This window comes from Platichthys flesus, chromosome 15 (genome assembly GCF_949316205.1).
Source record: "Platichthys flesus chromosome 15, fPlaFle2.1, whole genome shotgun sequence".
In the NCBI taxonomy this organism is placed as follows: Eukaryota; Metazoa; Chordata; class Actinopteri; order Pleuronectiformes; family Pleuronectidae; genus Platichthys; species Platichthys flesus.
Window position 1 is genome coordinate 19,380,081 of NC_084959.1, and position 235,467 is coordinate 19,615,547.

The following is a 235,467-nucleotide window of genomic DNA, read 5'->3' on the forward strand; positions in this document are numbered from 1 at the left end:
CTCCCTTCATCCAGGTCACAGGGTGTCTCTGAGACACTGTCATACATTATGGTTTACAGTCTGTGTGTGTGTGTGTGTGTGTGTGTGTATGTATATGTGTGTGTGTGTGTGTGTGTGTGTGTGTGCAGGGATCTCCAAAGGCTTTCACTCACACAGGTCATGACTAATTAAACACCCTTACTGTGTTTTTACAGAGCGGCTCAGGACCTTCCTCCAGCTCCCTTCAGCAGTGGAACGGATTATAATCCTCAGATATGAGCGGTGTAATTTAACCATTCACACACCACCCTGCTCACCTGCTGTGTGACTTATGCTTGTCAATCAATTTCAATGGTGGAACTGAATACATTTACTCAACTACCGACCTGGACAATCAAAATCTGGGACTGTTTTTATTTTCAATTTGTGATTAAACTAAAAGATATTTCACTGGCCCCACTTCTTCCTGGAGAATTGTGCAAATCCTTGGCAGAGTACAGACAGTTATTTAGTTAGTTGTGTGGGGTTTCTGAAGAATCAATGATATTTTTTGTGAAATTTCAAAGGCAAAAGAAAAATCATCATGGCTGAAATCATTTAGGCCACACATCAATTCATTTGTTATTACCAACTAGATAATTGTCCTACCTTGGTCCAACAATTCTTCTTTTTAAGTGAATTTTTTCATATGCATAAAAAAACTGTTACCCACTGTTACCCACTCACGTGCAAATCTAAATGCCATTTGCTGCATACATAAATAACAAAATGTAAATCCTTGAAGTGGACGCTGTCACTTTGTGGTTGTACAGGAGGACGTGTTGTTTCTCCTTTCCTCACCCCATCGGTCACAGAGTAGTTTACTACAGGTAATAAATCAAAATTAGCAATCACCTCCTTTTCTACCACTTTACCATCCATTCCTAAACCCCAGATAAATTAACAATCACATGATCAGTTGGCACCTGAGTAGCTATTCTATACAAGTAGTGGATATGTATTGCTCTTGAAATTACTCTGTGTAAAAATGAAAGAAAATAAAAGAATCTCTCTGCATGTAGGGTACCACAGTCCTCACAAAGAACTCCTGCCCCTCTACCCCTTGTAATGGGTTTGCCTTCATGTCATTAAACAGAACTGTGTCAGTAGACCTCGTGGTACAGACGTTCCCTCTGGAGCCGAGGAGGAGCACAAACACTGTAACCCAACAGTAGTTATGGTGGGGAGCTCTCTCAGCCCAGTCCTGAGTTTTGAATAATTTGCGATGATGGCTGACTCGCTGATTTAGACTGACAGTGTGACAGAGTGTCAACCCCCCCCCCCCACCCCCCACTCGTTCAAGACAATTGTCTGAAAGTGCACGATTACACAAATCCCAGAAATGTTCAGCACCAGAGTGTGTTTTGCCGAGACGTCCCTGAAAGAGGGGGCTCATGCAGCTTTATGTTGTGTGTACTGTGTGTGTGTGTGTGTGTGTGTGTGTGAATGTGAGAGATTGTGAGCAGTTATTTATAGTTCCATTTACTGTTGGCTATAAAGCACACAGCAGCATTGAGAGGGGAGCAGCTTAATGAGGAGTAAAATGAACAGCGACAAGGAATCAGCTTCTCTACACTGAAGCCTCTAACCAGCTGTTTGATTGCGGTCCTCTCTCTCCCTGCTGACCTGTTTCTTCATCCCTCGTTCGCCCTTATATCCTGGCATATAAGACAATGAAATATGAGAACGTTCAATAACAAAGCATCTAAGAAGGTTCCCAATAATTCCTTCAGGTAATCTATGGTTTCTTTTTGTTGCTGATAAAAAGTGCAAGGTAAGAGGTTCAGTTGTAGGTTTTCAGCAGAAGTGACACGCGTGGTGAGCTGTGTCTCAATTCAGTCACTGAAATGACAGACTAACACACACACACACGCATGCACGCACGCACGCACACTCACACTTCTTGCCCAGACTGTGTTGAAAGATTCAGGGCATTGTCTAGTCTGCCAGACATTTCGTTTTGAGATATCAGTTTGCTATCTGATATAAAAGGTCTGAGCCAAAGTTCACAATCTTATCATTAGCAAACCTGATCCAAAACCAAGAAATAACACGTGCATTCATAAGAGAATATATAAGGACAAACACAAACACACACACACTCCCACTGAACCAGTGGTTTACAGAATTAAAAATTTCTTCAAAAAACACAAACATTTCTTTGAAAAACTGCCAAATCATCAGCCACTAGTTCCTCAAGATGGAGTCCATTCTCTGTGTACCTGGACTGTCCACACTTGTATATGTCACATACTGAATCACGAGTCTAAACTGCTGTGATGTCACAAAATCCAGGTGAGGAATATTCACTAGAAAATATTTAATAACCTCAACTTTACATGTTGCCTTTTTTTGTTAATCAAAAAAGTTTGAAGTTGAAGTAAGGTGTAATACATAAGACTGTACCTGTGTTATTTGTTATAGTTATTTAACAAATAAGTTGTTATTTTCCCTTATGCATTGAAACTTTACATTATAATCAAATGTATGGTTCCTCTGTCTGTGCAACACACTGAACTCCTTCATCACTTCACACTGCTTCAACCCACTGTTTGAAAATGACTGACCATAAAACACAAAGTAAAATACAGCATGGCAATCTGCAAGCAATGCTCATTTTATTTACACTAAAACCGGTCATTGTACAGTAACAGCTTGTAATGTGATTGTTGTATAAGCACTTAATGGTGTAGTTTTTCTAACAGTTCTGATAATGTCCTTTGAAATAAATTGCATGACACTGGAAAGTAATGTAGCACCTTTGTGATAATGCCATTTGGGTTAGACAGCTGTGACCTCTAAGCCAAAAACATGCGTGTTTCAAATATGTATGCTGTTTTATTGTATATTGTATTATCATCTCTTTTCCTAATCCATCTTAAATACTAGATATATACAGCAAGGAGCGGCAGTCGGTGTATACGGGTGTAGCCGCCTCCTCCATCCTCAGAGGCAGAGCTACTCAGTCTGGTTCCCGTCTAGGGCAAAGCGAACGACTCCGCCGCTCCTCCGAGGCTCGGGCAGTTCCAGTGGTGGTGGTACATCTCCTCCAGCAGCACCCTGGGAATGATGATGACTGGGTCGGAGAGGCTCGTCCTCAGCACCCCTAGGAGGCAGCACATGGTTACGATACCAGAGAGGGAGAAGAAGGAGACAGAAAGAGACAGAGTATGAGACCTTTTTCTCGGGCGAACAACAGCAAGGCATTGGGACAAGCTGAGCTGAGCACCCTGTGACCACTCATTATACGGGAGAATATGTATCAGAGCTTTGTTTTAGGGACGGACACTCCAGCTACATTAACTACAGCTCCTTTATGCTGTTATCCACAGATATGACGTTAAAAGGCCTCCTGATAATCTTGTGATTTAATTCAATGGTGTATCTTTGAAAACTTGACTATTGGAATACGGATTTAGAATACTTACGTTATTGTGTGTTTTCTGAAGGTTTATTTCGATCAGGGTTTCTAAATTAAAGGGCTTCCATGGTATATAATTCCAGGTAATAATTTGTTTTCACAATAACATGCTTATGAAATGTTTAGTATTTGTCCTGTTATAAAACATTGAAAACCACAAATCCTGTCAAATGGAGGTCCGTGGTCTAATTTGTGTCGGTCCCTTGAAGTTCAAAAGATTGAGAACCACTGATTTAGATCAATACAGACCAATGGTTTTAATCCTCACTTTGACAGACTCAATTCATCTCCGTGACATGAACTACAGCATGTCGATAGTTCAATGAGGGTCTCGGGGTGTTCTGTGAAACAAAGATACTAGATGGTACAAATTAGAGAGAAGATCGTTAACATGCACTTACAATTTCCTTTGAATCGTCTCTTTCCAAAGCAGAGCATCTTCCCTCATTCCATTTATACTCACCCCAGTCGAGCTCACCACACATCCATGCCAATACTCTACAGATATTCTCGATCTAAACATAAACATCTGATTGCAGGTCCAACAGAAAACAGTGGCAGCATGCGTTTGAATGAAAGAAAAATGATCATTATAGTCTAAACATACAGTAGTATGCACATTTTAACCATCAACAAGCGGAGATGCAAAATGCAACACTTCATTGAGTTCATGGCGTGTGAGGCAGTGACCTCCCATCTCCTCCGTGGGTGGGAAATACACTCGTATAATGATTCATAATTCCAAACAAGTCGTGCAGTTAGTTTTAGCCGTGAAGTGGGAGAGGGTGCAGCACTGCAGTCGACAGAGGGTCATGATGGTGGAGATGATCGAACTTAAACCTGCGGCCTCCTTAAGAAAAGGCACCTTAAGGAACCTTGCATGTGGGAGGTGAGAGCAGGCGGTCAGACAGCCCCGGTCACCCCCTACTCTAGTGTCCATATGGAAGAGAAACACAGAGGGGCCATGGCCTGAAGGGTGGGCCAGAAATAATGCGGTGGTGCACCAGAAAAAGAAAACAAATTGTGCCACTGTATAAAAACGTTAAAACATAATCTCCATGAGCATGTGTGGATATGAGAGTATGAGTGGCATTTGTGGCTCGTGGCCTATTTTTTCCTTAGCTGCGCTCGTGATCGGTTACCTGGGATTGGGAAGTGCACAGCCCCACAGGTGTTGCTTTAGAGTCTGCACCCAGCTAATGTCTCGGATTGGCTGGCAGAGTTGTATGTAGTGGTACTGTTTTAGCACAACCCTTCAAATGAATCAGAATGTCACTCATTAGCAAAACAAGAAAGTGGACACAGCATCAGTCAAGTGTGACGTTCTTAAATCAAATTCTAACCATGACACCAGACTAATAATGACACAAATTTGTGGTGTGGTTCTTTTTTTTTCACAATAAAGTGCATCAATTATAAATTTAACTAAAATCCTATGAGGCACATGACATCTTATTCTGGAATAAGTGTCTTGGCATCCTTTGGCTTGCATGTTGCTTTGTAAGTTAGATGAGTTCTTGGAATATATTGAGACAAGGTGCAAAAATAATATATTCTTCAGTTCTCACATGGGGGCAACATGCATGGCCTGGAGCGGATGTCAGAGCTTATGCCAGAATGTGGCGCAGGTTTGGATAAGCATAGAAAGAAGTGGTGAGAGCAGAATTCTCTTCCATGTGGATTCATTGAATAAAGGTCGTCTCTCAGGACAAACACTGGGACAAGAGGAATGCTGACAGATACCTGCAACCACTACTCTTTAACCAGTAACAAAAGGAAGCAAGAAGACACTGCTTTTTCTGCTTTTTTTTTCATTTATTTGTAATGTTTCATTAAATATGAGCAAGCAGGTAGAAACACAAGCACGTCACAGTCATTTTCTTTTTTTTCTTTCTTTTTTTGCCCAAGACATAACTTTCTTTACCATACTTTCTATCCTTATTTGCCTAATAGTCACACAGATAGCACCAGGTGTGTGCTGTGCTAAGCACTGTTTACAGTAACTGCCCCTGCAGAGCCCCCTGCCCACCTCCCTCATTCCCTCCCTGGTGTAATAACGTGACAAAGCGTCACCTGACCAAAGGCTGCAAAATGCTAATGAGTCGGGGCCCTCACTCCAGATGGGGCGCAAGCTCGGCTTGGATAGACATGGCGGTGGCGGCGATGGTTGCTGCAGACACCACAGAAAACAGAGGCGGTTACACCCGTCCAGTCAGGATGGAGGGAGGGATGCTGTGTAGCAGAACTCATGAGAACAGTCAGGTGAGTGTGGGGTTGGAGCACATCGATGACAGTACTCTTTTAATCCCCAAAGAGGTGTTTCTATGTATTTATGCTAAGATTTAGAGAAAGCAGTTGGATGCTTTTGACTGAGTATAATATATACACAAAATGTATGCCTTATATACACGCAAGGTTAAATTGTTTTTAACAGATTAACAGTTACAGTACAGCCAATTTCTTGTTCCCTTTTTTTCAACACATCTCATTGAGGAAATCCGGAAAAAAAAAAACAGGCCCAACTTCTTGTTTTGTTAAAATTTGCTAGATACCAATTACACACACGGCACCACCATGTGGGACCTGCCGCACAAAAGTAGAGTTAATCCAGTCTTAAATCATCATTTGTAACAGACTAAACCCAACCTACAGTTATTCAAATTGCAATTTAGGCAAAACAAGAGGAAAAACATGGATTCAGAAACAGAGAGCGTTGAGCAGTAGAGTCAAAGTTACACTCACATCACACCACTGGTGTTTGATTATTGGTCTAGATGTGAATAATATATTAGGGACCTGATTATTTGTTGAGAAGACGTTTATTTGAAAAGTGAATCTGTGCTTCATCCATTCAGCTCTCTTTGTAACAGTGATGTGAGAGCAGCAATATGAGCCGTCTGCAGGCTAATCACATGGGTAAGGTTCACCTCCAGGCAGTGTATGTCTAAAAACAGGAGGTGTGTGTGGGTGTGTGTGTGTTTGAGTGCAGGCTACTGCAACTGCATATCATGTTGTGAAGCTTCACAGACGGCTCAGTTAATGTGTTGGAGGCGATTTGACAGAATTACGACCTATGAGACTGACAGCTCCGCACACTGAGCTCGATGGACAAACTAAACCACTCAACGGAACATTGAGCAGCTCATCCCTCTCTGAATCTGAAAACCCTTGTTACTGTAATGTAAAGGTGTCACTACGAGTGCATGACAGTGTTATCTAGTTCAGCGGGAATATTCATCTGCTATGCAAATGACTGGTGTTTAATGCATAATCAGTCTAGTGTGACCCACATGGTTTGTTGGCAACAAATTGGATGTTACAAAATAGCCTGAGTGAAGTTAAACACCAGTGTATGAATGGGCTGCACATGAATGGAGGAAACAGACAACAACAGAGTTCAAAGATAAATGAGACAAAATCACATTGAACAAAGTGTTGCTCAACACACGTTTAAAGCCCTGCGAGCTCGACGTGAACAGAGGACAGTAGCGCTGATGACAGAGCAGGTAGAAAACAAGCCGACACTCATGACTAACCAAGCAGCACATTTATCAAAGGATTTTCAGATTGCTGTGAATTTAGCGAATTATGAGATCATACCCAAAGTGCCAAATAGATAATCTTTACTTCGCAAAAACAAAAAAACAAAAGGGAAGAAAATCCTTGATAAACACAACAAAGCAATTTGCTCAGCCGATCAAAGCCAACCTTTCAGATTTGCTTGTTGGCGGGCCCATACAATAAAAGCCATCCATTGGCTAGCCAGGCAGCCGGTAGCCATGGCAACCTTGAATGGAGGCAAGCAGAGTGGGGGTGGTGGGTGGCATCAAATGGCGGGGAAGAGGATGCTCCTACTCCGTGCTATAGAGAAAAGCATGAGGCAGGAGCAGCAATGACATGTCATGTGGACATCTTATTCTAGTATCATTGTACAAACAGAGCTAAGAGGTAGGACAGAGAAGACTAAAGGAAGGAGAGACTGAATGAGAGACTGAGAAAAGAAGAGTCGAAGAAGAGAGTGGACGGGAAAGCAGAGAGGAAGGAGGACAGAGATGAGAACACAGATGAAGAACCTTAATTCATTTTGCAGCCTCTGTGTCTGATTTCCCCCAAAATATAAGAAATGAAATAGAAGTAGTGCTTAATGATTTTTACTCTTTTGCCTCAGCCAGTTTGTTGTTCATCTCTTTACTTTTCTCCTTGTCCCCCACCGCCGGCCGGTTCTCCGACTGGTTCTCCAAGGTCGTCTTCTTGGAGCCCTTAAGCCCGGCGCTCTGCTTATCTTTGGCTTTCTTCACTGGCTTGCCCTGGCCAGCTGCTGTGGCTCCAGACTTTTTGGGTTTAGAGCGAGAACTATATCTGTCAACCTAAGGATGTTGGATAGTCGAAATCAGATTTCTGGGATTGGCTATTAAGTTCTAAAACTTAATAATGTTGTTCGATGTTATGGCATGACAGTAATTTGAAGATTTTATCAGCTCCCCTTTCTTTCCCCACCACAATTCATTTCAAACCATATTACAAGGCTGGAAAGGTGCATTCTCACCTGATTGATGGGATCTATGTAAGGCTCGCTGTACAAACTGCGTATCCTCCTTCGATCCACGGCCTTGTTATCAGCCGGCTGCAGCGGGGCTTGCCCCTTGAAGGTGGCGCTGTAGCTGGTCTCTAGGCAGGTCTTCTCATCCGGTGGCAGGTACTGGGACTTGGCCCGGATCATCTTGGCAGGCTTCACATCTCTGTAGGCCTTAAATTCAGTTCTGTGGAAGAAGGAAGTCAGTGGTCATGACAAAATCTAGTATGGTACCAGTGCTTTAATCGCCATTAACAGTGAAGGTTAATGAAGGGCTGTGACAATGCATCAGTGAGGGTGACACATTATCTTACACTCTGAGTACTTGTGTTAACAGAACATGTTAATATTCTTTAAAAAGGATACTTTAAGTCTTAAAGATCGTCTGTTAATGTAGCTGTTGAAATATGAGGAAAATGCTAATTTACCTTCTTGCAAAGAGCTAAATGAGAAAGTCCATTTCTGATACTGATTCGATGTTCTGGTTCTGAATATATAATAAACAGGTGAACAGCTCGTTGTGGAACAGCAGTGGTATCAGCCCATTCCGAACAGACCTGTTTAGAACTGCACTTGTTTTCCAGAATGTCAAGCTCCTCACTCCAATAACACATTTTCCGACAACAGTATTTCCCACTCACCTAACCCTGGCTCATTATATGTATAAATATGCTGGTGCATTTATCCATCTGGAAAGCAGAGATCGCTTTAGGTCAGTGAACAACCTTCTGTGTTGGATCACCAACTGAAGACAGTCTCAGGTTTTAGTCGCTGTCTACAGAAAATATGTTAAGGGACGTATCAGTACTGTAGCGCAGAGTCTATCACAAGTACTATAAGTGAGAGGAGATGTGCACCATAACCTGACTGTGGGATATTCTCTAGTCCTCACGCAGCAGTTCTGATGAAGGTCAGCAGCGTGGCCTTCACACAATGCAGACTGACCTGCCGCATGTGTTCTGTTTCTGCCTCCTCACATCTCAAGAGCTGTGGCTAGGAGCAAAGAAACAACAGCCTCCGAGCAAGAGCATAATGTCTTCTACATTGATATGACACTGCATCTCTCTCTCCTTTCTACTATATATACAAATTGTGTCTGCAGTGTTCTGTTTTCCCTCTGCATTTCTAGTCTCTAGTCATTTGCACCAAACCACCATATGTTACAGATACAGAAACTGTACATTAATCACCAATTAGTGCATTGGGATCAGTGGTGCAACTACAGCAAATGAATCCTATAGACCATACAATGTGAACAAAATACGTGAAAGTTTTGTGGACATTCATGCCTTTTTTTTAAATGTTACTGAGTGTATAAATGGTTGCTGTTTATATAAAGACGATCCGGTGATGCTGTGGAAAACTGAAATGAACCACAAGACACTGCAGTAGGTTAAAAACTGTTTCATGCTGCTCTCTCGGCCACGTCTCTCCTGAAATAGAGATTTTAATCTCATTAAGAATCTTAATCTGGTCTAGGTGAGAAAAGGTGAAAAATATGATAAGTAATTTGTCAAAAAAGAAGCTGATATAACATATCCGTCTGTCTGGTCACAACATACAGCTTCAACCTTTATGTGCATCGTATTTCTCTCTGTCTACTCTTGGTTTCTACAGCAAGTAACAAAGTAGATGCATTTAAAGTTGTGAGAGATCTGTGCTGTGCACCAGTTTTCAGAAAATAAAAGATGGAAAAAATGATAGCACATAATAAATAGTGATTTTATGAATGATCTTTTAAAATACAGTATAAAATAGTTAAAACTGTAATTATTATCTTCAAGATAAGATACATACATTCTGGAATTTGACCCCACATTATGTCTGCTGCATTTGTAGCTGATTAGAAACGGAAACAGACATCTCTGTGGTCTAAGTAACTCATGCCCCATCACTTGTCTCCTGTGGCTCCAGTCAAGTCACAAATACAAACTCTCTCACCCTCAACACAGCACAGCTCAGTGCAAATACACTGAGCCACAGAAAGTATCCAAGGTTCAGTGAAAAGACCCTGTTCCCTGTGTGAGTAAAGAAAAGCACGACATTAGGCAACACCACTACATGTGGGTAGAGGAGGAGACGAGGCCCAGCTGCTTTACAAGAAACTCATTCGAGTTTATAAGGCCAAGTCTAATGGAAAGACATTAAATCACTAACTGCAGCTATGGAAAACAGCCCCGGAGAGCATGGGATTCTGTTTAGTCTAATGTATGTGGCAGGGACAGGGGCATTGATTTTACAGAGGCTGTAAGACTGTAGCTGAATTTACCGAGTTTCCATCACAACACAAAAGCTGCGTTCTGACCTCACCAGGTCTTGTGGTGAGTTGTCATGAGTTAGCATGTGGGAGGGAAACGACCAACAACAACAGATTGTGATGAGAAAGGCACAGTCCTGGATTTACAGGATAAGCTCTGAGCCGTGTGTGTCTTTTCACTGGCTGTTGTTGAATCTTAGTTGATATAGGTAATATTTCTGTCCCTACAGAAAGGTTGGAACTGACAGGGCTGAATTGATGACTGTGTTATTTTAAAGCTGCACGAGTATTTCATTCAACCTTTTATGAAACTGTGTGGCAGCAGAAGACAAGTTACAAATTATTCAAAGAATTTCAATTAAAAGTGGACAAGCTTTAACATCAGCACTCCATGTCCCCATTGATAGAATTATTTCATTAATTTATACTTAACTTATCTAGCAGGCCCTTAAAAAAGTTAATCTTATCTATCCACCCATCCATCCATTATCTAAACCACTTATCCCTTGATGGCAATGATCAATCCCTACTGACTTTGGGCGAGAGGTGGCGATAGGTCACCAGTCCATCACTCAGCCGACATATCGAGGCAAACAAAACCAAACAATTATCCTTGGATTGTGGGAGGAAGCCTGATTAGCAGGAGAAAAAACCCAAACAGACATGGAGGAACTCCACATTGGTACGACCTGGTAAGATTTCATTCAAATTTGATCTTTTTCATTTTTAAGACTGAATCATTAAACGTTGTTAAACTCTCTCTTTTTGATAGAAAGTCTTTTGACAGTGATATGGCTGCTGCATACAACCCCTCCAGTGGTGCAGAAGAGAGTTGGAAATAAGAGGAGATATTACACAACACCACCAAAGTCCACTGTCAATGCTCAACTGGGCCGAGAAGCCACAGTGCAAAGGCAGGTTACACAACAATGTCCAAGGCCAAGGGAATAAAGCACTCACATGGCACCACAGGGTGCGTGTCTTAGAAATAGACAGAGAAAGAGACAGTGTGGGTGAGGGCAGTGTTCACAGTGTGAAACACCGGTCTGTACTCTAAGATAGCTCCTATTCACCAACATATGACTGTGTAACAATAATGCCTGTGTCTCGTAGGCCAGTGTGTACTTGGTACTTGTGTAAAAACAAATGTTTACAAAGGTTTCTCGCGTCATGGCTGTTATATCACACAACTCTATCTAGCCATTGTACATCATGGGCTGGAAAACTGGCCATGATGAAGACTGAGGTTCACATGATCTGTCAGCTCTGTAAATATTACGGAGATATATGGGGGGGAGGAGCAAACTCACCCTAGAGCATGTTGACCAACTCTTGTTTTTGCACAAGAATCTAAACATACCCAAGCTCTACCTTTGCATAGCCTACATGCAAACAACAGTGAGGCAAAGCCTACTTTTTGTTTATTTCAAAGTTTATATTTTAAGTAAACTTTTATTCATTCTATTTAATTGACCTTTTATTTATTGTTTAAAGTAGCCTAAGTAGGATACATTTCTTAATCTGTCAGTTTGTGTGCAGTTGACAGGGGCTATACAATAATAGGACACATTTTTATTTATTTTCTCTATTGGCTGCCCAGCATTCGTTAAGTTAATGTTAATATTTGAAATAAAACTTGTAAAGCTCTAAGGGAATTTGACTGTGTTGTATTTGAAGGTATGTTTCAGCTGTTTTCCATGGTCCAGTATTAAAAAAAGACATCTCAAGAAATCGTAATATCGAATCACAATACCCACAGAATCACAATACATATACAAGTATCGTGAATCAATACGATCAATACAATATGATACGATCACGATTCGTGATCGTATCATATTGGGAGGTCCCTGCAGATTCCCGTCCCTAGTGGAGACATTAAAATGATTCTACAAACAAAACATAAAATTCTACAACTACTACTTCCATGTTAGTCCTATTTTCTCAACTTGTTTATTCATACTGTGCACTCTTCCCTCTCTTTACATCAATTAAAAAAATAAAAGTATTGTTTAAATGTTGTTCTTTTGTCCTTTATTTTCCTGCCATGCTGAGTGTTTTTATTCTGTTTTTATTCTTTGAAGCACTATAGGTGCTATAGGATAGTTTATCATTATTATTATATTACTGATAGCAAATATCAAGGTCAATCCCCCTAGTGAAGCCAAGATACCACAAATCATATGGTGAGTAAAAAATGCTGTGCTGGAAAAGTGCAATGTGTTTTTTATTTGAACGAATAAGACATCAGCTTACACTGGTCTGCAGATAAAGTCTCAGTCCCAAAAGCACAGTAAAAAGCAAAATTGCTAAACTGTAGCAAATTAATGTGCTGTCTAATCGTTGATTTTCAGACAATGAGATGTCAGGTCACCTGCAATAAATCGTATATTTACCTCAAACAAAGGGGCATATCTTCATCAGCATATGTTTGTCAATCGTTTCAGTTTTGTTACATTTGTATCACACAAATGAAAAGAAAATGAATTTCAAACAAGCTCCTGTTTTATTCTCTGTCACTATTTTTTTGTTTCTGAATTCTGTCCTGCTTTGTTATTTCCAGAGATGTTGTTCTGCTCTGTGACTCACTAAGAGACACTATGTTATATTTATACAAACATACTGCCTGATACTTCTTGCTGTGGGACTAAAGCTGCTTTGGACGGCTGACCCCTGCGACCCGCTGTGATGGAGGGGATGTGCAGAGAAAGGCCTCGTCACTACAACTAAACACTGGCACTGACAGGGGTGGCAACCCGCCAGGGTACAGCACTGCTGAGCTTCATGCAACCCTGCTCTAACATGGCACAATCTGGACCCCTCACCAAGGGATATTCATGGGAGGAGAGAATAAAAAGAGAGCCTGCATGTTTGTGCACAGTGGATACAAACCACGCAGAGCTGAATGGCTAAAAGCAGGGTGACAGTTTACTGGCAGGCTACAGGAAACCACCTGGGAGTAGAGTCTATAAGTCAATTTACTACAGCGACAGAAATGTCCACTATATATAGATGGATAGATAGATAGATGGATAGAAAGATAGAGGTATAGCGTTGTCTAGTAAATAGAAGGTCGGTGGTTCGATGAGAGGCTCCCCCCATTCCACGTGCCGAAGTGTCCTTGGGCAAGACACTGATGAAAATGACCTTACGGCATTGCAGACAGTGTGTGATTGATGTGCGATAGAGAAAGTGCTGGACATATGCACTGTATGGATCTGTGTGTGAACGGGTGAAAGGTGAAACTGTGAAGCGCCTTTAGTGGTCAATAAGACTAGAATAACTGTAGAGAAATACAGATCATTTAACATAGATATTAAGATAGATAGATAAATAGATATGGTTTAGTGATAGTTGATTAATGTTTAACGTCCTCTTATATTTACTTTTTATGTAAATTTGTATATCCGAAAATATTTACACGTTTGAGTTGTACAGACACATGACGTATATACTTTTTCACATTTTATTGGCCATCCCTTGGTTTAGACCATGGGGTTTAGACCCATAAACTGCTAAATCAGTCCCAATCCAATAACTCCTTTGTATTCCACGCCTCGAAATGCTGTAAACCATGAATACATCTGAGGCAAATGAGCACAGTGATTCTGACTCTACGTCTACAGCAGTGCAGGACTGAGATAAACGGCTGGCCGGCTTCTCTCAGAGTATTATTTCATGAAGGGCATCTGCCCGCGCACAGGGCAACAGCTCCACTTCCTAACAGTGTTTCTTGGTGCGTAAGTGGGCGTGGAGCCTGGCTTCTGGTCAGCACTCCCTCCTGGGATCAGCTGGACTCATCTCTATCGCACAGCCTCTCCGCAGCCATTAAGACCCAATATAAACTGCCCAGTGGAGCATTACAGGGGGATTAGCACTGGGTCAAATTTCACCAAGTATTCTTGGTATTATGTCAGAAACTGTTTGTTTGAGATGGTATACATTTAAAGGTATACAGTTAAATATAATCAGACATACTAAAGGTATCATTTTAAACCTTCTAACGTGAAAGCCCTTCCACTGAGCACTGTATCAAAACTTTGCTGCCAGTTGGTCCCAAAGTGCAAGTTGTCAGTGTATTTACAACTGCGGGTTTCATCATTCTATATAATTCATTCATACCCGGACTCTAATCTGAAGACACTTGAAAGAACTGTAATCAGATATGATCAAATCAGATTAGATTGCTTACGTAAGATGGTTAGCTGGAGCTGGCAGAGCTCTGCATTGATGCAACAACTGGATGCTGGATATCAGCTGAGATTTTAGGATTACATTTTGGCACCATATGTGAAAACACTGCAGAAATAAATCCCGCTGGTTTGACTATCAGCAGAGAAAGAGCTGAAAGCTATCTTGGGATTTTTGATGTCCCAACCAGACGTTTTTACGGTTTGTGCTGTCTCTTTGTCTCGGAGCTGGAGCAGAATCTGTGTTCCTGCATTCACTGCTCCTCAGAGAAACATGAGGCTTTGCAGTCTATCATAGGGGATCATTTTTAATCCACGGCCGGTTCACGGTGCACTGTCTGCTGCTGAAAATGCTGCATACATGTGTGTGAATGTGACATGAAAGATAAAGATCATTTTGACTTTCCTTAGCATTGTTTTTTGAAGAGGGAAGGATTTTATATGAGAAACATGAGAGAGGAAAATAAAAGGGCAAAAGCTACAGAGATTGAACTGCTGTGAAGAATGTGGAGCTATGATATGTGACACAAATCCAAATTAGAATCTCCAGCCTTCTCTGCACCTCTCTATCTGAACTCTGTGAACCTGCTCTACCTGCCTCACTGTCAGCAGTGAAACCCAATGCTCTTTTGCTATTCTCATGCATTTGCTTGTGCAATGTGCTCTTTAAATGTCATCTATTATGGCCCACATATGCCATGTAGTGCTGACAAGGTAAATAATGGCCTTTGTATTTTTCAGCAGTATGGCTGACTAAAGAAAAAGTCTAACAAAGACTCCAGCAGCTTCTTACTCATGCCGAACTTGACATTTTAAAAACAATGCAGCGGCGAGATGAAAGCGGGACGGAGCTTGTGACTGGCAGGCTGTGGGCTGAGAACGATGCACCAAGTTGGGCAAGAAAAGAAATATTTGTCAGTGGTAAAAATAATTAGCTGCCTTAAACATCTCTCTGGTGCACTGCAGAAAAAGAGGCTTTGTGCTCAGCAAGCTTAAAGGTTTATGAAAACAGTGAATATCACAGAGCAGAGCTGAGGGGAACAGGGTTGTTTCGAACACAACATAGACACCTCATGTTGTTTTATGGTTGAAGATAGTTCCTGCACTTCCTACACTTTGAGAAAGAAAAAGGTTTCACTGCAACTAAGATACATGATTTTTCTCAAAGGCTCAGCCTAAATTCTCTTTTTGATATAAACACATAACTTTATAATACATTTTTTCTAGAAGGTTTAGCTTCACTTTAGTTTTTTAAACATTGTGACCAGGATATGTTTGAGTAGGACTAAAGGCAAGTTTGTAGTTTCCACTTCAGCCAGTCCGCTGGTGTCCTTGGGGGTCCTCTATGGTCTTAGTAACTAAAATGTCATCATCCAACCATGTCCACTACGGTATGTCCGCAGGTAGCCTAATATGTGGGACCACAGCTAAATGTGCACATCGACTGTGAATGCTCTAGGAAAAAACATTTCACCTACTGGAATAAAAAGGAAAATGGCTTCAGGTACACATGAACCCCATACCGAAATGGGCCCTCGTTTTAGTATAAATGGATCTGTGGTCATTTATGTGTGACCGAAACAAGTGCAGAACGAGTTTACAGTCCAGTAGCTCTGTTAGTCTGTGTTCAGGTACCGTGGTGCTTTGACCTAAATGTTAACATCCATCTGCTAACATGAACACAATCACAATGCTAACATTCTGATATGCAGAGGGTATACTTTCATGCTATAAACTATATTCACAACTTTAGCTCAGAATGTTAGCATGCTAACATATGCTATATTTTACACATGCAGCTGAGTCACCAATAAATCAAAAATCACAATCAGTTCTGAGAAAGATGCGAGAGGGATGTGATTGATCAGTATGATTATAATCAGTGTGGTAAGAGCATAAGAATAATGTGCAGCCAATGTCAGGACAAATCCCTATCGACTGTAAATAACGAGGGACAACAAATTTCCACTCCCCCATCTTGTACAAAATGAAGCCACCATCTTGTATTTTCAATGTTAATTGGTTCATGTCCAATCTGTTAACGTGGAGGAAGCAGGGTTTAGAGACTATACTGCAGGCAGCCACCAGGATACAATCAAGAGGATTGGGCTTCACTTTTGGGGGGGCTGTTATGTTGTCCATCTCTCAATTCAGTCAAAACAATTCGCCAACTAGTTGTAAAGATATTTGACAAAATTCAAAAAAGACAACCTCCTGGTGGCGCTAGAATTCATGTCAGGTTATCACCAGAGTCATGGGGATTTGCCCTAGCCTGGATGCCAGACGAACTTAGCCCCGCCCACAACATTTGAGGTCGGGAAGTTCGGTCTGGAGTCGCTCCGTTGGGGAGAAATTATGCCCGACCGGGCCAATCAGATTGTCAGGGCGGGCTTTATACGATGATGGACAGATGATCAACGGTAACGTAATCAACCACGTCATCAAAGTGCCCTTGAGTTGAATTCGTTTTTCAACAAACATGCCTGCCGCTGGAGAGCTGAGATGTGTAGATGCTGCCATTGAGTCTGTTTAAGAAGACATCGACAGTACATTCATTTTGAAAGAGGAACAGAGAACGTTGAGCCGACGCCAAAGCACCGCGCTAATCCCTATCGCGCCGGCGCTTGGCTGTTCACACCGGACACTGAAGCGACGCTGAACCGCCGGGCAGCGCTAATAATATCACCTGTTGATCCAGTAGATTAAAAGCATATACTTACTTGTTGCTCCAACATTAAGCAACAGCGTCCCAACATTTGTTGCAGGGGTAAATTACGTATTCTTCACTCAAGCCTATGTGCAGAATATGTAGCCCCCTCTCTCTCTCTTTTTATCTATATCACTGCTTGTGTGGCTGTAGTGGATGGGCAGAGGGGGACATTTAATAATGTCATTGGTCAAATTAAAACTCCAGGACAACAGAAGGGGACTTCAAAGTATGGGATGCATATTTGATCATTTATATCATATAAAATATGTCATCAATATGGTTTAAGATCGTTTTTCAGTGTGTTTCCTGGTGCGATACGCTCGCATCAAGCGCAAAAAATAGACTCGACGCCGAAACGATCGCTGCACGGCGCGAGGCAGCCTTGGCGCAGCGCAGCGTTTCAGCCTCCGGTGTGACCCGCACAAAGGTTTAACATGGGATTGGATGGGAGCCAGCGCGCTGAAGAGTCGCTTCGGCATCGCTTCAGCGTCCGGTGTGAACCCCGGCGTTAGTAAATAACTCACAATGCGTTGCTTAACATACGTCACATACTACGTTGCTCTGATTGGTTGTAGGTCTATCCAATTGAGCGAAGAGGAATTTTATTTCCTGGTCAGTTGAAACACGCCCCATAATCACAGCCCAATGGAGCGGTCTCAGACTCACATTCTGACTAGAATTGTGAGTCTGACAACGTCAGGCTAGATTTGCCCCCAGAGATTGTCAGCATGTTAACACAACTATTGTGGTAACATGTGCGCAATTGAGTAATTACTCATCTCCACCGACAACATCTTCACCGTGGCCCCATTAAGTCAGCAGGAGGTTTGAAGAATAGGACAAAGAAGATATTTTTGAGCTGCTTCACAACTCTTAAGTTGAGACTTGTGAAGTGAAGTCATCAAAGTTTTTACAGATACTGTCCTGAAAAATATATTTAGAGGATCTCAAAATTAACACTACGTTGTGTTCTAAAGCCATGTGAGTCCAACATTAAAATGACTTATGGAATCCAATCCAATACAGTGAGAATGTGAAGTGTGCATACAAAATGAGACTAACGGCATTAAGATAATACATGATTATAAATCGAAATTGAAAGCATGAATTACTAAACTGTGCTATAAAAATCTGCCAAAAAACGTTTTATTACCCTTCTTAGACTCTGTGTGGTCCGGCCAATGGATGATGAGCAGAGACATCTACAGTCAACCATCATGCCTAAAAATAAACTTGTCATTATTTCTAATTTCTAATCTACACTAAACATAACGGTATTTCTGGATTGTTCTTTTCATTTGTCTCATACTGATAGTTATAGTCTCACTCTGCTGCAGCTAGACACAATAAGGACCCAAAACTGGTCCCATCTTCTAACATCACAGACTCAAATAAACCCTGCTGACAAGGGGAAGGTAGTTCTCTGTGTTTGCAGGATGGTTCATTTACTATATGGTGTTAAGCAGTTTCTTTCAAGAAAGAAATATCCTTGCTGGTTAAGTGTTACCAGCAGTATTAGCATAAACCAAGATGAAGTTTCCCCATCAGAATGTTTTTTTGGTTATAAAGTGTTATTACATCCACCAAGGAGGCTATGTTTTCAACCATGTCTAGTTTGTCAGCATGATTATGCAAAAATGATTGAACAGATTTCCATTAAAACTGCTGGGAGGCTAGATGGGACGTGGGCCGAGAATGAAGCCATTCAATTTTGGAGTGGATCGTGACAAAGGGATGGATCCAGGAAATTTTAAACACTTTCTCTAACATTTTGAATACTCTGTCACATTTAAGGAACTGATATTCATGAGTGTGTGAGATTTGGATCAGCCTGATTGAATTTAATGCTTCTGTTTTTTGGCCTTGGCGAAGGAATGTGCTCTCCTGAGTGCCATTCTGGTTATTTCAATGATTTTCTCACAGCACATCTCACCCATCACTTTATGCAAGTCACTGTTGAACTGGGAAATAAATTACTGTTATAAATGATTGTCATCTACAAAGCTTTTGTTTCACACATATGAACAATTTTCAAATGAAACAGTCCAGTGAGATATAACATCTAAAATATATAGTAAATTGCATTATTAATATTGTGATATTTCAACAACATCACCCAGACCTACTGTAGCTGAGCTATTAGACAGTTTTTTTTTCTAACCGCATTGATGGTCCTGTGTAATGATGCATGAATATTCAATAACGTTAAAGTGGAAGCCAAAGCACATGTGTGTGAATGGGTGTGTAGCTGTGAGCCCAGTCTCTGGAGTATTAAGCCACAGTTGACCTGCTTAGAGTCTCCTCTGGCAAAGGAAGACAGAGGGTGGATGGGGCTGCTGCTTGTTACGGTGCAGCCATGTCATAGCTGTGTGAGGAGGGAGAGCCCCGGGCTGCACCGTGAGGACCCCTTCACAACACAGGCTCAGCAGCGTGGCACAAAGCAGCTGGAGGACCAGCTCACTGATCTCACATGCACACACACTGTAGCACCAATTCGCCCCTGCCTGCCAAACCTTGTCTCAACCCAAACCTGTGTTCTGTGACCACACTGAGCATTAAGTGTAAGAATTAACCACATGTAACACTGAATCTAATAAAAGGCTTGAAAATGGAAATATTCAACACAAATGGTGATAAAAAAAACAACTGAAAGCCGAGTTCAGTAGTAACAAGAAAAAAAAGGCCTCGGGGTGAAATGGATCTTATTAATCAAATCGTCTCACCATCCGCCTTCACAGTGCACAAATGCAACCTGCAACGATGACACACAGATTTTCAGGGCAAGCGTACATTGACAAATGACATGCGTGACTTGATGCTTATCCATCCACCCGTTCATGTCATCCTCGGGAACATTGCATAATAGGACAGAGATTAGCCTTGTGGGCCCTGAAACATCAGCAGTGTTTGTCAACAATTCAACTTTGTCCTTGACAACAATGTAATATTTTCCCATCATCTGTGTACCTCTGAGCTTCTTAGTCTCATAACAACAAGACTTCAACTTGTCTCCAGTTAATGTGGTTATTTAGCCATATACATTTTTCACACATCCCTGAAGAACAACAACTAACACTGCATTTATCTTTGAACTTTCCCCATGTTAAGAAAATATGCTCCAGATTAAGCCCTTACTTTTATCAAAGGTTTGTCCAGAGTCCTACAATTAATAAGACTATGCCAAAAAACATACCCAGGATAGCAAGGGGTTCAGAAATGGGGTATGGTATTTTTCTGATGTTTTTAGGGGCCTCATTTTCAGGAAGCAGAATACAGTCAAGTAAAAGGTCAACAGACTGATCATGTCTTCTGCAGATAAGCACTAATAATGACTGTTATATATACATTCCCGCTGTTAATTAAGTGAACTAATACAAGTATGATCTGTATATTACTTTGACCTCTATGACCCCTTCAGGGCCACCTGGGGCCTCTGCACTCCCAGGTTAGTCCTCCATCTCCCAGTGAAAGGCATAGTCTGAATAGGGTAAGACCAGGTTATGAACAGGCCATGAAAAGTGTATGAACAGATTAGAAACAAGTTATGAACAGGGTATGAATTGGTTATGGACAGGTTATTAACTGGGTATAAACAGAGTATGAACAGAGTAGAAACAGGGTACAAATAGACAAACCAGATATAAACCACTAACAAACATGGTATAAGAATGGTATAAACCGGGTATGAACTGGGTATGAACTCACTTGTATGAGCTGTCGCCTCTGATCTCCTGTTTGATCTGCCTGTTCACAGCATCCACCGCTGCCCTCCCTTTGCCCTCTCCGTCCACCTTCAGGGCGACCATCGGTTTGCCGGCCCGTTTTTTCCTCTCGGGAGCCGGCAGCAGGTCTTTCTCCTGCACCTTGTCGGCTATAGCGCCCTTCTCCACGCCGCAGTCCGCATCGGCCCGCGCCGCGAGTTCCTTCGCGTGCCGCGGGTCCTCCCCGGCGGCTGCTTTGGGTATCCAGGGGTGGTCGTACCTCTTCGCGATGGGCCAGGGCTTGAAGTCCTTCTGGTACTGGGTCTCGCTATTGAATGGTGTCTCGGGCCCGTGGTACTCATTCTTCGGTTTGCAGCTCGGTTCCGGTCGCACCTTCCAGTGCTTGTAGTCCTCGCGCATCACCGAGCCGCACACGCGCTCCTCGGAGACGCACCTCCGCGGCGCGCGTCCGCTCGCGGCGCGGGCTTCTGCGCGAGACGGCTGCGTTTCTATGGTGACCCGGGCCTGCGGCGGCTGCAGCTGGACGTGCTTCATCTCCGACGGGTCCGTGTACTTGGTGAAGACCAGCGGCACCGAGATGTCCGCCTTGTCCAGCTGGTTCCAGAAGCGGGCCATGCAGCACGCCCTGCTGATACAGGGCCACGCCATGCTGCGGCTCAAACGGCGACACAACAACCCGCGAGAAGCTCCTGCTGCTCCGGAGCCGGGCGGAAAATATTCTCCTGAGTCTCCGAGAGAAACAAGATGTCCGTGCGCCAGGCGGCGGGGTTGACTCCGCTGTTGGTGTTAGAGCAGTGTCTCAGGTAAATCCATTGTGCTTGTATAATACACAACCAGAGATTTGAACCAGTTTGATGTACTAAACAACAGCCGCCCTGGTGTTAGCTCTGCACCCCCGTGTGTCCCTCTGCGTCCCGGACCTGTCTCCGCATCACTCCACGATACAGCACTGCGAGACAACCCGGCCCCGCCCGCTCAGCATCCCGGAGAACCACCGCGGGAGGAGACCGATGGCAAGTCAGAGGCAAAGTCACAAGTAACTTCCGGTTCACCTGGCAAAGTAAAAGCCTCAGCGTCGCTAGGGTGACGTGATACAATTTGAGATATGGAACACAGAGGGTTTGGATTTGTATGTGTATTGTATGATGACGAGTTAATTGAATAAATAGTAAAAATGTGAACCACAAACAATAAACTAGGCCTGGAACGTTATTGATGAAATCTGAGTTCTGTTGATTTCCGTTAGAAGGCTGATAAACACGGGGAACTTGACGTAAATGGTTCGTCTTCACGCAAAAGGTACAGGAGGAGGGACGTTTGGTCCATCCATCCCATGCTTCTTCTCCCAATATTTAGCTAGATATCTCTTAACATTAGAGAAAACCTAAAAGCTTTGGACTAAAGACGTCAAAAAGAAGGAGGATACATAATATAAAAATTGTTAATAAAGATGTTAGATTGATATTCACAATCAGAATCAGATTTATTTTATTGGCCAAGTATATTTTCACTAACAGGAAATAGACTTGTTGTGGTTGGTGCATAGGACATAAAACAGCAATGTACACAAGTAGACAAAGCATTTACTGAAAATTGGTAAAAGAGCAAATATTAACAAATTATGAAAAGAAAATTAACACTATGGATTGGTTTAAAAGGGAAATATCAAGTAAGATAATTTGTAAATCACTAATGGCTTTATATTTAATATATTAAATTATTTTGTAGGAGTATAACAAGAATGATTTTATATTTCATGTCAAATACAGCCCATCAAAGCCATTCAATGATTGCTTTTGATTCATGCAAATTGTCTTTGTGAGTTAGTCTGTGTGGTTTTGGCAAACCACAAACAGTACATGAATAATGCCAACCGACTTACCCCGAAACAGTTTCACATTGGACTACAATTTCTAGAAGACATATCAAAGACAAGCACATTATCTTTTCTCACAGGTTTTTACAATGGAGGTGGGGATCTTGTTTTTAGAAGCAACAATAATTCTTAAGCTTCAAAACATGATGTTTTCCAGTTGTGTAACTGCATTTTGACTATATTGTCTGCTAGCGGCTGCATGTTAAACATTAACTGAGAGAGAGTTCAGGATCAAAGTATTAAGGAGGTCATCAGGGTGGTGAACCCATGAATAGATTAATAATTTATAAAGATGTGATCAAACAAAGAATGCTATGGGAAGCACACCCATTGTCCCTGTTAAATATCAGCCTGACTGAAGGGAATTCGTGCAACATAAAGAGAGGGAACATGTATTCAGCTTGACATTCCTCTGACTGTCTGGCTTATTGTTGTGTTGACATGTGATGCAATGAATGCATGACCCCGCCGCTATCTGCTGTTATATTCCCTCCTCCATTAGCACCTTGGATAACCCTTTCACTCTCCCAAGTAAGTGGAACACACCACCTTTATTTCGCTCTTGGCTGTGTAAAGGTAATATAAAGCTACAATTGTACTCTCCCTTTCCCAATGTCAAACAATATCCAAGTCATTTCCAAAGTATTTCATATAACACTGCTAAGGGTATTATTGGGTAAGAAGTGTGTCAGGACCTTTATCACTTGTATCGTTTCGTGATTGCTCAACCAGACCAGCACATTACACAGTCAGGCTAACCACTGAGCTCCCTCCCATGAAGAGAAGGAAGTTAAATAGCAATAAAAGAAACAGTAAAGAGTCTTGTACGTCCCTCTCTTCCACTCACTTATGGTTATTTCTTTCCATGTGGTTCAGCTTTACTCTGTTTTGCAGCAACTCTACTCTTGCCCGGTCAAAAGCCTCATATGGACTGACAGATCAATCCCCAGTATTGGGTTTCTGAGATAAGAGTGTCAATCAGAGATGATGGTGGAGAGGTGAGAGTTTGTACTTTGGACCCACTTCAGTTGCTCTTCTTCTTCGCCACAGGCTGCAGCGTCTCTCGGGGTAGTTTTCCTTCTCTCGTAGAAAACATGAAAGTTGATTTTGCTCCACTGGACGTGCCCCTCCAGAGGAGACTGCAGACGGCCACGGTGCTGCAGTGGGTCTACTCTTTTCTTGGCCTGGGTGAGTTTGCATATCAGTATATAGAGTATGGATAAATAGAACTGCTGAAGGAACAGAGGTCTATTACAGTTAGTCGTCACTTTGTTCCATAGGTGTTCAAAAATGTTGGCCTGGTTGCTCTTGGGTAACATTTAAGTAAATATGAGAGGTAGAATATGATCTCAGTAAAGTGTAGTCCTCACCAGTCTGCTATGTTTGGAACCACCGACTGTGTTTGTCCAGCTCTGAAAGATAGGTGCTGTGTAACTCCTCCTGCCATGATTCAAATGTAAAAAAAAAAATTAATCGATTTTAAACTGGATGTTGCTGAAATTGTATTTTATTTACATATACAGTGTCTATATATGTAATATATGTATAAATGCAGACTATTGTATATTCTTGATGTCATTTGTTGTCTTTTAATACAAGACAAAGGGATCCCCGTAGCAAACTGGAAACCTGATTCAATCTTTTTGTAGGTCTTGAGACCAAGAATAGGAAAGTGGATATAAATGCAGTTCATTTTACCATATACCAAAAAAGGTTCACTGAGATTAACTATTTACTTTTACGTACTTTCAGATAATAATACCCCGAGGCCTTTGTTTAACAGTTGACATTGAAAGAGCCAGGAGGTTTGATCTAAAACTAAAGTCCTCTAGGCAGAAATTCAATAATAGACTCTACAGTTAAACATTGGCCCACCAAACACTCCAATCTCCTATCTAAAGCCCACTTGATTATACTAAGACGCATGGGAGAATCATTTAAAGTATAGATGTAGTACTGTTTTTGAAAAGAAGATCTTTATCTCAACACTGATGACCTCTGTGAACCTGGAGATCCATCAAGCTACGTAATAGTGACATATCAAACCGTACTGACATCACACACAACCACATTCTCCCAGAGAGCCTCTGTTGTCTTGAACCACCAAAACCACATTTGCAGATTTGCATGTTTTTGACGCAGAGCCGATACCTACCATTCATAACATGACCAAACTCATGCTATTCTACTGTCACCATTCATTCAGGGTCAATGACATGTAAGGGCAGTTCAGAGTTGATGCTTATATGATGCACTTGTGTAAAGTTGCTGCTGATACAGTCTTTTTCCTTCCTCAGCACCCACCTGCATCTTCCTGTTCTTCTACCTGCTCTTCACTCGCTACTGGCTGATCAGTGTGCTGTACGCCACCTGGTGGTACTTTGATTATGACACCCCAACACGAGGAGGCCGCAGGGCGCCTTTTATTTGTGGCCTCAAAGTTTGGGGATACATGCGGGATTACTTCCCTGTCAAGGTGAGCAACAGCTTCCTGATGGCTTGCGTATGAAGCCAAAAGGTAGATGAATATGTATACTAGAGATGAAACACTTTCCATAACAATTATAATGACCAATGTTACCATGGTTTTCAGTATCGCCGCTGTATCGTTAACAGATGCTAAAAATGTTCAAATCATAAGGTAAATTATGTATTAATCAGAACTATAAATTATATAGCACTATATGACTACATATAAAATGTGCAATTTACATGGAAGGGGCAAATCTTTAGCTTGGTTAAGAAGTCATACCATCATATCATGATAATGCTGAAGACAGCAAATAAAGCAATTTGATCTGTAGCTCTGACACTGCCTTCTGTTCTTTCGCCATGTTTTTACAACGCACAGCAAATGCACATTGCTTGATGTGCCTGCATCGTGGAAACTTTCTAAATTTGGTTGATGCTGGACATTATCAACCAAACCCCCCCCTCTCCCCCAGTAATTATATTAAATAAGGAGATATCATCCCTAACTGTAGGTACATTACTACCTTTAAGCAGCCCTGACGTCCATGTTGGATGTGCTGGGATTCACCTCGGCTGCACAGGTCTGTCAGTTTATCTAATCTTTGATCTCCACCTACATACAGCATGAGCAGTGGCTCTTATCTCTGTCCTTGGCAGCAATTGGAGCACTGAGGGAAGACGCCCCTCTCTTCCCTAGTCATGCACTGCATATGTACACACAGCATGTCTGAGACACAGAACTGTCTTTGTGTATTTACATAGTGCTATTGAAAGAATCTGCACTGTCAATGCTTTATGCTAAGCTAAGCTAAGTGCAGTCTCCTGGCTCTTCCCATTCAATGGACAGAGAGTGGTATCAGTCCTCTTGTCTAATGATTGGCAAGAACATGAATAAATGGGGTACGCATATTTGATTTGCCTCCGTGCTCACACAGATTGGAAGTAATCTTTCAGTTTTCAGAGGGTCCAATTTTAAAACAGAAAGCAGTTAATTCATATTCTAACTTAAAATGAAAGGCCACGGTCTGTAAATCATGTAAACCAGGTGAACGGGAAGGCTGGTTACTTCTCATTACACTGACACACATTAGTCAATATAATAAGGTCATATATAACTGATCATTAATGCTGTATGTTATACATATGTTTTCTTTGAAATGTACTTTGCTTTGTTGTGCTGGTCTTGTAATGTGTTGACGAGAGGAGATAAGACAGCAGTAATACTTCAGATTCACATATATGAAGAGTTCTGCTGAAACAGGACAGGTCTAAATGTGCAATTCACACTTCCTCCTGGAAGCCCGTTGATCCCCTCTGGTGGTGGTTCATGGGTAGTACATGTCCCTAACTTTGTGTCTTTATTCATGTCAAACCTAACAAGAGTCTTTTAAGAGGGACAAATAACTGCAGAGCACCTCATGAGAGGAATTCACAGAACAGCATTATCCAGAATACAAAGTTCATTAAGAGGAGGCTCATGATTTCCACTGTGCTGATAAGGCTGCAACAATACTGTAAAAAAAAAGAAACAACCCTAACCCCAACAACTGCATAATGAGTCTAACAACAACACAAGTTTCAACGTGTTTTAAAAAGGGTTATCTCAAGCACAAAATGTATTTAAATAGGCTAAGTTATCATTGGCCTGCATTTCATATATATATATATATATATATATATATATATATATATATATACATATATATTTAGGATAGATTATAATAATCTATATGTAGACAAGAGACAAGTTAAGAACATGCGTCATTTGAACATTTGTGCGTGTCCATGTGATATATGCCTATGTACATGTTTGCACGTCACACGGTCATATCATTGATCTATTAATTATCTCTGCCAAAGTGTCTGTGCATGTGCATGTGTGTGTTTTGCGTCTATGCATCTTTTTTTCTCCAACTGTCAACCTGCAGGAATTACAGATGATAAAAAAGCCTGTATAGCAAAGACCGCCACATTTACATGTTGCACTTATATGCATGTTGATGAAGATACATGGTCACGTTTAGATAAAAAATAAGTAATTAATTAATAAAGGAAAACTAGGTCAGAATCCTAAAAGAAACAAGCTCCATCACAAATCCTGTTTCTATGTTGAGTACTAAGTTGGTCATGTCTATGTCACAGCCATAGATGAAAACATTGTCTTTCATTTTGCCTTTTTTGTTGAGGAAATTCGATTCCTGTCCTCTTTATAATTGAAATGCTTCTATTACTTTCAATGTCATCATACCTTATTTATGTTGCTTTATAGACACAATTTCTTGATTCATGCCCCCACATCTGCTGGGAACATTTAATATTAAATAATTGTAATTATAAAAGCCGTGTGAGATAAGGCATATACAACAGTGAGCATCATAAAAGCAGAGTCATATATTAATAAAAGCCAGGAGACGACCAGTACAGAAGTAATTAAACCAGTGCCAATGTGAAAATAAGTGTCAGATTGATAATGAGCGTATTGTGTGTGTGTGTGTGTGTGTGTGTGTGTGTGTGTGTGTGTTTGTGCATGTGTGTGACATTCTGTCTGTATTTTGATGTTAGTAAGACTCTTAGGGTCTAGTTATTTTGTCTGTGTCTTATCACAGACTTCATGTCAATGTTACCAGGCAGAAGAATGCTGCATCTATTTACTTTCTGTGTAAAAAAAGAAGGCGAAATACAAGTCCACTCATTTCCTAAACTGAAACTATTTTCCTTCTGCACCCATCTTATGCATCTAGTTCAAAGTGAATCCTCTCCAGCATCATCTGACTGTATGCCTCATTAAGGTTCGAACAAAGAGTCAATGTAAGGGTGAAGAGAGGCAGTGTATTTGAGAGGGCCTAATTAGTCTCATCTGTGTCTTTCTCCACCATTTCTAATTCCAACATCATCAGCTCACAGTCACCAGCTGATGTGTGCTCACATGCTTTTTAGGAGAGGCACAAAATGCAATGTAGGCTGGTTGATTATGCTAATAAATACTGAACCGACACTTTTAAAATTCAAGTAAGTCCAACTCTTGCAGTTTACATCAAATAGGCTCCAAGAGATTATATAGAAGACTAAAGCAAACAATAATATATAATTCTGATTATAAATAAATCACTATTAATGTAAAAAATGCAACACAACATACAAGTATAATATAATAAATAAATAAAGAAGAAACTGCTAAGAATAAAATCTACCTAGATCTAAATGTGGATCCACACAAAAATGTGTCCACCAACTAAAATAACAATAACAATACAGGTTATGTTGTGGTGACCCTTCAGGCTAGCTCTGTGATTGGCCATTCATAGACAGCTCTACTGCTTGCTTTCATCTTCAAAAGTCATAGTTGGTCTAATTTTGTATTTCCTGCAGTTGATCAACAACAAAAAATTGTCCCAAAGACATTGTTTACAGGATCAGTGTTGGGTAAATGTCACTTTTATTAGATAGCATAAAATAAATGAGAATGAATTGGCTGCCGGGTCATCCCTCAGAAGAGAACACAGCTCTCAAATGAAGGGTGTGAATGTGGCCCTAAAAGCACACTGACCTCGAAAACAATCTCACACACAGATACAAACAGCATTTGTTTTTTCACAAGAGGGCAAATCTCTCCCTAACTGCACCACCCAACAAGCGTCTCTTTGCTCCTAACAGTGACCGATAGTGACTCTCACTATCTCTCCCCCTGATGCTGTGGTCCAGTGGAGACATGAAAACACCACTCCACTGCTCAGATATCTCAGCTTTACAGTTAGTGATCAAGAATCATTAGCTCTGACAGTACAGATAAATATTACTCAATGTACAAGAATTGATAAAACACTGAACAGCTTCTCTGACAGAGATCTTTTACCCATCAGCCATCGGGTGTACACATCAAACCATGTAGCTCCAGTTTGGGGACAAACAAGTGCAGTGCGCTACTGTTCCAAGTTTCTTTTTAAAAATAAAACCAGGAGAGTTCATTTCGACATACATCTGAAAAACTGATCATTAGTCCAATCACCATATCTCTCTGCATACAGGGTTCCACAGTAGTGTGTATTTATCTACAGTGTGTGATTTGAGTGAAGTTGCAGTGACCAATACTGAGAAATGTCTACTACTAAGAACTAAAATAAAAACATGAAATACTCAGCAGGTGTATTATAGCCAGACTGTGATGTATATGAATGGCAGCGTGGACAACAAGGTACATAGCCTGACAATAACTCAAACATGGCAGGGGATGAGGATTAAGGCTTTGATCAGTGATGGAAAATAAACTCAGCTTTTATAAAGAATTTAAATTTGTATTCCAAGAGGGAAATATTAGAATGACTCGATAGAGCACCTCCTGAAAAATGGAAATTGTTTACCAATATGAAAAACATTACTTCGATTGGTAACACATTTATACATATGTTTTTATTTTTATTAAAGTTATCTATTGTGTGATTACAACTTGTAATTTTTAGGTTGAACAAACTTCATTATAGTGTGAGTTACCTATTGAAGCAATTTCTATTTCTGTTCTTAGATTTTGAATCCAAAAGGTTGAACCTTGAAATTGAACCTGAATAAATAGTTACTTTCCAGCCCTGAGGGAACAGTGAAGGTATGAAGGGACAGTTTGCAGAGGGCACGGGGGGGGGGGGGGATCAGAGGGGTCAACTGGGATATCAATGCACGTGTTTGGGTTGCAGCCCGTTTGGGGCACATTGCAACATGTTCAGGTCTTTTAAGAGGAATCAGACAATCTGAAATAAAGTATTATCCTATTTTACTATGTAACTGGACGTATTGACTGACAGCCACATTATTAACTCTCATTTACACGATGTTCTTCCTCCAGCTGGTGAAGACAGCTGACTTGGATCCCAGGCACAACTACGTCTTCGGCTTCCATCCCCATGGCGTGCTGGTGGCAGGAGCCTTCACTAACTTCTGCACCTACGCCACAGGATTCAGGCAGCTGTTCCCTGGCATCACCAGCTACATGCTCATGTTGCCCCTTTGGTTCAGAGCCCCGTTCTTCAGAGACTACATCATGTGTGCAGGTTTGGACTTTTCAATCACACTGGATCAAATTCAAACGTCGCTGTCATTCAGCAACACGCAGCGCAGTGTGGTTTATGTAGTGTAATTTACAACAAACAGGGTTTAAATGTAATTCCACAGACGTCTGCCTCTTCTTTCAGTCTGTGTGTGGAACGCGCATCGAGCAAACTGTTCATCTTATCAGCTTCACATTCGGCTGGTTCATTTTTGATGGCATATAGTGCTATTTATCTTCAAAGTAGTAGCAAGACTTTTGTTTTGTTGCTTATAGCAAAATTACAGAGCTTTTATTTTGAAAAGTTTCAAACATGGGTCTGAAATTTGTGTTGATTGCATAAACAGACCCCTGATATAGCCAAAATACGATGTATGAAAAATGAGCAGCAGTTTGTGAAATCATACCAACTTATATATAGGATACAACCATGACAATAACAAATAAAATTCTGTTTAATTTTTATGAAAAACAGTGATTATAAAATGTTTAATTCAGATAAACCTGGTAGGATGAACATACAGTTTTCTAACTTCTCTCTGCAGCATAGACTGCTTATAGGAAGCTCTGCAGACAACATCGAGCACACAAACTATATATAACTATAACAATATAGAGAGAGAAATACTTGAGGAGGACTTACTGAATTAGCTCCAGAACATTTACACAGGCCAAAAAAACAGCCTGTTTCAAACTGATTCTATGTAAAATGATTTAAGCTTTTGTTTGACTTGCTTTGATAAATCTGTATTATTTAATCAGCCTTTCTTTTCTGCTCCCACACTTCAGGTTTGATTCCATCTGACAAAGAGAGCGCCAGCTATCCGCTCTCCAGAAAGGGAACCGGTAACGCCGTTGTGATAGCAGTGGGTGGAGCCCCAGAGGCCCTCGATGCTCACCCTGGGACCTACAATGTGATGCTGGCCAAGAGAAAAGGCTTCATCAAGATGGCCATGGAGCATGGGTAAGCACAGACGGCCCGGGGGAAAAGAGGAAAGAGTGTTATCAAATACAGCTAATTCTAATAAGTCTTATGGATTATTCAAGGGATTTTGTCAATCTATCCATTTTATGTTACTTGAGACTTGAGGCAAAATGAAACAGAGGCTCATTTATGTTCCTCTCATGGAATTTCCTGGTAAAGCAGGGCGTCTGTTATGAGACCATTTTAGAAGCAGATGAACAACCTGATCTGAAATGGTGCTTGATAAATCAATTGGAAACATTGTCATAAAAATGTTTTCAGAGCCCATCTGGTGCCGGTCTTTTCCTTTGGGGAGAATGAAGTGTTCGATCAGGTGGACAACACGAGAGGAACGTGGCTGCGGTGGACACAGGAACAATTACAAAGCATCATGGGGATCTCCCTGCCTCTCTTTCATGCACGTGGCATTTTCCAGTACTCCTTTGGTCTCATGCCCTACAGAAAACCCATCAATACAATAGGTGAGTAAACCCTTTAGGTCACCTGAGGGCTACAGTACATGCAACAGGTTACAGTGTGCTGTTCTGAATCTGTGGCTCAGCCCTCGGTGACATTAAGTCATTTTGTAGACTGTTGCCAAAACAAACTTTTTAAACAATTAAAATCTGTCATAACTGATCTCATTTAAAAAGATTACATTTTCTGAACAAGGATTCTAGTGTCGTTTTGTGGTTCAATATTTCTGAGTAAATGCTGCTAGTTCAACGATTATTACGCTGGAAGTTATCTACGTCACGACATGGCGATTCTATCCTGAATACCGGGACCAGGACAAATCGATTCAACATAGCTGGCCTTCACAAACAACACATGAAGCTCAAACAAGGAGCAACTTGTAAGTAAACTAAAAAAACTTCCTTTGCATGTTGTAATGTTTTGAGTATCAAATGCTGACAGAGCTTTTTTGTAGTCTCAAATTTTTCATTAGCATACTTCAAAGGCCTTAGCATCACTGTGCGCATGTGTTACATTAATGTCAAAGCAGGGCTATAATGTTAAAGTTAGTTAATTCTTTTCAATCAACTCTTTGCTGCTGTTAATGTTAACGCCTCGATCTGGTAAATGTAAACGAACCTGAATGAACTATCTGTATGTTTGATTCTTGATTAAGTTAAAGCTAATATTCATGAGGTTAGCCAGATACTGGATGTTGCAATAGCTGAGGAAATCTGGAAACCTGTAGGAAGCCTATGAATTTTTTTTCCTTGCAGGTTGAAATGGATACAAAAATTATAAAAATGTTGAATGTAGAGCCCACAATCAACCCTAAATGTTGGATGACCTAGGATTTGTGTTATATATGTGATATAAACTAACTGTCTGTTTCCTTACATTTAACCTGACTGTTGCTCCCTCTGTGCATATTCCAGGATTCATCACTGACGCTACTGTTGCATTTGTCACAGCGGTCGCCGGCAGCACTACAAGTTCAGTTCACTTCCTCCCTGCAGGCACTGCTGCTGTGGTGGAGGACGGTCTTGTGACGAGCGACGTCAACAGGACGGCTGATGCACTTGCATTGTTGTCTGGCTTAATGTATGCGTGGCATTAGGATGAGCCCGTGGGAAATTTATCCCATCCATAAATTACTGATATAGTGTGTTACTGAACACACGATTGCTAAAAGCATTTGAATTAAAAACATTTGTATTTGATAGATTATGTTTTTGTAACATTTTATTTATCAACTTAATTTGTATGTTTTCAAGTAATTAGCAGTCTGACGGACAAGCACTTTAAGATGCTCTTGTTAACTTGTTCCTGTTTGATATGTTGACGTGTCCATACCTGCACAGAGGTATATGAACAAAACCACCAATAAACACAAAAAATCAGGAGGGGTCAGATGTTTAATTTTTACATTTGTGGATGTGTCTAGTCCTACTGTGCCTGTGCAGGTTTTCCTTCTATCCAAACAGTTCACCAGGGGATCTCACACATTAACACACTTTCTCTCTCTCTGGACTAACAGAACCTATGCAGACTGTCACTATTCCAAATATGTGCTAGACTGTGTAAGGTTCTAATATCAGGCCCCAGGTCTGTTTTCTTCCATGTGGAAATGTTCAAAGTAACTACAACGATGTACACCGTGATTGCTACAGCACATGCTTATATATCTTCTTTTGTTGCTTTTGTCCTTTTTTAATATCTTGTTTATTTCAGTCGGACAACTTCATTTCAAACGTTTATTGAAGCAGTAGAACAGGTTTAGTGTTTGGCATTTTGACTTAGTCACTTCCCACCATATGATTACAGAGGAATGATGGGAGTCATGAGCAAATACTTGCAAACTCCCCCCCCCCCCCCTCCCCCTTCTCTCTGATTAAGTAGGCCACCTGGTAAGGTGGGTGTGTGTATTATAGATGGTTGTGGAGAAAATTCACTAAGGGACACCCCTGTTAAAAAGGAGAGATCAGTACACTGACCCAGTCTCATAAAATATCCTAGTTATTGGGAAGTTTGGAGCTTTAATTCTTGTGTGAGGGTTTTTTTATGAAAATGTAAAATAGTAAAACGCATGCAAAATACACATCACAATTTCACTTTGAAATATAATATATACATAAAAAAGAGAAAAAGGTGGGGGTTTCCACAGTTGTTTTTTGTGTTTTGCACTTTATTGAGTTTTACACTGTATGCCACCATTTTGGTTTCCAGATAAAATAGACCTCCAATAGCATTAAACAAGTAATATTGCCCATTAATAAAGTGCTCTGACTGTGTTGTCCTGCACCTTTTCTCCTCTCTGCAGTCGGGCGGCCGATAAAAGTGGAAAGAAACATAAAGCCAACACTTGAGGAGCTGGATGCCCTTCACCAGCTCTACATGGATGAACTCAGCGACCTGTTCGAGGAGCACAAAGGCAACTATGGAGTGGACAAGGACACTCACCTGAACTTTGTCTAAACTAACCTGAGGATGGAGAGGACATGAATGCATATTTATTTCTAAAGCTCCCGCGCTACGTGTTCAGATAATTGTCCTGTCGATTAAAAATGAATGGAATGAATGGGAAAGCTTTGGTATCTGCTGAATTTTACAGGTTGTTGTGGGGAAAAGGACAAAGAGGCAACTAATGATACAAGTCAGGTTTTCCTCACTTCTCCCAGTTGTTCCATCTCTCTTGAGTTTTGGATTTTGTGCAAAGTCTAACACTTTCTCAAATAGAGTCATAGGTTGAGTTTGGGTTGCAACATATTGTGGAGACCCTCAATAAAACTGTGGTCATTTCAGTATTTGGTATCTTTATAAACTCTGAAAGGTGAATAAAAATTATGTATTTACTAAATCGTCTTCTCTTCAGTTTGTATGTTATGACCTTGAGACATTAAAGTAATATTCAGAAATGTTGGGACACTAGTAAAGCAAATAAGAATGTTTTTAAAATTGACAACTTTTGTTAACTGCAAGATCTGAGTTATTTTAAAATATTTAAAACAACAATTAAAACATACGTTTATAATTTATCATTAATCATAAATTCTTATTATGTTAAATCTGTTAATTATGTGAAATGTGTCTGCTTGGTATGAATGAGTTCATCTGGTTTTAGACTGTGAACTTTGGCAGAGACATTTTATACCAGATTGCAAACTGATATTTCAAAATAAAATGACTGGCAGACTGGACAATGCCCTGAACCTTTCAACACAGTTTGGGCAAGAGGTGTGTGTGTGTGTGTGTGTGAGTGTGTGTGTGTGTGTGTGTGTGTGTGTGTGTGTGTGTGTGTGTTTGAGCTGATTAAAAGAAGACCTTACAGCACAACTATGATGCAAAGGAGGCAGATAATTGTGAAAATATTGTATCTGCCAAGATCCAGATTTATATCAGGTTTGACATCTGACCTTTGACCACTGCGATTAGATCAGTTAAGCTTTGAGTCCAAAGGGCAACTGGTCAATAGAAGACTTGAGATGTCCTGTTCAAGAGGCCAAAAACATGTTTCTGGATGTCTCACTGATCTTGACCTCTGAATACCTAAATCAAATCAGTTCTTCCTTTAGTTTAAGTGAATGTTTGGACCAAATTTGAAGACGAGAGGTGCTCTTGACACATTGTGTTCTACGGACGGATTGGCAGCCTGAAAACATAATGCCTCCTGCCACTGGCTGCCTCCAGCACAGTTGAATAGACATAATATTCAAAGGTATGAGATCAGTTGCCATCTCGGACCAGCTGAAACCAGTCAAATCAGGGAGAGTGATGTTTGGTGTGTTCCCAGTCACAACAGACCTCTCAACTTCATAGCTTCATCGTACATGTAGGGTTAACTGCAATATTAATGTGATAAAACCGATTGAAATCAACGGACCAGCCTTTAAGTCTCATGACACCCATTGATATTAAGAGCATTAATGTGATGGGATGTATATTCATAAATCACACTGGGACCAGTTGTTTTGACACAGCTGCTCACTGTTTGGTTCCAGGTTTCTCTACGCTGGGTGGGTGAGCGAGGTCAAGGTCAATACATTATTGACGTATTTTTGTGGTCAAAGTACAGAAAGTCCTGTGATTGGCTATCTAGTCTACAGATGCAGTACACTGCATACGTTTTTCACCTAAGAACATGGGATGAGAAACCAAGATGTCTAAGATGCATTGCGAGTGCTGCACATACTGACACATACAGAAAAAACTGTAAGAATGGTGTGAAAGCAGAACTCATCACATCATGACAGATTTGCACGCTAAAGAAAATGCATGAAGAAATAGACATTTGTACCATCAGTAATTGGAAGAATAAAAAATATCAGCAGTGGAGTGTACTGAAAACTGGATGATGATATTAAAAACAATTATACCACTCATTGTTACACAAGCCTAATGTCAAGGTCCATCCAAAAACAGTCCTGAGCCTGTCACCACTAAATACTCTAGGTGGTTTCAGTTCAACCTTTTGGGGATAAACTGCAGCAGGTACAAAGTCCTAAATAAGTTTTTAGTAGAAACTGAGTGAATTAATTAATTGGATTAACTGGGACTGTGGTTAAAAGGTTCTAGGAATCATGTCTTCAAAAGAATCATTATATCAAAGTGTTGGTTTACTGAATCTATATAATTGTTCACTTGTGCTTTTGTTCTTAAAGTTCCGTTACTGTGTGGTGTAGAAGAAGAAAACAGACGATAAGCTAAAAAAATGAGAATAGAGAAACATTTTAATTGTGGTTACCAACATTTTTCCAAATAAAAGGTTGCAGCCGTGCCCCCCCGTCGTGTTTCATCAGTCTGACTTATTAGCACTTTTGCTGAAAGAGACTGTCGTGGAAGTTTCAAGGACAAAGTTATCCAATTATCTTTCTGAATTTTAATTCACATCTGCAAACCACGAATAAGATGAGCTCTGGAGAATGGGATCTTTATACACGACAAACTCCTCCCTCAGAGGAGTTTAAGGTTAACCAATCAGCTTCCTTGATGTCCGATCAGAGTAATCAGACATTCTGTCTCAATCCCTGTCTCTGTTTACCAACACCCCAAATCCCAAGGCCCTTGCAGCATCCTGCTTCAGGTACTTGAGGGATCCCTGCAGTGAATCTTTTGTTCAGCGACTTATTTCAGAGGAAGTCATCTAATATCTAAATTCCTCTAGCAATTCCCCATAAACTTCAGGATTACCCACAGAAACACAATTGGTCATTCATTCCTTCACATATATGTCTGTTCTCTCAGTAAAGATACCCAAATACAGAAATTCAGAAAGACATTGCTCTGTTAGACTTCTGAGAATGTTTCAATAAAATAACCCATTGTTTAACGATAAGATTATACTGTATTTTAGCAACAGCTTTGCGAAGCAGAACTCTGTTTGGTCTTTTGCATCAGATTTATCCAATAACCCCAGGTTGGCACCCACTGAACTAAACTACTCAACTGTACATAACATAGTTTAAATAAGCTCCACCATGAACAAGTGAAAAAGTGAAAATATTACTTATGTATCGATTCAACTGTATTATTGAAATAATAATATTCATCTCATTCTCCAAGGGAAAGTGAATGAGAATGTTTAAAAAAGTAATTCTATTCCATTCATGTGCAATTTATTAAACTTTTTGAAATGAAAACTGAATTAATTTTTGGAACATTTAAAACAACATACAAAACACACATAGACAATTTATTTGAATTTCTCAGTTTGATATTTATCAGTTCATGTGAGATGTTGCTTGGCACTAATTTTGATTAAAGCTTTTTTGTATCATAATAAATTGAACACACTCACATATAAAACAACTTATTTATTAGCTCTAAACTAATTATATAAAGGGTCAGACTGGTGTTGGATCAGGTCCCTCATGATAAGACTGAACTTTGGCAAAGACTATTTCTATCCCATTGCAATATTTGATATTTCAAAATGAAATGGCTGGCTTTCAACACAGTCTGGCCAAGAAGTGTGTGTGTGTGTGTGTGTGTGTGTGTGTGTGTGTGTTAGTGTGCATGTGTGTAAAGTGCGCTCTTAGAAAAAGGCTGACTAAGGGAACGGTTTTCAAGAACTAGACGCAAAAGACACAATTGTGAAAATACTGTAAGAATAAAAAAAACTGGCACTAAAACTAAGCAGACCATCCCCATCTCAAACGAGCTGAAAAAGGGTGTTGAAAGGGAACCCACTGATATTAAGCATTGTTTTGATGGATGTATATTCGTGTTGTTTTGACCCCTCTGCTCAAAGGTTATAACTGTTTGGTCTCAGGTAAGAATGAGGTCAGGGTAACAACATTATTGACTTATTTTTCAAGAAAGTGGTCAAAGTACAGCCGAAGGGTTCAGGGGATCCTTCCTGTCACATCTTATCTGGGCTTTTTCCTAAAAGAAAACAAATTGTAAATGGAGTTGTGGTGCTCTGAGTTAGTCCCAATATGCAGTATATATTGTAGAAAACAAGCCCGAGCATTATCGATGAATTAAAACAAATAAAAAGCTGTGCAGGAAAACAAAAAAGCATGATTTATTTTGTATCCTTTGAGCAGAAAAATGACAAAGGAAAATAATAACAGGTCTTATCTTTACAGTAGATAATTGACTATCCGCCCTAAAGATAAAGCGGGTTGTACATGAGAGCTGCTGAACCACGATGCGTAAACAGGTAATTTAGGTGTTACGTATACAATGTTATCTCTGCCAATGTAACATACTATAACATGCTCTGTGCAGCTGTACATGTCTGCCTCTGCCCGTTCCTGGTGTGGTGAGTGTGTGTGTGCAGTGCCAGCTGGCAGACTCAGTCGCTGTCGAAGGCAGCAGACAGCAGGGCAGACACTACCTGCAGGAGATTTACACAATGCAACCCACAGAGACCGATACTATTTCATATGCAACATAAGTAGCATACAGCCTTCAGTAATCTGCTGGCAAGGAGCAGCAAGTGTCAGGCCCACAGAAAGCTAGATAGGAGGTCCACTGCAACCACACATGCCAACAACCACTGACCCACAACGAATCCCTGTAACTGGTAGGTATGCAGTCCTATAGGCCTTAAAACAGACCTCAGACCAGTCCACTGACTGAGCATGGTGTTGTTCAAATGTAGCTTCCTAGAGTCCATCATTGGCGTGTGTGTTAGTGGGTGTGTGTGTGTGTGTGTGTGTGTGTGTGTGTGTGTGTGTGTGTGTGTGTGTGTGTGTATGTGTGTGCTGGGGGACTGTGGGCTGTATTGTGTAAGACTACAAATGCTGCCAATGCTAACAATAAATTGAACACTAAATAAATTACAGTTCCAATCATAGTTCTACCAATGACAAAGCACTTACAAAGTAAAGTTAAAGTGTTTAATAGAATAACATCAAAAGTAACTTGAATGAATGTAAAAAATAATGCATCATAAACGTAATATTTACACGATTATGATAATGAAAAAATAACATTGCCCAAGATAATGAAAAGTGAAAACGCATGAAAGTACAACTGCACATTATGGTGGTTGGATTGCACATGATACCAAAAACATTGCATTAAATAATATATTGGCCATTATGATGAGAAGTAATATTGCACAGGCTAGTGCTTGTATTGGGCATTGACACCAAAAATGACACTAAAAAATGAAAAATAACATTGCACATGATGGTGGTTATATTGCACATGATACTAAAACATTAATGCAATGCAAAAGTGAGTAATATTGGACACGGTGTTGAAAAGAGATATTTTACTGTATTATTGTCACAGTCAAAAATACCTACGACAAACTATGGGTCAGGAATCTTGACAATGATTGAAATTGAAAAAGCAAAGCTCGGACACAAGATGCCAGTTTTGCAGGTGGAGCAGACTTGAAGCCACTTTTTTTTTCCAATGGGCTAAATTCTTCCTCCCTGACACCTACATTCATCCTCTCTCCTCTTTTACACTCAGTCACTACTTCAGCTGCCAAACTAGAAAATTGTGTGGCTTGAGTTTTATTTAAATTTTAATTAAGCTCATTGGGTAAAAAAAACGGAAGTGATGCCTAATCAAAAGAGTGAAGCAAAGGGCTAACCTCTTTAATTCATATTTTTGAGAGGAAAAATACATTTTAACCATTTTAAAATTCTCCTACATCCAATCTCTTGTCCCTGAACCTGCAGTCGGTGGGTGTGGGTCAGTTGATTGGTGCTCTTCACCTTTGAGCCGAGGGAGCCCCTGCATATAAACAGCGGGATCAGCAGCAGACTGTCAGTGTGGCTGCTGCATGTCAAGAGAAGTCCTCACCTCCACACTTTGTCCCTCCTCACTGCTCCTCACTGCCCCGCTCTCCTCCTGGCTCCTCCCCGCGCTCCTTATAAACCAGCTGGGTTCCTCGGTCAGTTGCAGAGGACGGCAGTCATGACTGTGGAGCGGTGAGCAGAACCTCCACCACCATCCACCGACCTCCCGCCAGCGAGCTAACGTCTGAGTGCGTTGTCTCCTCTCCGGCTCCCTCCTCCTTCTCCGAGGAGCCGACATGAAGACCATCCTGGCTGCGTACTCAGGCATCCTTAAAGGTGAGACACGCTTTTACAATGGTTAACAAAACAAGCCATTCTGTTGTACCCAACTTTTACAAAATGATTTGGAACCTACCTGTAACATTATTCTTATTCTTATTCTTATTCTTATTCTTCTTCTTCTTATTATTATTATTATTATTATTATTATTATCATTATACCTTGATTTTATATATGTAATTTTGTAGAGGGCTGCGGAAGTAAAATAGAAAAAGTTCTAAAAAAGTGAATTGCCAGTTTGCCGCTCATGATGTCTGGTGTTCTGTGAAGGGCACTTTTTACCCTACAACCTCAAATTAAAATGTATTTTTATAGAATTTTATACGCATATGTATTGATAACTTTATACCAGTAATATTTTTAGAGGATCACTGCAGACATGTCATAGAAAAATAAGTTGTACAAGTTGACAGCAGTTTGCTTCTGTCGTGCTGTGGGGTATTAAGTGAAAGACACTTTTATTTTCCATTTTTGTACAGAACCCTCAAATCTAAATGTTTTATCATTGTAAATGTTTAAAACAATATGTGTGCACAATAATATTATACCTATAATGTTTTATTGGAGTGCTGTTTAAATACAACAGAAATATAATGTATAAAGTTGCAGGCTTTGAGAGGTTTAAAGATAATGACTTCCCCCCAAAAATCTAAAACCCACTGTAAAAAGAGAAGAAAAGAGCTTTATATTTGATTGTCTATAATATTAAATAGGCTACCAGATTTTTCTCCTGTGTGTTTCACTGGAAAGGCCTTTGTTTTCGGAAGCAGTCTAGATCCCCCAAGGACCCCTCTGTTTCTTTGACACTCTGCTGCTGCCTACACTTTTGATTTGAGAATATGAGATTGTAAATACGAGAAGGGTGATTTCAGTGACGGCTTGGTGACCTGTCAACATCTGTCAGAGTGGAACTTGCATTCTAATACAACTCATGTCAGAGTTGATAGACTCTCTCTTGAAACAGGGAATTTATTATAAAACATTGAATTTATGCTTAGATTTGGCTGTGCAGCTGTAGATGAGCATGGCGTTGCAGTTGCAGACTTTGAGTTGGACTTATGGTATGATGGCTGCTCCATCTGCAGGACCTGCTTTTTTTACTGCACCTATCGGTTTGGTGACCAAATGTCTCAGAGCAGGACTCGTACACATATTGTCCATTGGCAGATTGAGGAATCAAACAGGTTACTCTCTATATGTACCCTTGCCTGCTGTGGGACATACGTGAGCAGAGTTAAGGAGTCACAGCTTGATAGTTAACAGGTATTACCAGCATCAGCTCGGTGCTGGGTTATTTTCAGTGAGCACAGATAGGATTAGACGAGTGTTTTCCTGGAGGGTGGGTGGGGTGGGGGTGGGGGGGGGGGGGGAATCTTCTTCTTCTTCATGGCTCTCTCATTGGTGCGAGCTTGACCGTAGCTTCAGTCGCTCTTAATGTGTCCGTTACTTCATGCTCCCGCTCTGCACGTGCACTGTCTCCTCATATGTAGCTGCGTCGTTTTATGGGCCGGTGACTGAAAAGAGCTGTTGTTGAGTAGCTGAAGGTTGTGTGTGTGTTTTTGTGTGTGTGTGTGTGTGTGTGTGTTTGTGGCTGACGTGTACGCTGGTCACCCTGTTTGACACAGTTTTTCTTGGAAATCATCGCTGGGACTATTTTCTTTCATGTTCACCTTCCGGTTGTTTTAACCATGTAGTGTTTCAACTGCATTTTAACGTCACCTCAGTCATTCTCATCGATTTTAGCTCCTGCAACTGTCTCTACAGGAATCTTATGGCAAGCTTTGATGAAACTGACCTTTCTCTCACACCTGTGTTTCTCCAGGGACCGGCTCCAGTATCCTCTCTGCCCTGCAGGACCTGCCAGTGGCGTTCTGGCCCTGCAGATCCAAGATGGAGAAACATCTGCAGGTCCTCTCTGTGCTGCAGTGGGTCATCAGCTTCCTCGCCTTGGGTAAATGCTGTTTGTGTGTGGGCGTTTGTGTTTGCATTTCACTTAAGCTGTAAGAAGCCTAGAAACCTAGTGGAGTGAGCTTGTAGACTCATTAGGCTCATAGGGAGAAGGCCAAAACACTAAGGGGCACAAACATGTGACCTCTGGGTCTTGATAAAGCTTCTGGCCTTGAACAGAATATTTTTAGCCATTTTAAAACTTTAAACTAAATGTTTTTTTTTGTTCTTTTCTTCTCCACCCAGGTGCTGCCTGCACTGTGCTGCTGATCTACACATTCTGCACTGATTGCTGGCTTATCGCTGCCATTTACACGGCCTGGCTCATCTTTGACTGGAACACCCCAAAGCGAGGCAATTTATTTAAATATCAAACATTTTTAATTGTATCCTCTTTTGAGGATAAAAACTGATCTGTGAAAATGTACAGACATGATGCATGAAAAGCTGTTGGTCAGAATTTTTCTCAGAGTCAGTTGGATGATGCACTTTTTGTGGGCTCCATACAAAGGAAGTAGGGTGTTTATATATGTAACTGCAGAGCTGAAAACAATTGAAAAAGGATCAACAATTGATTGATGGTTCATTGTGTTTTAAGCCTCTCAATTTCTTATTATCTTGTTGTCAAACCGTTAAACACATATTATAGTTTTGATTATATGGAGGGAATCTCTTTGAGGCCAGTGTAGACAACAGGAAATATCAATGCCACCAGAATCTGTTCTGATGTGCAAATTGAAATAGGAAAATCATTCTTTAGATTTATCTGTTTATATCGTCATTTAGTTTGAGAGAATTTCCTCAGCACTTAGCGACCTCCTGATATTGCTTTCCTCAGTTAGATAAATTCCAACAGAGTTTCAGTTTATAATGATATAATATTGATCCATAATATTACGTATATGTTATACAATATAAATGCTGAAACCAGTACAATCACAGTGGCTAAAACTGTTTTGGACAAGCATGGGGAAGTATGAAGATTGTATTAAGACCGGAATTTGTAAAATAATATTTTCTATCCTCCTCAGGTGGAAGGAGGTCGTCCTGGGTGAGGAGCTGGACAGTGTGGACGTATTTCCGAGACTACTTCCCAATCAGGGTCAGTTTCTTGGCTAATTCTCCAGCCCCAGTCTTCATGGGCAGAACACAGGCGCCAGGAATGCCGTCATTAACAAACCATATAATGTGCTGGACTCATGAGCAAGCTCGTCAATTTCCAGCCGTGCACAGCTTTATCATTACATAACGTTATCAGGGCTTGATCGGGTGTCAGCTGTCTGCTCCATGCTGCTCCTTGTCCCTTGTTGATTAAGACGAGGGCCTGACGCTGGTTGTGACTTTTAAACTTTGCCCCTCCTGATAGGCTGAGGAGCAGGGCCGGGCTTATTGTGCCCCTGAGCGTCTGTGCATGAGAGGATGCATGTTTTTCACAAAGGAGTAAACCACATACACACAGCATGCAGGAGCTGTCTGTACCATAGCTGTGCATGATCAATCTGTCAGTACAAAGTTCATGGTGGGGATGTGCGCAAAGGGACGATCTGTGTCCTCAGACATATTCTGCATGATTCAGTCATCATAGGATTTTATTGACTCATCACTTTTGTACCTACTAGGGCTGCATTGACTTATCATTAATCAATTACTGGATCACCAGCAACTAATCATTTGGATAAACGGAATGTTTGTGATGATGGTTCAACACAATTAGGCCATTACACATCGCTCCACCCAGTGTCATCCTGTAGTTTTGGCATACTCTTACTTACAACAAACAATCTTAGGGACAGGGATGAAAACATAACCTAGTTGGTCACACTTTCATTTGTCGCCTTCCTCAGACTGTTTCACACTTATCATCTTTCTCTTGATAATCTGAATCACTCACTATGTTTAAGTAATGGAATTCAATTCAGTGCTCAGGCTCTGATGAGTTTGTGTACCATAGAGAGAATAGGAACTACAGAAGACTGCAGGCTACAGGCAAAGTCCTACTTTCTGCAGCTGAACTTTGTCCATCACATTGATCTGCACTGTGTTTACCATGTAGCTGTTTGTCTCACTGGGTTGATGAGATCATTCTTTTGTCACTCGGGAGATTGATACCTGCTGACTTTCATGAATCTCTCTGAAAAAAGGTTTTGTGTCAGTGGGGAAATGTCTTTATCTGCTAACATGTTCTGATGTGTGTAGATAAAACTAAATCTGCTTGAGTGAGTTAAAACTTCATTCAGTGACGACTCGTAGTGCAAAATAGGTTTACAGCTGTTAAAGTGAAGTGAGGAAAAATGATCTGATCTCAAGAGGCATGGTCAGTATTAGTAACACTGCCTTTGGCAGGTATCACAGCTTGTAAACACTTTTAGTTGCAGCTGAGACTCTTGCAGTTCTTTTGCCCATTGGTCTTTAGAAAAGACTAATCCTTAAGCCGTCTCGTCCCCCCTTCTCTTTTGAGGTCTATCTACAGGTCGATAATGTTTAGGTCAGGGGACTGTGAGGCAAAACCCTTGGCTTTTACCTCTTGAGGTAGATTTGTTTGCTTCTGTTGTAGGCGCCATCCTCTTTCCATCTTTAGCGTTTTCTCCCAGAATCTTTCCCTCTGTGGCTGCATCACATGATGGAGTCACCCCTTTGCTTAACAGCTGGAAACTTGTTGTTTTCATGAAATCCTGAACACTTGTTCTTCATACATACATTTTGTAGTCGTTTTGTGGTTTGGATTCAGTGAAAAAAATTAAGACTCCTCCATGAAAGTCTTTTGTGGGTTTAGATTTGGCCCGAGCATTTCTCTCTGAAAGTTTTCTCGGTGTGCTAGATTTCAGTTTGACCTCACCTTAACTGCTTTTTGTGAATTTCAAACTGAAGAAACAGTCACCAGAGAACACTCTTCTTGTCCCTTCCTTTTTTGTGGGCATCACTTATTTATTCGCTGCTGCTTAGAGGAGCTTGTTTTCAGGAGTTGTCGTAGCTTTACAATTTGATCATTTGGTCTTTCCTGGTGATTGTGAACAAACATCACAAGACACTTAAGTTCTGAGAAACAAGTGTAGACAAAATGATCTGAGACCCAAACATTTTTTGCGTAATAAATTTGTTTCAGTCTAAAACTGTGTAAAACAATAATCTTGCTTGAAATATTCAAATAGACAAATGTCATCTTTCACTTTATGCTTTTGGAGAACACTTCATCCCCTCCACTCACATAAACTTCTCACAGCAACAGAAAGTTTTCAACCAACCTTTGCATCAGTGGAATTCTCTCTCTATCTTGAACTTTTGACTGGTATTCATTAGTTGGAAACCAACTGGTCAAAGTCTGAAGCAGCCTTAAAATCAAAGTGAGGACCGCAGGAAATCCGCAGTGTGACTGTTACGTGAACATGTGTGCAGGTTTGCTTCAGCTCCAGAAACAAAGACTCTTGTCGTTCCTGCAGCAACCAGTGAATCTCTGTGGGTGTAGCCTCTGACTCATTACTGTCTCCTAAGTAGACAAGGTGTTAAATCCACTGGTCCCCTTAATCCCACTGTAATCCTTGACCACAGCCATGGCAGCCATAAAGGTGTCCTGTGGTGCTAATGGAGATCTTGAATGTGAGCTCATTTGCTAATGTGGTTATGCAACTGTTGTTTGAGCAGTTCCCAAGGCAGCTTTGTTTACACACTGATGGATCTAAATCTACAGCGGGGATCAGAGCACGGTTAAAACGTTTCTTATGAGATTCTGCAGGTTCACAGATTTATATGTTTTTTGTTTTTGTCATTTTTATTAATTGAAAATGTAATATTTGGGGGGTTTTGATTGACCGTCAATCAGAAGTATAGAGGGTACCATCAAAAACGCAGGGATATAATTGAAGAAGGCAGAAAACAATATAAACTTATAGTACCGTATATATTAGTATACACTGCAAACTGCACTGCTTCTGCCCTCTTGCCTTTGAACCATATTGCTTCCTGAGATGTCTCCTATCTGCTCTGTGAGCACTGTGTGCCTCATATTGAGATCAGCTTCTCACTTGGTCGTCTTTGTGCCCTTGTCTTTCAGCTCATTAAAACCCACAACCTGCTGCCCAGCCGGAACTACATATTTGGCTACCACCCTCACGGCATCCTGTGTTTCGGCGCTTTCTGCAACTTTGGGACTGAGGCCACCGGCTTCTCCAAGAAATTCCCGGGCATCAAGCCCTCCCTTGCGACGCTGGCGGGAAATTTCCGCATGCCTGTGCTACGAGACTACCTGATGTCTGGAGGTGAGACGCTTTGAGAAGCCGGGGGGGTCTCTTTTGGACTCTTGAAACGTCTGGTAGCGGTGATAACTGTATCTGAAACAGAGCTGACCTTTGTGCTATTGCACAGTTGATATGGCTTCTGTTTACCTGGATGTGCTGGGTTTTACTGATTGATAGGTCTCTGTTCTGTTCTAAGAAGCTGTTTGCCAGGTACTGTACATCCTCTCCTAGGTTACTGTAGGCCATTGCCCATGTTGCTTCAAAAGGCTTCACTGGCAGATGAGTTATTGTTAAGTTAGTTCTTTGTCATCTTATTGTGGTAATGAGTCGTGCATCAGTCTTATTAACAAAACCTCTGCTGTGTTAAAAAAACAAACAACAGAGATTGTTTTTTGGGCTGCAGTATGTTCTTATGAAGGTTGGTTAAATTCTTCTCAGATGATAACATAAAGGTAGACATACAAAAACTAGCACTTGCACAGTATTTACAAATGTGCATCTGCTGTGTGATCAGGATGAATCTTTGGTTGTGAAGCCATGTGGTTCCTTGACTGAAAAAAATTCACCTTTTTCTCCTCCGAATTCAGGGAAGATTTGAGATTTTCCTGAAAGTTTTTAACACATAAATCTCAGGGATTATCTGATTTTGGATTTTTATGATATAAAATTTGGAAAATATTTTCTCAGAATATTGCATCATTCCATCAGCAATAGCCTTTAGGGTTATTAACCTACAATGTCCCAAATATGCTGTTGTGTAAAAGAGAACAGATCTACTATTATAATAAATTTGCCGTTTGAGCCTATTTACTGCAATTTCAATGATCTCCTCGTTTGTCCCTCTCAGGCATCTGTCCAGTGAACAGGAACTCCATCGACTACCTGCTGACGCATAACGGGACAGGAAACGCTGTGATCATTGTTGTGGGAGGGGCAGCGGAGTCTCTGCACTGTACACAGGGCTTGAACATTGTCCACCTGAAGAACCGTAGAGGCTTCGTGAGGCTGGCCCTGCAGAAAGGGTGAGCTGGCTGCACAACATGCAAACACAAGGGCACGTGCGGATACACCGTTTAGACATGGTCATGACCACGTCTGCTCACACGTAAATGTCACTCTCAGGGCTGTAGTGAGTCATTGGAATAATTTAAACCCCAGATTTCTTACACCCAGAAAGGTTGACATTACCTCACAGAGAACACTTACACATTTCTATGAATGTGCAGTGTTGCCCCTAATGAAGCTTTGAGCACCTCGTGGCATGCAGTGCCCTTTCGGAAGGGTCTGACTTTCTGTGCCAGGCTGGGCACAGCAGTACATTAATCACATTATAGGGATAGTTCACCCAATAACTCACTCATTATCTACTCACCACTATGCCAATGGAGGGGTAGGTGAAGTGTTTGAGTTCACAAAACACTTTGGGAGTAAACAGTGTTGCCGCCAAATTCAATACAACTGAAGTAACTGGCGACCACTTCTTCAAATGTAAAAAAACAACAGGAAAAAAACTAAACATGCCTCCATGCTGCTCCTGTGGTTTCATCCAAGTGTCTGAAAGCCCAGAGATTCAAATCTGACTCGAAAAGGCTTTTTACACCATGTTTTTATCCTGAATGCCCTTCGATATCCTGCTCTGCAGCCATGTTTGTGCGTTAATCACAGCAGACATTTAGGCACAGTAGTGAGTATATAATGAGTGAACTATCCCTTTAAAGGTAACTTGGGCAACCCAAACATGCCAGATTCCCTCTCAGATATTGCTGAGAATTATCACTGGCTGCACCTTGTCCAAGAAGCTTAGAGTTTGCTAGAAAAGAAATGTTATGCAGAACTTCACTCATAACAACCAGGTTAGCATTCCAGCTGAAATAAGCCCAGACTATGAATTGAGGTCACTTTATGTTCACCTTATGGAGCTTTTACAGTTTTGGTGTAATGCTATGTGATTTTGAAACCAGTCATAAGAAGGTTTATGTTTTGAAATCCTTTTTTTTTTCAGATGGCAAATAGGACGAAACTCCTGACTTGCATCCCACAAGGGGAAAGGAAAAAAAATGTTATGCTTCATAAAATTATTTCATAATAATTATCTTATCCAGTGTTTACGATACTGACCGTTTTAGCTCTTAGGACTTTGAATCCCCACAATCCAGAGACAGTAAAAATTACTCTCTAAAACACTATGTAACCTTTTTGATGAGGGTTGTCTGGTGCTACCTTTGAAAGTTAAGAAGTACTAGTCAAGTAATGGTCCTGCGGTTAATGATACATTATGAAAAACAAAACTTTTCAAGGTTCAAACTTTCGCAGGCTGATAAAAATCCAGAGAGATTCTGATAACACAATACCTTTTTGCATTATTGTTACCCAGAGCAGAAACAACAGTAACATTGAAGATAAACCCACACAAATTCCATGGGAACTTCCTCTAACTGCCTTTGTGACCAGTATCCTCAACTGAGTCATGATGAATAGCCCCCTTTACAAAACAAACATATTCACAAAAGCACACACATAACAAGTCTGTTATCATTCAGTCTTCAGTCTTCAACACTAAATACTACTTATTAATATACTTGTAAAATAATTTACTGACTTATTTCTTTGCATTGTTGCTTTTTTGAGGGGAGATCTTTCTTGAAATGATACTCTGCATAAAAATGTTTGGCCATAGTCAGCAATGCTTTCATATATGAACATTTGTTGACACCAACTTGCCCAGGAGGTAGAGAGGGTCGTCCACTAACCAGAAGGTCGTTGGTACGACCTGCCTCCTTCATTCTGAGGTCAATCCATCAAACTCAATCATTCTTTGTTTATATGGCCCCTATCATGTAGGCAAGTGCTGTTCCAAGTGCTTCACATATGATTGACAATATGATAATAAGACAAAAGAAGAATAGAAACAATTAAAACATTAAAAACAATATGAGACTGAGGCACGCAGGGACCGTTTGATAAAAATATTAAGTATTTAAGAAACTAAAAGAAAAGACAATAAGAAAAAAGCGAATAAAATAGAGTAATAAAAGCTGTGGATAAGGGGATATAGTAGATGATGATAAAAGTATAATAATTATTCAAATAAATGAATCTAACTAAAATGTCTAAAAGATCATTCTTAGTCTGGGCAGGATAGTGAGACCCCAAATTGCCCCTAACACCTGTGCCGACCATGTATGAATAGAAAAAAGAACCGCACATAGAAGCGCTGTGTGAATGTGTGGGTGATTGTGTCAGTGCACTATATAAATGCAATACATTTACCATTCCCCTCAGGTCAGATCTGGTTCCAGTCTACTCCTTCGGAGAGAACGACGCCTACAAGCAGGTGATCTTTGAGGAGGGAACCTACTGGAAATATCTCCAGAAGAGACTACAGAAGATCATAGGGTTCGCCCCGTGTCTTTTCCATGGATGTGGCCTCTTCTTTGGAAACTCCTGGGGCATCGTGCCTTTTTGCAACCCGATCACCACGATCGGTAAGTTTATCTGCCACTGTTTGGTTTGAGTGTTTGGTCAGATTTAAACACAGATGAACTGAACAGCCACTGTCAATATTTGCTTCTTTCAGCCACAAGGGTGCATTAATGGTTAACACTTGTTCAAACATTTTCAGCCTTTATTATGTTGGAATGTTTCATTCACTTCTGCTTGTTTTTTTTGTTGTTTTTTTTATAGTTGGGGAGCCGATCACAGTGCCAAAAATTGAGGATCCAACTGAAGAGATGGTGAATCTCTATCATGCAATGTACATCAAGTCTCTCCAGTGCCTTTTTGACAAGTACAAGACCCGTTATGGCCTGAAAGAGAGTGATGTCCTGTACATCCAATGAAAGGATGGAGTGAGAGGAGGAGCTGGGGGTTTCCTGTTGAAGCTCTGAACTTTTGCTGCTTGAACAGACCCCTCTGCTCTCTTGCCCTGAACCTCCCTGTGGTGCTCGGGCTGGATCGTCTCTGGACTGCTAACTCTACAGACGAGCATGTTTGTCACAGAAACCTTTGCTCTCTGCATTCTCTCTCACACGCACACACATAAGCACAATTTTGTCTCAGGAAATGGCAGGTTTGAAGAATAGACATCTGTCCCTGCTGCTGTTTCAACTACCTTGGTTGGGCAAGGTTACACTAAGTGTGCCTTCTTTTCCCTATTTCCATTTTAGTCTGTGATGGCTTTGTGCTTTGGGCGTTTTCCTCCGTGCAGGGGGGGGGGGGGGATTCCACTAAAAAGAGCTGTAGAATTTAAAAGGTGCTGATGTGTTGTTTCACTCATGTGTTCATATTGTTTCCCCTACACTCTTGATGTCCCTGTCATATGCCAAATGCACAAGCTATGCAATAAGAGGGTACCACTTTATTCTTGAGACAATGAGCCCAAAGGTTAATTGATCCAAAGACCTAAGTTGACCCCCCACATACACACATGTGAATTTGTACTGTGTGAAGGAATTCTACACAGAAGCTTCATATTGTTAATGCACAATGCACAAGTGCCCATGATTGTAAAGTGCCATAAAGTATTAATTGTATTCTATAGAGAACGGCAAAGCCTCTTTAAATGAATATTTCTGTTGCACTTTTTGTATTTGTGATTACCTTGTGAGGCTTTTGGTCTCGAGAAAAGAGGCCTTTGATTTGAGAATCATTTCCAAAGTGTTTTTTGTGGTTGTTGGCCTGATTTCCCTCTTCTTGTCCCACTGGGGTGCAGGTGTGGATAGGTGTTTGCTGTCTATGCAGTCTCTATGTGCTCAGGAGTTGTTGGTGAATGTGGCTTCGGTTTTGAGCTGCTGTTGAAGAAGGTAAAGACGCTTTGTGGGTGAACGTGATTCCGGTGTTGAGCACATCGCTTTGTAATCATTCAATGGGTGATGACTGAAGAGGAAGGGATAACACTGGATAATGTCTGATTGCTGAGAGTAAGTTAGATTTGAAGGTGTCACTTGTGCTTGAATCAAATAAGAGTATGAGAACAGAGGATCTATCCTAGGAATGTTTGGCAGTAAATCCTAGGGTTGTCTTTTTAAAGCGCAATTTCCCCTGTTCTCACCATTGTGCCTTCTTATAAAGAGCAGTGTAATCCATATGCTGTAATTGTGCGAGCAATAAACACAATGAGACCTGTCGATGTGATGGATGGCCTCATCTGCCTATCGATATTTAAATTAAACTTTTGTACAAAGAACATGTGTCATGTCTTGTCTCTTGACACTCTAATGTTGTATTTTTTTTCATGTATTCCCTTCTGAGGACATCACTGAACTTTGATAGTCCACGTACTAAAATGCACTATAGTGCTGTATTTACTTATATTTACAGTAAACAATTAGCATCAGTCTGTACATTGATTTAAATGAAATTCAACATAATCTCAAATACCGTACAATGTAATATGTCACAGCAACATGGATGACAGTGAATGATTAAGGCAAATAAAATGCGGCAAACCTATTCTATAGAAAAGAGACTTAGAAAAAACAAGATCAATTGATTAACCAAACATTTATTTATAAAAGGCAACACCAATTGAAATACTTGCTGTTTTTTGTTGATAGAAACAAAGCTCTCCGTTATAGTTGGAGATTTCAGCAATGCACGACAGAACATGAGTTATCAGTATGTTCATTAAACGTGATAAAACCAATAATCCTTGTAAAACACTTGGAGAAATTATGCATCTTGACACTGCAAGTATTAGGACAAAATTTGTTACAATACATACAATTGTTATAGATACATAATCTACATACATAATCTATAACAATTGATAATAAAATGCTTTATGAAAGATTCCTTTTTTTTATTTTAAACGGTAAAATATGAGTGTCTCTATCAGACAAGTCTCTTTAAAACTATCAATTTAACAACACAATGGCAGGATTCATTGTCGTCTTAACACTGTCATTAGAACATGGTTTCTGAGGTATATGGTGTGTGAAGCACAGATGCTGGGAGCTCTGCAACTGGATTGCATGGAAGACCAAGAAGTGACAATCATGAAGTGAACACATCCAATAACTGATCCAAATTTCTAATGGAGAGAAATAAAGCAGAGGATATAGGGTCTGCTCAGTTACTGACTGTTTTATACACAGTCACTTTAAAAGGCTTAAGAGATCAAATCCTACAATGGTAGACCTCCCCTCGAACAAGTGAGTATGTTCCCTTTTGTGTAAATAAAAAGTAAGCATACACACATGTTTGAAGTGAAATAATTCTTATTTAGTTGACAGGAGAACAAGAATATGATTACATGTACAACATCAAAGAGAAAATTAAACTCAAATCTTTGAGGTTGATTGTGACAGATTTCTTCTGGATGACTCCCTGTCCTCTTGGAGACGAGTCCCCCAAACGGCTTTTGTTCCTCTTTCTGGGTTGATTCAATAGAAGCACAGGAATCTGAGAATAGAGGTGGGATAGAAATAAAGTCTTTGATATATGATGTCTGTACAATTGTTTATGAAGTAAGGGCTGAAAATATGTGAAAAATGTGAAATAAAAGAGAAAAACGTCAGATAGGCAGCAGAAGTCTTCCCATGTACAGGCAGCTTCCCAGTTAAAGATGTGAACACTGTAAACAGCAGACCCCATCACAAAGGTTGGGTGGATGCCCCCATATATGATCCTCAAGGCAGATCATCCAGTATCCAACTGTCACGGGCACCTTTCCACCTGAAACATGAATCAAGAGTAATCTCCAAAAGCATTTTGACTATTGCAAACATCTCTAATGGGAAGAAAATGGTGATGGCCGCACCAGCAATCGCATACGCTGAAACTCGGTAACATGGTGGTAACCTCTCTTAATTCCTAATTTGCTTTGTTTGTTTCTCTTTGCACCTCACCCACTTAAATTATTAAATAACTGGACACATTTTGGTTTCATACTAAATTCTTTTATTTATTAAATCTTTTTTTCTGTGATAATTAATCAAGTTTTCTTTGACTTACCAGTTTGTGGGGGTTGCTGCTGATGATATCTGCCATTCAGCCAAAGGAGGCCCAGCTGCAGCAGACAACCTTAAAAGGCTTAAAAGCACTAATTGGACTGCACCATGTCTTGTGTAATCATGGGGAGGGACATAATTTCCTTATTTCGAATTATAGTTGTTAATATTTGATTATTGTTTGATATTTATATTAAATTATTTCCCTTTAATTAATATTATATGGTCTTATACTGGGGTGTTATGTTGTGGCTGTAGTTTGTTTACAATGTTAGTATGTCTAAGTCTATCCCCCTTTTTTGTTTTGAGTGGCTTGACCAGCCACCATATATGTTCCTCTGGGACAGTTTTTTTGTGACGCTGTTAAGCGCTCTCCATCCCTTACCTGAGGTAAGTTTGATTCATTTACCTTTTTAGTGGCCCAAGGGATGTGAAGTTTATCTTTTGGAGTTTTTGTTAATGGGAAAAAAATCAAAAGACCATTAGTTCAAAGAAACTATGGCTCTCTAGACTTCCTGCTCGGTCTCTGACAAAAATACACGCTTTATTATTAATAATACAGCCACCACTGTGGAAGACTGCTGTAAAGTACAGCCATTCTCTGGGGTGAGAATATTAGCTTTAAATAAGAATTAAGATGGCAACAATTCATTGCAGTATAAATTAAACGAGAATAGAAACAAACTATACAAATGAGTCCATCTGAATTCTTTGTAAAGTGGTCCCTTCAGCAGCTGGACAACATACTAATATTTAACACTTTTAGTTCAAGTTTATAACTAAATAAGATGTAACATTATCAAAGTTGTAGTGGAGTTGCAAATTTACAGAAGACAAATTCACAATAATGCTCCTAGCTAATAACCAACTGACCATATAAAAACCTTAAGATGAACTTTTAAATACTATTTAGTATTGGCTGAACCTACAGAATAATAATTCTAAAAGTAGTTTTACTGCTGTACACACGTCACTGCATAGCTAATTCAGAGGACCATATACAAATGCTGCAAGCTAGCTAAGTTACAGTTCTAAATCAGTCTGAGTTTGTTTAAAAGACTGCAAAAGTAAGCAAAATATGCAAGGCAGATAAAATTAATTTCTTGTTACAGCAGCAAAAATACATCAAATAAATAGCATGCAGTACAAAACAAGTATATAGAAAACATATGTAATTAAACCGGTATACAGTATAAAGAAATATATTATGTCTGAATATGTACAGTGAATGGATGCACATAGATTTAGACAACTTTTTCATTGAAATAAAGTTATATTTTACCTCACAATTGTACAGTTGGTGGACAAACAGACGTGTGTTTTAAACAATGTATGAAACAGTCGTTTCTGTTACCCTCTCATGGTTGCTGGATAATCTGCAGCCGGTGTGTTGGCTTCATTCCCTCAGTGCCTCCTTCATTATAATTCATAATAGTAGAGTAAGCACAGCATTCAACAGTGTCAGAGAAGGAGGTACATCTACTCCTTTACTGCACTTGTTGAGGACTTTTGTTATATTGGTATTAATAATATTGTTTTAATAAATCTCTTCCTATTCTTTGACCGAATTTATTTGTGGAACATATCCATGGAGAGAAAATTAAAATGATACTGGAACTTTAATTGAATTCCCACTTGTAACATAAAGCCTAATCAAATCAGAGTGTTTTATTGTCACTTGCATCAAATAACTTAGCAGTGAAATTCTTATGACCTGGCAGGCAACATCTACTCAGTAAACGGGCAATACAAGATAAAAAAAAAAAAAACCTAATATATGTGATGGAAATCCGGAGATACAAGAAACAACAAAGTTATCTACATTATATTTCCAGTATAATATCTTGTATTATTTATATTATGGTCACTTACTTCTTAATTATTTTCTGTATCATGGTCACTACTGTTGCATATTTTTGTTTTCATTACAATAACACTTAACATCATTCCACTTTATCCCCAGCACCTGCTTTTGCACAGTGTCTGTTTTGCAGGTTGTTTGTTTCTGTACACTTATGTGTAGTTTTAGTAGTGTACATATTGTGATCTTTTTCTTTTTTTTTTTTTATTGTGCTTCGGCACTGTTACTCTAATTCTGTTTTTCTATCATTGCTGTAACAAGTGAATTTCCCCATTGTGTGGATAAAGAAATCTAATGTATTTAATAAGGGGCTTTCTGCAGAAAGGATCAACACAGGGAGACCACAAGGGTCTCAGAGTGAGGATGCAGGACAGTCAAAAACACAGATCTTATATAGGAGGAATGAGGGCTGTCCCTCTGAACCAATCCAGACAGTTTCCATGGTGGGGGAAGGAGAGGAATCTAAACATTAGCAGCTGATTTACATGTGTTTCCTTAGGTGATAAGAAGACATACACTATTTCCATGATGGGTAATTAAGTCACAAAAGGTCTCACCTTATTCACGTCATAAACAGCTCAAGTCTTAAACATTTGGTGTATGTAAATACAAGTCATAAATGTCTCTTACAAGACTGCAGAAACTTACTATCCAAATACAAAATAGTTTGTCAACTATGTTTAGTTAATTTTACTACTATACATAGTACAACAATTTAAATGAAGAGGGCTAGCAGCAGTCTACAGAGTAAAGGAGCGAGGAATCTTTAATTAAATAATATGCATATAGCCTATGTGAAGTAATGGTAGTTGTATGAGTGGGGGAGCATGAGTGGGTCATTGTTGCTGGTTCAGAAGCCTTAAGGCCTGGGTGAAAAAGCTGTGATTGAATCTGGTAGTTTGTGCTCGGATGCTCCGGTATGCTCTGCCAGACGGCAGCAGTGTGATAATTCCATCTGTGTATTCGTCAATGTCCATATCCGCTGCAACACAGAACATCTGCCAATCTGGTAATGGATTAAGCACTCCAGTGGTGAACTGCCCAAAAAAACGGTTTGTCCTGGTTTAGGATTTGTCTGTAGGTAGGGATGAGCATAATGGACGTTATCCGACCAACAATAGAGACAGCCTCAGGCTGAGCATCCTCCAGGCCATGAATAACTTGTAATGTTGGTCAAATGCTTATATATGTTTCTCAAAGTTATCAGGGTAAAAATGTTAAGATGTGTTGGTGCTTTCAGACACCACAATAACACACAAATGTGTCTTCTAATCAATTATTTTGCCTAAGAAATACATACTAAGTGGTTTCCCCCCCAGATCCATGTGATTCATGGGCCTCAACCTCCAGAACAAACATTTAATACTGAAAATACATTTTAAGTGAGACAGTTATTATGATTTAGTGTTCAAATACTGTTTGATGATTTAAAAAAAAAAATGGTTATTAATAGAAAAACCAAAGTCCTACTTGTAATATAATAAATTGGGGTCGTGATCTGTGGATGTTTGTAATTGTATAAACACTAATGATTGATTTTAAATACTGAATTTCTTTGTTGTTGCTCCTGAGATAAACAAAATAGCTATCAAGGCTCCAAGTTGCTGGACAGAACGAGTTTCCTCTGAGTCTGTAACTACTCCCGCCAGTTCATCAAGGACTATGCAGAGATAGCCAAACCTCTCACTGAAAGGAAAAGCCCTTCGAGAGGGGAAATACCCCAAGAACATTCTTTCCTTCAGATTAAAGCAAAACTCTGTTCACCATCCTGTCTCGCCCACCCAGACAAAGACAAACTTCATCTTGAAGCAAGCTTCTCATCCCACTGTCTCAGTGCAGCCCTGGCACAGAAGTACAACACTGACAAACGTGTTGTTGCCTAGGTGAGCCAAGCGCCCCCATGAGTAGTTTGGAAATAAAATTCGCAAACTGTGAGAAAGCACTCCTGGCCACGGTCTGGGCTGTAGAACACTTCCGCTGCTAAATCGAGGATAGAAAGTCATCATAGTGTGCCATCAACCTGCAGCCAAAGGCTGTGGACGAGTCACCAACAGCAACATAACCTCATTAAAACCCTGGCCTTCCATTGGCTGAGACCCAACAGAACCCCACAGCACCTCTCAGGTATTTAGAGAGAAGCGCCCCTGACATCTAATCTTTTTCCCGTGCTCTGAAGATAGGACCAGACCTCTCCAGGTTACTCCAGACGATCCAGCCACTCAAAGCTTGCAATCATTTCAGATGTTTGTATTTTTACTTACATTTAGCAGACGCTTTGACTTATAATTAGTACACTCAACATTCATGAGGGGCCATTTTAGGGGTTCAGTATCTTGCCAAGGACACTTCGGTATGCAGATGGGAGAGAGTGGGGTTCGAACCGGCAAACTTCTTGTTGGAGAACCATCACACTAACCACTAGGCCACACCACCCATCCTTGTATCTGAAGTTTTGCTTTTTAGCCAGCACGTCGTGACGAATCCGCATTTCCGGCTGCATTGTCATATTTTGCTGAGATTTTTAAATATAAGAAGACAGGTACACAGCCGGACCGACTTTAGTTCGCCCGCTTGGGGGCCGAGGTGTAAAAAGTACTGAAATATTGTACTCAAGTAAGAGTACCTTTACTTTGATGAAATTTTACTTAAGTAAAAGTTACTTCCAACAATTTGATGGGGGCCGCTCCTACAAAGTTCAAAAAAGGACAAGGGGACATAAATCCAATCCAAAAATAGTTATTTTTAATTAAAGGAGAATCTTTACAAATATAAGTGCAATGACATTAAACATGTCAAACATTTAACATGTCAACACACCATTTAAGGACTTTTGGGAGGACATGTCAAGACATGAACCACATGACAGCTAAAATAAAAAGTTAAAATGCTGCTGTCCCACTGTATATTTTAACTTTGGTCCACCTTTAGAGCACTAGTCTACAAACTTCTTGTTGCGTTTGAGCATTATATAGTTGTTGCCTCTTTTGTGTTTGAAGGCAAACTGCTTGCTGAGATGTGGCCATCTCAACTGGCAGAAAAGTCTGATGCTTCCGCTTGTTGGTCGTCCGCAGGTTGTTGGTAGTCCGCATATCAGTGAGAATTGCCTTGCGCCTTGAACTATTTTTTAAAATTTTTTTTTTGCTCTGTAATTCATGTTATTTCCAATGTAGCGAAGTACAATACTTCAGTCAAAGCAAATTTACCCATTTCAAAAACTTCTCAAAAAATTACAAAGTGCACAAAACTACTTTATTACAGTCACGTGAGTAAATGTAATTCGTTACTTCAACCGCAATGTCCTGTTTGAGATCTCCTCTGATTATTTATTTGCACGTTTCCTTTTCTTTCTCCTATTTCTCCAATATTAGCATCGCTACACTGGCTTCCAGTTAAATCGAGAATAGAATTTAAAATTCTCCTCCTCACCTTCAAGGCCCTTAATAATATAGCGCCTTTATACCTTAAAGAGCTGTTAATACCTTATAAACCCACTAGAGCACTCCGCTCCCAGAATTCAAGCCTACTTGTCGTCCCTAAATTCTCTAAAAGTAGAGTAGGAGCCAGAGCTTTTAGCCATCAAGCCCCTCGGCTGTGGAATAATCTACCACTTTCAGTTCGGGAGGCAGTCACCATCTGTTCGTTTAAAAGTAGGCTCAAAACCTTCCATTTTGATAAAGCTTATAGTTAGAGCTAATTAGTGCGCCAGAACGTTACTTGTTCTATTTTATGACACATGACACACGGAGCTTCTCTTTCCAGCTTCTCCATCCTCTTCTCCATCCCTATCCCCCTTCCCCGGAATCCCTTTGCTTTATCACCCGCAGATCCAGAGCCTCTGAAGCCACACCATGGATTGCGGTTTGTGGATCGCGCACCGGGGGTCGCAGTGTTGGATCCAGTGTGGCGGATTCTGAGTCATGTGGGCTGATCGTGGTGCTGGTGGCGGACCCTGTGTCACATTGGCATTGGGCACGGGCGGTGGACCAGGACCGCGGTGGTGGCTTGTGATGGGTCCTGGTGGGCGGCGGTGGACGGTGACTGAGGACTGGAGTGGCGTCTGGCCTGGATGGTGGATCGTGGTCTAGATGGTTGCTGAGCATGGACTGTGCTTGCAGCGGGACTGCTTGGCATGTCATGTTGGGGTTGTCCTTCGGGATGTCTACGCTCATCAATGCTGCTGGAGACTTTGATTATTGATGATGTTGTCCTGCACGTGGCATCTATTGCACTTCTGTCCGTCCTGGGAGAGGGATCCCTCACATGTGGCTCTCTCTGAGGTTTCTACATATTTTTACCCTGTTAAAAGGGTTTTTTGTATTGCTGCCATTTACACGGCCTGGCTCATCTTTGACTGGAACACCCCAAAGCGAGGCAATTTGTTTAAAGATCAGACATTTTTAATTGTATCTTTTGAGGATAAAAACTGATCTGTGAAAATTTACAGGCACGATGCATGAGAAGCTGTCAGTCAGATTTTCCCCAGAGAGTCAGTTGGATGATGCACTTTTTGTGGGCTTCATACAAAGGAAGTAGGGTGTTTATATATGTAACTGCAGAGCTGAAAACAATTGAAAATGTATCAACAATTGATTGATGGTTCAAGTATTTTGAAGTATTTTTCAACAGAAATGATACAACTTTTGTTCTAAGCCTCAATTGTTTATTATCTTGTACCGTTAAATACTTATTATAGTTTTGATTATATGGAGGGAATCTCTTTGAGGCCAGTGTAGACAACAGGAACAACCACAGCCACCAGAAACTGTTCCAATGTGCAAATTGAAATAGGGAAATAATTCTTTAGATTTATCTGTTTATATCTTTATTTAATTTTAGAGAATTTCCTCTGCACTTAGCAACCTCTTAATATTGCTTTCCCCAGCTAGATAAACTCCAACTGAGTTTCAGTTTATGATATAATATTGATGCATAATATACTGTATATGTTATATAGTATAAATGCTGAAACCAGCACAATCATAGTGGCTAAAAACTGTTTGGACATGCATGGGGAAGCATGAAGATTGTATTAAGACCAGAATTTGTAATAGAATATTTTCTGTCCTCCTCAGGTGGAAGGAGGTCATCCTGGGTGAGGAGCTGGACAGTGTGGACGTATTTCCGAGACTACTTTCCAATCAGGGTCAGTTTATTTGCTAATTCTCCAGCCCCAGTCTTCATGGGCAGAATAGCAGCAACATGGTTGAGATCGGCAGCTTCAGGCTGATCAACATGAGCATGACCTGCACCAGCTTCATCTGCACAACACTTCATGTTGTCCTCCCTTAGCTAAAGATTGCCTGCAACTGTTTAGAGTTGGCAGTCATTGCTAAGTGTCATGGATAATAGAATTAATAACACTTATTCGAAACAATGCTTAGCTTTTACTTTCTAATTTGATACACTTTAGACAAGAACCCAGTGTTTTATTTTTCTTCTTTGCCATTAGAGACAGAACAAGGTCATCACAGCTGTGTCCTTCAGGCTCGTCCGTTCCTAATAAAATGATAGGAAACATAAAAGTATGGCATTATTGTTGAGAGTGTTACTTATAACAAATTTTGTATCCTTATTTTCTGTGGATATTCAACTATGTATTTGAATATGCTTTGGATTAAACTGTGTACTACCAAGACAATGAATGAACAGTATGGAGTTCTTCCACATTAAAAGTATTGCATATATTATTTAATACATTATGTATTATGTGCAATGCTTTGCTTTGCTTGTTTGTAAGTTATGAAAACAGGTCTGTACCTGGAGTCAGTGTTGAAGTGATGACTCTGTTCAGTTTGGTTGGATTCCAGTTGTGTCTCATGTTGGACATCCTAGGGAAACATTCAACACAAATACAGAGATATGCAAAGTCAAACATGTGCCAGGTTAACTTCTTAACAGACTTTTACATAGTCAAAATAAAAGTTTATTACTTCAGTTCATCAAATCATCATTTCAGTTTAGGAAATAATTTGTGGATATCAGCCTCAGGTTCTCTGTGACTATCAATGGGAATTGACTCCCTCTTGGAGCCAGCCACTAGTGGCCATCCTGTGACCTGCAGCCTTTTACACTTACAGGACTGTCTCAGAAAATTAGAATATTGTGATAAAGTTCTTTATTTTCTGTAATGCAATTTGAAAAAACAAATATCATGCATTCTGGATTCATTACAAATCAACTGAAATATTGCAAGCCTTTTATTCTTTTAATATTGCTGATTATGGCTTACAGCTTAAGAAAACTCAAATATCCCATCTCTAAATATTAGAATATCATGAAAAATTATACTAGTAGGGTATTCAACTAATCACTTGAATTGTCTAATTAACTCGAAACACCTGCAAGGGTTTCCTGAGCCTTGAAAAACACTCAGCTTGGTTCAGTAAACTAAATCACAAGTATGGGGAAGACTGCTGATCTGACTGCTGTCCAGAGGACCATCATTGACACCCTCCATCAGGAGGGTAATACACAAAAAGAAAATTCTCAAAGAGCAAGCTGTTCACAGAGTGCAGTTTCAAAGCACATCCACAAAAAGTCTGTTGGAAGGGGGAAATGTGGCAGGAAACGCTGCACAACCAAGAGAGATGACAGCAGCCTTAACAGCATTGTGAAGAAGGGTCGCTTCCAGAATTTGGGGGAGCTTCAAAGACAGTGGACTGAAGCTGGAGTCCAGGTATCAAAAGCCACTGTTCACAGACGTGTCCGGGAAATGGGCTACAATAGCCGTATTCCCATGGTCAAGCCACTTCTGAACTCAAGACAACGGAAGAAGCGTCTGACTTGGGCTATGGAAAAGAAGCACTGGACAGTTGCAGAGTGCTCCAAAGTCCTCTTTTCAGACGAAAGCAAGTGTATTTCATTTGTAAGTCAAGGCGCCAGAGTGTGAAGTTCCCACAGTCAGTGATGGTTTGGGGAGCCATGTCAGCTGCTGGTGTTGGTTCACTGTGTTTCATCAAGTCCAGAGTAAATGCAGCTGTGTACCAAGAGATTTTAGAGCAGTACATGCTTCCGTCTGCTGAAAAGCTCTATGGAGATGAGGATTTCATTTTCCAGCATGATCTGGCACCTGCCCACAGTGCCAAAACCACCAGTAACTGGTGTACTGACCATGGCATTACTGTCCTCGATTGGCCTGCCAATTCCCCTGACCTGAACCCCAAAGAGAATTTGTGGGGTATTAGGAAGAAGAAGCTGAAAGACACCAGACCCAACAATGCAAATGAGCTAAAGGCCCGCTGTTGAAGCATCCTGGGCATCCATAAACCCTGAGCAATGCGACAGGCTGATTGCCTCCATGCCACACCGCATTGATGCAGTAATCCATGCAAAAGGATTCCCAACCAAGTACTGAGTGCATTAATGGACATTTTCAAATGTTTGATTTTGTTTTGCTGTTACAAATCTTTTTTTTTACTTGGTCTGAGGAAATATTCTAATTTTTTGAGATAGGATTTTTGAGTTTTCTTAAGCTGTAAGCCATAATCAGCAATATTAAAAGAATAAAAGGCTTGCAATATTTCAGTTGATTTGTAATGAATCCAGAATGCATTACATTTTTGTTTTTTTAATTGCATTACAGAACTTTATCACAATATTCTAATTTTCTGAGACAGTCCTGTATGTATTGGCCTCATCGCTCAGCCCAGAGTGTTGCCCTTTGACACAAACGCACATCTCAATAAATGGGCCAGACCTTTCTGAATTCCCATACCAAGAGGCTCTGGAAATTTTCTTCCAGAAGCCCAGAAAAATACTCTAGCGTGAAAAACGCTGCACTTTGTGGATAATTCCGTTCATGTTTAGTTCAATGTACAGTTCAAAAATTGTTCAGATGTTATATTGACTGCTGCTTAAAAGAAACACATGATCATCATGATTCCTTTAAGTTTTTGTGTAGGTCTCCGCCGCCGCGACAATTAGTTTAACAAAATATGTATTTGGCTGCAATATTGATCATAAATCAATACTGATCTCCTAAATGAAGACAGTTCTTGCTTTTCTTCTTTTTCTTTATTGGCAGAGGCAGAAAACAATATGCACTTATATTACCGTATATATTAGTATAGTACTCTGCAAACTGCACTGCTTCTGCCCTCTTGCCTTTGAACCATATTGCTTCCTGAGATGTCTCCTATCTGCTCTGTGAGCACTGGGTGCCTCATATTGAGATCAGCTTCTCACTTGTCGTCTTTGTGCCCTTGTCTTTCAGCTCATTAAAACCCACAACCTGCTGCCCAGTGTTAGGAATTTAAATTCCAGCTGGTATTTGGGTCTGACTGAAACTATTTGCAACTAAGGGGGGGGGGGGCAGTTGGGCCATATATAAGGCCTTTATTCAAATGATTTATAAATAACCCTTGCTGCATATTGTTAATAATGAATCTTATAATTGTTCTGAATTCTAACTTTTGGTATTAAACCATTATTCCCTTAGACTCATCCAAATATATTTCAAGCAGCTGTCTGATAAAGTTCTGGAGGTCGGACAGAGTGACTTTGTTGACATTGTTTTGTCTCGTTGTTTTGGTTTAGAGGATCCTAATGTTTACATCAACAGGACATTGTTTGAATATAGCAGGAACATCATATTCCTTTCTCCAATGGCCCACATGGCCTCAGCTGTGTCAAGGCCTTTCATGAAGAGAACATTTTGCTTAGCAACTATCAGAGTAGTAGAAGCGTCATAGAGAGCGGCTCCTTGTCACTTCCTGGATTTCTGTGCCAAGAGGCGTGGACATGCCTGTGCACCAACAAGGGAGAACCAAATTGATTTGCGGTGACTCCCCTTCAATCTTTCATAACCAATCATATTATATCTACTGTTATAACTATATCAAACCCCTTTTGTTCGGGGCCATTAGTAACTACCTATTGCTAACTTAATTAGCCTAGGCTGTGATAATTGTCCATAGCTATGTTGTTCAACTTTCATTGCATCTCAATAAATACTTAAATTGGACCAGTCCGGCTCTTCTCACATTTAGGATAAACCAACATGCCTGACACCAGCCAGAACTACATATTTGGCTACCACCCTCACGGCATCCTGTGTTTTGGCGCTTTCTGCAACTTTGGGACTGAGGCCACCGGCTTCTCCAAGAAATTCCCGGGCATCAAGCCCTCCCTGGCGACGCTGGCGGAAAAGTTCCGCATGCCTGTGCTACGAGACTACCTGATGTCTGGAGGTGAGACGCTTTGAGAAGCCGGGGGGGTCTCTTTTGGACTCTTGAAACGTCTGGTAGCGGTGATAACTGTATCTGAAACAGAGCTGACCTTTGTCCTATTGCACAGTTGATATGGCTTCTGTTTACTTGGATATGCTGGGTTTTACTGATTGATAGGTCTCTGTTCTGTTTTAAGAAGCTGTTTGCCAGTCATTGTACATCCTCTCCTAGGTTACTGTAGACCATCGCCCATGTTGCTTCAAAAAGCTTCACTGGCAGATGAGTTATTGTTAAGTTAGTTCTCTGTCATCTTTTTGTGGTAATGAGTCGTGCTTCAGTCTTGTCAACAAAACCTCTGCGATTTAAAACAAAACAACAGGTTGTTTTTTGGGCTGCAGTGAGTTCTTATGAAGGTTGGTTAAATTCTGCTCAGATGATAGACACTAAATAAAATCCAAAGCACTTTTATAATATTGACTGCAGTGTTCATGAACATGTTCATTTTTATGAGAACGATGAACTGAACGCAGCTTTATGACAAATAATGAATTTGAATGGTGAACACGAAATACCAGGAGCGGGCGACTGTGAGTGTGCGAGCTCCCACACAACGCATCAAACATTTATTTTATAAATAATAGCATTATTGGTTTCATAGCAAGGCATAACACTATGATTTGTTGTGCATTTTGTTTGCAGTGTCTGAATAAATAAGCAGGCGAAATTAGCAATATTTTCTTTTGTTTAAAATCATTTATTTTAAGAATTTATACATATGAAGTACAATTTAAGGCAAGGGGTAGAGATGGATAAAGTTTTCTTTAAAAAACAAGTTAGGTCTTCATTCTCACTTTCCACCTTTTAAACTATGAAATGAACTGAACTATGAACTAGTTCAGAATTTTAATGGTGAACATTGAACATGAAATATTCTGGTTTACTTCTATGAAGTGAACTTTGAACTAGTTCATGAGAGGTGTGAACTTGCACAACACTGATTGACTGCCTTATAGGTAGACATACAAAAGTAGCACTTGCAGTTTTACAAATGTGCATCTGCTGTGTGATCAGGATGATAAAACCTGAGTTGTGAAGCCATGTGGTTCCTTGTCTGAAAAAAAAATCCCTTTTTCTCTCTCAAATTCAGGGAAGATTTGAGATTTTCCTGACATAAAATTTATGGCATTAAATATGGAAAATATTTTCGATCAGCCATAGCCTTTAGGGTTATTAACCTACCACGTCCCAGATATGCTGTATAAAAGAGAACAGATCTACTAATATAATACATTTGCCTTTTGAGCCTATTTACTGCAATTTCGATGATCTCATTTGTCCCTCTTAGGCATCTGTCCAGTGAACAGGAACTCCATCTACTACGTGCTGACGCATTACGGGACAGGAAACGCTGTGATCATTGTTGTGGGAGGGGCAGCGGAGTCTCTGCACTGTACACAGGGCTTGAACATTGTCCACCTGAAGAACCGTAGAGGCTTTGTGAGGCAGGCCCTGCAGAAAGGGTGAGCTGGCTGCACAACATGCAAACACAAGGGCACCTGTGCCAGGCTGGGCACAGAACTACATTTATCACGTTAAAGGGATAGTTCACCAAATAACTCATTCATTATCTACTCACCACTATGCCAATGGAGGGGAAGGTAAAGAGTTTGATCCAATACAATTGAAGTAACCTGCAACCACTTCTTCAAACGTAAAAAAAAACAACAGGAAAAAACAAAACATGCCTCAATGCTGCTCCAAGTGTCCGTAAGCCCAGATATTCAAATTTGACTCGTAATGGCGTTTTGCACCATTGTTTTTATCCTAAATGCCATTTAATATCCTGCTCTGGATCCATGTTCATGCGTTAATCACAGTGGACATTTAGGCATAGTGGTGAATATATAATGAGTGAACTATCCCTTTAAAGGTTACGTGGCCAACCAAAACACACCAGATTCCCTCTCATATATTGCTGAGGATTATCACTGGCTGCACCTTGTCTAAGAAGCTTAGAGTTTGCTAGAAAAGAAATGTTATGCAGAACTTCACTCATAGAAACCAGGTTAGCATTCCAGCAGAAATAAGCCCAGACTATGAATTGAGGTCACATTATGTTCACCTTATGGAGCTTTTAAAGTTTTGGTGTAGTGCTGTGATTTAGAAACCAGACGTCGAATAGGACAAAACTCCTGACTTGCATCCTGATACATCCCACAATGTGTTTAGGATACTGACAGTTTTAGTTCTAAGGACTTAGGAGAGGCGGTGGACTAGTGGCAGAAACTTGGACCATGGGCAGAAAAGGTCTCTGGTTCGACTCCACTGAGAAACAACAAGACGAACCTGGATTGATATGTCCAAAAATCCAAGAGGAGTCTCCCTACCCTGTCTAGTGCCCCTGAGCAAGGCAGCTTACTCCCCCAACATCTGCTCCCTGGGCGCTGTACATGGCTGCTCACTGCTCTGTGTGTCCTCCACCAGATGAGTTAAATGCAGTGGTTAAATTTCCCTACAATTGCGTGAGTATGTGTGGGATAAATAAATGTATCTTAATCTTGAATCCCCACAATCCAGAGACAGTAAAAAGTGTAAGTTATATTTGAAGGTGTCACTTGTAATTCTCAAGAGTATGAGAACAGAGGATCTATCCTGGGAAAGTTGGGAACTAATTATAAGGGTTATTTTAAAATCGATGTTCAAGAGCAATTTCCCCTGTTCTCACCATTGTGCCTTCTTCTAAAGAGCAGTGTAATCCGTATGCTGTAATTTTGCGAGCAATAAATACAATGTGACCGCTCTGTGATGAATGGCCTCATCTGCCTGCCGATATTTAAATTAAAGTTTTTTTTTTAAAAAAGAAGTGTGTGTCTTGTCTCTAGACACTCTAACGCTGCATCTTTTTTTCATGTCTTCACTTCTGAGAACATCACTGAACTTTGATAGTGCGAGGTCACTATTCGACAAAACAATTACTTTTGTTTATAAATTGTACCTTTTAGTAGTTGTAAGGATGATAAATAATCGACAGTACCATAAACTGTATATGTCCAGTACTTTGTTATTACAATATTTACTTTTAATCAATCAATGATTTTATGACTACATCATCCCATCGAATAGAAATATCCTAGTTGATAGTGTAAAATAATATATGGTGTCTATTGAAACTTTTCAAAATCACATTTTGGATCGAAGACTGTAAGCAGCATGAGTTGGTAAGTGAATTTTTATCTCAACACTAAAACTGTCTATAGTGGAAAATTTACTCAGATTATTTTCTTAGATAAAAGTAATAATTGCTGAATGTAAAATAAACAATACAATTAAATCTTGCATGCAAATTTTTATTGAAACATAAATTAAATTTGCCACTGAAATGTTGTTCAATGGAAATTAACAAATGTGCAGAATGGTGTTCAAAGTCAAAGGTCCAACAGTCCCATTTTTTAACACATTCAAATTCACTAGATATGGATTTTTATTTGGATCTGCTCCAAAAGTCGACACATCCCTCAACACGTTTGAATACAAATCCTGGATCGGCTCCCTGATCCAGATACACACCAAAATGTAATTGGTTCTTCTTTACCCATACCACTTTGTTCATAACTGTAGTAGAAAAATTAACTAAACATGGTTGACAAACTATTTTGTATTTAGATGGTAAGCATTTGAAGCCTTGTCAAGATACTTTTATGACCTGTATTTACATACACCAAATGTTTAAGACTTGAGCTGTTTCATGGTCGGCACTGTTAGTGTTGCAATATGGTGAGACCATTTGTTACTTAATTACCCATCAAAGAAAGTAGTGGTATGTCTTCTTATCACCTTAGGAAATATATGTGAATCAGCTGCTAATGTTTCCTCTCCTTCCCCCACCATGGAACCTGTCTGGATTGGTTCAGAGGGACAGCCCTCAGTCCTCCTATATAAGATCTGTGTTTTTGACTGTTCTCCATCTTCACTCTGAGATCCTTGTGGTCTCCCTGTGTTGATCCTTTCTGCAGAAAGCCCCTTATTAAATACACGTAGATAAATGTGTTGTTTCCAGCCTCTTGTATCTCCAGTTTTCCATCACATAACCCATCCCAAACAGATAGGGGTGAACATATAACCTCCTTGGTGGAGGTAATGAATGCAGCATTAAAAATGTAAAACGTAAAAAGATTTCTGTCTGAGATTAAGGGGAGTGGAAGCATCAGGTAAGAACAAAAATGTTAATATTCAAGTATGAGCACCCACAAACTAAGTGTAGTGGTTGAGTTAAGTTACTTTCCTCCACCAGTCAATATTGATTTTAATCCAAACATAAATATTTAGTATTTTAAGAATAAGAAGAAGGATGTCTTTTATTAGTCCTGCAATTTTACACCAGCAAAAATACATAAAATAAGTAGCGTGCAGTATTTGAAAGAAATATAAAAACGTGTATAGAAATATAGAAAACATAAAAATTGAATTAAACCGGTATACAGTGTAAAGAAATATATTGTATTTCAGAATATGTACAGTGAATGGATGCACATAGATTCAATCAGACAACTTATCCATTGAAAAAAAGTAATATTTGACATCATTGTATTGTAGTCCAGTTGGTGGACAGACAGACACTGTTTTAAACAATGTATGAAACAGTCGATTCTTTTGACGACGTTCAATGATGCTGTGGAACTGTAGCGCTCCTGGTCGTGGCGGATGCTGCCCTCTCATGGTTGCTAGATATTCTGCAGTCGGTGTGTTGGCTTCATTCCGTCAGTGCCTCCTTCATTATAATTCATAATAGTAGAGTAAGCACAGCATTCAACAGTGTCAGAGAATTAAGTACATCTACTCCAATCCTGCACTTGTTGAGGTACTTTTACTTTAGTATTTTCACATTATAAGACACAACATAATACTTCCTGTCAGGAAACATTTTACTTTTACGTCACAACATTTATTTGATATGATATGTTCCATACAGAATAATTGAGTTTTAGGTTCTATTGGAGTTGGGTACAGGATCAAGTTGATCTAGAGACCAGGTACTTTAAATATAAGAGCTGGCACTTTACTGAAGGTTTAGTAATACAAGTAATACAAATAAAAGACATTGTGTATATACAATTAGAAAAAGTTTGTTAAACCCTTTTTGGATAATCCACCTGAATTGCCTGGTTTATCTTGGTTAGATAGTTCACTAATTTATTACCCGTCTGTACTGTTAACTATTAACTATTTAGTTAACTGTTTTCCCCTTATCAACAACACAATCCAGAAATCAAGGTGAATTAAACTACTGTAACAAAACTAAAAGTAAACTCAGGAGTGTCCATTATGACTCTCATAACTTCCTTATTAGATATTATGAAAAATAACTCAAGAGGTGGCAAACATATTTCACCTCACTGTATTTGATGGTGTCCCCCAGGGGCGTTGTTAGGCCTGTTTTAGGGGGTTAGGGCTGAAGCCCCGCTAAAATGTTCTTCAGCCCCCCCAAATAATTATTGGGATTTTTTTATTTTTTTTTATTTTAAATTAAACTATTGTTTTACACATGGACAAGTTATGTGTGTTTCTGGTTTGTATGTTTTCTCCCCCTTCAAATTACAATCCAATAACCTCTCATCATACTTAACAACAGCAATAGGACCTTGGGGAGTTTGCATCGCTGCTGCGCTGGCTTTCTCACTCTGCCAAGTAACGTCTCTCATCAAGACAGCCGGATTACAGCCAAGGAGTTTAGCTCATAGTTATTGATGCACAGAGTGAAATTGTAAGTACAGGTAGTTACAGAATGTGGCTATCTGTAGTTGTTAACGATTGTTACCTGCTTAAATTTAGGTTTACTTGAGGCAAATGAAAGCGAATATTGTAATGAGCTATGTTAACACTAAGCTAGCTGGCTAGCTATTTTGTTAGAAAATGTCTCCATTGAGCAAGAGTGTGAACGAGCAAATTTGACATGTAAGAAATAACTATCGACAGCTCTCTATTCTTTGCATTAATATCTACCTCTAGTATTTTAAAACAATAATATCAGTGCCTACAGAATGTTGTTGTTTATAATCAGTTAATGCTAGTGAAAACTAAATGTCATAGTGTCCCTCATAATGCTATTGTACCGGTATATCATCCAATTCATTGACCAGATGGATATAAGAAGATTCTTAAGCAGAGGTGACAGCTCCGCCCAGTCAGATGAGAGAGAGAAGCAGGAGACTGACATACTAGTATATCCGTCTTTCCTTTACAAGCAGGAAAATTATTTCTCTCTATTTGAGAAAAGTTCATATTTGTGTTGTCAAATTTCCCAATGACTCTCTTCTGTTATCTTATACTGAATGAATGCAAGCGAAGATACAGAGAAAAATCACCCCTCTTTCTGATTGAACCAATCTAACTGTCTGAAACAACGGATATCCGCAGCCCCAAATGAGCTGCCCGCGCAAACATTCAGCATCCTTAGGGGCTAAGCCCCCACTTTCTTTCATTCCTAGAAACGCCCCTGGTGACCCCCCACTGTCTGCATGTCAGGTTTCCCATAATTTTACTGTAGAGATTCAGAAATTATCACTCAGGCGAAACCCACTGAGATTCAGTGTGAGTGAAACCAGCTCTTTTACTCGCTGCGGGTTGATGATGTGAGTTGTTTGTTCCTCTGAGGTCAGACTCTATCTCCAGTTAATCGTGAATTCAAATGTTTCCCGTCACTTTCTCAGCATTTACTCTAGTGGAGACCGAGCGTGATAAACGACGTTAGCGTGGACCTGTCACCTGAATAACTTCCTCATATTTCGCAGCTTTGACAAAATTCACCGCACACCCGCCCCGTCCTGGGTGACAAACAGACGGGAACGCCAATAGAAACGCCGCCTCCCATCACAAGGGACCGCCTTTACGTGACGGACGCTGGCTGGAGCCAATCACCGAGCTCGCTGGCGCGCCTCCCGACCGGAGACGGATTTCCGAGCAAAGAGGAGCGAGTAGCCTGTACTTTGTTTACGTCCCGTTTAGCTGACAGCTGTTGTAGCGCCTTCCCCACAGCGGCAGCCTTGTGTCGGTGTCCCCGCTCCCTGTCCTGAGCTCCGCGGACACCCACGCGAGTGTCCTGCATGTAGAGGACGGGACGTTTTGTTGAATGAGGGGGAGCCGTTAGATGCCGCCAGGAGGATGAACTCCATCACCGGTCGGGTTCTCGCCATCCCCGCCGCCTCTGTCACCAACTCTGGAGCTTCATCCTCCCGAGCCCTGCACGTAGACCTCACGTCCCAGCAGGTAAACAAATCCACCTGAGCTCACGTTGACACCAAGTGATAGAAAATGAACTCGGACAGACTCAGCGTGTGAAGTTTGCAACGTGAGTTGAATAACTGCAGACCGGAGAGCCACGGCAGGCCTGTCTGGCTAGCTAGTTAGCTCTCAGCTGGCTAAGTTACAGTTAGCTAGCTGGACATGGAAGGAGCTAACCGCACTGACAACACAGACACAGTGAAATCAGTCAGACTGGTGCTGGGCATTTCTGAGCCCCGGCTTTTCTGCGTGTTGACCTATTTGAAGGTTTTTAATCTTTTAATTCTTCACCTATCGCATAAAGCTAGCATGCGATTGCTAACGGTAACCTAACTTGGTTGTGTGACAGCCAGGTGACAGCCCAGTAGAGAGAAGACGGTAGAGTCAGTGCTTGTCTGTCGTTTAGTGATTTTGAAAAAAGTAAAACACTCTTGATCAGGTAGTGTGTCAGATTGAATTCGTGCTCTGTGAAGATGGTGTATTCTGTTGAAATGTGAACATTTAATACCCCATTCATTCATTCATTGGGTCACTACATGTTACACTAACACTGGAGGAGACAGTGTGTGCAGCAGGGAACCAGGACAACCCTGTTGCTCCATGTTCACTGCAGGGCTGTGGAAGTAACTTGCCTCCAGTGAACCAGATTCAAACTCCAGTCATCGAGCTGTCCTTTTTTCTCTGCTGTGGGACGATGTGAATCCATTTGAGCTGGACGATATGACAACAAATTAGATCGAGATCAAATCACTCAATATCATTCATTGTCGTAATAAATGTCACATCATTGATCTTTAGGTGTATAGTCTGAATCTTGCTCCTTTATTGTGCTTTAAATCTGAGCAGAAAACATTTGCCAAACAGCTAAAATAATCTTAAAATTTGAGATACATCAGTTATGTGCTATACCTCTTCACTGTACTTACACATTGTATGAGCATCAAATTGATATGTATTGGACTTTCGTTATATTGGTATTTATAAAAATTATATTGAGTTAATAATTTATGTTGTTTTAATCAATCTCTTACTCGACCGACTTTATTAGTGGAACGTATCTATGGAGAGAAAATGATAATGATATTGGGACTATAATTTAATTCCTACTTGTAACATAAAGCCTAACTCTTTGACCCTTGTCTTCAGTATAGGAATGTTCTCGCATTAGAGGCACATTTAGATAATGTTGTTAGTGTGTGTGTGTGTGTGTGTTGGTTCAAACTGTGTCAGCAGTCCAGTAAACACATTCCATTCCTTTTCAGATTAAAAGTAAAAAATGTGATGTATGAATATCTGACATGCCGTGTTCATTGCGCTCACATGCTTCTTGCTATAATCCCTTTAACATTCCAACTGCTCTTGCTCCTTAAATAATCAGTTTAACCAAATCTATCTTACTCCCAGTGATGTCTGGCCATGCACATAACTCCAGACGTATATGTGTCGAGGTCTCGAGATAAGATGCACGGTTCAGAGACTTCCGGAGTTTCCCCAATACAACAGAGATTCACTGTCTTTATTGTTTATTATCCTGCACATCGTTCAATAGAATAACTGTAGCTCCGTGATAATAAATTGCCCCAGCAGCATTGTGCTACTGTGTCCCACTGCTGGCTAAACATACCACATACACTGAGAGCTAGACCCAGGAGAGATGACAAATGTAAGGAGTTTTTATTTAGGACATGTGAAGATTTGACTCGGTTCCTAACCCTGGAATCAGAACTTGGATAGTTTCAACTATTTTAAACAAAAGATTTGGAAATGTGTATGTTCCTGAATAACAGATATTCATCAAAAGGCTTGTGATCCGCTATTCACACGTTTCTGATCATTAATGGCACATGGTCCATTAACTTTGAGATTCTCTTTGATCTGTGTCTAAATGTGTAGTTTATAATCAGGCCTCGGATTCTTGTGGAGACCCACCACAGTGGTTTCATACCCCCACATGTACACTGACATTTCAAAGGGGTGGGGTAAGGGGGCGTCAAATATCCCCTTTGTAACAATCAGTGTTTTTGTTTCTGGGGCCCTTAATCTCACAGTGAATCCCATGACTTCGATTTACTCTCGCCTCCTGGTGCAGGGAGAAGTTATGCTCTAGCGATGTGTTCTGTAGGTCACGTGTGTCCAAACACTCACTGCTCTTAGAGGCATCATTTATTTTATGTCAACGCTACCTATTAAATATTTGACTTTTGCTGACGTAGGCACCACATTCTGCACGCAGGGCTTTTGTTGCAGGTCTGGGACTTGCTATTCAAATAATGCAGATGTGATTGTCTGGTGGAATGACTGAAATTTGCATTACTGGGATATTTTAATATTAACGTTTCTACTGATTTTGGTTCTATGTGGAAACAAGTCAGTGGTTATAAATGTCTCTTTGTGATTTGTCCACTGTTTGATAAATCATTTTAGAGCTGAAGATGTTGATACATTTCTCATGTGACTATAATGACTGACCATGCCTGCCAAGTTATCAGACCCCCCCCCCCCCCCCCCCCCACACACCCACACTCTACCAGGAGAATGTCATGCATCTTTTACTTGAACAGCTGATGCCACACAGCATCGTGTCTCAGTGCCGAAGCTGGTTTTGCCTCTGTGCATGAGAAATAACTGCTGGTTTTGGTTGATTATGCACTGGCCAGACAGTGTGATAATTCATTCATCTGTGAAGGTCTCTCTTTTCACCTCTGTCCTGGGAACCAGTCAAGGATCTGTCTTCGGAGCAGTGTAGAAATGGTTTGCTATCAACCATCACATGATCAGAACAAAAAAACAAACATCTCTGATGCCTGTTTATATATTATGTTATATTATATGTAATGACGAATGCAATTTTAAGTGCTGTCCTCAAGTTCTGTCTCTTTCTTCATTTCACCCTGCTAAACAGAGACGACTGCGTCATCTTCGGAGCATTGCTGCCAGAAACATTGTCCACAAGAATGGTTCCCCACTTCTGGACACGTACTTCACCCTCCATCTTTGTATAGGAGAATGCATATCTCGAGGTCAGTGTGAACAACAAACACACACACACACACACCCTCTTACTTCTCTATGTCACCGTTAAAAGTGGGAAATATATCTTGGCCTACAAAAGTAAACTTTATTAAACATACAATATACTGTTTATTATTTTCCACACCTCATGGACATAGCTACAACACAGTCTGCTAGTTGAGGTGGTAATGACCAGTATGACAATCCAAATTGCTAATATAACCCTTTAATTTAAAAGATGTACTGTTCCCCCAAAGTAAATCTGTCCCCCTCAGCTCGTAATGATTTCAGATAGCAGTTGGGTCAATCTGGGCCATGAAAATACAGCCAGTGAGTGACCGGTGGGATTTTAATCCACTCAGATACTTTTTTCATACATGACTTACTGTGACTCCACTCTAGATGACACTGTCACTAAAGTCATCTCAAGGTCTTTATGGCAAGTCCCCTGAAAAACCAAGGTTTTCAAGATTCTTCAAAATTAGCTTTTATTGTCCAACAGAGTGAGAAATTTGTCTTTGGCTCATGAAACCTCAAAATAACATTTCAAAATACACAGAGGTGTGACTAGATAAGGAACAAGGTTCTGAAAGCTTGTTAACCATATAACCAACAAATAAAATCCACATAGGTGTTAATATAGATTTACCAATATTGAAAAAGCACAGAGTCCCAAAAAATTTTCTATCAAGGAAACTTCATCCAGTGCCCTTTTGTTAAAAAAAACTCTATTGACAAATGGGCACCTTTGTCAACTGTTTACAACTATTTAATCTTCTAAGGGGGACTCTGGACCTCCTATCAGAGGGCATGGGCTGGTACTCAGTGTGTAGAACATGGGATGGGTCACTTACGATCACTCCGATTGGCTTGCTGTAGCGTAGCTTGTTTGTAAATAGGCAGCAAAGACATGTACTGTTTTAATGTTCAATGCAGCTTGCATCAGTCAGACCAGTTGCACTTAAGCTGTGCAGAGAAGTTGCTCAACCAAGCTGCGATGCCATATCTGATAAGGACCTCTATAAATGAAGCCCTCAAGCCTTTGCCTAATAAAAGACGTATATGCTTAAATGATCAACTCGTAAATCAACATAGGAAGGAAGATATTTCAGTCCCCAAAAGATCATGGCGAGATTACTTTTGCGTTCCCTTGAAATATGTGTCATCTCGCATCTCTACTGCGTTCTTCTGAAGAGACCTCTTTAATCTAAGGATTATTTTGGTTTGATTTGCAAATTAAAATCAAACTCAACAGTAACAAGACTGAGCTCATAGTTGTGGCCACCAAGGCTCTGTTTCGGAAAGTTGGAGATCTCCTCCTCTTCACAGCTGCTCCATCTGCCCATTTCCAGAGGTCCGCAAACCAGGGTGTCATTCTCGATTCCACCCTCTCATCCCAATCCCACATCGAATCCGCCACCAAATCTGCTTTCTTTCATCTAAAAAACAATCTCCAGACTCAAACCCTCACTCCCCGACTGAGGCAGATACCCTCATTCATGCATTTATCAACTCCCGCCTGGATTACTGCAATGTAGTCCTGTCCGGGTTACATGTCCTGAATAGTAGGGACCGGAATCGGCAGGGACCTCCTAATACGATACAATCATGATACTTAGGTGGCGATACAATATGTATTGCGATTCTGTAAGTATTGCGATTCGATATTACAATTTCTTGCGTTTTTTTTAAATACTGGACCATGGATTTTTAAATACCATGGTCCAGTATTTAAAAATCATACCTTCAAATACAACACAGTCAAATTCACTTAGAGCTTTACAAGTTTTATTTCAAATATTAACATTTACTTAATGATTGCCGGGCAGCCAATAGAGAAAATAAATAAAAATATGCCCTATTATTGTATAGCCCCTGTCAACTGCACACAAACTGACAGATTAAGAAATAAATAAACAAAAAGTAGGCTATGCAAAGCTAGTGCTTGGATATGTTTAGATTCTTGTGCAAAAACAAGAGCTGGTCAACATGTTCTGGAGTTAAACATTTAAAAAAAAATCGATTCGGGAGGCAATGTGGCTATTTAGAATCGTCATTCACAAGAATCGCGATCCGTAACTGAATCATTTTTTCCCCCCTCCCTAGTGAATAGACTCCAGCACGTGCATAACTCTGCCACCAGTCTTCTCATCTGCACTTACCCCGATCATCTTTCACTTTCACTGACTCCCATCAAGGCCTGCATCGAATATATACTCCTCCTTCTCACCTACAAACCCCTCTGTGCCCTCGCCCCACCATATCTAGCTGACCTCCTCCCCCCTTACACTCTGTCCCGAAAGCTGCAGACCTCAGACACAGGTTTGCTCTACATCCCCAACACCTGACTGCAAACCTTTGGAGACAGAGCCTTCTATCTCACAGACCCCACCCTCTCGAACTCTCTCCCTGCCGAAATCTGCAATGCTGCATTTCTGGAGATCTTCAAAAAACTCATCCAACACCACCTGTTGAGCGCTGCACCCTGCCATTGGTGCTGTTTATTTCTATCCCTTTTTGTATGGATTCTTTTTTTTTTCTTTTTCTTTTGTTCCCTAGTTACACATGTTAGCCTCCGTGGGTCTCTTGAAAAGTGCCTGTTCAAGACCTGTTGATAATTAGGCCCGAGCTGAACCTGGCTACAAATGATTCAGAAGTAATAGAAGAAGAGCAGTATTGCAAGGTAAAAGAATGGAGAGAACACAAAACATATTTCAAGGTAACGCAAAAGATATCCTCAACAAATCCTCGCTGGGACTTTCCTTGGGCTCAATACGATTTAATCCAGTTGTTGTGTATAACTACATGTTCCCTCTTTTAATCGGTTCTTTTCAATGTCTTTTTAGGATTCTACAAGAGTGAAGTCATTCGAGACTCACTGGTGAGTACCATTTCAACGTTCAAACTCTCCATGTTTGCTTTTGGTTTGAACAGTGCCGTACTGTTGTAAGACAAGCTTCCTGTATTTCACTGATGCCAAGGCTGACATTTATACCTGCTGCCTGTCTGCCGGCCGATCATTCAGCTACCTTTGGACTTGTAGTTTCTCATGTGTCCTAGATGACATCGATCTTTATTGCTGGTTTTTGGCTGCTCTTACTGCTGTTTGTGTGGCTGCAGTAGTAACGGCAGGACATTACTTTTAGGCGTGCTGCCTAGTCATGAGATGACCTAAGCAGCTTTCCAGGCACAGTGCTGAGTGCAAACAAACAAACTGTATAATGCCCTGCAGGAGCCTGGACCTTTGTCATCTCTCAGCCCACTTCCTCCCGTTGATTTCCACATCCTTACTCTAGCATTTTGTCTCCTGTCATCGTTCATTCAGGGGAAACCGTCTTCCTGTTTTCAATACAGCTGCTACAAGCTTCGCTTCCGTTACTGACTCTTACTAGCTCTGTAACCTCCTGTGGTTTGGACTTCTGCTTTTGACATTCCTCCCCAAACTGCCCCTGAAAGTGACCCAAAGAGCCAGAGATCTTTTCTCCGATTGGGGGGGGGGGGGGGGGGGGGGGGGCATCATTCAATGCTACGTAATTGAATGATGTAAATGGCTACATTGCTTTGGAGGAACAGTCCTCAGTGCTTCCTGTCTGGAAGTTCAAGAGCAGGACTCAAACTGTGGAAGGGATCAGACTCATTACGAACAGGATGATTCAATTACTGAAGAATGTATGGAGGGCACATTGTGTCATCAAATTAGTCAGGGGCCTCACACAGTTCATATTTTGAGCCAAAGTTTTTACTACAGACAAAAAAACTTGTGCTTGTATTGCCTTGACTTGTCTGACATAAAAAATAGCTGTGTTTTAAGTGTATTGTTTTTGTAAGAGTTAGGAATTGTTGATTCAGACTCAACAATTTAATGTTAGGTATTAATGTACTCTGCTACTCACCATGTGTATGTGTGTGTGATTTTCAGAATCCCACTTGGCGCAGCCTGGACTTTGGCATGCTGCCGGACCTCCTGGACACCGCAGTGTCTTGCTTCGTGGTGAGGATCTGGGGCGGACAAGAGGAACAGTACCAGCTCCTCATAGAATGGAGGGTCAATCTGGATGGCCTCAGATACACTGGGCAGCAGGTCAGCAACCACACGACGTGCACGTTTGTCACAAGGGTTTATGTGTGGTAGCAAGTGTAAGGCTAGCCTAGGGCGAAACGTGTGAAAACAGTTGTTAAGTGTATGCATTCTCTGCTTTCCAGGCTCATTTTTCACTTTCGGTTTGCAAAACATGAAACAGAAAATGGTTTATTTATTCTAAATGTTTAATAAAAATGTAATAAAGCACAGTAAGTTTATCAGAGGTTATCAGAGTAAGTTCATAATCAAATTGAAACTCTTTCCTGAAGATATTAAGAATAGAAATGAGAAAAAGAGACAAATGCAATCAGGATTTAATATAAAAAATAATCGAAAAAACGCTTATTTATTATTGAATATTTGGTTTATTGTACTCTGATGTAGTCTAGAGCAGGGGTGGGCAAAATTTTGGACTTGCGGGCCACATTGATTCAATTGACAGAGGGGCCTGGCCAGGACCAGATGGATGGAGTGTTTTTGTGAACTAATATAAATGACATTGAAAAAACAGGATTTGGCCTTTAACAAGTAGCAAAGCAAAGGCAATTTAACAAAAACTCGCCTTCAGAGAAAGGCTTGCTAGCCTTTGCTATTTCGAATGTCACCAAAAAACTTGCCTCAGTAGTTGACTCTTGAATCGCAGTCTGTCGGTGAAAAAAATTCGTAAATTAGCCGCCAACCTTTGAGCCGTAGCCAACTGTTCTTGCCTTGACTGCTTGCTAGCATAGTTAGCATGCTTCGTAGCGCAGTGACGGCTGATGTTGTACTCCTTGAAAACTGGGGCAGTTTCTCGGCATATCAGGCATACAGCCTCGATTGGACTTCAGTGAAAAAGTATTTTGTTTTCCACTCCATGTTAAACACTCGGCACTCATTGTCCACTTTTCGTTTCCTTGATCCGCTCTTTTTACAGAAGGGCTCACAGGGCAAAGCGAAAAAGTGAAGGGAGATCATGTGCCCTTTCAAGCCCTATACACCACACTGCCGCTCAAATTAAATTTAGCTGACGCTTTTATCCAGAGCGACTTACAATTAGTGCATTCAACCCCCTAGGGTACAAACCCAGAACAACAAGAAGCAAGAAAGTACAATGTCTTCAAAAATGAAGCAAAACTACAAAGTGCTATAAGTAAAGTGATTTTTTTCCCTCCACATTTTTTTAATTATTTGGATAAGTATAAAGTATATTGATGAAGTGATTGCTATTTAGTTGCATTGCTATTCACCATAGACCTCATGTTGAATGAGAGTTGATGTAACTGCTCAGTAAGAAACTTTTGCTAATATGATGTGTCTTTATTCTGAGGTTGACTTGGCTCTTAGCTGTAACGTTTTTCCACACTGAAACTATGCTGTGAGAACTGAGCCAAATCACATCAACAGATACAGTAAAAGAAGTTAGTGTTACTGCCGTTTTTTTCACAGTGAGAGTTTTTTCAGAGCCCGTAAATGCAGAGCAGCGTCTCTTATTCACATCCAGATGCTCGTTGTCCTTTGTTCTCTTCGACTCCGTCCGCAAAATAAGCCGCTGCTGTCTCGCTTTGTCCACAGATTCGATCCAGGAATCCAAATGAGATCATATTCGGATTGAATGATGGCTACTACTCAGCTGACTTTGATCACAAGGTACAGACTTTTGTCCATTTTCCAGGGCTCCCACATCATAATGGAATACCCAGTCCTAATCTCATTAGCTTTTTGACTTCTGCACTGAAACACTGACATGTTGCTGTTGCAGGATCAGTCGGAGCGGAAGAAAAACAGTTTGCTTCAGGTTGACCTGAGTTCAGTCCGGAACTCCTACAGCGTTTTCTCTCTGCTCAGGTAAGATTCATACCATGTCGCACTATTACATCTTTTTGTAATTTCAGCAGGCCTCAGTTTTCATATATTTCCTTGGGTCTTTTCTGCCATGTGTGGTGGAGGTCAACTACCTACAAAGAACATTTACGGTATATTTGATTTCAAGCCGCACCTCATGTTTTTAGACCTTTTATTTAGTTCGTTGCATAAACATGTGTATCGAGATATCTTCACTTGTGGCATTTTAGGTTTGAGCATTTGTTGTCCAGCAGGTGGCGCCACAGCAAAGCCAGTATTTGGACAGTGGACAATGTTGGCCTCTGACTTTATTTAAAGCTGCACAGCCTGTAGTCTATAATGTATTTGTTGGACAGAATGGGACAGACAAGATAAATGTATAAAATATTTTAAGGAGTTCCTTTATCGACTCGTCAACATCATTCTTTGGACTAAGATTTTCATTAGAATTACTCTTAATGATTTAAAGGTAATGGATGCAATATAAATTTACACCACAAGGAGGAGACAGAGATTTCTTGTTAGCGGGGGAATCCTGCTGTAATAATTAAGAACTTGAGAGGACAGGGCAGTGCTGGCATCTGTTGACAAACATACACTTGATGTTCATGTCTATATTTGAATGTGGTACGATGCAAGCACTAATTTCTGGATCACCAGGGCTTCCCCCGAGGGAAACCAGCTGTTATCCAAAGCCTGTTCACATAACAACATAATTACACCAGTTTTGTCTAAATAAAGGTATATCTGGAAGGTTCGAGTTAGACAGTTCCAAAATAAGATAAGGATCCTTTAATTTGGAGGAAGCCTTCAACTAACGTTTTCCTTTTTATAAGGAATAAGTAGGGGGATATAAATGTATGACAGGCCTGTGCAGTGTAAAGAGTAATGCCAAAGCCGGCTGAACTTTAACAGTACTCCCTCATCTAGAAGTGGTCATGTTTATATGAGAAGACTTCTACCTCCCTTAGCAGCTTGAAGAAAAAAAAAAAAGAAGAAGTTGGAATCCTAGCTTTTATGACCCCTTCTCTTACTTCTCTTTACGTCTCTTATTGCAACCTCCCTCCACGTCCTCTTCTTCTGTCCACACCCAGTGGGACTCTGTGGAGTTTAACACACTTAGCGCTGATCCCCGTCTTCCCTCACACAGCTCTTCCTGCTGCTCCTCAACCCTGTCACTTTTCCTTGGTTTAGTGAACTCATATGCTCATGGTTTATGATTATGTACTGAAGAATGATTCATCAGATATTGTACACTTGGTCAGGGATATTCCAAGGCTATCAGTGCAGAACGCAACGTGGTTAATCCATTACTAGCATTGCTACCCTGTCGACTTAACGACTTAAAAGTGTAGGAGAGGAGCTATTATGTGAAAAATTTCCTGTGCCTTCCTTTTCACAGGGGCACTCGAACCCCAGTGTGTGTGAGTGGTCATGTGAAATGTATATTTAGATGTGTTAGTTTGAACATGAATTAAAACTGATGCAGAGACAAAATTCTCATGTGGACAGAGATCATTTGTTTGAAAATGCTATTTTCAAACAAAAATGATGTAGAATGGATGAACCCTGAAGCATTCAGCTGGACCTCTGCTGGTAGAACCGTGTTTTATGTGAAAATATCTTCTTCTACTATCGACTTTATATATTTTTTACATCATTTTTGATAATATGCCACTAGGCCTAATCTTATTAAGCCTTGTCCAAAGATTTGAGTACATCTTTTTTTTTTCTCCAAGAACAACAATCCATGTCCACAAGGGACACCCACAGTGTCAAGTATTCTCACCCCTCTTTCTCCATCTTTGGTTTGGCCCGGTGTGTAGCGCCTTTTCCTTTGGAATAGGAGGAGAACTGCTTCGCTTAAACTGCCCTGATATTGATTAATGGCAGCAATTTGTCAGCAGATTCACAGTCTGTCTTTCTGCCAGGCTCCAGCTGACAACAGCCCTCACTAACATGGTGATGTGGGCTAGCAAACACAGCCCGTCCCAGATGGAGAGATGGAGAGGCAGCGGTCAGATCATCAATCAGCGAACTCCTGTCTCTTCCAGAGTTGCTGAGATAGAGGTTGAGCCACATCTTTCAAAGAACTTGACCCCTGTCTGAGTAAAAGAAAAGCTAAGAATACAGTGGTGAAGATGACTCAGCAGTTCAACCTAGTATTTTTTCCCTTTTGTCGAGACTAACATAGATTCAGAAGTGCCACAGCCTCCCGATACACTTCACTGTCTTATCAGGGGAAGTGTGGATGTGAGCAGAACAAGAGGAAGGAAGACGTGATAAGACTGGTGGAAAAATGACTTCCTATCATCCTGTGACAGAGCTGCATGTTAGTCTCAGTGGATATTAACAAAAAGAAGAGGCAGAGTGGGCTCCTCTTCCACTTCAGTGTTCCATCAATCAATCAATCAAATTTTATTTGTATAGCCCATATTCACAAATTACAATTCATCTCATAGGGCTTTAACAGGGTGTGACATCCTCTGTCCTTAACCCTCAGCAAGAGTAAGGAAAAACTACAAAAAACCCTTTTAACAGGGTAAAAATATGTAGAAACCTCAGAGAGAGCCACATGTGAGGGATCCCTCTCCCAGGACGGACAGAAGTGCAATAGATGCCACGTGCAGGAGAACATCATCAATAATCAAAGTCTCTAGCAGCATTGATGAAGCACAGTCCATGCTCAGCAACCATCTAGACCACGATCCACCATCCAGACCAGACGCCACTTCAGTCCTCAGTCACCGTCCACCGCCGCCCACCAGGAGGACCCATCACAAGCCACCACTGCGGTCCTGGTCCACCGCCCGTGCCCAATGCCAACGCGACACAGGGTCCGCCACCAGCACCACGATCAGCCCACATGACTCAGAATCCGCCACACTGGATCCAACACCGCGACCCCCGGTGCGCGATCCACAAACCGTAATCCATGGTGCGGCCACAGAGGCCCTGGATCTGCGGGTGATAAAGCAAAGGGATTCCGGGGAAGGGGGATAGGGATGGAGAAGAGGAAGGAGAAGCTGGAAAGAGAAGCTCCGTGTGTCATGTGTCATAAAATAGAACAAGTAACGTTCTGGCGCACTAATTAGCTCTAACTATAAGCTTTATCAAAAAGAAAGGTTTTGAGCCTACTTTTAAACGAACAGATGGTGACTGCCTCCCGAACTGAAAGTGGTAGATTATTCCACAGCCGAGGGGCTTGATGGCTAAAAGCTCTGGCTCCTACTCTACTTTTAGAGAATTTAGGGACGACAAGTAGGCTTGAATTCTGGGAGCGGAGTGCTCTAGTGGGTTTATAAGGTATTAACAGCTCTTTAAGGTATAAAGGCGCTATATTATTAAGGGCCTTGAAGGTGAGGAGGAGAATTTTAAATTCTATTCTAGATTTAACTGGAAGCCAGTGTAGCGATGCTAATATTGGAGAAATGTGCTCTCTTCTCTTTGTTCTCGTCAGGACACGTGCTGCAGCATTTTGGACAAGCTGTAGAGTCTTTAACGACTTCCTGCTGGAGCCTGATAATAATGAATTACAATAGTCCAGTCTCGATGTAACAAAGGCGTGGACTAGTTTTTCTGCATCTTTTTGTGAAAGGACATGTCTAATTTTTGTAATATTACGCAAGTGGAAAAAAGCGGTCCTAGAAATTTGTTTTAAGTGACTATTAAAGGATAAATCAGGATCGAAGATCACTCCCAAGTTCCTGACTGTTTCATTGGAAGCAAGGGCAATGTCGTCTAGCGCAGCTATATCATTAGATAATGCATCTCTAAGGTGTTTGGGGCCAAGTATTATAACCTCTGTTTTGTCTGAGTTTAATAAGAGAAAATTGCGGGTCATCCAGGTTTTTATGTCCTTGAGACATGTTCGAAGTTTAGTTAATTGATTACTTTGTTCAGGTTTTATTGACAAATATAACTGGGTGTCATCCGCATAGCAGTGGAAATTTACCGAGTGTGTCCTGATAATGTTTCCTAGTGGAAGCATATATAATGAGAATAAAATTGGGCCGAGCACAGAGCCCTGTGGAACACCATGATTAACTTTGGTGCGCACAGATGACTCATCATTAATTTGCACAAATTGGGAGCGATCAGAAAAATACGATTTAAACCAGTTAAGGGCGGTTCCATTAATGTTAATTAACTGTTTTAGTCTTTGTAATAAAATTTGATGGTCAATTGTGTCGAATGCTGCACTGAGATCTAACAGAACGAGGACAGACACAAGTCCCTGATCTGAGGCTATTAAAAGGTCATTAGTGACTTTTGCCAAGGCTGTCTCTGTACTGTGATTGGCTCTAAACCCCGATTGAAAGTCTTCATATATATTATTTTCCTGGAGAAACTCACACAGCTGATTGGCTACCACTTTTTCTAAGATTTTAGAAATGAAGGAGAGGTTAGATATTGGTCTGTAATTGGCTAAAACCTCTGGGTCTAGGGTGGGTTTTTTGAGTAGGGGTTTGATGACAGCTATTTTAAAAGACTGTGGTACATAACCTGATGATAATGACAGATTGATAATGTTAAGTAACGAACTATCAATTAGGGGCAGAATGTCTTTAAGTAAGTTGGTAGGAATGGGATCTAAGATACAGGTTGTTGGTTTAGAACCTGAGATTAATTTGGTAAACTGATCACGGGTGATCAGAGAGAAGCTGTCTAAGTAATGGGTAGGATTCTCAGCCGTTTCTGAGATCTCTGTTGTTGGGAGGGTATTAGTGCCAATTGAGGGCAGGAGATGGTTGATTTTATTTCTAATAGTTTGAATTTTATCATTAAAAAAGGTCATAAAGATATTGCTATTTAGGGATGGAGGAATACTGGGTTCGGTGGAGGTGTGACTCTCTGTCAGCCTGGCTACAGTGCAGAAGAGAAACCTGGGGTTATTTTTATTCTCTTCTATTAGTTTTGAATAGTAGGCGGCTCTTACTTTGTGGAGAGCCTTTTTATATTCTTTAACACTATTCTTCCAGTCTATGAGGTTTTCAACATTGTTGCTGGAGCGCCACTTCCTTTCTAGTTTTCTTGATAATTGTTTTAACTCATTTGTCTGGGAATTATACCACGGAGCTAATTTACTATGTTTGACATTTTTCTTTTTTAGAGGCGCTATTGAGTCTAATGTTAATCGTAATGAGTCTGCAGAGCTATCGACGAGGTGGTCGATCTCAATGGAGCTCAGGGTTTTAAAGAATTTGTTGTTTATATCTACTGCTAATACGGGTTTAAATGTAATTGGGATTATTTCCTTAAATTTAGCTACAGCACTATCAGGTAGACATCTAGAAAATGAATTTTTTATTAGTGGCATATATTCAGTTATTGAAAAATCAAAGGTTATTAAATTATGGTCTGATAGAACTGGATTGCGCGGAAGTACTGTTAAATTTTCAATTGCGACACCGTACGATAATACAAGGTCAAGTGTGTGGTTACCACAATGAGTAGGTTTGTGCACACACTGACTGAAACCAATAGAGTCTAGTATTGAAATAAATGCTACGCTAAGGCAATCTTTATTATTATCAACATGAATATTAAAGTCACCAACAATAATAATTTTATCGGTCTTTAGGACTAAGTTTGATAAAAACTCAGGGAATTCCTTTAAAAATTCAGTATAAGCCCTGGGAGCACGGTAAACTACGGCAAATATGATTGGCTGTTGGTGGTTCCTTGATTGGCGTGGAAGACTAAGAACCAGACATTCAAATGACTTGTAGCTGAGTTTAGGTTTAGGATTAATTGATAGACTGGAGTTAAAAATAGCAGCAACTCCACCTCCTCGCCCAATTTCTCTAGGAACCTGTGAATTGATATGACTGGGGGGAGTAGATTCATTTAGACTGACATAATCATCAGGATGCAGCCACGTCTCAGTGAGGGACAATAAATCTATGTTGTAATCAGAGACTATTTCATTAACTAAAAGAGCCTTTTTTTCCAGTGATCTAATGTTTAAAAGACCACATTTAAAAGTCTGGGTTTCCTGTATTGTTTCAGAGGTTGTTTTAATTTGTATTAAATTTTTGTGTGGAGTTCTCGTTCTATTATTGTTTAATTTCAATAATTTAATCGGACGGTGAACAGACACAATCTCTATGGGGTTTTGTGACTGATCCAGAGGGAGCGCAGAGAAGTGTTTAGCACTGCAGCTCTGCTTCCTGGTCCCAACTATGGGTTGTCATGTTATAGACTTAGTAATATTCCTAGATAAGAGAGCTGCTCCATCCCAAGTGGGATGAACGCCGTCTCTCCTAACAAGACCAGGTTTTCTCAAAAAAGTTAGCCAATTATCTATAAAGCCCACGCCGTTTACAGGACACCACCTCGACAGCCAGCGGTTAAAAGACAACATGCGGCTAAACATGTCATCACCTGTTGTGTTAGAGGCCACCCTTTACAGCCCATTGTTTTTTTGAATACTACAATGAAGTGGTGGGTAAGTGTCAGCACTTGAGTGGCCCCTCAGGTCTTATTTACAACTTTCTCATACCAAAGACTCATGTAATTACTTTGAGCCTTAAGTGTTTGTAATGACAACAAAGCTATTGTGGATGCTGGATGTTGAACTCTCAGGTCTATTCTACCAGTGGCTTACGTGACACATGTTAAACATCATTCTTGGGGCACAACTTTCACAGTTGAGCGCTGTGACATGCAGATTAAACCTGGCTCAAGCTCCTGGTGCCTAAAGGGGAAACTTTCTTTTCCCCCTCTATGATCAGAGCCATATGTTGCCTATGTTTCCTGATTTGCTCGTCTACGCTGTTATGGGAAGCATGCGTGTATGTACAGTATGTGTCAACAGAAGCAGTGCCCTCTGAAGCTCTGGGTGGGGGGGGTAACACTCCCCTCAGGCAGCCCCTGAGTTCTACTCGCCTCCTGGTTACACGCTGCTCCCTCCTACAGGTAGTTGTTGTAATCCTGTGTTAAACTAGTGCTTAGACTAGAGTCTATGTTTGACACCCAAACACCAGTTACCAGACTAAATCTCCATGGAAATACAGATGGAAATGCTCTTGCTTTCATGGTAACGCCCACAATGATATATAACTGTAAACGTGGTCTTCCACTGTTTTTTCAATATAAGCGTTGGGCTTACAGCATCCTGTCTTTTTTTGCCATTGTCCAGTCTGTTCTACATAAAAAGGTATTTTATTTTTAACACATGATGTTAATCTGGGATTCTCTCAAGGTTGAGACCTTTGGCATGTTTTGTCTTTTTCCAGCCCGTTCAGACCTGGTATTAACATCCGTCCTGAGAGATCTGATCATAAGTGGACAGCTTTAAGTTTGTTTGTTAACACCTGCCATTTAAAATGTGTCCTGCATGTGTCTTCTGTTACCACTTGTGTCGGATCTCGTTTTCCTGCCTTCTGTGAACAAGTGCGACAGAGAGAAAGGGAGAGAGGAGTTAGGTAGGACTGAATGTCATTATTTATTGGCCAGTGTTGATATTGTCGCGATTGTCACAAACAAATCAATGTATGGAGCCTGAGAGGCATAGCAATAAGTTCCCTTCTGATCAGAGGATGTCAGCTGAGTAGCAGGTCCTTCATGTTTGGTGGAGGAAACACTTTTGTTCACACAGAGACAAGAAAAGGCCACATGCGATTGGATCTCAGGACCCATTTGGGGGTGTTCAGTCTTGTTCTTAGAGCGGCCCACTTGTGATAGGATCAGTCAAGATGAATGTTAATACCAGGTTGTCACATTCAGCCCCCACCAAAAGTATAACACTTCAACTTAAAACTACGATGTCAAGCCACAGCCTCTCTTTGTGTTTTGTGGGTTTTCTATCAAAAAACACTACGCTAATCAGATTCTGTCCACAAGATACTGTTTAAATTTATTCATAGCCAAGGCTTGCTTATTAACTGTATAACAAAATGAGGACAAGGAGCTTACACCGGAGGTCTCAAACTTCCATAATTATCTACTAACTGTGGGAACCCATCATGATCCTTTGGAGAATAAGAATATCTTTCTCCAAGATCTTTTTTGTTTTTATGCTTATCTGTTGTAGTTTTCGTGTAGACATGGCTTATAGCATATTTCAGCCTTTAAGCAGGGCCCCACAAAGACCATGTGCCTGTAGGAATGAATATGCAGACTAAGCAAAGACACTTCTCAATCTACCGTTAAGAAAGTTTATTACATTTTGTCAATTTTTTTTGCCCTCATTATATTGCAGTGTGTCAGGGTTTTTGAAAACTACCCCCAGAACAAATAATCAATTAAAGATTTTTTTTTAGACAAGCATTTATGGAAACTTTTTGGGGAAATTCGTTGAATTGAATTTTTCGACCCATGAAGCAGCCGAACACTCATTTCACTATTTCTACAATTGAAATGACAATTTTTTTCCAACTTATGTGTTGCCCTTGTTGCTTTACATTCACCTTCTGTCCAGTTCATCCCAAACCAGCTCCCTGAGGTTGGAGTCTGGACATTGTCTCCTTTATTTCAATAACTTTAGGATTTTTTTGTACTGTAGGATGATCCAACCAGTCCGACTTTCTTTTACTCACAATTCTGTTTTTAATATAAACACATTTACATTATTGTATCAGTGTAGTAACATAGTTCGTTCTAACTCTGCCTTTCTACAGACAGAGGTTTAAGTAATCAACATCCGCAGGAAATGTTTGAATTAGTCATCAAGGCTGTTATTGCTTCTTTTTATTTTCTGCAGAAAAGTTAACTCATTGTTTGATCCCTGAAAAAGTTATTTGTTTATCTACTGTAGGTTATTTTTCAGCTTCTCTACCCTCTCCTTACATTTGCACCATTTTTCACTGATCTCGAGTTGCGTTTTCAATAAAAACTGGAAAAATGGAGTTGTCTCAACTGGTAGCAGAGATGCAGACGATGGTAAAGTTAGGTGAATAGCAAGTGGTGAAATGTGTTGACATTCTTTGGCAATGAGCTAAAGGGAGAATTTACGAGTGTTGTTTGTTGTGATTTTGTTCCCGCTGCGGTGCGGTCTGCTTTGTCCTCTGCGGAGGTGTGATAGAGGAACATTATTCTCAACTTGTTGTCATAAAATGTCTCGCCGCTTGTTTTGAATTGGTTAACTGGCTGACCTGTTCACCCTGCACTGGTTGAAAAATGGTTGCTGGAAACGAATTCAGCACAGTCATTAGTGGCAGGGCTTGTTTCCTCTGACCTAGGTTTGTTTGAAAAGTGCGTTGGGCACATGTGATTAACGGCTAGAAGGAACACGGCCACATAATGTTTAATACATTAAGAATATCGCTTTGGAAAGGCCATCGCATGTCGACTGAATTTGAACCAGTTGATCATATTCTGATTTGATCAGGGATTTCCAACCTATTGTTTCCTGTATTACATTTCCTCATCTGTAATTTGAGTTTAAGTATTTTTCCAGATACGGGGAAATTAATTTCAGATGTTGTGAAGTAATATACTGGATGTTTACTTCTTACTTTGTTTCAGAAGAAACAGTTTATTCTCAGGTGTCATCCTCAGTTTCTCTTGCTTATCTTTGTTAGCCAGATGACACATGCTGAATCCTGCTCTGTGCTGATTGCAAAGTGCAGACTCTGGAGAACAAAACAACATCTTAGCTATGGCAAATATTTATTTTAAGGAAATCCGAAAAGGTAAATGAAAATAAAACAGGAAACATGCGTTGGAGTGGCTCCATAGTTTACAGCTTAACGTCCTGGACTTTTATTCCCTTTCGGTTATAAACTTGATTGTGAATCTAAAAAAACTTTAATATTTTCTGATTAAACAGTGCCTGATAGTCCCTATTCAAAGTTTTCTTCAAGATACCCTCTGTTTATCAAAATATCTGGAAGTTAGAAAAGCACAATTCCATCTGACACCCCTGCAGGGTCAAGTGCCTCAGTCAAAGGAGGAAAATGTTATTGTTTTTCGGATGTTTATCGCCATCAGGGGTTGAGTGCACAGCCTCAGTCATAACTTCCTGCAAATCCCTTGTGGCTGAGTTGTTAAGTACCTCTCAATCCTTGAAAAAGGAAAGTTGTCATGGCTCGTGAGAAGGTGTTCTCTGGACAGTTGCCCAGCGGTTCAACTGTGGGTGTACGGTGGGGGCCTCCCTCCTCACCCCCTGCAGGACCATAGGTTGTGATGGAGCTTGATGGGCAGGCGTTAGGCCAAGACTCTGGGAATGATAAGGGGGCAGACATGCGTGAAAAGTAGAGAGGAGATAACTATTCTCACCTGGGGGAAAAGGGCCGTATCAGATTCTCCCACTGCAATCACCTAAACAGAGGAAGCTGTCAAAACAGATTTGCCCTGATGTTCTGAAGAACGATCTCCAAATGCTATCGCTGTCACCTAAGACAGATTAAAAATGTGGGCTGAAAACATGAAATGATTTTCCTGTGGGACTCCTCCGCAAAGATCTATTCTATTTAAAATACATTTTTCGGTTGGTTGCAAGAAAGAGGCAGTAATATCCATATATAATTGTGACTTTCATAACTAAAAAAGCCCCCTCGGATTTGTAAAACATAAGAGGCTCTTACACTAAACCCACTCAAGAGGCAATTTCTTCAAAGACTCAAAGCAGGCACATATGTAAGGAAAACCCTATTCGTATCACCCCCATGACCCTTACCACAATCTCTTCTTTCTGTCTGCAATAATCCCCATCTCCAGTTTCTGCTTGTGTCTTGAACTTGTAGTAGTGCAGTCGTTGTGTTACGGACTTGTGAGTCAACACTGTTCTCCATTTGTCGAAAGAAACAGAGCATTAAGACTCCTCTAAATGCTTAATGAAGCTTTCTTATATTGAGCTTTGCATGTTTGGCTTGCAGATACCACTCTCACTTTAAATCTGTCATCCAAGCATCCCATTCTGTTTCTTTTAGAAATTTTAAAGTTCATCACTATACAAAGACACCACAAATCTCTACAGGGGTTTTTAAATGGCCTTAGGGCAACAGCACTCAACACTGTTGTCACATCTAAAGGTTATGGAATGATACGGCTGATGTGGTGACATGTGAGGCAAGCGAAGGGGAGAAAGAAATACATGACCGGAGGAGCTAATCACATATTTACTGGCAGTTAAACCATTCTGTGTTCATTGAGAGAGAAACTATGACTGTGCAATCCAGCTCCCATGACATATGGTGGACATTGAGACATTAAGCAAGCAGAGGAAGATTGAACCCCGCTCTGACAGCTTGACTGTTAATTGCTAGTTCCCCCTGTTTGTCTGTCCTCTGTAACTCATTCCCAGCCTGTGGAATTGTTGTTTGTTGGTGAGCCGTTGGCGTCCCTCGGGTTGGCTGAGGCAGGGGCTCTCTCTGTGTGATGGAAGACTTGTAAGCTGATGGAAAATGTTTTTCGGAGGCCCAGATGTCTTAAGCAGAAGCATTGATCGAAGCTTGGCCAAGGAGGATAGAGAGGTTCAGTGTGAGTTGTAATGCCACCCAGCTCTGAAAGATTCCCTCCTGGTAAAATCGTATGTAAACCTTACTACATCATACATGTCCGGAAAGGGTTTCTCCTCCTGGAACTCTATCAAATCCATACATGTATGTAGAATTTATTTTATACTTAATTCTAAACATTAAACCATGTTTAATTGAATTCACATTGTATATATGTCCTACTTTGGAAAGAGCTGTGTAACTAATTTACCCTGAAACACTGTGTGTTTGTTATGGCTGCTACCTCCACCACCCGAGGCTCTGTCTCTCTGCTAATTTTGAGGGGCTGTTTCACGATCTCTATTGCCATGGCAACTACCAATGGGGGTTTGGCAGCTGTGTCTTCACAGCCATACCAGAGCTAAGCCATGAACTGATGCTTACAGTAAGTGACCAGAGAGTGACCAGCCCGAGTTACAAGAAAAAAAAATGTCCAAGCTGTGGACATCAGAGAAAGAGAAATCATACTTAACAGCCCCTGTGATTGATGGTTAAAATAATATGCCTGCTTGGCCTTTATTTACCGTGTTCCCATTTCCAATCCTGACAGCGACACAGCGTTTGGAAACTAGGGCTCCGCCTCTGTGACCTCAGTTAATTAGTTGAAGCTTTTTTTTGGGTTGTCTTCGCTCTCGGAAAGCTTTTGATCTCATCTTGTGATTAGGTTGTCAAAAAATAATAGAAGTTAAGCTTTGTTGTGATAGTTGTGTTTTGTGTTATTTACGATGTGGTTTGTGGCAGTTCATAATTAGATGTGTCTTGTCTTATTAACTGTAGGCTTTTACAAACAGTAAAAATATTTTTCAATCTTGTGTCCTCTAACACTTTTTGGAGATTCGTCATTCAGGGCAGGAACAAAGAAGGCCGACCCCAGTAAATCAGATACAAGGAGGGATAACAATCACACTGCACAAGGACTCCTCCACATGTGGACAGTTATAACCTGTTTGATGTCCCCCAAACTGTCACTTTAAACATCCACGCTAAATGGAAATGAATGGCTGGTGCATCTATGATGCTGACACTCAATTTCTATTCAGCCAGTTACTTTCGTGTTCTCTTGAAACGCTGTTACAACATGGGGTTTGTTGTTGTGGGCCAGTGTGTGGCGACAAACAATGATAATGATGGATAATGACTTTGTGCTCTCCTCTACCTGCAGGCTTCACACAGCCCAGAGAGCCATCAAGCAGACCCAAGTGACGGTGCAGAAGATTGGGAAGGAGATCGAGGAGAAGCTGAGGACGACAGAGGCCTGCACAGAGCGGGTGAGCGCACACACCCATCAGTTGCAGATTTCAACTCATCAGCAACTTATCTTTAAGTCATCATCAATGTTTAGTCAGCTTATCTCCTTATCCTCGGGAGAAGGCTCTGCTGATTCATACGCTTAAGTGATAGAGAAACGATATAAAGATGATATGGATTTCATGTATTTAAAAATATACAAAGATGAAGTGCAATTTGAGATCTGATGTTTTCAAGGAACATTCATTAACACCAGTGAGCAGTTATTGCTGTGATCAGCAATAACAGGCCTATAAGGCTTCTACACAAATAATAAGCATTAGCATCCTGTATTGTACTTAATGCTTAACAGGATTTAAGAAACGTTTAGCACTCAAATCCCCAGATGTAATTGTAATGTAAAGCAATGTGAGATACAATTATACCCTATGGGCAGCCATTGTATCTTTTTGTTTTGATGGCTCAACTGAAAAGTAGAGAAAGACCATCATCCCGCTGCCTCAATGATAACACTTAAACCAAAATCCCCGGTTTGTGTTTCCACCTCTTGTCGTATCCCATACTGTGATCCAAAGCAAAAGCAAGAAAGCATATTTAACATATTTGGAATTGGCAGCGACACAGCTGTGAAAACGGAGCGCTGATCCCGGGTTTGACGTTGTGTTTATTGTAAACATTCACTTCAAAAGCGGCCCCTCACTCCTCTGCTGTAAAAGCCCGGGGCTGTGACACTTTGGTGTTTTCATCCTCCAGGTAGGCTTGTCTTCTTACAAAAAGGCATTTTTCCTGCTCACATAGGATTACATACCTTTACATGCTGAAATTCCTTTTTGGCACCTGGGATGTTTCTGTGTTCACATAGTCCATGAGGGGGTTTGTCATGTGTGGATGTCGTGATACCCGGAATTCTGTATTTACTACTACTATTTGAATGACTTTCGAATAGTCAGTAGTTTAAATCATAGCGTGCATATAAATATGCCCAAAACTTCTCCATTTCCTTCCACTATCCAGAAATAAAGTCAAAATTATACCAGATACAAACGTGTCTGTGCAGAAGCGATGGAGGGATGTGTGTAATTTGTCATTTTATTTGGTATATGTCCCCTCCAAAAACGTTTTTACGACAAAAAGTCATTCTTATATTATCATTAGACGCAAGGGTAATGATGGTCATCTAGTAAGGTTGAGCACCCAACTCACGTTATGAGCCTAAACAAGATAATGTTTGGCTTTGTGAATGTTCTGTGTGGAGTATTTCCAAAGTGGATGATAGCTTAAACAATTCACAAACTTCAACATTAAGATTTAGGACATGGACATCATGATGATGAGGATGATATGATGCCTGCGAAATAAGTTTGAGGCGCCCCCTTTCTTCTTTTCAAGTTTGAAGGCAGACTTAAATGCCTCTATGGTTGTTATTCTGCGATTGTCAGTCCTGGAGGAGTCATATCTTAAGTACCTACAACATCTACAGGACCTGTGCTACCTACAGCATGGAAGGAAAATGAGTTCGTCAAGAATTCCAGATTTTAAGCATCAACTTATCGAAGTATCAGATCTCAGGACATGCCAAATTGTGTAGTTTGTGTTATTACACAGATACCAAATTTAAAGATTTATAGTTCCTCTTTATACAGCTGTTGCAGCTGTTGGTCTCCATTTTGCTCTCCTATAGCTTTTAATATGGTCTCAGTCTTTTCAGTTCCTTTCCCAAGACCCCCCCCCCACCTATTGACCCAGCTTCACTATAGCCTTCTTTAGTCTCCCCACAAAAACATTGAGGCTCCATTCTTTAGCCACAAAGGATCTCTTTCAAAAACTTGTCTCTGATATTTCCCCCTCAGTGAAATATTCATTAAAACCCCTTTTCAGAGCTCACATCAGCCAATAAATCACATAATCCTCGTCCTCTACCTTTCTGTAAAAACCTGTGAACTATGAGTGAGTGGAGCATTGTATGGCTCTTCTAAGGGTTTCCCTCACTGCCTTTGGAGAGCTCTGTACGATCCTTCTGTGTCTGTCATAGTGAGTGTGGATCAAAGTAGGACAGAGTGGAGGCCACCAACCCTAGTGCATGGCCCTTTCACCCTCTCACCCACCCTCTGCCATTAATCTACTGGGATATAACATGCTCCCCCTACGCCTGCTGCTTATTTACTCAGCTGACCCACTGCTGTTTGATGTTCAGTAGGAGTCAGACGGGCCCGGTTGGTGGTTTACAGTCTCACTCTCGCACACAGACTCGCATGGCTGTGACCCACTTGTAAACTATGCAGCCCAGTGAAAGTGGTGGCGGCTCATGGTTCGTGCCAAAGCCAGTGGTGGTTAACATGCAAGCATCAGGGTGTGACACATTGGAGAGATGGAGGCTCTATCAGTGTTCTTGCCGCGACCGATACTACTCTCTGTTTTTGCAACAAAACCCTCAGAAGTCTTCATGAAGAAGCATATCTGTGTCTTTCTTCAGATCCAGGCCACGATCATTATCAAATTGTGTGCGTGTGAGAGATGCAACAGTCCGTGCTCTGAGGCTACAGGATAAATAACAAGACCTTGTCTCTGTTTACCTGTGTACAAGTTTCCTCCCTCTCCCAGTCTCTCCTTTTTCTCTTCCAACTGTTCCAGCTCATTCATTCAGTCTTCATCCGCACTGTCCTTAAATGTCAGCTCTTAAAATCTGCCTTTGGGTGTTTTCATTGTATTTGTTCTGTTAACTTCCAATCTCTCCTTTGTCTACTGTGCACCACATTCACATCCATCAGTCCATGGATCCCTTGTGCTGTTCCTCATTAGATGATTAGCAGACTCCCCCTCAACCAAATAGAGACATGATCCTGATGAGGGGACATCCAAAAGTGAGGACAAGTTGTTGACTAATGAACTGCACTATGTTGCTGCTGCTGGTCAGGGAGCATGTGGTGAGAGAGACGCCTGTTGAAAGTTGTGTTACATGGAGATAAAAACAGATACTCATCTGGAGTTGATGGACTTTTTTTTTCCGTTTCTCACCAGGGTCTGTGTTTTGAGTTTGTGTGTTTCCACACGTCTGCATCTGCCATGATGTTCTAGTTTTATTTAGAGAATGGCGACTTGGTCTTTTGCAGCTACACCCTGTTCTACAGATTTGTGTACAAATGTTCCTCAACAGCTGCCACATAATCAAACCCCTTCACACTGCCTGCATATGTCTTGTTCTATATTTGATCTCTCTGCTGCTACTTCACACTCGTCACTGTCTGTAGCAGCTCAAAACATCTTTTGTTGACAACTGCCTGATAAGATGTCTGCTCAGGTTGAAGTTGAGAAACTATGGTATGATTACTGAGATCAAAGAACTCCATGGCTGGGTCCCAATTTGGGGACTGCATCATTCATAGGCTTCAGTTGAAAACCCATGGCTTAACACTGGTCAATCTAAGCCATCCCATTTCGAAGGCCAAAATCTCATCTTAGCATGAAGAAAACAGGTGGAAACACTTACCACAGCTCTGTTAAATAGTCCCCTTACTTCAGCTTCCCCTTTAACACACAATTTTAAGAATTGTTGGCTAGAAAGTAGCACAGCATATCTGCCAAAATACAAAATTGTTCCTTTCAGTATTATTCATTATTACTGTGACGCTGTAAACCGTTTACTTTCAATGATGTGATAAGTCGAGATGTCTGCAGTGAAATTGGCTTTAAATGGTGAAGGAGGGAACTGTCATGAACAGCCTGTACATGCCTACTGTCCTGAGAGACAAGGTTGAATCAGGTAACATTAGTTGAATCACCCGTGTGGGAAGACCTGGGGTTTTAATGTATCCATGAGGTCATGGCATCAGCAAAACAAGAAGAAAAACGAAAGCTATGAAAAGCATGTTAAGTTACCCATTTTATTTAAAGTAATGAGAAAAGAACATATTGCCACTTGAGGCAGAAACTGTATGTGACAGCTTCTGCTGTAACCAGTAACATATAATAAATGTCCATACAAGTGAACTGTAACTGTTAAAGCTGAATGTAATTTAGCTCTAATGAATGATTACAGTGATTCAGTCTTGGGTCTAGGAATTTCTTAAATTGGGGACCACATATGGGTCAATTATATGTAAAACATCCTTGTACAATTCCTGATTCAAAAAGGTGGACATTGTCATTTCTTTTTTTACTGTACAATCCATTGTGTACTTCAAAATAGCTTAAAACATAAAAATTCACATTTATTCTTCGTATTGTTGGTAATTGATGACTCACAGGACAGGGACACTTCAGGGGCCAGTCAGATTTCAGCTGGGGCCACTGCCCCCCGGGCCCTGCCCCTGGATCCACCCCTGCAGTGATTTCCTTCTTCTGACCTAAAAGTATCTTAAAAAGCTAATTCATGTAATACAAAAAACATTATTTAGTAAAAGTTGTAAATATATTGTTAAATGGCAAATATGAAGCAATATAAATGTGTGTGATGATGGTTTATACGTATCCTTTCACCCTACCATACCCTCCTTTAAGTCCAGGTTTGCATCATTTCATCTCCTCACATGTTATTAGAACAGCTGCTCACATGCTGACAGCCAGACCTCCACACCAAGTTAAACCTTTTCACCAGCAACACTGATCTCAGAGCTCAGCCAGTTGTTTTTTTTATAGTTAAATGATTCTCCACCTTTGTTGTTAATAGTTGTTGATAGTGGATTCTAGATTAGTGATGGTGAATATTAGCTCAGGAGATAAGTATTAAATCAGTGGGACGTGGGATCAACCTGAAACAACATGGCTTGTTCTCGAGGGAGCCAGTAGGACTTTTGGGGTCTTTATTAAAGGTAATAAACACCAAAATCACTGTGACCATATGCATCCTCGCTCTGTGTTTTCATTCCATATCTGTCTCGTCTTCTGTTTGCAGAAGAAAGAGAGGGAGTGCATGCAGCTGAGAATAGCTGTGCTGCGCAGCGAGCTGCTTCGGCAGAGGAAGGCACTGGGCAGGGAGATCGACCTGCGACAGAAGGAGAGGGCACAGCTTCAGAAGAAAGGTAAAGCTGATGGAATCTCATACAACATGTTCATGTGGACTCGTGTGCCCTTCGACACAACACTACTTGCCCTTTATTGTCGTAAGCCTTTTCCTAGTTTAATTGAAGGTAGGTCACAGACAGTTTTTCTTATGTTCATCTTCTGCAGCACATCTTCTACTTTCTCTAGTTGTAGTTTTCAAGATTAATTCAATTAATGACAGTTGATAAGTATATTCGAGAAAACACAGTCCAGTGAATGGTGATAAGTTCAAAAGTATAACGATCTATTTTTCAACCCCACAAATAGAATTTTTCTGCCTTAAGTAGTGAGCAGTCATTGCTCTTTCAACATGACATAATGCCCAATGTCATTAGAAAAACAATGTGAATGCTGTATACACATAAAAGCACTTATGTTATTGGCCTATGTCGTCAGTGCAGTAAATCAGTGTTTAACTAGCTAACATGATTTCACTGCTGGTAATAAAAAATGAAAGGCACTGAACATTCTGCAACTCATTTTGTTGTCTCATGTGTTATTGCATAGCTCATATCAAGTTTATGTAAGAACTGAAGGCTTAATACAATCTCACCAAAATCCCCAATCTTTTCATGATTAACCACAAAAGGCTACTCATTCAGAAGAGAATTGGGAACTTTCTTTTGACGTAGTTGGCAATCCAGGATTACCAGGATCTTTTTTCTTTTTATTTAGAATAACACACTAAATTCCCTTGGTTATTACTTATTATAGTTAAATAAGTTATATTGAGTTGATTTACCTCATTCCTATATTATTCCCTCAGTTGCTCAGTAGCTCTTTCTACAGTTAAATCAACAACCACCCTCCACCCAAAATAAATGTCTTCAGAAAACGTTTCCTTGACTTGTTGTTTTTCCATGTTATTTTGTGACCAGTTGTACAAAAGGCAAGTTATAGATACGTTTATTACAAAAGTAAAAGGTGCTCTTCATGTGTTAGATTCAGTTTACAGGACATAAACACTACCCTGTTAACTTCTATATGTGATTTTTGTTCAGGAAACTCCAATTTTAAACGGCTCGGTGAAGACTTCAGTGCTGCCTGACAGCAGCAGGTAGAACTATGTGTGCCTTGTATTACCTGCTCATTATGGAGTACACCAGAGTACAGTAGAGAGTGTTGTCACATACAGGAAACCTCAGTCACACTCCTGGTCAGAGGATTGCAGTCACTCAACACACACGCATGCACACGCGCACACACACACACACTAACACACACACACACCATATGCACACACATACAAAAGAGCAGTGTGTGTGCAGTGGTGTCATTTCGAAAACCCTGAGACGTCTGAGAGCTGAGGAGAGTTTTATTACCGCCTGTTGCTGTTCATAGGGAAATAAAGGGCTCATGAAAAGGTAGTGTGGTTGACCAGTTGGCTGAAAAATATATGCGTAAATATAAATTCTTAAGATACATGAAGGTCGATGTGGGAATGCTTTTTAACTTTAGTCACCGCTATTGTTAATTCAGGTTGATTCAGCTCTATTGGAGTTCATGTCGGAAAATGGCTCTACTCTACAGTTTGCCTGTTCTTGTACAGCTTTCCAAACTGCATTTTTTGTACTGACTAATATTTTGGTCCTCCTGCTATCATCACTAATGTTTGTCTTAAAGCAGGCCAGATGCTCCTTTTAAGAACCTTTTGTCTGTAAGATCAGCTTGCTGTCTGGTCAAAGGGAGGGTACCTCTCTGAGCCTCCAACCTGACGTGGGGATTGTCAATGATTAGCATGAAGTCTGCACATGAATGCGGACGTTCACCCTCACCCAGCGACGCAGCACTAAGAGGGTCGAAGGGAGACATTTTCCTTTGTGGTGCATTTCTAAAAACTGGCTGTTAATCCTCTGCTGCTTTACCTGTCACCACTCTGTCTACAGCCAAAACAAAAGACGCCGCTGCCCTCCTTCTCTGCAGCTCTTTCATGGCTTTTTCCCAGACTGGACAGGTGCTTATTAAGTAAGAGAAGAGAAAAAACAATCCTTCAGCTGGTTTAAAGAGGGAAATGGTATTCTGGGATGGATTGAAAAGTCGTAGCTGAGTAGGCCTATGCTGAAATGTTGTTGGGGTTCTTCCCAGACTCATAACTCAGAAGCCAAGAACCATATGCTGCGGAGCTTTGCTGTACTTCAGCTTGTTGTTTAACTTTTCCAATCAGCCTGCACATATTCATTTGTTTCCCAATCGGGTGAGAAAAGACACCCCGCATTAATTACACTCAGGATACTCCTGAAGACAGGTGTTTATAGTATTCTATACAGCAGCTGATTTTGTGTCTGATTATATTTACGTTGGCACCGACAACATGTTTGTTTCATCTGATCTCATCTTTCATTTTGGAGACACATGTGATTTTATCAATTGTGGCTTAAATTTCTTTCCAAACCTTTCCCTTCCCACATAAACAGGAAGATTTAATAGAGATTGCATAACAGGCAAACTAGTGGATAAGGACCAATGACTTATATCCCCATTTACTGTCAATGTTGATTCAATTAGTGTTTAATTTGCAGAATTTTCACACATTCCAGTGCTTATGAGGCACAGGTGTCTTTGGAAGTTTTATTGTCAGTTTGTTTCAGAACAATGCTATGCAGTTCATCCCCAGAGGGCATCTCGCATGGACTTAATCTACTATCCTGGTCACGCCGTTTAGCTAGTCTTCTGTACCTGGCCATGTGGTCTTCCCATCCTTCACACAGTATTAGAGCCCATTAGCAAATAATCTCATAAGCCTGTTATTACCACAAAAGCAACCTCCTCCAAATAAAAGGCCCTGGAAACCCAAACATTCAGTGGAGGATCTGCAGGTGTGTGCATGGACATGTAAATCACCAGATAAAGATCAGACGAACCTTGGCTGTCCACTTTTGGTAAGGTGTGTAGCATGTCGCAGTGGATGCGTGCTGATGCCTATACATTGTTTGTCATATACATTTCTGCCGTCTCTACCATCCTGGGCAGTGTTATCATAGTAACCCTGAAAAACATCGGCGTTTGGTATCATCCCGATGACAGGTTTACAACGGGCTTTTCGGCCCCAGCTGATTTACAGTAAGGACAGTGAAATCAAAGCTTGAGTGTAGAAAACGTTTTTTTTTCTCCTCTTCAATCACACGCATACTCACCGAATTCCACAAATTGTCTCTCACACAAAGCATAACAGAGGACATGTGAGCATGACCACCTTTTTAAAAAAAATACAGCTGTGAATTTGAAATAAAGTCCGTCCTTCCTGCCTCTAGAATAAATGGGTTTGGTTTGGGTGGAGGTCACACTCTTGTCACAATTTCCTCCATTCCAATTTTCCTTCTTCCAGCTTGAGCAGCGGACATAAATCAGGCCCTTTAGCAGCATTTATTGTGCTTAACGGTAGTTATTCTCACGCTCTGTAACACAGCCAAGGCTGCCGAGCAATGAATGTCAGTGGTTGGGTTTCTCAAGTGTAAGGAACACAGTAGTGCGAAGGAAAGGTGTGTGTAGAGGTATTTGTCACCTCAGAGAAAAGGTCTCATATTGAAACTATCATCATTAAGGCTCCTTTAGCTGCAGCTTCACTCGTCTACATCCATATCCTGGCTGGCATCTTGATTCAGATGCTCAGTTACTACAGTCTACCACTCTAATGCACATGAGGTTGTCGGTCTACTTATTTCCTGTCCTTTGTGTTGACTCCCCTGACATTTTACTGTGTCTTATCTCCCCAAATCAAAACTTTTTATTTAAGAAAGATAGATTACGACGATATGGCCAAAAATAATATCAAGATAAAAAATGTATTATCAGTCAATATTGATGATTTTGACAATTTAAAGATTGATTTTTGCTCAACAGTGAAAGATGTGGTTTTAAACTCCTTTAAGAACAGAGAATGACAATCATTTGAAAAATGTGGCAAATCTGAGGTGGATGTTATATGGTGTTATACTACCTCACTGTGTTTGCACAATGCATAAGTAAGACATCCATATACATTGAGCCTTTGTTATATTGGAATTGATGAAAATCATATATAGATATATTTTTCGTAGCTGTTTATTTAAACTCAATGAAATTCTATTCAGCAGTAATCCCTATTTAGTAACTTTTTATTATATTGTATGAAGAGTCTTGTTGGTAAATCTAGGCAAAGACACATTTCTACATATGTTCTGTACAGTTGTTCTCATTCAATATGGCCTAAGCATTTGCATAGTTACTGAATAGATCCTAAGGTTGTTTTATTGGTTGTGATTTTAATTTGACTTGATGGAATGCACTCTGCATCATACCCACCTTCGTTTCATGTTACCCAATTGCTTTGGATGTTACCTGGGTTAAATGTCACTGGATAACCTGACTTATCGCTCTTGAACTTTTGCACTGTACAAGCTGTAATGTCCTGTCAGCAGAGTGGTTGACGCAGCTGCATTTCTCCCTGAATCCCACACAGCCCACAGTCAGCTGTCGGGGGGGACCTGGAAGTAGAAAACTTGAATGATCTAAGATGAGATTTAATACCTTTGTAGCATTATAATGTCTCCCCCCATTTTGGATCCTGAGTCCATGTCTCGTTTTTAATATTGAAGATGGTGTGTCGACACGGAAATCATCAGAATCCCTCGCTGCCTTGTTACATGCTGTTGTGATGTCCTGTTCCATCTTTTCATTATGCAAACTGGAAAAGGTTAGAGGGATTTCTGGAGAGAGAAAAAAAGCATGGATAAAACAGATAGGACATAGCTGGGCATTACATGAAAGCAAGCCTGCTGTAGAGGCCTGCGCAGTCGGTGTTAAAATGGGCTTTCATGTCATCGCTCACAGCAGAGGGCCTGTCTGATCTCTCTCTGACACTATCTGTCTTCTAAGTTAATCTGATGGAGATACATCTCAGTACCTCTATTTTCTCCTTCTCTCCATCTGCAGAACTCACCATCTCCTTTCATCCTTGCTATGCTAGTTAGAGCGGCTGGGATGTCACGGCAGAAATATGTGATAAAAAGCAGGTGGTGTGATCCATCTGATCACACATGTGATTTGACAGTCTAATTGCTGAGGACACACTTTCCTGCCAGCTCCCTTCGGACCACTCCACTGAGGGTGGTGCTTACTGTTGCTTGGAACTTAAATTGTCAAATATCCCCCGGAAACGGCTGTAATGTGGAATTGAAACAAAAAAAATACAGTTGAACACAAGGATAGCTTTTAAAATTAGAGCTGGAAATTCCTTTTTAAAGAAAGTGGTACTTTTGAGGAAATTTGTTAAGTTTGGAGCTCTAGTTCATCTGTCTGCTACACCTTGCAATTTACACAACTTTCAATACCCATTTTCAGGTTTCATGATATTATAGAGCAGAGTTAATGTTTAAAAGTGTGGATTTAAATGCAACTAAGATACCAATACATATTTCAATCCTGTTAGTGGAGACAAGATGATTTTTTGGTTAAAATTTCAAAAAGGAATCACTGGAGAATCATAGACTGTCATGTCTGTTACGGTGCTTATTTTAGTTTTTCTTTCAAATATTTATTGGGGTTTAAAATAATGTAAAAAGAAGGAAACCAGGAACTAATAGAATCATATTAGGTGATGTAATTATACTTCCTGTTTTGACCAACTTCCTCCTACTCTTCCAGGGGATCTGGATGTCCTTCAGGTTAAGCTCAGTGCATTTAAAAATGCACTTAAAAGCATCTTCATCATGATGTCACCGTGAAACTGTGGAGCAGCAGTGACACGGATCCCCAGGTCCTCCCACAGAGTCCCTCAGAGTGAGGCGAGCCCCCTTTGGGAGAAACCTCATTATTGATGTTTACATTCATAGTCTGAACATAAAGCAGGTGTGATATCTGGCGTGGACAGCTCTGCTTTGTGGCCCCTGCTCTCTCTTCCTCAGCTGTTGCACTAATGTTGAGCCTCACAACCCTCTGTGCTCATATTTTGGATGGCAATGCAATTTTTAAATAATCATCACAAGTTACAGACTATCTTTCCATCTTCTAACTTCTAGCCAATCGCGAGCAATAAAAAGGCCATCACATTTTCCTGTTTTTTTTCTGCAGTGTTGGGGAAAATTGCAGGAGAAAATACTTTAGTTTGATCATTCTCTGTACTTGATTACGTATAATGTGGATCATATGCAATACCAGCTGCATTGAAAACTATTTCAAAGATGAAAACTAAATTCTTATGATGTCTTTTGTGCAGTAAATAGTGAAAACTCTTTAATGTCAGATTTTGGTTTTATTTGCCCGCCATCCCACGCTGTGTGATGCTGCATGAACAGAGATAAAAAAAATGCTCTGTTACAACCCTAAATTATATTTTGCTTCTTTATGGTTTCATGCTACACTGAGTTATTGTGTGCTTGCCAATACTGCGGCTACACAACTACCACAGATGTATCATTGCTGTCCCTTATCTTCCTGATTTTCTTTATTTGCCCGGCTCTGTATTTAGAGTCTGACAAATCCTGTAATTTGCATACATGTGTTGTTTATTTTTATGTGGTGTCAAAAGGAAATGGTTTTGGCCTTATCAAAGTTGTTTTATGCAGCTCAGGTTTTAACTGTGGATGGCTGCCAACGAAACCGAAGCCCACCTGGCTGTTTAGATGTAGTGGAAGAGAGCACACACCTGATAATTTCCTCTTTTTTTCTTTCTGTCTCTGTCAGAGGAAGCGTTCGGCGCCCAACACGAGGTTCTGAAGGAGGAGAAAGAATCCCTAACTAAGCTGCAGAAAGAATGCACTGCCAAGAGGTATGTGTAAACCTGTAATTAGCTATTGCTTTATTTCTGCATCGAAAACACATTTTTGAAATACATTTATACCATTGCCGGGGGCCCACTGAATGATGTGACCCAGTGTGTTGCTCAATGGTATTGAATTGTGATGAGATTACATCCTGCACTCTGCCTCCCACCTTGCTCTTTCAAAACAAGGGGATGTTTTTGTGGCTGGCGCTGCCTATTTGTGTTCTCAGAGTTTGCACTTTGTGCTAAAACCCCTATCAGCCTGTGTTTTATTTGGCCCGTGGGGAGATGTGTGCGGATGGTGCCGACTCTGGATACAGCTTTGTTTGTCAGGGGAGAACCTGGCAGCCCCAGAGAATACACCAGAGCCCCAGTGAGGCTGACAGGGCCCACAGACCCCGCACACAGGAAATGAATACAGAAAGTTCTACATCTGTCCGACTAAGAGATATCAGTTTTTTGGTTTCTCATCGAATTTTTTAATTTTCTATAATTCATTTTTTTTTTTTATTATTTAATTTTTCTTTTTACTATTAGCAAGGGAAACGATGTGTAGTCACACAAACCCCTTTTCAAAGCCTGTCACCATTCCTGTTTACCACTGACGGGAACAGGATTCAGTCAGATTGTTAATCAATTATTGTTTAATTTACTTTAGTAGATATTATTTGATGTGATTACTCGTTTTGAAAATCTAAAAGTACTTCACTTTGCCTTTCTCCATTTACACTTGTATCTGTGAATCTGTAATCTGTATACAGCGTTGTATCTAAATATGATTTTGACCTCATTACGTTTACACCTGTTGTTAGTGTGTGTCTCACATTGAGATCTGATGAAGATCTGATTGCTCTGTCCAGCTCATGTCATGTCCTCCTCATTTGTGCAGGTCCACAAAAATATTAAACAACAAGAAGAAGAAGAAGATTGTGTTCTTGTGTTTGCTTGTTGTCTGTGGGTGATGTCTTCACTCCTTTCTCAGGTGTCTTTAATAACTTAATGCCTTGCGAAAGGACTGATTCCTCCGTTGACTGACTAACGGCTTCAAGCTGCCTATCTTGTTTGCACCAACGTACTTGTTTTATGTGGACTGACGACACAATTGCATTTACTCTTGTGTTCATTGTGGTCACAATACATCCCTGACCACCTCCGGAGCTTGTTTGGTTGATTCCCAATCCTGCTTTATGCATCTTGGGTGCATTTACAAATGTAATCTCATGTGGTCAAGCTCTATCACACTGCACTATGATCACACAAATCCCATGTTAATGCCAAGTTAAATGGGGTATTTTTCTGGGAAGTGAGTAACCAAAATTGCCCTCAAATTGTTGTACACATTTGTAAATATAATTTTTGTATTTGTAGATCGTGTTATACAGATGTACAGCATGAGTCTGATTTCACTTCATATGTTTCTTGTTTCTTTTCCCACTTATCATCACAACTTTCTCAAAATCCCACTAGTGTGCATCCCTGATGCAAATAACACATTTTATTGATTTTTGAAGCTGTAAAAATGTAAATACAATTCTTACAGGAAACCGAAAAACGTACCCTTCATTATAAATAGCCTATGCAAAAGTCTTTGTACCTTACTTAGTTAGTTCTTTAAGGGGCCAAATCCCTAAATACTAACATAGCTGTGTCTCACTTCAGAGGCCACCTTCTTCATGGGCTGCACAGTCCGAAAGGTTCACTGCTGTCTAGCAACAGAGCTCCAGTTTGACACAACAAAAAGTTTAGTTTAACTGTGTGCCATGAGGTAGTTGGTTCAGTTGAAGTGTGATGCTGAAGCATGAGATGTCTTATCGCTTGCCGTTACGTCCTTGAAAAATGGTTTATCACTTAAGTGCAATAAACCCTGGGATAGTTTGAGCCCGAGAAATATCCACTGGTTGGAACCTTTGTTTCTCGTAGGATAGAAGGACGCATTTGTCAGCAGTGTTTGGAGGATCCTTCGAAATGGGCGTGCCACTGTCACGCAATCCGTCTTCAACAGCAGCCCTTGAAGGATGCAGCCCCTTAATTGAGACATAGCTCATAGATGATATTTGAAAGCAGCTCCACCTCAACCAACTATGATATTAAAATGCTGCTTCATGCATCATTAATAGATGTGAATTTTCCCACAGAATGAGTTCGACAGTTGGCTGTTAACAAATCGGGTAATGCACTTATTTACTTCTCAGCAGAGAGCAGGATTAGAATGTCTACACCACAATCATATCTTAAATATGAGGATTTGGGCAGTCGGTTAGCTTAGCTGTGTCAAATAAGAACAAAATAGATTGTTTGGATTGTACTTGAATGTGAAAACATTTCCCCAAAACTGAATTTGCTTACTTCTGGCAAGTAATATGCACATTACCACAAAGTTTTTTATTTATGACTGGCATACAAAGGGCCGTGGTGGGAAACTTTAGTTAGCGTGTTTTAGGAAAAGGGTTTGTAAAGGCCTCGCATCATTGTTTAGCCAATTGGAAGTGGCAATTCCTGCTGGACAGATGTGTTATTTCAGGTCAGACTATCATTACACACCAATCAGTCTCCTCTCTTAGATACACAAAGCAGCCGCACTCACGGAAAGGGTAATGATAAGAGACTGCTAACCACAGGCAAAGCCCAATAGGATATTCATGTGAAAGGCAAGGAGCGTGACTGGGAGGATACATCACATTCACTAACCATTTTTCCCTCAAAATCTCTTTTCATCTGCATTTAATGATAAACTCTTACCCACAAGCGGTGTGTAAGTGTTGGACAGGAGACCCGAGGGAGAGATTCACTCACACACACACACACACACACACACACACACACACACACACACACACACACACACACACACACACACACACACACACACACACACACACACACACACACACACATACACATAGACACACACACGCGCCATCCAAACAAAGTTACTCAGACATATGCAGTCACACAAGCTTATTTGTGTACTTTTTATTTATTGTTAAAATATTCAAAAGCTTATTTTAGCAACACCTACCTGTAAATACATTTTAATAACATGGTGTTATTAAAGAAATAAGTTCAGATTCAGAAAGTTTTGAAGCGTGATGAATTTAATAGTTCAATTGATCTGTGCTAGGTGTCCTTTTTAATCTGACTGCCATATATTTACTTTAGCCTAAAGTTGTCTCAGGGTTCTTACTGAAAGTATTTGTCATCATCACTACTTTGTAATTTATACATTTATTTTCTTCATCTTTCACACTTGACTGAATCATATGGTTGTGTGTCTCACACAAAGAGAATATTTCACTATACTGAAAACACCATATACTCGTTCTCACTCTGTGTAACATAACTCAGGCCAAACCACAGCTGACACTGACAGCTACTGGGGCAAACACAGAGACTTTCCCACTTTCCATGGGTCATAATTGCTGAACATCTTCCAGCCTGTTTTGATAATGTGACAAGCTGGGGTTGATGGACCCAGCAAAGCTAATTGGGGCTGTCCTGTTATGGATATAGAATGGCCAGTAATTTGGCAGTTGTGTTATTTTACTTGGGTTTTTTTAACACTCAAACTTAATATAACTCAGTGCTGACTCAGTTAGCACTCTTCCAAGCGTGGCCCAGACAGAAAGCAGACTGGCCTCAGATTGACATTGACCTGCTATCAAATCACTACGCAGCATACACACTGTCTCCCTGTTCTTCGTATTTTCCATTAGCACTGGGTCCCAGTGGAGGAATAAGCACCCTGGATGATTTCGACAGCTTATTTCAATTTTTTCGCCGTTTTTTTTTAATCTAATTTCGGAACTTTCTCTAGTCTGTCCTTTGTCCGCCACTCTTTAACTGCAGCTTTTATCTCATTGTGTCGTCCTTGTGTCTGGTTTTGTCTCTCCAGGGAGCAGTTCCTAAAGTCCAACGCCCAGCTCACCTTCCGCTGTCGTCAGCTCCTCTCTGAGCTTTCCTACATCTACCCCATTGATCTGGTGAGTTGGGCCAGATTGTATGCTGCTCCACAGTCATCGCGCTTCTCTTAAACCTGCTGCTCTCATATACAACTAAAGTTTTTAAACGCTGACACCACTAAACAATGACTTAATGATTTAAACCAAGTGCAGGTGCCGGCACAGCTGGTGTTTTTTTTCCCATGCAGCTTTTCATCTTGTCTGGGTCTGTTTCTGCTGTCTGATCATCTTTAATATGAAACCTCTTATTTATATTCCCAGGCTAATCAGTCAGATTATGTCATCTGCGGAGTGAAGCTGCCAAACTCTGAAGACTTTCAAGGTAATTCAGTACGTGCCTGCTTGTTTGTCTCAGGGTTACAGGAGGATAAGGTGTGATAAGGCGTGCAGAACAATTGTTATGTCTCAGCTTTAATGCTTATTGAGATGTTTGTCAAAGCAGAACATCTAAAATTGGAAGGCAGCTGATATCATAGATACAGTATCTATGATATCATTTTTGGCCTCTCAACATGGCAATTAGGGCATTATGTGCATGAATAACAAGTGTGTTGTTTTAATGCTTAAAAGACATAATGACATAATTGAATCATCAGTCATGAGCCACTATTTATACCTGCCAGGAAAGATTGACAACCTTCTTCAATATGACTAGTTCAACCAAAAATCACAATTCCACCCACATGACAACATGTTTACCCTCATTCAGAAATAGCTGAACACCAATTAAATTACGTTCCTAGGGCAAAGACAGTATTAGAATGATAATTATGAGTCACACACATCTTGCTGGGTGTATTTTTGCTTCTTTAATTATGATGTTAAATGTCAGGGGGTGTCTGAAGGCTGGGTAGCTTGTGTGTGAACATCCTTTCTGATCTCTTGCTTACTGCTGATGGAGCATGAGCAATGTCTTGTATGTGGTTCCCAACCCCCCAATGAGATCCACAAAACCCTCATGTTTTCATATTAAAAACACAGCAGGACATAAAGTGTAGTCAGCCGGCAGGTACAGCCGCACAGCTCTTGTTATCATTTTTGCTGGTGCAGATAAGAGAAGGGGTCACGCTGGATGTGTTGTGATAAATAGAATACGCTGTCACACCGAGGGGAAACTTGATGACTTCATGACTTGTCAGTTTAACAGGGGGGCCTGACTGAATGGGTGGTGAATGGTTCGCCTTGGTCTGCAGCACTTGTCTGTCATGGAGAACACACGGGTCACTGTCCATTCAACAGTCTCTCACTCAGCTTCCTCACAGCTGGTGAGACCAAGTGGGCCTCTGAAGCTATAACTCAAAAAGGGCTGTCCCGCTCTCCTCCGCTCCCTGCTGTCCCACTCCACCTGTTACAATTCCTTTAGGAGCACAGACGTGCAGCAGTGACAGGAGTGACAGTCAGCCCTTTTGTGTTGGCTGCACTTGTTCCCATGTTTCTTCTGCCTGCGAGCCCTGCACAGGTGGACACTACACATTGACTAAGCTACTGAGCATGTGCTGTGGGATCAGATCAAATTGGCTAACGGAGAGTATAATGTACTTACTGCAAACTAGCTTTAATAATACTCTTCAACCTGGTCAAGTGACTTGTCGCGGGTGAAATGCAATTCCAATTTATATTCACTCTCCAACTGCTGTGACCACTATGACCAGACCACCCTGTGTGTGACGGCTGTGTCGCCGATCTGCTGCTCCACGTGCTCGCTCACACAGAGATCATGTCCGCTGTGTAGCTGCTACGTTAGGATTCTGGTATCACCACTGTATCTAATCGAATACAGAAACATAATGGAAGACTTGAGTCAACAGGAACCCTATAGTGCTTTTACGTTGAAGCAGGTACATGAAGGGTAGACAGATAGACATTGACACTGCGGTGAAAGATAATTATTACTGGCTATTTCGCTCACCAAGACTCACGCAGGCGGTGTGGCTGCTGATAACATGGGCACCAAAATGTCAAGCAAGATGTTCCCCAATGAACTTTAGCAACACATGCATCTCGTGCGGCCCGGATATTATGTATCTTGCAAATGCCTGCACTACATGTAGAGTCTTATATTATCCCCCTGCTGACCCCTGCTCTCATTTGAGTGAGGTCTGTCCCAGAGAGAGATTGTTCAAGTCCAGAGCTGCCTCAATGGGTGTTTAAATCGGGTTAAAAAGGCCTACAGGGGAGGATGTTCCACATTAAGAGACCAGGGTCGAAGTTAGTTGGAGTCCTTATCCCAGTGGGGGTCAAAGTGGAACAGGATGGCACTGAAGTTCATCTGCGCCTTACATTTAGCTAAGCCATACCTTGTCAGCTCAGCCTTACCAGGTACCAACAGTCTCCAGTTACACCCTTGGGTGTCTTTTCTAGTAGCATGTCCTTTACTTGACCTAATATTCTGGTTAGAGTGACGCATCATCCGAAAGCACCTGAGGCCAGGAAGCTGTTTACTAAAGGTACTTTAGCTGCCATTGAGTGAAAAGATGCAGGAAGACGAGTGATGCAAAGCAGGCTTTTTGTGTTAAATTGAAAAACACAAAGTAAGAACCAAGGAGTTGACCACTCAATATTGTCATAGTCTATTATTTCAAAGCATTGAGATAAAAACCACTGTGTTAGGTCTTTGCCTGAAGCAGTGTCCTGCTGCTGTTGGAGAATGTGAAACCACTTAGTGTGTAGTCTTGAAACTTTTTTTTCCTTTGCTTAACGTGGGATGGTTTGCTGTTTTGTTTCCCTGTCAGAACGTTCACAGAAGCATCCAGTCGCCCTCCCTTAGAGTTACTTGGGCTCAGAGGGGATTGTTCCACGTGATGCTTTACTTTCCCAAGTGCACATCTCATAGGAATGATCCCACTGCAGCCAATGTTTTATATGTTTGTATGTTTTATGCTATGTACGCTACGCCACATTCTGTATCGCTTTCAAAACACTTTCCCACATGAATGAAAGTCCGCTCTTCCTCCTGTGAATGCTTGGCTACCAAGAAATCGTCAAAGTTTATGCATTTGTGTTTGGATCCACAAGAAGTGGACTTGGTTTATGGAAACACAATTTATGAAAGTACATTCCAAACCTAAACATGCTCAGTAGTTTTTGTTACAATAAAAAAGTGACTCTTGTTGATGAAAATGCTGCCACTTTGAATTGAATTTACGTTGATTGATTTTCATTCGTGTAGCTTATCCTAAAGTTTCTCTTCTGCTCTACATAATGTGTGACTCACTGGCGCCGTCGTTTTTACCTTGTGTCCGGCAGCAAAGGAGGACGGGAGCGTAGCAGTCGCCCTGGGGTACACAGCGCACCTGGTCCTGATGATCTCGTGCTTCCTGCAGATCCCTCTTAGATATCCGGTGATCCACAAGGGTTCACGCTCCTCCATCAAGGACACCATCACCGACAGACTCACGGAGAAGGAGAGAGAGTAAGTCAGGCTGAATATATGACATGGGAAAAACTAAAAAGTCTACTCTGATGAAGATATTCTTTGGTGACTCACAAGTCTATCTTCTTTGCTGCATGATTCTTATTGACAACTGAAGTGAAGAGTTTTGGTTTCTGCCAATTAATGATAGAGGAAACTCTCATGTGGATGATCTTATGGTTTACTATAGCTCTTAGTCAGCCATGTATGGACTACATGCGTTTCCCTTTCCCCAAAATATTTGGATCGCTTCTACTGATTTATTGACCTGAAGAAACAGAAGAAAAGCAAACAAATTGTACACGTTTTTTACTATTAACTTTTACTGGACATTATTATTATATTATTGTGTGCATGTATATGTGCATGCATGCATGTGTCTTCTAGTTATACACTGATTTCTGTTCCCAAAGACTTGCAACACTGTATTCCACGATGTAACGGCTAGTTTGGCTTCGAGATGTTCACCTTCTACAGCGTTACACAATCTTAGTTTCTATGTGACATAACTTAATTTATCCCACACTGTGACCACAGGGTTTTCATCAAGCCACATTATGATCATTTCAATTTTTTGATCAAATAAATCAGCTTTTACATTGGCACTGAAATTGTGCAACATTCTGAAATGCTTGCTTTGGAAATTACTTTAACTATATTAAATTTAGAAAAATATCAACATCTCATCATCTTGTAATTTTTGAAAAAAAAAAAAAAAACTTTCTCTTGATTCCAACGTTTCCCTTATTGCCAAAAAAAGAAATTCGATGAAAATGCATTTTCTTTGTGTGGGCTCTCAACTGTTTGTACATTTGTTTTTAGAGACAGTAACTGGGTGTGTGACGTGATCTAGTGCCTGTACGTCCATCCATGGATGCCTTTTTTAGATGTACTTGTGTTGGTCAGGATGGAAGTCGTTTCAGGTAAACTAGATCACTGTGACTGTAGTAATAGTAGTTTGCTTTCTATGCAGTGGAGAGTACGAGAGAGATTATATTGGAATATTTGTCTTCATCACATCCTCAGCTGCAGCCCAATACATGTTCCTGCCTTCAACCGGTGGATATCTTTAAAAGCCTGAAATACATTTACATATTTAATTCATATAACTCTTTTGTTGTTCTCGTGAGGTAGCACAAATTTTGTATTATATTACTTGAACAATCAATGGAATAAAAGATAAAATACTTGTTTGCTAATGTAATTGATAGGTGCAGTGCTACTTTCTTGTTTCTTTTAAGGAACTCTACGAACCTGCAGAGTCTCTGAACTTGAAATTATTCTTTCTGCACACAACTACATTCCAAATGGAGACCTTTATTTTTTACCACCATTGCTTTGATTTGATAGCCTGGATGCAAGACGAACTTAGCCCCGCCCACAACATTTGAGGTCGGGAAGTTCGGTCTGGAGTCGCTCCGTTGAGGAGAAATTATGCCCGACCGGGCCAATCAGATTGTCAGGGCGGGCTTTATACGATGATGGACAGATGATCAACGGTAACGTAATCAACCACGTCATCAAAGTGCCCTTGGGTTGAATTCGTTTTCAACAAACATGCCTGCCATCAATATAGTTTAAGATCGTTTTTCAGTGTGTTTCCTGGTGCGATACACTCGCAGCAAGCGCAAAAAATAGACTCGACGCCGAAACGATCGCTGCACGGCGCGAGGCAGCCTTGGCGCAGCGCGGTGCTTCAGCCTCCGGTGTGACCCGCACAAAGGTTTAACATGGGAGTGGATGGGAGCCAGCTGTTATTTAAGGCTTGACGCTGCGCTGAAGCGTCGCATCGGCATCGCTTCAGCGTCCGGTGTGAACCCGGCGTTAGTAAATAACTCACAATGCGTTGCTTAACATACGTCACATACTACGTTGCTCTGATTGGTTGTAGGTCTATCCAATTGAGCGAAGAGGAATTTTATTTCCTGGTCAGTTGAAACACGCCCCATAATCACAGCCCAATGGAGCGGTCTCAGACTCACATTCTGACTAGAATTGTGAGTCTGACAACGTCAGGCTATTGATTTGAAGCATCCTCTTGTGTTTTCAATGTTGAATAATTTGTTTCCTTCGTCTCACTTTGCGTTTTTAACAGCAATGTGTAAAGGCTATGCTTTTTCTTATTTACTATTATTTAAATACTTTATTTAGATTATATTTTCTTATTGTCATCCTGTTTTAATGTTCCATGAGTGAAGTGCTGTCTGGTTGCTGGCACTCTTTTGCATTTTTGGAGCTTCACACCAATGCATCAATACAAAACACACTCTCCCCAACACACACGGCAGTAGTGTGTCTTGACTTGAGCTTGACTTCTGGATTCAGAGGCAGAGCCAGATATTAGGTGTTTAGACTGAGCTTAGCAACCACCTAACTTGGAAAGGACGTGCTGTCTCCTTCTTCAAGCTGTTTTGTTTTGCCCATGGTAACAACTTAAAGTTCCCCCTTGTTCAATTTGCTCAGGTATTAAGTGAGTGAATCATGAAGCTGCTGAGGCGGTAAATCGGAGTGCCCATTATGTGTCTCTATCACACCTGAAGGCTCTAACCAATTGGCTTCCTATCTTCACAGCATGATATCATCTTTCTTGAATCAAGCACTCTTAATGACTGAAAAATACCATGTTGACGTAGAGAGCAGCAAATGATAAACTGAGGATCAAACCTCACTGGAGACTTTTTAGGGGCAGTTTGTGTAAGTCATGAAGTGTACCGGCTCTGTAATTACAGCACAGGCCAATGTAATGAAATTATTATTTGTATGTGTTATGGTTTTGTAACTATGCATCAAGTCAGAATTAAAAACCCTGCTGGGTTATGATAATTGCAAGCTGGGGGCAACCATGCTCAAGTATGCACCTTGCATGGATCTCAGCATTCCACACGTGCAAGACCCCCTTCAATAAGTGGGAGAGTAGGAGTCATGAAGAGGATTATGTTCTAATCAGCTGTGTTGCTTATAGTCATGGTTGAATATGATTGCCCCCTAGTTTCAAGAGGTACTGCTGTAGGTTCAAAGCAAAACAGTTACCAGTCATGTCCACGCTCGTCAGCTCTTCACAACACGGCTTTGTTTAGCCTGGAAACGTGACCAGTCAGCGAGCTCACGTTTACACAGAAGGCTCCGGCTCCCATTCATACAGATTTGAATCCATCCTGACATCACAGCTTATCTTAAATGGGTTGGGTTAACCCTAACTCCTGATTCAATGAGTGAATGAGCGGCCAATTGGAGTACGGCTGAGGCATTTTCGTTAATATCCAAGATTGCTGCAGCTAATGTGGAGACTAAGGTGAATCCACTATCGGGAGGGTATCAAATGAACAAGAAGCTATATTTTGTACGCTGTTTACACTTTTCAGTTGCACGTTTCATTCCTCCGATTGGTTGTTGGTAGTAAGGCCTTATCGATACCATCTGTCCATCTATTTGTTATTTAATCAATCATATATACCGCTTATCCTGGTTGAGGGGGCCAATCCCAGCTACCATGGGGCGAGAGGCAGCGTACACCCTTGACAGGTCATTTGTGTAATACAGGAAAGCATACAACTATTCACGCTCATATTGACTGCATGTCTGCGTGTCTTCAGACTGTGAGAGGAAGCCAAAGTACCTGGAGAAAACCCATGCAGACAATGAGGGAATGCTAACTCTACACAGAAAGACTCCAGAAAAAGTGAGAAATCTTGCTCTGAGTGCTAAACACTGCATCACTGGGCTGTTTGTCTCTACAACTTTGGAAGCACTTGTAGGCATTTGTACTTTTAGCACTGAGCTATCTGCTATGTGTTTCAGACGTCTGTAAAAGGCTCAGTACAGTGAATCTACACTTGAAAGCCTCATTTATGTCAAATTGGTTCGGTATAACGAGTCTGAAATCATCATAGTACTTTGGATTCTATCCTCATCTTATTCTGTGTTGATATGCTTATTGAATAGCCAACTATGGGTGTTATGCTATGGGGGTTAATAACTCTTTTGTTTACCAGTGCCACTTTGTGCTGCAGTCCCAGTCTGAAACCAGTCACTGCTTATTAGGGATGGGCATAATTAATCGACGATCGATTAATTGATCATTAAGAATTTCGTCGATTGACATTATTTTTTCATCGAGGAAAACTATTGCATGTTCGCTATGTGTCGGGAGGTTAGAATATCCGAGCTGCCCTGAACGCAGCACAGCAAGGATGTTAGCAGCTGGAGCAAGCAGCCCGGTGCCAGCCTCCGCTCCACTGCTCAGCTTCATGTCCGCACACGGACCCTCAGTCTACGCGGAGGGGAACCCAGACAGACACGGGTCTGGGTGAGGGGTTCCGGGAGTGAGGACGTGACAACAACAGGACTGAGAGGTCCTGTCAGCGGCTAGCTGCTGCTCGCTCATCGGGGCTAAAGAGTACAGCAGCGCATATTTTCAGAGGTAACCATTGAACGGAACCCGTTTAACTACCACAAGAGTTGTTCATCTTGTAATAAAGACCTCAATGAGGAAACACGCTGTGTTTTTTCTATTTTCACTGCATTTTTATATAGCCTCTAAATAGTGAATTTGAATTCAAAAATATGAATTATTAATCGAAAATCGATCGTTAATTGTCCTGACGATCGATTAAGAGTTTTTAATCGAATGCCCATCCCTACTGCTTATCCTCAATCAATGCACGTAGGAATGATGTTCAGATGAGCCCTGACTCTTTCACATCCCAATTTGTCTAAGCAGACAAACAGCTGGGAGAAAGTGTGTGAGAAAAAGGGACACTATCAGACAACACTGTGAGTGAGCGGCCATCTCTCTGTGTACGTTATTATGTCATGACAACAGCTGGAGAGGCTCCCTGGGAGTCACTTTACACATTTCCACTCCTACTATGCAGGATATTTACACTGGCATCCAGCAACAAAAAATAAACCTGCAGGCTGTGTGGCTGGTGAACAGACACGACCATCCAGCAGCACCCTTAGGTGTCTTGGAGTGGGGCCAAAAACTCCAGTTAACTTTAACTCCCCCCCTCCACATGTTTATGACCCGTGAGGCCCCAGCGGGCTGCAGACACACAGCAAAATGATGTGTGGCAAGACGGAAAGCAACTAGCTGAGCTCTCAAAGTGTACAGAAAAGGGGTGATTAAAGTGTCGGAAAGAGGCAGCCGCTGGTGATAAGTGAGGTGGCTTGGGATCCGTTTCTCGAAGTGTGGCAGGATTACCAAGCATTTAGTCAATTATAAGGGCACGCACCCAGGAATTTTTTGTGATTTTTAGTTGTGTGTTGCACTGTAGGCCCCTGTTGAACGGTAATTGTCCTAACCCCCTCTTTTGCCATGCGACGACTCCTGTTGCTTTTTTAGAGTCACACATCTTTTAATGTAAGGCTCAGTGTTCTCGCCTATTTTGTGGTTTTAGCGCAGAACCTGCCGATACAAGTTTCAGTAGCTAAAATATTTGACCCAATTATGATCCAACACAACAGTCCCTCTTGTTGGTCTTTAATAGCACTGGTGACATCGGAGAAAGAAAATGGGTTTATTTGAGTGTTACAAGCACAGGACATTCAGTGTGGTGTGAACAAATATGAATGTAATTGACTTTGACCAATATCACTTTATTTCTTTCCACCTGGGCTTAGAATAATGGTTGCCTTATTTCTTATAGCTTGGTATTTTGCCACAAGAAGAGGCATGTGTTGGTCTGAAAAGTGTTACCATCCAGCACTTGGACACAGACCAGAGTCTGAACCTGGCCCTGGTAGAATGTTTGACAGTAAGGTGTGGAAGATGACCCCCCCTGTTTGGCTGACCGTAGGATGTGGCCTTTTTGGGGGTCTCCAAATCCTCCTCCTCCCTGTCAGAGAGTTCTCTGAAATCAGTGGACTCTAACGGCATGTTGCTCCCACATTTTGTCCTGCAGAGAGCACAGTTCCAGTGTTTCTGATTGCCTGGGGGAGAAGTGGGGCTATGCGATCCAGATGTCCAGTGTTTGATTGAGACCAGAACACAGCCATTAAAAAGAGAGCGCTGCGTCATACAGTCTTTCACCCCAAATTGAGGCAAATCAGTTACTGTAAAATGTACTGTCTTTATTATTGGCTAAAACAAAATCGGATGTAAGTGGGATTTACACATCAATGCTTGGTTCAGTAAAAAAAAGCGTCTGGTGGAGGGCTGAACTTTGATGCCAGTAGAGGAGGGCTAGCTTATGACCAGAGGAAACAGTCAGCCCCAAGAAGAGAGGTTATTGTTCCGGGGATTCAGTGGTTTCATGGAGCATGTGTATAGAAGGAGTGAGGGGATTACACCCAAACTACCCTGTCCGGCCCTGGGCTGCACAGCAGTGACAGGGAAAAGCACTTTAAACCTGTAGGGCATGATCCTGCTCAATCTTCATATAAGGACACAAAAGTAGAGTTTGTCAGTCATTTCAGAGGGAGTACTTTCAGTCTCATCCGCATAGGTATGTGACATTCAGATCGATTTGATCTGATCTGCAGAGGTTTGAAGATATCTCTTCTGAGAAATTTGCTACTAATACTGTACAATGGGTATGATTGGCATTTTATCATTTTCACCTGATAACATTCACCTTCTTTAGATGTTTCCTCACAATATGTTGTACTATTAAGGACTGAAAATGTATAGTTTCGGGTTTGGTGCAATCTCCTGTATAACATGGAAATTTGAAAGGCGCAATTGTGGTTTTATTGTCTCCCACTGTACGATAAGTCTTGCTATTCAAGATGTGTCGTATGCACATGTTTGGTAGTGGTCCCGTTACATAGTTACTGTACTCTTCATTGAAGAGATGACAGATGCAATCAACTCGGGAGTCAGACAGCTGAAATCAAATTTGAGTCAAATAGCTCATTATTTAGTTCTGTATGTCAACTGAAAAGACACCAAGGGACCAGACAGAATGTTTACTTGCCTTTTTGAGGTTTTCTACCAAATCACTCAAGGACAATGGCAGGAATGGTCTGTTTATCCCTGTTCTGTCCTTGTCCATACTTCATTAAAACAATAACAAGAAACATGTGTGCTGGACGGCTTTCTGAAGGATGCAATAGGTTGAAAGGAAAGACTCAGCCAGCTGTTAGCATTTAATAGCATTGTATCCTTGCTCATTGACTGAGAAATCAATGTACATGTCACAGTCTTTGTGTCTTCATCAGAGCTCGCCCTCTTTTTAGCTATGAGATGACAATGTTAGTCGGTGCGTCACTTAAGTTCCTAACGTAACAAAGTGCTGTGAATTTTGAATATTTGGCATTTTTATACGTGTCAGATCATTAAATAAAACCATTTAGCTGTTTTTTACCTTTCAAGGCGGCCACCACTGCCGTTAGCTATAACGTGTGTTGAAATTTTGGCCCACACTTCTTCAATTTGTTTAATTCAGCCACATCAGGTTTTGTAGAGCATGAGCTTCTTGTTTAGGTCTTGCCACAGAATCCGTATTGGAATCAAGACAGCTCTTTGATTAGACCACTTCAAAACCTTGGCAAATGTGAGACAAGCATTTGTGTTATTTTTCTGTCGACTGTGGTTTGAGCCTTACAACTCTCCCAAGGATGCCTCTTTTGCCCAGTGGCTTTCTTATTGTGGGGCAAATGAGACCTGCAGTTCATTCCATGTTCATCTTGGTTCTTTTGTGACCTCCTGGATGAGTTGACGAAACGCTCTTGGCAAAATTTTGGTTTGTTTACATTTGTAGATAATGGCTCACACCATGGTTTGTTGAAGCCCCAGAGCCTTAGCATTGACTTTGTAACTGTTTTCAGACTGAAAGATCTCAATTTCTTTGTTTTGCACCTGTGGTTGAATGTCTTTAGTTTATGGCATCATGTGTTGCTTTCCTTTCAGTCTCCCTCATGTTGCCAGACAGGTTCTATTTCACTGATGTTTAGATTGAACAATTCTGCCAGTACGCATGCCTCTGTGTGATATTAAACCCAAACATAAATTAAATTTCTGACAGCTTGTTCTAAGGCTCAGTTTCTGACTAAGTGCTGCATGCTTCATTGAGCACCTTGATAGTCTCACAATATGTATATAGCACCTGCTTTATAATCAAAGAATATATGGAAATCTAATTTTCTGTATTATGGGACCTTTAATTGGTTTATGACCAAATAGCTTCAAAACTAATGACATATCCACTAATGCCCTTTATGTAGCCCCATTTAGCAGCTTTTGAATGCTAACATGTTCATTTAAGATCGTAAAAATAAAAAAATATCAAACCTGCTTAGCAGCAGCATGTTTGCGTTGTCACTGAGCAGGAACTGACCAGGCATGGCTGTGCCTAAAGACATCACAGTAACTGTAAAGTCTTAGCCCTTTAAATACAGCTATGTCACGTTTGTGAGACTGCTTTGATGTTAGATTATTGATCCAAAATATGCTTTCTAATTATTTGAGTGTCAGATCACAGAAACTGTCATTGGGGTTGAACTGATGTTCTTCTTTGACTAAGTTTTGGGCAAAAGTGAATACAGCGTATGGTCCTGGTCAGACTGCTCATCTCCAGCTCTGCTTGTGATTAAAACAATGGCAGAAAACAAAAGAATAGGAATGAGAAAATTAGAGGGTGGGGGGTGGGAACCGGGGGTCAGCGGAACCCTGGATATTCTTAAGAGCCGTGATGAAAACCCAGTGTGACAGAGTGAGCAACCGCCACATCACTCAGGAGACACTTTAACGGCATAGACCAAGATGGCGAAACAGTTATACGGGGTTCTTAAGTGCAGCAGTGGTCATTAAAATAGCATTCACTGACAGATGCTCATTGTAATCATTTCTCAGATATTGAAAATTACAGCTCACTGTGATTTATATAGTAACCACTGCCATAAGGGCCTTGACAGTTGCAAGGCAGGTGTTTTTTTTAAAAGCAGACCAAAATGATTTATGAGCCTGTGCTGTTTGAAATTGCACATTAAAGACATTGTGAATCCCCCCCTCCCCCTACCAACATAGCTTCACCATTAAAACGGACGTGTACTGGACAAACCTGGTCTCCACCATGTGCAGAACTGTTGTTTTGCACATTATGGAGTATTAATTAGGATGTCTAAACAGGCAAGCCAACACATGTGGAGACCTCAGCATGTGTATACATTACAGCAGGTCAGCCAGTCACTGGGTCTCTTCCCACCGTATTCTCATGAACCTCAGAATAGCCGAGGACGACCACCCACCTGCAGGTCTGTGTCCTCCTTTATAATCCTTTTAATACAATGGACCCTCAAGGTGAAAGAGGGGCGTAGAATATACACGCGTAAACATACATGCTCGCTAGTCTGCACAAGAAGCACGGAGATCCTGTGGCCATGTTTTTCTTATACAATGTTGTTAACAGGGCTGCCTGAAGAGACGACGGCTATTACAACTCAAGGAAACAGGGCTGAGGTGGACTCAGCACCCTCCATTTCGGCTCTGTGTAATAAAATACAAGGCTTTAACGAGAGCTGCATAGTACCTTTCACCTTTTCCATTTGCACAAATAGCAAGGGGGCCCTGTAGTGCAGTCCAGTGGCTCAGTGTCGACACTGGATCTCCCAAAGATGTAAGAAATATAACTCAACAGGGGTGTGTTTTTATTTCAAGAGTTTGACCGGAAGAGAAGTGCAACAAACTATAACTTGATCTTATCATTGTAGCTGTATGTTTAATGGTTGTTTCCTCCCTTTAACAAGACTACCTGCTTTATACTGTATTTGAAGGTTGCCAGTGTAGAGAATGGGTGTCTAGACGCTGCAGTAAAAAGAGCTGGCAGGCCAGGAGTGTACATATTCTCACTCGTAAAGACAGGGGACTTTCCTGTGAGATGTAGCTTTTGTCTTTTTACAGTTTCATGCCTCCACACTTATTAATTACATAATTTGTGTCTATAGGCCATGCCAGCACTTACATGTTAACTAGCCCACCTTTTTAGGGTAGAAAAAAGAGAAGAGGGATTGTTTTTTATGACAGAGAAAAAAAAGTGACAGATTTTCTTCTGCTCTGAACTCACTGTAAATTCTTTTTCATCTTTTTGTCCAGGGCACGCAGAGTTGAATATTAGCTAAATGGAAGCAGCTTTCATGTTTAAGTAATCAGTCCTTTAGATGGACACTAAAGTGAGTGGGTGTGTTGATTATGGTTGCTTGTCATATTCAGTTTGCTGTGTTAGTTGTGCAGACATGACCCGTCAGCGGAGCTGCCATTGAGCTGGGCAGGAGAGGGATGTGCTTACAGAAGAAACGGTTTGATTGAAGAAAGTGAGAAACAGGAGGAGGACTGCTGGGAAAGACATGATTTGATTTGATTTGAATGTACAACTCAATTTAACAAAAGACCCAAACTGTATCGCACACAAGGTGCAGGAGGTGAAGTAAGTATGACCTCATTTAAAAACATGTTGTTTTCAGCCATTGGGAAAGCGCACGCAGGGCTACAAACAGTACAGCTCTAGCATATGTGTTGGTCTTTCTGGTTCGTGCCTGTTTATTCTGGAGCCTCCATCATAATGGACTGACAGCAAACTGATTTTGGCCGGCATATTCTTTCAAGCCTGTAATTTATTTCATCCTGTTTAGTGTTTGTGTTGCTGGCTGTGGGATAAAAAATGCCGTTCTGCCTCCTCTCAATCTGCCTTATAGGTCTGTCCCATGCACGCACCGCTGTTAAACCAAAAGTGTTAGTTATGGTTATTTGTCCCCAACATTGTTCCCAGAGGTCCCCACAGTTGACTTCGGAAAAAAGAAACATAAGGAGTTTTAAAAGGGCTTCATTATGAGTCTTGCCTATGTTTTGATAGATTGTCCTAATCTCAGTGGGGTAAACTCTGACGTATTAGATAATACATAAATCAACGAAATGTGATTCACGTACTCCCCCTGAACGTTCTCTCTTCCCTCCATCATCAGAGTTCCTCCCTCGATCTTCCCCACTGCTGTTTAATAATATATTTGACTTTACTGGACATCCCCAGGAGGAATTCCTGGTGTTTGGTGAACCGGAGTCTCTCCAGTGTGATTTCAGACACAGCGGACAGCGGTCATTAATCACTTTGCTGTGACGGAGCCGGTGTGTGTACTCATGTGTTTGCGTGTGTGTGTGTTGGAAGTGGCTCTGTTTTCCTTTTCATGCGTGTTCATCATCAAACAACTCCTATCTGTTAGCAGAGAGGTGATATTGGGAATGCCAGCGGCGTGAGGAGTATGCTTATTGTGTTGTTCTTCCTCTCTCTGTTAGTTATTTCCTGGTGCTAAGATATAACCTCTGGCATATTGCTTTCTCCATGGGGCCCTGGCTCCATGTCGGGGATGTGGAGGACCAGCAAGTGGCTGGGTGTGTGGCCCTCAGGCCACTGTGTCTCACTTTTTTGTTTGCAAGTGTTTGCAGCAACATCCTGTTAGAATTTATTCTAGGGCTAGAATGATCTCCATCTGTGGGGAGTTTACTTCAGAGTTGCCGTGTGATGTGTGAGTGAGAAGGTGTTTACAATGAGCACTGGGTCACAATGTTATCGGAGATCTACAGACAGGCTCAGATATAAAGTAGGACTAAACTAAAATGGATTGAACCTCTACAAAAAAAGAAAGATAGACCTTTGTTAAAAATAGTCTGTAATAAGCTCAATGGCAATGTTGTACATCATAAATTCTGAAATGTAGGTGTCATCAAAGATTTGTTTTCTGAGTCTCATGCCTTTAGCTTGCCAAAAGCACATCTAAATCAGTACATGAACATGCCGGGTTATAGGGCTGTTGCCAATATAATCTCCGTTCACGATCAACTCCAGGTAAGTACCAGCACTAAGTTTATTTTCTGCTGGATTCTCCCACTGCCTCAGGCACCTATAGGTCATAGTAAGAGGGGATGAAGACTCATTTCCCAGGGGCACACACACCGGATGGAGGTATGCCGGATGCTAATACTCTGCAATACACACACATAATGCAAAGAATTTTAACACATGTGCACATTCTGTACAGAATACACATCTGAACACATATTCTTGTTGTACTGTCATATTGTAATAGTGGCATGGCAGTGTCTTGTGCAATTGGTCATACTAAGGATAAAGCTTTTTTGTGTTCTAGTACTTTGTCTCTTTCTGAAGTCCTCCTCCTTCAGCTTTTCTATTTATGTCTGTATGAGAAAGTAGAAGAAAAAAAATATATGTTTCACTGGACTATCACCAGTGGTAGTAATGCAATTTCTGTCATATGAAAAAGTAGGCTTTTAGAAAATTATTTATGGAAGTTGCAATAAAACAGAAGCATCAAGGTGCTACTCCAAACACAATTCTGTGCCGTTGTTTTGGCATAAACACTAACACAAGCTTTATTAATCAGTTTTCAGATGGAAAGGCTTATTTTTATAATAATATTTCCTCTGCTTGTTGTTTCCATTTGCCATGGCCTTTTGGCAGCAACAACTGTTGCAACAAGAAGAGGCAGCATCTGTTTATTTGACTAACAGCGTGAATGCTCAGTCTACAGTATGTGTATGTACGCCTGTGACAGTACTTGACCTTGGTAGCACTTTACATGTTTATTGTTGGATTTTTGCTTTTATAAAGACCAGATGTCATCTTCATGTGTAGAACTGAGTAGTGAAACTCTTATTAAAGAGACATTTTCAAACCACTATTTCAGTGTTTTAATGAGAGGTTGAAGGTGCTTTATGTAAATGTTCACTGCCACTGAATGTAGTGTAATGCTGGCGGGTGGTTGTGATGGTTGCTTGCCAAGAGTTTCAGCCATTTTTCCTTTACAAGAGGTTATATACGGACTCTGAGCGGTGTTTCTTTTTCATTACTGATTGTGTGCTACAATGACCCACTGTTGAAAGCCACCATATGGGCGAGCCTGGCATTTCCCATCTCTTAGCCATGTAGCAATAGTAAAAATATTAATAGCCATATAAAAGCGAGACAAGCAAGAAAGTTAATTGGATTACAATTATATGCTGACTCTACATTTAAGGTGACATATATAGAGAAGGAATAGTGCTTGATAAGGCAGAATATTGTTGTCCTGACTCATGAGATACGATTATTGATATGCAATATTGATATTTGCTTATATATATATATATATAAAAGCATCATAAATTGTATCAATACACTATATATATAAATATGATGCTTTTATACACAAGACAGTATTTATACACAAGACACTGCTTTGTACATTGTTTTATCTCAGTCTGTAAAACTGACACCTAATTGCAGTGAATAAATGCAGTTTCTGGCGCTTTACCTCTTTAGTCCGGCCTTTTCCCCCTTAAGGGGCATTTGGCTTTCTTCCTTAGTAAGACATCGTTATATGATTGTCTGTGTATCATAGGATCGTATCGCAAGTAACCTTTTCGATTCCCACCCTTTGTATTAATGTAGAGAACTAACCGATGCAGACAGGTGTGTGTGTTTGTGTGTGTGTGTTGTCAGACTGCTCAGTCTGTGGAGCTGCTTTCCCAATATTCTGTATCCTCCTCAGTGGGAGAGTAGCAGACGTAAGCGCATAATGACAGGAAGGGATGAGTCCAGCCTAACGTTCCTGGTAGCAGAGAACTTTCCCATTCTGAAAGTCAGCATGCTCCCCTCTCTATCCTACCCCTGCACCCAGGGCTATTTCTCTCCCCCCCCCCCCCCCCAATCCTTCCTGAGCACTCCCTGTGCAGTCCTAACTAAGACATCTGACTGGCACCGATGGGACTTTCCCACCATGCTGAAAGGAAAAGTTCTCTTTGTTCTTACTGAGAGGCAGATGGACAGGCTGTTTGGACGCCTCTGCCCTGTTTGATATTTCAGTTTAACAAGATACGGAGGTGGCGTCGCTGGGATGGGATCAGAGACGCGTACCCAGTTTCTTCAACCATATGCAAGTTTTGCCCTATGTAAACGCCAGTGGCTACATGAACGAGGACTTTCAGGAACAGGATGAATTCATTGCCTGTGGCAGAGGCAAAAAGCTACAGTTGTTTGAATCCTTCAAAGAAGAATTAACACAGAATGAACCACCTATTTAATTTCTCCATCCCATATTGACTTTTCCACATGCCTATATCTACAGTATATTGTGTTATGCATGTGATATGGATGTAATGCTGTTGTAGAGTTAAATATGCTTAGTTGGCTTTCGAGTGTTTGTTTGAAGGGTCTTAACACGATGCTTTCAGACTCTGTTGGTAATGGATCAAATGGAGTAAATCACCTGTTCCTGTTGAATGCTAAGTTTTTCCTTCCCCCCCATCTCTCACAGATTCCCCTTGTACCCGAGAGGAGAGCGGTTTCATTTTGAATATGGGGTCTACCTACTCAACAAAAACATTGCCCAGGTAATATATGAACACAAATCCAGCACATAAATGTCTTCCACTAATGTTGTTATTGAACAATGAAAAAATACTACAACATACAACATACAAACCCACTTCTTTCTTAGTATAACCCTGCCCCTAAGATACATTTATATATAGGTGTCACTCTAAACAAACCAGTTGAATCAATGCTATAAAATTAGCTTCTCTTTCTCTCTTCATCTCTTGCAAACATGCACATTCACTTCATGGGAGGGCTGAGCTCTTGAACTGACCATGCTTATTAAAGTACACCCGACATGTTGACCTGGGTGACTCCTTCCATTCTTCCCTGAGACATGTAGCACTGACTTTTACCAATTTGCATTCCTTTCCCTGATTTCCTCCTAGCCCACGTAGGAATGAAGGGCCTCTCTACTGAATAGGACTCTGCAATTAGTGCTACCAGGTGACTGAGTTCAAACTGCTGCACCCTTGAAAGGTTTGAGTTCTAATAGACCAAAACCTGCTAGCCAGTGTCCAAGTCTGTCATCTTTCTACCACTGACCAAGAGTCAGAAAGTCAGCAAAAATAAATAAGCACAGTCTGAAACCACCAAAGGAAACAATTTATCAGCCGGTTGATGTTTGTTTCAGTCTCACCCAATATATTTAGGCTTATTTCTTTATAGAGTGTGATTATTTTGTAATGAATCCAAATTGAAGCCATTATGAAAGACTGGTATTTTATTGAACCTTGTTAGTTCCTAGTCCCATCACTGCTCGTCAATCCAAGCGCTCACAACAAGAGAGAAGAAATATTAGTTGGACTGAATTACTGAGCTTGATGTCATTTGATTGAATTCACTGATCACATATGATGCACAGGGTGGTGCATTTGCATCACTATGACTGCTTGTACATCCTGTTCTATATACTGCTAATATGATGTAACAAGCAATCTGTAGACTAAAAAATGCGGTGAACTTTATAAGTCCACATTTTTATTTGTTTTTCTATTTAGGCATGACACTGCAACCTCCGTTCTTCTTCCTACTCATCAACCCACAAAATCCCCGCCCATAATCTTTTGATCAAAGCCACACATCAAGATCTAAGCTTTCTGAGATTTCTCTTGTATAAATCTTCACCATGTGTTGTCATCAAATGTAACACTGTATGCGCACTCTCAATGAAAGCTTCATTTGACAGCTGATGGAAGGCACATGTATGTGGCTTGAGGAGAAGTACTCTGCACCTAGGTCCACTTCACGGCAATAAAGTCAGGAATAATATGGGTGAATGGTGGAGGTTAAAATGGTGCCTTAATTCACTCAGAGCGGCTTTGTAGAGCGGACACATTGTAACTCATTATCAAAATGGCTGCCACAAAAAAAAACTCTGTGTATGCTTCAAAGGAATCTGGTCCACTGCAGAGGGAAAATGAGATCCAGACAGCAGGACCTTTTTACCTGTACCCATTAAACCAGGGCAGAAAGATTTCAAATTTGAGACATAGAAACTAGCTATAGCACTGGTGGGTTTTGTAAAGGCATCGGTGGAATAACAGATAAATAAACATAGCATTCTTCTTTCAATTTGTCAGCATGGAACTTCCATAGGTGCTTGTTTCCCAGTGACGGACAATGGCACAACAAACTAAATCCAACACCAGGGTTTTGGTGTCCTAGGCTTAAAGAACCACCTAAAAGAAAACACCTCTTTTCCTTGTTTTTAATAAAGCTATGGTAACAAGTCCTGCTTTTAACGGCTTAGAAGAGCAAAAGCCCTTTTACAGGATGAAATTTCAGCTTCTACTCAAAGCCATGCCTTATGCATTCCATCTGTTCCTAAATGTGTCCATGTTAAGGATGAGTTATCAGGTTGACTCCAAAACTATATAAACGTGCCACATGAGTATTCCAGCTCCATATGATAGTGATAATAGACCATTGTGTCAGAACTGAAGAAGTGGTAAACATGTCATAGTCGATCAAACAGAACCCACAAACAAAGCGTACCCATGCTAGTTTGAGTGATATCTACTCGCCGCATTAAACTCTGTACTCCTGTTATTGTAATCTTTCAGTTTTTGGGATGTTACATCACACACGTCAACATTTTTGGAGGAAAAACTGAAAAGTGTCAGTCGGCAGGTCTCGTTGATGCATCTTTAAATTTTTCCATTTAATTTATCTTTAATCATTAACCTCGTCATTCTCAGCCACTTTTTTACTAAGTCTTTGTTTGACTCTGCTGTTTACTGTTTGTTTTTTTGGAGCCGTTAATGGAAAAAATGACTGATTTACGGACTGCTACACATTGAGCATGGACTTTCTACTGCTGATATGATTTCCCAACAGACAGCATTTCGTAGACAGATCATTTTCTGTGGGTTTTGAATCGTTCTTCTTCATGTCTTTAATAGCCTCCTTTGGTTTAGCCATGCATGTTATACAGCCATTGCACATCTTGTCCAATGTCTGGCTCCGTGATAGAAAGCAGAGGTCTGGTTTCACAACAGACCCCTCTGACGAGCTGATTGGCTGGTTTGCTGACTGACCGGAGCCTGGGTGGAAGACATTAGCTGTCCATCTCTTATTAAATTTCCCTGTGTGGCTGTGTTTGAAAGTGATACAGGAAAGCTGGCGAAGGATCAGGGCCACAGCAGGTCACCCTGCTTTGATGTGGCAGAGGGAGAGGTTTGCTTTAATTAGGGCTAAATGTCAAGGGGCCAAGGGTAAGGGATGGGGAGTGTGCTCGTAGCACCATGGATGTCAGGTGGTAACCCACTCCCATGTTGCCACTTCAGGTTCATTTGTTTGACAAAGAGAAGTTAAGAATGGCTTTAAGGAATGTCTGGGCTGCAGCCCAGAGATTGTCCAACTCCTTATTTCAGAGAATATTGCAAAATCAGCAATACCCGAGTGAGTCACTCATCTTTGTGGTGACATTGCCATTTTTGTTAATATGCATATTTGGTTCCAGTAGAACATGAATGGGATTTACATGAAATGTTACCGGAGTTTCTCAGATCAATGTCTTCTGGCTGTTGCTTTTCTTTGAAGTAGTCTTGGTCTGAAGTGCCCTTCCACAGGGAGGCATAAATATTAAACCTGCCATTGCTCCACTCACAGAGACAAATTATCCAAGTTAGTGTGGCTGACTCCAAAGGAAAACCAGCAGCCCTTTGTCTGGAAGCAGGTCTTGTGCTGCTTTTTACCTACTCCCTGTTTTATCCACTCTACTACATTGTTATGAAACACGCATGTGGAGCTGATTACAGGACAGCCGATGCTACACAAAATCTCCAGGTTTTAAGGAAAGGGGGAAGGAATAACAATTAGTTCTTAGTCACTAAGCTCGGTGTATCATATTTTGTGGTTCTCAGGCACAGGAAACCAAGTATTGGGAATTAAAACACAGTAAATCTGTTGTGGCCCAGCCGGGTCACCTTCTGGGTTCACCTTTATTCCTTTAGACTGTGGGGAAAGTCACCTGCAGTCTCCTGCCTTCCAAGTCTCTGGGAACATTTCACACCATGAGCTGCAGGCAGTGCGCCATACTGGTGGTCTGTAGCATGCGTCAGAGCGCCTATTGCCATGAAGGATGGGCGGCTGTGGCTGAGGGGTAGAGTGGTCGTCCTCCAATCTGAAGGTCTGCAGTTCGATCCCCAGTCTGACACATCTGCATGCCGAAGTGTCCTTGGGCAAGATGCTGAACCCTGAATGGCCCCCCATAGAATAACTAAGTGCTGCGAATAGACGCACTATATGAATGTGTGTGTGAATGGGTGAATGTAGAACTCTACTGTAAAGCGCTTTTAGTGGTCATAAAGACTAGAAAAGTGCTATATAAATACAAAGCCATTTACAAAGCCGTTACTGTGGCTCCATAAAACACGGCTATGACTCATGGGGGAACCTAACGTGTTTAGTGGTTAGTGGAGGTGGCAGCAAGCGGAACAGGAGCTGGTTGCCTGGAAGCAGTTTTGGTAAAGCTATTTGGAAAAGGCTGTATGTACTTAAGCAATAATATAGTTTTGCTCAATACTTTCACTGATTGGACAACGATAGTGTTTTCCATAGGTTGTTTATTTACTCATTGAAATTAATAATATAGTATGGTTTAACAGCTATGTATTACTCAGTATTTACATGTATTAGGCCAATAAATGCAGAATATAAAAATCTTGCAAATTAATTTAATTATATCACAGGTTTTGCATTCTAGATGATTTACTTACTTTTACCTGCAGCCAGTTCATATAGCTCAATAGAAGTTTTTTGTAAACTATTTCAATTTGATCAAATTGTAAAAAATGTGCTTTCACTAATCCCATTTTACAAGGTGACTTTGTTGGTTTGGAAACAATTCAACAAGGGAACTATTTTTTCCAACACTGTTGAAAAAAAAACTGACTGATATAAAAAGTGAGCTGTCTGGAGAGCGGTCTCTGTTTGCTCTCTTAAAAAGAATGAAATATGCTGAATGTGTCATCAGTGTTGGTCAGAGAGACTGGAAGCAAACTCATTCACCTCCCTTCCTCTTCTTTGCTCACCTGCTGCTTTGTCACTTCAGGTCCACACAGTGTATTTCAAACCTGTAGACTCTTTTCAACTCTGTGACGAAGCTCACAACCCCAGTCAACAGATACATTAGTCTTGGCATAGTCCTTTGCGGCTATTAGCTCATCTGATTGTTCTTCGATAAAAACCATATGACCCAAGCAAAATCATTCAAAAAGTGAACATTACACAGCTCCCTTCCACATCATAACTCCCCTCCACCTCAGACCAAGTTTAGACTGTTCAAATTCCCAACAGCCAGCTATCTCTAGCTGTAACCTTATTTCCGTTAATTCGGATGTTGGAGATTGTACAGGAGCTGCAAGTGGAAAAAAAAATTCCCCACAGTGAAACACAGGGCGTTCTAAATTTGCACATGAACTCACTTTTTCCACAGTTGACATTCCTGTAAGCAGTTGTATGTTTACTGTCTTGTGAGTCCACATGGCCGGGAATCAGAAATGGCTGTGTACAATGAGTGATTGTGTAATCAAAATATGTGCCCCCTTCTCCCTACTGTGATATACTGTCCAGTGTACTGTAGATGCACAGCACTCTCATCGAGATTTCCTCGGCCACATGTTTTGCTGACTTCCCTTAAGTATTTTTTAAAAAACGATTTTGTTAGATAACGGTGTAACGAGTGGGCCTAAATTCCTAACCCACTCATAGGGGGGAAAAGAGCTGACAAGGATTCATTGTCTGATCTCCAAGCCATTGCTAATGGGAGAATTGCTCTGCTCTATGGGGTTGTGTGTACAGTATTTGACTTCCCTTAAATGAGAGCAGAAACTTGAGCGTCAGCCTATTTCTCAGCAGGATCTTTCTGAGAATTGGAACACTTTTAGACAGAAACTATTCCAGGTTGCCTGTTGGTCTCTCTCTCTCCTTGTCCAGCTGAAATTTGCGGTTCAAGATATTCTCAGTGCGTTCCAGAAAACAAAAAGGAAGAAAAACAGGCGATAACATCTCCACTGTCCCCCTCGAACAACAGCCGTCATTCTTCTGTACACCAACGCCACGGCCGAGACCTCATCTCGATAAACAAACTCTTCAATGTTCAGAAATCATAATGCAGCCCACTGTACGCTGTTTGTTTACCTGAACCCTGGACCACGGTTCCCCAGGCGCTGCCACCATCTTTCCCTTAGACAGACAGGGCCTGGAAGTAATCAGACCATTTCAACCGCCTGCTGCCACTCATTGCCTTCATCCTTCCATAACATCCACATCCGTTTTCTATTTCACAGGGATTGATAGGATAAAACACATAACGGCCCGGGATAGGCACCAGAAAATGCAGCACCATGTCAGTTTAATACACCTCACTTTCTCCCTTAATTGGAAAGAGGGAAGAAGGAATGAGGTACCAAGTGAAGTTCTCTTTTTAGGCCGAGCCATAGATGTGTCTGTTTTTTCTTTAGCCCGGTGAAGAATAGCCTGAATCTTTGCGCTTAGGGAGCCATTTACCACATACTGTACAAATGTTGGATAATCATCCTTTACCTCTAATAGAGGATATGTTAAAGAGCCTGTGTCTGACAATGTGTTTTGTATTTGAGGCCCATTAAGGTGCCACTTCTAAAAAGGTCTCTGTTCTCTGTTGACACAGTAAAAAGCACTTAATTAGTATACTTTATTTATCACATTTCAAGCCAGAAATTATTTTTGGCAGTCTGTAAGTAGGTTAAACTAAGATGACTGTGGGTTGTATCGTGAGCTTGTTAACAGCCTGACAGGAGCAGTGACAGTAGGCCGATGGCCATCCTTGATGATTGATGCAAAGAGGAAGGCAAGAGAAGGAAGTTGCTGTTTTCATGGTGATAGACATGATTTAATATGTCAAAGGCTTATATTCTAAAACTATATATATATACTATATATATATATATCATGATATATTGCAGGAGAAACCTGTCCACATCACTGAACCATGGCAGTAGAGGGATTGACACTGAGAATTTGCATTGGGACAAGAACTATGTTTTTTTGAAGAAGAAAAAAGCCTGTTGGAAAAAGAAAGCACCCAGTGGTTTAGTCGCCCCTGTGGTTCAAGCTATCTATTAAACAAACCCAGGCCTTAACCTACACATCTGTACGCCTATTGGTGTTCGTGGCCTTACTGTGTGGTCCCTGTTTTCCATCACACCATTTGGTTGTTAGATACAGCTTGCATCCAGTGCCACTTACTGGCCAGGGAGAGTTGTTGGTGGTACCCTTTTTACAACCATAGCCAGGAGCCCTTTTTTCCACAAATGGATATTTACTATACTGTTGTATCAAGGAGAGTGTGGAAAGGAGTGGGTCTGCGGTGCTGTGCTTGAAAAAGAGCCTGACTGACGGTGGGTGAAGCTGACAGATTTTAGGGAGAAATATTCTGCTATTGATATATCAGCAGATTGTGTTAACTTATGAATGATTATGGCCAAATAATTCATAGGTTAACACAAAAATATTCATTGTTGGTGTGACAAATTATTACACTCAAAATGCAGCAGACAATGGTGTTGGTGGTGTCTTGAAGACAATCATTTCCCCATTAACTATGCTATTTCAGTGTTGGCGCACCGTTGGTAGACTGAGGGGAGGAGATTATACACAGACAGAAAGAAACTCAGTTTCCTAGTCGGCATGCTTTTCATTTTTTGTGTCAGTGGAATTAATTGATGCTTCAGAGTAGACCAGTTCAATAAGACTCAGCTCTCCGCTTGCTGTGATTCGTAAGCAGGTCTCATACAGCACTTTTAAGTGTATGTCACTGTTCTGTAGTTTCCAGTTTTCAGGCTTTTGTACAGAGTGAGGCCAATGGTGCACTGCGATTACGCCTGAGCTCCAGGGTTTTATGGGAATTCCTCGGGACAGCCTCCTATAACTTTATAAAAACACTTAAATTCGTCTAACTGAATTTCCACATATAGTGGTTGGTAGTTTCTAGGTTAGTGCAACACCGCAAAGAGGCACCAGAGGAAAGTGAAAGTAAACGATAATTGTGTGTCTGTGTGTGTGCGTGTGAGTGTTCATGTGACGCTCTCACTTTTGACATTTGTGTTCTCACATACAACCCCTCCAGGGAATGTCAGGAGATTATCCAAAGTTCAGTGCATGGCTGAAAGCAGCTTTATTCTCACCGGTCAGAGGTGGATTTGTTCCTAAAACGAGGGGTTTTCTGTAATTCTGGGTGTTTGGAAAGTGTTGGCTGCTCTGCTCCATCGTTGACTTAATAGTTTGTCTGCAGTTTCCAGCTGGTTGGAATTTATAACATAGGCCTGTTTGTTTGGAGTCTGTTCTCCTGTTGTCTTACTGTAATATACCACTCTGCTTCAGAGCCATGTGCTCTCTAAAGTCCCTTCACTCACAGATCCCTCCTGTCTCTCAACTCCATTCCAACAGTCACGTTTCTGTGATAATATCCAAGAATGGCTTTGGTTAAAAGGAAACTAACTGCTTGGTAGATAAAAGGGAAGGGAAAGCCCCGCTGGACAGTACGTCACAAGTTGAGTACATTTTTTTTTTAGAGATGCTATCTCTTCATTGGATCATACTTATGTCATAATGAGTAAAAATCAAGTCTCCAATTTCAGCAGTTTTAAAGGTCCATTCTGTATTTCTCCTGTTGAAGTCACGGGAAACTGTCCCAAAGCCAGAAAACAAAAATAATTTTGGGCCTTTTTCTGCTCGCCAACACCCCACCCCCTTCACCCCTCTAGACCTTGTCATAAGAATGGAGAGGGCAGAGACCGAGTATACTTTTTTTTAATACATTTTTGTTAATTCATCAAACCCTGTGTGCTGTCATATGGATGTTTGGGAGTAGAGGTATTCCATCATGAGCTCAGGGCTTATTGCGGCTTAATGACATTAAACAGCCCTTAGGATAAAACAATGCTGGCCCCATCTGGTCAGTATTTGAAAGAATATCAGCCATGCTGGCTGTGTCTTAGTCCCTGTATCCAGTGCCGCTCCTGCTTCCATGTGGATTTCATTACAGCCCTTTGACTCTGGCCAATCGGCAGCTTTTTATCTGAATTAAAACAGCGGCTCAGGACCAGAGTCTTCTCAGTGGTCCTAATCATCAAGTTAAAGGAGTCAAAGTCTCTTCCTCCTAATTATACGCGGTACTGTGTTTCGTGTTTATATTTAATGTATATATTTTCATTGTGTTAAATGGAGAAAACAAACTATTTGGGTTTTAGAAAACCATTACATCATTGTTTAAACATTAATAGAACAACTGAATAATTGAGAGTAAATTGAGAAAATAACTGACAGACTTATCAGTCAAGACATATTAGTAGAAACGTGTATCACATGGTCTGTGGATGAGCTACTAAGTGAGGTTTGATTTTCATTCATTGAAACACAACACAAAAAATCTACGCTATGAGTGTTTGCCATATTCATATAATGAACAAATCTCAGCCAACTGTCTCAACATTGACATTATAAGTTACACCACACAAAATATTATGTACATCATGTCTTACGGTCTCATTTTATAGTGGTATTATAATATTTTCCTGCATCTCTCTTATAAATGTCAAATTTTGTATAATTTCTCAAATAGATAAAGTCACCTGTGCTCAAAACTTGAAATTTTGATACATTTTTAACAACACAGCACTATAGTGCACATTTAAGACTGCATGAAGTGAAGGTGTAGCATCTCCGAGTCTATTTCTAGTTGTGTTTTGATGAGTTAATCTCAGCATTAGTCTTGTTCTTTGAATGTCAGTCGCTCCGACACCTCTCTCTATAAAATAAAGCCTCACCTCATTAGGGGATTGCATCTACATCACTCCCTGATGTCAGCCTCCATTTGTCTGCAAGGAAGAGATGATATGGGTGGAGTGTCCTCACCGCCATGTCTTGGTCTCAGCCGTCCCGCCACACCTTTCTTATTATTAATGAAGTGTCTGTGATGAGCCCAGGCCTGTTGCCCCATAGGACACATAATCGTTTTACAGTTATTGGAGAAAAAGGGCTAAGTGGCTAATGAAAGTGGCTGTTAAATAAACACCAGCTCAAGTTAAAAAAGGAGGCAGTGAGGTGTGTTTTCGTTCTCCTTCAAAAATAATTAGTGTCAGCTGTTTACTTTGAATCCAAATAACCTTTAATTTTCCAAGATTTGCTATATATTTGAAGAATGTTACTTTCATCATGTGGTTTTGTGACAAGCAATAAAATTCACTGCATTTACTGATGTCTACGGAATGGGCTTATATTATGAAGATTAGATATAGACGATCTAGTGTATAGGGCAAAAGTCGATATAATTGCTCAACATTCTCATTCAGTATCTACTCAAGAATAGAAGGCAGCTTTAAGAATTTTGTCCTATCATGAAATATTTTAACTTCCCAGGAAAATCATTGCCTAGTCTGTCAAAGTTACAGATACAGAGATGGAAGTATTCACTGTTATATTGTTGTATCTCGTGAAACTACTTCCAATAAACAAAAATATATAAAAAAAAAAAAAAAAAGTTACAGATACAAGGTAAAATCTGGTCATAAACAAGCTGATTTCAAACAGTTTATTCAGATTCAGTTTGATTGCTTCTCCACTGTTTTGATTGTTGTTGCACCCCAGGTTGTTACTTACACATGATGACGCCAAGCAGCCATCTCTAAAGTTTTAGTGGACAAGTTATTGCCAATACTGTTGTTGTCCCCATGGAAACCCTTTTTTTTTATTTTTTTTTTTTACTTAAAACATGTCCCAGACAAGTCGTTGGCTTGTGCTTTTCACAGCAATTACGATGCTATCCACAGAAACTGCACCCTGCCTTAGTATGCATCCAACTGCAAATATAAACACGAATGCACATGCTGTAATTATTTATGTCAGCACATGTGTTTGGCTTTTATGTGTTTGGAGCTTCAGCCTCACAACCATTACAACAGTCTGAGTGAAGCAGCACAACATTGTTGTAGAGAGGTGGAGAGTATTGCTCCATCCTGTGGCTCTGAGAAACAAGCAGCCAGAGGAGTTCACCTGGCAGCAGCTGCATCGTAATTCATCTCCTCCATCCTTGTTGAACACGGCTTCTCCTGACAACCTCAGACAGTGGTTAGTTCATAGACGTCAGAGTTGGGATCAGTAATTCCAGCTAATGACAAATGCTCTCTGAGCAGTTGTTTGGATTATTGGCTATTTGTTATTTCACTTTAGTTTTATTTAGTCATATTTCATTAATGCACCAAATATATTCTTCAGGTCTTACGTATTAAGTTATTGTGGCGGAGCAGATGATGTAGTACAGCAGTTTACAGGCTGGCTTTTATGAATTGGCGCCTCTAAGAGAGCCCAATTCACCCATATTTCACTTAAGTCTAGAGTTCAATTCAAAGGTCACCCTCTTCCAGCTCATTAGAAACTGCACATCCAACCTCAAACATTTCCCCCTTGCTGAGATTAATGGAACCGATCACAATGTTGGCCATTCAAATTTTGGTGGGGGGAAAACCTGAACACACAATAGCTATTTGTTTCTTGTTTATCGTTCTGTCCCTGACTTCAAATCCAAATCGAATTAGGTTTCTAGAGAATTATTCCTTGTAGACTTGCATGCGTTTGTTCGTCATGGAAACCCCCCGGGTCATGTTTTGGGTGAGAGTTAATGTGAATAGTTACTACCAATAATATACATTCATGTTAGGGCAAAATTACATTATAGGGGGCTACCTTTTCAATTTTGAGGGATTTTGAACTCTGGACCACACTCAAACTGAATTTATTATGATGTTGGGTCAGCCAATCTAACTACAGATTACACCCCCCTTTAACGCTTATAATGCAGCAAACACCTCAGATGGGTTTTGGCCATGAGTACAGCATTTATTCATACAGTAGATGATGTCTTTCCAGTCCTCTTGGAAAAACAATGCCCTGATTTTAATTTGCCGATTATAAACAGAAAATCCTTCTCCAATTTTCAATGAGTGTTTAGATTCCAAACACTGCAGCCCATTGGCAGTGCAAAAAGGTTTTAACATCCTTAACACTGTGCAGGGTCACAATTGAACAAACCCAGAAGACCAGGGAATGCTTCAGGCTGTCCAAAGTAAACTGGACAGTCTGTGCTGTTCGCTTAACGTGACTTAACTTTAATTTGATACTATGAGCAAATGAAAAAGAAAGCCATGGCTTTTTCACTTTCTTTTGTTTATTGTACCATTCTACTACCTTTTAATTTTTATGCTTCTCTCTATAGACATTTTCATGCAGAAGTTCTCAAACTGCAGGATGTACAGAGGTACTTCCAATTGTGTCTAGAATGGATTTGAAAATTGGCTGAACTTTTATAACATGTTCCTCATATGTTGTATGTTTTTCTAATATTCTCATCTAAAAGTTGTTTCTGAAACATAATGTGGACTTTGTCTTTGCCAGTGGCTCTTGGAAAGCTGACCGAAATCTCAGATCTATTCCGCAAGAGTTTAGGAATGGTTGATCTGTTGGCTTACTGCTACGATCCCTGCTAACACTTAATATGTCATAACCCTCTCCTGATGGCCCTATATGGCTCACACACAAACATTTACACAGCTCTCACTAAAACAAAAATCGTACAAATCTGTATGTACAGTCAATGAAAACACTTATATTGATGTAATACTTGTAGCAAATCCTTCTCCCTGTGGGTATATGAAAGACCTCACACTCTCCAATTTATACCTTAATCCTCACCAACCGAAATTCCTCCACGCAGCAGTTTGATGCTACATATTTTAGGATCTGCCTGATAATCCCGTTGAACTCTGTGAAATATTGGAAGTCTGAGCTTCAATCTGGGTCTCTTTGCTTCCTATTTTGATAGGGCATGTAGTTGGCCGGTCAGTTTTGCTGTTGGCCAGACAGGGTAATTTCACCCTCATATAGGTTGAATTCTGAGAGAGGTTTATAATGTTATTAACCAGATACAGAAGTATGCCATTTTTGTGTCGTGGGGAATAGCAAGAAATGACCATCCGAGCCCCGTAAATAAATATGTAATCATTCTTCACTTTTTGATGGAGGTTGCTCATACATTCAACTTGTTCAAACAGGCAGTTACAATAAGCAGACATTCGAATAAGTAGCTCTCAGCAACCATCACTTTGAAAGCAATACAACTGAGAGCTGGTAATACAGACAGATGAGGAGGAATGTGCTCATTTAGCTAGCCTCGACTCTCCCTGTGACTTCCCTCCAGTGGTAATGTTAATAGAAAAATCTCAGTCGTAAAAGGAAAAGAAAATAATATGCTCATTCACAAGAAGCGGTTCTGAGAGAAATTGTGGGCAACACGAGGCCAGGATAGACACCTGTCCACAAACCATATATTCATGCTCTCCTCTGCCCTGCTGTTTTCCTAGGGAACATGTGGGAACACAAAACACATATTAAAAAGATTTCCCTCATAAAATACCACAACACTTTAATTCAAAATAATAGAATGAGTGTAATGAGACTCTGGCTGAAATTCATACCATGTTTTAATGACTATATTTGGCACTTTTCTTTTAAAGACATCCTACAACTAGAGCAAAGTCTGCTGTGTTTTTCCTTTCAATTTTCTCCATTAAAGTGTCTTTCCATTGTAAAATATAACACATTAGACAAGTGCTGACCTAAGGCTCTCCTCCATTTTCCCTCCAGTCATCCATCACACTTTTTGTGCCCTTCACTGTTTGGCACCTTTCACCATTTAGACCACTAACATTTGTGACTTCACTCAAGAGCAACCTCAGTATGCTTCAGATTTGAACCTACAAAGCGCGGAATTAACATATTCTCCAAGGAACGCCTCATCTAGGAACCAGGAGATCATGTGAGAGCTGCCAAGGAGGATTGATGATAGGCCTGCATGTCAATACTGCTAACAGGAAGTTGACCTTGGTGTTGTGACTTTGCAAACAGGGTCAGCCTCTTTGGGTGTTGGGTTTCTTAGCTCGGCTCCTGTGTTACAGTGACAAGGGTCATTAGCCTGGAGGAGCAGAGTGACAACAAGGACGTTGGTTAATCCAATAGATGTTACTGTAGCACACAACTCACCCTCATTGGCCTTCTCAGAGACCAACACATACCCAGACTGAATAACGAAACCATGAAGGGACCTCATTTTGACTGTGGGGATGGCAGTACCCACCTCCGACCCCTGCTGCCGTGATTGGGGTCAGAGGAGACATTGGTCTCTTGTCTCCGGGGGTCTCTCTAACTGAATTTCCTCTTCATCTCACACAGCCTTTCCCGTAATTATGTAAATCTGTTGACTGAACTTGGCGGCATCACGATACTCAGGAAAGTTTAACAACAAGTAATGCGACGGAAGAATCTGGTTTGAATTATGGCTGCTTCAGAATCAGACCCGGGCGCAGCGAGTGCACCACACCTGTATTACATTACCACAGTGTGGAAGAGACAGAAAGGAGGGAAGAGGAGGGGAAAGGAAAAGGAAAAGGTTGGCTGAGTTAAAGGATGTTAAATGAACTGGAAGAACTTTGGGTGTGCAATATTAAAAACTGTTTTATTACACGCTTTTTGAAATGGCAACAGAGTCAGGAAGTACAAAGTATATTACATTTCACCTGTTGAGAAATTTTTAGACGTAAAGTATGAACTATGCACTCAGGAAATGACCATGTACAATGGAGTGTTGGGTTTGCTTTGATGATAAGGTCGCTGCTAAAGTCAATAACTTAGTAGAAGACCTTAATCTTGAACATACTTGTCCACCACATTCTATCTCATCTTCTTGAGGTGTGTAAATGTTTATGAAAGTGAAAGGCTTTAGGCCTTTTATTGTGATAACTGTATAAGAAAATTAAGATTATTCCACTTCTTTAAGATTATAACTCACAATGGAGAGTTTCAAGAATCAAAAAGGTATTGTTTATCTTTTTTTCTTATCAAATATGGGCCCTACCTTACCCACAATGTGACTTGACCACCAACAGTCTTCAGAGATGCATGTGTTGTTTGCTAGCTGAATAATGTACAGAGTTCTGTTTAGTTTAGTGCATTACCTTTTTACATCCATATTAATACTTATTGTAAGTCGCTTTGGATAAAAGCATCAGCTAAATGAAATGTAATACGTTTTAGGCTGAATACAGCCTTTTAAAACTAAAACGATCTCTTTCCACACAAGTATTTCTGCTAAATACAAGTTAAATCCCCCTCCATACCATCATGCCTGAAAAATTATATTTAATGACCACTGGATTACACTAGACATATTTGTCCTGGTGCTTGCAGGAAGCATTTGGTTAGAGCGGCCACTGAAAGTAACACAGGGATCTAAGCCAAGTGTTGCTAGGGCTAATGTCATAGTAGATTCCAAACATCTCAGTTTCTGCCCTTCCAGACTAAAATGCACGTTTTCAAAACAAAGCTGTCATGCTAACGCTACCGCGCTGGCAATCTTTTTTTTAAAAGGATGTTTTGAAAAGAATTACCATAATATATTAAATTAAGATATTACAATCATTATAATAATTATTAAAACCTTATTAATGTAGAATATACTACATTTGTGGGTCTCTCTCCAAGTTGCCGGTGATCACAAGGCATTCTGGGTACCCCTAGGTTTGTCAAGGTAACTTTCTCCCAACAGGTATTGGGAAAGCCTACCCTTAAAGGGGAACGCGCAAAACAAAGGGGAAGGGCTAAGAGGTGAAACGGGAAAGGGCCTAAGTCCCTCAAACTCTAACTAGGAACAAAAATCTAATGACATCTTTCAACAAGACATTGAATTGTTGCTCTAAAAATCTTGCTCACATTCTTGTGTTTGTGAATATTAAACATAATGTGTGGTAGATCAGTTACAGACCACTGTAAGCACCAGACCTGTAGATGAGAAAGGCTGACATAAGTCATGAATTATTAACCCATGACTTTCACTTGACACACAAACAGTCCTGTTTCATGTCTTGAAATAGCTGTTTGCTGTACTTCACTTGTGTTAAAGGGCCAGTATACAACTCTGAGGTGGATGTCGGTTGGTTTAATACCTTTAGAATCCCCCTTCCCCCAAATCCTTACTTTTGTTGGATTTAACCAGACAGAGATTGACCAGATGTATGGATGTGAGAAAAGAACTTTGGATCACTCTTATCTCTCCAACGTTTTTTTCTTTTCTTCTTTCAATGTTAGTGCAACTACGACACAGCCCTTTTGAACTCTGACATGGCTGAACAACACCTCATACAGGCCACTTCTTTTCTAGTGTAACCCTGCCCTTAGTCAAACTGTTGCTCATACACCTCATTGTTAACACTGTGATCTGCTCGGAACAAGAATCGATTGTGATTGCTGTTGTTTGTCTGAAAATCCAAAAATATTCTTACGGGTAGAAATTAAATCCGTCAAAACAAACTCTGCCAGCTGGTTGTATTATCATGATGGTTGACTTAATTAGCATGAATGTAAAATTTGTTAAATACTGATATCAGTTTTCCTTGTTGACCACTTATGTTGACTCATTTTATGCTATTAACAAGAGATCATTATAAACTTTTTAACATTTAGTATCGAATTCAAATCTGGTATTTGACTTTGGTATAGTTTGACTTTTGCCCAATGAGTACAAATAAGAAGTTTCTGGCAGTGGATATTTGTATCACAGTGCACTCTACAGCATCATTTTTCTTTGTTGAGTTTCTCTGAGCACTTACATGTAGCTGCTTTTTGTGAGTTATACTTCCTTGGAAACTTATTTTTATGAAAATAAACTCTAGTCACAGAAGAAGTAAGAATGTGATCCTGAGTTGGTCCTTCTTCTCTCTTATTGTTTGCCCTTAGGAAAATTTAAAGCCAGCCAATGTGTATGAGAAAATGATTCTTTAACCATTATTGCACTCCCTTACCAATCAAAATAAACTGTCATTATTCCAGGTTGCCCATTCAAAGTTAAATTTCGACTTTAAATTTGCAATAAACTTGTAGAAATCCCTGGACGTGTCAAGAATGGGATAGCAGGGATTCTTCACACTGAATATGTGGGAAGATATTTCTGTGATGTTTATGAATCCTGACTCCTAGTTTGGCTTGAGGACTGGTTGATGACCGTGGCATGTATTCAAGGCCTACACTTCTGCCTTTTAGCACGGCAGAAGTGAACTTCTGCCGTGCATGAATCATATCAATCCAGCCAGATTCAAACAACCCTTGAGCCATGCTCTGTATATTTTTTGAGACACATGAAAGGCAGCAACGATTAATCAAGCTGGATTTCATATTCCACGCTCTAGCGCATGATTGTTGAGGTTTTAAACAGCATGTGAGGGTTTACCTACCATTGTCCAAAACAAAGCTGCAAACGTGAAATCAGAAAGCTAAGGATAACTGTAAATACACATAAAATATAAACAGCAAAAATGCTAACATTGTGTATATTATCCTCATGTTTTCATCCCCATCTGAAGCTATTTTGATCACATCATGCCCAACATTCCAGCGTAATTTATTTAGTGGAAGAGTGAAGGCTGTACAGAGTGAGTTTCATTATGTGCATGGGATAAGCCAGATGGGCAGAATCATAGAAGCGCCACACTGCAGCAAACATAATCAACCATTTCAAATCCACCAGCGAGCTAGAAACAGCCAGCGTCCAGGGGGAATATGTCTGATATACATCAAAAAAAGTTGTAAAAAAAATCCTAAGAAGTCAAAATACACTGAAGAATAACATGAAAGTACATTAGATCATATTTTTATGGTGTGAACATATTTAACTGTTTCATTTTACCCCATGTGAGAAGGCAAGTGTTTCAATATTGATCCAAGTTCTCATCCTTCATGTTTATCATAATTCGTAAGCAATTTGTATTTAATTTTATTCTGTGCCATTGTTCAAAGCCACAATGCCTGCAAGAGGGAAAGCAACTTTCATGTGATATGTAACAGAGCAATGACCCTGGTAACTGCAAGGTGAGAAGTCAAAAATATTTAAGTTTTTCCTTCCCCACATTCAAATTGACGGTCAGTTATAATTTTGTTATATTGTATTGTAAATATATTGTATAACACTGAGACATATGAGGTCTGGCTTTAGAGCTTGTACAGAAAAGACAAAGCGAGTGTTGTAATTGTACTGGGCAAGTCAAACTGTTTATCGTAAAATCAAAACAATAGATCTAACAGGAATCTCTGAGTATGTAAATACAGTTTCCTAACGCTTTGCACCATGTCAGCCTACTGAGGTGAATGAGGTGAGGTGAATGTTTACTTCCCCTAAGCCGGACTCAGCCTTCCAATTGCTGCCAACAAGAGATCTGTTGGCAATCCCAAAAAAGATGTTGTTTAAAACATCCTGATCTGTATGTGTGGCTCACAGAGCTGGAAACACAAACAAAAAATAATAGATCGACATGCCACTGTGTGAGCTGCCCGTTCGGGAAACTGAGTGTCGTATTGAGAGGATTAAAACTGGAATACACAGATTTAATGACATCTGTAGTGAGCGGAGGAGAACTTCACCTGCTGCCATTAGGAAGTTAGCATCCTCATTCAAGTGTGAAGGAATCATCTGCAGGCAATGTACTGCCGAGAGTTGAGAGCTTAATCATGAACAAAACACCTTGTGTGGGCCATGTGGTTTACATGCTCCAGTCAAACAACCCCCGAGGACACTATAGATGCCCCGAAGCTGCTCTCACAAGCCAAGGAGCAATTGGTTATTGGCCATTTTATTGCTTGTTTTTCTCAAAATTACATCTAATAAAACCTTTTAATGAATGGCTTACACAGATACATGAATATCACAAGAAGAAAGTACAGCACATTTAGCTGCTTTCATACATGCAGTGAACTCCGGATGATCTCCTTATATTATCTGGTGAGCATTATGTGAGAACGCAAATGTGAGAGACTCTGGTCTTTTCTTCAGAATTTCTCCTGCCAACCCCCTAGAAAAAACTACAGAGAATGTCCGAATGAGCTGATGTGAGAACATGCATGTCTGAACAGCATGAATCACCAAATGCAAGTGAGAACGAGTGAGCGGGTTGATGACGTTTCTAACACGTGACAGATGCAAAACAAATAAACAAACAATAAAACAAATATCTCGGGGGGGAAAAAGTGGTGCCATCCATACAAATGCCAGCAATGATGAAGAGAGAGCTTTTGGTGATAAAGGCCGACGCCAGAGTTGATATGCAATAAACAAAAAACGTGATGTCAACAGCAGCATTCAGTCATTACACCCTGCCTCTAACCTGAATGCTTCAGTGATTTATTTTTCCTTCTTCGTCTCAGCGGAGAAATCCCTACTTAGTTGTTCATGCGTGAAAGGCAAACTCCATAAAATGTCCAGACCCAACTCTGCAGACATTCTCTGGAGTTCATGCCTGAAAACAGCTTTAGACGATTTACCCAGTTTTCTCTATTTCATTGGACAAAATGGAAAAAAAAATCAGATTTCGCGAGTAAGTAAGTGACACTTTTCTTTTACCACAGTAACTGTTTGAAAAAGAAGTGACCACTTGTTTGGCATACAGGTCACTGAAGCACTGTTAGCTTTGGCTTAATAATTAACAGGACAGAATGTGAACTTTCTTGTATTTCCTGGCAGGCTAAGTAGAAATAAAGGTTGAGGTGACAGGAAGTGTTTCATTAGACCGTAACAAATTAGTCCACACATGTTTCTAATTTGTTGAAGGATCTCTTGCAGTGCCACAGTATCGTTCAGCGCTTATAATATTTGTTTTTCATCTTGTGTTATTCTTTTTACGCACAGGTCTGCTCTTCATGAATTTTTCATGTTAACCAGAGGAGACAACGCCCTGAAATGTTTTCAGGGGCAGGTTATCTCCCAACGCGCTACTTCTCTCTATATACGACTTCTATGTATGGAGACTAATGTGTGTGTTCACCTCACAGTCTCTGCTGAAGTATCCAGTCCACAGATTGACCAGAGGGTTAGTGGATGGAAGAACACCTGGTTAGCTGTCATAGGACCTAAGGAGCTCATTGATTATCTTCCCTGGGGAGCATGTAAAACCCATGTACTATGTAAAATAAATTCTATTTTTACCCCAGTGGACAAAAGCATGCTAAATATTAATCACAGTAATTGGTCATGATGCCATTGGATTTGGCTTTTAACCTCTTGACACATGAAATATAACTCTCTTGATGAAACTACCCTCCATCCCAGATTTCCTCTCCATCTCCCCTGACGATGGAAAACCTCTTGTCAATTGATGCTAATAATGTGCACCAGTTGAACCGTAGTGATGTCTGCTCTGACTTCTCCGGTGACCTCATGGAAGATGTGGAGGGGGGAAGGTGTGCTTTGTAACCTTGGTCGCCCTCCCACACCACATCATCAGCAATCACCTTCAAAATTCTCTGCAGCCCGCCCACAATCGAGGTCTGATCTGAAGGTGATTGGTACTGACAAATTCAAGGAAATGGTAATATGCGGCATAAGCCGGGCTGTTTGTTTAGCCGCTGTACAGAGCCCAGGGCAAACAGGCCGGTTTTGCCAAAAAATTGGGTGGAATGTACCGTAAACCGTCTGCTTCCCGCCAACGTTTGAGAGTGTGTCTGTGTGGTCGTGGCTCCAGTGGATTGGCAGGCCGGGGCTGTATACACTGCTGCATTCCTAGGGTTGTTAATATTACTTTATAATGGATAAGGATGAGTCCCCAAAATCCCCAGATGTGCTCAGTTGTGCTTCTCCACATAACTCTCACACACACTCATACCAAATGCTTTGGTCATGCCAACAGGTTGCACATGCTGCAGAGTCTCCAATGAGTTTGTTGGAAAAAATAAAGTTTAAACGGGGAAGGGAGTGTCCAGACACAAAGGTGTCAACAGTGACAAGCAGACCTGGCCGGATCTGTTTCAATATGTCATCGTGTGAATGAGCCCCAGTGGGTGCCCCCTTCCGCCCCCTACGCACATAGGTCCTCTCACCTTTCAGACGTTCTCAATGGGCCCTGAGAATTTCTCACCACGATCTGGTTAGCCCCATGACAAAGAACCCCCGTGGCCAGCGTGAAAAGCCCATACACATGCACACACATGCACGCAAATAACTCCACCAGCATTCATCAGAGGGATGTATGAAAGGGAAACTGGAAATGACAAGCTGTCTCAAGTGGATTGATTCGGAGCAATTTGTCTGATCTGGTCTGGAGTTGTTGACATAGAAACACTCGGGAGATTGGTGAACTTGTACAGGAATTGTCCAAGACACTCATTTCATGGGCTTTCGGACTTGGAAAATTGTGCATAAACTTTCTTTCCTGTTGTTTGCTGTAGAGATCAATCTGTCATGCTTTTTTACCCTGTGTCAGTTACAACACATTGCTTCACATCAGTTACAGCACACTCCCAGGAACAGTTTAGGTTTACAGACCAGAATCTAAACCTTCCCTCTCAGCTGTTTGTTTCCATACTACAGTCAGAGCTTTCGTGGTGCGACAATGCTATTAAGCTGCCTCATTCGTTTCCAAGATTTCCAAAATTCTCTGTTTTCTTCTCCTCCATATTACACAGTCTACACTAATGTTTAACTGCAAATCTCTGGCGAAGCAGAGAAGATGAGAGGGGGGCTGATGTTTGCGTACTTGACGGCCAGCGTCCAGGATATTTGCCTTCCCAGGACTAAGTTCATAAGGAACACACACACACATACAGTGCAATCTGAGGAGAAACCTAATGCAGTTTCCACCAGGGAGGGCCACAGCGGTTTATGAATATTGATAGAGTCTGGCTAGCTGAGCGCTGGGTCAGCTGTAGGGTTGCAGTATTCTGTCTTCCAACCTGTCTGAATGTGTAAAACACACCTCATTACACAGACAGTGTGAAGCAGCTGCTGCCTGGTGCTGGTGGCTCTGCTACACTGCCAACCAGACACTTAGCTCAAGTGTCGCTGTTGCCCACTGGCAGACATTTGACAAAAGAACATGCATCCAGTGCCCCCTGGGTTGGATTTATCGGAGGCACACATCATGAAAATGGACATGCACATTCCTAACAGAAACATAGAGAACCCTTCTCTGATATTGTCAGAACTGTCGTTTCTTTAGCTCGCCTGACAGACACGGACCATTTGAGACCACATCACACTCGACACACTGGAGCACTGATGCAGACATGTGGACACATTGGTATATGTCCTACACATACCGTATCGTCATACTAAACAGTTTAACATGAATCTGGCAGACGTTCAGAGCGGGATTTAGCCATGTTATGTTGAGTAGATATTTGACACACATGCACATGTGGCCTGTGTGTACTCTGTCAGCATGACCTTTCTTGTTAAAGCTTTTACGCCACTCCTCTAGCCATTAATCAATCTTTACAAGAGCCACTATGTACTCAGTAGTGCCCTGACTGATTATTACATTATTTGCCACAATTAAACTGGTATGGATGTGGTAGTAGGGCGGCAGATACTCTGATAGCATGTCTTTTTATAAACCGTGAAACCAAACTGAAATAAAAATCTGACTAATTACAAAGAAATGTGACCTATGTCCTTCCAGGATAAAACATTTATTTCTATGTAAATTGTAGAAATTATAATGCCACTCACTCATCCATTATGGGGTTACGTGTGTGTGTGTGTGTGTGTGTGTGTGTGTGTGTGTGTGTGTGTGTGTGTGTGTGTGTGTGTGTGTGTGTGTGTGTGTGTGTGTGTGTGTGTGTGTGTGTGTGTGTGTGTGTGTGTGTGTGTGTGTGTGTGTGTGTGTGTAAAAAGTTGAAGGACTGTCGTGGCACCCAAGTGGAAACAAAACAGATGTCCGCTGGTGCAGGCAGCATGCATGACAGAGGGGCCTTGGAAATGTACACTGGACGTGCGGCATGATGCTCCTCTGCTGTTCAGTGATATAGCTTAAATAAACGCTCCAGGACAAGAGCTGGCTTGCTGTGACATTGCTCAACTGTTGGATGAGATATTCCTGGCACCTGAGCTCAGGGTCCAAGGTGGACTTGCTGTATTTAAAAAAAAAAAAACTGGATTTCATCCAGTCCTCATGAAATAAAACCCTGTGGTACAAGCGAGGAAAAACTGAAGGCCAAAATTAGATGTAGGTCTAGTGAAGACAGGGGGAGAAAATCATGGGAGATAACAGTGGCGTTTCTAATGTGCTCTCTTTGCCCCATTTCGTCCATGTGCTCTAACAGCGAGTTAGGTTTTACTTGCCACCCACATCTCATCCCCTGTCTTTCCACACACCTTATATATTAACGCACAAGCCTGATATCAGGGAGAGATGCCCATTTTGTGTCCAGATGAATAATAGTCTAATGGGGAGAGTAGAAATGAGTCATGCCGAAAGTATGTAGACTTCAGAGCTCTCCTGTAGGTATATTTCTGTCTTCTCTAAGCTACATCCAAACATGGAGAATGTGAACACGTGTCTCAGTGATATGCGGTGGCCACCACACAATATGCGCTGGTCAGTCCTATGTTGTAGGTTGTTTGATGTTAATGAGGCACTATGTGTTCCCTTTTCTTGCAGCTGAGATATCAACATGGCTTGACCACCCCGGACCTGCAGCAGACACTACCCAACCTGAAGAACTTCCTGGAACATGGCCTGCTGGTGCGATGGTAAGAATCAGAGAAACCTTACACCTATGATTTCATCACAAGTCATGGAAGCCTGAGAGATGTTCTATAAAAACCATGTGTCTGTATTTGCAGCACATGGTAGGATTTATGTTATATTGTAGAATATTATACTGCAATATCTCTCAGATTGTTTGCATAGATTATTATCAAAAGTGTTTTTTTTAATAAGACCTGTTGATTTTGGGCGGTTGTCTGGAGGCCGGGCTTAGCTAAGAAGCTAGAGCGGCTGGTACACTACGTAAAACGTCACAGGTCCAATCCCAGTCTCCCTTATACTGTATGCTGAAGCGTCCTGGGGCAAAATGTTGAATACTTAATTGCCCCTGATGGGTAGGCCAGCATTGTGTAAGTGATATGCTAGAGAAATTGCTGGACATTGATCCATTGTATGAATGTGTGTGAATGGGTGAATGGCAAAGCTTTACTATAAAGCACTTTGAGTGGTTTTGAACTAGAAAAGCTCTATAGAAGTACAGACCATTTACCAGTTGTTTTGATAACACCTCTGCGCATCGTCAGTACCTCGACATTTAAAGTAAAAGCAGCCACTTTGTCGTGGTGAGGTGGAATGCTCAGATCCCTGCCTCGTTCCTTCTACAGTCTTATGGCGTATAAGTTACCCTTCACTAAATCCGCGGAGTGGGTCTGTATCAGGTCTCAGCTCAACTGTCTTATAAAAGAGAGAGCTCTCTTTGATCTCCACTCCTCTCCCAAGGTCAGCAAAGGGGAAATTTTCTATTACACACATTAATTGAATAATCTTTTGTTTTGAAAGGAGAGAAGCCTTGAAAAGTCTGAGCTCTCAAATCAGGCTTCCATAGACCCTTCCTCCTTAATGGGATGTGGAAGGGCCCAAAGATAGATGAGATGAAAGCATGGGCCTGCTAACCCTTAAGCAATGTGGCTGTGTATACGTGTGTACATGTGCATGGACGTTTTTTAAGAAGTGGAGGTGGAAGTGTAACTGCTCCACACAGGCTTGCCACAGCTACACTCCTGTGTGACAATGAGACCACAGGGACTGGAACAAAAACTGTGCTGTGCCGACTCACAGGTCAAAACACTGCCTGTCTCACCAGACTGGAACTTTAATACAGAGACTTAGTGATAAATCAGTGGTGACCAGAGAGAATAAACAAACATAGGATATTTTTAAGCGTCTTCGGGAACTTCAAGTTGACAGTAGCTGTTTCCTTGCTAAGCTAAGCTAGTTTGCTGCTTCATCCACTCACAAGAGCAAGACATGCTATTCCTTAAGCACAGTGTATAATGGTGCAATAAAGGATAGTAGTATTTATCTGATTCTGAAGAAAGAAAAAACTGCGTTTCTCACTAATTTCTTTTTTGACTGTGATGGCCTGTCAGTTTCATAAGGAACCCAACAAAACTTCTACACTTCTCATAATAACTTAAGAGATTTTCAACTTGGTGTTATTGCTCCGTTGCTGCATTGTATAGCTTGTTGCAGCATGATTTGTAGCGCTATTAGTCACATACTCACAAGTGCAATCGTGTTTTCATCCAAAAAGGTTGTTACAGTCCACGCAGACCATTATACCTCATAGTTTCAGCTGCAGTTGTGCACGTACCTGCAAGTGGCATGCAATGCAGCTCTCTGTCACTCTTCAGTTTTTGTGCCTGCCACTCGGTGAATGATGAATGTTACCACTATAGGTGGAATAAATTCGTTACAAAACTGATGTTTAAGTGTGTATCAAAGAGTTTGATATTTTCAGCAGAGTCATACTTTTTAAACTTGCCCCTTAACTCATTATATTTCATTCCAACTTAAAGTCTCCAGTGAGGAAGAGGAGGTTACTGTTACACAATGTCCTGTAATTTGAAGGATACGCACAGATTTCGTTCTCTGATACTGTTATACCATATCCTCGCACATCAGTTCCAGGCTTCTTTCCCAGTTTGAAAAAGCCTAAATTCAGATACAATTTCCAGCAGTGAGACACAGCTTATGAAATATTCTGCATGGCAGCTGCAGGTAATTACCTACGTAGACTGTGTAAGAGGAGCTAATCAACTTCCTCCATCCCTGCCTGCCACCTCTCTCTTTCTTTCACCCATCCAAACACCGATGATGTGATGAGGGATATTGCTGAGGGAACTGTTTCCAGAGCAGTTTGGAAACGGTTCCTTCCCTCATATAGGATTAATTCACCATAGATCAATTATGCAGGGAGAGTTTTTTCCAAGTGCCAAGTCCGCAGCATGGGACCAGTGAAGAATAATTTTATATAGAACGGGTGGAAAAACTGAGGAACTGCAGAGCAAGTGTGTAACGATACAAATATATGGCCATTTTGTTCAGTGGGCATTTGATGCTCATCTGTCAAACTACTGATATCTCTTCAACATTTCCAAACAATTTTGACGCAGAAACACATCATAACATGTCTTAATATATTCAGTCAAGTTCTGCTGAAAAATGGGCAGAATGTTTTTTGTATTTTTTTTAACTTGCTCAAGGATGAGAAACCGCGAAAAAATTGTGAATTACCGAGAAGAAGACAGAGACAGTCCCAGAAACCAATTCTTTTTAAACTGCAGTCCTCTGAGATCAAAGCTAATGCTTTCAGCATGCACCCATTTGCCGCTCCACATCCGCTGAGGGCCTGGCAGAGGTTCACAGGCCCCTAATCCCACTGCAGTGCCTGGAAGCATGGCTACGTTCACGGGGGGGGGGGGGGGGGGCAAGGTGTGGCAGGGCGCCGGGCCAGGCAGATTCAACACAGCAGCTGGTGGATGTGAACCATGCCAAAGTTCCCATATTGCATGAAATGTTGTAGAAACCTCTGTCGTCCCCATGTGTTACATGATGTACACAAAGTGTTGTGACATTTGACAGCTACAGTCCTGTCCATAACAGATAAAAGGACATAATAATAACGCACTTCTGAAAAAATTATCTTTTGCTTAATTATGCGTCTACTCAATTGAGCTTTTGAATGAAAACGGCAAAATTTGGCACACTATGTCTCATCAACTCCAGCATGAATCGGTATACAGCTAAAGTGTCATTTGTTTTGGTGCTAATCTCACGTAATGGCTATAGTGGATTCAATTTACATGCATACTTTAGTTCCCTGTTGGCTTGCAGACAATAGTCAGTCGTAATAAAATGTAAAATTAATAAATAAAATTGCACATCTGATGCAAATATTCATATTTTGGGATATAATAATTGTTTTTATAGTAATTTACATTCGTATTTACGTTATTTTTTTCCAGACAATCAGTTAGTCCTGCCCTGATAAAGCAACATAGCATCTTCTAGAGTGCATTGTATTGTCACAATGATTTTCCCTAAATCACATTAAACAACCTTTTCTTACCTGCCATTGTTTAATTTGGCCTGAAATAATAGCTCCGTAGGACAGTGGTTCTCAACCTTTTTTCAGTGACGTACCCCCTTTGAAGAAAAAATTCTGCCGAGTACCCCCTGACCAGCGCAAGGCATTTTTGGTTGAAAGAAAGATGTAATGTGATTTATTAATCCTTGTAACTAGACACATTCAAATTTAAAACTCCATCAATTTCCATAACATTGCTCATTTGTAGTGGTCTCTCTTGAACTATTTGGAAATAAAAAGATATAAAAATAACTAGACTTTTATTATTATCTCAATATAAATAAAGATTTGTGCACATCAAAATAATTATCAACTTAAAGTGACCTCTTTTGGGATCATTATAAAGATATGCTCTCAAACTGAACTCATGAACTTAATTATAACTAAACACTTCTTCCCAAAAAATTAATCATTAACTTAGTTTTAAATAAGAGATAAGCTCAAAACATATATTTTTTATATTTATCATCTTAAAATATCTTCTTTAAGGATCGAAAAGAATACTGACAGGTAGCTTGTTTCCGCTTGCTTCTGGGAGGCTTTTCGCATCGTGTCTTGAGATGACCTGAATTCAGAAAGTGTCCTCTTAAAAAACTCAGGTGGCTTAGCAACATGACTTTCATGTTTTGTCTGGAGATACCGCTGAAGATGTGGTGGCTTAATGCCACTGTTGGCTAATCTCTCCCCACAGAAAAAAACAGTGTAAAAGTGTAAATAACCCAATCTATGTTAATGTTAATATTGGTGAACTGTCTTTCTGTTATTTTATTGTGAAATATTTGTTCGCTTTAAGGTCATACAATTTCATTTCCGCTTTTGTATTACATGCTTTTATTTTGAAAGGGTACCGGTGGAGACGCAGACTTCTTGGTATGAATCATTAACTTCACAACGGAAACGTTTACGTTTTAGCGCCCCTTCGAAAAGGCACAAGCTCTCACGGTGTTGTTTAGGGAAGGCTCTCTGCTCTGGTTTCACCTACTTTGGCGCTTGTCCCTCTGTGTTTCAGCAGTATTGCTGCTGTACTTCAACTCGATTCCATTGTTGAAGTTTTCAAGGCAGGTGATGACAGGCGATGACAGGTGGCGTGTGCCAGGTTGGGTCAGGGGTACCCCCATTTGAGAATCACTGCCGTAGGAGAATCAGGATACGGAGAGGTGCATGATCTGAAGCATATCAGGGATTGAACAGTGGCAAGGTCTGGCTTACTGAATTCCGGACTCGGCCTGAAATATGCCAGGTTTGACATCAGCAGTGGAAAGGAAGAGAACAGTCTAAACCTTTGGAGAAGTGAGGGCTATTTCTGGCTCAGATTGACGACCTTTCTGCACGTGGTTCGAAAGTATAAGCAAGAGCACCAGTCATTATGATCTATCCTTTGAGAACCATGAATGACAGATTCACAATGGCAGTTTATCAAGAACCACTAGCTGTGACCAATACAGTCTGATGCAAGAGTCCTACGTTAAATCCTCCCTTCATGTTGAGTCATTGGTGAAACTTTTGTAGAAGTCTTGATCCAACTGCATGGTCATTAGAATAGGACATGATCTTTTGCTGGAATCTTGTATTAGACTGCATCATTTTAAACTAGGTGTACCTAACATGTCCCTACTGTAAAGGCATTCTGTCTATTAACAGTGGAGATAATCGGGTGTGGACTGAAGTGGTGGCCGACCCAATGACCCATTGGACTGTGTCAGTCATTACAAGAGGAAGGATATTTCAGAAAGTGAACAGAGTACTATTTATTAAGAATATAAAAAAAAAAATCACAGTGCACCAAGAATGCCAACAACAGACAGGTAGCTCATGTGATGGAAGTATTTAGCATTATTCTGTAATTATACTTAATTAGTTCCAGCTTTTTCAAACAACTTTAGGAAAAGGTTTTACAGCAGTTCTGTGTTCCCAGCGGCCCTTCAATGGCACATATACTCACAGTGGCTATACACATCGTGACTAATTGCTCGCATTAAAGAACATGTCATCGGTAAAAGTAAGAAAATGTTTTTCATGAAAAAATGTTATGACTGCCCAGAGGTTTGCTTGGCTGCGGTACTCACCGACACACCCATCCTAGTCTGTTATTCATACTCTGCAGCACATTTTAGCAGACATAACAGAAGTAATGAAGGCCCACTCAAGACACAGAGTGGAACAAAATATCCTGGTCAACATTCAAAGTTCCTCACAAGACATGAGACTTTGTGTGATGACCATGTGATTTTTTTTTTTCTTCCCGGTATTAGTTATACATTTGATTTAGGCGCAGATGTCCACCTAAAATCAGCTGGAGGCAGGAATGGAAGAAAAATGGTTGATGTTGATTAAAATCAAAGCCGTCTAATCAGTTGTTGCCGTAAGGACATCACTCAGTCAAGCTTGAAAAAAGAAACCTAGTAGTCACTTATTAGCTTGTTATAAATTATGCATTGAAACCTTAAACTTAACTCAGTACCAGCTGTCTCCGGTTTCCAATCCTGTATTGTGTTTCAAAGGGACTGAACTGCATTTTCCACTTACTTAAATGATAATTGACTTCTCATGACATCTGTCTTTGTTCCTCTCCACCAGCTCAGGTTTTAAAATTTTTTGATTGGCTTCCAAAGAGCCCATGATGGTTTCATTTGAATAGTCACAGGTAATTTTTTGAGATTGGGAATCATTCAACTTCCATATTTTCTGTTTCTAGCCCTCTTTGTCTAATAAAGTGTTAAAGAGCACATTGTTCCCGAATGTGCCTTGCTGCACAATTAGCCATGTGTTCATTAGGAGGGACAGGCTGAAGCTATTTGTATTAAATGATGTGTTTTGATGGACATGCACTGCCAAGTTAAGCACAGCCCATCTACTGTTCTGCCCACTTAAGACAAACACTCTCACAGGCTTGAGTCATTACCTATGCCTCTATTTTCTTAACCCTGACCTCAGTTGACAAGCTGACATTTACATCTGTGTTCCTCCAATTAGCTGAATATGCTAGCCATGAGGTGCAGTATTTACAGGTTGTTACCGTGAGCGTTTACATTCTGTAGCTTCAGACCTTGGATGGTTCTCATTTACTGTATCCCGGGCACTTTGAAGTTTGACAAGCTTTTCGTAAAACTAGACAGGCTTCTGCTCTCGGCTCTGCGCTGTCCCGCCTGTGAACCATGTCAGGACCGCTTTGTCATGGTGCCTGTCTGCCGGGGTCAAGGTCAGGGCCCTTTTTTACACGCCGTCATGTGGTTGGTGTCAATCAGAACGCACACTAGTACACAACCAACGCACATGTCCACCAGTGCTCTCCACTCTGGTGTGCAAGTGCCACTGTATTGAGAAGGACTCAAAACAGTTGCAAAGAGTACCAGCGACGGGAGAGAATTATTATGGGTGCACGTCCAACTTAACAGGCAGAGATTTGTTTTTAAGTCCTTAACAAACAGATGTGAATCTCAAGAGAACACAGGGAGGCCCTGCTTCACCTTTGACCCCAACAGTACAGAGCCTTAGCTCCTGAGATAGTGGACTGGTCACATTAAGCAGACTGCTAAGTAGTCCAGTAAATTATACACGGCCTTGGGCTCTCAGAAGAGGTGGTGAGGCCCCCATTTAAGTAAATTTATGGCTCCAGTACCAGGGTGGGCGGAGTGTCCCAGATCCTGAGTCTGTTATCTGTTATGGAGGAGAATGTCTGACATACTTGGGTGGCCGCCTGCTGTGCTCCTCCACTCTTCAGAACATGAGGCGAGTCTCACAGGCTGCACAAATGCTTTGTGAATGTTGTAAGGTGGAGTGATTTAGCTGCAGCTGTCCTTATCCGGTATCAGGGGGAAGGAGCTGGACGCTTTGGGTGGAGGGCTGCTGATGACATCAATGGAGAATCAAGTCCAAACCTGGGTGTCTTACTCATCCCCTAAGGATATTGTGGTCATATCAGCTTTAAAGATTAATGTTAACTCAAATAAATGGAAAACAGCTACAAAAAGTTTTATCTTGAATTTTACGAAGTCGCTACCTGTGTTTAAGTCCTTGCTCATCTAGTGTCCTTCTCTTTCTCCCTTTCAGTGATCGGCACAATGTCTCTAGCTCCATCCCGGTGCCGTCTAAGTCCCAGCCTGGTATGTCTACCGCCTCAGAGATAGGCCACACCAGCTCCCCAGACCGAGGCCTGAGGAAAAGGGCAAGCTCGGAGGCAGATAAGTACAAGCCAACACCTCCACCCAGCTACAACATAGCCATGGAAGGAGAGAAGCCCCTGGGTGGCCTGGCACCGCCCTCCCCCAAACACCTTTCCTCCTCCCTCGATGCTGGCATGGCCTCGCTTAACTTGACCAAGACTACGGAGGCCATCGAGGAGGGAGAGCAGGGGGAGGAGGAGGAGCAAGGTGGCGAAACAGTGGCAGTGCAGGTGGAGAGACGCAAAAGCAGTGATGGAGAGATTGAACTACATAAAGGAGAAGAGACTGAACAACTACCCAGCAGTACAGTGGCGCAGAACTCTTCTCCAGTGCAGGGAACTGGTGAGGAAAGAGTCGCCGCTGATCAGCACACAGGCGCCATGAACGGCTCGTTGGTCCCAGGACAGACGCCCGGCAGCCTGGTCCCAGAGCTGCGCTGCTCTGTGGAGCAAGCTGAGGAAATCATGGGCACAGAGGCCACTGGCTTAGGCCTGGGGTTGGGGGTAGGGATGGGGTTAGGGTTAGTGGACGAGGCCCGCCTGGACGAATACCGCTGCATCCCTGTGGACCACGCAGTAGCTGTGGAGTGTGACGAACAAGTGCTGGGGGAGCTGGATGAGGCCGGCTTCGAGGAGTTCTCCAGGCGCATCTATGCACTAAATGAGAACATGTCCAGCTTCCGCAGACCGCGCAAGAACTCTGATAAGTGAGGCCGAGGACCCAAGGACAAATACGAGGACATGAAATGAGAAGACAGAGTTTGTGGTCCTCTCTCCCAAATCGCAGCATCAAAAATCATAGGAGCTTTTCTGGAAAAACGACCAATTTGCACTTATTATAAACATTTCCATAGTGATCTTTTAAAATGGAATAGTTAAAAATGGAAGTGCTGGAACAGTTAGCTTTACTTTTATTTTTGATGCCAACAATAATATATATTTTAAACACTGGATACAAACAATAATCAGGCATTTTTTTTTATTCACGATATGATTTGGCCTCAATAATAGATATCAACCTGGAGGAATAACTGCAATTATAGTCTGTTCTTCACGCCAGGGACAATTAGTTTATGACTCACATGTTGATTTCAAACCATAATGCTGCAAAAAAAAATTATTTTTTCAAATCATCTTCATCGTCATCTTCGTCATCTTGTCATTTCCAAATAAAGTCCACATCCAGGGAACAGAATCATGACACCAGAGTTTAAATATGTTTGAGTGCAGCAGCGATAAATAAGAGAAGCTACTGCCTGTGTCTTAATTTGTTGTCTGAGTTTTTGGTTTTGAGGTTTTATCAAAGAATCAATAACACTGACTAATGCACAAAATGAGGATGGTTGCAACTTGAGGTTTTATCACAGTGGACCATGTTCTGTCATAGAGCCTGCTGTCCCAGTGCTTACACCTTTGACTGTACAAGCTAACGTTCAGCACGCATGGCAGGGGGCGAGTGCTGGAGCGAGGGCGGGTCTGCTCCACGCTCGCATGCAGCCGCAGTCACAATCCCAGTAAGGTTTCAAGCAATCCCACCAATGACCTTTGGCAGGAATTTGCTTCCACAAAGAGAGGTGTGATCTGGAACCAGTAGCCTGTTCCGAGACCCCCCAACATCTCCTCCTCCTCGTCTTCATCAGCAGCTCAATCCGGTGGTCACGCTCCACACAGGGTCGAGTTTGTCCCTCAGGTTCAGAGATGAGGATCACAAGACTAAGTGGCAGGTTGGAGCTCACAGCACATGGCAGGGACAGGGTGCAATTTTTTTGTCCGCCCCATCTCCTGTTTTCAGTTTGAATGTGCCCCATCGATTTGACCTTTGATATGTTAACTGATTCTCATATTCACTCGACCAGAAATTACATCCTTTGTCTGTATTCAGTTTTTTCTCACTCAGGCTTTATTGTACGTGTTAGTAACAAATGTCTCAATCTCTCTGTCTGTGATTTTGTCCCCTGTCCCCAATGCTGTCTTGCACTGATACTCATATACTGCATTATTTATGTCTCTAAACGGTCGTGTGTGCTTTGATTCAAAGGAAATCAGTGTTGAGTTTTATTTTTCCGGTTCACATGGGACGTCACACTTTATATTTTTACGTGTCACACTGATATCACCGGTTTGTGGCTCCTGATGTGGACAGCTGCTTTGCATCACCTGTCCCAACAAAGATGGACTCCCTGCCCACTTTGTGGGTCAGATCCAGTTCTGTGGCCGCTGACTGTCGAGAGGTATTGTATTTAAAACTAATAGATAAAACCATGTTCGATCATTTCCATAAAATGCTATACAGTTCAATAAGTGACCATGTACTTATACTTTTGTATGGAGCTCTCTTTTTTCTTTTCTTCTTTTTTGGGGGTTATTAAAGACTTGCAGTCCAATGGCATGGATGTATAGCCTCTCTGAGAGTGTGATCTGTCTGTGTTCCTATCCGCGTGGTTGGGTGTTTGAGTTTGAACCGGTGGTAGCAGTGAAATGAAAACTAGTGTGGAGGAATGTCAGCAGCTTTGTGAGGTGACGCTTTGAGCTCAGTGCTGATGTTAGCGTGAAAACAATTTAATGAGCTCTCAGAACTACAAATGATTTACACGTGGGAAATCACAGGCGACCATCTGACAGCTGTTGAGGTATCTCAGTCTTTTAACCAAATGGAGAATCTGAACTGTAAGAAACATGATAAAAGCATAAACAAAGACTACACATGGGGAAAGAACAAGGTTTATTTTAATGGTTTTACAAGAGTAATCAGATTACCCTCTTTTCAGATTTATTTACTTCCTTTGCCAAATCGTCTTTACAGCTGCTTTGTGTGTGAGGTCTTTAATTAGACCATAATAAAAATCCAGAGCAGGTTTTATCAGCAGATGTTATGATGTAAAGGAGGCTTGTCTTGTAAGCTCTTTGTGATGTACAGTAGGTATTAACTCGGACCCGCCCAAACAGGTGTTCTCAACCAATGCAGACCTCTGTTCAGGTTGAGGTTGGGTGGAGGTAAATGTTAAAGAAGAACGTGTGACCACTATCGATCGCTTAGTTAACTGATTATCCATTGGCTTCATAGTGTTAGAATGATCACAATTTTCAAACACTCATAGATAACGCATCTGTTAAGTTTTTTAATGAAGAGTTGTAAAACATAATCTCACAATTTTAACATAGTAATATTTGTGGAAACGCCTGATTCAGATTTGCGAAAAGGAGAGGGAATCAGAAAGAGAAACAACAAGGCCGCATGTAAGACGCTTTAAAACCCAACACAAAGTGGAAAAGCATGGAGCGAGAGAATCTCTGATATTTCAACTTGTTCTCTTTGGTATATTGACAGTTTAAAAAAAATGATTAACGAGTTGGCAAGTAGAAGGAGAGTATATTGTGTTTTGACCTAATTAATCAGCTAAACCATTTAGCACTGCCCCATGTGCCACTGGAACAAAGGGTCTTTTTCACTCATATTATTGACTTTACAGGAGAAGTCCAGCTGTAACTATTAACATTAGCAGTGGCTCTGGTCCATGTAGGTGTCCCGGTCAGCACAACACAGGGGACCTGGCATGACGACAGGGAAAGCAGCCATTCTTTTTTTACTGTTAATTAAATCATCATCAATTACACCTCTGCTTTGTGGAGTCAGAATTCCTATAAAGGTGTAATTGTGCCGCGTCCTGTTCCCGTCAACGCTGTGCTGACAAGAGGTCTAAGCAGGACAAGTTATAGAGAGCACCTGCAGTGTTGGACCAAGGGCCCCTAACTGCATTTCATGATATATGTTTATGAGCTGTTGCAACACTATTTCATCTGAGGGGTTTAAGGATAGGGGGAAGGAATCCAGGGGCACGCTCCTTCCAATCACCTGAAACATTCATCTGGCAGGTACGTCTTCTCCGTCTCCTCCTGCTCCTTTGTGTTTTTCGTTCTGGTTGGAGAACATCCCATTCAGATGGTTTGCGTGTTGCTCAATTTGCCTTTGTCAGATGGAACGCTTTATTCTCTTCTGGTTCTCTATTTCTTTTTATAGATGCCGCACCTTGAACTGCTCATTATTTTGGGGGAAGAAATGTAAAAATATGGAACTGCAGAAGAAGCATGCAGAGTAGCTTTGTTATTAACGTGTCGAGATAAGATAAGATGATTCTTTGTGAGTCCCACAACGGCGTGAACTGCTGTGTTGTAGCAGCAGTAGAGAGGATCGTGGACTAAAGATCGTGACTGTGATCACAAATCAGAGGATCGTGATGGCAGCTGACTGATAACCAGAAAATGACTTAATATACAATATGCCTTATCACATATTCTACTCAATTTCAATTTCAATTGATTGTCATAGCTGCTGCCTTCATCTCTATCAGACATTTTATTATGTATAAACGTCTTAAACATTGACACACCTTTCCAATAGGTTACAAACGGTTTCTGTTAAACTTTCTCAGATTAGGGACTCAATTGCAGACCAATGATGCAAAAAACGTATTTATTTCCAAACATAGGTAAAAAACAAGGATCCAAAAAGGCAAAAACATAAGTGCAAAAACAATGAGTCCTATTCAAAAAAAAGAATTCCAAAAGGGAAAAATCATAGAGGATCAAAAATCAGAGTTTACTACCTTACTAGGTAAAACAGGACTCAAAAATCTGCAGAATCCTTACGTTGCTTCTCACATACAAAGACACAGGTGAACAATCAGGCAAACACTGAGGGTGAAGATAGGGAACAGGTGAGGGAGAAAAAGAGCGGGAAGCAGCAGAGGGCGGAGTCTCCGGACAATAACAGCACACACATGGTCTGACAACACAAACACAACAAGCACATGACAACATACATAAACAGGGGGAAACACATGACATAACAAAACATAAGCAGGAGGCACAAGGGAAAAATGTCTTAGATTGCCCAGGATCTTAACAGTTTCTTCTAATCAGGGTTGTAAATATGAGTTATTTGTCATTGTTTTTTTCATTAGTTTTCCTTCCTCTTGTTGATGGTTAAGACCAGAGGATGTTGCACCTTGTTAATCCCAAATAGAGACATTTTGATAAGCGATTATGGGTTATACAATTTAAATTTGTTTGATTGATTAGATTTTTTTATTTGTGAAATCCCTCTGATCCATATCCTTTGGGACGATGAGGCTTGCATATCTTTGGTAGGGTCTTGATGGGGGTTGAAGGCTGAAAGTTTGGGAACCTCTACAACATGTAACACCCAGTATGTGTCCAGGTCAGGTTGGAACAGGGACGTCCCCGGACCGAGCTGACCCATCTAATTAGTCTGTCCAGTCTCCTCCTGCTGCCCCATTACTATTTAATGTCTCTACAGTCATTTGTAAAGCGGCGGCTGCGGCTTTTGTTTTGGTTCATTTGGTATAATGCCATATTATTAGTCCTTTGCAATAACTTGAGTCAATTCAAATTGACACTGAGCCCCACAGAATGTGGTTGTACAGCTACAGCTACTAGCCTCTCTGCATTCCTTTACTTCATTATGTACTGAAATGAGTCAAATCCAGCTGTTCTGCTGGCTTCACTGTGTCACTCTGTTGTCAGGGCTCCAGTAATGTGTCAATTTGTTCACATGAAGAACCGGAAGACAGTAACTGAGAGCATTTGAAGTATGCTGCGTGCTGCTAATTCACATCTCCCTCTGGTTGTTTCAGGCAGATTATGGTCGATTACCATGAATATGTTTCAGCCCACTGCCCACAGAAATAAAGCTTTGTCTTATAGAAGCACCTGTTGGACATGTCACAGTCTTCACCAATAGGAATTTCAATAATGCAGATGGCTGAATTTTCCTTTCTGTTTCCACATTCACATTAAGTGGTTTCCTGCTCCTCGCTCCCATAAGCTCTGAGTGTCACTCTGCGGACTGTCGCCACTAAGCCCCCGCAGGTGTCTGAAGGCCTCAGCGCTCGGCCCTCTGGGAATGACATGTCCTCCAGACCAATACGGGTTGTAAGTGTCACCACGGCAGGCAGAGCTGCTCGGAGAAGTCCTTGTCAGCCCGTGTTCCCTATGCGCAGGTGCACACTTGGAGGCGGTGATAGTTTGCAGGTTATTATCGTAGTTTAAAGTTTATGAGAGTAAGAACCGAGGCATTGAGAGTGAGAGTGCGCAGGCCTCATTTCCTTCCTCACCAAGCTATCTTCAAATTGTGCAGCTGATTGCTCGGTTTAAAGAGTTCAGTGTATAGTCTGCTGCTCTGTTTATCATCACAGGCACCTCACAAAATACACACCAGCCAGAGCAGCACTGCTGGCTGTCTGAGCCCAGGCCTCTGGGCTTTACACTACTGTGTGTGTATGTGTGGGAAATAATGAATGAACTCTTACTCGCTGTCTACCACCAATAGCAGCGTCCTCGTTAACTCTGGTTATTGATCTGAAGAGTCACCAGCCAAATTGTCCGATCCATCTAATCCGTTTCCCCGTCCTGTGTAGAGCAGATATCATAAATAGGGCAAACGGTGTGTGCAGGGAAGAGAATGGCGGCAGTCCATCAACACATCGTCATTCATACAGCGGCCATCTCCTCTGACACACCGTCAGTCCCGGGTCAAAGTCATTCACTGCTTCCCTGTCACTCAGCTCTTAGTGATACTCTCTACAGTGCGAGTAATGACGAGGGTGTAGAGTCTACACCCTCGTCATTACTCGCTCTCCTCACACACTACATCCCTTCTCATCAATGCTCATGCACTCTGCTCCTGCTGCAGGTCGCACACAGCAGAGTTTACTGTACTATTATGTTAGGAAATGTGTGAGCAAGACATAAAAGATCATTTTATAGCTGCATTGCATAATATTTAGTAGATTAGTGACTATCATGAGATTCATAACAAGAGTATTAGGAGACGCCGTATGTTGTTTTAAGTCCTTTTACCCAGTTTATGTGTGTTATTTTAGGCAGATGACTGCTACAATATAATTTCCTCTGACGAGTAGTTTCACCTTAGTAAGTTTGCTTATTAGCTTTCCACTCTGTGGGCTCAGAGAGAAACATTTGATTTAAGTCCGGACACAGAGGACAAGAGGAGGCCAGGATTCAGGTATCAGCCTGGGCCGGTGCTCAGCTCTGTGGTAAGAAAAAAGTCAGCCGAAGACACAAAGTACTTTCTTATTCATTAGTGAGTTGAGACCTCATACTGCAACTATAACTCTTTATTACTGGATCGTATGGTCCCAGTACAGGGATTGTGGGACTGGGTAACAAGCGTGGAGGGAGATGCAGCATCTCCGGTCTCCTGTCTGAGAACTCAGACCGGCCCCTGGTGTATCCGCTCACCTCGACCTGTCCTGGTCCTGGACTTGGTTGGTCAACATTGTTTTGTGACCCGGCTCAGCTGTTTAAATCATCTCAGAAACAAGCCTGTTCTCTGCATGAAATCCACCTCCCCTTTTTTTTTTTTCAGCCAGCACTCCTCGTATTTTTCGTTTTTTAAACCGCGGGTCCAGACCTTTCCCAGCCGCTCACCAAACTCAGAGTTTTACAGGGATGACATATTCTCTCCACATGCTCCAGTTGCACAGCCTCATGAAACGCAGTGGGGTCCACTTGATTTCATAGCCTCAATATCAATGTTGGGATTGCAGTGCTGTGAGTGCAGAGTTCTGTGTAAAAAAAAAAAAGAAAAGAAATCTCACAAAGGCCCTGACGATTTTATTGTGGACCATGTGAAAATAAAACCAATTGCTGAAAACTGATGTCATCCAGCTCATAGGAGGATTTCATGGTAAATTTCTGCCTGAGGACATTGTGGTTTTCTATGATTACCTTTGGAAAGTTGAATGACGTAATTGACACCTGACATACAGACGAAGAGGGAGTCTACTCCCTGCACGCACAATGGGCCTGAACAACGTTCCCCCTCCAGCTAACAATGGGAAACAATTAGAAAAAGCATATCGCAGCGACGAGGGGAAGATTAGATTTGCGCCGGATGATCATTTTGCTTTTGTGCAGCAGCTCTCGTGCTGGATATGATGTACATGTTTTGAAGTAGCTGGTACTTTTATGGATAACATCATGTTTTCTGCTCTCTTGTTTCTGGGAGGGATTCCTTCTGTTTGTGCCTTTGAGGCAGAACCGTGCATTGATTCATGGTCCTGATCTCGTAACTGAAGCAAGAGCTGAGCATCAGTCTTCCCAAACAACAGCAGCGTCCTGCTGAGCTGCTGCGAAGGATTACACACCACTTGTTTGCACAACTGTAAATCTTTATTTTGCTCCTCTTCTGGCTGAGTCCTGTCATGCATATTTACACTGTCCCTTATGTCAGTGGTTCCCAAACTAGGGGTTGTGACTCCCCGGGGGGGGGTCGCTAGACATAGAAGGATGGTCAAGAGATAATTTCCAAAAATCTAAAACAATTTAAAAGTGTCAAATTGTCTTTGTTCTAAAAGCTCAAACATACCAGTAAATAAATAAAATAATAATCATGCCTATTCCCATATTTTACCAATACTGGCAATAACTTTTCCATTTCAAATGTCATTGCTGCTCCCTTCATTTCTATTACATATAAATACTTTAAACATTAACACGCCTTTCCATTTGGTTAAAAACTGTTTCTTCTAATCACTGTTGTAAATATTGTTATTTTGTTGATGTGTTCAGGTACACACGGGATCTATTGCTCTTTTGTCCGTCCTGGGAGAGGGATCCTTCACATGTAGCTATCTGAGGTTTCTACATTTTCCTCATAGGATTGTTTTGGTCGTTTTTCCTTTCCCTTGCTGGGGGTTAAGGACAGAGGATATCTCACCTTGTCAAGCCCTATGAGACAAAGGAATATGGGCAATACAAATCAAACTTGATTGATTGGATTTTTCAATGGATTTTTGTGAAACCCCTCAGATCAATATCCTTTGGGTGTTGATGGCCACATGAAACACCCAGTATATGTCCAGGTCACTTGAGAATGCAAGTTGTTTTGACACCTACACTTTTAGATAACGATCTATCAACAAAAAGACACATTTTCATTTTGCCTTGATGTATTAAAAATGCTTATATAAACAGATTTAACTGGAGTGAAATGGTCAGAGAGGCTTTCACTTTATTCAAGTGTTGGTTCAGGCTTCAATTCACTGATCAAATTCATTGAAATTAACGTGACTAAATATTGTTTTACACAGAAATGTTTTTAAACATTTAACAAGATCCTCAGACATTCTTCTAAATGTACGGCCCCTGCACAATAAAGACATATTTAGTCCTCAACCTTATGTTTATTGGGCAAAGTTAAACAAATACATTCCAGTTTTTACAACTTTATTAAGAGTTGCTTCCTCTTTACTCCTGATTTTCAAACCCCTTTTAATTTCATCAACACATGTTAAAACTCTGCGATAGACACCAAACCTACACATCTTCACCTCTAATATCTCATGAACATATTTTAACATTCCACAGAGGATGAGTTCCATTTTTACCTCCAGATCCACTGTGAGGTTGATATTTGATGTTTTGAGCGAGATGGATTGCCATGAAGTTTTGTAAAGACAATAATGTTTTCTTTGCAGAACACCATCATGCTGTATCTGAGTAGAGCTGCTGGTAACATGCCTGCGGACTCTCCTGTTAATTGGTAAAAAAAAATCTCAAGAATTTTACCTCCTGAGCCTCTAAAGCTGTTGACATGAAAGAGAAAGAGGTCATAGCTATTGCATGAACTGCTCACAACTCATCCTCTGACAGCTTAGTCCAGAAGAAAATCAGTGAAGTTGCATGCCAAAAAGGAACTACTGCCACAAGGAGCACAATATTTACCTCTGACTGGAACACTATGAATTCTGTCCATTTATTGGCCTTTGGTTTACTGTCTTAAAGGGGCCACTGAGGGTCCACAGACTTTATTCCCAGAGGAACCATTACAAACACAAGTCACACACAGGTCATACGCTTCGGAATTTCCCTCGGGATTAATAAAGTATCCATCTATCTATCTATCTATCTACGCAGCATCCCTGTTGTGTGTCTTTGTCACGACGTTGCACGCTTGTGTTACTTTTCATTTGAATCTCTATTGACAACATATGTTATGTCCAGAAGTAACATAAATGTGTGTTGCCTTCCAATTATGGAAGATCTATCGGTCTGCATGTAAAGACGATGCAGTTCTATAACAATGAGGCACATCGTGAAATAACAATCTTCATGAAAACCATATTATTATGCAATTAAACTGTTAGTTTTATGTTAACAAACTCGTTTGGTGACTTTTTAAGTTCATCCCGTCTCAAGCGTGCTGTTAAATCCAGAATGTGCGGCCTGGGAAAGAAGATTCTGTTTTGACTCAAAGCGAGACCAAAGCCACATCTTAGCTGCGCTGACTCCGTCATCTGATAATAGGACACACATGGCCACTGTCACTGATAATCACTGCTCGATTGGTGTTTTATGAGGAAATCTTCAAGGTTGTTAAATTGACTCGGTGTCCTCCGTGCTAATTACCTTGTCATGCGTGTAATTCTCCCATCTCACACATCACAGGTGCGTCCAGGCCTTTAATCCCAGCAGCAGTTCCACACATCTGATGTTCATTGTCTACCGGTGAGAACAGTTACACAACGGAGCAAGAGGATGTGAACGAGGCGAGAGGAATGAAAAGTGTACGTTGTGCATGTGTGTGTATAAAGGAGCCACTTGAGTGCTAAGTAGTGGAGGTGAGATTTCCCAGGGAGGGGTTTGGGGCCAAGCGCTATTTTCTCAGAATCCAGTCAGCAGGTAGGACAGTGTTGCCTGAGGAGTTACTAAAGTCTGGCTCCATGCATCAGGGAATAAGAGCTTTCTCCTGTGAGAGAGGAAGTCCTCCTGGCTCCACCAGCAGCTTTGATACACCTGAAAACTGTGACCGATTGGCCCAGAGCAGCGTGTCTGAAGTTTCTTCCTTCCTGGCTGCTTTGCACTAAATTACATGCACACTCTATATGCCCCCGTGTTCAAAGACCAACAAATACAACTAAAATCACTTCCTGAATCTGTGGCTACATCTATACTACTGTAGGTTGAAGTTTAAAAATCAGGTTGTGAAACACACAGTCTCTCGCCGCTGGGCTTTTGGCTGTTTATCAGTTTAAATCCCCCTTCATACTAACACACCTCAGAGCGTGGTGATGTACACAGGGCATTTGATCGCAAGAGATAGATTGCTTAAATAATATCTTGCCTCCTACACATGTAACCAGCTGTGGCTGGATTGCCCTGCAGGACAGCTTTTAGCAAAGACAAACAGGGTCAGCAACACTTGGTACTGATTTTCTATGTTGTGTTCTGCACTGATCCAAGTCTAACAATGGCTGTTTTGTACCTGAAGGGGGTCATGTGATAGGAGCCTGACTAATCAGCAGAGTCTACATCCAGCAAGCTCTTGTGAGTGTCTACGTCATCGTTTCCCAACATCTCAGTATTCTGCCCAATCAAGACTAAAATGCAGCCCTAGAGTTAACAAAAACCGGGCCAGCAGCATTTCCAAACTTCTCAGTTTTCGCGGCTCTAAATCTTTCGGAGTAGAGTGGACGGCAGGCGGATCTGAAGCATCTGTATTGTCTCAGATCTTCTGCTCAAACACTGTTCAGTGTCTTCAGTCATTCTGTGAGAGCTCCCTGTTTTTCACCTGGGACTGTCTGACTGACTCCTCAAGCTTGTGTGCTGGACACCGCGAGCACTTTTCAGGCCTCTTTAGTTTTTTATCCTGAGCTCAAAGCTGTTTGATTCTTTGTTGTGCCCAAAGCAGGGAATTCATTCTCATTATGAGTCCTCTAGAGAGGATTCTTCACAGTCATTAACCGCCAACAGGATCAACAACTTGCTCAAAGCACTATAAATGTGGAAGAAAAAGATGTGCGTGCACCAAAGCTTTTTTATCTTCAATCGGAATATGCTGTATCTGTTCTAACCATAACCACTGAAAATGTATTACACATGTTACATAACATACAGTGATGATTTCTCAGAACCAAAAAATAGTACTGTCGTAAAAAGACTAAATAAGCTTTTGACAGATAGCAGACGCATCTCATTTATAGAGGCCATGTGTTCGCCAGGTTTAAACGAGATTTGTCCAATAAGTGAAACAGCGCCCCTATGGGCTGCAAAAGCTTCATCTAAGTCTATCAACGTGGATATCCATCGAATATACCTGCTTCTCTTTGGCAGCCAGCATAGTCTGTACCAGGTGGGCTCCGCTGGGTCGAGTCTTACAGACTGCATATTTCTAAGTTTTAGGCCTGTGTGGAATAAGTGAAGCCGATCATACTCTATTCTGGCTATTCCTAACAAGAGAGTTCACAACATAATTTATATGAAATAATCATAGACTGTGTAAAAAGATTGATGACTCATTTTCACTTCCTCCATGAAGTCAAAATTTCCCTGGTAGTAATCATTGGGTAGTGATCGCCTGATCAACCAAATGTGAGTCGTCTCAGCTGTCAATCATGAAGATTCACTCTGTTTTTTTAGCCTCAAATAACTAATCAAAACTTAAAGTAAAATTAACACTTGGATATATATAAGTGTGATGCAAACTTACTAAAATGAGAAAAATCGTCTCAAATAAAATATTGAAAGTGTCTTTGACTTGTTACTTTTGTCCATGTTGAATCTGCGAAACAAAGGAAGAGGCATCATTTATGACCCACACTGCAACTAGCCAGCAGGAGGTGATCAAGAAGCTTTGGCTTCACTTTTGGAGAGCTGTAATGTCGTCCATCTTTATATACAGTGTATGGAAATAACATAGTTAGCCTGGGTTTTCCAGTTCTACTGAAGATGTCAGCTAATGACCAGCAGCCCCCGTGTTAGATGTTCCGTCAACAACACATTGAAAATTGAACACATTAGTTTATCTGACCTTAATGTTTTCTAAGAACCAGTCAGATCATGTTTATAAACCTTTCTGAAGTCTTTTTTACGCTGCGTTGCCACATTGTCAGACCTGTAGTACTGTTTTCAAAACTATAATGGGCAGAGCCACAATTGTTTAATCCTTACACTAATGTCATGATCTGTAGATTCAACTGAGCTATATGATGGTTTGCAGAAACCAAAAGACATCAGGGTTCATATAGTGGCACGAGAGTAACATAAATCCCCAATATGAGCAGTCTGGAGCAGCCATACTTTGGCCGACCCAGTGAAACATGTGGCTAATTGATGCCATTGGCCGACTCCTTTTGTGCTCAGCCTCTCGTTGGCCTGCATCACATCCCTCTTGGCATTTCCCTCTCTCCCCATTTGTCATGTAAGAGGTGGACTCAGTCTGCTTATTTTCTCCATTTAAAATTTAGCTTTGGCTTTAATGAATCCATACAAAATCTTGGAACCAATTTAGATTCTATAAAGACATCACTAAAATGGCCACAGACTATTCATTTCACATAGTTAGAGAGGGGGAAACACATTGCACACAGCTTTCCAGATGAATCACTTGGTTCTGAGTGAAATGAATGACAATAAATCACAAGTTGGATTTGCAGACAATAAAACAGAATGTCGTGTTTCTTGACTGTACAAGTTTATCTATTTGGGTTTATAAGGGAATACGGCTCATTATTGTCTCTTTGCTTTCACATCAGTACAAGCAACGCAGCAGGAATCGCTGTGCACTACACCTCACAAACAGACACACACACAGATGGCGCAACCAGTTTTAGATAATCCAATTGTGCAGTATTGTTCTGATAAGTTTGATGAGAAGTGAGATCATCCCTTCATCTGCTGCCCTCCGGCTCACACCTTAACCAGACTCAGCTGTGGAGAACCTGGCGTGGTCACGATACGTGTGTGCACGCCCAATCGGGCACCCATCATGTGATGTTTTCAAGATATCAATGTAATCAAAACTCCATGTTTTTAATAATTCCATGACTTTGACAACAAGCCCTGTCCACGTGTTCTGCTTCCTGTGCAGCCCTGTAAGTGGTCACTTACTCACATGTGCTACATATTAATATAGGGTATGAAACAGGGCCGTTCCCCTCAGAAAATAATTCAGGCTGCAGTCTGAGAAAAATCTGTTCAAATAAACAGATGGATCCACATTCGCCCATTCACATGCACAATAATCTTCTGCTATTATTCTTAAGAGGACTATATTCGAAATTTGATACCTGTCATGTAAACAGCATATCCCACTATAGATAGCGAGAATTTGACGTTATTCCAATTTTAGCATTTTCAGATTAAGACTTTGGGGATATACATTTTAAGGAGAGTTGTACAGACCATTTTGTAACTCATACTTACAACCATGTTTTGCAAAACCTGTCAACATGCACAAAATAAGCATCTTTATGGAATATGTACAGTAAGTTACTGAAGTCACAGCAGCTCTTGGAAATGTGTCCCCGGGGCCAGACCCTTGTGTCAGAATGTTGTGTGCAAGTAAAATAACAAAAAATAAAATCCTTTTAATTAGGCAAAAATAAAATTACAAAAAGAACAATAAACAAAAGCAAGCAAGGTCCAAAATAAATTATGCTAGGAGAAATAAAATAAAACATTGGAAACACTAAAGATGACACAAAAGACGACAAATTGATAAAGACAAAGCACAGAGGCTTATGTACAGGAGAAGCAGGATGATGGATCACAGGTGAAAATGTGTTCAGCAAAATCCCCAAACTCTTAAATTCCTGTGTCCGAACCATAAAAATCCTGTGGCAAAAATGTACATGATGGTTTTGTCACTTATATTTTACGTTGATCAGTTGAGTTAAGACGTAAGTGTTTAAAGGTAAATTTTCATTGTTGTAACTTCATCATGGTTATTTAGGTGGATTTATTAATTAAAGTTATAAACTTTAAAGAAAAAGAAAAACAGCTGAAAATATTATTGACAGAAAATATCATGAGGACAAACCTTCTGCTTCTTTGAAAGTTTGCATGTAACTAACACAGTGTATTATCAGGTTGTTATGGTTTACAATTAGACTGTTGATGCACAGCTATCAGCCACCAGGACAACTTGAGTCTGGTGCCGATAATTGCCGCACAGAACACTGAGCATGGTTTGATTGACCTCCTCACGTGTGTGATGAATGCAGCCAAAGCCACAACTGCCAAGTCAAATGGATGGCTTGGAACGTCTGCTGGCTAAAACCAGTGTCCGTGTTTTTTTATGATAAAGAGGGCAGCGGTCTTATCAATCTGCACATTTTTCTGAACTGCACTGGAGACAAAATCCACATACTCCTTTATTGTGTGATATGGGGAGGATTATTTTTGCTCCAGGCAATCCCTGTTATTCTAGAGGGCCTCATGGTCTAGTTTTTCAACGGAGGGAAGACAGACCTCTGTTTTGAAGACCCATCAGAAATCTGTTCCAGGGCTCCGGCTCGGCAGCCGTGCAGACAAACAGCCGTAACCACGCTGACCTTCCCCACCAACTTCCCCTGGAGAGGAACCCAAACAAATGTTGTTATCCAAGGCCTAAGAATATTCTGGTATAAATAGGAAAAGCCGGTTTGCACCAGGGAAATAACAGGATAGGACCCACTAACATGAAGAGTAAAGAGATGCGCTGGTATTGTACAGAATGTTTAAAGACAGTTTTCATTTGGCTCAAACAACTGTCGGGTGCAAACAGGATTATTCAAACATTCAGGTCTAGACACGAAAAAAGTTTCTGTTTTTTTAAACGTTTGATTATTTATATTTAATTATATTTAAATGAAGCAGTTCGTTCAAGGAAATTCCCCTAAACTCTAACTTATGCAGCTGTTACAAAACGTTGTCTTTTCCCTATTAGGAACACTATTATATTACTACAATACATTTCCCCTTCATAGCACCAGATTTTATTTCCAGTAAATATTAAGGAAATTATAGAACTGCCAAACCAGCCAGGAAATAAATTCTCCTGGAGAAATACTAGATACTTTAATATGTTTATTTTAAATGTGACCATTTTAATACACCAAGTCTAAAAATACTGGAAGCCGACTACAAAAGACCCTCCAAGTTTTATTCCAAAGAACATCCGCTCACTCTCACTATAACCTCCCAGACAAGAAATGCAGAGGACGAGACTTCAGTGTCCTCAAAGGTATCTACTACGATGATTCCAACAATAAAATGGACTTGATTCTTCTAATCCAGACAAGGATCAGCATACCTCCCACATTTCTGGCAGCCTGCACAATGTTTAGATGCTGCTTTGTCAAAGATATCTCATAAAACATAAAGGTTGAACCCATGTAATAGCTTCAGATGGATTGTAATTAAGTTGAAGTCATTTCCGAGGCTAACAACGTAAAAAAATGCTCAGTGCTGTATGACAATAAGGAACAATGTGCGTCTGAGAATGAACAAAGTTAGGAAAGAACGAAGTGCACAGCATCATCAAAGACACAGAGAGACACAACAAAGACCTTCAACCACTTTCAAATGATTATCAGCTCTGACCAGGATAATTTTACATGTGTAGTCACTTTTACTGCGGAACAAAAAAGTTTTATTTTCTTCGACCAAGCAGACCGCAGCGGTCAGTATCTCCATTGTTCAGTGTCCGCGTGTTTCTGTCTTTAGTTTGTAAAATGAGACCTGGAACATTCCAGAGCTTCTTCTGTCACACTATTAGTCCATTAGTGTCCCTTGAAATTGATACTCAGCCTCTCTATCATAAAATGGTGGTATTACTTGTTACTGGTTTATACTGAAATCAGACACACTATCAAAGTCTTTTGTAATGTGAAGAATGATAGACGAAAAGCATCTTGACTAAGCTCAAGAAATCACATAAGTATTATTATGTTATTATAGCTTTCGTTAAAGATGCCTGATCGTGTTACTTTAATCTGTGTAATCATCTGATCCGCCAGGGGGAAATTACTGTGTTTTTTGGACACTGTTGTGTTCAGGAAATGTTTCTGCTTTTGCCCTGTGGTTTTTGTTAGTGTTGGCTTCATCCATGTGAAAAAAAAATACTCAACAACATTAATCATGCACCTAATCCAAAGCTTTGACACCATGAAGCTTATTAAAATAACTACTCTTTAGGAGGTTAGTTTCCAGTACCTTACAGGAAGACTGGCAACCAATAGGCACTATGACACCACCCATTGGTTTATATTAGATCATTTTCATCCTCTGACTTTTCCTAGTAGACGTCACGAGAATTCTAAAATATAATTAGCACAATGAATGTGGTTTGAATTTTACCTGCTAAACACCAACCTGTAAGTATTGTCATTGTGAGCATGTTAGCTGGCTAATGTTAGCATTTAGCTCAGCGATAGACTGTATATGAAGAGAAGATGATGCTTATCCACTTTCTACTGTTGCACAAAGCTGAAGCTAAAATAACTCGGATGCAGGTGAAGACATCTTGCTATTCTATCATAATTTGGAGTCTGAATCTGCATTAGTGATCATGTTGGAGGTCACGCTAATAAAAAAGCTTGACCAATAACAAGTCTGCCTCAGCTTTACTTCATAACAATTTATTTAGGATGAAAAAAAAATTAAAAACTTAAGTTGAATGGACACTTGGACAAAAAATCTAAATTAACAGAAACCAGCTGACTTTTTAGTTTGGCCCATGTCCAGTCAACAGGCTTGGTTTAAGACGTGTTCTGCAGCCAGCCACCAGGGGACGATCACCAGGGGGGAGAGGCGGTGGACTAGTGGCAGAAACTTGGACTATGGGCAGAAAGGTCTCTGGTTCGTCTCTGGTTCGACTCCACGGAGAAACAACAAAAAGACGAACCTGGATTGATCTGTCCAAAAATCCAAGAGGATTCCCTGTCTAGTGCCCCTGAGCAAGGCACCTTACTCCCCCAACATCTGATCCCTGGGCGCCGTACATGGTCGCTCACTGCTCTGTGTGTCCTGCACCAGATGGGTTAAAAGCAGAGGTTAAATTTCCCTACCTGCATGAGTGTGCCTGTGCATGTCTGTGCATGTGATGGGGACAAATAAATGCATCTTAATCTTAATCTCAATCCAGAGGATTTGACTTGTCTCGTGGGGAGCTCTTATGTAATCAATCTCGATATACAGTCTAAAGGCCGGCGCATGCTTCTGCGTTTTCACGGGCCCGCAAGCGCAAGAGCCCTTCCGGGCCCCTTACGTGCTTATGTATCCCCTCTTACGTGCTTACGTGCGTCGCCCAATTTTTCTAACTACACGACAAAGCGACGCGAGCCTCACGCAGCCCACAAGGCTTGTGATTGGTCTGCTTACTACATCCAGTCCGGAGTCTAGTTTCCGGTTTCACGCCCAATAATACCGGCAGAAATCACAGAAGATTTAGAAGAACGAATATGGACCAAATAGAAGAGCACTTGGCAGAAGATATCCGATAGTATGATCACTTGTGTAACCTGTCACTGACTGGCGGATTTGTCCGCCAGAAAAAGGCTACGAGGAGCCGCAGTTGCTATGTAAATAAACAATCAATGAAGAAGAAAGAAAGCGTCTCTAAGGTCGTCTTCGACAAAAAGCATTACTCCGCCTAGTGTTCTGGATGGGAATTGCTTTGTAAGACGCACAACGCTTGGGGAAGCATGAATGACAAAGAGTCCTGCGACACAGCTCCGTGAAAAGCTGCTGACGCAGTTGCAGAAGCATGCGCCGGCCTTTAGAGCTATGAGCACCATTAGTTCATCTTTTCACAACTGTAAGAATGGCTGTATACTCCCCAGACTTGTTGGTGGATAGCTTATATGCTACACTTATACACAGATCGGAGTAGACTGGTACGTAGCCTATCACAGCGGCAGGGAGGGGAGGTTCAGATAAGCTGTGCAAGGAAACGCCAATGGGCAATATTGTACCTTTTGGTTTGGCTGAACTCTGTATCAGGAATTTCCTACACGATATTAAACTAAGCCCAGGAAAAGCAGAGATGAGACTACACTTTAACCAGCAGCATATGTACAGACAGCATGTGTCAACGAGAGCTACATATAACAGACAGCATCCAACGTCAGAAAGTGCACTGAGAAAACATGCATCGCCTGTGGCTAACCCAAAGGTATACTTTTCAGTTATAAATGGCCGGATCAGAAATAGTGCACACTGGCCATGCAGCTGTTACAAAGCTCTTATTCAGGAGTGATAAACCGGAGTTCATGTAACACGTAGTTACCTCGCTGGCAGAGGAATAACATTTGACATTCACTCATATTCCCCATAAATATTCGAAGAATCTTATTTCAGTGACACAAACTGTTCCGATGAGAGGTTGGATAAACGTCACTTTAATTTGTAGCAGCAGTGCTCCAGGTCTCATTGTCTGCATGAATGAACTGCACATATCACCTCCTAATAGAGATTGATACATTTAATCAAATGTTCCCTCGGCCTTTGCCTTTCCAAGCATTTTGTCCTGGTTATCATAACAATAATGTCTAATGACACTGAAATGGCAAGCGGCAGAGCAAGAGGCGAAATCGTTCCAATCTATCAAGAGTATATTAAAGTAAGTGTACACTGATTAAGTGACTAGTCACACATAAGTCACACATGCACTGTAAAACAACACTGAGCCATATTAAAGTCTGATTAGAGTCTAATGAGGAGAGCCATTCAAGTGGTTGGAGTGCAGATTGCTCGTCCATTAGTCTGCATTCAGTCTTCTGCACAGTTCACAGAGTGTTCATGCTTTGGGAGCTACATGACAAATGCACTGTAGACACCGGCTACGGTAACATCAGCAAATGTGCTTATATTCCGCTGCTGAAGGTAAATCATTCTAGATTGAAGGCATACTTTTTGCAACTTTTTTTTCCATATGTCACAGTTATTGTTCAGATGGATCAGGTTTCTGATGATTTTTGTAGATCCCTATAACCAGCTGTTGCTAGTTCACTTCCACCATTCACTGACAAGTCCTGACATCAGCGGAGGGCTGAGTCGTTACAGTAGATGTACTTCAACCAGGAAGTGCATCAGGAGAGCCTCAGGCAGCTGCTGTGATGATAGCCGGGACGATAAAGGCTGAAGGAGTCAACTTTAATTTTAACAGAGATTATGCTGATGTTGTTCTTTAAGTTTTTTTTTTACCTCCACAAAGATTATGTTTTCAGCCCTGTCTGGTTGTGTGAAGGTTTGTTTGTTAGTTTGTAGGCAACAATATGCAGAAAACCAATGGAAGGGTTCCATAAAATCTAAATGAGGTTCTGGATCAGGGACTCTGAGAAATGTAAACATTTTGGATGATTTCCCAGAGAATTATATGTGAATCTTGATGGAAATTTTCAGACATATTTAGGGAACTGATTTCTTTGAGTTTGTGTTATTTGGTGCAGCTTGATTGAATAAAATGTGACTTAATAGTCGACTGAGTTGCTTTACTACAGCTAGTTGTACCAGTTCAGATCCAGAATGCCACTTGTGTTAGACACACAACAATCATGATGGTTAATGGAGTGTTTAGCAGGTTGATTTATTGGACTGGGAATTGTAATTGGTGACCTCTTGAATAAGGGAAATTGGTAGATATATGAAGAAAAAGGGACTACTCTGATTAAAGTAAAGACTGAAAAAATGGGGAAATACATAGTTTAAGTTGTAGGTCACTGACCTGTTTGGGGTAGAGGAGTATCCAGTGCTGACCCAAGCTTGACCTGATGCAGTGTGCCACCCAGGTACAGGCCATGGTCATCTCTCGGCTCAGTCCAATGCTCATCTGGCCTCCTCAGGCTACCCATTGTCAACAGAATCACATTCAAGTCGTTGAGGCTTAAACTTGTCTACAATGCAACTCCTGGGTTAGGGTTAGGGTTAGGCCCATGCTGAAGAGGGTCACTTATGTACACTAGCTGCTAATGTTTGCTAATGAGCAGATAGACTATAGGAATCCTCATTGTGTGGTCCGGCCCCTCCTGCAATACGACCTGCCGCCCTTAAAATTACCATGAGTTTGAATGCCTTTTGTAAGGTGCTTTTGGAATTCCAGCAGAAACATTTGTAATCTACTCCTCACATATAATGCATACTGACAACTGAAAGCACTACGCCATTGTATTCTAAGCAGGAAACCAATTTCTCTGTCAAAAAGAGTGTTTCCAAGAGCTAGGGGCTGTAGATTTAATGGATTCCACAGACGGAATGGACACACAGGGCGTCAATAATTTCAGATGCAAAACTATACATCAAGTGCTGTTACTGCACATAAAGTTGTTGGATAGCAGATTGCTTGCCCATTGTGTCGCAGTGTGATTTATGAAATCAAGAACGATTTCCTCACTGACTCAATGTGTGTAGGTGTCAGTCAGTTTCCATTACAACATAATAGTTTTTATCAGCTACATGACTTTTTATGGATCTGTTTACATTATGAGCATCAATTTTAACTTTATGGCAGACTTGGAAGAAAGCTTGGATTACTCCAGCACCTATTACCAGTTCCTTGGATTTATATGTTTGTGTTTCATGCATGGTAATTTTTTTCCAATATGATCTAAAAATTGTTATGCCCACATTGACATTTAGCTGTCAGTTACTCTGCAGACAAGATGAAAGCTTCCAGCTAAGGTTTCACGGCGTGTCATCCATCAGCTGAGGCAAGCTATTTATTGTTTGTGGACTGAATGGGGCTTGGCAGGGGTGGGGGAGAAAAGGTGGTATTTGGATTCCTGAGCAGACAGCTGGGCGAGCGGGAGCAGCCTCACAGCACCGCTGCAGATGAGATGGATGAGATAGAGGCGGGGGGGGGGGGGCAGGCGGCAGGGTGGCAGGGTCCTGTTTAAAAGCCCCAAGGCCTGTTGCACTGATCTAGAGATGTCTCCTTCAAAGTCCTCATATCTCCTATCTGACTAATATTCACTTTGCCAGATTTATATCTCTGTCTTCTGATGTTTTGTCGGCCTTAGCAATGTCAACTCTGACCCCCATTTCCCACCACTTCTTATTAGAGGCATATGTGGATACATGACCAGAACTGGTAGTCCTCCCTCATAGGAAACAAGGCAGCCGTTTCAATTGTTTTCTTTGCCGGTCGAAGGCTAACTCAGCTAGCATCAGGACACAGGACTTTGTTCTGAATGGACTTTAAATAGGTTGAACTTTTACTTGTATTTATGTGGTGTAATTACAACATCTGAGAAAACATCAGATATTATTGAAGTTAGTTACACAGGGATTCCCCGGCGGAGAGGAAGGATAAAACATTTCATAGATAACACTGTCAGCACAAGTCTATAAAAGGGAACAAAATCCCCTCCTTTTTGTACTCAACTGTCCTCAAAAGAAAAAAGAACTGTGCATACATTGCATACAGCATTACATTACATATAGTCACAGCCTGTGTGAGCCTAGATTTTAAAAGTAACGGCAGCTACAAGACACTGGGGTTAAAATTCCTGATGCAAAGAAACTTTTTCCTCAATCTCTTTAAATCCACATTTTTTACTTTTATTTCAAGAATTGAACTCCATATAGTTTTTAAAACCCCTGCCCACAGAAATAATCATAACTATGTCATTTGAATTCTGACTGCTCCGTTTGTTGTTTGGTGCATTAGGTGTGTTTCTGATTTACCACACAATCAAGGTTCTTGGAAACAAAACAGGAAGTGGAATGCCTCACTTTGTTTGTTAGATGGAAGGATTATATTACAGGTGAACAAATACACACTCAGCCCAGATGGTGAGCAGTAGAGGACAAAGGGTCAAACTGCTCCAGAGTATGAAAATATTCCTCTGGTTGAGGATCACTGCGATGAAGCAATGTTGTGTGATCGACAAACTGGCCGGAAATCGGCTCCTGTTATGTCTGTGCTTTTCTCTTTTACACGTCCAGTGTTCAGTTTGCAGTTTTCTCCTCATCTGCTCTGTAAACATCTAGCTGCGATGTGTGATACAGTGAGGTGGGTGGGATGGGGGGCAGCTGTGATCAAAATCCAGCTTGACAACTGGTCAACTGGTCAATAAAGTCATCAGAGAATAACACTCTATTCACTAGAACACTTTCATAAAAGCTATTTGGCATTTTGATAAATGTTACTTAATCTATTGACATATTGTACACAGTGCACAGTAGTGGGAGAGGTACCCAAACATTTTACTTAAGTTAAAGTACAAATGAAAAGACTAAATGTACCCAAGTAAAAGTAAAAAAGTACCACTTGAGTAAAAGTAAGTAAGTATTTTCTTTTAAATATACTTACAAGTGTTAAAAGTAAAGGAACTTTCTTGGCCGTGCTTTGCGCTCTTCAAAGGGGGTGGGGTCTTATGTTATCTGCCTGTTCTGATCAGTGAACCAATTTCCCTCTCTTAACTGTGTCTCTTTCAAAAAATATAAAGAAAACAATGTGAACATGTAATGCAATGTATTGTAAAAAGTCAGGATATTTACTGACATAAGTAGTGGAGTAAAAGTGAAAAGTACATGCAAATAAGTCATTGTAAGTGAAGTACAGATACATGAAAAATGTACTTAAGTACAGTAACAAAGTAAATGTACTTTGTAACATCCCACCACTGTATGTACTTTCTGTGTAGTTACTGCGTTTAATGGCTTTCCCTCATAATTGTGATATAGTTTGGTTGTAACTGACATGCAGTTGGAGCTTTATACACTTAGTGTGAAACACGATCCAAGCATTGTTCATCATATTTCACAATCTTTATAAACTCAGAGCAAGAGTAAAAGCTTTTCTATTTCTATATGTTTACAGTTTACAACCCAAAATGTGTCCCTGTAATTTCAGTTTGAAGTCTTTAACCACATGAAGACCACCATAGATTTTCTTACACACTTGTATGGGGTAACGAGGTGAGGGTAAGGGGTAAACATTTAGTTACAATTTGCAATCATATCACCAGAATCCAACAAACCCTTCACAGCGTTTCCCCTCTCGTTTCTCATTTCTGGAGGGTTTTGCCATTCTTTACTCTAATGGTGCGTTCACACCAAACTCGACACAAATGTTTGCGATGCCATAAACGCCCCGCGGCGTCATTTGAGTTCACATTATGTTACGGCCGAATAAACACAACCAGTGAGCCAGCGGATGAGAGAAAAGAGGTACTCTCTGATGTGACTATAAACCGTGGTGTACCTGTTGTGGAAACGCCAGCGCCGTTGTGTGTGTGTCCACAAGCCCACCCTGGCCGGTTATTGACTAATAATGCATCTCAACGCGTCTTTGCATTGACTTTACATGTAATCTCGACGTTCGGAATTTCCGAATCTCATTTGGTGTGAACGCACCATTAAAGGAATAGTTCAATATTATATTCTGACTTACATAACCTCTAGAGGCTAGACAATTAGCTTAGCTTAGCCCAACTAACCTGGTCTTCTCCTTAGCCCAAACCACTTTACAGAGGTTTGGGCTGAATGGTTGGGGTCAAGTGTATTGACTCTTTCTTGACCTGGTGCCATGACTTGACAACAAGCTTGTGCGTAGTATTGATTTTCACATACAACAAAGTGAATAAGTATATTTCCAACGTTTCCTTTAAGCACTGGTTATTTTGACCTATTTCAAAAAAACTGTTACGCTAAGTCTTAACAGTTTGTTTAAAAAGTGTCTTTCCAGCCAATGACAACAACTTCCCCTTGAACACTATCCACCATTGTGAGTGAGCTTCTTCAAACCAACATGTCACCTTATCCTGGAGCACAGTGTGTGTTAACACGACTGTAACTTGTACTGGCTGACCTGTGGCTGTCCTGTGGCAACAGATGCTGTGGCTGCAACAATAGACGACAAGTCTCAATAATCCGAGCTACAATAGAGCTAAGAATAGAAGCCAAGTGGATACAGGAGATGGGGATGAATAATGGTGAAGGAGGGTGAAAATGCCCCCTCAATAGGCACAATAGTGTATTTTAAGCCTCGACAAGGCTTTGACATCCTGATTGCAAACCTTCACTGTTCATCTCAATAGCTTTTACACGTTTTAGCCTCCAGCCACATCCAGATTCTCTTGTGATGTGAGTGGATATTGGAGATCTGGTGACTGTACAAAGGTTGTATTCCCCTCCGTCCACAGCGTTAATGTTACAGTTTGTCAGTTGCCGGCGCAAATATTCTTCCCGGGTGCTGGGATGGTTGCTATTTGACAGGCCACCAGCTGTTGGTACTGGAATTGAACCCTCTGGCTTGTTAAGCAACGCAAAGCCCCTCAGAAGGTTTAACATCTACAACAACTGAGAACTACAGCACGGCCGGCAGACTTGGCTGATTGTGGGGTCAAAAAGTCTTTCTGACCCCTTTGGACCCTTAACAAATGACTCCCAAGGCATTAGGGGCAGCAGTCATATCCGATGTGCGGCCCTGTCCATGTGAGACACATGTGCTACAACTTAAGTCAAAGGCATAAATCATCCTGTATGAGGGGAATAAGGAGGATTTCACATTAACCCCTGAATGCCTTGTATTCACATGGGATCTCCCTCTGGCTACACGGATAAATAACATCCAGGGAGCCCTATAAACTCTTACACAGCCCAGGATTTATTCTCCTTGAATTGCGCCTGCTGAATGGTAACGAGATCAGCCATTTTGCAGGGTATGAGGTGGGTATGAATGTCAAATGACGTAAGTGTAGCATTACAACAATGAAAACGGAAAGGGCCTGTGGTGTAACATCACGCTACCTGCCTTCCCCCCAAGTGCCGAACATCCTTCAGGGTGGGACTCCCTTTCGCACCTCATGTAAATAAATCATCTGTGAGGATGGCAGCTCCGAGGTGTCAAATATTGGGTAGAGGATGAAAAAACAAAAGGAAAGACAAATGAGGAAAGAAGGGGAGGGAGCAAGTGTGGATGGTTCGGAATTCAGCTCGGTACAATGTGGGAAAGCTATGAGTCTCCCTTCCCTGGTTGCCCAGGATGAGTTTGAGTGGAAGATATATGTGACCCTCTGCTTTTATTACTTTGCCATATATATGCTGCTGCTGCTGTTGCTGCACAAAGGCAGGGGGCATGTAAAGTAGACCCGAATGCCTCTATACGGCTTTTCCATCTGCTGCTGTAACTTTAACTGTGTCCCATCAACAACAGTGCTCAGCAGCCTGTCACTGCAGAGGCAGCAGCATTTAAAGGCTGCAGTCCTAATGTGCACATAGAGCTCCATGTGCAGCTGTAGCTCCCTCCTCCCAGTGTCTGCCCGTCAGTTTAACAAACTGGTACAAGGACACAGGGTGAGTTCAACTGTCCCAGGTCTACAGGGAAAGATGGAAGGACGGAAGAGACGCAGATGGAGGGAGGCTGAAGGTGGAGGGAATAAGGACACCATCAAAAGTTGAAAGGAAGATAGCTGGGAAGAGTGAGAGAAAAAAGAGAAGCTGGGAGGAAACAGCGCAAAAGGAATAACAATGGGAAGATGGATGAATGATGACACAAAAGGACAAAAAGAAAGCGAAAGAAAGGGGGAGGGGTGGAAAAGACATAACAATAAAAAGGAAAAAAGCGGAAGAATGTGTAGGACAAGAAATGGAGGAAAGGGGTTGAGGATGAAAGGCAGTGGAGAGAGGAGTAGAGATGGGAAAAGGCGAAGGAGAACAGATGAATTAGTGAAAAAGGGAAGAAGAGGGAAAAGGGTGGAAAAGGTGGAAATGAAGAAGAGAATGAAGATGTAATGAAAGTGAGCCAACCAGGTGAAAAAAAGGATACAATGGAGTGAAGATGTGGAGAGGAAAAAAAAAAACCTGAACAAATATTGAAAAAAGGGGTATAGTCTGGGAAGAACGAATGAATAACAGAGAGGTTGTTAAAGAAGGGGATGATTTAAAGAAAGACAGAAGGGAAGGAAGTAAACCATGTGAGTATCCTGGTACTGCTGCAAAACTCAACTCAACAGGCTCTTTCAACTTTTATTCATTTAATCAACTGTGGGTGAATTAAGAGCCTGCAGACATGTCTCTCCACTAACAGTGGGTCTGGAGCAGCTCCTTGTATAGAAGAGGCCTCACCTTCCCTCCCTCCTGTTCGACAGTGGCGAGCTGAGCGAGTGAGCGCCGCTGCTCAGACTAACAGCTTCTGGCATCTCCAGACAGGAATTCATTCTTGCCCCTGTGATCGCAGCAGGCTGGGATTTCCACGCGGAGGGAGCTGCAAAGAAGCATGTTATTATTATTTTTGTGGATGCAGAGTTCTGGGCCTCCCCATCCCTCATCCCTCTGTGCAGCGGGTTAGGGTTGTACACACAGACTTGAAATATTTTGGCCTCATGCACCTTGGTGTCAAATCATAGAGCGAGGGAAAACACCCAGTATCAGATCATACAAACGTATCAGCGTGAGGAGGATCAGCTATCTGAGCTCTTTATCCCTCCCAGGTGGTGCTGGACAGGCCAACATATCTGACCGCTAACACGAGATCCCAGCCAGACTGTTCCTGTGCCTCTGACTGTAATCCATACAGCCGAGGATGAAACCGTGGGACATAAACATTGAAGCCACGTATGAGGTGTGTGTGGCCTGGCTTGCTTTCACACCCCACCCAGCCGCCACTGGTTGCCAAGCCGGGAAGGTGACCATGAACTAATAACAGCATTCACCCTCATACAAACACACGCGCACACACTCATCCCAGGTGGGTCACAGCTGTTGAAGGAAACGCTCCACGTTCGCTCTAAAAATACCAGCGTTGACATGGAGAGGAAAACAAAAAAAAAGGGAAATTAATGAAGCCCCCTCTGTCTTGATTTAATGCTGCCAGCGTCGGCTGGGTTTACACATCCTGTGAGATTTCATTTGAAGGAATATCTCACGTTGCTTTTTCACCAAGAAAAACATTTCTCAACATTATGAGCTGAAGTGCTCCTGGACGATGAGATACCCCCCCCCTCCTCTCCCCCATACACACACACACACACAAAACACCATCCACACAGCTTGTATCGCACTGTCTCAGCGAGCTTGCACTGGTTTTTATGAACATCAAGAAAGGGAAATTGTGCGAGCATGAGTTGGGGGAGGTGGAATTAATGGTTTTTCAGTCATACCTTGAAAACAGCAGGATTTTACACTGTGGGAACGCATGGTGGGCTTAGCCGTAATACAGTGTAATGAGATCTGAGAAGGACCCTTGAGTGTGAAGGGGTTGTCCACACTGCAGGCTCCCTTTATGGGCTGATAGAAAGATGAGATCAAGCTGGCACCGCAGGTCAGCAAGTGGAGGGCATGTGTGTGTGTGTGTGTGTGTGTGTGTGTATCTGCATGCGTGTGTCCATTTACTGCCGGTGTGTGGGAGGGCACAACATCCTATCCTCAATTAAAACAGTATTCCTTCTCTTTTCGTAACACATGGGAAAATGTTGCACCTTTTTAATCTTTCCGCTCTGTTGTAAACACCAATAAAGCTTTATGAGCCACACACACACACACACACACACACACACACACACACACACACACACACACACACACACACACACACACACACACACACACACACACAATCTCGTACTTCTATCTAAGTGAGGACTCTCTTTGGCATAATGCATTCCCTAGCCCCTTCCCCTAACCTTAACCATCACAACTAAATGCCTGACCCTTATCTAAACCTGATCCTAACCCTAAAGCCAGGACTTAACCCTCAAACAGTCCATTGGAAGAGGACCGGTATGGGGAAAATGTCCTCACTCTGTAAGCTCTATGTTTAAATTGGTCCTCACTATGTTAGGAGTACAAGTATCTCCATTAATTCAGAGGACATTACATGGTTATAACTAAATAACTATACTAAGAAGACAAGACCCTATGATGCCACTGACTAACACACACACCAACACACACACACACACACAGACACACACACAAAAATACAGGCATGCAAATTAGATTTTCAAATGCTCCCCACCCCTATCACATATATACACACACACACCCACACAGCCTTGATCATAATCTCCTGCATGCTGCAGGGTATTTACTTGGTGATGGAGAGAGTTGGAACACACACAAACACACACCCAGGCACAATGACATTAAAGCCTGGAGGCCAGTGATAATCAGAGGTCACTCCAGTGACAGCTGGCACAGGGCATGCCACAGGGTCCCAGTGGGATCAAAAATAAAGCAGACACTGCTGTCTGAATGTGGAGAATGCTGGGAAATGGCTGCAAATTAAGTAAGCTCCTCGACATAACGAATGACTTTCTAAACAGGCTCTTCAGTGTGATAAGTGTGGTATGCTGTAAAACCTCCTCTCAGTATGCAACTTAATTTGCTGTCATGAAAGCGACTGTTGGGTGGATGAAAATGTCTAAATGGCCATCTGCTAGTTTTCTATTGCACATTCTCTGGGTGTATTTGAACATGGGGGCGAGCAAAGACCTTTGGTCTGTGGGAAGATCAAGTTCAAACCAAGGGTTCTTTACTTAGATGTCACCTCAAATAGATAAGTCTGCCCAGTTAGTTAGAGCCGCTCCAAAACCACCCAGGGTGTAAACAATCATTACATCTTCTCAGTGAGAAGCAACATTTTTTTTATTTTACTATATGTTTCTCCCACAGACAAGCAGCGGCTTCCTAAGTGGAGTGTCAAACTTATAAAATGTGAATGCCTATTCAACAGGTCATCCTCTGGCACAGTGTTTTATAGGCTCCTTCCTGTTCCTTATTTTCACAGTTCCTCAGTTGTGCTCTCTTGTATTTAGTCCTAACAGTGAGAAGAAAACGCTCTATGCCTTTGAGGCCTGTTCAGGATTTGTGCTGTGTGTTGAGCAGAGCAATATATTACATTACTTTTATGTCCAAGAGAGGAAAAAGGGACATTTTTCCAAAGAGAATATCCAGGCTATCAACATTCTGTGTGAGCCTGGACTCACAATGAATGAATGGATGGCTTGCATATTACACCACTAAGGTATAATATTAAAGCAGGGGTATTACTCTTGTTTAAGGTTAAGGACAGGGGATGTCACACCCTGTTAAGCCCTGTGAGATAAATTGTGATTTGTGAACATGGGCTGTACAAATACATCTGATTTATTGATATTCAGGTTCATGATTTAAATTTAGGGTTATTACTTGAAAAGTTTTAAATGCTCAGCAGGGTTGCCAAGTATGTGTTTTTTCTGATGCATTGCGCCTTTTGAAATGTTTTTATGTGCTAGGTCAAATCCGTGTTTTTAATGAAATTTTTACCCAAATCCCAAAAGCTGTCACTGGGGGATATGGGTTGACTCTTGGTTGTTGTTGGTCAAGTAACTTGCCTTCCTTCATTCGAGCTATAGAGCCGCTCAAAAGAATCATCACTGCCATTGTGCTGGTTGTGTCACACAGACCTGGCAACCTTTCAACTATAATTGGACTTGGAACTGGGAAATGACAGCTATTGGTACCACATGTGTTTTTAGAGCTGCAGTCAGTTTAAGGGTGTTATAAAGGAATCAATTTCAGAGTATTAGATTTTATGGTGAGAGCTCAGATTTTGCAATGAATTATTGCCTTTTTCATGGAAAATATCAAATCTTATGGCAGTATTATTTTAGGGTTTGACAAATGGACTTTTGACAGGAAGGTCTCTGCTCCGAAGCCCTGAACTGTCTTCCTTAATCAGTCTGGGGAACTCTTTCCTTTCACAGTCAGTAAACTGAACATAGGTCCTCTAAGCAAGGCATTAACCCAAACTGCTCTAGTCCAGCTCAGCAGCTGAACATGTGCAGCTGTATGGAAGTGAAGCTGACAAAGAGCATGCAGTCGCAAAAATAGATGCACCTGGAGGCACAAAGACCAGGAACAGGTTTACATCTTTCATGAAAGCGCTGAGTGATGCAAGACACGGAAACAATCATCCCTTCCCCCCAAAACTGTTTTTGAGAATGATTTACAAGCTGCAGTATTATTAGTCCTGCTGCTCACGATACATGAGAACACCCCTCAAAAAGGCTTATCCGTAGCAACACTTTTACAATCTGTAAAAATGCCTTACTTCTAGCTTACCTCAGAGCATCACTGTTTTTTAATATGGTCCCCCTGAAGCTGTTCCTCCAACGTTTTTCTCCTGCCATTTGTATTTTTCCTCCTCAGCAGAAAGGGGTATCACCTAACACCCGACACGGTGTTTGGGAGACAAGCAACAGGAAAGAGAAGAGAGGTCATGTCGGAATGTGACCTGCCGCAGTGGCTGAGATAGACCAGATCTGCCATTGTACAGTTAGAGACGGGTGTGGTGCCTCTCTTTGAAACCCCCAGTGGTTTCTGGAAAGACAGGAGAAGTTTGGTATTTTTCAAGGCTGTTCTGAAATCTGTCCTCATGTCCCCTCAGTTATTAAAGTTTCTCCCCAGATATTTGAAGTTGCTCGACTGGCATTGATTAAAGTCCTAGAACCTAATCTCTGTTCCTCAAAACTACATATTTAGATGTTTTTCCACATGAAAAAAATCCCTTCTGGCCTGAATCTTCGGTGACAGGATTTGGGTCTGAAATTTCTCCCAAGTTTGTCCTTCACACGTGTCCACAGCGTTCAGGCAGGGCAGGGCCGCAGAATACAGGACATAACATAAGAATTCTGCTGCAGAGATCCCAGGTTTTTCTGTACAGCACATCGACACCAGCATCAGCTCTCATCACCAAAAACGTATGTTTCACGTTTTCCTATTCTTTTTAGTTTTGCGTCTGTCACGTTTTCGAAGAGTCATCACCATCCCCCACTAGCTCGTGGTGAATCCTTAGGGGAATCTCCTGCAGTGGATTGGGTCTTTCAGACTTTCACACTTAAGCCTGAAACATGCTTCTGCGACTGCGTCTGCGTCTTTTCACGCAGACGCAGTCGCAGAACTCGTTTTCATTCATGCTTCCCCAACCGTTGCGCGTCTTACAAAGCAATTCCGCGCCAGAACACGAGGCGGAGTAATGCTTTTTGTCGAAGACCTTAGAGACGCCTTCTTTCTTCTTCGTCGATTGTTTATTTACATAGCGACTGCGGCTCCTCGTAGCTCCTTTTTCTGGCGGACAAATCCGCCAGTCAGTGACAGGTTTTACAAGTGATCATACCATCGGATATCTTCTGCCAAGTGCTCTTCTATTTGGTCCATATTCGTTCTTCTAAATCTTCCGTGATTTCTGCCGGTATTATGGGGCATGAAACCGGAAATGCAGCTCCAGAAGGGATGTAGAGCAGACCAATCACAGCCTTGCGGGCTGAGTGAGCTTGCAGAGCTTTGCCGTAAATTTTAGAAAAGGGGGTCGACAAACGTCAGCACGTAAGGAGGGATACATAAGCACGTAAGGGACCCGGAAGGGCTCTTGCGCTTACGGGCCCCTGTGAAAACGCAGAAGCATGTTTCAGGCTTCAGGGGCTGGTAGGAGAAAGTCTGCAGCAACTCTGGAGGCTCACGCTGACACTGATTTCACACATACAGCCCCTCCAGAGAAAGTCCGGAGGATCTCTGGAGTTCATTACTTCTCTGAAAGCAGCTTCGGTGTCTTTTGTCTGTACACCGGAGATCAATCTCACAAGAGCAAGGTTTATAGGGCATACTGACTAAATGAATCAGGTTTAAAAACAATGAGCAGTTTTTGGTCCAATATGGCAACACTACATATTAGCATGTCCTTTCTTACCATATCATTGTCTCAAATATCGACAGAAACATGTCACCCATGTCTGATCCCCCTACCTTCGAGAGAGATGTGATGTGGTCACTAGTGCAGGAGGAGCTCTGTGAGCGCCTGTGCTCCTGCTGCCTCTGTCCACACTGAGCCGCAGCCTGCACTCAGAGTCAGGGAGCTTTTAATCACTGCAGGTTTTCTGGACTGAGGTGTGCTGTGTCCTCATTCAGAACAGACCATGTACATTTGGAATGAGATGAATCAGACTATTAATTATCAGGCCCACAGGTCGCTGGCGCCATAAATAACCGTCAACTGACAGACTGATGGCCGGTCTGGCTTTAACCGGAAAAACAGTCTTGGTTTGGGGGAATGGCGTGAACATTTAGGGAATTTTGATTGTAAGGATATCACCAAACTTAATTGCTGTCTTTCTTTGACGATTTCTGCTTAAAACTCAACTCATAGGTGACAGGAAAGTGAGACGAAAGGCAAAATAAATGGCTTGTACTGGTTTTGAACTTATCGTTGTAACTTCCAATTTAATTTCAATCTGTAGAAGGGACGTCTTTAAAGGGTCACCAGAGCTCACTAGAACACAGCTCTCTTAGAATATAGTTAAATATATCAAACCACAGAATTTACAGGTTATTATATATTAATAAAGAACTTTCTTGTTTAGATTTTTTTTTTTTGCCAGGAATCTGTGGCAGCCAGCATGATCATACAGGAAACTGTGATTTTAAAAAGACTGCTTCAAAAAATAAATGGTAAAAAGCGCCCATGAAATTTGAACACTAACAACGTCTTAGTGTTGTTGTTCCAAACCACCCCTGGGCCCGCTCTGGTTTTGTTTTTCCCACCCACCAAGGCAAACAGAAGGTGTGTGGGACATCAAAGGGCCGAGCTGCCCTCAGGGCACCCAGGGGCCAAAGCATATCTGAGTTCAGGCAAAAATTTCACCCATACAAATCCCCTCCTGATTATATCCAGCTTAGCTTTCTTCAACCCTGCTGTCAGTGGTCGAGACGACTGTGAGGTCAAAACATCCACAACGCAGAAAAGATATCAGCTCTAGTAAAGGTATTAGAGTGCACTGCACAGTGAGATGCAAATAAACTCAGATATCCGTTTGTTGATTTAGTTCAGGCCTGCTTATGGTCGGCACAAGTCAAATATGAGGTCAGTATATTTTGAATGTCCAACCCTCATTTCAATAGCCCCTGAGCTGTGACATAGCTTTCCGCTGCAAATTCAGCGCTAGGAGTCAAATAAACAAATAATTTCATCCCTTTTGCCTCAAGGTGCTCATCGTTATACATATTTAGTGCCGGACAATTACAGATTTAATAAGCATAAGAGGAGGAAAGCCTTTTGGCCTCCCTGTGTCAAAACATTTATACAGCATGCAAAAAGGCCCATGGTTTCACCGGCGGTCAGGGGAGAAAGAGTTGACTTTTATTTCAGTCTTGAGCCGCAGTGCCTCAGTCCTTCCTCCAAAAGAGCACAGTGGCAGCATTTAGTGGAAGAGCCGCATGCTTCCGTCACACGTCTGCATGCATGTGTGTGTGGCGAGATGATTCATGTTTGGGAGGGAAGAAGATGAAACACCTGCACAATGTCATCCTTGTGCTATCTTGCTAGCTGATAGTTTAATTCACCATGCAGGTCAAGGTTTTCTAAACTTAAGTAAAACAGGGCTCTGTTTTGGGGTTAAATGGCCAGAAAGTAAAAGTAGACTTGTGATCCATGGTAAGACATCAGAAGCACAGAATTATGTTCATACATCCAATTACTCCACTGTATCCCTGAAGGCCTGGAGGCATTTAGGAAAAACAGGACCTTTATAACCACAGGATAATGAGCCGTTTGGGCGCCGTGTCATACCAGGCCACTGCAAAGTCTGCCTTCCTGTTCTAAAAGCTCTTTCGTTCTCTGGAATATGGACATTTGATTCATCTTATATAAATATGTCCCCATGGTAGGTTGCATCTGTGGAGTTACATTAATGAGAAATTAACAAATTAAGAAAGATGAGCAGACAGATTTTGGTGAGGGAAACAAGGACAACAGGAAAGCTGTGAGTCAATAACATTGGTTTACCAACCCAACTCCTCTTTCAATTCAGATACTGTAGCTCCATGTAATTATTACTATCTATTTCCATCAGAGTTAATTTGAATAATTCCGGGCTCTTATTTCTTTGCTTCTGCCTTTTGTTTTCCCAAATAAATATATAAAAGAGGAATATGGATTTTTTTTAAGAGTAAGCCTGCATTAGCATTTTTCACCATGTCCGCTAGGTTTGGATGAAAGGTGTGTTTTGCGATGCTTTTCCCGGCCATCTTAAAGCAACACAATGCAGAATTCACGCTCAGCCTCCAGCAGTACACACATGCATTTATTGACAAACTGAAAGGGAAGAAAGCAGCAACTAGCAACCCAAGAGGATAAAGAACCAAGACGACAGACCATTTTTTGGGTTCTGGCAGTAATTGTTTGCACATTCACTGAACTCAACTCAGGAAAACAGTTGCATACAAGCTAACAGAGTAAGTAAGTAGCTGACGCACTTATCGATGTCCGAGCATGATTTGTATCAAATCACATCAAATCGTTTGGCTAACTTGTAGCTAAACCTCTATGGAAATGGATTGATGATAAACAAACAAGTGGTCAACCTCACCTAAACAACAATTTGGGAAACTGAATATCACAACACAATTAGCAAAAAGTTATGTCTTACTTTTCAATAGTTCTGCTTTGCTATCGCCAACTATTTAAATATTCTCAGATATCAGTGTCACCTCTCTTTTCCTTTTCTTCGTATCCTCCATCAATCTCCTGTTTCTGCGGTGGCTCTACCATGACGTCCACACTGAGAATGGCGCGCTAGTTGTCCCTATAGCTAACTGCCCCCATAGCTAGCTGCTGGCTCAGGCTCTGGCTCGTAAAGTAGCTTGTAAAGTCCCAGCACGGTTTACCAGCACCGCACAGTGCAGTCCAAGGTGTCCAGGGAGCACTGTGGCAGGGACACAAACTTCAATCAATCTATTAGAAGTTCCAGTGGCGGCTCGTTACTACGGGGTGCTGGGGCCCCAACAAGAAAAAAGCAGCGAGGATGAGCTTACCCCCGAGCTTCTCTTGCTCTCTTTATGAGAAACAGAGGTGACTGACTGGAAGTGGTGTAATGTCTTTTATTATTTCCTCTGTTTGCTGTTTTGTGAGACATAAAACATCTCTCTGAAAAATGAGAAAGGCATGAAAGTTGACACAGTCCCAATGAGGCTACATTTTTGAAGAAGGCTACAGGATTGGCATACTTTGTTTTGTTTTTGTTGAGTCTGGCTTCAGTCTGTTTTAACCCTACCCACCCACCCCCCCCCCCCCCATCCAAATGATTTTGAAGTTGTTGTTTTAAGTTATTGAAAACTCGTGTTGCTTTAAAGTATTCAACAGTTGGATAAGTTAAATTGTTAAATGAAAGAGTGATGGCATGTCCAACATGCTTTATTCTGTTTCTCCATGATCAGCTGATTATTCCCTCTGTCTTGTATGACCTGTTCCCACAACAGGTGACAATAATAAGGGACATGACATATAGTTCGAGGCAGTCTGAACCACAGTTTTGCTAACATGATGTCCACATTCCTGTGAAGACAAATACTCTGTGATTCTTTCTGTTTACTTTCTGTGTGAGATGAGCTGAAAATGTTTAGAAAAGTTCACCTCAAGTGCTTTTAGTTGCACAATCGATTGGCAGCTGTTTATAACATGCAAACTGTATGCAAATGAGATGACTGACTCTCAGCTGAGAATGGCAATTGTTTGGTGGGTTGGATCGCGCTAATTATGGAAGATGTCATTTAAACAGCGATCCATCAGTATGCTGTCAGCTCGTTCATGCATCCAGGGCTAATGAGAGTAGAGCTGTCAGCCTAATTGCTAGTGAGTGAGGACATGGTTGTTTTCATTCTTTGGCTGAGCTAGATGTTTTATTCATGGATCATCGTTCCTCAAGATCTAATAAAAGATTCTCAGAAGATGCCTGTTTTAATAACTGTAATAAGCTGCTCTCAGACAGCTCACCAACTAATGAGAGAAAAACTACAAAAAAAAATATGGATATTTCTGTCTGAATGACTCAATAACTAAGTCTTCTTTTTGATTACTCACAGCCCCTAATTTCTTCATGCATTGTTCCCTGATATATTAGGCTTTCTTTGGGATATGACTTTGGTTCCATCTTTCCTGGATGCTCTTTTCAGCAGCCTGGCTGTACAGACAGCAGGTGAAGAAGAAAAGATGCAGACAAGAAAAGGAACACAGAAGCTGCAGCTCTGGTGGCCATTATCCAGCGGCTCATCACCAGCCTCTCTAACAGGCAGTTTTCAGTAAGTTTTTAACATTAGTCAGGTAAAAGCATCTCAGCATTGTTTGAAAATTAAAACCCTTAGGACAGCCCATGGAAGATGTACATAAACAAACAACAAGAACATCTGTTGTTGAGATGAATCGGTTATCTCCTCTTGGTCTGAACTGGGGGTGGATTGTCCAGATGATGGCCACACTGGAGCTTTGTTGTCATGAGTGGGAGAGATGTCTAGCCAAGGATAACGAACCAGAACGGATAAAGCCCAAGACGTCTGCTCAATTTGTCTTTGTTCCATGTGAATGGACTGTGCGTTGGTATCTTTGGAGTTGTTAAATGTCTAGAAAGGCAAAAAAAAAAACTTTCCAGAACTTTAGAAACTTCCTTCAAAGAGCAAGGCACCCCAGTTTGATGCATCGCTGATTTTGAACTCATAGGATATTGGGTATGTCTGTAAATTACTAGCAGACCCTTACGCTTTTTGTGGGGGGCCAAAAGAAGATGTCAGAACCAAAGCATTTGTGCTGTGTCATGCACCAAAATGTCTGAATGAAGGGAACAGAAAGGAATGTTCACCATGTGCTAGTGGCCATTTTGGGTTTAACTACGAAGCTGTGGCTTAAAGGCACAATTTGTACTATTTCTATAAAGTGCACAGTATGTACTAATCCTTGCGGGCGATACTTTTGGAGAGCGAACAATTCCAAATATGGAAACTTTGTACAATATTTGTTCAGAGATGTTCCTGGAGCTGTCACACCATTGTCCACAGCTTGTTGAAATGTTTTCCAGCTGTGAGTAGCCTCTCCGTCTCATTTGTGCAATGCAGAATGGGACGACTCAGCCCATTAACACCACGGGACAAATAAGTAAATTCAGAATGCATTCTGACATCCTTGAGAATACATATGTTGTTTTTATTGCTTTTATTGTTTTCATTTGTCTCTTTTCAATTTTACCAAATTTTTATTGTTTTTCTCTGATTTAGCACACTGCAACTTTTGTTTTTAACTTCTTTTTATTTTTTTTTACAGACAGAGATGAAGCCCATCACAGACATTATGAAATGAGGATCCAGATGGGATGATGCGGGCATGTTCCCCGATTTTTAAGCTCTATTGTTACTACCCAGTGTGTGAGTCAGTGCATTCGTTCGCCAACAATATGTGCTACACATTTCAATGTGACTATATAAGTCATCTTCAAAGACACAATGAAAGCAGTTGGAGTGCTATGCTTTGTCTCACTTTCACAGAACATCAAATCAAAGCATCAATTACTGCAGTTAATCTGTTTCCTGTAAAGCTGCAGCAAAGAACAGTGATGAATAACACTTACAGGAGGTATGTCTCGTTGAGAGTTTACAAACAACTCCTGAATTGGGTCCGATAATCCCATGCAGCTCTCTCACTTTGCTCCATCGGGAGTTATTATGAAGATGCCTCTTTGGACTCTGCCTATGAACAGCAGGGGATGTTTTTCAGCAGCATGGGGGCACAGAGGCAGACAGGAGTGGCTGCAAATGTAATCCAGTAGCTGAGAGCCCAGATTGAGTCTAAGCTGATAAGAGTGCCTTGGGGCTAACGACGGGCCACAGCAGGTACCTGACCCATCCATTTCCCTGCAATAAAGCCTAACTTACAGCCTGGTCCCCTGAGGCTTCAAAGAAAAAGCTGGCCTAAATCAGAACAGGCCTGTCGGGGTCACAGCCACTGAGAGGGACCAAAGTTGCCAAACGTAGAAGATGTCTGACTGCGGGAGTGTCTGGTCATCTATCTCTCTGCAAATTACACCTGTAACATATACAGCTCTTTGGAGTCACGTGGCCCTGATGGCAAACACACAGAGAAGACATGAGGTGCTCCAGGGGTCAAGGAGGAGGTCAGGAGGCTATATTGATGTAGCTGCCCCCTGACCTTGTGTCTCTAGAGGAGGGCGGGTTGCCATTCACCTCCTGGCAGCATGAGTCCACAGTCTGACCTGAAACCAAAGTCCCTCGATGGTCAAAGGTCTTCATTAGGCACCTTTCCCAGTGCATCCAGTCTCTTATTAAGGCTCCCACAGGGCATGAAGTACAGCTCTCGTTTGGCACCTTTCTCCTCTGCAACAAAGTAAACATGATGTGATTGGAACAGAGAAAAGAGATAAACAAAAGGCTCTTGACTTTGGCGAACCAGAGAAAATAGCACAATGTGATAGAGCTGTAATGTTCCCTCCTGATTTTAGGTTGTTGCCATGACAGTCAGGGAAAGACAGCCTTGCCTTTTATTTTTAGGCTTTACAAAGTAAATAATTTGTGCTCTCTTTAAAGTGAACACGACATAAATGAAAACTAACAATAGAAAAATGATTTACAATGTCATGTCACCTTGAGCAAAACATAAGAAAACAGAGAGCAAAGTAATTATTACTTAAAATAAATGTTTCCAGGAAAGTTGCATACAGATTTCTTGAAAAATGCATCGTGTAAAACAGGAAAACTCCACTTCATGATAGACTCAGTTGAAGCCAATATCTTATTCCTGTAGACGAAGCAATGTACAGTCTGTGGGTTTAAAGACATTTTATTTTGGTTCTGTGACTTTTTAACCCACATTTAGCACGATTTCTCAAATACTAGATTTAATTTAACGGAAAGCTGCGCCACAGGTGAGCATACTTTTCTTTTCAGGAATTCGTACAGAGATTCACATTGTCCAGAAGTTGAATACTAGGATTTTTGGTTATCTCTTGACGTTCGTTAACGTCACCATAAGGTTGAAATTGTGGTTTCGCAGTGAAATATGAAATTAATCAAAAGTGAACACATACCCAAAACCTGAGAGGCATTGATGCTGGATACAGAAAAACCTTTATGAAAGTATCAATTTAAGATGTTCAATTATGGTTGGATTTCCATGAACTTTGCTACAGACACAGTTCCCCTGTGGATAATTTCCACAGACGTTTGTGATCTCCTGACTTATTTATCTGGTGCCACCAGCAGATTGATTTTTATGGGTGTTAAATGAAATATCTAAGCAATTATGAAACTGATCACTGTGACATTTCACCTCAGGATGAAGTGTTTGATAAATACTTTAACATTTCGTCTTGCTCTGCTATCAAATCATTGAATATTATGGTTTTTGACCACTGCCATTATCTTCAGCTCTACTTTAATTAACATGCAAGACACTCAACTAAGATGGTGAACATTATCCTCAATATCAGCTTTATCAATATGAGCATGTTAGCATGTTGATATTAACATCCAGATCAAAGGCCATTTATGCATATGGTTTCAGACTCTTTAGCCCCTTTTCCAATGGTGAAAACCACCAACACCCATTTTTAGTCTTCAATGAGAATGGATTTGATCAGCATTCACTCCCAAGTCAAGTGACTCTGCAGTAAACATGTGTTTTTAGCAGCTCCTGCTCCGATCTGCTCAGCTGGAAGCGTGACACGGGGTGATTGCGATAGTTTGGCAAGACAGAAAGGTGAGAAAACACCTCAGGTTGTTTTTTCACAGTTAAGTTTATTGAGATTTTCAGGGCATACAAAGGTCTCCACATTTCTATCTCAATGCCATGTTCTGGGGGGTGAATATAAATGTGCTAATGATTCAATGTAACCTCAGTTATTGGTGCGTTCGTGACATCGAGCACGATGCACAGTGGGGGGGGACAGAATGAGTCTTCTAATGGTGAATGGAAAAGATTCAATCGGTTTTCCTGATATAAAAAAACCTGGATATATGCGATAATATAAAAGAGGTATTGTTGGATATGTTAACCACATTATGGCTGTAGAGACAGACAGGAATTAAATAGTCTAAGATTCATCCCATAATTAAGATACAGTTTATTTTACGGCTGATTTGGATGCAGGTTTGAAAAAAACCAAGCATCGACTATAAATAATGTAGAGGAAGTGCAGCCTTGACAGAGGTATGTCATACTTCAACCCAGCCAGCTTTTAATTCACAGAAAACCCCATTTGTCAATCAGCACTGTGGCGCTGTGGCAATAACACGATGAGATTATAATGCAGCATTGCTTAGAAAAATAAACAGAGAAAAAAATAACTCCAGCATAGAAATGTTTGCAGGCAATTGATGACAATCAGAGTGGAGTCCTCCCAGGGCCTCTGCCGCTCCAACAGACTGCTGCATGATGCACGGACCAACATTCTCCCTGTGATGTGATTTACGACACATCATTTGCAGTGTACAATTAAGTCCCGTAAATTTGCCCCGAATACACTGAGTGCTTGTATCTCTGTGCAGTTTGGTGACACACAGAGCCTCGGGCTGACAGCAGCAGATCCCCCACACAGACACGGGATAGAACACAATACATCACACCACAACAGCATGTCGGCCTCCTGCTTCGACCATTAGGAGGATCAAGTCACAACAGCTCCGGGGAAGAGTCACACTTGCAGGCCGAGGGAATGTCCGCAGCGGGGCGCAGCGTCAGCCGAGCGGAACAAGCTGAAAGTTTTGATTTTGCTATGGTGGGCAAACCACTTACTCATATGTTACTGTGTTAGGTTTTATGATTTCAGTTCATACTGGTCTGCAAGCATCTGTGATATTCGTTCATGAGGGACCAGTAAAGCTCTACATAAAAACTCCCAGAGTTTATGTAAGCTAAATTCTAGTGGTCTCTCCTGACCAGCAAGGCCTCCTTCTCTGTTTTTCCCAGACTCTCAGTGCACCTTATAGACATTAGAGAGATAGGCCGAGAGAAAAAGGAGGAAGAAGCAGGAAAAACACAGATTTTATTCAGTACAAATAGCAGTAGTGTAGTTTCTCCTGCCAGCCCCAGAGTAAAGACTTGAGATAATGCCTGAAACTGCCCATGTGAGAATACAGCAAGAGATCCTCTGCATGGACTCACTGCAAGCGAGTGGGCGTGTTGATGAGGTTTCTAACACGCAACAGACGCCAAAATGAAAAAGTACAAAAAGAACACAACTTTCTCAGGATGAAAAAATCAAAGCCATTCACATGTTTGGTGATATCATTTGATGCCATTGTTGATGTGCATTAACCAAACACCCATGATTTCCGCAGGTAAATTTAACATTTTGGTCGTGTCCCTGCGTGATGCTCCTCCCCTCTCTTCCACTAGCGTGTGTTAGTGGAGAATCTCCTGCCATGTTGTTCATGTGCTAAAAGCAAACTCTGCATAAAAGCCGGACCCAATCGCGGGGACATTCTCTTGAGTTCATTGTCTGAAAAAGGGTTTAGAAACACACACTGGGTCCAGTTTGGATCGGCCGGTTTTTGATCCGCCACTTTGGCAACCTCACAGCTTCAGAGGAAAAAGAACCTCACAAACACGTTGATGAAGAACAATGTAAGATTAGAAATCCTTGAAATGTTTGAACTTTCTGTCTCACGTAGTTAAACCCCTGCTGCTGGATTCAGGCCTGTGGCAGATGCTTACAGTCTGGCTGCATCGCTGTGTGCTGAGTGAAGGATTGCCGGCGTGTGACCCTTCCCTCTGATTAGCACAAGCTAAACAAATCATCCCTAAATGTCAGTTCTGGGTGTTCTGGCTCACCAGGACCAACACTCTTCTGCTAATAACTCACCACGCAGATGAAAGTCACGAGAGGGTTTGAACGCAGAACTTGAAGTGAGTTGTTAAAGCTGCACGGGCAAAAGATTTAACTGTTAAAACAAACTTGAACAGTCCAGACTAAATTATTATGAGGAAGTGTATTATCAGGCCAGAGGCTGCACATTGTCTTGATGATGTGACGTCAACTTTGGACTCCAACACGTCCACCTGGTGTCAAACAGAGAATCTTAGGGAGGTTTTCTGCAGGTGCTGCTCTTTCCTTTGTCCTCTCAGCCTCGGCTATTACTGCTCATGCTAACTACACATTTCCTCTCATATTAATAACAAAGGAACCACTGTTGCAGTTGCGACTGGAAAAGTAAAACACCTCACTTCCTGTGAAGCTCGGGCCTGTTCCCAGTGAAGACTGCACAGGCATGTCCACCAGGAATTGTTGTTTTCCAGTAGGGCCCGTTAAATTGAAGCCCAGCTCGGCTCCAGCTCCACAGCTCAGTCCATCAGGGCAGATGGACCCTCACCTCGTAATCCCACCACAGCACAGAGCAACAGGGACAAAAGGCAGCTCAGCCTCTGTAACGGACAGAAACTCCCTGCAGGGTCGGACTCCGGTAAAATCTCTGTTCCCAAGTGAGCACTACATCTCAGGTCTTCATCAATGCCCCAGTTTGGAGCTTCAAGAGATACTATACACCCTGTGGCTGCTTTCTCTTTCTGCCCCTCTGCTTTCTCCACCCTCCTCTTGTTGATAGTGGAGCGAGGGGCTGGAGAGTCAGCGAGTAGTTTTAATAGATTGTTTGCAGAGCTCTGACTGACATACTTCAATGATCTCAAGCACAGACAAATAAACAGAGTTACTTTTCAATTTAAACCTTTCCTCAGTTTATTATTTTGTCTCTTGTTTTTGTTGTTGTGCAGTTTGTTCACTATATAAAGATCCTATATATTTATGACTTGCAATTACTATTTTCACTATTAATTAATCCTACATTCTGGAAAGCAATAACTTGCTTTATAAAGTTTAATAAAGCATTTTCACAGGTTCCATATTCTGTTCACTTTTGTAGGAGATAAAGAAAGAAAGAAAAAATGCATGTGATCCCCCAGTGGTTACTGCCCTGGTCCAATAATTGTTTTACTTCAACTACATAAAGTGAAATGTAAATTAACATAACATCACATCCATAATAAATATGGAATCACAAAAATGTAAATAAATATTGAAAACAATGATTTAAGACAAAACATATATTACTTCTATATTTTGTAATCCACATATATATGTAATACAAATAAAATTTTGGAAAAACAATCAACATTCAAGTGACTAATTGAAGAAATCCAAACAGACTTATGAATATTGTAAAACCTGGTTTATATTACATTCACCTTGATCCAGAGAGGAAGAACGTTGGCTGGATGTTACGCTTCTCGTGCAATCAACATTCTCCATGAGCTGTAAAACAAGTCTCTGCTGACTCACCATAAAGTCTCGACAACAACACTGTCATTTCACCGATCTCTGGTTTTGCAGAGCTATTAAAACTCCGGTTCCTCGGAGCTAGAGGAGGTTGTAATCATACACTTTCACCACACTGTATGAGATGCTTGTGATTACAGAGACTTCTCTGTCTGAGGGGTAATTTTAAAGCGGTGGTGTGTTTGTTTCTGTTGCCATGAAGATAGGTGAATACCAGAGGCCTGACCTTATCAGCTGCATACTTTGAGAGACAACATGCTACAACCTTCCCAATTAGCACTTTGCTCTTTTGGAAGCGATTCGAAAACATTGAGAGGAATTTAAATTTAACGGCATGAATTATGATATTTGTTCTCGTGCTGAGGAGCGTGTGCTATCCTGTAATGATCCTCTGGATGTCAGACCTCTAAATCAGCTGTGAAATAAAGCTGCATGAATATCTAAATCATATTTTATGGGGACTGTTATTTTCCTGTCCAACGATGCCACGCTAGACTATTATCGGAACCGTCTAAATGCAGGGAAATAGCCTTGAACTCTGCCAAGTCCTGTTTGTTAATGATTCTTTAGTTGAATCTGTTTACATCTATTGGACATCTCAGAATGTGAGACAGGAGAGGCCACCATGAGAACAATGGGCCGAGTAAATATTTGATCCATCTTTCCTCTCGTGTGTTTCTCACTGTCATTACGAATAGAGGGTGAGATGCAAAAGATTGCATGGCTGGAGTTTGTAATGACTCATAAACAGCTTGTGTGAGAAATGAAATATGGTTCTAATTGAAGTATAAATGTTTATGACAGTATACAAAATATCAAAGCCACGACTGGAACTCTGTATATAACCCTGGCCGCTATCAGAGGCTGCTAATAATGCTTATCCGAGCTGATGACCGAGTTTTCATTGTTGGGTTCTTCGAGCAAACAAACACATCTCTCTGAATGTCTGTCTGTCAGTGAGCAGTGTCTCAACATCCACTTCTCGTTATTCAGGCCAGTTTCCATTCAGGAGAAGCAGAATGAGGGAATCTAAGATGGCAGCCGTCCTCATCGCACAAGTACAAAGAATCAACTCACAGCACCAGTTTCAGTTCCGGGCACCGACTCACCAAAAGTTTAAATCAAAACCGGGTGAAGCCGATACAAAACAACATGAATTTACTTCACAGGTCAAAACAAAAGTGTCATTGTTCCAGTTATATCGTGGATAGGGCTCAATCCAAATCTTTAAATCTTGGGATTTATTAATGTTCACTAATCACTGCATATAGACTTCATTGCTAATGTGCTGAGTTGTTCAAAGTTATCCGGATTTGCTTTTGAAACTTTTTTCCATATCATTTAAAGTCGCCCTCGACTCCGCCCCTTCACTGTGAACCTTGTGTGCATTTCGTTTTCATATCGCCTGTATATCTTTATATAGATTTATATATATAATCAAGTAAATGCAGAAACATTTCTGTGTATACCCCCAGATTTACGCACAAGCGCCTTTTTTCTACATCATCATGAGAAGTTTGTCATGGTCCTGAATGAAAAAAGAAATGTGACGTGGAAAAGTTAAATCTATACATATAAATTTACCATATATAGTGCAAAATTGAGGATGTGTCATATCATTCATGATTCTTCAAATAAACTTATAACAGTCATTTCTGGAAGCAAATAAATAAAGTATTTGAAAGCAACTTCCTTAATTAAATCATTAATAACTTCCTTATTAAATCTCTAAAGGTACATCAGGTACAATGTTCTTTCACTGTTGTATATTTTACATGGTAGACTAGAGTCTTTTAACATAAATTGTATTTATTTATTTTATAAATGAAATTATATTATATATATTATTTATATATGTAATATCAAAGAAGTATTAATTATTCTGCTTTAAAACTTATAAATGAAATTATAAACTCACAAAATACATGAAGCAGAAAGTTTAAATAAAAAATCCCAATGTTACTGTTTTGTTATTGTTTTAAATAATGACGACACATAACTCAAATATATTGACACATTATTAATAAACGCAGTACTAGTCAGGAGCGACCACTTTAAACTGAAATAGAAATAAAAATAAACATACATATTACACATACATATTTCTAAACAGCACAGTGAAGTGAACATCAGATCCTCTGTCCTGTGGGCTGACCTCTCCCACACACACTCAGAGACACACACTGACACCACATCCAGATGCGTTCAAGCACCTTCTTTTCATGTACTTTTCTAGCCGTGTAGCTTCTGGCATGTACCAAGGTTTTATGTTCCAAGTGTGGAGTTATTTCCATGTGCATGTGGGGAACCAAGTTACCACTGGAGCGCTCGCATTACTGTCAGTAATAACATCTACATTTGTTACTCGTTTTGATATTAAAGGTACAAGTGGCATGAAAGAAACAACTTGGATTATAAATTACCATGGCCTTTTTTATCTGAATATATGTGCACACAGACTGATTGGTTCTGTTGCAGGAGATTTTAACTAGAATTGAAAGATTCAAGCTCATGGTCAATCACAATTCACGATTAAAAATTAAAATATAGTTAAAAAAAATAATAAAGAGATACAACTCTCACTTAACCTCTGCTGCTCCAGACTGCTTTCTGAGAATGCTTTCAGAATTAAGATTGAGTAAAACTGGATTTAATCTTCAATTAAATTAGACTGATAATTAAAACTTATGACACTACACCCAATTTTCATAATACACAGTCCTTTTGTATTGTATGGATAAAATATGGGTATTCTGTCTGTCATAGAATAAAAACTAAACAAGCTATTGTAAGGAGCGGTGCGTGTGAGACAGAAAGGTAGCGCACGCTAAAACACAAGTTTCCAGAGCCGCAGTTGAAAGAATTGACTGTTCTGACCATTTCTCTTCCACCTCAATGGAAAAAATCATGATGTCAAAGGAAAGATACAAAGGATAATTCATACGGGCTTAGCTAAAGACAAGTGTGGTGTGAAAACAATCTGACTGCACTCAAACTGGGCAATATAATTATGCCGTGGCAGAGGTTGTTGACATGGAATCGTCTTGTAAGTGTTGCAAGGAAATATGGGACTGCAATATGTATTTAGCTTGCGCACTTTATGCAAGTACTAAGTGCTATAAACATCTGTTGTGTGTTTTATTATTAAATATAGTATATTGTTGGATTATATTGCTAATTTGAATTAATATTTTTAGTATATATAAGTTTGTTTTCCTATTGTAAGCTGTTTTATCTCTACATTGTGGGAGCTGTTGGGTTCCTCTCGAATTTCTATGATCTCAACTTTACTATGTAAACTAATGTATAATGTGTGTTATGATTTGGACCTATACAAATGAAATTGAAATGAATTTGAATTGCTTTATAGTCAACATTACTATTACAAATAACTTATCTTTCTATCAGAAATATTGTGATTTAAACATCGAACTACATTTCTCAGTTCAAAAGTGGTCCCCAGCAGTCAATGTTGACTCCTCTTCCTTGTTTCTACTGAAGTTAACATGATATACAGATTCTTATAGCAACTCACTGTAGAGCTCAGGCTGCCATGAAGAAGTAACACTGCCAACAGTGCATATTATTACTTCTTCTCATATGAATGTCACGATGGCTGAAGTGACCATCAGCCCACTTCCATCAATAATCCACATTTGGATAACATTTACAAAGGCCACTTACTGACCTCATATATCATAAACAAAAGTCTGTAATAATTATATATATATGTCATTTTATTTTTTTTATGTAAAATCCTCATTTGCCAAGTAATTTTATATGTCTACTAAAGAAAATCAATTTAATGTGGTACAAGTACAATATTTCTAAGTATGTTGTAGAATATAAGCACAAGTACACATACTACAATAATTCCATTATATTTCATGTCTTTATCCTTGCCGTAATATTTTCACTCTGTGGTCGACTACTCCACTTGGGATGTGTCAGTGTCTGCATGTTTACAGAGCGGCCACTGAAACAAATTGGGATATTGTTTAGACTGCTGTCATTCCTGTAACATCCACATGGTGCTTGTTAATTTTATTTACTAACTCGTTCCACTGCATTACATTTAATTTAACCAAAAGCACCATATGAGGTTTTTATTTGATTCTTGGTTAAACGAGCATGGAGGAAAAAAGAAATGTTCATTGGGGTTATAATTTTGCGGTCAGGTGATTAGGGCCACTGTCAGCGAGAGAAAGGGCAGAGGGGCACAGGAAATGATCATGGCCCCCGTGGAGGGAAGTCAGAGGCCAGGGCCACAAGTCCAGCTGCTGCAGCCCAGTGTGTGCAAGGTCAGGAGACTGTTCAGAGAGAGAGAGAGAGAGAGAGAGAGAGAGAGAGAGAGACTGAACACACGAGCCACAAGAGAAACACTGTAAGTGTTGGAGGCCAACACTTACAGAGAACTTGAGAAAAGAAAAACAGTCACACACTTAAGAGCTTCATGGCCCGGAGACAAATGTTGAGTTTTTACATTTAGTTAGAATTTTGATTTGTTAAGTAACCATGTCCTCTGGGCATCACAGGGTCGGGCAGGGGAGATCTCTGCCTAGTTGCTCATACATCATATGTGTTTGCTGCTGATGGCTGCTCAGACACATTGCGCAGGCATGTGGAGGAGGAGGAAGCACGCAAGTTTGATTCCCCGGCACGGCATTCCGTTTAGAACAGCTGTGTTTTCTGACTCATTGAGCTTTTATTTTCAGCAACCGCAAGTTCTGAAGGTGCTAATTGATTCTGGCAGAGGAGCTCTGGCTCGCAGTGAGCCCAACGTCTAAATGTAAACAAATGGAGCGCAGCTAATGTGGAATTTCTTTATTACCTGATACGGCCATTAAAAGGATCAGTGCCACTCTAATCACAGAAAATCCAGAGATGGTCTCCAGGTCTGTGTCATTTGAGCCAATGCAGGTTCAGCTCCACCGAACTAATGTGTCCAGGCCACGTTCAAGTGACGAGCGAGCAGAAGTGAAAACAGCCATGAGGAACTTTCATCTGTCAAAACAAAAGTGGGATGCAAACAAACAAAGATGCAGCTTGAGCCTGCTAGAACCCAGACATGAAATGGTTCTTCCCATTCAGGGTGAGCAGTGATCAAAGGAAAAAGCCTGGCGGGGTCTTTCATGTGGGGACCATCTCGTGTGCCCCTCCCGCTTCAAGGCCAAAACGTTTCTTCCTTCTGACTGGCGGCTACACAGACAGATAATTTCTTCCGCTGCACTCCCCCCAACCCAAAGTTTAGCTCGGGTCCAAAAGTCTCATTGCAAATAATGAGTTTCCCTTTTCCGGCGCTGCCACAGTTAAAATACCTCAGTAACCCTGGTCGTGTTTGGCAGAGAGACAGACAAATCTGAGAGCAATTGAGGGTCTTGGCACTTTCAATAATTTTGACCCAGAGAAGGTTTCCGATCTTTTCTCTCTGACTTGCAGCTAAAGGGAGAAGGACTTCCCTTGCCAAGGCTTCGGGTGCAGATGTTGGAATCTAGCTTTTACAAATTGCAACAAATGGATAGTGACACAGCCGAAGCTGAAAGAGTAGAGCGGGAGAACTCAGAATGAATAAAACAATTTACAGATTCTGTTGACATTAAGGAGGACGACATAATGGAGAGCTGATGCAGAATATGCATGAACAAAGGGCAGGACTTTTAGTTCTTCTCAGGCAGTCCAAATCATCTCCAGTCCTCCATTTGTCTTCTGTTCATCAGCCTCTATTAAGGCTGTTTAAGGGAAATGAGTGCTGTGACCCTCACCTCAATAGAAACCAGCCGATTGAAACTGTGTGCACATGTGTGGGACAGAAAATATTACACATGCAAAATATGAACATTTAACAATTTCCATTCTTTGAAACAGCTTTCACGCCAAACTGCGGCCAAGGTCAAGAATATGAATACACCGAATCAACGTCTGACTAAGTCGTTCCGATTGGCCAGAGGCGCAGAGGAGAAATGCTGCGAGGAGACTCAGTTCAAAGTTCTCATCAAAGCCTCCTCAAATACCCCAGCCAAAATAGAGCTTGACACACAGCTGCACCTTGTTGAGGAGCTGGGTTGATTTAATCTGTGCTAAACATGATCTAATTTAAAGCTAATAAGGCCCTTGTGTGGTCGAAGTGCAGCACAACTTCAATCTATCAAACGGATAAGAAGAAGTGACCTCTGTCAAAGAAGGAAACTTTCTGCAGGCTCTTTCAGGCCCCCAAGGGCAAGTGTCCTCCTTTTCATTCTCGATGATTGCTCATTATCTGCCACTTTTTAAAATCTTTGGCTACATCCATACATCAAAGTTTTCATTTTTTAAATTTCATTCGAAAACGGTGTTTCCAAACTAAAACCATCTCTGTCCACACAAGCATTTTGGCTCCATATCAGTGTTAATCCCCCTCTGTTCTAACACACTTGACCACTCATGTACACTGGGCGTGCACGTGCCAGTGTAAACGGAGATTGCTTGAATAACAGCTCTTCTCCGACAGTTGTGTCAATGACTACAGGGTCCATGTTTTGTTCTACACTGGTAGTCAAGGCTGATGATGGTTGTTTTCTTATGGATGAGGGTCATGTGATAGCAGCCTGACAAATCAGTGTAGGCTACGTCTCGACTGAAAATGTCTTGTCCAATCAGAGAACAGTTTGTTTTAAAACAGAAGCATATCCAAACGTCTACATTTTAGCGTCTCTAAAACTCAAAGTATTGTGGACGTGAAGCGCATTCTGAAGCAGAGTCAAACTGAAATGTAGTCGTATGTTTGTGGCCTAAGTCTGTTAATTTTTGTTTAATCCTTACTCACAAGGATACAATGTCATCTTCCCTGCTTAATCAAATTCTGTGAATAAAAAGTATGCTAATACAGATTGCCTTGTAGTGAGCATTCAGCTCAAAGTGGTATTTCCAAACCAGAGCCAGGTGATGGATGGGACACCCCCTGATGCTGTGTCCACCTGTCACAGCCAGTGATAGTTGAGCAGCAGTAATTGTACCACGCTGGCATGAAATCCCACAGGAAATCCCTCCAACAAAACACCCGCCAGGCTGGAATGTTGGCATCGCGGTGGTACTCGAATCTCTCGGCCCGGGGCAGCACCGGCAGAGCTCGAGGCCCATGTGAAGCACAGAGGAATGCTGGAGGCCAAAACTGGGTCGGAGGGAGGGGGACGGGGGACGGGTCAGTGGTTAGAGGACAGTGTTGGGGAACCGCCGAGGTTAGCGGAGGATTTGGGTAAGGGATTTGGGGCCAGCAGCCGAGGCTGCAGCGCTAATCCCCAATTGGCAGGCTGAGGAGAAGTGTGAGGGCCTCTATGCTTCAGAGGCCATCTGTCACTGTGAAGTGCTCTGCATCCTTTCTGTCAAACACACTTAAGGAGTGAGGGGTGTTTCTGCCTTGACTCTGGGTGGAAGGACACAATGAGGAGTCCACTGATGGACAGGTTCAGATAAATCTAATTTCATTGTAGATAAGCAAACGTAGAGTTGGTTATAATTTGATGTCAAAAGCTTCAAGCTCATTTCAGCTTTAATACTCAAATATAAGCTACATTGTACACTTAGCTATCGATTTCATGTTTTTACTCATGAAAAGTAAATAAAAGTTAGTAAATTATAGATATTCACAGTACAAGTAAGCACTGTTTCGCAATACCATCAGGAGAGGATTCTGATCTATGCCAATTTTTTTCTGCAGCACGACATCAGCCCCAAACATAGCCTGTCATTTACTGTATGTGGTTCCGTGACAAGCCAAGTGACTGCCATTACAATCTGTGATCACAGCTGCCCAACCAGCTCAGCTATGAATTGTGGTCCACAGTGGAACGAACACTGCAATGGACATTCTCCTGGAGACATTTTCACATAGGAATGCAATGTTATCTAACCACCCAGTCAACAATCTGGATCTGTTGCAGCGAAAAGAGAGGGATGAAGAATAATGAAAAATGTGAGGAAACAATCAGTTGTACGTCTTCATCTCAATTTGTTAACTGGCCTGATGGGAAGAGGAAGGACAAACTGCAGTAATAAACATGACAACACTGTACACCATTTATGAAGTGCTGGACAATCACATAAACACACCACCAGTGAGAGACTGGAGGCAGCGTTGATGGGATATCTCACTGGGTGATGCTGTTGTCTTTGTTTGTTAATAAGATGTTGGTGCTGACAGAGAAAAAAAAGTTTCCTTAAAACTTTTACTTGACGTAGGATAAACATTAAATCTGACTCAACTGCTGCCCCCAAAATAAACAGTGGTTATGGAAATTCAGTTATATTTTATCCACTGTTATTGTTATTATACTGTGGAACAAAAAAAAAGTTCCTTGGAGTTCACAGTGCTTTTTAAACAAGAACAGAAAGAAACATACAAGAAAGAAAGAAAAGACAATGCAACACTACTGCAGATCTGTATACTGACACAACCCAGATAGCATTCTGATGTGGGCCTCTTCAGCCTTTGATGCAGCATTTCTGGCCTTTTTTGTGCTCCAGACGAAATGGATGTCGGCCCATTAATATTGCAAAACAAATCACCACCATTTTTGGCAAACATGCAGGGCTCTAGGCAAGATGAAATCGTTATGTGAACCTAAAATGGCTCAAAATGATGAATAATTTATTACATTACATGTCATTTAGCTGACGCTTCTGTCCAAAGCAACTTAAATTTTTAGTACACTCAACATTTATGAGGTGCCACTTAGGGGTTCAGTATCTTGCCAAGGACCCTTCCGGCATGCAGATGGGGAAGAGTTGGGTTTGAACCGGCAACCTTCATGTTGGAGAACACCCGCTCTGCCCCCTTGGCCACACCGCCCCATGAATGATGAACACAAAACCAATTTCATCACCACTGGCTAATCAGACAGTGAGGCTAATATGGCCCACATATTCTTGACCAGTATTGGGCCAATTAAGGTATACATATGGCATAGTCAGCACCTGTTTGGATATGAGCCTAAACATAAAATGCAGCAAAAGCAACATATCTAGGCCAGTTTTGGCAAAGATATGGCACAGACACAACTTCCTAATCAGATACTGAGCCTAAAGTGACCCACATATGATGCAGCAAATGTGGCCCTGTTATAAAAAACAATATTTGTATGTGGGCAGGATAAAGATAGAATATGAACAGTGGGCCACATAGATTGTGGGCCAGACTATTTTGCTATGTGGGGAAGCGCCGCGATTATACCGTTACAAGATAGATAGATAGATAGACAGCCAGATAGATAGATAGATAGATAGATAGATAGATAGATAGATAGATAGATAGATAGATAGATAGATAGATTTAGTATTGTACCTTGGTTGGTTTTATTTTAGTTTAGCTTAGCTAAGTCTATTTCACACTACATGAATGCAAAATACATAAATTAGATGTATTTGTATTTTGTGTATTTCACCTGACTGCAATTGGATAACAGTCAAGATTGGCTCATACACACACACACACACACACATACACACACACACACACACACACACACACACACACACACACACACACACACACACACACACACACACACACACACAAACAATAACCTGACAAATAAGGCCGCTCCTGTCAGTCCATAGCAAAGCCCCTCCAGAAAGTCACACAAGGCCCTGAAAGGACAAATGTTTGTTTCCCCCAGCAGAACTAATGAGGGCATCAGTTCCTGCCACCTCGGCTCTCCTGCACCGAAACAAACAGCGCCCAGCTCCCGCTTTGCCTGAGCTTGAAAGCGAGAAGTAAATATTAGGACTTGACTATTTAGACAGAGCTGGAAACTGCAGCCCACAGCAGGGCCATGACAGGGGCAGCAGGAAAAATGAGCAGCTCCCCTGGCAGAACATCGGAAATCTGTTCACCAGCAGGATGTGACAGAGATGTGTGCTAATTGCTTTAACCCTTCACACCTACTTGCTCCTTGTAATGGCCCTCTAGTTATCCTTCTTCAGATGAGATGACTCTGGCCTCTCTGCTGCACATATGACATTTGTTTCAGTGTAATAAGAATGTAATTGGCCAACTCTGAGAACAGAAAAGTGACGAAGGTATGCTGTGTTTTTATTACATCTGTTCCTTGGGCAAACTCGAACAACCGCAGATTGTCATCTTACTGTCGTGCATGAGGAATGTGTCCCCTGGTAAGAGCCAGCTAAAGAGGTCAATGCTTAACCACAGAGAACAATATGGTCTCAACTTATAAGAACATAATCTCTATAAACAGATCCTGAATGTGAAAGTGCAAACTCTGTTGGCGAGAGGTGAGGCCAAGATGTCTGGTGTCCGTTTCTACTTTGACCAATCACGTTTGAGCATGCCAACAGTCCGCTTGGAGAGCAGAGGAGGCTGAACACATTGACAGAGATTAGCCAAAATGTCGTCAGGACCTAAAACACCTACAGAAACTTTTACTGTGTGTTGTATGGAGAAACTTATTTGATGAATTAAAGTAGTCAGCCTGTAAACAGTGTATGGAAATCTACACTGGAAGCTCATAAATATTAGCTGTTTTCCCCAATGGCTAATTGTGTGTTAATGAGGTGTGGTAATAATTATTAAAAAAAATTCCTGACTGGGAAAATTCACGTGAACATCATCTCAAAGAAAATGTGGGTGCACAACTTGCTGACATCATCACTGATAGAAACAACATGATTTTACATATCGCCTACAGTATCTTCCATTGTCAAATGGTACACTTTTGTCCCAAACTGTGCATCCACCTGTCACAATGAACCAATGAAACTGCACACTTTCTAACCAATATGGACATTTTTCTGAAAAACATCCACACGTTTAAAGATTTTTAGATGCCTCTCCTGATGCCTTTCACCTTTCCCATTATTTTAGAAATATTAAAAAGAGGTACTTACAGCTTTAAATGCTGTAAACACGTGAATACAACACATTTAGTTTCAGTCTCCCTGTTGTTTCTACTTTCAGACTTCGAAGCACATGAACACACTGAAGTCGGAGCAAGACGTCACAACACATCTTCCAAGAAGCACATGAAAGCCCAGTCAGTCGTCATAAGACGTTAGCCGACGGGCTCCGAGATTCATAAGAACACATCATGTGTTGTGTGCATGCATCGTAAAATCGTGCAACTAAGTCTGGATGATTTTGCCCTCTCCAATCAAAACACTTCTTTTCCACACTGTGTCTTGATTACTTTTATAAATGATAAACGGTTCATGTAATCGCCCAAATGGAAACATTTGCTGAAACTTTGTTGCATTAGGAACTTTTCTAGGCTACGGCTTAAGTTCTCTGTTGCTCCACGTACTTTTTTCCATTATTGACTGTTGATCTGTATTTAAGTTAGGCTCTGATATGGCTTTTGGAAACATATTTCTGTTCACACAGATGACATATTTGTGTCTAATGTAGGCAAGAAATCCTTTCTGCTTTCATTCTGCCTTTACAGGCGTTTGAGACTATGTGTGACCAACTCCACATATGATTTGTGTGGACAAATTCTCTCTGCATCTTGAATGTGTTCACACCTGTATATTTACACCTCTGGTCACTGGACTGATCCACTGTTTGGGGGGGGGGGGTTAAAGACAGCCTCTGCAGGAGTTTTTAATCCATCCACCATTGTTAGTCGAAACAAGTTAGTGAGGGTGTATCTGGAGGTGGAGCCGTGGTGGCTGCTCCCCTCTTGGCTACACCAGAGTGTAGATTTTACAGCCCATCAGAGGGTTGAGTCCATTCCAGGACTAATGTAGGCCAGTAAATCAGGCTGGTGTCAGGCTGCAGGTATAATGTAGTGGACCTGTGGCCTGTGGCTGAGGTCTCTGGGTCAAACACAGAACAGTGGATGGTTTTCTGCACCATCATTGTTCCTCAGAGCTCCACCGAATAAGGGCGGAGGAACAGAGGGCTGTCCATTATGGCTCCAAATCAGTTTGAATCCCCATCTCCTAACAAACTAAAGACGCATATTACATTACACTACATGTGTATCCAAAGTGACTTACAACCGTCAGCCACAGCCGCCCACATCATGTTACCACACCAGGTATGTGCTTGCCATGTACTCAGGAATAATTTGGTTGTAGGTGGCAGAGTTGCCACAGATTGCTTAAATAATAGCTCCTCTCCCTAAAATGTGAGCACTTCTATCATTGTAAATTCAGAATTGAACTGCACAACAGCTGTTAGGGAAGACAAAGGGGTGGGCAACACTTGTAATTGATTATCCATGTTGTGTTAGGGTTACACTCGTAGATGACGCTAATGCTGGTGGTTCTCTTCCGAAAGAGGGTCATGTGACAGGAGCCTGATAAATCACCAAATGGTTGCAAGAGTCTATGTCATCGTTTTCAATCGTCTCCGTTTCTGCCCGTTCAGACTAAAATGCAGAGTTTTCTAATTAAGTTGTAAAACGGGGCCGGCAGTGTTTTCCAAACTCTAAAACTCTGCAGTAGTGTGGATGTAACCTTCCTTAACTGTTTATTAACCCCAGTTAACACATATCTGTGTGAATACATTATATTTTGTCTGCTTTAGTGTACAAGTTATTGATGCTAAATTATTTTAGTATAATTCTGGTTTATTTTCACAGCTTTGGGCATCCTTTCTGTTGACAATGAAAACACTGCACTCAGGTTTATAACCTGTCTTATTCTGCCTTGGGTACTTTAGTCTGGATTCCATTGTAGCAACACCCCTGCTCTTTAATCAACAGTTAACACCGATAGGACAATGTCATCAGAACTGATATAAGTTTAGTTGTCATTTGTATGTTGCAACAACTTGACAAAATTAAGCAAATGGAAATAAATAAAAATGTAACAAGTAGAAAAAGTGAAAACATCTTGGCACTAATAGTGAAAGTAGCTTTCCTTATTCCAGGCAATCTGTAGGTTAACATTTCTTGGTAAATAAGTAGTGTTTCCTCATAGTTACAGGAATTGAATCATCAGGTGAGTGCAACTGGTGCTTGAAATTGTTGACAAGCTGCTTAGATTGGCCTGAGATTGATCTAATTATTTCAGTACCATGAAAAATGTCAGGAGCAGTTAGTTTCCAGTTGGGTCTCCCTATTTAAACATTTTTAAAAACTCCCTCCCGTCAAACCAATGCAATGAACAGTGCAAATCACACATAATGGCTCTGCTGGCTGCCCATCTCAGGAAATAAAAGGTTTTACCTCATTCAGGCTGAGGAATATGGAAGCAATTAAAGAGCAGGGGGTGGGGGGGTTGTAATCTGGCTACCACTCAAAATGACCCTCAGGTTGGAAATGTAGAAGAGATTGGAACAAATATGCATGTGTATAAAGTTCTTTCCCCCCTCACATCTATAGCTCTTTCTCCCTGTTAAAAACGTCTCTTTTAAACTAGAGCTGGAGTTGAGAGATTTGTGAGGGCGAAAGACGGATTTACTGTGTCGCGCTTGAGTTGCAGTGAGAGGAGAAATGTCTGAATTTCATAGCTGAGCCGTTCATTCGGACAACTTTAGAGAGCAGCGGCGTTTAACCACATCATTGGGGGATTTGAGCCATGCACTGAGCTCACATGGTGTGTCTGCTTTAAGCCGAGGTTGTGTGTGTACGTTTCAGCCACTCAGCCGCTGTGGCTGTCAAAGGAAGCGGAGGAGCATTTTTTGCACTCAGGCTTCGACTCGTCGTCATGTTCTGGTGATCGGCAGCATCGTGAAATAAAAAACCTTACAGGAAGAATGATTTTCACATTCAACCTTTGGGTCACAGTCAGGGTAGACTCTTTTTTTTTTTAAATAAACAGAACTCACATCTGTTTTCAATACGTCAATATATATGACAAACAAAGACCTCTCCCAACAATACTGGCTTGTGCATTTATTTGATTATAGTGGAAAGTGAAACGCTGAAGAAGAACGCTCGAGCTGTGCCGAGGCTCAAGTGAAAATCCACAAATCAGTACAGTGTGGGACACTTTTATTGTACAACTCCAAATGTTTCCAAATTTTTTTCTCATTTAGCAATGAACGAACAAAATCTGTTCCTCCGCTCATAGAAACTTTGAAAATAGAATAAAAGAATTAACCATGAACATCTGAGCATCTTGCATTTAAAAACAAATGAAAAAGTTAAACCGTTGCATCAGTTAGCGAACAGAAAAGTAATAATGTTAATTCTTGTGCAATATCGAGTCCCGGTTCTAATGTTTTCCTTCATATTCCAGCTTTCTTTCATACTGACCATTAACCAGTTTCCTTTGATGTGTTTGCGTTACATCAGTCAACTCGGCAGCACATGGCTGCTGACTGTTAGGACAGAACATAAGCAGAGGGAAAAAATACTTCACGCAGGGTGATGAAATGCAAAGGCATTCGGCCTGACGCCTTAACTGATCTGTGGTCGTGCAGGGGGCTCCATTTATCGCATCATCACAGCTGATCTTGGCTAGGTGAATGTTTTTCATCATTGGCAGAGAGCCGCTCCGGCCTTAAACAGTGGGAGGTTTCATGTCTGGGTGGTTCAAATAGTATCCACCACCACACTCTCCACAGGACACACACACACACGCACACAATAGGCGACACTGCTCTAAAACTGTGACTGAAGTCATCTTTACCATTGTGACCTGATTTCTTTCCTTGAATTATATGATAAAGTTTACTCTGTTTAAGTTGGCCAGACAGCGGGCAAACAAGGCGGCATTTCACTAATCTTCATGTGAATGAAGCCGTGCCGCTTCCCTCTTTAACCCCTCTCTGTAATGTTAGTTAGTTAGCTATTTTTTTCCTCTGGGTTTGTTGACTCCTCGACTGAGGGCGCAGCCCGCTCTGTCTGTCCCAGATTTACTGTGATTACACGGAGCAGTGTTTGCTTTTCCCAGAGTGCTTAGCTCGCTGTGTCTTTGATCCATATTAATTCAGTCTTACTCTCTTGTCATCTATCGTGCCTTTGATAGATTGAACTGAGGGTCTGTCCTCCAGATAGGCCCCCGTTCACTGTATGTCACGAAATTATTTGGTATTATTGTTGGAACCATCTTAAATTAGTTTTTACCCCGAAGAATGTGGCACTTTATTTAGCTTATAAAAATAGCTGGGGGTGTAAATTTCAAAAAACTTTTTACAAACATATGTGAGAATATAATACAGATGTTTATATTTAAAAATATCAACTATAAGGGTCATTTAAAATCATTTCACTTTGCTAGTTCAGCTTCACAACTTGAGTTGACTTAATGTGCCTAAATAAGGCCAAGCTATTCAACTCCTCACTGACCTGGCCTTATTTACACACATACTTTAAGCTTTGTGTGCTGTTTTAAATTGCGGGCATATTTAATTTACAATTGTGAAGCTGTATTGGAATTGTATTGTATTGTCCTTTTTGAAATGTCTGATCGTGGCAAAAATGAAAAAGTGATGCCACCTCAAGCAAAAATGATTACAAACTATATTGCTTTCACATGTTGACATATGTTCCATGTTTATTATATTGCTTTTTGTTTCTCGGATGATACAGAATTAGTCTCAGATTAATAGAAAAAATACAACGAGTGGATAAAAGACTTTTGTTAATTTTGTTTGTTTTCATTAATATTACATCTGTTCCAGGGTCTGGGGTCAGTGTTATTTCGTCTTAAAGAGTAGGATCACTTAAAATGAACTTTAAGTTGGGTTTGTTTCTATTCAGACATTTTCTACCTACACATAACACATGTAAATATTCACATGGCAAAAAAAAAAGAAGAAAACCAAAATTGTATACACATGGACCTGGACAATATAAAAGAAAATAAGAAAAAGAAAACAAGCTGTAAAGAGCATGAAACAAAAACAAGATGTTGGCAGAGAATTAAAGGATGATGTATAACAGAAAAACTTAAATTTATTGTTATTGCCATTATTGTTATTTGGATTCGTTAAAAGATCTTTGGAAAAACTATTTTTTTATTAAACACCTTGAAAAAAACTCCTGGAGGTGTGTCAGTCTGCTCCTCAGCCATTCGCAACTTTGTCTTTATCTATAGAGGCGCTTACTTTTCATGATCTGCTATCTCCCAGCAACACGCACGCACACACACACAAACGCGCACACACACACACACCAAAGAAAGAAAAGGCCTTTAACAGCATATACTACTGGGTTCCTATTTAAAGGCTGGAGGGTGAGGGTAGGCGTGGTGTCCACTAAAGTCCATTTACAGTACGGGTCAGTACATCTGAAAGCCTTTACCACTCCTGCCAAATTCTTTGTCTCCCTCATTCACAGCCAGTTATCTCGACCGCAGGCGACACAAAGGCAATTGGCTTTATATTGTCCGGGCCGGCATTAACCCCTGATATTTTCACTGCTCTCCATTAAACTCCTCTTTTCCCTCTCCATTACCAGGCAATTCCCACAGAGCGTGGGGTCAAACCAAGCACCGAGAGATACTTAGATACTTTCTGACAAAGACAGGAAGAAAAAAAAAGAGAAACGTAAACTGTAGAGGCGATTAGTTCCGTTTTTTTTTGTTGTCTTTACTTTTGTTTGGTCTTCGCCTCGGACACAAAGGTCTCCACAGCCCGGATGAGGGACACTCTAAAGCTCCTTTTTACCTGATCCTGCCCAAAATGGCGGCCCATTCATGTCCCGCTCTCTCACGCAGTCACTGGTCCGCCCCATCATGGCCGCGTTGTGTTGACGGACAGAAAAATGGAAGAACCTTTAACAGCCAGTTCCGATTGTTTGCACATTCATTCCTCCCATGAAATCTTTAGCTGTGCCGACCACGGTATTTCAGAGTGAGATATTTCAGTGGGGTTAGAAGGGGGTCAGCTGAATAGTCGCACGGCATCATGATAACAGTAGTTGCAGTTTGCCAGGTTCAGCATTTCCACACTGAACAGGTCAAACTGAAAGCCCTATCTAATCTGCACAGGCATGATGAAATTACTCCTGAAATTACTAATGTCATGTTTTGCTTTTGGTTGGGATTGTTTCACGTGGCTTTGGTGTGTGGCAACACATTTCTCAAATTAAATTAAACATTTACCTCAGCACAATTTCTTATCGTTAGTGAATTCTAAGACGAGACTGAATTGCCAGTAAATGAAAATAACGATCATTTTGTGAGACATACCCTTGGTCTTAGCTCTGCACCTTAGAGGGTCAAGAGTTCACCTGATTCCCTCATTGTCAGACCCTTCTTTCAAGAGTGCTTAAGACATTCCATAGAGTATTTGATGTGTTTTAAATACGCATTTAAGCACGTCTTTTTTTTTTACAGCACATACCGAATGTGCTAAGAGGAGAATCCGCCCTGCTTTACACGATTCTCCAACAAACTCAGAAACACTAATAGGACTCTGCTGTCCTCAGAAGTACTTTTCCCATCCTCGTGCTCTGCTATGAGACAGTGTGCACGTCCTCAGTCAGCAGGTTAGGCTTCTACAACAGTGAACTCACTGACAGACAGCAGTGTGTGGACTCTTGTATATACACACACACACACACACACACACACACTCGCACACAAACGGACACCCTATTGATACCAACTGCCAGGCTGAGGAATGCCAGTGACTGAGGAGTCCTCGAGGCTGCGGACGGACAGACCCCCGCTCACCTGCACACAGCAGATCCCCTCTTCCTCCGAACCCCGACCATCCTATCCCACTGCTCCAGCTTTCAAACTGGCACTGAACAACAACAGGCATGGACCAGAAGACTTAGATGTCCTGTTTCATTTACTTCCCAAAGTCGTGCATCGTCTTTGCTCCTCTAGCTAGAACACTAAAGCGTTAAAGTTTGTTTATCTTGCATCTTGGCTTTCATGCTGGAGTCACATTTCTCCTCATTATCTGAAATGGATGAGCCTAATCCACTCTGCATAACCTAAGTCTGTATCCAAATATAAAGTTGGCTGAAAAGGTCAACTGTGAGACCAGCCCAGCATCACAAAATGTCTGAGCGACTCGTGGTAACAGCCCGAGTTTTAGTATGTGTGGTTGTTTTGGCAGTTTCTGTGTGTGCGTCCACAGGCTCGGGTCAAGAAGTGTTACAGCTCCAGTGAGTGTGCGGCTCGGCGCTGCGATTTATCATGTGAGCTCACAGCATGGGGCCTATATCTTCCACAGCTATTTCTGTCGGTGTAAAATCATGAGAACCACTTTAGCCAACACAAGGCTGGTCAGAGGGTAATATCTCGGTTCATCACAGCGCCAAGTCTGTTCCCTCTGACAGACCCACAGTCTGGCTTTATGTTCAAAATAAATTAGATTTCTGCTTCTTTTTTTTATTTGATGTTTGTCCACTGGAGGTCTGGCTCTCAGACAGATGAATGTTTGAGAGGCGAAGCCAGGCTAGGAGTGACAAAACACCCTTTGTGATGGCCTTTGTGAGGAGGTGGAATGTCCAAACAAACACTTTCCCAGGGTTTGGGTGATTCAGAGAACGGGCTGAACCCTGCAAGTCATTACTGACTGCGCTGAGCTGATTTACAGTCACTGTGGTGGTAAACTGCTATTTTATAAGGCTGTGAATTATACTTAATGTTAGTTAGAAAATAATTAGCTGTAGAGGTAATAGGTCCTGTAAGAAGAGCTTTATAATACGTTCTTAAAGGAAAAGGACAAAAAACATACGCTATCCAATGTAAAGATCATGGTGAAGATCATTTAATTATTTTATAAATACTCTTTATTTCAGTATACAAAATAACAGTATGTACATCCACACAGAAGTGGTTTACAAAATCCATGAGTTCAGCTCTTATGCTCTAAAAAATAGAATATATTTTTGAACTGACTGCACGTCAGTCAGACATAGAGGAGAAAATGCAACATTTCACAAAGTTCTTAAAAGTCCTCTCTCAATCCACAGGGATGCAGGCGTGTCAGGATTCACACACAGGACCCACGGTCTGAGTCCAAAACCATCAACCATAAAAAAAAAAATCCATGATTGAAAAGTAATTGTTCCCTTTGTGTTCTCTTTTCCCTCAATAGTCCATTTCTCTGCAGAGGAAAAAGATTTGATAGTACCTAAAAGTACCACATGGTTCCATCAGAACCCTTCGAATCCCGTGGAATGAAGTCAAACATTAGTCTTGGTCGATTGACGAAAAAACACCAAGTCCTCTCCTCCAGCAAAAAATCCAATATTATTTCTTTTTAATAGAGATAGAGTAAAATAGACTTTCAATATCCCTGGTTGGGATTTAATGATCATTAAAATGAAAAAACTAAAGAAGAAGAACCCAGGAGGACGGCGGTCTTCACACAGGCGCACTGACTCTGTCGCCACAATCTCCACATCCAGGTTTGTGAAGCGAGAAAGTTTGCAAGCCCGACTGGCAGCTCGGAGATTCAATACAAAAATGATACTGACAAGAATAGACGACTTGTTCGTTGAGATACACATGCTGAAGATGAAGCCCGGATCGAGCCTTCTCGGAAAATTGGTAGTGCTTTGGTTAATCTGCTTGCCCCCGGGTGGCTGAGTACATGCAGAGGACTGATGGTGTAGCCGTCAGCGGCACGGAATCATTTGCAGACGTATCGCTCCACGATCCGCTCGCACTTCTTGCAGGTCACGTAGCAGCACCAGTGGTACTTGCAGTGGCAGCGCTCCACCAGCTTCTCGCTGTACGGGTTGTAGCCACGGCCGCAGCACATCAGGTCACAGCTGTCGCTTCCGAGGGACGTTTTGTTGCACTGCCTGAAAGTGGCACAGAAAAAGAAGATATTAAATAAGACGTGGGCGCTAACATGTTTCCTGCCTCACACAATGAACTATACAGCTACGCTCTGAAACATTTTGTACCATCTATAGAGAAACCCACAATGGTCCTTTAAAAGTGGTCGACCGACCGGCAGGCCTTAACCTTTCGTGCACTCCTTCCTCCAAACATGTTTTTCATTCATGCGCTTTTTGTCTCGCCGCCTTTGGCCAATGGACGCTATGGAACCTCTCGTTCCAGAAGCCCGGGGCATCTTAAATGAGCAGAGAATAGCCCCACCATAAATCACACTGAATGCACAAGGCTGCCCTCCCTCTCTTTAGCTTGCCCTCTTCACATAATTGCATTGTTTTACGATGGCAGAGTGTTAATGACCAGTGTGTTGAGAGCGGTGCTGAGCCGACGGCCCCTGTGGGAGTGAGGAGGTGGAGGAGGTGGAGGAGGGACTGGGTGTGCGACAGGTTTATGACATTGCTGAGAGCTTGAAAATAGACAGAAACTCCCACACAGTCACGGTTTATCAGGAGCAACAACTTGTTATGTCACTGCTGTGCTAGACACTGAGCAACCGGTTGGGACTGTATATTCTGTAGTTCACATCAGCCGCTATAGAAGCAGAGACCCAATAATGTAATTTAGGAGTAACGGACAAACTTCCCTCCCCAGGGCCATGAGATCTCCTTGTTGCACAAATGATCAAACTGCGTTCATCAGAAACTGCTGCTAAAATTCACTTTCCCTGCTCCACATACTCTCCTTAGACCAAAAACAGGACAGCAGAGCACGACATCGAAACCCACGCACACACACACTCACACACACTCACATTAACTCAAACCAAAACACCAGCATCACACTTTTATGTCATGATGGGTGTCTCGTCATTTGGCGAAAGGTTGCAGACTGTGCATGGCTGTAAGCGTTATCAGGCTCAGTGAGTGTCCCTGACATGAGGCATGTCTCCCGGTTATCTGTAGAGCGGCCTCAGCTTGTGGGACACATGATGTAGCCAGCCCCACGACGCATGACATTTACAACATACAAGACCACCACGTGCCATTTAGTGGAGCTTGTTGTAGAGTCAGCTACTTGAAAGAGCTGTACCTTCAGTGTCAGTCTAAAAATAAGTACAGCGCAGTTTAAATTAGCCTTCACAGTGCAAGTTAAAGTAACAAATCCACACAATTTAGAAGCTGGCTTACACAACTACGACTGCAGGCAGCTGATGTTAAATCTCACCATGAGGCAGACCCTTAGTCCCACAATGATCTAACTGTTTAACCACGTAACACGTTGTCAACAGCGTTGTGAACGTTATTGTTCACGTAGTTGCTTAGGAAAGCAGAGCATACTATTTGAGTATTAGAGAGCACTCCATAGAACCTATAACCTGAAGAGAGATTTGCTCTATAATCTTCGACTTAGACTGATGTTTCTGCCACTTCTGGATTTTGAAATTGAAAGCAAGTATATATTCTGACCCTTTGACAAAGGGCTGACTTACTGCCTACTACCTTCTCACAGACCACACACTGGATCTGAGTGGTGTAAGTATGTTTGCTTTATCTTTGGGGACCATTAACTGTTTCCCCATTTGTGTGGCCCTCTACAATCAATATCAGCTCTGGTGCACTCAGCCCTAAGAATAACTTCATTACTCATTGTTTCAGATACCAGGACAAACACTCTAGTCACAGTGGCCTTTTCCCTGACACAGGCTCAGACAAGCCACAGACGGAGCACTCTCAGGGGCCACTGGTTGTTATCAGCCAGTCTGCAAACTAAACGGTGCCACCACGCAAAGCGGCACTTCACTAGAGTCAACATCCTGGATGAGCAGACATCCAGGATTGGTCATTTCCTGTTTTTCAGCTGCGTGAGTCTGTCACCAATGGGAGTCATGCCAGCAAATCAAAACAACAGAGCACTGTCATTAGAACACAAAAAAAACGGTTTCTTCTCATGCACTCATGGGGAAACACAGTTAATGTGACGGTCTCACCTGTCCTGTGTGCCGATAGAGCCTAGCTTATCATTTTTGGCGCAGAAGTCCGGGGAGCTCTGCAGGTAGACCAGCTCGTTATCCCTCACCGGCCTGATGTCGATATCTTTAGGTACCAGCTGCTTGCGTGTCCCTGTCGGCCTGTGGACCACTTTGGTGGCAGACAGGTACTTGGTCTTCAGGTCCATGGCGATCTCCCTCAGGTCTTGCAGGCCTCTCCAGCAGGTTCTTATGGAGCAGGAGCCGGACACCCCATGACATTTACATTTCATCACCAGAGCCTCTCTCAGTACCTTTATATGAGGACAGAAGACTCGGGGTTAGTCAGGGCTCATAGTGTGTACATCTAAGATCCAGTACAGGCAATGTATCTAAAACCGACATAAATATAATTCAATTTGAAACGCTTCAAAGGAAACAATAAAGCATTTTCCCCTTTTCTTATGCTGAAAACTCTCACCTGTCTGCCGACCTCACTGTTGTGCAGGTGCATCAGTTTGTTGGCATGGGAGCCCGGGCGCTTCATCTTCATGGGAGCATCAGAGAACTTGGAGCCCATTATCAAGCCGTAGTGCAGGTTGTCGCCACAGCCTCCCCAGCGATAGCCGGGCTCAGGGATCTCCGCTGGGATGGGACCACAGGAGCACAGTCGCAGGTCTCCAGAAGTGCAGGCCCGCGCTATGGTGTGGCTGATGGTCGCAGCAGAGAGGGCGTAAACAAACGCAGACTCTCTCGTTCCTGAAAGAACAGACATCATAGTTATTACGGCACAAAAATGTCTGGGTTTTTTGTCAGCCATGGGCCTGCAACAATTAAATCAATTTAATGGGGCACTGGCCCCAACTGAAATCTGATTGGCCCCTGAAGTGTCCCTGTACTGTCAGTTGTCTTAAAAAACTACTGACTTAACAACAGTACTAACTATAAATATGACCATTTAGAAACACATTATATTTTAAAGTACATTTAATGATTTGTGTCTTTGCCCAAAGCAATTGAGTTAACTGTGAACAAGGAATGACTTTAATGTTCACATTGCTGAATCAGGAATTGTTTTATCGGCCTCTCTGTGTAAATTGTGGCCCCTTTATGTCTAGAGGTCAAAGGGAGGGAGAGGTTCTCTGTGCTCGTCCAGCCAATGAGCGACGGGTGAGACAAGCAGCCAAGTGGACCAATCACAGTTGGCTGCTTTACACTGACATGTAGCTACATTTCTAGGGAGCTGCACATCAGGCAACAGCGTCGCCTACGTGGCAGAACTGTACTTTTGAGTAAAAGTAACAAATCCAAACAATTTAGAAGCTGGAATAGGCAACGAGGCTATTTGCGTTCTGTATGTGTGTTTTATCAATAGTTGCTGGTTTCTCTTTTTCAGTTGATCAATGGATAAATTCAACTCTACTATTTATAATTAGTAGAATAATATTTGTAGATTCAGATTTGATTTATTTAGATTGAGAGGATGCTAGAATCTACATTTCTGTTGTCCATTTATTGTAATTTTTAAATCGCCCCCTTAGCTTTTCTACTAAATCGGACTTCTTGAACAAAGTCGATCAAACCGATGCTACACTGAAAGCACATATGTTAAAGACCAGGGAGCAATTCGAAGTAAAGGAAGAAATCCAGTATGACCGAGGGCTGGTTAGATCAAAGCCGTGCCGGGACAGAGATGAGCCTTTTCCTGTTCAGAGCAGACTGTTCATTTGGCAAAGGGCAGCTACGTCATTTCTCTGCACGGCTCCCCCAGCAAACTGACTCCAGCTCATTCAAGGTCCTTCAGGCAACAGAGTCAGACTGCGGCGCAAAGAGGTGTGTGGTCAGATGCAGGGATGCTTTAGATTTCAGGAATAACAAGCTTATTATTAAATCACCCAGAATATACGCAGGTAGTGAAAGGGGGTATTCTCAAATAACAGCTTCAGAACAAATCCCTGGTGACGGCTCCTCAGGAAGAAAATTTGGAATAAACGGAACACTGAGGCCACATGTCATCGTAAAACCAGAAATAAACTTAGAAAAGGACACGATTCTGTAAGTATTTAAATTCTTTAGAAAGTAGCTGGGTTTTAATAAATATCAAGAAATGTTATTGTGGCGTCGGAGCACAGACACAATTCACTGTAAACTGCACCGCAAAGCATGACTCAGTGACCCTGCCTGTTCACTGAATGTCGAGCGGGAGCATAAACACAAGACTCTTGTAGAACAAAAAGAACTGGAGTGGCTCTTTGGAAACGATACACTATCATTCCAAACTGTTTATGACCGTACCTCGTTCGAGGTCTGGACGATACTTTGGGGAATCGGATGGGACATCGATGGAGGAGCAGTTCCAACGCATATCAGCAAAGGTCTTCTGACACGTTTTCTTGACTTCGCGGGCAGCTTGGATGATGGTCTGCATGAGCTCCAGGTTGCTGCGGCACAGCTGAGCCTGGGAGGACACCATGCCGGGCAGCAACTTACAGTGTTGGGTCTGGTTGATGTGTAAAGATGTGGGAGCGTGCGACAGTGCTCTGCATGAGATAACAACACATAGGAAAAGGTCAGTTTGACTTAAACAATGTATATAGTCTTCTTACTTGCAGGGGTGATAATTGCTTAATCACATGTTCTTCGTTTTATGTGTTGTGAAACAGTTACATTCACAGCGTGCTGTGAGTTGTATTTACAGTGGTGTGTTAGTGATTTGAGTTTCATCTGTGCACATTCTTCAAGCCTGTGAGACGCTTCAGCTTTGGACAAACACTTAAGGAATCGGAACAGATAATTTTTCAAACAGGCACATATCTTGGCCCGAATCACAGAAAAGAACCATCTTATCAAAGAGAAACTCCCAAGGGAACATCAGCTGTGGATTCATAAAATATAAATGACATCTTCTTGGCAGAAGGCTTCCTTTTGTTAAAGCATAGAAATGGCCTCAAGATAAAAAAAAATATATATATAAAAAAAAACTCCAAGTGTGATCCACAGTCCGATGAAACAATACATAGATGCCTCATGTTATCCAACACAGGAAGCATCTTCCTCTGTGGCCTCAGTTTGACACGAATCATGTGTTGACACTATTAAAGGCTGCTCACATTTGATTTGATTCAAACCATTCAACTTTATTGGGGATTAACTTAATAGAGAAACCACAAGCCGAGCAGGTTAGCTCTGATCTCTGCTTTCTGCGGCCTGCACTCTGCTGAGAGTTCGTGAGAACCAGTGCACCATGGCCTGTTCTGCATTAGGGGCCGAGGGGCCGCCACCCTGTGCCCAACGATAAGCTGCGACTCCACAGGGCTTGAGGTAACCCAGCACTCACAGGTGTTTACAACTGCATCTGTTTTGCATTGCGACGCTCGGCATCATCAGAACTGTAAGACTTCTCGCTTAGATTTAGCACAGGCCATCCCCGCGCGCATGGCACATCTGCTCAAGTCTTCCGTGCATCACTCAGGCTGATGAGGCGTCATGCATGGTTGAGGTAAAGACGGTCCAGAAAGTCGTGATTTCACAGTGATCGGACATAAGATGCAGACACAAAATAATCAGATAAAGAAAGAAGGAACAGAACATGCAGATTGTGACGGAGACCTCCAAGGGTTTAAAAAAACACCAAAAAAACCTTCAGTTTAAACTAACCAAAATTCCAAAATAGCAACTTGGCAACCTTATGTACTTTTCCAAAATTACTGCTCAAATTATCGCTTACTTTTGCTTGTACTATAAAAACAGTGAGGCATTCAGCATGAGCATTCAACCCTTGTGTCATAGCTTCCTTCTGCAGCCACCATATTTACACGGATGTGAGGCCTGACCAGACTGCACACAGAGAGCGGTGACATCACTGGCGCTGTCTGCGGCACCATGACGCCTGCTCGTCTTATTTTCTGTTCTTATCTGTTTACTTTTATACAGCAGGATGTTCATTCTGTCTGAGATCTTACGACTGAAACATTTTCTGTTAGTGAAGTTAATTAAACAAAGAGTTAAACATTCATAGGGTGAAGATCTGCCTGCTAATCTACAGTCTCCTCCATCAGAGAGACGTATACACAACCCTTCCCCTTAACCAGAAGCAACCTGAGGAATGCCGGAGCCTATGTCAATCTGCCATGGGCCCTTCGTGCCATAAAACACTGAAAAATGCCACAAAGGGCCACATGACAACAGGACAACATGTTGTGAAATAGTTTGGACAGTTTAAAGGTAGAAGAATGGAACCGGCGGGAATACTTACAGCCATTTGATGCCCAAGCAGACCTGAGACAGCAGCAGAACTGTGAGCACACTGAGAGGCAGGACATGAGAGCTGCTCCTCATGGTTGGACTGTGGCTCCAGTTCACACAAGACCAGAAAATACAAATGGTTTGTTGGGCTTCTCGGTTGAGACTCAAAAGTCAGCGCTCATGGCACGGCCTCCTCCTCTAAACCCTGTAATAAATACATTAAACATGGTCAGTGACTTTGGCCGTGCAAGAGCGGCCCAGCTTCAGATTCTCTGTGTTTTTACTGGATGCGCTGAGGTAAACTGAGGCATAGTGAGCCTCACAACCTCACAGGGTTTAGATGTTGCAGAGATCATTTCAAAACAGATCAAATGTGAATATGGGAAGAGAATGAGTACATTAAAGAGTGATAATTTTATTCACGGTGAACACTCCCTTATTATTTCTCACATTGAATAATAACGGAAAAAATACGGAAATTGTTTAATTGTTGATTATTTATATTTTAAGAACAATCTTGTTGATACAGTAACAGTTCAGCTTCCTGCTGAATGCCAATAAACAGAAGTGAGAAGACAAATGCAATGTAACCCTTAAGACAAAGTCACATCCTAAATATTAAGAGGGGTCTCCTAAATCTGTGGAGCATCCACATCGCAATACTCACTCTCCTATTTCACTTTTTCAGTTATAGTTAGTTCCACATTGGATAAACTATTTGGCTTATATCCTATAGAGAGTAGGACATTCACGGCCTATTACACACGGTCCAAGCGGCTTTATTTCTCCACCAATTTCAGCAACGGTTGGTGTCAACTCTGCTCCACTTTGATAAAGGTAAAGAGTCGGAGGCGTCAGCAGAGATCTGCAGTCAGAGGACAGGGGCAGCGCATCACAGACCCTGTATCTGATCAGCTCGGAGCTGTGCGCCTTTGAAGAGCGCGTAAAAACAGCAGGGAGCAGATAATGCGCCTTTTCATCAGCTCGACGCTGATAGGAGGAGACACACCCGAAAGTGTGTTAAATCCCTGCGATTAATTATTGAAATGAGCTGACTGAAACTCACCACTATACTAGTGTGTTACAACTGCTTTTCATCCACTACACAAGTCTGACCTGTGCGTAAAAACAATAAAGACACTACCTCATAAAGCTGACATTGTTTTCCTGAACATTTCTACAGTTTGACAGTCAGATCTGTTTAAATCAGTCCCGGCCTCAAGTGCTTGAATTTACACTGGTCTCTTCATAAATGGCAGCTCCAGTTTCCCCCGACAAGATAGAGAGAGACAGACTCACACATCGACCGACGTGTCTGTCATCAGCCACAGATAAGCTGGGTAAAACAGGATACATCACACTTCCTAAACATCAGCACGGATGTAACTAACAATGATCTTTTATTAGCAGCCTAATCATAATGTTATAAATAAATGTCCCTATCCTTACAATACATCATAGGAATCACCCAAGTGGTGATATTATAATATACAGAAACTTAAAGTTAAAATAATGTATTATTATACATGTAGTGGGCACCGGATTCAAGGCAGCTCACACCACTTCTCCTATCTTAGTCCGATCTTTGTTAACTTTCTTTCCATATTCTTTTTCCAGTCACACCTCCGGAGACGGAGCCTGTCTCCAAACAAAGCAATCAGCTTTGCATTCACTGAATAACCCCGCACTCTAAACGCATCCATTGTGCGTAAAAGCCAGGCTCCAGCCGGTGGAGCAGCAGCCGGCGCGCTCTGACTTTCTCCTCCGTGCAGCCGAACAAGTTTTCCACTCACCTTTCCTGCGGCGCCGGTCACTTCTCAGCGCTCACTAAAGCGACGAGGAGGAAAAGAAAGGAGTGAAATATCCTTTGAGAGTGTTGTTGTCAGCCTGACGCATGAGTAAAATCCAGCACGGGGTGGTTGAGTAGCTCCGGACAGGTACGCATGGTGTGAGTGTGTGTGTGAGTGAGAGAGAGAGGGAGAGTGTGAGCTGAGAGCAGAGGAGTGTGAGTGAGTGAATGTGAGTGGGGGCAGCCTCGGCTCTAAAATACCCCTGCCCTGCTTTGATCTCACTGCTGATGTCAGACCTGCATTAACATAAGAAAGCTCCCTGCACCGGGACCAGAGCGCAGCCACTCGGAAACACTGCGCGTTGGATTGATATCTCACTGTAAGGTGCTCGGCAAAAAATGTCCAGTGATATTCCCACAGGGAGCCGAAGTGAGTTACTGTGTGTCGGTGATGATGAATAGTCCACACTGACCTTATTTTAAAGGCATTCATATAGTTCCCCTGGTGTCATTATCATCTACTCCTTCAAACATTCCTCCAGGTCCCACAGGACACTTTAGTAGCGACCTTAAAATGATTAACCTTACAGTCTCATGTCACCAATTATTTTGTAAAGGATATGCAGACTATGGGATGTTAAATTGGAGTCAGATGAAGATGGTATTGGTATAAAATAACCTACCTGTGTCTTTGTGAAATATGCCTTTGGTTTACAGTTTTTCAACAGCTAATTGCCATGTTTCTCCTTTGTTTTACACAATGGCTGAAGCTAAAAATGTTACGTCTCTCGAAATGATCAAATCCGTTTCAGTGATATAACATTCACATGTTTAAAATTATTTTGTATTTTATTCCAAATATATAATATACATTATGTATCTATGCAAACATATAAGTGGCCAACATTTGTGCTTCAAACTCAACTTACCAAATGCAGTGTATATGTTAATTTCAAACATTTTATTTTTTGGGGAAATAATAATTTAGTAATTCCACTAAAGTTAATATAAAATCCATGTAGAAACCATGTTTATCACCCAGTTGTTTTTGTGTACTTTTTTTATTTTCTTGTTTTCTGTGCGCTAAGGCCGACCAAAAGAGAACGGCCAGCAATTTTCAATACAGGATTTCAGCTGTGGTGGATCTGCATGGTCCTTTGTCTGTGAGGAAAATGCCCTCAGAAGAGATGTTCATCACACGCCCATTCTATCATAACCTGCAGTCAAATATAATGTGCTATTTGATTATATTTTAAACAGCCTAGAAATTCAAATTTGAAAGGAAAATGATGTTCTGAATTCACAATGAAACAAAGCTTATTTTAGTAAACAATGTGTGTTCTTCATAAAAGTTACAATAAATGTACATGTATATATATATGAATTATTTTATGTAATACTGTGTGGCATGGTTTTGTGGTACACACACGGACACTCACAAACATTTTACGTTCTTTAAAATCGAATCAAATAAAACTTCCTTGATGTTACACAGTACAGTTCTCCTGCACTGGCTGATTTCCTCAAATATGAACCACACTGTAAGTGATACGTTTCCGAGCCAGCTGTGGGAAGGAAAGGTATAGTTTCCCTGAGACTCTGCAGCACCTCCAGCACTGAGACAAAGGCAATAGTGAGCTGTTGTCCAGACCTTGACCTTGCAACTGGTATAGCTAACATGGCTGGCCTCGTGCACTGCAGGCTGCTCCACTGGGAGCAGCAGATCAGGTGTTGTCATGCTGTCTCTGGAGCAGACACATTTACAGACCACAACAAGCTCTCTTCCTCTGGGAGCACCCGGATCCTGTATCTAAATCTGTTTGCCAAACAGGGTCCACTGCAGTGACTTCTACAGACTATGATAGCCCCACAAGTACATGATTCTTATTTTAAGTGGGGCCGTGATGGTGGATCCAGAGACACTCCATGTGTTTTACATGGCACTCAACTGTGAATGGGCACAGGTCGGAGCGTGTGTGGGAGTCGTGGAGCTTCCAGCAGGACTGGGCCCGTCTGCAGACAAACGGTTTTACACACAGGCTCTCCATTCCTGAGCTAGGATCAACACGCAGCCCCTTGATCCTCATGTCTCACCTTCAGCAAAGAGGAGGGAGGGCACCTTCAGAGGGAGGTGAGGTCGGGGACGAGACGACCGCTGGAGTTCATGATAATGAAATAACTCATGTCACACGACAGCAGAATCAGAGGTAAGCTATGATAGATAATCCACATGTAGGATCCGAACGTTACTCTGTCAATGCAGTCAGCTTGTGACATGGTGTTTATAAAAAGCTCTGTAAAGATGTGCTGTTTTATTATTAGGAAAACCCTTTACAGATAAAAAACTAAAAGTATTATTATAATCTGTGTTTGACACTCAGTTGTTTAACCCAGATGTGGTTTGGAGTATTCAATCAATCAATCAAATTGTATTCGTATAGCCCATATTCACAATTTGTCTCATAGGACTTTAACAAGGTGGAACATCCTCTGCCCTTAACCCTCAACTAGAGTAAGGAAAAACTACTAAAAAAAATGTTTGACAGGGTAAAAAGAACATAGGAACCTCAGAGAGAGCCACATTTGAGGGTATTATCAAATTGCTTTACATCAGTAAATAAATCAAATATATTCGATATTTAGAAACACAATAATGTTTCAAAAAACCCAAAACGTAAATGCAGATATAGGAACTGCCTTGTGTGCAGTTTTATGTCAAATGTTTTGTTTTGCAAAATAGTGTCATCGTTAAAATCTCTCCCAAAAATTGACATTTCTCGATTAGCTGGTTGAAGAGTGGAGTTAGTTCTGCTCCGAACGAACACAGCGTTCATATTTGGGAGGAATGAGTCCTCGGGCTCAAAGCACTGGGCCATTGTTCCCCAATCTCCAGAGGATCGAGCCATTATCATGAATCTGGAGGCTCGCTGGGAGTGGAGGAGGGAGTCAGGACACTCAACTTTCACCCACGAGGATCAGAGTCTGAATGGGTGCAGGGTTACTATTATGCCCCTGGAAAATTATCCCATGGTCTGAGCAGGGTGCAGATAAAACTAAACTGGTCTGGAACGAGCAGTGCAGCACTGGGATGATGTCCTGACTGGTTTAAATGTTTCAAGGTGACTTGAAAGGGAGACAAACACAATACAGAAAATGGTATGTTCTGAACCTGGTTCAGTTTTGATGCCAAACGCTCATTCCACAAAGAACAGAAGAAATATTCTAACCACAAAGAAATTAATAAAACATTAACTCTCTGATGAGGTATTTCCAAGTAATGCCATCTGACCATAGATAATGTCCCAATCAAAACCAGCAGTTTGATTAGCAGCCATCATAAAAGCAGTAAAGCTGCGACTTAAAATCTTATCTACAGCTAAATGCTGAGCGGAGCTCGGCTGCCAGCGGATTATTGACAAATAATAAGATCATTATGTGGCCAGAGATCTGACAGGGCAAGAACTGTTTGACCAGTCACAGCCTCAGAGAGGCCATGTGAGAATCCCATCACCCTCCGGTGTCCCCTCTGTGAGAGCTGCCGTAGTTCACAGTGGGGATCCCCACAGAAACAACAAGCTCTGTCCAGTCTGTCTGACCGGACCCACATCATTTGTGCACCATTTGTTTATAACCTCTGTCCCTGTTGAGCTTTGAGGACAGCGCTCTTTTAAGTGACAGATGGGTGGCACCTTTGAACATGTCATGTGGTCCTCCAGGAGCGTTCATCTCAAGCGGTGCAGGTGCTCACGAAACATGCAGAGAAGGGTCAGTCTCCAATAACAAAATCCCTGTGCCTGCTCTGGTGTGAGCAGAGGGTATGGCCGATGCCTGCGGGTTAAGAGGGGAGTGGATACAGTCCTGACACAGGAGGGGAGCATCGTGAATCTGAGTTAAAGAAGCTCCAACAACAAGTTCCAACTGACCTTTACATTCACTTTCAAGCCCAGTGAGTTTTGAACAGACTGTGTGACCTAAAAGGGATATAACTGATGATGTCATCATCAGGTGGTTCAATTGATAGAAATAGGGACTGAATGATTTGAGTAGTAGTACTTTTGATGCACTTCTTGTCTTTCAGGTTGAGTTATATTTGAATGTAGAGCAGACTTACTCCTGTGAATAGAACCATTATGGTTCCGTTATTTACTGTCCACATGAGCAGCTGCAGGATTTGTCTCATGACATCATCACCACAGTCTGTCTCTTTACTTCTCCGCCGCTCCTGGACTCAGCTATACATCACTAAAGAATCAACATGCGAATATTTGCCTTTGTGGGTGGATTTACTTTTTGAAAAGAGACACTTCTTCCAAACTGAAGTGCGGCAGCGCTGACTCACACAGGTCCCTTCATCACAGTGTCTAAAGAGGTGTTGCTGAAGAGGAGCAAAAGGTGCTGAGAGCGCATGGGTGTCGTGGTGGGACCACTTGGGTGGGGTGATGTCTTAATGTCTTCAACAGCGTCTGGATTGGATCCATTCATCTACAGATATATCACCACCCACGCCTCCTGGTGAACACAAGGCAGAAGAGTGGTAGAGGAATCTTTAGCACCAGCCCAGCTGCAGGCCTTTAAACACAACAATAGATAAATTGTGCCGATACATGTGGTTCGCATGAGTTCAGCCCTTTAGATTTTTTGGTTGGCAAAGGAATCAGAGCTCCAGAGCATCGTTATAAACGATTAAAGCTTAATTCTTTACAAAAGAAAAGAATATTGAATTCCAAGCTCCATGTCCATTGTTCTGTGAATGTGTTCAAAAGAAATAAGAGGCTGTTGCACAGGTCAGAGCTGAGCACTGGTTTTACAGGAGCCATTTCAGACTATCAGGTTTAAAGTTCTGAGCAATTATAAAGTAAATTTGATTCACTGCCTGCTGATTGGATGAATCTATGTACTGGTTGAAGGGCCCTTCATGTGTCACACAGTTAAAAATTCTTAAGCTTAATCATGGTGAGTAAAACTGTTATTTAAAGCTACAATCAACAAGTCGGTCGCTAAATAATTCAAACCAAACGTATTGCTCATACCATGAGGAGAATCTGAATTCAGGCCTGTGCTGCCAATTTCCCCTGAAAGAGAACCTTGAAATAAAATCCACTTAAGCCCTCTGTCTCCCCTCCAGAGTGTAGTTAAACCCTGGCTGTGTATGGACATGATTACGGAGTGCCACAGGTTTTACATCAGTGCAGAACCTTGACTTCCAGCAGGAAACCTGGTGCACGGGTCAATTACGTCTCTACCTTGTTTTGCTTAAAGATGGAGGATGTTCTCCACGCTCGGACGCACAGGGTGCACCTGAGATTTCAACTGTAGCGAGGTCCATGTAAATAAATAAAACACAGCTTGCAGGAAGTGTATTACTCTTGGCAGAGAGCGTAGACGTGGGGTTATTGTGAGAGGATGCTGGTGTGGAGCTGCCCTGCACATGGCTGCGCCGAGGCCTGCATGTGAACGCTCGCTGCGGCCCACAGTGGAGACAGATCCGTTTGCTCAGCAGCTGAGCGGGCACGCGGAGATGCTCCTTTCACACTGAGCTGAGCACCGACAATCAGAGCTTTGTCAGGCAGGCATCTGCTGTTACAGCTCACAGGAAGAATACGTCTCTTTAAAAAACGTGCACTGCGGGGTTATCAGTGTGAAAGATCAGGTGGCTTCATGTCAACAAAAACAATATGGTGGACTTTCCACAGCAGTGTATAGTCTCTGTTGGGGAGGTTTCAGAAGCACCGCCAGAATTTAGACGTTTAATCTTCAGCTCAAACTCAATGTGATATTATTAATGTGTCACTATAGATTCAGTCAGTACATTTTTTACCACTTGGGTTACTGGAGAGAACTTGAAATAATCAAGCCGACATAAGCTGTACAAGCTTTTAAACAGTATCTAGGTGATTATCGGTTTTACATTTAGTATCAAAGCTTAACTGTGACACTATATAAAACATATTTAAAGCCATAAAGGGTAATAACCGTAGAATCAAGCTTTTCTAAATGTCTGCACAGTAGCTATAACTGAAATGCCTTGTGGAAATTCATGGCAAATAATTGACATGAGACAGCAGTCCCACTGAATCTTAAGAATTACATATTAACTAAACCACAGCTGAAACAATGGCGCTCCGAAACCACCATTTGCATCACTGGCAATACAAGTTAAACCCGTCTCAGCATTGTCCCGGCTATATGCTTGAGACAAAGAGTGATGACATAAATATTAATCAGTGTCTAAAGATAATAAAATGTTGTATGACCTTATACCCTCACTCTAAACTCACACTCTCGATGATCAGTCAGTGAATCACCGGAGGAATTTTTGATTCAATACATCTTGACCTGAACTAGACGGTGGAATGGCTTTGAGTCAGCAATGATTAACAACGGCCTACTGTTATGCAAATTGAGAGTTTAGAAGAGAGAAAAACAATAATATATCAAAGTGAGACATACACAGCTAGTCAGTTTGAAAGTAAATCATACGGGTCATTTGTCTGTTTTTTTA

General features: G+C 41.3%; 6 protein-coding genes across 13 annotated transcripts; 4 read left to right on the forward strand and 2 right to left on the reverse strand.

Moving 5' to 3' along the window:
- Positions 1 to 2,614: 2,614 nt before the first annotated feature.
- On the reverse strand, positions 2,615 to 21,539 carry map6a (microtubule-associated protein 6a). 4 transcript variants are annotated; one of them, XM_062405860.1, is made up of 5 exons: positions 20,875 to 21,539; positions 7,986 to 8,199; positions 7,595 to 7,806; positions 4,582 to 4,692; positions 2,615 to 3,124 (listed from the first exon to the last, which is right to left on the reverse strand). In XM_062405860.1, exons 1-5 carry the CDS (start codon positions 21,537 to 21,539, stop codon positions 2,977 to 2,979), a joined length of 1,350 nt encoding a protein of 449 aa, XP_062261844.1. In that variant the 3' UTR covers positions 2,615 to 2,976. The 4 variants fall into 4 exon arrangements, with proteins under 4 accessions (XP_062261844.1, XP_062261846.1, XP_062261845.1 ...); XM_062405862.1 differs by lacking the exon at positions 4,582 to 4,692 and having other exon boundaries at positions 7,632 to 7,806; XM_062405861.1 differs by lacking the exon at positions 4,582 to 4,692.
- A 1,668-nt stretch (positions 21,540 to 23,207) lies between these two features.
- Positions 23,208 to 34,551, forward strand: mogat2 (monoacylglycerol O-acyltransferase 2). 4 transcript variants are annotated; one of them, XM_062405867.1, is made up of 8 exons: positions 23,327 to 23,343; positions 23,818 to 23,955; positions 25,065 to 25,243; positions 30,074 to 30,278; positions 31,064 to 31,238; positions 31,521 to 31,720; positions 31,960 to 32,094; positions 32,630 to 33,094. In XM_062405867.1, coding segments are annotated over exons 2-8 (990 nt in total). In that variant the 5' UTR covers positions 23,327 to 23,343; positions 23,818 to 23,861; the 3' UTR covers positions 32,632 to 33,094. The 4 variants fall into 4 exon arrangements, with proteins under 4 accessions (XP_062261848.1, XP_062261851.1, XP_062261850.1 ...); XM_062405864.1 differs by lacking the exons at positions 31,960 to 32,094; positions 32,630 to 33,094 and adding an exon at positions 34,015 to 34,551 and having other exon boundaries at positions 23,208 to 23,343; XM_062405866.1 differs by having other exon boundaries at positions 31,960 to 33,094.
- Positions 34,552 to 39,933: 5,382 nt separating this feature from the next.
- On the forward strand, positions 39,934 to 51,599 carry dgat2 (diacylglycerol O-acyltransferase 2). Its single transcript, XM_062405577.1, has 8 exons — positions 39,934 to 40,231; positions 42,058 to 42,186; positions 42,429 to 42,536; positions 43,214 to 43,284; positions 46,231 to 46,435; positions 47,262 to 47,436; positions 49,697 to 49,899; positions 50,099 to 51,599. Exons 1-8 carry the CDS (start codon positions 40,192 to 40,194, stop codon positions 50,251 to 50,253), a joined length of 1,086 nt encoding a protein of 361 aa, XP_062261561.1. The 5' UTR covers positions 39,934 to 40,191; the 3' UTR covers positions 50,254 to 51,599.
- An 8,075-nt stretch (positions 51,600 to 59,674) lies between these two features.
- On the forward strand, positions 59,675 to 68,440 carry LOC133969869 (diacylglycerol O-acyltransferase 2-like). The gene is made up of 5 exons (XM_062406574.1): positions 59,675 to 59,711; positions 60,298 to 60,368; positions 63,438 to 63,467; positions 64,242 to 64,413; positions 65,738 to 68,440. The coding sequence occupies exons 1-5, from the start codon at positions 59,675 to 59,677 to the stop codon at positions 65,914 to 65,916; spliced, it is 489 nt and encodes a 162-aa protein (XP_062262558.1). The 3' UTR covers positions 65,917 to 68,440.
- A 2,908-nt stretch (positions 68,441 to 71,348) lies between these two features.
- Positions 71,349 to 159,793, forward strand: uvrag (UV radiation resistance associated gene). 2 transcript variants are annotated; one of them, XM_062406196.1, is made up of 15 exons: positions 71,349 to 71,655; positions 74,573 to 74,690; positions 77,529 to 77,563; positions 78,602 to 78,763; positions 80,315 to 80,389; positions 80,502 to 80,587; positions 93,191 to 93,296; positions 98,168 to 98,294; positions 104,977 to 105,061; positions 108,948 to 109,035; positions 109,276 to 109,336; positions 112,261 to 112,426; positions 126,671 to 126,746; positions 149,745 to 149,836; positions 157,273 to 159,793. In XM_062406196.1, exons 1-15 carry the CDS (start codon positions 71,551 to 71,553, stop codon positions 158,093 to 158,095), a joined length of 2,205 nt encoding a protein of 734 aa, XP_062262180.1. In that variant the 5' UTR covers positions 71,349 to 71,550; the 3' UTR covers positions 158,096 to 159,793. The 2 variants fall into 2 exon arrangements, with proteins under 2 accessions (XP_062262180.1, XP_062262181.1); XM_062406197.1 differs by lacking the exons at positions 71,349 to 71,655; positions 74,573 to 74,690 and adding an exon at positions 77,120 to 77,365.
- Positions 159,794 to 219,885: 60,092 nt separating this feature from the next.
- wnt11 (wingless-type MMTV integration site family, member 11) lies at positions 219,886 to 229,202 on the reverse strand. The gene is made up of 6 exons (XM_062407078.1): positions 228,970 to 229,202; positions 227,187 to 227,381; positions 225,227 to 225,471; positions 223,413 to 223,690; positions 222,953 to 223,245; positions 219,886 to 220,928 (listed from the first exon to the last, which is right to left on the reverse strand). Exons 2-6 carry the CDS (start codon positions 227,267 to 227,269, stop codon positions 220,754 to 220,756), a joined length of 1,074 nt encoding a protein of 357 aa, XP_062263062.1. The 5' UTR covers positions 227,270 to 227,381; positions 228,970 to 229,202; the 3' UTR covers positions 219,886 to 220,753.
- Between the last annotated feature and the right edge of the window lie 6,265 nt (positions 229,203 to 235,467).

Coding starts and splice junctions, on each gene's coding strand:
- mogat2 (XM_062405864.1), top strand. CDS start 23,223: ATGCATGACCCCGCCGCTATCTGCTGTTATATTCCCTCCTCCATTAGC. Junction 25,244..30,073: donor GGGATTACTTCCCTGTCAAG/GTGAGCAACAGC, acceptor TTCTTCCTCCAG/CTGGTGAAGACAGCTGACTT. Junction 30,279..31,063: donor AGACTACATCATGTGTGCAG/GTTTGGACTTTT, acceptor CCCACACTTCAG/GTTTGATTCCATCTGACAAA.
- map6a (XM_062405860.1), bottom strand. CDS start 21,539: ATGGCGTGGCCCTGTATCAGCAGGGCGTGCTGCATGGCCCGCTTCTGG. Junction 8,200..20,874: donor AGAGGCGACAGCTCATACAA/GTGAGTTCATAC, acceptor CTTCTTCCACAG/AACTGAATTTAAGGCCTACA. Junction 7,807..7,985: donor ACATAGATCCCATCAATCAG/GTGAGAATGCAC, acceptor CAACATCCTTAG/GTTGACAGATATAGTTCTCG.
- wnt11 (XM_062407078.1), bottom strand. CDS start 227,269: ATGAGGAGCAGCTCTCATGTCCTGCCTCTCAGTGTGCTCACAGTTCTG. Junction 223,691..225,226: donor TCGTCCAGACCTCGAACGAG/GTACGGTCATAA, acceptor CTGTTCTTTCAG/GAACGAGAGAGTCTGCGTTT. Junction 223,246..223,412: donor ACAGTGAGGTCGGCAGACAG/GTGAGAGTTTTC, acceptor CCTCATATAAAG/GTACTGAGAGAGGCTCTGGT.
- dgat2 (XM_062405577.1), top strand. CDS start 40,192: ATGAAGACCATCCTGGCTGCGTACTCAGGCATCCTTAAAG. Junction 42,187..42,428: donor CATCAGCTTCCTCGCCTTGG/GTAAATGCTGTT, acceptor TTCTCCACCCAG/GTGCTGCCTGCACTGTGCTG. Junction 49,900..50,098: donor CAACCCGATCACCACGATCG/GTAAGTTTATCT, acceptor TTTTTTTTATAG/TTGGGGAGCCGATCACAGTG.
- LOC133969869 (XM_062406574.1), top strand. CDS start 59,675: ATGCATGAGAAGCTGTCAGTCAGATTTTCCCCAGAGA. Junction 60,369..63,437: donor GAGACTACTTTCCAATCAGG/GTCAGTTTATTT, acceptor CTTGTCTTTCAG/CTCATTAAAACCCACAACCT. Junction 63,468..64,241: donor CCCACAACCTGCTGCCCAGT/GTTAGGAATTTA, acceptor GACACCAGCCAG/AACTACATATTTGGCTACCA.
- uvrag (XM_062406196.1), top strand. CDS start 71,551: ATGAACTCCATCACCGGTCGGGTTCTCGCCATCCCCGCCGCCTCTGTC. Junction 80,390..80,501: donor CAGCTGACTTTGATCACAAG/GTACAGACTTTT, acceptor TTGCTGTTGCAG/GATCAGTCGGAGCGGAAGAA. Junction 98,295..104,976: donor GGCACAGCTTCAGAAGAAAG/GTAAAGCTGATG, acceptor TGTCTCTGTCAG/AGGAAGCGTTCGGCGCCCAA.